At 43.0% G+C, this 288,358-nt stretch overlaps 3 protein-coding genes across 4 annotated transcripts in view; all 3 read right to left on the bottom strand.

Annotated features, from left to right (window-relative positions):
• LOC121285138 overlaps positions 1-10,872 on the bottom strand; it is a 14,947-nt gene extending 4,075 nt beyond the window's left edge. Inside the window, exons 1-3 of one of the 2 annotated variants that reach the window (XM_041201320.1) lie at positions 10,745-10,872; positions 8,211-8,371; positions 3,200-3,494 (exon numbers count right to left, since the gene is read on the bottom strand). In XM_041201320.1, the coding sequence (XP_041057254.1) occupies positions 3,200-3,479 (280 nt within the window). In that variant the 5' untranslated portion in view covers positions 3,480-3,494; positions 8,211-8,371; positions 10,745-10,872. The remainder of the gene's footprint in view (positions 1-3,199; positions 3,495-8,210; positions 8,372-10,744) is intronic. The other variant, XM_041201319.1, reaches the window with a different exon arrangement.
• Positions 10,873-18,510: 7,638 nt separating this feature from the next.
• On the bottom strand, positions 18,511-76,326 carry LOC121284614 (protein FAM171B). Its single transcript, XM_041200127.1, has 8 exons — positions 76,002-76,326; positions 46,414-46,647; positions 45,415-45,507; positions 42,141-42,299; positions 39,430-39,600; positions 33,423-33,539; positions 29,296-29,416; positions 18,511-21,863 (listed from the first exon to the last, which is right to left on the bottom strand). Exons 1-8 carry the CDS (start codon positions 76,186-76,188, stop codon positions 20,462-20,464), a joined length of 2,484 nt encoding a protein of 827 aa, XP_041056061.1. The 5' UTR covers positions 76,189-76,326; the 3' UTR covers positions 18,511-20,461.
• A 34,820-nt stretch (positions 76,327-111,146) lies between these two features.
• Positions 111,147-253,872, bottom strand: itgav (integrin, alpha V). The gene is made up of 30 exons (XM_041200169.1): positions 253,230-253,872; positions 252,694-252,824; positions 215,725-215,816; positions 206,250-206,364; positions 203,316-203,377; positions 191,955-192,000; positions 191,507-191,632; positions 189,404-189,448; positions 185,258-185,301; positions 184,653-184,709; positions 184,504-184,556; positions 180,576-180,781; positions 174,635-174,826; positions 171,356-171,401; positions 164,551-164,655; positions 163,071-163,126; positions 158,630-158,784; positions 149,357-149,494; positions 148,384-148,451; positions 148,074-148,221; positions 145,849-145,941; positions 137,114-137,193; positions 131,796-131,876; positions 127,338-127,437; positions 125,427-125,585; positions 123,897-124,001; positions 121,474-121,587; positions 119,533-119,634; positions 119,319-119,441; positions 111,147-112,389 (listed from the first exon to the last, which is right to left on the bottom strand). The coding sequence occupies exons 1-30, from the start codon at positions 253,397-253,399 to the stop codon at positions 112,288-112,290; spliced, it is 3,114 nt and encodes a 1,037-aa protein (XP_041056103.1). The 5' UTR covers positions 253,400-253,872; the 3' UTR covers positions 111,147-112,287.
• Positions 253,873-288,358: the final 34,486 nt, after the last annotated feature.

Below are 288,358 nucleotides of genomic sequence, written 5' to 3'. Positions count from 1 at the left end.
AACCCAGAAGAGCTGGTGGCAGGATGTTGGGCACAATCTTCCCAGAGACCGGAGATTAAAAAGCCATCTCCGGGGGTGTCTCCCTAATTAGAGATGGCGGTTGGGCACCAGACACAGGAGGGCCAATCAAAGCAATCAAAGGGGAGAGTGGCCAGCAACCCCAATAAGAATAGTGTGCGCTGTTTAGGTGAATGGAAATACAATATGGAGGCATGAGTATTTATACTGGAATCTGCAGACAAATCCTAATGCCTGGAACTATCAGGTGGATCCATTAGCAGGAGAAAAACTTCCACTCGGAAACATTTGACTGCGGATGTGTTAAACGAAACTTATATGTTCATTTAAAGATCACTTTGAATATTCATTTCATTGCACTCCAACATCCCGCTGTGCTCTTGCCTACTTTGAGATGACAAAGCTGCAGACACAGTGGGGGTCTGGTGCAGTTCCAGGAAACTGCCATTGCCCTAAGAAAATGCCAGTTCTAAAATAGCCTTAATTAACTGCCTACTGTTTTTGGTCAGGTAGCCATCATCACCAAGAAGCCACCACCAGACAAATCGCTAGGAGGTGGCAACGTGCCCTCTTCACAAAATTTCCAGCAAGCCTTTCTCCAATGGCATCTCTGACTTCCCAGGGAAATTCCACCCACTCTGTCCACTCACACATGTACACTGATGTCACCCAGCTCTACCTCACTACCACTTCCCTCAGACCCTCCATTGTCCCTAAATTGCCAGGCTGCTTGTCCAACATCCAATACTGGATGAGTCAAAATTTCCTCCAATTAAATATTGGGGATACTGAACACACTCTTTTTTGGTCCCCACCAAAGATTTCATTTCCATGCCATCACCTCCCTATTTCTTCTTGACAACTACCTGAAGTTGAACCAGACTGGTCACAAACTTAGTGTCATATTGACCCCAAGGTGAGCTTCTGACCACATATCCACGCAGTCACTAAGACTGACTATATTTACCTCTACAACATTACCCGATCCTGCCCCTGCGTCAGCTCATCTGCTACTAATACAATGCCTTTGTTACCTCTAGATTTAACAATATTCCAACACACTGCTGGCCAGCCTCCCAGTTTCAACCCTCCACCTACTTGGTGTCATCCAAAACTCTGCTGCCCGTGTCCTAACTCACCAAACCTTGTTCATCCATCAACTATGTGCTCACTGACCTAAACTGACTCCTGGCTAAGCAATGTCTTAACATTAAAATTCTCATCAGAGTTTTCACATCCCTCCATGACCTCGCCTCTCCCTATTTCTGTAATTTCCTCCAGTATCACAACCTTTCAAGATATCTACAGCCATTTAACTCTGATCTCTTGAACATGAGTGGCCATGCCTTCAGTTATCAAGGCCCTAAACTCAGGAGTCCCCTCCCAACACCTTTCTGCCTCCCTACTTCTCTTTCTTCCTTTATGATTCTCCATAAAAGCTACCTCTTTTTCCAAGCTTTAGGTCACATGCCTTAATCTCTCCTTACATGGTTTGGTGTCATATTTTGTTTCATAACTCTCCTGTGAAGCACCATGGGAAGTTTTATATGTTAAAAGCACTTTATAAATACAAATTGTGTTGTGGTCAGTGCAACAGAGTTCTAGTCCATTCAGATATTAAATACTAATTGTAAATATCTGTTAATGTATTTTTTCTGTTTTGCATCTGAACTAGTGTGCAAGATAAAAAAAAAATAGCAATAACATCAATATACTCACATCCTTTCAATTTTTTTTAGAATGTTTTGTGGCATACTTCATTAAGGAATTCTGTTGTATTTTTTGTGGGCGTATAAATTTATCAACTGTGTTTAAAGGAGACTGCCTTGAAGTTGGAATGTTGGTAAATGTAAGTATTAATCATGTTTTAACACTCTAGAGCTCTGTGTGAATGCGTTATTTGTTTTAGCTACCACATCCTGAATACTGAGGTGATGGTATGAATAATAAAATTAGAGCTACTGTAGTGGGAATTCACACAACAATTCAGCAATGATCATCTTTTAAGCTTTTAGAGATCAGTGTGGGTTTTACCTTATAGGAGAGGAAGCCCCTGTGATTAATGCAGCATAAGTGCATAAGGCTTTGCTTTTAATATACAAAGCTTAAGAACAGAATGCAAGGTGTTCATACTGATGTAGAATGCCTTTCTTATACTCTGACTATTTTCAGTCAATAGTGCATCTGCTCAAAAACTTAATACTGGAATAAGGGCCTGCATTGCATGAGGGTCCATTTTATTTCGTGTAAACAATTAATTTAAAACTCTAAGTAAGCAAACACAAGGTAGACGTTAAGTTGGTGGGTAGTCCAATGGGAAGTGAGATGCAAAAGCTGGCTACTTCCAAATTATTTTTAGGAGGGGAGGAAATTCACTGAATACAGCCAAATTCGATTTAGTTATGAGTTGGCTCCATTTTAAATGAAGGACCTCCACATTTTGAGCATTCTTGCCATTTTTAAGAGTCTATTTTAAGCTTCTTTGTATATGTATTTAGATATGGAAACCTTCAAATTTACAATTTATTCTTTAACATCAAGAGCCTTATCATACACAAGGCAATATGATTTTCATTACATTTTGAGCAGATGCTAGGTTCATGGTGGAGGTACATTCAACCAGCAAGTGAACACTTGTGAAGCAAAGCGTCTCTGGATTAGTACACCACCGATGGCAATTAGTCGCCAGTCAATCACAGCACAGGACAAAAGGTAACCTTTGGACAATAGTAGGAAATACCCCAGGGTTCATCAGCAGGAAAGGAAGCCTAAAATGGGACTATATTGATAGTAATCCATCAAGCAGCAGGCACATGGGCAGGGAATATTTACCAAATCCCACTAATTAACATAAGAAGTATATATTCTGTTCCAGCAGGCAGACTATAATCCAGGTAATTGAGACGAATACTCTGCTGGGTCCAACCCTTCACAGTAGTAGGGAATTGCTATGCTACTTAACTAATTAACCTGTTTCATAATTTATTAAGTCTCTGAGCTAAACAGGCTGTCTAAATGTTAGTGTAATAAAATCAAATAAACAACTAGAACTATAAAGAATTGTAGGAATATTCATAGAATGACAACTGTACTTATATTGGTTTTAAATGAAAGCACATTACAGTTGAAGTCGAACATGCAAAAATTTAGCAAATATTAGATCATAGTTGGCAGAATTTACCTTGCTCTCTACTTGAAAGCCATTCTATTAGATTTGGGTAAGTCTCCTTAACGTTATCTTTCTGCAGAGCACGGATGAATGACTCACAGGATGAATTGCCTTTTCCAATTACAATATCAAGAAGATTTATGATTCTTTTCTCAGGATCATTCTCTGCCTTCAGCTTTTGATACTCTCGCTGAGCAATTAGCATATTCTCTTGCACAACTTGCAGAATAAAATCTGGATCATGGGTTAAACATGCAACAAGATTGAGTTTTGATCGTCGAATATCCTCCATGTCGGTTGCCTATAGCTGGAACAAGAGCATTGATTAGAGTATTAGATATTTGCAATGTTTTAGCAATGCTCTAGATTGGCAAATACATCAGTAGATTCAGATAAACTTTGAAAGCAGAGCAATGGTGCACACTTCAGTTTCCATAGTATGCACCTAAAACAGTCAATGTGTTTATTAAATACTTCTTTAAAAAATTGCTGAATAAAGCACTGATTTTTGAATAGGAAGGAAAACTATAAAGTAAAGGACAATGGCGTTCAAATATTCCATGGAATACAACAGTTTCGGCACCCTGGTTTAGTGAGTTAGGGAAAGTCCTAAGTAAAAAGTATAAACTGTGAAAGGATTAGGTTGCATAGTAATTGGTTCCATTTTCTTTTGTACAGTGAGAACTGGTTGCAAGATGCAAGGATGATTGGAAAACGGTCACTGCAAATGGCGGCTCTGTGGGATGGTGTTTGGGGTGGGAATTGCCTGTCAGCAGACAGCTGGCAGGGTGGTTTAGATCCTGAAATTTACCGGCCTTTCTTCACTCACAGTCCCAGGTCCCAAAATTGTCAGATTTTTCATGCTTACTTTTCTCTCTGCTATTCTGCCGTGACCATTTACACCTGCAGCTTCTGCTTCTAATTCTACTTCAGTTGGTGTTGAAATCACAGACTAATATCTGTTTTCTGCCAAAATGTATATGGGTTGTGCTAGCTAAACAAGGCATGACCTGCTGAAATGATGTCCAGAAGGAAAAAACAGTTTGGACCAGTACTCTTATTTCCCAATTTTTACTGTTTTATCATTCTGAGTAGTGAAAACTTTTTAATGGAAATAATCTAAAGATGGGTCTTGAAGATTTCAAGTGATGGAGCTGTGACTATTCTCTTTGCCAGTTTGTTCCATTGTTTGATTGTCCTCGGGAAGAAAGATTTTGATACACTGTCTTGAAAACAAATGACCTTTGTAGTTTGTGTGGATTGCTGCCTCGTATTTTGACATTGCCAGGGGACACCACGTACTCGTTTCTGTCAGTTTCCACCAGTCCATTCTATATTTTATAGAATACGGTCACTCTATTTTTCTGCCTCCCTTTCTGTCGTGATTCCTCTTCCAAACTTTTGATCAAGGATGTGACACTGGTGCATTTCCCACTCTGATTCATGAAGTATCATGAAGCATGTCTTTGGATCACTTCAATTTTTTTCACATCTCTCCCAATATAAGGATCCCACAAACAACTTGCATATTCCAGGATTGGACAAACAAATGTTTGATAAGCTGTAACTCTGATACTTTTGTTGCAATACCAAAGATTCCTCTTCAGAAATCCAAGAACGCTGCTTGATTTGGGTGTGGTCTGCTGAATGTGGAATCCCCATTGAAGATTGTTTTTAAGATTAACCCACGTTTTGGTTTTATGCTTGTCTGATTAGAACCTCCTGCACCATCATCTGTTTTGTCACTTCATCTCCCCTGCCAACCACTCTATCATTTAATTCTTTTGCCTACTCCCCTTTTCTCTGATTCTCTACTTGCTTAAACGCTGTTCATCCCTATCTTCCAATTCTGGATACCTTTGTTTCTTACTCCACAGAAGGTGCCTGACCTGCTGTTTCCAGCATTTTCTGCTTTAATGTGTGAACATTATCTCATTTCTGTGCATGTGTAGATGTCCTATTGTGCAGATGTGCAGTTATGTCCTCCTGTGCATGTGCACTGTTGCCAGGGTGACTGTAGAGCTTGACTGCAGCAGCTTCTGTCAGTGATGTTCCCTATAGAGCCTGAGGCCAGCTGCAGACCATCTCCCCATTGGCCTTAGGCCTGTTGCTCCCTGGATCTTCATTCATGACCAGAAGGTTAGAGTGTTGCCATGCTTTAAGCAAGATTAACTGAGATTAACATTTTTTAATCATGAGAAACCCTAGATAATCAAAAATGGACTTCAAAAGCAGAAATTTCATCAGCTAAAATCCCTTTCCCCACTCTGGATTTCCTTTCAAGCAGAAGAAATAGCTTTTTCAGATTGTACAAGGCAAGAGTTTTCATTTTTTGATATGATTGGTGAAACAGGCAATAACAGGGGAACTTTGATAACTCAGCATGCGAGTTTCTTCAGACTTCTGCAAAGGGAAGTAAATATCCTTATGGAATAACCACCATAGGTCTAAATATCGATACTTCTGTGGTTAGGTGACAACTCTTTTGCAAAAATATCAACAGTACCTGTTCCCTCTTTTGACAACTAAAGCAACTTATATTTATATTACATCTTTAATGTAATGAGACATCCCAAGGGGCTTCACAGAACAAAATCTGACACCGAGCAACATAAGTGGCGGTAGGTCAGATGACCAAAAGCTGAGTTAAAGAGGTAGGTTTAAAGGAGTGTCTTAAACAAGGAAAGTAGGTAGGGAGGCAGAGGGGGGTATTCCAGAGCTTGGGGCCGATGCAACTGAAGGTCCAACTACCAATGGTGGAGAGATAAAAATCTGGTTACCAGAATTAAAGGAGCACAGATATTTCAGCTGGTTTGGGGGCTGGAGGAGATTACAAGAGATAGGGAGGAGTGAGGCTATGGAGGGATTTCATAAAAATGCCTCACTTAATTTAGGAAGAAATTAATTCTCCCTATAGCACATTGTTTCGGTGGGATCCAAGTAGATATTTTACTTTTCCCCTTCGCAATCAATCAAATCAAATACAACAAACCATGTGCCATGAGGGTTAGTAAATTTGCCTCAACTGATTTTGAATGTTTTCTAACTTTTTTTTGGCATGAAGCAAATTCGTGTTATTAGAGAGAATGGAGGCTTCATGGGTGTTGATACAGCTCAGCAGGGCCCGGAAGAGGTGTTCAGATTGTGCCAAACACTGGGACCTGGGGGAGTGCAGGCTTGGTTTTTTAAATAGACTCCTGAAGTCGTCTAGCCAGGGCTTCAGAGCATAAAGACCAGCTTAAAAAATTCGGAAGTGTCAGGCGGAAGGTTCTGACTTTGTACAGCTGGTCTGTCAGTGTTAGTGTCAATTTCATTGAGTTGCTACATGGCTGCTTCCAACCTTCAGGTAGCTTCATGGTTCCATTTTCTTTTTTTTTGAAAATCCCACCAGAAAACCACAAAGGTCAACAGCAGCACAGCAACTGTTAAGAGAATGTTCTCCATTCAAAAATGGTAAGTGAAATCCTTGCAATTTTAGGAGCAATTGGATGCTGTGTGTGTGTGTCTAGGCATGTATGTTGGAGGGATGGTTGGTGAGGGAGGTTGGGGCGTTTTAGGGGGGTGAGGGTGGGGGGTATCGCTTTTAAGGTTTAGTACCACAAAAGTAAATACTGTACACTTCTCAAAATTCTCTTTTGAATTTAAACCAGCTTATAAATAAGTGTGAATTTTTATTATAACCTAAAGTAGACACAATTCTGATGCCATGCTGTTTGATGTACCAGAGGCTTGAGAATCTTGGGTCTCATCAAAATAGATGTAAGAAACTAAAAACCGGGATTGATGCAAAACAGGGTGTTGACTCACAATCGCCCATTTTATTACTCTTGCAGTGTCTTGGAATGAAACCCTGATTTGTCACTAAGAGATTTCTAAAGAAAGATTTTACAAATCTCTACTCCATCCTAGGTTCACCCCATCCTGAACCTTCTGTTTAAAATCTAGCAGAAGGTGGTCACACTGTCGGATTAAAATTTCTCTAGGAGCGAGGACTCCTGATTACCCATTGCAACTTTGGCAAAAAAAAAATCCATTGACACCCCAGAGAAGCAACATAAAGGGCTTTTAAAGGATCTTTATAGAAACAAAATCCTATGATTTAAGGGATTCTAGAAATGATTTGTCTCAGGATTTTTCTGTCACACTCTTTTGCTGTTGGGAGTTTATTTATTTATTACATTTTCCACTTAATTTGCTTGTTTTTCTCATACCACAAACAACAATTAGAATTTTAAAAGAATACTATTTGCATATTTATTTACTACAAATGTAATGCGACATCACATGGAACCTCTGGATAGACTATAAATTCACAATGTACAACACAATTGTACGATAGTGGCTTAGTGCCAGAGAAGTCAGAATCACAAGTTTGTATTAGCTACAGAGTTGAATTGTTTTGTGAATATAGTGATTGCTTTGTATTCACTTTCCCAGCATCAGTTGATTGCTCTGTGATTGATTATCCTTAGAGTCTCAGCATTGGGCCTCCAATTTCTCCATTGCTACTGTCACTCTGCCTACTGCATGCAGGCGTAATAAAAGAAAGACAAAACCACAAGACCTGCATTTATACAGCACCTTTCAGAATGCACTGAATCACTTTACAGCCAATTAAGTACTTGTGAGTTGTAGTCACTGGAATAATGTAGGCGATGTTATCAAATGGCAGAGCAGTCAAGGGGCTGATCGGCCTACTCCTGTTCCTAATATGCACATTTGTATGTCATTATGGATGGATGAAACGAGTTGGGCTAGATGGCCTTTGTCATCCTTAATTATCTTGCGAATGGTTGGTAGAATCATGGCTGAAGTTCTGTTTATTTTGTTGCTAATGAAAGTTTATAGTGAGCAAACATTGTGGGGTGAAATTGTCCACTATATCTTGGTGCTTTTTATGAGTTTTTTGCAGTACTGAAATATTGTGATAAAGCTGTGTTGCATAGTAGATATTGAAAATATATTGTAGTGAGAAGCAGCAATCAGCAGAGTCTTTAGACTTGCTGACCAAACAAACTCATACAATTGCAAACCATTCAGTCTTTGTCCTCAGGCCTCTTAAAAGTTGTATTGTACGGAGACACCTGAGGGCTCCAATGCTTCTCATTGACTGAAGCTCTATGTTGTTCAATCATTCCACTTTGTTGTTCAGGAGTCATTTGATCTTTCTACCCTGTGAGAATACTGATAAAATAGAATCCAATTACACCCCTCATGTGAAATAATTATATTAAATAATATCATGCACCTAGGCAGGAGAAAGTTTTCTCCTTCTACATAATAGAAAAGATCTTGTGCAGTTTATCTAGGTTGCAAACATTGAATCTTTCCCCAAATATAAATTTATTGTTACCATCTCCACATGGTGCAATGTGCAGAACCGAAATCAGTGTCGTCACCTGCACAGTCTTATAAATAACTAATTAGGTATTTTCCTGTCAAATTGACAATATTGTTAAAGTGAAATCTCTACTTTCTGGTTTGTTTACTAGATGGGGTAGGATCATGTAAAGGCTGCAGACAAACTAACATTGCATTATATCATCACTGCTCTTAATTTTAATGACCCATGCTGCCTATATATCAGATGATATCTGTAACCAGATGTCAACAATGGATGTTATCATTTTACTAGGACCTTTATGTGACTGTTTGGTGGATTTATTGGCGAATCTTGAAGGGAAAGAATATCATGCAATGATTGGGAGCCAGGGTTAAAGTGGGGAGGGGGGAATACCGGGCCTGAATATTGTGCAGCAGACCCAATATAGCAGCTATGTCCTTTAGGACCCAGCCAGCGGTAGTGCAACTGAGCCATTCTTGGTGATAGACATTGAGATCCCCCACCCAGAGTACATTCTGTGCCCTTGCCAGTCTCAGTGCTTCCTCCAAGTGGTGTTCAACATGGTGGAGTATTGATTCATTAGCTTGTGAGGCAGGTGGGTGTCACCAGCAGGTTTCCTTGCCCATGTTTGGCCTGACACCATGAGATTTCATGAGGTCCAGAGTTGATGTTGAGAACTCCTAATGCAACTCACTCCTGACTATCTACTACTGTGCTGCCACCTCTGGTCGGTCTTCCTGTCAGTGGGACAGGACATACCCAGGGGTGGTGATGGTGGTGTCAGTAAGGTATGATTCAGTGACTATGAATACTTTGGGCTGTTGCTTGACTAGTCTGTGGGATAGCACTCCCAATTTTGGCACAAGCCCCCAAAGGAGGACTTTGCAGGGTTGACAGGGGTGGGTTTGCTGTGGTCATTTTTTGGTGCCTAGGTGGATGCCAGGTAATCCATCTGGTTTTGTTTATTTTTCATTCCTTTTTGTACGCATTGTTGCAGATTGATACAACTGAATAGCTTGCTAGACCATTTCAGAGGACAGTTAAGAGTCAACCACGTTTCTGTGGATCTGGAGTCACATGTAGGCCAGACTAGGTGAGGATGGCAAATTTCATTCCGTAAAGGGCATTAGTGAACCAGGTGGGTTTTTACAACAATGGTTTCGTGGTCACTATTACCAAGACTAGCTTTTTAAATTCAGATTTCCAATTCTAGCTGCCATGGTGGGGTTTGAACCCATGTCCCCAGACCACGAGCCTGGGCCACTGGATTATTAGTCCAATGACACCACCACTAAACCACCACCTCCCTTAGATCATGTAACCTCATAGCCTGGCATATCCCTCACTCTGCCATTACACCCTCAAGCTCAGTAATTTTCATGACTCCACTGATACTGAATCAGCCCATAGCCGCATGGAGCAAAACCTGGACTATATTCAGAGCTGGATTTATAAGTCTAAGTAGCAAATGCACAGGACCAGTGCCAAGTAATTACCATCTTCCCTTGATGTCCAATGGCATTACTATTGCTGAATCCCCCAGAAATGACCAACAATTTAACTGAGTCAGCCATTTCAATATTGTGGCTACAAGAGCAGGTCAGAGGCTAGGAATTCTGTGGTGAGTAACTCACCTCCTGATTCCCAAAAATGTGTCTACCATCTACAAAGCACAAGTCAAGAATGTTGGAATTCTCTGCACTTTCCTGAATGAGAGCAGCTCCAACAGCATTCAAAAGCTTGACACCGTCCAGGACAAAACAGCCTGATTGATTGGCTCCCCACTTTGAACATTCACTTCCTCCACACAGTGTCTGCAGTGTGTACCATCTACAAGCTGCACTGCAACAACCCAGCAAGGCTCCTTCAATAGCACCTTCCAACTCCACAACCTCTACCATCTAGAAGAAAGACAGCAGTTGTATGGGAGCAGTTCCACCTGCAGGTTCCCCTCCAGTCACGCGCCGCCCTGGAACTATATTGCCATTCCTTCATTGCTGCTGCATGAAAAAACCTGGAACTCCCTCTCTAACAGCATTGTGGTGTACCTACATCTTATGGACTGCAGCAGTTCACGAAGGCAGCTGGCCTGCTGGAGTTACAAATCAACAATGTTCCCACCCACCCCAGAACCTCAACACTCAAGAGCTCAAAGCACGCAATTACCATCATAATAATTAATTGCAACACATTGTGACATCTGTTCATCTTACCTTTTGCTCAAAGGATTATCACAGCAATAAATCCACTATTGTTTAGATAAGGAACCAGATAAAACAAAACAAGGCGCCTTAAAGTAGCACTCTGTTGATGTGCCCTGTTTTAAGTTTCACTTCTACCCTATTTCCTGTGTTGAAGGGGAATGTTGGGAAAGGAAGTGACAGTTATAAAAGTATGTAGCTGCCTTCACAATCGTTGAAAAGGTTCTGGTCAGATTTTCTTGTCATCTTTTATATTTAATTTTTTTCCTGTTCTAATGAAAGGTTATTTGTACTGCTGCTCTTATCTTTCTGTCGCCTGATTGTGCCTGACTTGCTGAGTGTTTCTAGTATTTTCTGCCTTTATTATACACTTTTTCATTTCTTAACAAAATATTAGATATAGGAGCAGAAATTTCAACATCGGAGCATCAGGAAATGTGGACATCTGAAGGGGTATGTTTCACATCCGAGTTGCTTGGTGCTTTGCCCTTTCCTTAACAAGAAGGTGGCACAGAGACAGGGAATGGTAAGCAGGGCAGTCAGTATTTGAGGAGAGGAGTTATAGTGGGCTGGAATTTGCTGGAAACTTGTGCCATTATCTGCAACATATAACATTATTTTTGGTACTGAAATTCCTCGATATTATAGTATGAGTGAGCTATGCCATTGCTTAAGTCTTATAATTTCCTGGGACTTCTATTACCATTCAGCCTAAACGCTTGCTCAAACAGTCAACAATAGCACCATTACTCATCAAAATCAATTTCCCCAAATCAACACTGCCATGACCATCAATAACAGTTAGACCATTACTTAATAGTGCAAGAGTGCCACAGACTGGCACTGGTGGGTTCGGAACCAGCTAGCTAATTGCTCAGCATGTACAGTATGGTTGAGGATGAGCTTCATTTTATAATAATTAGTTGCATGTTTTCTAGTTAAGCAAATGGATTATATGACATCCAAATCAGCACAAGTTATGAAACTTCCAATGGCTACTCGCTGAACTAGTATATGATATGAAAGTTTCCTTGGTAAAATGTGAAACATTCACATGTTTGAGAATGACAGTTATTCCTGTATTTCTATGACTGTCTCCTTTTTAAAACATTTAAGGTCAAAATGTGCTGTAGCAGGGCTGCTATCAGCATCTGACATCAGTTAGAATTAACCCTGCACTCGTAGGTTAATTAATTATTTTTTGCATGAAGAGTTGCTGAAAGTGCAATGAGGGCAATAGGATACCTGGGGTGAGAGTGAACCGGGTACTCAATGGTGAATCTCCTTATCCAATCAAATTGAAGGACTGTGACATGAAGAGCACCAAGGACTGAGAAGCAAGTTTAAACTCAAGTGGGTAAATTCAATATCAAATCAGGAACAGAAAGAGAAATAATGAGAGGGAATGAAAGATTGGATTAAGGAGAGAGAAAAGACACAAGAAAAATAAATGTCTTAATTTCTTTTACTGATTTAAAATCTCCAACAACAATTAAAATCTGAAGAAATGAGACTCCTCAATTGTAATGGTTAACTTTCAGTGCCAGAGAGATTGGCTGGCAATAATTACCAGTTATTACATTGAAGGATACTTATACTTGAAATGACAAGACTTAACCCTGTGGCAAGTTCAGTTTGTATCTATTGTGTATCCACAGCAAATTCAAAACATATGATCTGACAGTAATGAGGAACACAGTGAAATGTCATTACAATGAAGTTAACAGTGGACGAACAGCTTGGACAGCAGCTTCAGGATATTTGAGTTTAATTGCTTTAATTGCTTTGCCTTGCGAAGTTTCAGTGCTTCTAATATTTTGGCACTGTCAAAAATTTGGTAACTACTAAGAGTTTTCACTCTTATTAAAATACAATCATTTCACATTTCATTTAGTCCCTTTTGCCCATTTTAATTTATAAAATTACCTGTAAGGAGAAACTGCTGAACCCACAATATAAACTATCCAGTATAGAATCATACAGCACAGAAACAGGCCATTTGGCCCATCATCCCTTTGCTAGCAGTAATCCAGTGAGGTCTTTTTTAAGAAGTGAAGGTTAATATGCATGATACTTAATACTTAGTGTATGTGGGTGGATTGTTGGAGGGAAAACTTTTTGAATATTTCTAAATACCCATTTGGATCAGGCAACATAAGTCTGCTTTTTGGCATTCATCACAAAATCACTGTTGTGGCAAGACTTAAGCCAACATTTCAGGTGTTGGACTTTAGTCAGTGAGCAAAGACACAAGCTGAAAACTGTGATTCAAGCAAAGCAAATTAATAATATTCCTGTATTTCCAGGAGTTAGGAGGTGATAGGAAAGTAGTAGGGTAAGGAAAAACTCCTGAGGTGCTCTAACGATATCCTTCACAACCCTGGGACATGCACATGTATGTGCATTTGCAAGAGGAAACATGTCTTTGCTGCTCCTACTTTCCCAGATAAGCTGTCACACAGCTGTGTTATTTGCTACAGGATGATTTACAGATAACATTTGGAATAGGGACAACTCTTAAAATACAAGTTTATGAGAGTCTAAAACTGTCAATGCTTCTGTATAAACTGAGGACATGTGCTACGTAAAGAAATCTGCCATTCGTCCCAAATCAAACAAATGCCAGGTTCTGTGGCAGAATGCCTGCCATGTTTGGAACCTACCCTTGATCACATGACCACAAGGGTGGCCCCCAAATTCATACCCTCATTCATTTGAGCAACATAGATGGGTTGTCATCTCTACTTGTGCTTTTCATAAGCAGCTCACCTAATCAGTGGTGTCAATAATGCGCATTGTTGACACCATTTATAAGGTAGCCTGCACCTCTGAAAGAGGTGGATGTGAGGCAACTATCAATGAAGAATTTGAAAGCAGAAGCTTTCAGAGGGCTCATTGCAGGTTTTGATGGAGGAGCAAATGGTTGGTTCATGAAAGCAGCAGCAATCTGTCACGTAGAGGTGTAAAGATGACATTTTGAATAAGAAGGGATGGAGGAAAAGATGGTTTCAAACCCCGCAGGCCTTTTCCTCTATCCTCTTCAATGAAGTGCCAAGCAACTGAAATGGTCCCTGCCCATCTGGGCAATCACCTGCTTTTCATGTGAAGGCATCAAAAGCAACTTGGAAGAAACCATAGGCTTAAGCACTTAGAGCCATGGTGGCCTTGGCTATCACAGGCAGTGTTGTGCTCCAATTCTTTCTGTAACAAGTGGCACAGGCACATCTTTCTGTTAAAATGCATCCACCTTACACACTGCTCTTCTACTAAAAGTTCAGGTATAATGTTCTGTTCTGAATATATATGTTATGACGTGGCAGATGATGTGTGCTAGGCGGACCGAATCCACAAGGGAAACTTGGTCACACTATCACAACAGTTTTGCAATTTGTATTTATTACGAAATGTGTGCACTAAATTCAAATGTAATGAGTCCATTAAGACCTTTAGAGATTTTTAAAAATTAAATTAAAATATTTATTAACAAAAGATTATAATTACTTAATACTATAACAAATCCCAAAATTTCTAATTAACCTGACTCCCAATTACACACCCCAACAGTCCAAAATAGATTTTAAATTTAAAAAGCAGGCCAGAAAGTTACAACAGTACCCACTTGACAGTGGAATTCCAAAAGCTTGTCTCCAACTTCAGTTACTGGACACAGCAGACTTATGCACAAATAGCTGGAGGCTTCCCAAAGGCCATTTCAGACAGCCCTGTTAAATCTTACATGGCCCCCAAACATAACATTTCATTTCCCTTTATATATGTTTTTCTCTCTTTAAATCTGTAAATTCCATTGTTCCATATATCTTTTGAAATGCACTTTTCACATAATATAAAAACTGTCATGTTGCCAATATTGCCAGTAACCTTTGGGAAAAATAAACACACTGCTTGGCCTTACTTATCTGGCTAGTTGTAAACATCCTAACATCCCTTTGAAACCCAAACAACTCCACTTATTTTAAAACGCAAATTTTCTTCACATTTTACATGCTCAGACAGCATCCTTGTTTATTCATTAGCATTTCAAGTACATTTCTACACCTAACTTCTTTTGATAATTTCAAGCTTGCAGTCTCCCTTGTAATTAAAACACACAGAGAACCATTTACGCTCACACCTATAAGCCTACTTGACAATAAACCAGGATATTATGAAAATTATACTTTCATAACATATACCCTCATGTTGCAATCCCTCCTACCATCTTTTCCTGTAGCCTGTACAGGTCTTTGCTGCCTTCCTTGCTGCTGCTGCTCCTCCTGGTTTGGGAGCCTCAATGGTAAGCCCAGCAGCATTCCCATGTTCAGTGATTAAGAACAAATGAGGTCTGTGCAACATTTCTTGCCCTCCACAAAATCATTACAAAAACACTAAAAGCTGCTTACTAATGACCACTGTTGTGTTTGCTGGGCAGGTTAAAGAAGTGACATTTCAGATGCTCATGGACTCCAAAAAGGCCCTGATTATTATCACATTTAAACAATGCCTGTGCTTGTTGCAAGCAAATGCCATGGACGCCTATGGAATGCAATATGGCACACACTTCCAGGACAGAGTACTATGCTGTTGTAATTGACCTTGCCGCTTCCATTTAGATCCTGAAAAAGTGCACCAATGATCATAATTTCTCCCACACAGTGCTTACAAGAGGCAACATTTTCATTTCTTTAACCGTGAAGCAAAAGCTTCTGCTGACCTGGGTTTTCAGGACAGTAAACTTCCTTTCAATGCAGATCACCCCAAAGGTGCCCATGTGGACATTGGAATTCCTCACATGGGCTTACATACAAAACATGGAAAGATTGAGAAGGTACCTGGCTGCAGCAATATCATTAAGCACATTAAGCAAGTCTCTTAAGGATAGATATTATGGTCACCTGAGTTTATTTTTGAATTTCTAAATAAATGTTGCTCCATTTCAGTCCATGCATTAGTCTTTTATTGTGACCTCTTGACATATTTCTATTTGTTTTGGTTTCAATCTTTCCTTTCAATATTTTTGAGTTGCTGTGGAAAGTCAATGGCTACCACAATTTCATCAAAATAGTAGTGCATGATGACTGCAAATTTTGGAAGAAGAAATAATAATTGGAGTCGGTGGGGGGTGTGAATAGGTCTTAAGAGAGCAGGGCTGACCTACTGAGACTGAGAATCCTATGAAGAACAGAAGGCAGCCTTAGTTTGTGAGCCTGAGCAAATTTATTCAAGAAAAAAATGCAATTAACTTTTGCCTTTCATGACTTCAGGATAGACCAACTTGCTTTCCAATGAAGTACATATTGAAATATAATTACTGTTATAGGAAATGCGGCAGCCAATTTGCATGCAGAAAGCTCCCAGAAACAGCAATGGAATAAATATTCCTAAATTTGCCATTTCTACAAGGGAAGTGCACTTGCAGCTTTGGGACAATAAAGATGTGTGTGAAAAACACCTAATGTGTTATACAAGCCTTGAACTGTAATGTCCCAGAGGGTAAATGTCCTTCTTAGGTTTGTGCCATCAGGATGAGTGACACCAGAAATATATGCAGTAAAGAATAATTAGCATCATCTTCCTCATTTGAAGTCAGGTGCACAGATTTTACATGAAGTACTGTCCTTGTTTGGTGGTTGATCTTCATGCCTCAAGTAGTATTACATTCTTTAGAGGGGCTCCGCCTTCAGCAGGATCTCAATTCCTCAGTATTTCCAAATGAAAATGAAAATGTGTTTCCACTGCGCCGTTGTGATTTTTCCCCCCCATTTGTCATTCCTTCACTGTCACTGGGGCAAAATTCAAGAACTTGCTCCATAATAGCATTGTGGGTGTACCTATACACACACACACAAACAAACAAACAAACAAACAAACAAACTGCAGTGGTGGTTCAAGAGGAGCAGGTCACCACCACCATCTCAAGGGCAATTATGGATGGTCAACAAATGCTGGCCTTGTCAATGATATGCCCACAAGGAATTATTAAAAAGTCCTCTAAGAGCTATTCCCTCACCAGAATACTCAAAACATCAGTCAAGTGTGCTACAGACCCAAGTTTTCTAAGTAAACTTTTTCTGTCAAACAACAAAAAAGAAATAGGGAAAATGAGGTCAAACCTTCTGCACTGCAGACTGTGCATTGGACAAGCTTAAACTCATTTTCCCCCCATCAACTGTATAAACCTTACAGTTTTAACCATATCAGGCAACCGTCACATCTCTGTCTCCTTAGTCTCTCATTAAACATTCAATGTGGAATGTGCAAGAGGATATGTGGATATATTTTCAAATTATCAATTATAAGTTAATGAACACGCAATTCCGACGCCATCATCTTGAAATCACCTTTTGAAAAGAGACAATGTGAAGGAGTGATTGCTTTTTAAAAAAAAAATTGCTGCTCGAGTCTCTACCTATGGAACAAACATTATCCTTAACATCACCAGCTCTGGAATGTGGATCCTCAAGATTCTTTTCTTCCCAAAGACTGTTTTTTTCCCCCTTTTCCTCAATGACCTTCTGTGGTCACAATCCAATCACATGCCCTCTTGTGCTGATGATTCAACTCTACATTTTTTGTTTCAATATCATGCTGAGTGTACAGCCAACCACTGATACTCTTGAAGCTGAATAACCACATCATGACAATCTCAGTGCCTGTGAATGGAGCACTTAAATTATTACTTCTTTCCTGATTCCAGAGCGACACCAGGGTGTAAATGTGTCTTGGACAGTGACATAAAACGACCAATCTGATACAGCCCGTTTTGCATCATCACCTGAGATGAATTTCTAACCCGAAACTCTCTCCCAAATCCTGGCAATAGCTACCGCATTATCTTTGATTCCACTTTTCTAAGTCTTTCATAATTTGACATTATCAGCCCAAGATATTTTGCAATAAGTTATTTTGGATGTTTGCATCTACTTTCTACTGCCTCATCAGTGCTGGTTTTCCCAATTTAATCGAAATCAGACAGTCACATTAGATGGTCCGAGGCAACTTTGGAGAATAGTTTTGGGAATTAATGCTGCCAATTGGAGTGTGGATTATTGTAGAAATGGCAAGTGTTTTGGTTTCAAAATGACAGAATTATCCACAATTTACATGTAAGCATTTGTAATTGCTCTTGTGATTGGAAAATACATATAAGATGAGAATGTTATATACAATGCTGTGACCATCTGGACTGGCCGTTATTGCATGCACTCCCTTTTTACTAATATTTTTCAAATTAATGTTATATAAACTGAACATTTGGAGAGAAACATTTGTTGTTCAATACAAATCATTTTTTAAATAACTGCTGATACAGGTATTAGAATGTGTAACTCTGAGTAGGTCTCTGAAAATTATATTATGTTTAATGGTTCCTTACAGAAACATTGAACATAAAAAAAATTCAGATTAAAGAAAGTGTATATTCTGATGCTTTGCATTTCACCACCCTCCCTCAACCCACTTTTGTCTTCTAAGTTACCTACAAAATTTAGCTAAAGGGAAAGATAGGACCTGTATTGAGCCACCCATAATACTCATGTGAACCTGCCAACAGGAGAGACCAGACACTGCTTCGCTCTCCTGCTACTACAGATGCTTGGTCTTTATTTAGAGTTTCCCTGTAATGATACAGCTAAGGTTGATGAATCAGCAAACTATATTAAAAAGATTGAAAAATGAACTTAAAATAATATGCAAAATAAACAAATTAATTTTATTAAATAAAGGCCTTGAAATTATTGTGCGAGACAATGGTGTATGAAAACCCAACAGTTTCATCTGAATTTCATCTCTCCTTCATTTCAGTGACAACAACAAACTGCTTAAAATAAAGGCATTCGTGCTTCTGGTTAAATAATGGGCAAAGGAATTTCACACTAACGCTTTCACAGCTATTGATTCCACAGTATGTTGCTAAGGTCAAATACATTTTAGGTAACTATGCGCTATATTACGTACATTTGAGTCAAACACAACGTAAACAAAACTCAGTTCCATTTTATTGGGTTTTAAGCAATGCATCAAAACAATTCTGAATTAATTCACTATTCCTTAGAAATACTACACTGAACAAGGGAGTCTAATGGCAAAACTGGCTTTGATAATGAACAAAAATGTAGGAACATGCAACCATGCTTGACACCACACTGAATAAACAAACACTTTTCTCAAAACATATAATACAATAAAATACTTTCCAATGGTTTCACAAAACAGCAGGCTTGCTTTTGTTCCAGCATTTTGTCAACTACAAAACAAAAATGCAGACTGTTTTTCAGGATATGTACCTTGTTCAAAATAAAATAATGACTCGAATCTGTAGGGCATGTAGTTACCAAGATTAAGCAGAATTAGTTTCAGGGCCGTATTCTAAAGTGTATTCTGCTCAGGAGAACCGTCTGGATTGTGGCAAACTAGAGTAACCTTGACATCAGCAGCATGGTGCCATGTAGTTTATCAGCTTTAAAAGTCCCAGTGGTTCTCAGAATCTGAAGAATATCTAAATGGAAATAAAACAATGTAGATGCAACAGAATGATTGGAGCTCATTACATGAATCAGAACAATGGAAGCAAACATTAGTTTTTTATGTCTGCTTCGACGTTTCTCGTCGGCAAAACTCTAAAAACAATTGACTTCAATATTTTCTGCCCACCTCTGTCACAAAAACAACAAATGATAGTTATGCCTTTATGGGCGGGGTTAGAATTCAGTGAGAATTAACTTTGACATTGTGCTTTCCATATTTTAAGGTGATTCACAAATATTGCTTATAATTAAGACTTTTAGATTTAATTGTAAACTATATGCCTCTATCTATCTACACATGAACAGCAGCCTCGCATATTGCCAGACTAACCATCATTGAACCCCAGGACTTTGCAAACATTAACATGTGAATTATTACTCCTGTACTCACATACAATGTTTTACAATCTTTTCCTGCTTAGTAAATTTGAAAAGTTTGTGCTTCTTGGGATTAGAGTTTTTAAAAACACACGTGGCATAACATTTTATAAAAGTATCCTTTAGTGTAAAACTATATACCGTTTCAAGTTTTGGAAATAAATTTAATTTGTATAAATTGAAAAAGGCAGTGTCTTCTACTATTTTCATTTTTAAATACCGACACGTCATTACAGCTCTCTGAAGTTGAAGCTGTGTATCTCATCCTTTTGTTGATACAGATTCAAGTTAAGTCAGCATTCTATTCAGAATATATTTATTCAATTCTTAGATCGGCTCTCATGTCTGGGCACCACACAAACTGATCACAACAGACAAGAATTGGGCTTAACCTTCTCTATCTTTGGAGGGCAGGGTATTAACAGACTGACATTAAACATTAATACAAGAGACAAAAATTCACATTCTTTCTTGCTTGTGATTTACAGTGGCAGAGGTGAGAGATTTTAAAAACGGGCAAGTGGTTTGAAAGAGAAAGGGTACAAGATTAGGTTGTAAAAAGATACTGCAAACTGATAAGGTAACCTTTATCAATTTCTTATAAACAAGTTCTGGTGCAAAAGTCTAAAGGGCACAAATAACTTGATGCTTAATAACCCTGTGTGTAATTATTTACAGTAAATTGAAGATGAGTGATCCAAAAGATACACCTTATTCAAACAGGGTGTCTTTATTCAGTAACACGAATTGTAACTAATCAATAAAATAACCATAGAACCAAAAACATGCTTTTGCTCCATTGTAAAGTTTGGAATCAAAGCAATTCAATTTAGTTTATAGAGATCAGAGGTCGTTCCTCTCTCTTTTGCCAAACACTTTTTTTACTATCTTCCCCATCTCTATCAGTACTCTTTTGCCCCATTCTGTGTGGAGGGGTTACACTAATCTCATCGTCCTGCAAACTTCGGTCACTTTGTTCTTCTTCAACCTCGACTATCTGGTCGCTTCCTATATCCAGCACGTGTCTGAAGGACAGGTCCTCGGGGGTACAGACAGTAGTCCCGCTTTCGCTGCCACTCAGATCCATGTCCTCTGAGTAAAGGCTCTTCGAAGCAGGTGCACTTTTGACAAAAGTCTTTTCCTTTTCAAGCTTCTTGCTAGTGTGGTGCTCATTCATGTCAACTCCAGAGTCGAGGCTTGTATCATTGCTGTGTGCCTTTTTCGGTTTCTGAACAATCATGCATGAATGTCTGATTGGAGGTACTGGCTTACCTTCCAATGATACAAACCATGCTCTGGGATGCGGTGAAGGCTTGCTTTTGGTCAGTTCTAACAATGTCTGCTCAGATATGCCCTGCAGTTCAGTGGCAAATGGAGTCATTCCCACTGCCTCATTCAATGTTCCAGGAACAGACACAGATTCCAGCAGGTTGTTGGTGTATATTCCCCAGTTCATGGGCAGCACTGACTTGGAATCCATGGCCTGTTTTGAGTTTATATAGTCCTGTTGCCCCTGAAGAATCTGCTGTTGTCTGAGAGATTCAGACTGTTGTTGGGAGTGCAATGGCATCTTAGGAAGTGTCTGAGTGTAATTGTCCCTGGTCAGCGGCTCAGCCAAAGGACTATAGATGATCTGCTTATTTCTCGGCAAAGTAGCTGACCTGGCAACCTGGTCTGGAGTACAAAAAAGATCTTGGGTCTGCATGATGGCCATGGTTGGATTATAAATAGGTAACAGTTTGCTTGAAATATGAGGCAATTGGTACATTGCTTCATTGTTAGTGTGCTGCATTTTATACTGCTCTTCTATCATCTCCTTTCTTCTGGCTAGCATTTTCATATGTTTAATCTGCAATGCATTTTTGGGTAAATCCTTAGGGCTGTTGATTGCTTGCTGAGAGACTGTTTCCCTGTGAAGATTATCGCCTAATTTTTTCCGAGACCGGATTGTGAAATTTTCAACATAAATTTTGCAGCTCTCGTTATTTTGTTTCTCGGTGGTTTTATTCACAAGTTTACAGAATTCATCCACTTCTTTTTGAGACAGCTCTCTCTTAGGACTATAGGGGGCTATCTTGGGCTGTTGAGAAGCAAGCTTTTCGTCAGATTTTAAATTTTCTTTGGTGACAGAGGGCAAGTTCATGTGAGTGGTTGATGTGGTCTGGTCCTTCTTTGAGGTATCCAGTTTAGTCTTGATTCTTGGCTTTTTGTGTGGATGACTGTATCTTCCTCTGTCAAGAAACAGAAGTTGGTTTTAATTAAAAAGAGCAAACGTTTTCAATATAAATGCGTGAAAGGAAGCAGATTCTATAGGGAATTGAATATGTACACAAAGGATCATTTGGACAGCTATGAGGAAAGAGCAGGGGAGTGGAACTAATTGAACTGTACTTTCAAGGAGTAGACTAGCTTGCTGAGCTTAGCGGCCTCCTTCGGCGCTGTACAATATTACGAGGATTAGCACTAATCATCAATTTTAATAAAAATACATATTATAAAATCCCTGCATTCTCTTTTTTTTTTTAAACGCAAGGCCATAATAGAAAATTAGGGCAAGCAATTTCTGGTGCTGAAGAAAAGATATACTTTTAATAAGTTATTTACTTTAGTGAGCATGACACTTACTTAAAGCAAAGATCCCTCTCCAGACTGATGTAGTTAGCTCCATCAATAAAACAGTGGTGCTTTGACCAAGATATTGTATTAACTTCTGCAAATCCAGAGCTCTAAGCTGCTTTTCTCAAACAGTAATTAATAATACCCAACTGAAGGTTAAATTCAACATATTGGTGGTCAACATTTAATTGGACTGGATTTTATGGTCAGCGACAGTTCTCATCACTGACCTCAAAGAAAGCTGTCCACAAAGATCTAGCAATTTCAGTCATACTTATTTCTCAATATCAGTTTGAATCTGGCATCATGTGTAGGGAGTTTCCAGGCATCCAGCAATAGTGACGTCAACAAGCAGGGTAAAAGACAAGCAAACATCACACAGAAACATTCCCAAAGACACCAAACCAGAAAGTAAAAAAAAACACTGAAACCGTCACTTTGAACTTTAAGGGCAGAATTTTGCCATTGGTGATCAGGGGGTGGGGCCCGCTCACCGATGTGTAAAATGATGCAGGATGTCGTCAGGTGGAACCCCTGACATTATCCCACCCCATTTAAATTTTCAGGAAGGCGGGGGCGCAGCAAAATCAGCTGTGGGCCCGCCGACCTGTCAATGGCCAATTGAGGCCACTGACAGGAACAATTATACAATTAAAGGCCCTGCCTGTCCAACCTTAACGTTGGTGAGCAGGCCAGGAGACCCAGCGGCAAATAGAGAAAACATGAAACCTCATCCACCAGCAGGATGAGGTTTCATGCAGTGTTTCAAAAAGTTTAATAAAGTTATAGCATAAATTATGAACATGTCACGTCTCATTGTCACATGAGGGGGACACGTTAGGGAATTTTTTTTCTATTTTTAATCTTTATCAAAGTGTAAGCGACCTCCCTGAGACAGCACTTTCCCTTAGGGAGGTGTGTGCACTTTCGTACACATGTGCGAAAGAGTGCACTCTCGCTTTTGGGGAATCGCCCGCCGGCACAGGTAGCGCATGGCGCTTCCCACCGGACGTCACGCTGGGCGGGCCTTAATTGGCCCACCCACGTAAAATGGCGGCGGGGCCCGCTCCTCCGGCGGGGATCGGCTCCCCGCCCGCCAGAGATTGGGTTGGGCCTGCCCGCCCGACAGACAGAAAATTATGCCCCATATTTTATAGGAAGTGAAATACGAGGTTGAGACATAGAAAGGGGATTGAGGTGGAAGCCAAAGTATCATAAACTTAAAAAAAATAAAATGTGGAATTTATCACAATGGGAAAACCTGACATTCCACAAATATAAAATTACTGTTTATGGGCCAGATGATATTTAACAGTAATTATTAATTTAGTATACTGTGCCCAAAAGGCCGATGTGATGTGTTTAATGTGTGGGTAAAGAAAGTTAGCATGCTTTCTGCTTTTGTGTGCTAGTATGCTTCTCATTTTCAGAAATGTGAAAATGAGAGCCAAATGAGTAAATCTCTCCCTGTCTGTACACAGCCTCTCCATTGGTAAGTCCTCAGCTATGCCTCCTTGCTGTGGCACATAGAAACTGGGTCTCAGGCTAAATTTTCAGAAGAACTCAAAAAAGGCTTGTAAGATCGAAATCCCCTCCAACTGGGAAATTTGTGGAACATAATTTCAGACCCATGGATATGTTTTGACCTCATGATAGGAACTATAAATTTCAAAAAGATGCAGTCAGCAGTACAGGGCTGAACAGCAAGGGGTTAGTTTGAACATTCAGTGAAAACACTGACTCATCAAAAGGGTTTGGACATTGACTAACACGATCAAGAAGTCTGATTACCCAAACAATGGCACAAAAGACATATCATCAATACAATACACTCAAGGAATTATTCAACCACCACTGACAATAGTACTGGAATACGGTCATTCAAACCTCATTAACTTTGGAGCCAAGTGCTGTTACTGTGCCACCTCAAACTGCAGGAGAATTGTTCATACAATGAGAACTGATGATATCCGTCTGGATACATCTTCCATGGAAAACCCTGCATTGTTTCAACCAGCAAGAGCTGATGACATTTGTCTGGACTTTGCGTGGAATCAGCTAAATTGATATTGGAACAACAGGAAATATGTTTTGACATGTCTGAGTTAAATTATAAAAGAAGAGCAGATCTGAGGTTGTGTGCTGCAGTTGGAAGATGGGTCGAGTTTGGTCACCTTGGCTCAGGCCTACAATCAACACAGGACAGACCAGCCACGTTGGGGTTGTAAGTTTCAGCCAAATCGTAGTGATATTGGTCTGAGGGTTTTGTGAAGGTTTGGGGTGAAAACATAAGTGTTTTTTTGCTGATACCTTGCAGCTAGTTTCAGCCATATCTTGTTGTTTTTCTTAAGGTTTCAGGACCAAACGTGGTGTTTTTATAATTTTAAATTGAGTCATGGTGACTTTGAGTCAGGTACTGGAAATAGGTTTTAAATTTTGGGTTTTGTACTGTGGGGCTGTGGGTGATTCAATAAAGCTATTGTAAGTTATCAATAGAAGCTTGTCTCGCTGGTCATTCTGTTCAAGCTATACACTTGTGAATCTGGTGTCACGAACTTGAGTGTGGGGAGGCTCTCTGAGGGAAAATTACAGGTTTGGCCCCCAGACATGCAATGTGCAGGCCCAATGGGATGTGGATGTGTCCTGGCACTTATGAACCAAACTCCCAGCTTTGGATGAATAGCTCCGCTGCCTTATGGATACTTTGGGAGGGTTGAAGGCTAAGGGAGTAAACCCTGACGAAACTTCTGGAGTGGAGCCCACAGGCAGACTGACGTCTAAATATGCCATCATCCCCCCAATTCCTGCAACCAAGCTGGTGCTAAATAAAGTACTTCACATTCCTTTGGACTCAACCGGAGAGAACAAAAGGGGGCCCCGACATCTGAGCAATCCAGAGTCTCCATACATTTTGCTCAGGCTTTCCCCTCTCCAGAGACACTCCAATTTCACTGCAGAGCATTAACACAAATATGCGAAACAGCATGTGGAGTGATAAGCACAACTTAACTGGTGTAGAAAATGGATACTACAGGCTGTATCCGATAGTGGGAGGGACAATCATGTCCGACTGGTCAGCCACCACCCACTGCAAGTTGGACAAACCCCAACCAGTAAGGTGCTAACTCGCCAGGTAAACAAACAAAAAGAAAAAAGATGCCAATTCTTTGATTGGCAGGTGGGATCATCAGTACCAGGTGCACAGGATTGACGGACAACTTGTAGCTGATGAGTAATACATCCAAGACAGTGATGATTGACATGAAACTTGACAGGCTGAACACTGATACAGCTTCAATCCAATAGGCTAGGCTTGCCAAGAGATCACTGAAAGAAAAGCATTATATGTTCATCTGACAGGGAAAGAGTTCAGAGGAAATGCATGAAGCTAGGTGTCAGCTTCACTGTAAGGAACTCACTACTTTCAATGATAGAACCCACCCACAAAATGGTTCAGAGTTTGTTTTGTACAGCTGCATTCAACTCAAACAAGGCCAGTTAACCTCATGAGTTTCTATGCTCCAATGCTGTGTTCCATTACAGATATGAAAGGCCAGTTCCATGAGAACTGCTTTCAGCAGAATCCCAAAGTCAGAACATCTTTACCTACTGGGGAATTTCAACGCAAGAGTGGGTGCGGACCATGATGCATGGTCCTCCTGCCTCAGGCATCACGACCCTGGAAAGATAAATGAGAATGGACAGAGACTACTTGAGCTTTGGTGCTACCATGAGCTTTGAGTAACTAACACCTTGGGCAGGACTTTTAAGTCGGTGTGAGCGCGCGATTGGCAGGCCCGGGGAATGGGCCACCACCCGTGATCAGCCCCCAACCGCAATTTCACGCCGGCTGACCAATTATTGGCCAGCCAGTGTGAAACGCGCGCTGAAATGCTCAGTGCTGCTGGGGTGAGGGCCGGAGGAGGACGGGCACTGACGTAAACGCGGGCACCTTAGGGGGCTGAAGAATTTAAAACCAATAAATAAAGATTTTATAATCCAGAAAAAAAATCCACGCATCAGAATCAGTCACATGAACATATACATGATGAAAATTCTGTCAATACATTTTTATATATTTTTAATTTAATAATTGAAACCTCATCTCGTCCTTGGATGGAGGTTTCATCAAAAATGCAAAGTCCGCCTGGCAGATTCGCTCGCCCGCCAGCCGTTAGGTTGGACGGACCACAAAAAATCAGGGACAGTTGGAACTTTAATGGGCTTAGTTGCCCTCTTAATTGTCGGCGGGCCGCTTCCGACTTTTGTTCGTGCCTGCTGACTGAAATATCGTCTGAGTGTGGGATGACGTCGGGCTCGAGCGGGTCAAGTGCACCGAGCTAAAGATTCTGCCCCTTCTTTCACAGCAAATCATGCCACAAGGTGAACTGGAGATGTCCAAGATCAGGGCATTGGCACCAGCCGGATCTGATCATCACCAAGTGTTCTGCACCAAGCAGCACTGTCAACACACTCTGCTACCACTGTGTAACTGTGACACAGATCATTCTCTGGTGTGCACCAAGACTAGCATACAACCCTTGGAAGTTTGTTCATTCAAAGCAAAAATGCTGCCCTTGTAGCAACATTAGCCGTACCTCCTAGCCAGACAAAAACTAACAGTTCCTTGAAGCAATTGAACGGGCGTTCTCCAGCATTCTCAAACAGAGTGCAGAAGTGAAGTAGAACGTACTTGAGACACCATCTACAATACTGCACTCTCAACATATGAGGAGTAAAAGCAGAAAAACGCTGATTGGTTCGAGGCTAAAGTCACTGTGATGGAACCTGTCATTGAAGCCAAGCAGCCCACTCTCATTAATTACAAGAAAGATCTGAGCGAGAAGACTCTTAATGCAAACAGAGGCCAGTAAATTGTGCACCTTCTCAGCCCATTGTCTTCATCTACAGCAAATGCAGCAGAGACTGTAATACCAGAGTGGGGCTCCTGAGCCACACTGGAGTTGACCACCTCAATCTTATGAAATGGAAAGCTGCTACCACACTGAACTTTCAACAAGGTGTGACTTTTCCAAGGATTTTATCAGCGACACTAATAGCACAAAAGTAGAGCTTCTAGTCAGCCCAATGACTTCTAAGGGAGACCTCAACAACACACCCTGTGGCAGAGCGGGCAATCAGTGACAGCAACTTCTGGATTTCTGTTAAATGTGTACATTCAAATTCCCGAAGTTATATTAGTTTTAGAGGAAAAATGATGGTGAATCTTGACAGATTCTGAGCCATTGTACACCGTGTACTGTGGAGTACAACTTATTTAACTTTGAAGTGTAATTTTTAACACTTTTGAAAGGAAGACCCTGACTCCACCATATTAACATTCAGAAATCATTTTTAAAAATATGTACATAAAATTAAAATGCATATATGAGGCTCACAGATCAATGTAAATCTAGGAGCCAGCAATAACTGCTTGAAAACTAATTCTAAAATGCCCCACAGCATGTCCAAGATCATCTCTAAACTAGGCAGAGCAGCTTGATGACATGGTAGCTGCACTAATAAAACGATGTCAAGACCTTTAAAATTATTGTTTAAATATCTAAACTGTATGTTCCTGGGGTTTTGAGAAAGGCAATTTGATTTCCAAATTTGAGAAAGCTATCCCTTTAAATTTTGCATTATTTTCTTACCAAGAAATTAAGAGCTTCCAACTCACTGAGGCAGCTTCAGGCCAATTAACATCCAAAAATCTGCTCTGAAAATTCTGCTTACATTTTGACAGTGACAATTTCTAGCACAGCAGCTAAGAAAATTCACAACATTCTAGAACAATCAATAGCATTCTAAATAAAATGCTTAAAAAAATGAAGTCAGTTCACCCTGTCAATTCCCAATGTTAACGTATCCTTTTACAGTCTTACTTGTGACACCAGAATGCCCGTTGGGCACCATATGGGAAATGATTCAATGTGCACACAACTCTGCACTTGATAGTTGATGGGCAAAGAAACAAAAGGCTGTGCACCCAAACCTTGATTATCTTTAGGCAAGGCTGTGAAAATTTAATACTGGGTTATATGTATTACAGCTGTCAGTCTTTCACTCAGTTAGATATGGAGCAAGGACTGACTATGCACTGACAGTTACCACCCTAATTAAATTTGCTGACCTCTTAAGTTTGGATGCGTGACCTGGGTCCCCCTTTGAACCCTGAAAACTGTGAGACTGCAACCTATCGCACTTTGCATAATCTTCAATATTTTATTATTAACCCACCCTCACAGTAACATAAAAGACTGAAACAGCACTGACGTCCTGCCATATTTTTTATGTTATGAAATAAAACCCGAAAAAAGAAATCCCAGGTAGGCACACACCCAGAGTATACCACATCAACTCAATATGTAATAATCATACTTTGTTTAAGAAAATTCCAATATTTTGCATGCTTATATTTATCTCAAAATTTGTGGGAGACCAGTCAGGAATGTGTTGGAGTAAAGGATCCGTTAAAATTGGGAATTGATAGGGCGAACTGACTGTTTTTTAAAAGAAGTATTTTAGTTAGAATGTTGTTGATTGTTTTAGAATGTTGTGAATTGTCGTAGCTGCTGTGGTAGAAATTGTCACTGTCAAAATATGAGCAGAGTTTTCAGAGCAGATTGTTGGGTGTTAATTAACCTGAAGCTGCCTCAGTGAGATGGAAGCTCTTAATAAAAAGATTTTTTATAACTATAGTTATTTTCCCAGTCGGGGAAAAGCCACAAGGAAAAGCTCCTTAATCATAATAATGCTGAATAAACACAGCGTGGCAGGAGTAGGCGCTCTACTGAGTGACATCTACACTTATTCCCACTGCACTACTGACATCCCCCATTCAAGAACATCTGCAGCATTTGAGTCAGCCTGTCAGTGTCTTTAATAATGGCATGATCAACAATTAATCATTTATTTGCTTTCAATTATAGACTAAAAATCACATTTTGCAGGACATTAAAAATACAGAGATATGAAATAGCTTTGGAAACTTACAAATCTCCAGGGGCACAGATGCTTATGTACAGAGATATCCAGCAGCCTTACCTGCAGAAACAAAAGAGCACAGCCACGAATCCTGCAAGAATCACTGCAGTTCCTCCCAATATAGCCACCAGGAGCATGGTATGGTAGGTAGTGATATCCTTTGCAATATGACCAATTGTACCTAGATTCAACAAGGCAGATTTTCATTGATATCAGTGACTTCTGGAGTGTGCTTTAAAATCAGACTCAACTTCAAGAGGCTGCATGAAGCAATAAAGGCATCATGCACTCAGTACAGACTTCCTGTAGTTCTTAGCCTTGTAGCAAATATAGACGAAACATGAGTAAAAGAGAACAGCTCATCTGATTGCCTAGTTACTACAGACAATTAAATCTGGATGTTAACGAAGGCTATAGGTTTTTCCTAATATGATTTCCAATGTTAGAATCACAGAATTTATAGCACTGGAGGAAGCTAATTGGCCTATCATACCACTGTTGGCTCAGTGAAAGAACTATCCAATTAATCCTTTTCCCTATAACATTCTACATTTTTTTGTTGAAAAATACTTATCTTCTTCCCTTCTACTTCCACAGTTTCTGGCTATGTCCTAATAAATTTCAGTGTAAAAAGTACCCTTAACCTTACCACTTTTTATCCTGACTATCTTAAATTGTTATCTTCTGGATCTTGACTCACCAGTGTAATTAGCTCTTCCCTGTTTACCTCATTGTGATCCATTATAATTTACAATACTTCAATCAGATTTCCTCTTAACTTCATTTAAGAATTTTGGTTTCTTTGGTGTCTTCTCAGGGGTAAAAGTGTTCATCCCTCAGCAGTTCTTTACATATGAATAATGAGGGGAATTGTTTAGCAATACCTTACAGAAACTAACAAACTTTCCAACAGTTCAAGCACACCTCTGATTTTAATTCCTCAACCATTTGTAGGCACGTATTTGGCTGCCTAGGCCCTAAACTTCTACATTACCCGTTGCTGTTTAGTCACTTCTTAAAACCTACCTAAGCTGCTTGGTTACTTGTCCTAATATTGCATATGTATTGGTACCAAATCTTGTTGATACCAAAACATTTCTGTGAAGCACCTTGGAATGTATTACGAGGTTAAAGATGCTATATAAATACAAGTAGTAGTCATTGTTGTCACTGACATGAAATAATCTCAAATAATGAGGCTTGACTTAGTTATGTTTCAGTTAATTTCCTGGCTGACAAACAAAACAAAATCATTATTCTTTCTGCAACTGTCTATGCATCTTCCCCGTTGTACAATTCTGTGTTTCTCTTGGTCATTGTGTGTATGTTGGACTCACTGCACAGCTCCCACAAGCTTCTCACAACAGGTGATGTTGCTCTTCCAACAAATTGCATTACCTTATTTACAAACATTTTTAAATGTATAATTCTCATAAAACCTAGATTGGGGTGACCCACAGCTGCACTGATAACTCTGGATGGACGTTAATGATAGAGCAGCAATGTAAGCAGGCGATTTGTGTTGATCGCTGCTGTGTCGTTTGGAAGTAGTACTGTGGAGAAATGGGACAGAAGGGGAGAAAGGATAAATAAAGTGTGCAAGGCACCCAGGATCACACATGTACAGCTGCTATTGCCGATTAAATGCTGAGAACAACAGACCTGGAAGATGATTCTTTGCCAGCTCTGACAGATTGGAAGCCGGGTGCGGCACGTGGAGCTGGACTGGAGTCAAATTCAAAAATGAGGAGGGGAGAGAATAAATGCTTATGTAGAGATAGGTAAAAAGTTTATGTGGATCCATATTTTGAATTTGATTTCAAGATTATTTTAGGGGAAAACAAACTGACCAAAAACCACTTCAAACAACCTCGTTACCTAAATTAATTGAAAAGTTATAAATTGGAACCAATTGTCTGTGATTAGCATATACCAAAAAGCTAAGTGATGGCAGCATAGACAAGTATAGGGCAGTAATAAAATCTGCCACCCTTGTCTGCCACAGCCCATATCTCCTTCAGAATAAAAAATGAACAAATGTTTTGGCTAACTTTGTCTAAGCATTTTAATAGCACGCAGTGAAATGTGCCCCAGTGTTTTTTCTGAAGAATTATCAAATGGAATTTGGTAATTTGGTGTAGGTATTACATAACTTTTAAGGACAAGGCTATAATTATTACTGATCTCAATTATCCTATCACCTTGTTTGAGAGTTAATGCAGCTACCTGTTAATGAAGAGAACCAACAGAGCAGATTTTCAAATGCCTGTGAGAACGAGGCCAGGTGCGGGCTGGCTTTCAAAACAGTGCTCTTGCATAACATGTCAATCTTCCAACCCCTCTGGAACACGCTGCAATTTTCAAAGTGAGGACAGGGGATTGGGGCACTGGCAACTCTTTCACCTCCAATTAACTGCCCATTCAGCTTATTAAAAAGCTTGTTAACAGGCTGGAGAGAACCAGAAGGAAATGTTCAAAACAGCAAGCATGAAGAGTGAATTGTCTGGTGCACATTTGTGATGTTTTTGCTGAATTGAAATGTTTTTTAAAAATGGTTATTCAAACTGAGGTGTTCATGCAGTGGCACAATATTATCATTACTTGAGCAGAGTGGGTCAAGTGCCTTGTGATTGGCTGTTTGGCAATGTGTATGCACGTGAGACTGCTGATCCTGTGTTCTCCTGCCTGTTCCAATATATAAGTCAAAGGCAAGCTCATTCATGGCTGCTGTTCTGTCTTTGAGCACTGCACTCCAGATCTAGTTTTTGACTGCAGGCAACGCTGGCACTGCTAATTGGGCACCGAGCTAGTGATAGCCTAATTAAGGGTTTTGCATATTAAAATAGTGTTGTGTCAGCAAAGCAGACACGACGCAGGGTCAGGATCTGGAAATGATGTGAGCATCAGGTTCCCGATCTTGGATTGGAAATCCAGCCCATAATTTTTGTCCTGCATGCATCCAGACCCTCAGTGGTAGTTCCTTTGGTCTTGTCATTAGTAGGGTAACTAACTCAAAATCATATCAACCATGTAATTAAAATTAATTATTTGAAGAACAATCTTGAGAAATAAAAAGTAACAACCTGCAGTCACTATTTCAGTTTCAGCTAACACTTAAGTAGCTTTTTCTTGTCTTCATGGATATTGGGCAAGGATAGTGTTAGATTCATCTCTGATGTCTTAAGTAGTCAAATAGCCTGCTGTATTATGTTGAGACATACAAAAGGATAATGTCCACTATTTGTTAATTTACAGAATCCAATTTGATCTATAGTTCTGTGCACTCCCTACAAGTTTACAAAACTAAAACTGTGTAATGGCACTAATGATGAATAAAATAGGAAATTAGAAAGAGGTATGTTCAGTTGCTTGCTAGTACAGAATGTGAGTATTGCTGAAAAGAGGCACATGTTGCTGAAGCTTTTTGTCTTGCACTCAACAGGACAATCACAAGAATGCCAAATTTCAAATGATCACAACAATTTATACTACTGGAGAAAAGGGTGCTGATTGGTTGGCAAGTTGAGTCCAATTGGCCAAGGGTTTCCATGGAGAAAGCAAAGAGGAGACTTTACGCTCCCAAGCTCCCAGGTAATTCAAAAAAGGTGCAACGCTTGAACATAATCCTTTTTTCATAATAAGCAAAGTAAAGACTGTAAGGTGCAAGGCTTGAACATATTCTGTCTGCTTGCAGAGAACTGGTCCCTGTGTTTGATGTATGCTACTTTTAGCAAACATAAATGAGCCATGTTACAACCTTGACTGTTTATCTTAAATTGTTTGTTAGTGTAGCTATTAGCGCATTCAGGATTATTCAGCAAGTGCTGCCCAATCACAGAATCACATTCAACAATAAACATTTTGTTTTGGGTTTTGCAAGCAGGGGCTGGTTGATTACAGTCTTTGCTTATTATGAAAAAAGGATTATGTTCAAGCGTTGCACCTTTTTTGAATTACCTGGGAGCTTGGGAGCGTAAAGTCTCCTCTTTGCTTTCTCCATGGTAACGCCTCAGCCAATCAGAGTGGACTTGCACCAATCAGTACTCTTTTCTCTGGTAGTATAAATAGTTGTGATTATTTGAAATTTGGCATTCTTGCATTTTTCCTGATGAGTGCAAGATGAAAAGCATTGGCGATATGTCTCTCTTCAGCAATATAAAGAATAAGAATATAATGTGCATGTTTACCTGTGGTTAAAGGTAATGGTGCAGCTATCCAGTGACCCAAATGAGGGGCTATGTATGTCCAGACAAGTCGATCACCCTCCTTTCTAACTGTTCCAAGTCCTCGGTTTACCCAAGCACCTTTGATAAAAGAACAACATTTGTGAGCAAGGTAATTGTCTTTGGTTCATTAGACTTTAATTATGACAAAAGAAAAAACATTAATAAAAGGAAGTGAGAACATTTTAGATGCCCTAACTATAATCTACCAAAGTTATCTTAAGTTGGGAACTGTTAATTTGGATTGGAAAATTGTGTATGTCACTACGCTATTTAAAGAAGTTGGGAGATGAAAACAAAGGAATTATGGACCAGTTAGCCAAACATCTATTGTCAGGAAATTAATAGAATCTATAATTAAGGAAAAGGTAAATGAACACCTTGAAAATTTTCCGCTGATCGGAGAGACCCAGCATGCATTTGTAAATGGTAGGTCATGGTTGATGTACTGGTTGGATTTTTTTTTTGAAGAGGTATATAAGCTAGTGAAAATGGAAATGTCTCTCAATGTTATTTATCTGGACTTCCAGGAGACATTTGGTAAAGTCCCTCATAAGAAACTGTTAGCTGAAGTTTAAGCTCATGGAATTGAAGACTAATTATTAACCTGGTTTGGAAATTGGTTGATGAGAAGGACTGTCAAGGAATTATTTTTCCTAATATTATTGTGGGATACTTGAAAGCAGGCTTATGTCTGTGTGTGTATAGTTCTGAGTTTGTAGCTAATTTAATTAAATGAGACACGATTAGACTGCAAGATTTAAATTATCAAAGGAGTTAGGTGTAAAACAGGCATTTGAAATGGAGATGAGTAAGCTACGGTGAGGTCTCAGCAGATATAGTGTGAAAGGAATTTGCATTTTTAGATAAGTGGAGAAGTGCTTGATTTTCAAAATGAGCATTGGAAATGTTTACAACTGGCAAGATAAATAAGGCAAAGTGATTACATTGATTTTTCCCAAAAGTGCTAGCCATAATGATAACACTAAAGATTGTTATATTTTGGGAAAAGTAACTTCTAAAGATAGGGGGAAACAAAGGGATTTACAAATCAAAAGGGATAAAATATTTTTCAAAGAAGGATGGGAGGCTCTGTGAGGGGCGGCCGTGTGAGAGCTTGAAAGGTGCAGTGTGAAACAGACTGGTGGGAAAAGCCTCTACCCACCCTGCAGAAGTTTGCTGTTCCAGTAACCAAAGTTGTGTTAAAAGCCTTTGGAAGTCCATTGTCCAGTGGGTACTTGTGGTAATATTGCTGGATGACTTTATAAATTGGAATCTTGCCTTAAAAGGGGTGTGTAGTTGAGAGTCTGGTTAAGTAGAAATTTTGAGAACTGTTATAACTTGTGTAACTATAATCTTGTGTGTTTAAGTTTATTCTTCTTTTGTTAATAAATGTTTTAATTTAATCTTTAAAATCTCTAAAGGTGGCAGTGGACTCATTACTTCTGACTTCAGTGCAAACACCTTCTCATAATAAATACAAATTGCAAAGTTGCTGTGATAGTGTGGCTACGTTTCCCTTGTGGACTTGGTCAGCCTGGCAAATACCACCTGCCATACCATAACAGGAGACAGAGAATAGGGATAACATGCAGCTACCCTAATTGGCAGGATATGACTAGTGGTGTCGCACAAGACCCTCTATTCATTAACAACATAGATGATGGCCATATAGCCAAATTTACCGATGACACACAGATAGACAGTATAGTAAACAGTGCACATAGAAGCATAAAAATGTAAAGAGATTTTGACAGGTTAAATGAATGGGAAAAACTGTGGCAAATGGATTTCAATGTAGGCTTATATAAAGTCATCTACTATGGGCTTAAATAGGGTAGAACAGGATACTTTATAAATGGTGAAAAGCTAGAAACAGTGAAGGTCCAAAGAGACTTGGGGATCCATGCACACAAACCGTTAACATATCATGGACAGGCACAGAAAATAATCAAAAAGATTAATAGAATGCTGGCCTTTTTAACTAGAAGTCTAGAATACAAGAGGGCAGAAGTCATGCTTCAACTATACAAAGCCCTGGTTACACCACGATCGGACGGAGTATTATATCATAGGAAAGATATGTTGGCTTTGGAGAGAGTACACAGGAATTTTACCAGAATGATTTCTGGACCTCAAGGGTTAAATTATAAAGGAGGTCAGGGTGATATTCCCTGGAATCTCAAAGGTTAATGGGTGATTTACGAACATGCGAATTAGAGCAGGAATAGGCCATTGGGCCCCTTGAGCCTGCTGTGCTATTTGATAAGATCATGGCTGATCTGATTGTGGCCTCAACTCCTCTAATTGATTGAAGTTTTGAAGATAAGAGTTAACAGATAGTTTATCTCAGTCGACCCTATTTCCTGAAGCTGAAGAGCCTATGATCAGGGGCATAGTCAAAAAAATGGAGCCAGGCCTTTCAGGAGTGAAATTTATAAACATTTCTTCATGCAAATGACGGGAGCTGTTTGAAACTCTGTTCCACAAATGACAATTGATACTCGTTACATTTAAAACTGAAAATTATAGATTTTTTTTATAAGCAAAGGTATTAATGTATATGGATCATTGATCAGCCATGATCTCTTCGAACAGTGGATCAGCTTGAGGGGCTAAATGGCTGACTCTACTTCCTTTGAATATTTTGTGACCAGTTACATGTGCTAAAATGCTCCTTTTGTGGTGAAATGTGTGTATTTTTTAATCTACTGCCCAGGGCCAGATATTTTTGAATAAAAACCCAGCTGTGAGGTTAACAGGCAACTTACTCCTGGCCTCTGACAATGCCCAAAGACTTGTAAAAACAGCCCAGAGTGACTCTCCCTGCCTGGGACCACTTTCCAAGCACCACAGCTAAAAGTGGGATCTTTCCATGTGGTCAATCATAGATGAAAACCATCGACTGTTGTGCTTTGGTGCAATGCAATGAGGCAGAAACATCAGACATTAGTTTAAAGTGCTTCTTAAAAAGAGCTAATGCCACATCCCTATTAAGCATGGGATTGCACCTCTACTTTTCAGTTTAGAATGGGGGATCAAGTTATCAGTTTGTATTAAAAAATACTTTTAAATAAACAAATAGTAAACTTGTCTACTGTCAAATGCAGAGTTAGGTCCTCTTTATTTTTTATGACATTTACTACTTTTAGAATCATAACTAGCCTGTTTTTAAATGGGTGGAATTTAATGTAGGTGATGGGTGCTTTGCCCACCGACTGGAGAGCTAGCTTGAGCCCTTGTCTCTTTTTGGCAAAGTCTGTCACATGCATTTAACCGGGCAGTGACAGACATTCCTCGGGGAAGAAGTCCTACCCACAGAGCTGTCAGTCAGTCAGAGACCATCAGCTCTTCATTGCTCAGCAGTGCCACTGAGGAGGCAGTGGCTGCTGCTGGTTATGCACTCACCCAGGGCCCAGGATCACTGAAGGATCCAGGCCACAGGCATGTGATAGCAGAAGGGAAGGGACTAGGCTCTCATCGGACCCCCTCACTTGCCAATACTGGGTCACCAGCCAGACAGCTGGTGGCAAACCTGCCATTTCTGCGATCCCCGGTTGAATTAAATTCCAATTAGGCAATGCCTGTCTGCAGTTGGGGTCCCCAAGACGTTCAGGACAAAGATCCTGCCTCCAATAGCAGATAACCAGTCAGAGGGCCAGCAGTGCCACTGGGAAAGTTGCTACTGTTGGTACTGCAGTAGGACCATGATATAGAGCAGCAATGGGAGCTCTGGAGTGCAGTTATGAAGGGTGGCCTCACTGGGGCCAGTCAGGAAGGCCCCTGGGTAGGGGATGAGTGTGGAGGGCAGAGATGTGCTTTAACCATGGGGCAAGTCTTTGCTGCTGTCAGCGCCTGAACAAGAGGTCACCCATGCCCCCCACCCCCAGCTGCTTGTTGAATACCTCAGGGGGGATGGGGTGTTCAGGATTGCCCGCTTATGGACCTCAAATGGTCTATGGACAGCAAGACCAAACCGGACTTTCCCCACCCCGACTTAAATTGGCAGTTGGGAAAACGATGGACACTCCACCCCACGTCTTCCCACCCAATTAAATGGCCCCTCCCACCCTCCAGCCCATTACCGTCCCTTGTGTCAAAGGATTGATTTATAAATACTCAGCCTTATGAGTGCAGCCTGTGGCATCTGCATCACTGAGAACATTGAGGATGATGGTACATTCCTGCCTTAGGCCCCTTCTCATTGCCAGCACATACTCATCCTGTAATTGACAATGAAGAGCAAGCTGCTTGCTTCCCACCCTGAGCAGCTTGCCCAAGTTCCTGCTTTCCTTAGAACTGCCATGTGCCCATCACAAGCCCCAGGAGGAGAGAGAAGACAGCAAATCAGAGCTGATGAAGAGATCCATCACTTAATCCGACATTTCCAGTTACCAGCTCTGATAATGGCACTGCACATACCATGGAGGCTATTCTGCAGTTGGGATCTACATGTAGTGAGTCACGTGGACATAAGTGGGTTACAGCCAGGCTAGGTGGAAATGGTTTGCTTACCGTCTCACTGGAGGGCAAGGTCACAAACACGTTCTGCAGCAGAAGACTCAGATAAGGGCCTTGATGGGGCGGCATATAGGACAACTTTTTTGTGGACACTTTTTTATTCTTTCATGGGATGTGAGCGTCGCTGGCAAGGATGACTTGTTGCTCATCCCTGATTGACTTTGAGAAGATGGTGGTAAGCCACCATTGAACCGCTGAAGTCTATCTGTTGTAGGTGCACCCGCTTAGGAAAAGAGTTCCAGGTGTTCTCATGCATCTGCTGCCCTTACCCTTTTGGGTGGTAGAGGTCAGAGGTTTGGAAAAGTGCTGTTGATGGAGCTTTGTACAGTGCAGCTTGTATATAGTACACATTTCATATCAAGATGCTGGGTGCACTGATTGGCCTGTCAAGAAGCTTCCTGACACCATCAAGTAGCATGGAGGAGTCCAGCTCCAAGTTGTCAGAGGATATAGTGCAGAGCTCGTCTTCAGTGCTCCCTCTTCTCCATCTCCCTGTCATGCTACAGTATAGACGCTGCCACTGCTGCCCCAAACCTATTGCAGTCTTTGTGCGGATGGGTCACCTATTCATCTGCCCCCAGGACGTTACAGCTACACTCCCTGACAAATTCAGGAACTCACCACATCACCGCTAGAGAAGTCCAGACACTTGGCAATAAAACTCCTAAAAATTAACTTACCTGCAATTTGGGTGCCTGGCCCTTTAAGTAACACCTGTGTGCAGCCCATCTTCTGGCAGAACACTTGTTGTTTGCAGCGTGATCTATGATTTAGTTAACAGGACTAGCATTGCCCAAATTAGAGAATATGGCATCATATCAGCTAGTTGAGCTGTATGTCAGGATAGCATCAGTTCAAGGCCTTTCAGTGCATGTAAGGGACCCCTACAACGTTACCCAAGGGAATTTCTAGCCTATTAAATGGAAGTGGAGAAGAAAAAAGTTAATCTTGAACACTATTCCAAATGAAAGCCTCAACTGCAGAACAAGCTGGCAAAGCAAGGCAGGGAACACTCCATCATGCATAAAGTGATCAATAATTGAAATGGTCCTCGTGATAAGATAGTGGAGGAAATATATCTTGAGCCAATCAAGATGCAGTTGGATACAGCTCTGGGATGGAGGGCAGGGCGCGAGGCATAATGAGTTTCTATAGAGGAATGAGCTAAAAGGACTAAATGGCTCATCTCATCTGTACTCAGTAAGCTATGTAGATTTAAATTACAATTTATTTAGCATCTGCACCATGAACTGAAACTAAATAAATATTGCGCTACTGCAGTTTAATATTGAGTAAAAGCACTTTAAACAGGCCTTTTCACCAATAGGTGGTGTCTCTCAGCTTCAATCCAGATTGTCGCAGCCATGTGTACTGACAATGTATTTCCCTCCAGGTATTAATATTGACCCACAATAAATCAGGATTATGATATTGAGATTTGCTCACATACCAATTTTGAGGTCAAATGTCCAGGCTGGAAGAGCATCTGCATGTGTCACCAAGTCTGTTGGTCCAAGAGGTAATGTGATTTGGATGGACCCTGCAACCTTCACATTTTCTTCGGCAGAAAATAACTGAACACTAATGGCAGCCAGGGGTGTCAGTTCAATGCTCTTCAGTCCTGTAACAGCAATCACTTTCCATTAAAAAACTGAGTAAAACAAGTAAATAAGTCCAACCTGATATGAAATTATGTTTTTGTAGGAGTTCAAATATGGATTCAGCATTCAATCAAACTAAAAGGAACACACACCTAATTAACTTTTATTGTTCCTAAAACTTCTTGATGGGGGTCAGAAGGAAATAACAAGTGCAATTTCATAGATTTCTACTGTGTTGTTTGATTATGCAATAGTGCTCTTTAAATTCTGAAAGATATAGTTTTAAGACATAATTTTAAATATACCTAAGCCTATATTTTGCACAGTAAAATTGGCTACCATTTTAATAAACCATTTTACAATGATCTGTGGATCAGTTTTGGCATCAGTTACTTTCTAAAGTAATCATTTAATGAAAAGTCATGGAGTTTATGCAAAGATTAAACGATGAAGGTAGGATCTCGCCTCCATCTCAGAAGGTTATGGTTCACACCCCACGCCTGATCCTTGAGCGCATAATCCAGTGTGGCACTCTTATGTGACACTGATAGAATACTGCATTGTTAGAGGTACTGTCCTTTGGATAAAACATTAGACCAGAGACCCATCCGCTTGTTCAGGTGAATATTTAAAAAGTCCCATTGCATTATTTGATGAGAGTTTTTTTCCCCCCAATGTCTTGGCCAAGATGCATCCTGCAACCAACATCATTAAAATTGATTAGCTGGCTATTTATAATTATTGATGTTTGTACGGCTTTACTGCCTGCAAACTGCTTGCTGCATTTCCCCATATTCTAACATTGGCTGCACTTCAAAATTAATGAATTGGTTGTGAAGTACTTTGGGATGTCCTAGGGTTTCGAAAGATGGGAAATAATTGCAAGTTCTTTCTTCACAACTTAGTGTTAACTTGGAGTGACAGAATGAGGTTTGTACCTGCAATCTCCCCACCAACAGCTTCTAACCTCAAGTTTTGAAAACAAGACAAGAACTTCTTCGCAGTCAGGGAGGGATGGGATAAACTAACTTAGTCACGTCTTCAAAGGGATATGTGGAATAGGATTCTGAGGAGGAAAAAAATAAATTAACAATGGAAAAGAATACTAAAATGTATGAATAGTGCAAAATGATGTAATTTCCCTGGTTGACAATTTTAGTGGAAACATTTGGGCAGAATACAAGAAGGCTTTGTGTGCTGACACTATCCCTAAGATTACTGACTGGATGAAACCCACAAGTCAGCATGTAAAAAAAAAGTACTGTTATCATTTTAATCTGTACACAAAGTGTGGCACTATCACCAAAATGTAGCTCCAGGTAGCTAATTTACAGAATAGGATGGTAACATTACTCCGCTCATCATAAAACTTACTCAGCTAGTCCCTCTACTCCGCCTTTCACCGTAACCCTGCAAATCTTTTCACTTCAGCTAATTACCCAATTGCCTTTTGAAAGCCGCAAATGAATCTGTCTCCACCACACTTTCAGGCAGTTCCAGATCCTAACCACTCTTTATGTGAAAAGGCTTTCCCTCATGTCGCCTCCAGTTCTGTTGCCAATCATCTTAAATTAACATCCTCTCGCACTCAACTGTTCCACCAATGGGATTAGTTTCTCCCTGTCTACTCTGTCCAGGCCCCTCATGATCTCCATTAAATTTCCTCTTAAACTTCTCCACTCTAAGAAGAAAAGCCGCAGCTCACCAATCTATGCCTCACAACTGGTCTCTCATACCTGGAGCTATTCTCGTACATCTTTTCTGCACCTCGCTAAAGCCTTCACATCCATCAGAATTGGACATAGTACTCTAATTGAGGCAGGACCAGTATTTTATAAAGATTCACCATAACATCATTGTTTTTGTTCTCTATGCCATAAAGTCCTGGATCCCACATGCCTTGTTAACTGCTTCCTTAATCTGTACTGTTACCTTCAGTAATTTGTAGCATGTCTCTCTGTTCCTGCTGCTTGTTTAGAATTGTACTCTTTATTTTTTTGTTGCCGCTCCTCACTTCTGACAATAATGTATCACTTCACTGTATTAAATTTCATCTGCCACATGTCTGTCCATTCCACCAGCTTGTCCATGTCCTTTTGAAGTCCACTATCCCCCTCACAGTTCACAATGCTATGGTAGTAGCTAGGGCAATTTCCCACATAGCTAGCTTCTTTCTTCAATTGTGTCACTCTGCACAGACTCAGCACTTCTGCACAGGAAAAGGAAAGACAAGCTATTACAAAAGTAGGTCTACTAAAAGGCTCAATTTTAACAGAATCCTTTCACCTCCTGCATGGAAGCTGTGATAATCCTGCCTTCCAATATCATTTGCTTGATTTCTTTTGCTCCAGTGCAAGGAAAGGAAGAAGAATTAGTACAGGATTCCAACTTAGTCAATAAAACACAATCAGGCAGGCAGTTAAGAAACCCAGAGGCAAATTTACGGCAGCAAATTTACCAAGGGCCACAATGGCAGGGATGTTAGGAGTAACACTACGATAATGAAACACAGAATGATAAGATAGAGTATGATGATTGCAAGAAGTGATTAAAACTTTACTTGATTTGTTCATTAAGGTTCCCATTGTATGGATAAAGTTCTCTGTTCCCCAGGGAGGCTGTGGAGCTGTGAGATAGGCTGTTAGGTTAGAAACATAGGTGTTCTTCGGTAATCTCAGTAATCCTTTTGGAAATTGGACACTGGGATATCTTCGGTCATCTAAAAAACACAAGAAGCTTCATTACAAATGGAAGGAAAAGAGCAGCCTGAACTGTTGTGTGTTGTTTAATTAGATGATGTTGTTCTATTTGGCAGTAAGGTTGGCTGACTAGTAGCTTTAAATTTAGTAAGGCTGGTAATCAATATTAGCATTATTTCATACTTTTTAAATAAAACTAGAATATACATGGAAAACATTAACTTAAATTGAGCCATTTAAAGGCATATTCCCAGTATATTGTGAACTTGTTGGTCTTACACGATGATCCTATATGAATCTTCACTCTAATACATAGTAAGACTGAAAAGTATCTCATATCGTGAGACATACCTGTATTACAGTTGTACGTCTAATTTAGGGCACTGAAGCACTGAGAAGAACATATGATGATAAATACTTTCGTTTAAATAATGACTAAATAGTTTGCTTGCTCTTTGGTCTTACAAAGCAGAAGATTGAGAGCATGAGAAATATGTACTCCACTCATCGGTCAGTTTCCTCCACAGATCGTGTACAATTTGGCCCATCACATGTGCTAGTCAATTGCTCAATACCCTGGGAGAAATGACATGCCACAGCCAAACTGCCAGGAAGGTGAAACTTTCATGAAATAATACCCTAACCTCCAAAATACCTGTTGAATATCAGGACATCACCCAATCCTTACAGTTTACACCTTCTGACTCAGACTTTTGAACTCTTCCCATTGACTTCTACATTTTAATATTGATCACTAAACTGGGAAAGTGTTCTGCATGTCAAGAACCAACTTGATACCACAGAATTTACGAAAGAAAATAAAACCAAAACATCTTCAAAGACTATGAAATAAATGAAGGATTAGATTGCATGCCTTCATAGGAATAAGCCAGATGTTAGGTGGATTTTCTTTCTCTAGGGAGTGAGGAGCTTCTGGAATGCATGGATGGTAGTGTGAGCAGACTCGCTGCACACCGTAAAGAGGAAGCCAGACTGGTTTATGGCTGGGGCAGAGACTGCACCACATGGAAGGTAAGTGGATTAACCGATATCATTTGCCAAGTCAATGTGATCTCCAGATCTAGTTTCAATAATCTCGGGTGGGGTAAGGGGAAAAAGAGGAATTTTCCAGAATATGCCCATCCACCCCCCAGCCGTTTTTTTTTGCCTCTCAGGTGATTACAGAGTGGGTAGCAGTAGGGTGATGGGTGGGGGTGCTGAAGGGGACAGAGTTAGGGCTATATCGCTAGAACGAGAACTCCAGGCGTCATGAACGTGAGTCAGTCTTGACAGACTAGCTGAACTTTTCCTATCCTTCTTTTCCATACTATTATTGATATTACAATTTCAAATATTTAAAAGTCAAATTAAGCCAGACAAGGAGGGTAGCGCAAGACAAGGAAGGTAGCACAGCATTAAGCTTATTTACTAAATTAGCAGCATTTGTTGCTATCCAACGACCATATCATTCGACTGCTTCATTTCTCAATGCAAATCTCAGCCCTGTAACAACACCATCTGTTAAAGCACAGGCCTCACTTGCTGCTTTCACCAATTTCAAATTCCCACTGGTCATGTCCCAGTTACACCTCCGGCACACACCAAGCACTGCAAATGTTTCTGAAATGTGAATACGCTTCTCAATGCGTCCTCAGGGTTAATATGTTTCTGCAGTGCCACCCACCCCCACTTTCAACTGAGATCATTGTTTCCAACCCTCTAATCCGCATTTCTTTGTTGGGAGAGGGGAAAGAACACAAATCTGCTTTGTAAAACTGATTATCTTGTCTGTGTCTCACATACTGCAATTAAATAATAATCTTCAAAATAAGCATTTTATTCCGATAGTTCAGGTAAAGAGGTATTGATAATAGATTTAAACAAGGATATTTTCAGTTTAAAAAAAGCATCCTACCTCACATCGCACAGTACCAAAATACATGGTTAAAAACCATTGTCCCCTATGGTATATCATAATTCTCTGTGTTTATTGCCCCTGTGGATACTCAAGGCAGAGTGGTGCTCCAAGGCTAGGTAGGCTTTTCCTGACTTTGGCAAATAGAAATTGCTAATCAAGTCAATCTCAAATCCTGAATGCTAGGTTTTCCTATGTTGCTACTCCCTGGCACATCTGTTACAAGTACTACTTGAATCTGCCCCAGCTGTCACAATAAAGTTTGCGGTGTTTCAGAATTTTGGACAATGCTGCCTATAGGGGCTTTTGGTATGCTGTATGTTATCTACCATTATACTATGCATTTAGTTTAGCTTTCAAGGAGACGAGTTAATGTAAACTCCAGGCCTGGCAAGTGCATATTAAATTTCAGGGCAGGCATCTGAACCAGAGAAAATTAATGATATTCGAGGGCCTATTCACACTCATTGCTGAGAATTCTATTAATTTGAACTCCACTGTTAGGCTGATAGATTGCAGCAGGAGGCCATCAAGCAGCAAAGTGCTGAATGAACAGGAGGCGATAGGGAGGGGATATTCTAAAACAATGCAGAGGAGTTATCATTTAAGTTAGGAAAATGATTCATTGAAGTGGGGCAATATGTTGTTCCTATTATTTTCATACCATTACATAAAAATAAGACTTAACCATTTAAACCAAGTGAATCTGATAAGAACAGTTGCTCTGGGTGGGTATTGTTTTAATAAAACACATTAATGATTAGAACCATCCCTCACTTCTTTTGTTAACTATAGCCACCACATGAGGTATTGAAGTGATATACACGCAAGAACCACCAAAAGCAAAGTTGGGGGGGAGAAGAGTTATTATTTACCTCTTGGTTACTGGGTAATAAGTGTGCATACAGGGCAGCACAAGTCAACTCTCATAAACGTAAGACCTTCAGATCATTTATGGGAGAGTTCTACACCACCAAATCCAAGGAGGTATTGACAGTAAACCCACATTTATAACAAAACCCAAAATGGGAAGTTTCCAGAGGAAAGTGCATAAATATAGTTTTTATTTATAGTTATAAAAACTATCATTTGAGGTCTTGTCAAGTTTTTAGTATTCTATCAAACATTGTTCATCAGTGTACTTTTGTTCACAACAGTAAAGGTTATAAAGTAAACTATGAGGAAAAAAAACAGCAAGAACAATTATTTACCCCACCTACCAATCTTTCCTCCTGTGATTAAAATAGTGTCTTCAAATAGCCAAAGATTTGCTCGGCTTTGTGGAAGCATTGAAAGAGTTACAGCTGCAAAAACTGAAAAGTAGAAATAATAAAATTATAATAAAATAAATCTCCACAGCAAAAATTTAGTAGTACAACACCTGATTTAAGTAACACTTAAACTGTTCATAAAATAGTGAAAAGTCCAAAATCATGATGTTTCTTTCCAAAACTGTAACCAAGTCACCAATTAAATACTATCTAATCAAAGACCCTCTACAAAACCTTTCTTCACTCCCTCAATGCAGTCAACTAATAAAAACATGGAACTCAAATGAGATTCCAGGAACAGGGTGCGACAACTGAGGTTAAAAGCATTAAACAAAGTATTGTCAGGGCATTCTAATAAGCAAACTGCTGCATGTTGTTGGCATCTCACAACAATGCACGTGCAGTGGCCCTGTCCACCAGCTAAAAGTCGAGGCCAAGGTGTCGCTGCAGGACCTGGAAGCCACGACTGGATTGACTGGTCCTTGGGCTATTAGTTGCCTAAGGTCCTGCAGGAGAACGTCCCACCTCCAAGGGCCACCAGCTAGAGAGCTGGCAGCTCTCCAGTCCCAGCAGCAACATCAGGAACGGTGGCCACTGCTGGAACTGCAGTAGTCCACCATGAGGAGCGGCATAGAGGCCAAATTCAAAGGTGAGTCAGAGGGCAGCTTCCATCCAAACTCTTCCCAATGTGAGCAGGTGGGAAAGCAACTACATCAATAGGTGTTCTATAGCTGGTTGCCAACAGGGAATGAACCTTTCATTCTAACCCCTCTCTTTGGAAGGTTGTACTCAAGACATTCCAAGGTTGAGCCTACAAGTGGGTAATTGGTACGACTACCTCATATCTTGAAAGAAAAATTCCTATGTTATTTTTGAACTTACTTCAGATAGACAGGAGAAGAATGGGAAGATTAATTAAAATTGGAGAAAGATAAAGCAACCGTTTACCTGGCACTCTTTGGGTTTTCCAAGGCAAGGATGCTAGTAGGTAGCCACCTTTACGTGCTGTGACAGTCAGGGTAAGGCCCAGTTTGTAAGGTACTTTGAAAACAACTCCGCCACCATCCTCAGTAAGGGCTGAGTTAGTCTTTGTGTAGTTAACAAAGACATCAACAATGACCTGATCCAGATAATGACGAGTGACCACATCGTTTATCTGTACCTTCAAGGTAAATAATAACCCTGAAACAAGAGAAGATTAATGCAGTTTTTCGAAAGCATCATTAAACTAGATCATACTTGAGATTTCTTTTGAAGTGGTTGATTTGTGCTTGACTCTCCAACACACAGACCAGTATTATTTTATAGATGTTGGGCATCTTTAGTTCTGTGTAATTACCTCCTGAGTAAATTAATTCAATGAATTTTAGTCTGAAAACTACAGATATTTGGGACCAGAGTAACCCTTAAAAGTGTATCTTTAAAAATTTTATTAAACGTTTTGATTGGCACATTTGGTTTAAATTGATTTTCCACGATTTTTAACAGTCCTTGTTGAGAAGGAGATGGAGAGCTTGTTGTTCACAAGCTGGAGGCGACAATGAAAATCTCATTGGACAAACACAAATATCTGGTGGGGTTGAACAGCCGCTTTGAATGAAAATGGTTTATACTTCCACTCGGAGAACCAAGCGTCCAATCGTTCTACAGCATTTAATTGGCAAAATATTTTGTTGTATGCCTGGTAACTACTGTGAAATACACTAAAATGCTTTATTCCAAGTAACACAAAATACTTTCCACCATTTTATCTGCTACTATGAGACAACAAACCCACACCACTGGAATTATGAACCCAAAGCAGCAACTCGATTCTTATTCACTGCTTTAAGTATCAAGGTAATTATTGACAATTATTTTTATCACTCCCTTGACAAATTAGTGATACCAGTTTAAAGCCTTGCTCAGTTTGAAATACATTCATGGTTATAAGCTCCAGTCAAATTATTGACATTTATTTCAACACACTGGGAGAAATTTCTATAATATGGGTCTGTTCAGATGGTAGCAAAAAACTGTAAATAAAGTGAAAAGAAGTTTCTAAAGTCTTGTGTAAACCCAGCGACTGGACAAACACAAATAGCTAAACCTACATAAATGATCTACACTATTTAGCTGGGATAAATGTTCTTTCTTGCTTGCAAACAGATTAAGGTCAGAAATAGATTCACCAAAGCAAAGAATAAGAATACAGATAATAGAAGGGGAAACCCAAACAGTCCAACTTTGCAATGAGATTTGGAACCTCACACAAGTGATCATGATGAATTGTTGCACTATTTTATTAAGCCATCTTAAATTACTTCACAAAAGTCTTGAATATCATAAGACATTATGAGATAAACTTTACAAATTAGTGTTCCTGGCTCAGAGCTTCGCAGGTCTTTAATGACCAGAGAAAATCATTGGTTGCACTGGCTTCCATGACCAACTTTGCAGCCTGTCCTCTTGTTGAGCAAGGTGTTGTACTGAAATCAATGTGCAAGATGCATCCATATGCAATATAAATATCAATAATGAATACTGAAGCCCTCCAGATCTTACATAAAGCAATTCTTATGGACTAAGAAAGTTTATCATAAATTAGACACTCATCTTTGATGTTCAAGTGTATTTTAATTGTATTTGACTTGCAATTGGTGAAAACCACATGCATTTTCTCAATGCTCTTACAGTGAATTCTTGAAAGGGCAAATTGCTGGACGCCACTTTGAAAAGCTGGACTTGAGGGCAAGATCAGTGAACTGATTGCAAGTGCTTCACTGTGCTTTTTCTATTTAACTAAATGTTTTAAGAGAACTTAAAACTGCCTCCCTAGACAAACATTTAAGCACATGCCAATAGGGGTGTTCTCAGGCACAGGTTAATAGTGGGGAATGGTGGGGCAGGGAGGAAAAGTGAGATACATTGGGCAGTAAAAGAAAAAGGAATGTACAAGCATTTAAATGGATAGAAATGGGGGCAGGAGGATGGAGGTAAAGAGGATGAAGGCTATTAAGCTTTTGTCCTTACATCACAGAAACTTAACAAAATGGTTTCCTCAACTGTAAATTCAGTAAACATTGAATCATAGAAATTTATGGCACAGGAACCTATTTTGACCGTTGTGTCCGCGCCATTCATAAAAAGAGCTATACAGCCTATCCTACTTTCCAACTTCTGGTCCGTAGCCTAGTAGGTTACACCATTGCAAGTGCTTTATTAAATGTGATGAGGATTTCTACCTCCACAACCCCTTTAAGCAGCAAGTTCCAAACCACCACCACCTTCTCAATTGCTTTAAATCTACACTCCCCACCTCCCATTGTTGGCCTCTCTGCTAAGGGAAATATGTCCTTCCTATCCTCTATCCAGGCACCTCAGTTTTATACATCTTAATTAAATCTCATCTTAGTATCCTCTGTTCCAAAGAAAACAACCCTAGTCTATCCAATCATTCCTCAAGGATAAAATTCTCCAGTCCTAGCAACATCCTCATAAATCTCCTCTGTATCTGCTCTAGTGCGATCACGTCCTTATATTGTAGTGACTAAAACTGTCTGCAGCATTCTAGTTGTGACCTAACTAGTATTTTATACAGGTCTGGCATAATCTCCCTGCTATTATGTTCAATGCCTCAGCTAAAAGGAAGTATCCCGTGGGCTTTCTTAACCACCTTATTGCTTCAGGGATTAATGAACATGCAATATTCCTCTACATGTCTCTGTAATCTACCATTTAGTGTATATTCTTTTGGCTTGTTTGCCATCCTCAAATGTATTATCTTACACGTGCTATGTTTTTGCCCACCTGACCAGTTCATTGATATCCTGCAGTCTACGGCTTTCTTGTTCACTATCAGCCACACAGTCGATCTTATGTCATCTGCAAACTTCTTAATTATACCCCTACATTTAAGTCTAAGTCATTGTTATGTAACATAAAAGCAGGGACTTAGTACTATGCTCTGCGGAACCCTACTGGAAACAGCTTCCAGTTCCAAAAACAAATGTCGACTAATGCCTTTGTTTTCTGCCACTGAGTCAATTGTAGATCAAACTTACTACTTTTCTATGGGTCCCTTTTACTCTGCTGACCAGTTATATCATGGGGGAACCTTGTCATAAGCCTTGCTAAATTCCATATTGACATCAAACATGCTATCCTCATTAGACCTTCATGTTACCTCCTTAAAATATTCATTCAAGCTAGTCAGACATGATCAATCCTTAACAAGTTCATGCTGACAGTCCTTTATTAATCCATGCCTTTCTAAATGCCAATTAATACTATCCTTCAGAATAATTGCCTGCAATTACTTCATCTATTCCTTTTTCCCTTTTTAAAACAATGGTACAATGTTAGCAGTACTCTGGTGCCACAACTGCAACCAAAGAAGATTGGAAAATAATGGTTAGAGCCATCACTATTTCCTCCCTTACTTCTTAATAGTCTGGGATACATTTCATCTGAGCCTGGTGGTTTATATACATACAAAGATATTCCTTAATATCTCCTCCGTCATTGTGTTTACCCCACCTAATATTTAATTTAATTCCAGCCCCAGGAGCAGACTGGGAAGTGGTGGAGGTCAACCTCCTCGCCCTAGCCTGCCTTACTGGCCCTGGTGAGACTGACACACTTACCTCCATCCCAGGACCTCCTCCATTGTTGCTGGTCCTGGCTACTGCACTCAGTGGTGCTGCTGGGAATGAAGAGTTGTCGGTCCTCTGAGTGACCGGCAGCTCCTGGAGGCAGGATCTCCGTCCTTAGAGGGATGGAAGCACCAATGCAGGCAGCGAATTGCCCGAAGTGCATGGAGTTGTATCAGAGCTACCGCCAAAGCCATTAAATTCAGAACAACGTCTGCATCATCCCCTCTTTGATGAAGAGGGGTGCAACATATTCATTCAGAACCATGCCACATCTTCCATTTCCACACACAGGTTATCCTTTTGCTCTTTGTGTAATTTATAAATTATCTTTGGGTTTTCTTTGATTTTAGTCATTGAAGTGCGTGATGTTTGGGGTGCTAGTAAAGGTGGCAGCAGGGAGCATGAGGTGATGGGTAAGAACTTATTATAGGCTTTACAGGCTTACAAAGTAGCTACCCACTTCAATGACAGTTCCCAAACGTCAAAGCTTTTGCCCAGGAGAGAACTCCCTTCCTACCAGTTCCATTTTAAACATTTAAACATGACAGGCAGCAGAGTCTGCTTTATCTAATTAATTGAATGTTTGAAATGTCTACAACTTCCAAGGAACCCCCAGGCAACTTTTAAACCAGATTGGTTATTGCACTGGAACTACACCCTTGGTGCTGTGAAATAGCAGAGGTGATAGACTGCTTCTCCAGAGAGTGTCTCATCTCTTTCCACTGTAATCAGTTCAGGTCCTGACTGCAGGTTTACCATGAAATTTTAACACTGCTCATCAATGAAAAACTTCAAACACATTTACAAGCAGATTTTATTTGCATTAAAACCTTTCCAGCCAAGATTTCCGTATCTTACAAATTTATTTCTTTTCCACTTCCTTAATGGAAAATAAGGAGATGGCAGATGAATTGAACAGGTATTTTGCATCAGTCTTCACTATGGAAGATATAAGTAACATTCCTGAAATATCTTCAAATCAGGAAATGGAAGGCAGGGAGGAACTCAAGAAAATTACAATCACCAGGGAAATGGTACTGAGTAAATAGCTGGAGCTGTGGGGTGACATGTCCCCGGGTCCTTCCCAGGACCTCTTTCTAGGGTTTTACAAGTGAGCTGGTTGATGAGTTAGTTTTAATTTTCCAAAATTCCCTAGATTTGGGGAAGGTCCCATTAGATTGGAAAATAGCAAATGTAACTCAGTTATTCAAAAAGTGAGGCAGACAGAAAGCAAGAAACTACAGGCCAGTTAGCTTAATATCTTAATAAGGAAATGTAAGAAACTATTATTACAAACATTATATCAGAGCACTTAGAAAAATTCAAGGGGTAAAATTCAGGATAATCAGGCAGAGTCAGCATGATTTTGTGAAGAGGGAATCATGTTTAAACAATTTATTGGGGTTCTTTGAAGTAGTAACATATGCTGTGGATAGAGGGGAACCAGTGAATGTACTTAGGTTTCCAGAAGGCATGTGATAAGGTGCCACATCAAAAGTTATTACGGAAAGTAAAAGCTCACAGTGTTGGGTAATATATTGGCATGGAGAGAAGATGGGCTAGCTAACAGGAAATATACAGTCGGAATAAAGGGCTCATTTTCAAGTTGGCAAGATGTAATGAGTGTACGCCACAGGGATAAGTGATGGTGCGTCAACGTTTTACAATTTATATAAACGACTTGGACCAAAGGTACAGTTGCTAAATTTGCTGATGACTCAAAGATTGGTAGGAAAGTTAGTTGTGAAGAGGACATAAGGAGGCTACAAAAAGTGTGGAGGCAAAAATCTGGCCAATGAAGTAGAATGTGGGAAAGTGTGGAAGTGTCCATTTTGAAAGGAAGAATTAAAAAAAACAGCATATTATCTAAATGGTCAGATTTCAGAGCTCTGAGATGCAGAGGGATCAGATGTCCTAGTGCATGAATTGCAAAAGGTTAGTATGCAGGTACAGCAAGTAATTAGGAAAGCTAATAGAATATTATCGTTTATTGGGAGTGGGACTGAATATAAAAAGTAGGAAGGTTATGCTTCATTTGTACAAGGTATTGGCAAAACCACGTCTGGAGTACTGTGTACAGTATTGGTCTCCTTACTTAAGCATGTAAATGCATTGGAAGCAGTTGAGAGAAGGTTTACTAGACTAATACCTGGAATGGGTGGGTAGTCTTATGAGGAAAGGTTGGACAGGCTAAGCTTGTATCCACTGGAGTTTAGAAGAGTAATGTGACTTGATTGAAACATATAAGATCCTGAGGGCTCTTGACAGGATGGATGTGGAAAGGATATCTCCTCTTCTAGGAGAAATTAGAACTAGGGGATCAGAGGTAAAAAACAAGGGGTCGCTCATTTAAGATAGGGATGAGGAGAAATTTTTTTCTCTCAGAAGGTCATGAGCCTTTAGAGCTCCCTTCCTCAAAAGGCGTTAGGAGTAGAGTCTTTGAATACAGGTTGAGCATCCTTTATCCGTAAATCTGAAAAATCGAACACATCCAAAAACAGTACTTTTATTGAACCTCATCGACCTTTAGCACGGGAAATCCAGTTGTTTGCACTGTTTACCTTGTGATTTTTGTGATGAACAAGAATAAATACAGGTACCCTGTATTTATTATCCAGTGTTACATTTTACTTTTCTAGCCATTTTATTTACTTTAGACTATAGCTAGCCCAGGCTTAAGTTATTGTAATGTAAGTAGACCTAGGCCTATATGCGGTATCCAAAAACTGAAATCCTCTGAAATCCAATAAGCAGTCAGCCCCAAGGGTGTCAGATAAAGGATACCTGAGCTGTATTTTTAAGGCAGAGGTAGATAGATTCTTGATAAGCCAGGGGGTGAAAGGTTATTGGGGGTTGGCAGGAATGTGGAGTTGAAGTTGCAATCAAATCAGCCATGATCTTATTGAATGGCACAGCAAGCTCAAGGGGCTGAGTGGTCCACTCCTGCTCCTAATTTGTATGTTTGACTGTATTTTTTTCACAGGGCCACAACTGATTAACCTGAGTTTTTTGATGAGGTAAGAAATGGCTGATGAAGGTAACACAGTTGATGTGGTGTAAATGGACTTCCAAAAGGTGTTTGATAAAGTGTAATATAGTTGACTTTCCTACAAAGTTGAAGCCCATGGAATAAAAGGGAAATTAGTAGCATGGATACAAAGTTGGCCAAGTTACAAGAAACATAGAGTGAATGGTGGTTTTCCAGACTGGAGGAACGTATACAGTGGGGCTCCCCTGGGACCAGTACCAGGACCATTGCTTCCGTTAATCCATATTAATGACCTAGTCTTGAGTGTCCTGGGCACAATTTCAAAATTTGCAGATGACCCAAAACCTGAGGATAGGCTTCAAGAGGACATAGGCTAGTTAAATGGACAAAAATATGGCAGATAAAATTCAATGCAGAGAAGTGCAAAGTGATGCATTTTGGTAGGAAGAGCAGGGAGAGACAATATAAAATAAAGGGCACAATTCTAAATGGAGGGGCGGTCCAGGAACAGTGGAAGAAATGTATACAAATCACTGAAGTTGGCAGGACAGGCTGAGAAAGTGGTTAAAAAGGCACAATTCAAGCTTCAAGAGCACCAACTCACTCTTTTACATGGCACTCTACACTGGCTTCAGTAGACTCAGGTCTATCCATTATTTTCCTTCCTGCTGTTGTGTGGTAATGATGGGTGGCAGAAGGGCAGCTGCCTGATATTTCACGTTTTGAACTTTTGTCGAACACCAGTTCCTGGTGTTTTTCTTTGTTTTTTTGAGACCAACGAGCCTCTAGGGCAGAACTTTTGCTCAGGTTGATCAGGAGGCCAGGGAACTCACAATTCAGGGTTCCTCCACACTGTGGAGTTTTAAACTTTGCAGTGTAACTCTGATGTCAGTGATCAGTTCCCTGCCTGGAAGCCCAGCCTGAGTGGCACTTAAGGTGAAAGCACTTATCCCCTGAAGCCCCCAAAGCCCTAACCTTGAGGAAGTTGCCGAGTTCCCTTAAGCTTGGGACAACCCAACCAACTGCAGCAAAAATTCAGAAATAGAATGTCAATGAGGATCACAGCCTCATTATCATATTTAAAGTTCCAACCATCTCCTTGGAATGAGTTAGCTGCCTACTCAACTTCCAGCTTCGGTAAAAGTGAATTCCAGTTGGACTCCTGGCATGTTAAACTCCCACAAAAACCAAATCCACTAGTTTTAAGTTGAAATTCAGCCAACTGTGTATTTTTGGTTTTCATTTCCATTACCTGCAATCCTTCTTACTATGTAGCCAAACCACGTACCCCTGCATCCCCCCCATCCCACCCCCCCCCCCCCCCCCCCCCCCCCCCCACACCTCCCCCCAATTCTCTTTAAGTGGCCCATCTCTTGTCTTTCATTGTTTCACTCAAATAACTTTTAGTTTCAGCTAGCAGATTTCTGGGCACTTGCAGGTTATTCAACCTATTAAATATTCCTGCCTCTACTACTGTTTCTCTTACCCTGCTCCTCCCTTCCCCCACATTCTCCAGGATCTGACAGGCTCCCACCTTTCTGAGACACAGCTGGAACATTATTCAACTTCCCATCTGTGATTGCAGCACCTTCTTTGGTTCTTTCCTCTCTGTACTGTACAAAAAGCCTTGCTCATCTTCAGTTTTCAACAGAGGAAGAGTTACGCTCAAGACATTACCTGCTCTCATCTTTATGAATGCTGAATAAGCTGTTGTGCATTTTAAGCTTTTGCTTCAAGCTGCTCCACTGTGGATAATTAAATGATAAAATAACCGACGTACTAAGTGATCAAGGCAACCAACATCAAATGAAGGCACTAAGGTTACAAGGAAATCGAGAAACAATTTTTCTCAAGCAACAGACTTTTAGAGTCATAGAAGTCTACAGCAGAGAAAAAGGCCCTTCGGTCCATCGACTCTGCACCAGTCAAACAAGTACCTATCTAACTATTCTAATTCCATTTTCCAGCACTAGGCCCATAGCCTTGTATGCCATAGCATCACAAGTGCACATCCAAATACTTCTTAAATGTTGTGAGGGTTTCTGCCTCTCCCACCCTTTCAGGCAGTGAGTTCCAGATTCCCACCACCCTCTGGGGGTAAAAATTATTCCTCACATCCCCTCTAAACCTCCTGCCCCATACCTTAAATCTATGCCCCCTGGTTACTGATCCCTCCACCAAGGGAAAATGTTCCTTCTTGTCTACCCTATCTACGCCCCTCATAATTTTATACACCTCAATCATGTCCCCCCTTAATCTCCTCTGCTCCAGGGAAAATAACCCCAGTCTATCCAATCTCTCCTCATAACTAAAACTCTCCAGCCCAGGCAATATCCTGGTAAATCTCCTTTGCACTCTCTCTAATGCAATCACATCCTTCCTATAATGTGGATTCCAGAACTGCACGCAATACTCTTAGCTGTGGCCCAGCCAGGGTTTTATACAGTTCCAGCATAACCTCCCTGCTCTTGCCTTTATTAGCCAAGGCAAAGAATCTAAGTATCCTATATGCCTTAACCACCTTATCTGCCTTCTTAACCACCTTATCTACCTGTCCCGCTACCTTAAGGGACCAGTGGACATGCACACCAAGGTCCCTCTGATCCTTGGTACTTCCCAGGGTCCTACCATTCACTGTGTATTCCCGTGCCTTGTTTGTCCTGCCCAAGTGCATCACCACATACTTTTATTTTAGGATACATTTGGAAGTTACTAAACATTCAAAATTAGCTAAGCAAATTAATACTATATTTGTTGTTGAGGAGATCAAGATGAGATTTCATGAAAATGAATACTACATTTGTTTGTGGAGTACTAGCAACGTGTGATAGTAGTAGGTTTTTTTTTGTTCGTTCATGAGATGTGGGTGTCGCTGGCTAGGCCAGGATTTATTGCCCAACCCTAATTGCCCTCAAGAAGCTGGTGGTGAGCTGCCTTCTTGAAATGCTGCAGTCCATGTGGTGTAGGTACACCCACAGTGCTGTTAGGAAGGGAATTCCAGGATTTTGACCCAGCGACAGTGAAGGAACGGCAGTATATTTCCAAGTTAGAATAGTAAGTGACTTGGAGGGGAACTTCCAGGTGGTGGTGTTTCCCTCTGAATGTATTCCAAAACAAAGTTCTGTTGCTTGAGAAAAACTGTTTCTCAATTTCCTTGTAACCTTTCTCCCTTCATTGATATGCAGCTCCTTTTGGTTGCCTTGTACACTTAGGACGTTGGTTATTTTAGCATATAAAATTACAGAGTACATTTTTGGGGAGGAGGAGGAGCTGGGGCAGTCAACATTGCAACACTGGTACACAAGCAACAAAGCACTAACTGTACACAAAGTCCCCGTTTTAAGTCATTCCACTTTAATGTCCATTAGTTAGTTAATGGAGCCCATATTCATGTTTAACATCGGGAGTTATGTTTAAAGGAATTTCGTAGGACCATGTGGCCTGGTCAGCATCACTTTGGAGAGCTCCCCTACTCTCCTTCTCACCAACCCTCTGGCTCGTGGCCTCTCCCAGTCACTGCTGATGCTCTGGCTCGTGCCCTCTCCTGCTCCCTGACCCTCCCGGTCACTGCTGACGCTCTGGCTCGTGCCCTCTCCTGCTCCGACCCTCCTGGTCACTGCTGACGCTCTGGCTCATGCCCTCTCCTGCTCCCTGACCCTCCTGGTCACTGCTGACGCTCTGGCTTGTGCCCTCTCCTGCTCCGACCCTCCTGGTCACTGCTGACGCTCTGGCTCGTGCCCTCTCCTGCTCCCTGACCCCCCCCCAGTCACTGCTGACACTCTAGCTCGTACCCTCTTCTGCTCCGACCCTCCTGGTCACTGCTGACACTCTGGCTCGTGCCCTCTCCTGCTCCAATCCTCCTGGTCACTGCTGACACTCTGGCTCGTATCCTCTTCCGCTCCGACCCTCCTGGTCACTGCTGGCGCTCTGGCTCGTGCCCTCTCCTGCTCCCTGACCCTCCCTGTCACTGCTGATGCTCTGACTCATGTCCTCTCCTGCTCCCTGACCCTCCCGGTCACTGCTGATGCTCTGGTTCATACCCTCTCCTGCTCCAACCCTCCTGGTCACTGCTGACACTTTGACTCATACCCTCTCCTGCTCCCAGTCACTGCTGACACTCTGGCTCATGCCCTCTCCTGCTCCAATCCTCCTGGTCACTGCTAACACTTGGCTCGTGCCCTCTCCTGCTCCGACCCTCCTGGTCACTGCTGACACTTTGGCTCGTACCCTCTCCTGCTCCCTGACCCTCCTGGTCACTGCTGATGCTTGGCTTTACTTTATATTTTCAAATTTATTTTATTTTTAAAAAGTTATTTCATTTACCAATATAAGAGTTTAGCAATGTAATGTTTTAATGTTATTTTTCTGATGGGAAAGATCCTACAGAATCTAACTACATCTTTTATATAAAGGTGATATAGGGAACATGTGATTCATTTAAAGCTGTTTCACTTAAAGTTACACTTTTCAGGAAGGCAACTAAAATTTTAAGGGAAGACTTACTGTATATACACCAGCAATGTAGAATTCTGCCGTTGGTGGTTGGCTAATGTTGCAGGCTAGAAAATCCCAACTTTACAATCATAGATAAGAAGGCAACAAGGGTATCAACAAGAATAAAAGGTAAGTAAAACATAGTCTGGTCCATTTTAACTCCTAATTCTGTTTTGCTGTCAACTATTTTCTGGCTAACAACCCCTCATCTTATAGCTGCTTAAAGCAACACTGTGCATTTTACTTTTGACTGTTACATAAATATGACTGACACATTCATTGTTTTATATTCACTGGTTCAATATTATTCAGAAAGAAGCATGATACAATTTAAAATAACAGATCAAAACATTTATTTTGCTCACAGAAGAATTAAGGTAATTGATGCTCATTAAGAACTACTAAAGGCTATGGCAAGAGCAAGGGTTAACATTTAACATAACCCACTACTACAAGAATTTAAATTGTGGAATATTTATTGTCATAGGTTGAATTATAACTGAAAGAAATGAAATGATGACTGATATGAAAGAGTGAAGAAATTGCACAACAGCAGGACAGAGAACAGCAACTTCCCAGGGGAGGGCCGGCCAGAGGACACCGTGCATCTCTCTAAGGACCTGTCAGGATTCAGCTAACAACTGGAGCCGGTAATTATACTCTTCGCATCAAATGCTGTGATGCAATCTATTTATTGTAAGTGACAAACAGTGTTTGCAGTACCTTATGCTGCTTGTCTACTGTGGGTACATGCAGTGTTGCACAAGTATGAACCAAATGATGTAGAAACTGAATAAGGCTTCTAAAAAGTACCAGTTTCCACAGTTACAGGCACTAGTGTCAACCCACTTGGCCATTTATCCATGAAATTAGACAGCCAAAATCACCACTTTCTCAGGTATACTTCATGCTAATATCCATAATCAACTTACTAAGTTACACAAATTTATTCAGAATATATTTCAAATTACTTTGATATAACCATCTAGAATAGTAAATATCTTATTTATTGAAAAAAAGTGTCCAGCTCTTCCCTTCCACCAATTAGATTGCAGAATCAGAGTCTATCTTTTCAACCAGTCTTATTACAAAATGAGGAACCAGTGGTGGTGCAGAATCATACCACCAAGAAGCAAGATGAAACTGTACTACATATTACTGTAGTATATGTTACTACAGTACTGTAACTTGAAAAAAAATTGTTTCACATCCAAAGGAGTATTTACTTGCGCAAGAAATTAAGTACACAATTGATTAAGCCCTTTAATATGTGAGGAGGCAAATATTCCACCACCACGCAGATCGTAGTAATGCAGGTACAGCTCCTTTCTACCGCCTGCACAACATGTGCAAATTTTACACAACAGCTGGTTGGTTACACGCAAAATTTATATTTAGGCTGCAGTTTCTATCAAGGCCTCTGTTATTTTCACAGGTTTATCAAGTAAAATGAAAAAGGCATGCTTGATGCTGTATCGCAGAATCCTAGAATGATTACAGGGCAGAAGGAGGCCACTTGGCCCAATGTGTCTGTGCTTTCTGCAAGAGCAATTTGACCAATCCAACTTCCCTGTCCTTTCCCCGGTAGCTCCACAAATATTTTCTCTTCAGATAATTATCTAATTCTCTGCTGAAAGCCACGATTGAATCTGCTTCCACCACATTCTCAGATAGTGCATTCCAAATCCTAACCACTTTGTTGGTTTTTCCTCATGTTTCCTCTGGTTCTTGTGTCATTCAGCTTAAATCAGTGTCCTGTGGTTCCTCCAACAATGGGAACAGTTTTTCCCAACATACTGTCCAGGCACCTCATGATTTTGAATATCTCCATCAAATCTCCTCTCAATTTTCTCCTCTCTAAAGAGAGCTGCTTCAACTTCTCCAGTCTATTCACATAAATAAAGTTCTTAATTTCTGGGATCATTCTAGTAAATCTTTTCTGGACCCTCACCGATTCCTCTGATCCTACACCCCTTTTAGAATTGTATCCTTTTCTTAATATTGCCTCTCCTCGTTCTTCCTACCAAAATGCATCAGTTCACACTTCTCTATCTTAAATTTCATCTGTCAAGTGTCCTCCCATTTCACCAGCCTGTCTACATCCTACTGAAGTCTATCACAATCCTCGTCACAGTTCACAATACTTCCAAGTTTGGTGTCATCTGTAAATTTTGAAATTGTGCCCTGGACAAAGTCTGAGTCATTAATATATATCAAGAAAAGCAGTGGTCCAAAAACTGACCCCTGGAGAACATCACTGTATACCTTCCTCCAATCTGAAAAACAACTCTTCACCACAGCAAAAACAAAAATACCTGGGAAAAAACTCAGGTCTGGCAGCACCTGCAGAGAGGAACACAGTTAACGTTTCGAGTCCGAATGATCCTTCAACAGAACAGCTCCGTTTTCTGTCACTCGGCATGCTTCAGACCCATGCTATCTCTGTGCCATTATTCCATGGGCTTTAACTTTGCTGACAAGCCTCGTTATGTGGCACTTTACCAAATGTCTTTTGGAAATCCATGTACACCACATCAGCTACATTACCTTCATCAGCTCTCTCTGTTACATCATCAAGAAATTCAATCAAATTAGTTAAACACGATTTGCCCTCAACAAATCCATGCAGGTTTTCCTTAATAAATTCACATTTTCCCAAGTGACCATTGGGTTTTGGAAATGATAATCAGGGACAAAATTTTCTCATCACTGAGGTTACAATGACTGGCCTGTAGTTGTTGGATTTATCCTTACACCTTTTTTTGAACAAGGGAGTAACATTTTCAAATCTACAGTCCTCTACCACCACCCCTGTATCTAAGAAAGATTGGAAGATTATGGCCAATCCTTTCGCAATTGCCACCTTTCCTTCACTCAGGAGCCTTAAATGCATCTAATCTGTTCTGGTGACTTATCAACTTTAACTAAAGCCAGCCCATAATATCTCCTCTATCAATTTTTAGGCTATCCAGTATCTCAACTATTTCATCTTTCACTATGATTTTGGTAGTAATGTGGGAAATCCTCAGCTCCCGAAGGCAGCTCTGTGCCTTCAAAGAACTGTGAGCGCAACCGTGCGCATGCGCTAACTTCCGTGCTCGCCCTCCTTCCCCCCCACCAACAACCAGATCTTTTTACCAGCCTCCTAACTCCTGCAGGTCTGGCAGCATCTGTAACTCTTTCGAGTACAAACCCGTTTCCATCTGTTTCAGATGAAGTTACATTGTTTCATAGTTTGCCATTATGAGATTTTTTTTTGAACTCTCGATCTCAGGGTTACAAACCCAGTACCATAACCACTTGGCTATTTCGGCCAAGCCCCCACCAACAACCAGGCAGCGCTGAGCGTTTCAGCGTGTGATTGACGCTAACTGGCCATCCAGTATGAAGTCGTGGTTGGGACCGATCGCGGGCGGCAGTGGACTGTTGCGCGGTTGCTCCCGGGTCAGCCCAAGGGGAAAATCTTCCTCCTGTATGGTCCCTAATTGGCCCCACCCCTCCTTTTACCAGCCTTTTACTATTGCCTTGTTTATAAGTTGCTGCGAAAAAGGCGTAATCTTTACTGGATATATTACCAGGATCTCATTCTATTGCAGTAATGGCAACACAAAGGAGGCCGATACAACAAAAAGAAACAGACATGATAGTGTCTAACACAAGCAGTATGTACAAGGTATAAACAGCTACAGGAACCAAGCTCAAAATTCTAACCTCTTGGGGGCTCACATGACAGTCAAATAGTTTGAAATTTGCTTTAGCACCCAATTCCAAATTGCTAGATAAGACTGCTGTAACACAGTTCCAGGTACACTTATTATCCTCAGTACTGCTAAGTACTAGCTGTAATACTTGTAGCAATGATTATGCACAGGTCATCTTGAGGTACAATCTTTAGCATTCTTCTATTTTGTATCTACAAGCTTCTCCTCAATAACATCCATATGGGGTGAGCAGCTACAGGCACATCCATCAACTTCTCAGCCGCTGCTGGTCTGTCTGCTTATCTGACACCAAGCCATGACCAACCAGAATTATTTCTAGTTTAACAACGACAAGCCAATCTGCTTGGTGCCCAGCGAACCTCAGCGCAAGCTTCCAATTGCTCCTCTTCTGTGGCTATTTGCTCAGGTTGAAGCCGCCAGTATGCAATGCCAAGTTGAACTTCAAATCCCTTACCTGATTCATCAACAGTAACATCTAATGGTTCTACTTGTCCCATTACCAACATCTTTTGCCTTGCGCCCTCATCCCGTAATCTAATCACTTCCGCCCTCCCTTCCAGACCACCTCCATTGTTCTTTGCTCTGCATCTCGCCTTTTCACTGGCTCCATCCTTTCTTATAAGCTGTTAAATCTTTAGCCTCTCCCAGTTCTGATGAAAATCATCAACCAGGAACATTAAGTCAGTTTCACTCTCCACAGATGACGTGTTTCCAGCATTTTCTGTTTCTATTCCACATACTTCCAATGTTCATTTCAGTGCGTACACTGCCTATCCTACATCAATGAAACCCTCACCGTTCTTCCACTATTTCCAGGCTTGGCTTTGCTTCTTACTGACCTCCTAAATTTTACTCTGGTATTAAACATAGTTTGTGTAATCACCATAATCTTGTCCTACGTTAAACCCTGCTCATCTATTATCCTTTCTTGCAACTTCCTTTGACTCTCGTAATCCGAAAACCTCACCCTCTCCCATTCACACTCCTCCCTCAGTGTGAACAGCTGTTTGTTAAAACGCTGAATGATTTCTGGAGCGGAGTGAACCAATAAACCATCTAAATATGGCTAAAGGCACATTTTGCTAGGAATCTGATAAATCAGTGATAATAGTGAACCACTGTAGTGTGTACCCTTATTAATGGTGGAGAGTCAGCCTGTTGTTTCATTTTGTCATTCAGATGATGTGTAGAAATGCACCTAGCATCATGCTCCTGGATTATGATAGATTAGAGTACTAGAATTAATTGCAGCGTTATTAGTGACACCCTGGCATACAGAATTCCATTTATCCTCCCAGAAAAATTAATTAAAATGTGGAAGTGTTCAGTGTTGAATGCATATTTAGATTCAGAGGCCTTGAAAAGAGCCAGTGCTGTAGTAGAAAAATTATAATGCAATACTGGCTCTTTTTAGAATCTCTGATAATCTCAATATGCATTAAGGATTCACTACACCCAGATACTGGTCTAGAATCACAGAATCACACAGTGCAGAAGAGGCCCTTTGGCCCATCGAGTCTGCATTGACACATGAGAAACACGTGAATCGAATTGGCTGAAGATTGGCATTTGTGATGCTGGGGACCTCCGGAGGAGGCTGAGATGGATCATCCACTTGGCACTTCTGGAGAGTGTAGATATTCCTTAAAAATGTTTACTAGCTTCCACTGATTTTCTACTCTTTCTACCAACTTTCAGTCAGTTTAACAATATCATGGCACAATTACTACCTTTTGCATATATTTGACAAGGATCTCGGAGAATACATGTACCTGACAGCTTGCACAAGTCAGTTCTCAACACATGGACCAGAAATTTTACTTCGATGGCGGGCGGGCAGCTGAACTCAGCTGCCGAAACAGGGCCCGCGCTTTCTGTGCGGGCGGCGGGGGGGGGGGGGGGATTCCCCATCTGTCAAAGTGCACACTTTCGCTGTCTCAGGGAGATTACTGACAGTGTAAAAATCTTTATAAATAGAAAAATATTAAAATTATTAACATGTCACACGAGATGGGACATGTTAATAAGAAGCACATAAACTTTATTGAAGTTTTTAAAAACGGACATGAAACCTCATCCCACCAGTGGATGAGGTTTCATGTATTTTCAGAAAACCGCTGGGCCTCCTGGCCTGCCCGCCAACCTTAAGGTTGGATGGGCAGGGCATTTAACAAGCTTAATTATCCTGTCAATGGCCTTAATTGGTCACTGACAGGTCGGCGGGCGGACAGCTGATTTCACTGTCCGCCCACCTTCCTCAATATTTAAATGGACCTGGATGACATCGGGGGCTCCTCCCGACATCATCCCGCGTCATTTTCCCGTCGGTGAGTGGGGCCCACCCCCAAATCACCGACAGGAAAATTCTACAGATGATTTCTGTTCCCCTTCCCTTCCCCGAATAGTAGCATGTGAAGAATGTACTCTGGGTGGGGGACTTCAACATCCATCACCGAGAGTGGCTCGGTAGCACCACCACTGACCAAGTTGGCTGAGTCCTAAATGACATAGCTGCCAGACTGGGTCTGCGGCAGGTGGTGAGGAAACCAACAAGAGGGAAAAACATACTTGGCCTCAATCTCACCAACCTGCCTGCCACAGATGCATCTGTCCATGACAGTATCGGTAGGAGTAACCATTGCACGGTCGTTGTGGAGAAGAAGTCCCGCCTTCACACTGAGGATACCCTCCATCGTGTTGTGTGGCATTACCACCGTGCTAAATGGAATAAGATTTCGAACAGATTTAGCAACTCAAGACTACACATCCATGAGGCGCTGTGGGCCATCTGCAGCTGCAGAATTGTACTCGAACAGAATCTGTGACCTCAGAATGACATATCGCTCACTCTACCATTACCATCAAGCCAGGGGATCAACTCTGGTTTAATGAAGAGTGCAGGAGGGCATGCCAGGAGCAGCATCAAGCATACCTAAAACTGAGGTATCAACCTGGCAAAACTACAACACTGGACTACTCGGCATGCCAAACAGCATAAGCAGCAAATAATAGGCAGAGCTAAGCAATCCCACAAACAACAGATCAAATCTAAGCTCTGCAGTCCTGTCACATCCAATGGAGGAGCCCAGCACATCAGTGCAAAAGATGTGGCTGAAGCATTTGCTACAATCTTCAGTCGATGATCCATCTCGGCCTCCTCCTCCAGCATCAAAAATGCCAATCTTCAGCCAATTCGATTCATTCCACGTGATATCAAGAAACAGCTGAAGGCACTAGATACTGCAAAGGTTATGGGCCCTGACAGTATTCCGGAAATAGTACTGAAGACTTGTGCTCCAGAACTTGCTGCGCCCCTAGACAAGCTGTTCCAGCTACAACACTGGCATCTACCCAGCTATGTGGAAAATTGCCCAGGTATGTCTTGTACACAAAAAGCAGGACAAATCCAACCCGGCCAATTACCGCCCCATCAGTCTACTTTCCATCATCAGTAAAGTAATGGAAGGGGTCATCAACAGTGCTATCAAGCGGCACTTGCTTAGCAATATACTGCTCATTGATGCCCATTTTGGGTTCTGCCAGGGTCACTCAGCTCCTGAGCTCATTACAGACTTGGTTCAAATGCTGACAAAAAAGAGCTGAACTCCCTAGGTGAGGTGAGAGTGATTGCCCTTGACATCAAGGTTACATTTGACCGAGTGTGGTATCAAGGAGCCTTAGCAAACTGGAGACAATGGGAATCAAGGGAAAAACTCTCCACTGGTTGGAGTCATACCTAGCACAAAGGAAGATGATTGTGGTTGTTGAAGGTCAGTCATCTCAGCTCCAGGACATCACTGCAGGAGTTCCTCAGGGTAGTGTCCTCAACCCAACCATCTTCAGCTGCTTCAACAATGACCTTCCTCCCATCATAAGGTCAGAAGTGGGGATGTTCGCTGATGATTGCACAATGTTCAGCACCATTCACAACTCCTCAGATACTGAAGCAGTCCATGTCCAAATGCAGCAAGACCTGGACAATACTAAGGCTTGGGCTGACACGTGGCAAGTGACATTCACACCACACATGTGTCAGGCAATGACCATTTCCAGCAAGAGAGAATCTAACCATCGCCCCCTTGATGTTCAATGGCATTACCATCACTAAATCCCAGACTATCATCATCCTGGGGGTTATCATTGACCAGAAACTGAACTGGACTAGCCATATAAATACTCTGACTACAAGAACAGGTGAGGGGCTAGGAATCATGCGACGAGTAACTCACCTCATGATTCCCCAAAACCTGTTCACAAGGCACAAGTCAGAAGTGTGATGGAATACTCCCCACTTGCCTGGATGAATGCAGCTCCCACAACACACAAGAAACTCAACACCATCCAGGACAAAGCAGCCCGCTTGAGTGGTACCACATTCACAAACATTCACTCCCTCCACCACCGACACACAGTAGCAGCAGTGTGTACAGTCTACATGATGCACTGCAGCAATTCACCAAGGCTCCTTCGACAGGACCTTCCAAACTCACGACCACTACCCTCTAGAAGGACAAGGGCAGCAGATACATGGGAACACCACCACCTGGAAGTTCCCCTCGAAGTCACTCACCATACTGACTTGGAAATATATCGCTGTTCCTTCGCTGTCATTGGGTCAAAACTCTTCCTACAGCACTGTGGGTGTACCTACACCACATGAACTGCAGCAGTTCAAGAAGGCAACTCATCACCACCTTCTCAAGGGCAACTAGGGATGGGCAATAAATGCTGGCCCAGCCAGGGAAGCCCACATCCCGTGATTGAATAAAAGAGTTGGAAATTTTTCAGATTAAACAGATCCCAATAATAATTTCTCAGAAGGACCAGAGATTTCCAGCGTAGTAATTCCTATCTTGCCAGCAGGAAGCCCTTCTCCACATTACTTTCATGTTCTAGCAATTTATCCTCACAGTCTGAATGTTAATCATCCCATGGCGACACAGAAGCCCGCTTTTCCGCCACCAGATTTCAATCAACCACACAGGGATATCACCAATTACATCAAAAGGGCGAAGTTCAAGTGTTCAGAACCCAGAAGACGTCAAGCTCAAGAGCAGAAGCAAAATGCAACTACCCGCAATGTTCTTTCAGCATGATCAATAACTGAGCAGCTCCTGAGCCAGCCACTGCTTTCTGATATCAGGGCATTGAGTTAAAATTCAAGTGTACCTCTGTGTCCTTATAGGGCACCTGCCAAATTCCAGAGATTGGAAGTAGTGAGAAAGATTCAGTAAAACACTCTGCTCTCTCTGTCCATTGGCTCTGGCAAATCTCACACAGTTACTTTGATGAAAGCAGTGGCTGCACAAGACCTGCTGGCCAGGAGCCCACAGCATAAGCACAATAATTAAGCAGCTTTGGAATTTGTAGCAGGTATAACTCTTGGACCTTCTACACGTTTTAATATCCAACTAGATATGACATTCACTCAGTAAACCAACAGGGACATTATGGCTGATTTAGATTTCGACTTGACAAGTGAAGTGCTTGAAAAATAATACAGCTGTCAATATTGAAAGAATGTTAGACATGACATTTATAACTGATTCCAGTGTTGCTACTTGTAAACCAGATACAGAAGCCTGATTACTTTTACAGTAACAATTATAGTGTAGTTGCTGGTCCAGGGGCCACTAGCTACAGTATAGACTCAAACCAGTCAGTGCCCTGCTTGTACTGCCTGGTTTCAATTTGAATTCCCCTTACCAGAAGGTCACTCTGTGTATGGATGCTTAATGGCTTGTCCAGAGCTGCCTTCTGGTGGCAATTTCATTACAGTTTAGATGGTGGAGACGCAAGTGTACATGTCATCAAAATTGTTAAATACAATACAAGCAAGTTTAAAAATGGAGCTCTTTTTAAAAATCAGCTTCGAAACAGTTGTACTGCAGGCAATGTCAAACCCAGCATGACCTCCTCTGGGGGCTTTCACACAGGTCCTGACATCAATGCTTAAGCTGCAGCACATGCACACATTCTTAGAATGATGAGTATCAAAATATTATCACATCTTTAAACTGATTGTGACTCCTTATGGCCAACCTACCTAAGGTGAGAGGGGGCGGAATGGAAATTGCTGTTCACTGCTTAAGTTGTGTTCATGAACTATATAGTCAGGGGAAACTGCGTAAAAAGAAATGTGTGTGGGGGTTGGGGGGACTTTAACAGTGGAATGATTTTTAATCATAATGTCCCAAAAATAGATAATTAATTAACACTTTGGGAGTTCCAGTAATATCTGGTTACAGATAACACAGAGTTCAAACAGGAATGAGAGAGACACTGACTGAAACCTGACTGGACTTAATCTAACAATCTGGGACCCATCTGACTTGTATTAGAAATGCATTATTGAAACATGATCTTGGTGCCTGATGATCTAATGAGGTACTTAAGTAATTCTGGTTTCCAATGACTCCTATTTTTTGACAGCTTTACAATGACACAATCAAATCTCTTGGGGCTGGGGGAGGAATACCTGCTTTTTTTTAAACAATATAAAAATGATAACGAGAAACCCACAAGATCATGAAATGTGTCATTATTAACTGATGTGGATTACTCACTGTACTATGAGAATAACATAATTAAATACCTAATGAGGGCATTTGGTATTTCTAATAGCATCTCCTTAACATGTTATTTAAGACAAGGATAGTCAAGTTTTTGGAGCATTAGACAGCGAGTCCATCTGCACAATCGCTGAGTGGGCTATAAACAATTGAAACGTTTCTCTGTCACAAGTAAAACGCCACAGAAACAGTCTGAAATCAGGTGGAAACTGAGAGGCAGGCAGTTGAAATTGGCTGGGAGTCATTTTGGCTTTCCTGTCAGGAGAAACCAGCGAGAGGAGGAGCATGGACTAGAAGATGCCCAGACAGCAAGTTTTCCTTGCAGGGCCAGAAGCTATAAGAATGGTCTTCAGAGACCTACAAGAAAAGTTCGAGTCTCCCCTGCCTCTGGCATCTTTCTTTGCAGATTTAGAGACCCTTCTGAAACTCTCCTCTTGTGACTCCCCAAGTGCTGGCACTTGTTCCTTTGGTCCTGGCTGGTGGACTCCAGTCCCTTGGCCAATCCACTCACACCCTCAGCCTGATAAGGTAACTTAGATATAGTCCACGAGTTTAAACCTCCTGGGACACATGTTGTTGATATCGAGGAATTTAGGTGTTCACTCTGGTCTCTGCCCACCCAATTCCCTTCTGAGTTGAAGTCAGGGTTCATGTTCCACAGAATCACTTCTTTTTCTACTCTATTCAAGAAACATCTGCAAAATCCAAGCTCCCCCACTTTAGAAATCTGAACTCCACATGGCTAAAAGGTCAAACCCCTGTAGATACAAGTAATTTCTATCCCCATGTGCTAAAATTTTGAAAATCCTCCCTCACACCCTTAGAAAGTCTGATCCTCCATTCACAGAAAATTAATCCCACTCACTCCCACAGATCCTGTGCTTCACTTCTCATTTTGCTCTTCATTTCCTGCACTGGTCAGTCCATTTGTCACCCGCTGACCTATGCTCCTCCATCCTGGTTCACCATGGCCTGCTAATGCCACTCACTGATGCCATCTTTCCACTTCCATTGCTGCTGGTGTCATTGCAAACATAATTGTTGACACTCACTGTGAATCTGTCTCCCAGGTCAGCTGTATCCTGTCCCAACATATCCATTTTGTCACCGATCTATCCCTTTGTGGCCAGCAAGAATGTAGAGAAGTGCACAATATAGAAACTTCAATATTTTTAAATCTTCCTGGTCAGGATGATTAGCAAAGATCAAATGGTGCAAAAGGTTTAGTCCTTCATGGATCTAAAAGCAGTCTTTTTCAGTCCTCAAAACCAAGGAATGTCAGTAGCATAGTCAGATACTCTTCATCACACACCATGGAGAATAAAACAGTGGATCAGGTAAAATGAGCTTTGGCCCATATGCTGTTTAGGATAATGTCACTTAAATGTATTCCATATATACATTTTTTTGGTTTACCCAGTCCAAGTTCCAAGTCACATCGACTGAAGCATGACAGCAAGCCTAACCGGGTCCGTAACTACACCACACTCTATGACAAGCATGCTCAGACTGTTGGAGAGCAGGAAGGAAAGTAAGAATTAATAAATTAGCTGGTCTTTTACCTTTATTCAAGGCAGAGTTAAACAGATTTTTGTTCAGCAAAGGAGTTAGAGGTTATGGAGAGCAGACAGGAAAGTGGAGCTGAGACCACAACCAGATCAGCCACAATCTATTGAATGGTGGAGCAGGCTCAAAGGGCCAAACAGCCTATTCCTACTCCTATGCACCTCTTGAAGATGCTCCAAATCACTTCATAGGCAAATGTGGCAGCTTTTTTTTTGTTTCTATTCATTCATGGGATGTGGACATCACTGGCTAGGCCAGCATTATTGCCCATCCCTAATTATCCTTGAAGTGGCAATTTGGTTAATTCGTGCACAACAAAGTCTCAAAAATAGCAATGAGATAATTAAATCACTGATCTATTTTTCTGACGGTGCTGGTCAAGAGACAAATTTTGGTCAGAACATGGGGAGAACTCCCCTACTCTTCTTCAAATAATATGTCATAGGATCCTTTACGTCAACCTAGCCAGGCAAAGGGGGTCTTGGTTAAATATTTCACCCAAAAGATAGCATCTCCAATATTACAGCACTCTCTGAGTGCTGCGCTGAAGTGTCAGCCTGAAAAGAATGCATGCTCAGGTCCTGCATTTGAACTTAAACACAAAATTGATTCAAATTTGAGAGCACTGCCATTTCACCTCCAGGTGAAGGCAGGAAGGAAAGGGTGGGTGGGGTAGCTTTGCCAGTATGAGATGGAATAAGTATGATAGCAAGAAATGACCTTGGATCGGAAGATGTAGAATCCATATGGGTAGAGGCAAGAAATAACAAGGGGAAGATGACACTGGTGGGAGTAGTCTACTGACCCCCTAACAGTAGCTATGCTGTAGGGCAGAGAATAAATCAGGAGATAATGAGGGCGTGTAAAAAAGGCAGTACATTAATCTTCATGTAGGTGGGGAAAATCAAATTTGCAGAGGTAGCCACGAGCAAGAATTCATAGGGCAGAATTTAGCCCTTGATGGGCGGGTGGGCCGCTGAACTCCGCCACCGAAACAGGCCCTGCCATTTTGAGTGGGTGGGCCAATTAAGGCCAGCCCAGCAGGAAACGCTATGTGCTTCCTGTGCGGGAGATGGGGACGGATTCCCCAACTGTCAAAGTGCGCTCTTTCGTGCATGCGATCATAAGAGTGCACTGCTCCCTGTCTCAGGGAGAGTGCTGACAGTTTGATAAAAACTTGAAAAATAGAAAAATAAAAAAAATTAACATGTCCCCCTCATGTGACAATGTCACATGAGATGGGACATGTTAATAAATATAACTAAACCTTTATTAAAGTTTTTTAAAACAGACATGATACCTTGACCTGCCAGTGGATGAGGTTTCATGTTTTTTCAGAAGCCCGCTGGGGCTCCTGGCCTGCCCACCAGCCTTAAGGTTGGACGAGCAGGGCCTTTAATTGTCTTAAGTATCCTGTCAATGGCCTCAATTGGCCATTGACAGGTCGGCGGGCAAACAGCTGATTTCACTGTCCGCCTGCCTTCCTGAATATTTAAATGGGGTGGGATGACGTCAGGGGTTTCCTCTGATGTCATCCCGCGTCATTTTCACATTGGTGAGCGGGCCCCGCCCCTAACTCACCGACTGAAAAATTCTGGCCATAGAGTGTATTCGGGACAGTTTTCTTGAACAATATGTTCTGGATCCAACCAAGGGTCAGGCTATTTTGGATCTGGTAATGTGTTAGGAGGCAGGTTTAATAAATGATCTCAGACTAAAAGATCCCCTAGGAAACAGTGACCATAACATGGTTGAATTTAGCATTCAGTTTGAGGGTGAGAAACTTAGATTGGAAACAACTGCATTAAGCTTAAATAAGGGTAATTACAAAGGAATGAAGGCAGAGTTGGCTGGAGTGGACTGGGAAAGGCGTTTAGCTGAAAAGATGGCTGACAAACAACAGCAGATGTTTAAGAAAATAGTTCATGACTCACAACAAAGACATATCCAAGTGAGGAAAAAGGATTGTAGGAAGGGGATAAACCAACCATGGTTAACCAAGGAAGTTAAGGATAATATCAAAGTGAAGGAAAAAACATACAATGGAGCAAGGATTAGTAGTAAACTAGAGGATTGGGAAAATTTTAAAAACCAACAAAAGATGACCAAAAAAAGAGGGAGAAAATAAACTTTAAGGATAAATTAGCAAGTAATATAAAAATGGGCAGTTAAGAGCAGTTGAATAAATGCTTTGCTTCAGTCTTCACGGTAGAAGACACTAATAGCATTCCAAAAAGACTAAATAATCAAGGGACAAAAGTGGGGAGGAAATAAATACAATAACTATCACTAGAGAAAAAAAATGCTAGGGAAACTAATGGGGCTAAAGGCCAATAAGTTCCCTGTACCTGATGGGTTGCATCCTAGGATATTAAAGGAAGTAGCTACACAAATAGTGGATGCACTGGTAGTAATATTCCAAGGATCCTTAGATTCTGGAAAAGTCCCAAAAGATTGGAAAACTGCCAATGCAATGCCCTTATTCAAAAAGGGAGACGAAAAACAGGTAACTATAGGCCTGTTAGCTTAACATCCGTCATTTGGAAATGTTAGAGTCTGTTATAAAGAATGTAATAGCTGAGCATTTAGAAATGCATAATATAATCAAGCAGAGTCAGCATGGCTTCATGAAGGGGAAATCATGCCTGACAAATTTATTAGAATTCTTTGAGGAGGTAACAAGCAGGATAGAGAAAGGGGAACCAATAAATGTAATATATTTGGATTTCCAAAAGGCATTCGATAAGGTACCGTACATAAGGTTACTTAAGGTAAAAGCCTATGGTGTTGGGGGTAGTGTATTAACATTGATAGTGGATTGGCTAACTAATAAAAGACAGAGGGCAGAGACGGGGCCGTAAAATGCAGCGGGCCATTATAAATGCCATGGATGACAGCGAGAATGTAAAATCCCTGCTGTTGTAAAATTCTGCCCAGAGAGTTGGGATAAGGGGGGAATTTTCAGGATGGCATGTAACTAGTGGAGTGCCACAGAGATCAGTACTGGGGCCACAATTATTTACAACGTACATTAATGACTTAGATGAGGGAAGTGAATGTACTATCGCCGAGTTTGCGGATGACACAAAAATAGATGGGAAGGCAAGTGGTGAGGATGACACAGAGTCTACAGAGGGATACAGATAGGTTAATTGAGTGGGCAAAAGCTTGGCAGATGGAATATAATGTGGGAAAATGTGAGATTATGCATTTTGGCAGGAAGAATATTGGAGCTAAATATTATTTACGTGGAGAAAGACTGCAGAAAGCTACTGCACAGAAGGATTTGGGAGTCCTCATGCATGAATCCCAAAAAGTAACATACAAGGTAATAGGGAAGGCAAATGGAATGTTGGCCTTTATTTCAAAGGGAATAGAGTATAAAAATAGGGAAGTCTTGCTAAAACTATACAAGGCACTAGTTGGACCACACCTAGAATACTGTGAACAGTTTTGGTCCCCTTTTCTAAGGAAAGATATACTAGCATTGGAGGCAGTCCAGAGAAGGCTCACTGGGTTGATCCTGGGTATGGAGGGATTCTCTTATGAGGAGAGGTTGAGAAAGTTGGGCCTGTACTCATTGGAGTTTAGAAGAATGAGAGGCAGCCTTACTGAAATATATAAGATTCTTTGGTGGCTTGGCAGGGTAGATGCTGAGAGGTTGTTTTCCCTTGTGGGAGAGTTTAGGACCAGAGGGCATAATCTCAGAGTAAGGGGTTGCCCATTTAAGACAGAGGTGAGGAGGAATTTCTTCTCATAGAGGATAGTGAATCTATGGAACTCTTTGCCGCAGAGGGCTGTAAAGGCTGGGTCATTAAGTGTATTCAAGGCTGAGATAGACAGATTTTTAATCAGTAAAGGAATCAAGGGCTATGGGGAAAAGGCAGGAAAGTGGAGTTGAGGATTATCAGATCAGCCATGATCTCACTGAATGGTGGAGCAGACTCAGTGGGCTGAATGGCCTACTTCTGTTCCTATGTCTTATGGTCTTATATTTATCAGAGTGCACAAGTACTGCATATTCCGCCCACCCACATTCAAAGTGGCTTTTCTGATGAGGTGATCCTATCACTAATATGCCATCAATGAGTTTGAAGGTAAATACATCGTTATATGTGAATTTCTGTTCCATAGCTTGTTAAAGTTATAAGCATTATTACATCAGTAATGCAGGTTAGCACTCTTAACCTTTCTCACACTGCAAGTCCTGAATCTGTGAAAAATATCGAGTAAAATTAATTTTCTAAATATGTTGTTAAGTTTAAAAAACGAATCCCAATTTCAAACTACAAATTTAAGAGGGAGAAGAAAGGAGACAACATGCTCACTTGGCCGTATGCATCCACTGGGTATGGGAGCATTTATATCCTATGTACAGCATTTCCTCCAAATATTGGAGACCAAAAATAGTGTCTTAAAATTATACCGATACATTTTAGCAATCTATATATGTATGTGTACATCCTTAAGTGTCCACCTTACTTGGGGGAGACAGTCCTGACTAGTTTAATTTAATGAGGGTATAAATCAAAATACAATTTTATCAAAAAACATTCATTTCCTTCCAGTTTCTGCTTTACCCCTATTAGATGCAGTAGTCTGATAGCTGCATTCAGAGACTGACAACCAGCTGCCTACCAATTCCACACAGATAAACCGTCCTTGGTTTAATGGTTCGAACTAAGTAGCCTTTCGGTTTAAGAAATCACTGGTATAGAAAAGCCTTTGTCCATCTGTCTTTCAAGATTTGGTACAACACTAATATAATCCAGAATAATTACTATGACAGATGTCACAGTATTTTTTCCCAGTCTGTTACAGTGAAATCTTTTTTAAAAAAAGCATTGATTTTTCAAAAATTATTCACTGACTTTAGTGATGACTCATTGCTGGTTTATTAAAAGTTAATCTTGCTTATTACAGAAACAATTGCAATTTATTTTGAGCAATTTATAATGTAAATTTTGACATGTCAAATACTACCCCAGTCAATAATATATGCTAAACCATTACCAAATTCAATGATAGCTCAGGATGTGTGAGACAATCCCATGTGGTTTGTGGGACCAGTTATGTAGTCAAGCACGACACTCATTTTGCACACAACAAACACTAGCATTTCAGAGTAATTCATTGCATTTTAAAGCACTTTGGGATATTTGAAACATAATAGGATGTTACATAAATGAATGTATCATGCTTCCTTGCAACGTCAAAGGTAGCAACCTTCAGATGAGGTGCTACGCTAAACCAAGGTTCTATCCGCATGTTATGGGTTTAATTGAGTATTAAAAACACCATGGCAAATGTTCAAGCACAACTTCAATTCTCTTTCCTTTATGAATCTGCTGCAGGGTAATAATCTTCCAGACATTTTTCTCCCACTTTCTATCACATAAATTGCCATTCATCAAAGGGGAACTGTCTGATATTGGTCCACCACCTGCATAGCATAAACCTTTTTCCACTTGTCTTTTGAAAATACCAAACTGGTTAGCAAAACTGCAGACACTTAAAAAAAAGACTCCTTTAATGCTGAAAGTATAAGTATAAGTGTATAAGAAAGTACAGTGGCTAATAACGATCATGAAAAATAGTCAGATAGTGATGCTCAATCAAGGCTTGAATACTCTGGGCTGGTCCTAAGGGTAATATACAATAAACACCAGTTACACGTGACCTTTTCACACTAGCCCAAGCCATAAGCCTCCCGCCAAAAGTGAATCCTGGGGGGGCTTGCAACTGTATTATTAACAGTAGGCACCTGGATCTTCATGTATGTGCATGCTATGCTTTTAAATATTCATTTTTTTTGAAACGTGAAAATAATTAACATCCAGTGTTAATAAAAATCAGAATCGTGTACTTTACCAAACAAAAGTATTTGCTTAAATGGCAGAATTAAAGCATCATCGAAACAAGCTTATTTTGTGCACATCAAACGATGTTGGGTCGAGAATTCTAGTGTTAATATGTCACCCTTGCATTCGAAAATCTCCATTGCAAAATATCATTTCTATATATATATATACACACACACATACACGCGTATTATTGTGTGTATAAAGCTTGTATAAAAATTCAACCGAGGTTCGAAGGCGCAAGGTGCTATCACATATTGGTTTGGGCCCTCGCAAAAAGCTTTGGATTGCTGTTCACTGGGTTGTACTGGATGCAAAACTTAGCAGGAATAGAAGAAAATGTGCGGATACGAAAAATGCGAAGGATTGATTATTCAGGGAAGCTCCTTCTCACCGTCAGCGATAATAGTTATAGCGGAATAACAGGTTGTCATCGTAACAAGCGCCGGAATCTGACAGCGTTGCAGCTGCCGGTGAGCCACCGTCAATCAATGCCGGGGACCGGGAGCGGCGCGAGCCCCGTCAGTCAATCCCCGGGACCGGGAGCGGCGCGAGCCCCGCCAGTCAATCCCCGGGACCGGGAGCGGCGCGAGCCCCGCCAGTCAATCCCCGGGACCGGGAGCGGCGCGAGCCCCGCCAGTCAATCCCCGGGACCGGGAGCGGCGCAAGCCCCGTCAGTCAATCCCCGGGACCCTTACCTGGGCTCTTCCCCGGGAGCTGCCCCAACACCGGCGGCCGCGGCTGACGTTTGCCGTGCAGTTTCCCGGTTTTATGATGCGCCTCTAGGCCAGCCTTCACCGTCAGCTGGTTTGCGACGGAACCGTTCAGCCCGTCACAGAAAATGAGAAAGAACATGAGCAGGTAACCGAGCATGGCCAAGAACATGGTTTAACGGTGGCTCTGGTCCGACGGGAACAGATGGTACATCACGGAGGCAGGAAGAGCGGGGGGATTCGGTTCAACATGTCCATGTTTGTTTATCTGCTGCTCGGTGCGCTCCTTATTGCCGTCGGATGGAAATTTCTCTCCAGGAACAGAGGGTGGAGGAGGAGCTGGCGCCCTCCAATGTAAACTCCCACAAATGCAGCAGCACCTGTTCAAAAACCATCCATACTGACCACCGAGGAGGGACAGAGGATTCAAAACCAGCGCTGACCAAGTTCTACGTTTTTATTTTCTTTTACGTACTCTTTGAATTTCATAATGATTTACTGTTACATTGAACAGCTTAATTTATAATTCGCCACTAGCTCCGCCCCTTCCACCTCTGGCAATTGCCCTCACTGAACCAGGCCTGAAGTCCCATTAGAGCCTGTGATGAGCCTCCAATCCCACATCACTCATACAAACATACGAAATAGGAGAAGTAGACCGTTCGGCACCTTTGTGTGTGGCTGCATCAAGCGGTGCGTAGACCCTCGGCACGCAAACACCAAGTGTCACTACATGCTGAGGTTCTACCTGACCCCGGTGTTGCGAGGAATGGGTCTGGCCACGCTGCCGCGGAACGCTCCAAGTAGTTGGACCGTTCCGTACCACCTGTCCCTTGTGGGAAAATTTATGCAGAGAAACATCTTTGACCACAAGTCCATCAGGCAGTGGTCGGCACGTAACGTCTTAAAGGCCCTGAGGGAAAAGGAGAGGGTGGACCCGGTGGGATGGTTCCCCAAGCAGACTGACAAAGTCATTTGGCAGAATGCCTCATCGCCAGAACTTGCCGACAAGCACCAAGACGTAGCTTGGCCGGTGGTGAGAAAGGCCCTTCCTGTCAGATCCTTCCTACACGCCAGGAGTCTCACCCCCTCGGCATGTTGCCCTCGAGGTGGCTGTGGTGGGGAAGAGACTGTTGTTCACCTCCTTGTAGATTGTACCTTTGCAAAGAAGGTCTGGAGAGAGATGCAGTGGTTTCTGTCGAGGTTCGTCCTGAGCAGTTCTGTGACACAGGACTCTGTGCTCTACGGGCTGTTCCTAGGGACACACACCGAGATAAACATCAACTGCAGCTGGAGGATCATCAACTCGGTAAAAGACGCTCTTTGGTCTGCCCGTAACTTGTTGGTCTTCCAGCACAAAGAGCTGTCCCTGACCGAGTGTTGCAGACTGGCACATTCTAAGGTCCAGGACTACGTGCTGAGGGACACACTAAAGCTTGGGGCAGCCGCTGCAAAGGCGCAATGGGGAAGCGTCGCTGTCTAAGAACTTTCTGCCACAGTGCACTGAGGGGCTGGGAACTGTAAAGAGCCCCTCGGGATGTACATCTCAAAATGAATGTCTGCCAATGATTGTAATATTCATTGTTTGTACTGATACACCTTGTGATTCATGTTGTAAAAGTTGAACCTGACTGTACTTTTGTGATGGTGATTTTGAAATGGTTTGAAATGTTGTTGAAGATTTATGAATAAAGTATATTTTTGCAAAAAAAAACATTTGGCCCATTGAACCTGCTCTGCTATGCCATAAGATCATGGCTGATCTGTTTGTATTACTAATTCCATGTTCCCATCACCAAGATTACCTACTTCCACATTGGTAACATGGTCCATCCATCTCTTCCCCTGCCTCAGCTCATCTGCTGTGAAAGGCTCATCCCATGCCTTTGTACTTCCAGATTTGGCTATACCAACGCACTCCTGCTCAATCTCCCAACTTTGTCTCTCTAAGCTTGAGCTTATCCAAAACTCTGCTGCCCTATTTTAATTCACACCAAGTCTTGTTTACCCATCACTCTGTGCTCATTGACCTGTATTGGCTCCTGATCCGGCAATGACTTTAAAATTCTTATCCTGCATTTAAAATCACTTATTCCTCCTTTCTGTAACCTCTCCAATCTAACAGCCCTCCAAGGCCTTTGTACCCCTCCAATTCTGGTCTCTTGGATATCCACAATTGGCAGCTTGTCTTCAGCTGCCTAGTTCCTGAGCTCTAGAATTCCCTCCCAAAACCTTGTCACCTCTCCTCTAAGTTGCTGCTTAAAATCCACCTCTTTGATGAAATCTTTGCTCTCCTCTACAGGCATCCTTTAAGGCCCAGTGTCAAATTTTGTTTGATAACACTCCTGTGATGTGCCTTGGGACATGTTACAATATTAAAGGTGCTATGTAAATGCAAATTCTTGTTAACTCAGAAAACCAAAGCTAATATTTGCCCTTCTTGGTAAACAGCTCACTTTGGCTCAAATTTTCGCAGGGACGGAAGAGGTCTCAGACTTAGCCAGAAAAGGTGCTGGAGCCCCAATAACAGAAGTCCCACCCCTGACCCCAGCACCCACCATTTTCACTGGGGGAGGGGGGGTGGGGTTATTGTTTGTACATTCGCGGTTCACGGAGGCAGCTGTACATGTAACTGTGTAGCTGCCTTCGAACAGATCCAATTTTGTTTTTAGTGTGATGTGCAAAACACAACTGTGGGCTTTAAAATATTTGACCAAAAGGTCTAACACTGTCGGAGCCATTTGGAGAAGTAAAGGTATCCCTTTACATAGGTCACAGACCTCTTTGGGACAGGTCAAGTACCCTTTGGGAGAAGTAAGATGCCCTTTGTGATTGTTGAAAGTAGCCATGAATGTGCGTAAAAAGTGGATTAGCACATTGGAACTGTCAAGATATTTAAATATACTGCCCTTTAATTTTTTTATAAAATCAGCCAGCTGTTACTACTTGCAATTTCATTAGCTGTCTGTCCACATAAGCCTGAGAACTATTATTATAGGATTAGTACTGCATGACTGATTCCACAACCTTTCATTGTCACAGTGGGGCTTGTAACTCTTTTGAGTACAAACCTGTTTCGATCTGTTTCAGATGAAGTTACATTGTTTGCCATTGTGAGATTTGAACTCTTGATACTCTTTTGAGTAAACCTGTTTCCATCTGTTTCAGATGAAGTTACAGTGTTTCATAGTTTGCCCTTGTGAGATTTGAACTCTTGATGTATCAGGCAATGTGATTGGAGTTGTAACTCTTTCGAGTACTAACCCATTTCTATCTATATCAGATGAAGTTACATTGTTTCATAGTTTGCCATTGAGAGATTTGAACTTTTGATCTTGGGGTTACAAACCCAGTACCATAACCACTTGGCTATTTAGGCCAAGCATAAAGAGTACAAACCTATTTCCATCTGTTTCAGATGAAGTTACATTGTTTCCTAGTTTGCCATTGTGAGATTTGAACTCTTGATACTCTTTTGAGTAAACCTGTTTCCATCTGTTTCAGATGAAGTTACATTGTTTCATAGTTTGCCATTGTGAGATTTGAACTCTTGATAATCTTTTAAATGAAAACCAAATCAACAAAATTGGGAAAAATCAGGCACAGCCCCTAATTCAGGTCAGCTGTAAAACCAAGAACAAAGTTTTAAAGGAAACTTACAAACTTTAAATCAAAATGTGCTTAAAGGGGTCAACAAAACACCCCAGTCCCCTCGGAAAGGGTTAAGGATGAAGCTGTTACACTATTAACACCTCATTTGTAACTCTTTCGAGTACAAACACGTTTCCATCTGCTTTTTCAGATAAAGTTACATTGTTTCATAGTTTGCCATTGTGAGATTTGAACTCTTGATAATCTTTTAAATGAAAACCAAATCAACAAAATTGGGATAAATCAGGCACAGCCCCTAATTCAGGTCAGCTGTAAAACCAAGAACAAAGTTTAAAGGAAACTTACAAACTTTAAATCAAAATGTGATTAAAGGGGTCAACAAAACACCCCATTCCCCGCGGTGCCCACCGAGCACGGAAGGCCTCGAGAGTGCCAGCAGACACCGCGTGCTCCTTCTCCAGGGACATCCGGCAGCGAACGTAGCCGCGGAAGAGGGACAAACAATCGGGCGGGACTCCCCCGTCGATCGCCTGCTGCCTGGACCTGTTAATGGCCAACTTGGAAAGGGTTAAGGATGAAGCTGTTACACTATTAACACCTCATTTGTAACTCTTTCGAGTACAAACACGTTTCCATCTGTTTTTTCAGATAAAGTTATATTGTTTCATAGTTTGCCATTGTGAGATTTGAACTCTTGATACTCTTTCGAGTACAAACCTGTTTCCATCTGTTTCAGATGAAGTTACATGTTTCACAGTTTGCCATTGTGAGATTTGAACTCTTGATCTCAGGGTTACAAACCCAGTACCATAACCACTTGGCTATTTAGGCCAAGCATTTTTTTTTATTAAATGCGTCCCGAACCCGAAAGCTCGCAGAGTTCCGAGTAAGTATTCGTGATCCACCCTGTCGAACGCCTTCTCCTGATCGAGAGACAGGAAGGCGCTCGACAGACCAGCCCTCTGGGAATGGTGGATGATGTCCCGGACCAGATGGATGTTATCATAAATGGTTCGGTCCGGGACGGTGTAGGACTGGTCAGGGTGGATCATGTGGTCCAGCACGGTGCCGAGCCGAGAAGACATGGCTCGGGCGAAGATTTTGTAGTCCGTGCTGAGGAGGGAGACCGGGCGCCAGTTTTTAAGAAGGCGGAGATCCCCCTTCTTCGGCAGCAGGGCAATCACGGCCCTGCGCCACGAAAGGGGCATCTCCCCGGTAGCAATGCTCTCCCCCAGGACCTCCGCGAAGTCGCTCCCCAAGACGTCCCAGAACGCCCTGAAGAACTCCACGGTCAGCCCGTCTAGTCCCGGGGTTTTGCCCCTAGAAAGACCGTCGAGTGCACCGGTCAGCCCCCCCAGACTTATAGGGGAGTCGAGCTTTCCGGCGCACTCCGGGCCAAAGGGTTAAGGATGAAGCTGTTACACTATTAACACCTCATTTGTAACTCTTTCGAGTACAAACACGTTTCCATCTGTTTTTTCAGATAAAGTTACATTGTTTCATAGTTTGCCATTGTGAGATTTGAACTCTTGATCTTGGGGTTACAAACCCAGTACCATAACCACTTGGCTATTTAGGCCAAGCCCCACAGTGGGGTTTGTAAGTTCACAGTTTAATTGAGATGTCCCAGTGGCGATGAGCCATTGCTAGACTTTGAAGAGAGTTAAAGCATTAACAGTCAAAATTTAACAGTATCATGGTGCAATAGGCTTTCCAATATGAACAGCATGGCTTGAAGTATCATGAGAGGAATGTTTAACTTGTCTTATGACATGAAAAATGCTTATGTGGGAAAAGTGATAATCCTGCACTACCCGAACATTTTAACATCATTTGCATTCAACAGCATTCATTGGCACACAATTGACATCAATTGCACTCAAAAGCAATTATTTAGCCATTATTTGACATAATTATGCTCAAAAGCAATCATTTAACGTTACAAATAACATAACATGCATCATTGTCATCAATTGGACACCAAAAATAATCATAGAATTTATGCCACATATTTCCGAATTTCCATAGCGCCAAATGTCTGAAAACTGAGCTAACTTTAGGAAAAGCAGACTCCTTAAAAAATTTGATTTGATAAACTTGTTTTAAGTTTTTCTTTGTAACCTCTAAATCATGCATAACATGATTTCCTCCCCCTCCCTGCCTCAATCTTCCTCCCCCTCCCTCCCTCCCTCTTCCTCCCCCTCCCCCTCCATCCCTCTTCCTCCCCCTCCCACACCCCCTTCCTCCCTATTCCCCTCCCTCCCTCTTCCCCTCCCTCCATCCCTCTTCCTCCCCCTCTTCCTCCCCTCCCTTCCTCCCTGCACCTCCCCCTTCCCTCCCCCCTCCCAGCCCTCTCCCCATCCTCCCACCACCCCTCACCACTGCTCCCCGCACTCCCACCCCCCATCACCACTCCTCCCCGCCCTCCCACCCCCCTCACCACACCTCCCCGCCCACCCACCCCCCTCACCACTCCGCCCCTCCCTCCCATCCCACTCACCACTCCTCCCCGCCCTCCCACCCCCCTCACCACACCTCCCCGCCCACCCACCCCCTCACCACTCCGCCCCTCCCTCCCATCCCACTCACCACTCCTCCCCGCCCTCCAGCCCCCCTTACCCCTCCTCCCCCACCCTCCCTCCCTCTTCCTCCCCCTCCCTCCCGCCCTCTTCCTCCCCCTCCCACCCTCTTCTTCCCACTCCCGCCCTCTTCCTCCCTCCCCCTCCCTCACCCCCCCCACCCTCCCATCCCACTCACCCCTCCTCCCCGCCCTCCCACCCCAACTCACAGCTCCTCCACTCCCCCCATCTCCCCTCCTCACCTCCTCCCCTCTCCTTCGCTCCTCCCCCTCCTCCACTCCCCCTCTCCCCCTCCTACCCTCCCTCCACCTCCCCTCCCACCCACTGCCCCTTCCACCCCATCCTCACACTCCCTCGCTGTCCTCCCCTCCCACTCCCCCACCCTCCCCCTCTCCCCCTGCCCTCCCCTTCCTCACTCCCTCCTCCCACCTACTCTCCCTGCCCTTTGCTTCCTCTCCCCCTCCCCCGCCCTCCACCCTCTCCCACCCTCCCTCCTCCTTCACTCCCTCCCCATGCTTTCCCGCTCCTCCCCCTCCCCCTCCTGCCCCTTGCCTCCCCTCCTCCCCCTCCCTCCGCCCTCCTCCTTCCCAGGCCCTCCCTCCCCTCCTCCTCCTGTCTCCACACTCCTCCCCTCCCTCACCCTCTCCTCACCCTCCCTCCCTCCCTTCCTCCACTTTCCTCCCATCCCTCATCTAGTCCCTCACTCCTGTCCTCCCCCCTCCTCCCCCACTGCCCTTCCCTACACCTACTGCTCCCCTCTCCCCATCCCTCCCCATTCCACTTCCCCTACCTCCCTTCTCTCCCCTCCCCCCTCACCTTCCTCTGCCCCTTCCTGTCCCTCCCCGCCCTCCCAACCCCCTCCACCCCTCCTCCTTGCCCTCCCAACCCCCCTCAGCCCTCCTCCCTGCCCTCCCAACCCCCCCCACCCCTCCTCCCTGCCCTCCCAACCCCCCTCAGCCCTCCTCCCTGCCCTCCCAACCCCCCTCACCCCTCCTCCCCGCCCTTCCACCCACTCATCCCTCCTCCCCACCCTCCCACACCCCTCACCCCTCCTCCCTGCCCTCCCAGACCCATCACCCCTCCTCCCCACACTCACACCCCCCACCCTCCACCCACTGCTCCCCTCCCCGCTCTCCCCCTCCCTACCTCTTCCCCTTCTCCTATCGCCCCTCCCTTCCCTCACCCCCACCTTCCTCCCCTCCTTCTCGTCCCTCCCTCTCCCTACCCTCCCCTCCCTCTTCCTCCCATCCCTCCTCTGCCCCTCCCTCCTCTTCCCTCTTCCACTGCCTGCCTCCCTCTTCCTCCCCCTCCCACCATCCCTCTTCCTCCCCTCTCTTCCTCCCCCTCCCTTCCTCCCTGCACCTCACCATTCCCTCACCCCTCCCAGCCCTCTGCCCATCCTCCCAACACCCCTCACCACTCCTCCCCGCCCTCCCAGCCCCTTACCCCTCCTCCCCTACCCTCCCTCCCTCTTCCCGCCCCTCCCACCCTCCCTCTTACTCCCCCTCCCTCCCTCCCTCTTCCTCCCCTCCCGCCCTCTTCCTCCCCCTCCTGCCCTCTTCCTCCCCCTCCTGCCCTCTTCCTCCCCCACCCTCCCTCTTCCTCCCCCTCCTGCCCTCTTCCTCCCCCACCCTCCCTCTTCCTCCCCCTTCCGCCCCCCTCACCCATCCTCCCCACCCTCCCACCCTCCCACCCCAACTCACAACTCCGCCCATCCCCCCATCTCCCCTCCTCACCTCCTCCCCTCCCCTTCGCTCCTCCCCCTCCTCCACTCCCCCTCTCCCCCTCCTACCCTCCCTCCACCTCCCCTCCCACCCACTGCCCCTTCCTCCCCATCCTCACACTCCCTCCCCATCCTCCCCTCCCCCTCCCACCCTCCCTCCTCCTTCCCTCCCTCCCCCTGCTTTCCCGCTCCTCCCCCCTCCTCCCCCTCCCTCCGCTCTCCTCCTTCACACTCCCTCCCTCCCCTCCTCCAGTTTCCTCCCTCCCCTCATCTACTCCCTCACTCCCGTCCTTCACACTCCCCCCTCCTCCCCCACCGCCCTTCCCTACAACTACTGCTCCCCTCTCCCCCTCCCGCCCCCTTCCACTTCCCCTACCTCCCTTCCTTCCCCTCCCCCTCACCTTCCTCCGCCCCTTCCTGTCCCTCCACCTCCCTCCTCCTCCCCCTCTCCCCCCCTCCCCGCTCTACCGTACCTATCCTCCCTCCCTCCCACCCGTCCCCTCCCCCTCCCCTCCACCTCGCTCCCTCCCTCCCTCTTCCTCCACCTCCTTTCCTCCCTCCCTGTTCCTCTCCCTCCATCCCTCCCTACTCCTCCCCCTCTCCCCTCCACTCCCTCCCTCACTCTTCCTCCCCCTCCCTCCCTCGCTCTTCCTCCCCTTCCGCCTTCCTCTTCCTCCCCCTCACTCCCTCTTCCTCCCATATCTCCCTCCCCATCCCCTCCCTCCCCCTCCCTCCACCTCCTTCTGCCTCCCTCCTACCTCCCCTTTCCTCCCTCAGTCTTCCCCCTCCCCCTCCCTCCCTCGCTCTTCCTCCCTCTCCCTCGCTCTTCCTCCCCCTCCATCCCTCTTCCACCACCTCCCTCCCTCTACCTCTGCCTGCCACCCACTGCTCCCCCTCCCTCCCCATCCACTCTCCCCCTTGCTCTCCTCCCCCATCCTCCCTCCCCTTCCCCCTCTCTTTCCTCCCCTCCCCTCCCCCTCCCTCCCTCTTCCGCCTGCCTCCCTCTTCGTTCCCCTCCCTCTCTCTTCCTCCCCCTCCCCCTCCTGCCATCCCACTGCCCCCTCCCCTCCCCCCCTCACTCACGCTCCCTCCCTGTTCCTCCCCCTCCCTCCCTCTACCTTCCCCTCCCTCCATCCCTCTTCCTCCCCCTCCTTCCATCTTCCTATCCCTCCCTCCCACTTTCCCTCCTTCTTCCCATCCCTCCCTCTTCCTCCCCCTCCATCACTTCCCTCCCCTCCCTCCTTCTCCCACCTCCTCCCCTCCCTCACCCCTCCCTCACCCTCCCTCCCTGTTCCTCCCCCTCCCTCTATCATCCCCTCCCTCTTCCTCCCCCTCCCTCTACCTCCCGCTCCCTCCCTCCTTCCTCCACCTCCCTCCCTCCCTCTTCCTCCCTCCCACTCTCCCTCTACCTCACCCTTCCTCCCCCTTCCTCCGCCTCCCTCCCTCCCTCTTCCACCCTCCTTCCTTCTTCCTCCTCCTCCCTCCCTCTTCCATCCTCCTTCCCTCTTCCTCCCCCTCCCTCTCTCTTCCACCCCTCCCTCCCTCTTCCTCCCCCTCCCTCCCAGTTCCCCTCACTCCCTCCCTCTTCCTCCCCCTCCCTCCCTCCCTCTTCCTCCCTCCTGCCCTCTTCCACCCTCCCCTCTTCCACACTCCTTCCCTCTTCCTCCCTCCCTCCCTCTTCCTCCCCCTGCCTCCCGCCCTCTTCCTCCCCCTCCCGCCCTCTTCCTCCCCCTCACGCCCTCTTTTCCACCACACTCCCTCTTCCTCCCACGCCCTCCATCTTCCTACCCCTCCCTTCCTCCTTGTACCTCCCCTTCCCTACACACCTCCTCCCCACCCTCCCCCCTCCTCGCTGCCCTCCCAACCCCACTCACACCTCCTCCCCTCCCCATCTCCCCTCCTCCCCTCCCCCTCGCTCCTCCCCCTCCACCCCTCTCCCTCTCCTTCCCTCCCTCTCCCCTCCCCTCACAGCCACTGCCCCTCCCTCTCCATCCTCACACTCCCTCCCCGTCCTCCACTCCCCCTCCCCCCACCCTCCCCCTCTCCCCCGCCCTCCCATTCCCCAGTCCCTCCTTCCCCTACCTTCCCTCCCCTTTCCTCCGCCTCCCATCACCCCTCCCTCTTCCTCCACCTCCCTCCCTATTCCTCTCCCTCACTCCCTCCCTCTTCCTCCCTTCCCTCTCTCTTCCCCTCCCTCCTTCTTCCTCCATCCCTCACTCTTCCTCCCCCTCCCCTTCTCTCCCTTCCTCCCTCTTCCTCCCCCTCCCTCCCTCCCTCTTCCCCACCTTCCCACTTCCCCTCACTCCCTCCCTCTTCCTCCCCTTCCCTCTCTCTTCCACCCCTCCCTCCCTCTTCCTCTCCATCTCTCCCTCTTCCTCCCCATCCCGCCCTCTTCCTCCCCGCCCCGCCCTCTTCCTCCCCCTCCAGGCCTCTTCCTCCACCACACTCCTCCTTCCTCCCACACCCTCCCTCTTCTTCCCACTCCCTTCCTCCCTCTACCTCCCCTTCCCTCCCCCCCACCCCCTTCCCACCCGCCCTCCAGACTCTCCCCACCCTACCCATCTCCTCACCCCTCCTGTCCTCATCCCTCTTCCCCTCCACCGTCCACCTCCTCCTCTCCACCGTTCCCCCTCGCTCCTCCCTCTTCCTCCTCCTCCCCGCTCTCCCGCCCTCATCCTCCCTCCCCTCCCCTCCCCTCACCCCTCCCTCCCTCTTCCTCCACCTCCCTCCCTCTACCTGCGCCTGTCACCCTCTTCCTCCCCCCTCACCCGCCCTCCCTCCTCCCCTCCCTCCATCTTCACCCTCCCCCTCCCCCTCTCTCTCCTCCCCATCCTCCCTCCCCATCCCTCCTCCCCCTCCCTCCCTCTTCCACCTGCCTCCCTCTTCCTCCCCCTCCCGCCCTCTCACTCCCCCTCCCTCACTTCCCACCCCCTCCCTCCTTCTCCCACCTCCTGCCTCCTCCCCTCCCTCCCCTTCCCTCACCCTCCCTCCCTGTTCCTCCCCCTCCCTCTACCGTCCCCTCCCTCTTCCTCCACCCTCCCTCTACCTCCCGCTCCCTCCCTCCTTCCTCCACCTCCCTCCCTCCCTCTTCCGCCCTCCTTCCTTCTTCCTCCTCCTCCCTCCCTCTTCCATCCTCCTTCCCTCTTCCTCCCCCTCCCTCTCTCTTCCACCCCTCCCTCCCTCTTCCTCCCCCTTCCTCCCACTTCCCCTCACTCCCTCCCTCTTCCCCCTCTTTCTCCCCCTCCCTACCTCTTCCTCCCCCTCCCTCCCTCCCTCCCTCCCTCTTCCTCACCCTCCCTCCCCCTCATCCTCCCCCACCCTCCTTCCCTCTTCCACCCTCCTTCCCTCTTCCTCCCGCTCCATCCCTCTTCCTCCCTCTCCCTCCCCCTCGCACCCCCTCCCTCTCTCTTCCTCCCCCTCTCTACCTCCATCTTCCTCCCCCTTGCTCCCTCCCTCTTCCTCCCCCTCCCTCCATCCCTCCCTCTTCCTCTCCCTCCCTCCCTATTTTTCTTCCTCTCCCTCCCTCTTCCTCCCACTCCCTCCCTCCCTCCCTCTTCCTCCCCGCCCTCCCGCTTCCTCCCCCTCCCTCCCTCTTCACCCCCTCCCTCCCTCTTCCTCCCCTTCCCTCTCCCTCCCCCTCCCTACCCCTCCCTCTACCCTCCCTCCCCCTCCTTCCCCCAACCCTCTCCACCCTCATCCCCTCCCCTGCCTCCTGCTTCCTCCCCCTCCCTCCATCTTCTTCCCACTACCTCTCTTTTACTCCTCCTCCTTCCCTCCTTCTCCACCACCCTCCCTCTTCCTCCCACACACTCCCCCTCCCTCCTGCACCCTTCCTCCCCCTCCCTCCCCCTTCCTCCCCACCCCCTCCCCCATCCCTCGCCCTATTCCTCCCCCTCCCTCTGTCCCGCACTCTTCCACCACCTCACTCACTCCATCCCTTCCTCTTACTCCCCCTCCCTCCGTCCCCCTCTTGCCCTCCCTCTTCCACCACGTCCCTCCCTCCCTCCCTCTTCCTCACCCGCCCTTCCTCCTCTTTGTCACCCTCCCTCCCTCTTCCTTACCCTCCTTCCCTCCCTCCCTCTTCCTCACCCTCCCTTCCCACTTCCTCGCCCACCAACCCTCTCTCTTCCTCCCACTCCCTCCCTCCTCCACCCCTCTTCCTCCCTCTCCATCCCTCCCTCTTCGTGCCCCTCTCTCCCTCCCTCTTAGTCTCCTTCACTCCCTCTTCCTCCCCCTCACATCCTTCCTCCCACTTCCTCCCCCTCCGTCCCTCCCTCTTCCTCCCCCTCCATCCCTCATTCTCCCCTTCCCTCGCCTCTCTTCCCTCCCTCGCACTCTCACCCCCTCCCTCTCTCTTCCTCCCCTTCCTCCCTCCCTCTTCCTCTCCCCCTCCCACCCTCCATCTTCCTCTCCCTCCTTCCCTCTTCCTCCACCACCCTCCCCCTTCCGCCCGCTCCCTTCATTCCCCTCCCTCCCTCTTCCTCCCCCGCCCCTACCCCTCCCCCACTCTGTTCCTCCCCCTCCCTCTCTCCCTCCCTTTCCACCACCTCCCTCCCTCCCTGCCTCCCTCTTCCTCCTCCTCCATCCATCCCTCTCTCCCCATCCCCCTCTCTCCCTCCCTCTTCCACCACATCCAACTCTCATTCCATCTTCCTCACCCTCCTTCCCTTCCTCCCTCTTCCTCCCCCTCCCTCCGCCTCCCACCCTCTCGCTCTACCACCCCCTCCCTCTCTCTTCCACCCCCGCTCTACCTCCATTTTCCTCCCCCTCCCTCCCTTTCTCCATCCCTCCCCCAATGCCTTCCCTCCCTCTTCCTCCCACTCCTTCCCTCTTCCTTCCCTCCACCTCTTCCTCCACCTCTCTCACTTTTCCTCCCCTCTCCATCCCTCCCTCTTTCTCCCCTCCCTCCTGCTGCCCCTCCCCCTCCCTAGCCCTCCCCCTCCCTCCCACTGTCTTCCTCCCCTTCCTCCTTCCCTCTTCCTCCCCTCTCCCTCTTCTGCCCTCTCCTTCCCTCTTCCTCTCCCCCTCCCTTCCTCCATCTTCCTCCCCTTCCCTCCCTCTGCCTCCCCCCCTCCCTCTTCCTCCCTCTCCCTCCCCCTCCCACCCCCTCCTTCTCTCTTCCAACCCCGCTCCACCTCCATTTTCCTGCCCCTTGCTCCCTCCCACATCCTCTCCCTCCCTCCTCTTCCTCTCATTCCCTCCCTCTTTCTCCCCCTCCCACCCTCTTCCTGCCCATCCCACCCTCCATCCCTCTTCCACTGCCTCCCTTTCTCCCTCCCTCTTCCTCCACCTCCCTCCCTCTCCCTCCCTACCCTACCCTCCCTCTTCCTCCCCCTCCCTCCCTACCTCTTCCTTCCCCTCTTTCACTCTTCCTCCCACCCTCCTTCCCCCTTCCACCCCCTCCCACCCTCACACCCTCCCTCTCCCTTCCTCCCGCTCCCTCCCTCTTCCTCCCTCTCCGTCCCCCTCGTCCCACCCTCCATCCCTCTTCCAGTGCCTCGCTTTCTCCCTCCCTCTTCCTCCACCTCCCTCCCTCCCCCTTCCTCCCGCTCCCTCCCTCTTCCTCCCTCTCCCTCCCCCTCGCACCCCCTCCCTCTCTCTTCCTCCCCCTCTCTACCTCCATCTTTCTCCCCCTTGCTCCCTCCTTCTTCCACACCCTCCCTCCTTCCCTCCCTCTTCCTCCCTCCCTATTTTTCTTCCTCTCCCTCCCTCTTCAACCCCCTCCCTCCCTCCCTCTTCCCCCCACTCCCTCCCTCTCTCCCTCTTCCTCCCCCTCCCTCCCTCTTCACCCCCTCCCTCCCCCTTCCTCCCCTTCCCTCTCCCTCCCCCTCCCTACCCCTCCCTCCACCCTCCCTCCCATCCTTCCCCCAACCCTCTCCACCCTCATCCCCTCCCCTGCCTCCTGCTTCCTCCCCCTCCCTCCATCTTCTTCCCACTATCTCTCTTTTACTCCTCCTCCTTCCCTCTTCCTCCACCACCCTCCCTCTTCCTCCCACATACTCCCCCTTCCTCCTGCTCCCTTCCTCCCCCTCCCTCCCTCTTCGTCCCCACCCCCACCTCCTCCCCTCTCCCTATTCCTCCCCCTCCCTCTGTCCCGTACTCTTCCACCACCTCACTCCCTCCCTCCCTTCCTCTTACTCCCCCTCCCTCCGTACCCCTCTTGCCCTCCCCTTCCACCACGTCCCTCCCTCCCTCCCTCTTCCTCACCCGCCCCCCCTCCCTCTTTGTCACCCTCCCTCCCTCTTCCTTACCCTCCTTCCCTCCCTCCCTCTTCCTCACGCTCCCTCCCCCTCTTCCTCGCCCACCCACCCTCTCTCTTCCTCCCAATCCCTCCCTCCTCCTCCCCTCTTCCTCAACCTCCCTCCCTCTTCCTCCCCCTCCATCCCTCCCTCTTCATGCCCCTCCCTCCCTCTTAGTCTCCTTCGCTCCCTCTTCCTCCCCCTCACACCCTTCCTCCCACTTCCTCCCCTCCGTCCCTCCCTCCCCTTCCTCCCCCTCCATCCCTCATTCTCCCCTCTCAACCCCTCCCTCTCACTTCCACCCCCTTCCTCCCTCCCTCTTCCTCTCCCCTCCCACCCTCCATCTTCCTCCCCCTCCTTCCCTCTTCCTCCACCACCCTCCCCCTTCCACCCGCTCCCTTCATTCCCCTCCCTCCCTCTTCCTCCCCCGCCCCTACCCCTCACCCTCCCACTTCCTCCCCCTCCCGCTCTCCCTCCCTTTCCACCACCTCCCTCCCTCCCTGCCGCCCTCTTCCTCCTCCTCCATCCATCCCGCTCTCCCCCTCCCCCTCTCTCCCTCCCTCTTCCACCACGTCCATCCCTCACTCCATCTTCCTCACCCTCCCTCGCTCCCTCCCTCTTCCTCCTCACCCTCTTTCTCACCCTCCCTCCCACCCTCTTCCTCACCCTCTCTCCCTCCCTTGTCCTCACCCTCCCACCCTCTTCCTCACCCTCCTTCTCTTCCTCCCTCTTCCTCCCTCTCCATCCCCCTCCCCCCCTCGCTCTCCCACCCCCTCCCTCTCTCTTCCACCCCCGCTCTACCTCCATTTTCCTCCCCTCCCTCCTTTCCTCCATAACTCCCCCAATGCCCCTCCCTCCCTCTTCCTCCCACTCCTTCCCTCTTCCTCCCCTCCAACTCTTCCTCCACCTCCCTCCCTTTTCCTCCCCTCTCCATCCCTCCCTCTTCCTCCCCTCCCTCCTGCTGCCCCTCCCCCACCCTAGCCCTCCCCCTCCCCTTCCCTCCCACTCTCTTCCTCCCCTTCCTCCCTCTCTCTTCCTCCCCTCTCCCTCTTCTGCCCTCTCCTTCCCTCTTCCTCTCCCCCTCCCTTCCTCCATCTTCCTCCCCCTCCCTCCCTCTGCCTCCCCCTCCCTCCCTCTCCCTCCCTCCCTCCCTCTTCCTCCCCCACTCTCCCTCCCTCTTCTTCCCACTCCCTCCCCCTCACTAGCCCCCTCTCTCCCCCTCCCAACCCCTCCCTCCCTCTTACTCCCCCTCCCTCCATCTTCCTGCCCCCATCCGCCCTCCCTCTTCCTCCCCCACCCTCCCTCTTCCTCCCACTCCCGCCCTCTTCCTTCCCCTCGCACCCTCCCTCGTCCTCACCCTTCCACCCTGCCTCCCTCTTCCTCCCCCTCACACCCTCTCTCCCTCTTCCTCCCTTGCTCGCCCTCCTCCCACTCCCTCCCTCCTGCCTCCTCCCCCTCCCTCCCTTCCACTTCCTCCCTCTGCCTCCCTCTTTCTCCCCCTCCCTCTCTCTCCCTCCCTCGCTCTTCCTCACCCTCATTCACCCTCCCACTCCCTCCCACTCCCCCTCCCACCCCCTCCCTCCCTCTTCCTCCCCCCAACCTCCCTCTGTCTTCCTCCCCCTCGCAGCTTCTTCCTCCCCTCCCTCCGTCACTCGGTCTTCTTCCCCCTCCGTCACTCCCTCTTCCTCCCCCTCCATCCCTCTTCATCCCCCTCTCTCCCTCCCTCCTCTGCCACCCCTCCCTCCCTCTTCCTCCCCTCCCTGCCTCTACATCCATCTCCCTCCCCTCCCTCCATCTTCTTTCCCCTCCCTCTCTTTTACTCCCTGCTTTCCCTCTTCCTCTCCTCCCTCCTCTTCCTCCACCACCATCTCTCTTCCTCCCACACCCACTCTCTTTTCCCCCTCCATTCCTCCCCTTCCCTCCCTCTCCTTCCCCCTCTCCCTCACTATCCCTCCCTCTTACTCCCCCTCCCACCCTCCCTCCCTCTTCCTCCCACTCCCTCCCTCCTGCTTCGTCCCCCTCCCTCTCTTCCACTTCCTCCCTCTGCCTCCCTGTTCCTCCCCCTCCCCCTTCCCTCCCTCACTCTTCCTCGCCCTCCCTCACCCTCCATTCCTCCATCTCCATCCTCCTCCCTCTCCCTCCCTCTCACCCTCCCACCACCCTCCCTCTCTCTTCCTCCCCCTCGGTCCCTCTTCTTCCCCTCCCTCCCTCATCCTTCTTCCTCCCCCTCCCTCCCTCCCTCTTCATCGCCCTCCCTCCTCTGCCTCCCCCTCCCTCCCTCTTCCTTCCCTTCCCTCCTTACCTTCCTCCTCCCCCTCCCTCTCTCCCTCTTCATCCCACTCCCTCCCTCCTCTACCTCCCCCTCCCTCCCTCTTCCTCCACTCCCTCCATCTTCTTTCTCCTCCCTCTCTTTTACTCCCGGCTTTCCCTCTTCCTCCCCTCCCTCCGTTTTCCTCCACCACCATCTATCTTCCTCCCACACCCTCCCCTTTTCTCCTGCTCCCTTCCTCCCCCTCCCTCCTCCTCCCCACCCCCTCACCCTCCCCGCACCCTCTTCCTCCCCCTCCCTCTCTCCCTCCCTCTTCCACCACGACCCTCCCTCCCTCTTCCTCACCCTCCCTCCCTCGCTCCCTCCCTCTTCCTCACCCACCCTCCCTCCCTCTTCCTCACCTTCCTTCCCTCCCTCCCTCTTCCTCACCTGCCCTCCCTCCCACTCTCTCCCCCTCCCAAACCCTCCCTCCCTCTTCCTCCCCCTCCCTCCTGCTTCCTCCCCCTCCCTCCCTCCCTCCCTCCCATTCCTTCCCCCTCCCACCCCACCTCCGCATCCCTCCTCCCCCTCCCTCTCCCTCCCTCTCCCCCTCCCCCTCCCCCTCCACCTCCCTCCCTCCCCCTCCCAGCCCCTTCCCTCCCTCTTTCTCCCCCTCCCTCCCCACATCTACCTCCCCCCATCTACCTCCCCCTTCCTCCCTCCCTCTTCCTCCCCTTCCTCCCTTCCTCTTCCTCCCTCTCCCGCCCTCCCTTCCTCACTCTCCCTCCTCCTCCCTCCATCCCCCTCCCTCTCCCTCCCTCCTCCCCCTTCCCTCACCCCCTCCCACCCCCTCCCTCCCTCTTCCTCCCCTCACCCTCCCTCTCTCTTCCTCCCCCACCCTCCCTCTTCCTCCCCCTCCCTTCCTCTTTCTCCCCTTCCTCCCTCCCTCTTCCTCCCCCTCCATCCCTCTTCCTACCCCTCCCTCCCTGCCCCTTCCTTCCCCCCTCATTTTTCCTTCCAGTGCCTCCCTCTTCCTCCTGCTCCCTCCCCTCTCCCCCTCCCACTCCCTCTCCCCCTCCCCACCTTCCCCTCTCCCCCTCCCTCCCTCTCCCTCACTTTTTCTCCCCCTCCCTTCCTCCCTCCCTCTTCTTCCCCTCCCTCCCTCTTCCTCCCCTCCCTCCCTCTTCTCCCCCTCCCACCCTCTTCCTCCCCCTCCCACCCTCTTTATCCCCCTCGCACTCTCCCTCCCTTTCATCCCCTCACACTCTCCCTCCGTTTCCTCCCCTCCCATCTTCCCTCCCTCCCTTTTCCTCCCCCTCCTTCCCTCCCTCCCTCCCTCCTGCTTCCTCCCCCTCCCTTCCCTTCCCGCTTCCTTCCCCCTCCCTCCCTCCCTCTCCTACCTCCCCCTCCCTCCCTCCTGCTTCCTCCCCCTCCCTCTGTCTCGCTTCCTCCCCCTCGCTTCATCACCCTCCCTTCCTCCCGCTTCATCACACTCCCTCCCTTCGTCTTCCTACCCCTCTTCCTCCCCCCCTTCCTCCCCCTCCCGCCCTCTTCCTCCCCCTCCAATTAAACAACTCACTGGAAGAAGAGGCTCTACAAATATCCCCAATTCTCAATGATGGAGGAGCCCAGCACATCAGTTCAACAGATAAGGCTGAAGCATTTGCAACAATCTTCAGCCAGAATTGCCGACTGGCTGATCTATCTCTGGAGGTCCCCAGCATCACAGATGTCAGTCTTCAGCCAATTTGATTCACTCCACGTGATATCAAGAAACGGCTGAAGGCACTGGATACTGCAAAGGTTATGGGCCCTGACAATATTCCGGAAATAGTACTGAAGACTTGTGCTCCAGAACTTGCTGCACCCTCTGGCGGTTATCATTGACCAGAAACTGAACTGGACTAGCCATATAAATACTGTGGCTACACGAGCAGGTCAGAGGCTAAGAACCTCTGCAATGAGTAATTCACCTCCCAACTCCCCAAAACCTGTCCACCATCTACAAGGCACAAGTCAGTAGTGTGATGGAATATTCTCCACTTGCCTGGCTAAATGCAGCTCCCTCAACACTGAAGAAGCTGGACACCGTCCAGGACAAAGCAGTCCGCTTGATTGGCACCACATCCACAAACATTCACACCCTCCACCACCGATGCACAGTAGCAACTGTGTGTACTATCTACAAGATGCAGTGCAGGAATTCACCAAGACTCCTTAGACAGCACCTTCCAAACCCACGAACACTACCACCTAGAAGGACAAGGGCAGCAGATAGAAGGGAACACCACTACCTGGAGGTTCCCCTCCAAGTCACTCACCATCCTGACTTGGAAATATATCGCCGTTCCTTCACTGTCACTGGGTCAAAATTCTGGAACTCCCTAACAGCACTGTGGGTGTACCTCCATATGGACTGCAGTGGTTCAAGAAAGTAGCTCACCACCACCTTCTCAAGGGCCACTAGGGATGGGCAATAAATCCTGGCCCAGCCAGCGAAGCCTACATCCCATGAATGAATAAAAAAAAGTCCTCTCACAGATAGATGCGTGCACTTACACTAAGCAACAGCCCCATTAAACCTCATGTTTAAATTTTGTGTTCATCATTGATGCATCATAATTGAATTATTGGCATCATGTCAACAGAACACCGGAAAACATTCAGGTAGCTAAGCTTCAAAAAGTAAAATTTCAAAGACTTAAGAAAGCAACCAATGAGAATGAGAACACAAAAATAAACGAAGATGAATTCGGCAAAGCCACACCATCATGCAGTAAAGGAAACCATCGGTTCCATTTTTGTTATAAAAGCCCAATACAATGAACTTTAGGACTTTTATTTAAAGAAGATTCTCCAATTGTTTAAGCAGCAAAACTGTTCTGAGCATGCTAGAATTGCAGCTTCTGGGCTCTGTGCTCCCACTCCTCGTTACAAGTTTAGTATTTATCTTAGACGTGGCTCCTCTCAGGGCGCTCTCGATGATGACTGCAGCTCATCCGCCCCACTTCCAGTGACCATGGCATCTGATGAGGCTGCGGCAACTGGGCAGCAGTGCCACTGGCCGCTCCCTCCCAGGCGGGGCCAGCACAGGCCCCGAGGGCCAGAGGTCGCCCGCCAAGGTCATCAAGGCCAACAGGACAGCAGAGTGAGCAGGCTGTCTCCAAAGTCACTGCCAACGAGGGGGGAGCACCTAAACGTAGCACCCGTAAATGTAAACGTAAATCACCTTCGGTACACCATGGGCTTATAACTGGTGGTTTCCTTTTGCCCCCATTTCAGTTGCTTTTAAGTAGCTGTGCTGTTCAACACCTTTTAATGGACTTTGATTTCTGTATGCAAGTTGGCAATCAATAAACGTTTTGGTCCTCAACAAGCCTCCGGATGCTTCATTAGTTCTGCAGGGGAACCCATGTTGTTATGAGTGACTTGTTTGTCATTGAGCTTTATTGACAAGACACATAGTTAATGTTGCTCTCAGGTATCGAGTATGGAGCCTGCAGCCCTGGCATATGTTGGTGGTTCATCTTTGGTAGGCTAGCAGAAGGAGCTTTGGATCAAAGCCTCACCGGGTGTCCCTGCCTCCCTGGAGGTTGCCCGGGTTGGCGTCTATCCCCTCAGTGTTCTCCTGTGCATGCTCATTCTCAAACTCACTACTGGACTCATCGTCTGCAGCCAGAGCATCTTTGTCTACATCTTCTTCCTCCACTGTGTCCCCCCTTTCCAGCATAAGATTGAGGAGAGCGCAGCATGCAACCACTATCAATGACACACGATCTGGGGGTTATTGCTGTGCGGTCCCTGAACGATCCAGGCATTGGAAGTGCAACTTGAGAAGACTGATGGTTCTCTCTACTAGAGCCCTTGTGGAGGTGTGGCTCCTATTATATGGCTGTTCAGCTTCTGTACTTGGAAGGTGGATAGGCGTCATGAGCCACCCTTTGAGGGGATAGCCCTCGTCACCCAGCAGTCATCCATCCAGCCGGGCTGAAGCACTGAAGATCCTCAGCACCTGGGAGTGTCTCAGGATGTAAGCATCATGGGAGCTGCCTGGGTACCTTGCACAGACTAGCAGAATCTGCATCCTATAGTCACACACCATCTGCATGTTCATGGAGTGGAAGCCTTTCCTGTTGACGAAGGCACCGGGTTCACCGGCTGGCGCCTTGATGTCCACATGTGTGCAGTCTATAGCACCCTGGACACGGGGGAAGCCAGCAATGGCCGCGAAGCCTCTGGCTCACTCTTCCTGGCTGTCCTCGTCCGTGCAGTAGTGAATGAAAGTCAATGCACGCCTGAACAAAGCGTCTGTCACCAGCTTGACACAACTGTGGACAGCTGATTGAGAGACTTCACAAAGGTCACCCACTGACCCCTGGAAACAGCCAGAGGCATAGAAGTTGACCGCAACTGTGACCTTCAGCACCACTGGCATGGGGTGTCCACCCACACAGTTGGAGCTGATCTCAGGGCCGATCATCTGACAGATGGAGGCTACTGTCTCCCTTAAGAGACGGCGCCTCTTTCGGCATTGCACCTCAGATATATTGAGGTAACTGCACTGCCGCCTTTAAACCCTGGCAGCAGCAGGATAGTGGCGTTTTCTGTGGTCCTTTCTGCCTTGTTGGCCCTGCGCCCCTTCTGCCTGCGCCTCTACTCCCAAAGGTGGCTCCCCTGGAGGCTGAATATGAACACCTGGCCTCCTCCCCCCGTCTGGCCCTCTCTTCCTCCTCAGAGGAGGTGCCTCCAGTGGAGAGCACAATCCCCATTCCCACGGTAAGGGAAGGCTGTCTGATACCCGATGATACCTCTGTTATGATTCCTCCAGAGTCCTCATCTGAAGCCTATTATTCCTGTCAAAGTAGCTCTGAAGAGAATTGAAGTTGTCCTGTTCACACAAGCAAGTAGCAGTGAGTTTAAAAACTGAAGTACTAACAACTCGCATCAGTGATCTCACTCACCCCTCTTATCCCGCCCGTGGATGAAGTTTTTAAAAATGTGGCCTACCCGCCTGACCGTTGTGCCCATACGATGCACTGAAAATCACACGGAATGCGAAAAATCACTGTCAGTTACTGCCTCAAGGGCCTTAACTGGCCCATTAATGAATGGTGGGCGTGCCTTGGAACTCAAAGCCCCCGCCTTCTGAAATATCGCGATGACACGTGGTGACATTGGGATGCATGCCCGATGTCATCACGCGTCGGCGTGTCATGCCCTCACCCGCATGCCAACCTGAAAATTCTTGCCTGGGTCTGTCAGGATCTGAAACCTCATCACCTCTCCCTTGCCCCTTACCGCAAGCTGGCAATATTTCTGGTAATATTTTAATATTTAAAGCTTTTCTTTTGCCTTTCAATCCTCTCAAACACAATTCCTGCAATTTCAAGAAGTTATAAAGATGCAAAAATCAACAACACAGAACATGAGTGGAAATAATGTCCGGGATTTTCCGTGCCTGCTGGCGTCGGGCATGTTCAGTGGCGTGAACAGACAATATGGCACGATCAGTTTCACAACAGCATGAAACCAGTTTGCGATCGTACGTTCAGCCTGCTGATGGCAGGCTGCCTTTCTCGCCATCGGATGTCAGGAACCTCATTGTAATACATTTGCATAACATTATTAGGCCAGCCCGCCAGAATCGTCCCTCCCCGCTAAATTGTCTGCCTACGTCGGCAGGAAAACACGCCGACATGTTTCACAGCAGCATATATAAGGTGTGCACTTCACTCGGGACTTCAAGGTTCGTTTGCCCACCTTACTTCACTCAGCACTCACGACTGTGCCAGGCTTCACAGACAGCACCACATCACTTTTAGTGAGGCTAAGGGGCAGCTCTCTACCTACCAAATCAGCTATATGTGGGTAGCTTTTCAATGACTGCAGGGCTAGGGTTTGCTTGGGGTAGGGGTAGAAGTGGCCTCAGGCAAGGGAAGAGGCTGCTGGACCAGGGGTGTACTGGGGAAGGAGGGTCTCCCAGAGTGTGTGCGGGGGCCCACGTAAAAGTAACTTAAAAGTGGGGCAAAAGAAAATCACTAGTGATAAGCCCGTGTTGTGCCGAAGGTGCTTTACGTTTACTTTTGCAGGCGCTACATCTAGGTGCTCCCACCTCATTGCATTGATGTTGGAGACAGCCTGCTCACTCTGCTGTCCTGTTGGCCTTGATGACCTTGGCAGGCGTCTTCTGGGCCGTGGACCCTGTGCTAGCCCCGCCTGGGAGGGAACAGCCAGTGGTATGGCTGGCATCTCCTCAGTCGCCGCAGCCTCATGAGATGTCACAGTCACTGGCAGAGGAGCGGAGGAGCTGCTGCCATCATCCGGAGCACCCTGAGAGGAGCCCGCAGAGACGAGAAGCAGCTCGTGCACCAACGTGAGGTTGCTTTGGACCTCCCTGCTCACCATTGATGGATGGGCACCTAGCTGGGATACTGGGTGTCCAATCCATCTCCCACACTGACACTGACCATCTGAGGTCATTGCCGCTGTGAGGGCTTGCAGGTCTGAGCGCATCCTCAGGAAGCCCTGATTGTTCTCCTGGAGGACCCTCTCCGAGAGAGTCACCACTCTCTCCATGGAGGAGGCAGTGCGCTCGGCCATAGGGTCATAGCATTGCACCACTGGCTGTTCCCTCCCAGGCACATGGACTCCTCCATCAGGGAGACCATGGCACGCATTCCCTCATGTATCTCCACCAGATCCTCCCACACACCCTGCTTGACGTCCAGCATCTGCTGCCTCAGAGATGACTCCAGAGGCACATCATGAGCCACCGACTGAGTATGTTCCTGGTCCCCAGTATTCCTCTGACTGCCAGTGCCCTGGGAACTCTCTGCCTCCACCTGCATCTCAAGCGAGTGTGAAGTGCCCTCACCGCTGTGCACCAAGATACTAGCCAATGACCTTATTCCCACCGAGGTGCTGGTATCTGCGCTGGTGCCTGCCTGGCTGAGAGGATGTGACCCTGGTGCGATAATGTCTTCTGTGCCCTCAGGGATCAGCGGTGGTCCCTCAGCTTCCTGAGTCAGGCGTGCTCCGGTGAGGCTGAAATGATGGACAAGGACATTTGATTAGTTGAAGTAGTTACACTGTTAATGTACATGTCTGGCACCCGGATCAGGATGTGCTCCTCTTTCCATTATCAATGGGGACCCCATGTTGGAGGCTGAAATCGATATATAGTCAACAGTGGAATGTGCACTGACAGACATTGTGACCTCAGTGCACTGAACTCTTACCTCCCTGTGGCATCCCAACCTCACCATAGCTGGTTGACCTGGGCGCATGGCACCTCTCCAGCTCCACTGCCTCCTGTTCGTATCTGGTCATTATGAGAAGGTGGGGCTGCCCTCTGCCAGTCCGCAGCTGCTCTGCATTATTGTGGGCTGTCTTCTCCTGAAAGGAGAGAGGAGCATTGATTAGTTCACCCTGTACCTGCATTGCCATTGCAGCCTTATCACTCCCACCTGAGGAAAACCTTGCAGGGCTCATCCGATTCGTGACCCTGGAGCAGCCATATACTCACTCCAAGCAGCCAGGGCTGAACCCTTTGCCCAGATGCTGCCTCCATCACATTTCCCACTCAGACTCTAAGAACTTCCAAACCCACGAGCATTACCACCTAGAAGGACAAGTGCAGCAGATAGATGGGTACTCCACACCCTGGAAGTTCCCCTCCAAGTCACTCAGCATCCTGACTTGGAAATGTTTCACCGGTCCATCACTGTGACTGGGTCCAAACCCTGGAACTCGCCCCCTAACAGCACTGTGAGTGTACCTGCACCACATGCAGCAGATCCAGAAGGCAGCTCACCACCACCTTCTCACGGACAACAATAAGTGCTGGCCCAGCCAGCGAAGCCCACATCCCATGAATGAATGAATACAAAAACAAAATCCTGAGGTGGGGTTGGGGGGGTTTGGGCGTTTGTGGGGGGGGGGGGATGTGGGAGGGCAGGGGCCAACCTAACTGCTCCACTGAGTGACCATGCCAACACAGTACTCACTCTCCCATCAAACTGCTTGAGGCACTGCACCCAGGGGCACCTCACCACATCGTGGGAGCTGACCCATGATGCCACCTCCTCCCAGGCACATTTTGTTAGGTGGGGGGGGGCCTCATCCTCCCATCCATTGGTACCAGGATCTTTTGGCATGTTGCCACCTCCTTGATGGGGGCAGCGAGGCACTCATCAGAGAACCCCGGGGCCAACTAGCCTGCTGACCTGCCCTTCCCCCAGCCCGCTCCTCAAGGACATTCTCCATCATGCTCCTGACTGAAATCAGTGGCAGCCTTAGGGCAGCTGCCTGTGCCATTTTTGAATTGGCTACCGAGTCGCCATTGCACCCGGCGGACATTGGCCTCTTGCCACCACCGCCCCCACTTCTCGCAGATCTCGGGAGCCGCGTTTTATGCTGGGTGGGCCTTAATTGGCCTGCCCGTGTAAAATGATGGAGCGGTGCTGATTGCGGGCAGCAATCGGCTCTGTGCCCACTCCTACTGAGCCTGCTCACCATATGAAAAATCCTGCCCCATGTGATGTTTAGCAAACTCATGTTAGTGTCTCACCCCTTGTGCCATGTAAGGGAGATATGTCAAGACATACCCTGAAAGTGATAGCACATTGAGATTAGATCTTTTGAGCTTTGTAACACACCATAGAATTATGTATGCTCATGTGTCTTGAAGGGTTAAATGTAATGTTATTTCATCAACACTGATCTGTGTTCATTGTGGGTGTGAAAGCACATGACCTGGAGCCATTATGTTCTCTACAACCATGTGCAAATATGTGGCCACTGTAAATGTCTTCTTCAGTTGGCAATGACTGCACAATGCACAGTTGAAGCAGGGTGCGCACTGGTCTACTGCCTTTTACCTCGCACACCAGGAATATGCAGCTTTGGGTGCTGACCTTTCCAAGAATGAGGGCTTCGTGATCCTTGAGGGTTATAGGTCCAAGGCCGAATGCTGACCTTGCTTGTGCTGTCACTGCTTGTAAAGGCCTCTTCATTCACTGGCATGTCGCTAAGGGACAGGACTCCTTGTCTGGATCTTAGTCCAGCTGGAACATTGTGGCTATCAGTGTATCATGGGCACGTCTTCTGCATCATGTCACTGTGCTGGCATCCTCAAATTCGCAGAGCAACACATGCACAACACTCTATAACACATGCTATGACCAACCCAATTAAAACATACAGCAGCCAACTTCCCCAACCGGAGAACCACTCCATTACTGTAGCCCACCGGGAATCCTTGTTATAAAAATTGCTGTCTTCCCCCAACTTTCTTTATTTCTTGCACTTTATCCATAACATGCTGTCCCAGGTTAGTAATGTTCTCAGAAACATCAGGCACATAAGTGCAGCACTCTGAACCTATCATGGCACAAGTGCCACCTTTTTCAGCTAGGAGGAAATCAAGGGCCTTTCTATTTTGTAAGGCGGCCAGGCGTAGGGCTATCATTTCAGTAGTGGTAGCTGAAATCTGTTTCTGTGTCTCAATCAAAGCATCAGCTGTTGAATTAGCAAATTTTTCAAGTGCAGCTGCCAGGTTGACATTCTCTCGGGAATTGCGAGCAGTCCCATATGAGGGGATGACAATCATCCAGAATCGCTCGGACTCCGAGATGCCACGGCGATGCAGACACAGATGCGGGTTAATATCTAATCTACTTATATAGCGGCAGTACGGATTCAAATATGCTAGGTAGCAGCAACCATTCCAGGTGGGAATGATAGCGCCTTTTGTCCAAATTATTGGCATCTTGATTAAAAAAGGAAGATAAATGCGGCATCCCAGGCAGTCAGGGATTTGCTTTTTCTCCACAAACCCAGTAAGTACCATTTAGAGGGTTTTGAGGATCATAACTACCAGGGCTAGTAAATATGATGTTTTGACAACTACTGTTTCCCAGGTTATAGGTACCAGTTGCAAGGTTCGACCACCAACAGGTGGCGTTTATTGGCTTCTGAGGAGGCTTGATTCTTATCCCATGATCGGTATAGTTCCACCCCTAATCAGGTGGAGAGCGACGGGATCATCCTCTAAACATATTGGGTTCTGACTGGGTATGGAAGTTTGTGAGATCCTTTATTTCTTCCTCAGTCATTGGTTTTGCCTGATAGGTGCTTGACTCCCCTCCATGTTGGGGAATCAGGACACATATCCAACAGGCGCCCTGTCCTACTTGTCTAGCATAGGCGCGGCATAAAGACAAAAAGGTATTGGGTTGAGAATCCCCACAAAATATAGCAAAAAGATAGAATATAGCAAAAGGCAGTATCCGATACATAATACAAAATAGTTCACTGGTAATGATGGTTATAGGACTGCCAGACAATGTTTTTTTTACAACGAGTGGCGTGGACCCAATCTTCCTTCCCTTTAATCTTCAGGGCCATTCGAGTTGTTAGCAGCACAAGGTAGGGTCCTTTCCACCCTCTCATGCAATTCAACTGCTGTTTTGCATAGAGGAAAATGAGTACAAATCCAACATTTAGTCCGATTAACTTGCGAGGCTACGGCCTGCATTCGTTGCACTGCAGAATTGGTAGTCCATGCCCATGCAAGGACCATGCAGGACAGAATCCAAATCAGAGTCAGCATTCTGACGGCTCAGTCAAAGTTCTTGCACAAGCACTTCCGTCCGATGTCAGCATCCACTTGATGTGCGATGCGTGGATCCACAAGGGCGTCCTTTAACCTTCACGGCCATATGGGCAGGACTTGGAAAGGCCCTTCCCATCGAGGTTCCAAACAGTTCTTTCACCTGAAGATCTTTACTAGGACTAGGTCCCCAGGCTGGTATTGATGGCAATCCTCAATGGTGGGCTTTTTCTGAACTTCTACTACCTGTACATGCAAGCTCTTGAAATAGTTAGGGTGAGAGCACATAGTCATGAGTGCCAAGGGTAGAGCTTCAGGCCCTTTCAAACTGGTTTCTTCACATAATTTAGCTAGTTTGTTTTCTCAGAATACCATTTTGTCTTTCCATTACTCCAGTAGACTGGGGGTGGTATGGGCAGGAAAGGTGATGGTTGCATTGTAAGGCTTTCAACAGTTCCTTTATCACTTTAGCAGTAAAATGAACAATTTTACAACAACAACAGCATCATTTCGTCAGGTGGGATACGCCTCCACCCATCGCGAAAACAAACATACTAGAACTAAAACATAATTATCTTCCATACATTTAGGCATTTGTATAAAGTCCATTTGTAGGTGTATAAATGGGCCCCTTGGCTGGGGTCCCGTACCATCAGTCACTGTAGGCGTCTTGCCTGGGTTATGTCATTGACATAGTTATGACAGGTATTACTAATACAATGCCTATTAGCATATTACTATTCACTATACATTCAACATTCATTCTACATACACGTGTTAAACCCCTGAGCTGGCAACCGGTCAAGTCATGATTCTTAATGTCGTGAGAGATTCAATAGATGCTCATTAGTTACCCATAAAGGGACTACCCCTTCTTTAGTCTGTCTTAAATTTTCTCGGGCTTGTTCCAGTGCCCAAGATCCATAGGGGTTGCATACATCATTTCTGCTTGCTTCGTCTGAAATATTTTTCCCTATTTCAATTAATTTATTGACAGTCTCCGCATGACTTTTGAGCACGGTAGCCAGACTTTGGACTAACCAATGATGTCCCTATAGTGAATATCATAGTGACATCATTTATCAGGCTGCGCTTAACGTGGTTCCCTCCCAAGCCTGATCGCATCTCGCCACTAAACTGAACTGCTTCAGTCATCAATTGGCATGTCAGAGCCATATAGACTGCTTGGGTATGGGTTGAGCACCATTGGGGCAGGACGGCACCAGATACATTCAAGACTACGGGTACCAACTCATGGTGTACATTATCATACAAAACTTCTGATTAACCAGTACCAAACCATTCGTCGGTCCTGGATGCATAGTCGGACAAGTTGGATCAGTCAGTGTGGTTTGAGGGGCTTCAATTATCTCTACTCAGACTGTGAAAGTAGAGGTGGGAGGTGGCTGGGTAGTGGTGGACCTCCCATGCCCGATCTGAAGCAAATCCTTACTACAATTTGAAAGTACTTGTTCTCCTACTGTTACATTTATCAATCCCTATTGAGTGTTGCATTCAGCACTGTCCATGCTGTACCAAAGTTCCTCCTGCGGTGCAGGATGAGCAGTGATGATCCCCGACCTTGTTGCCAGTACTGATAGGCCCACGACCAGGATCGTAGATCTGTGGAGACATTAACATCGGCTCCCGTTCTTTGGGTTACCGCTTGGTGAATTGTCATGTATCTTTAACTGTGTGTAATGCCTCCATTTACTTCCCGTTCTCATATCTACAAGTGCGCATGTATCACCTGTCATAATTACTTGATATGGTCCACTGTTGCTCTTTGGATTTGCCTGTTTCCACATCCTTAATCATCTGTCAGTCTTTAACTTCCTCTCTCAACTCATGTAATTGCCTACTTAATTCCCTTACATTGTCCTGTATTTTTCCTTTCTGTGGCCCTGCACCTCCTATTATAATACCTTCAGGTAATTGCATGGCCCTTATCATTTCAAATGGGGTGAACCTGTCGGTCCTGCTTGGGGCAGCCAACAGTGCATTAGAATATTTGGCTGTTCCCTGTCTCTTGATTGATTTTTTTTTTAAAGTTCAGTTCATCCTTTCCACCATCCCTGGACTCTGGGGGTGTTAAGGAATATGGAATTTCTGTTTAATCTCCATAAAATTACACACTGCTTTAATGACTCTCCTTGTGAAATGAGTTCCCTGATCTGAATCCATCTGGGTAGGCACCCCCACTCCTTCCAGTTTACTCTCTCCTGCTGCTGTCTCATGTCAGACCTCAATTCCTTAAACAACTCTACAATGCACCTTCTTATCCTATCTTTCAATGGCTCAGTATCTTCACTTCCAGTGATGGTTCTCTCTGGAAACCACTTAACTCTGCCTGTCATCAAGTTGTTAATTCTATGGTTTTACTTTTTGTAGCTCACAGGCACATTAATATAATCAGTAATACATCTATTTAGCCTTTTTCCAGCTTTCCCTTTACCTGTATCCATCTTGTAGTAAATTGTTGTTCGGTATTATTTCTCCTTGCATTTCAGTTCCTGAACTACAGATTCCACATGGTTTCACCTCTAAGTTTTTTTTGTCTTGATTGTTTAAAATGTTTCCTTAATCTTTAGACAGTTCCAATGCCTCAGTTGATGGCCACTTAATCTTGTTCAGGTTGTCTGGAGAGACCTTTACAGTCCAATAAAGTATTCTCATAACAGTTTTAAAACAGAAATCAAGTAATGACATGTTTTCCTTGCTTTTCTTCTTCTCAAAGATTTTATTGTCTTAAAAGTAACCCACTAGATTGTGTCTGACCCTTTTCTTTTAGAATTATCCCACATTCGTTAACTTGGCCAAAAATTGGATTTCTGCCAAACTTTGTCAAGGTCTTAAACTTAGCTTCATATTTTGGGAACAGACTTTACAAACACAAAAGCTTGCAGCATTTGAATTAGTGCCAATTGTTGTCAGACCTTTTAAAATGAAAATTCCCTTTTGAGAACTTCATTAAGAACCAAACCTCAAATTTTTAAACTTTGTAAGAACTGTAATTTACACTATCAAAATTAAACCAACCTCTTTTTTATGTGTAATGATTTGTATCCAAGTTATAATTTAAGTATGTTTATCGACACATTCTTTATCTTAGATAGCATCCTAGTGATTCAAAAGTAATCTGTTAAATTACACTGCACTTTACATCTCAAGATTGTCCCAAATTCAAATTACAGTGCTTTGGAAAGCAGATTTCCTTTAATATTTAATTCATCTCTTCTTAAGAAACCCCTTTTTATTCATTGGAACCACCTAGACCTTGTGGTTATGCCTTTTCGTTTTCCTAGAATCCTTCTGAATTTCAAGTAATTTCTTTTTCTCAGAATTTTAGAATACTAACTCGTATGTATTAATCCCTATCAGCTTGGAAGCTGATGATGAGGGTTATTCCCTACTAGTCTACAAGGGGGTGGTACAAGGGTTGGTTCATCTCAAACAAAGGCAAGCCCTGTTTTATCTTTGCACTACCTTCAAATTAGGATTTTTGCCAGAAATCTCAACTCAAACCTTATACTCAAAATTTTGGAATGTTTGAATAAACTTTTCCTTTACTCTAATATGGGGCTTTCAACTCTAAAGTGCTCAACTACACACACAAAAGACAATTCAGGGAAGGAAACACATTAAAGCTCACATACAAATGCTTCATTGCACACAAACAAACATTTAGATAAAGGTATGTATCGATACTCCTATAATATTGAACTTAACTCTAAATGAAGCTTCGAGTAGCCGTGGGGGGAATAAAGGGATCTTGAAGGCTCCACCTATAGGAACCTTCAAACTGACGAAAGCTCACATTTTCTCTGCTGCTGCTTGTCAATTGCTCATTAACTCCCTAGGGGTACTCTCTCTCTCTCTCTCTTCAGCACAAACAGCTCTTGTAACTTAGATCGATTCAATTTTTTTTTAAGTTACAGAAAATTCAGTAGCGGACTATCTACTTCCCTTAAAACATATGATAAGTGCTCAATTCTGTCCCAATTAAAAGTTCCAGCTGGTGGGAAGCTCTCTCCTTTACTTTTAGAGTCCATTTAACCCAATCAGAAACATATTGGACAATGTCAGGACCGTAATGGACATACATATAAGCATTTGGGGTTCCCTTCAAAGGGGGAACTTAGGGTTTCTTTGATGTCATATTTCCCATTTTACTTAATAATATACACAAAAGAAAACACAGAAATTACTTACTTTTCACCTCCAGGGGACTCGAACCCCTGGGTATACTACTACTACTTTTTTACCTCCATCCATTTTTCATTCCGTTTTCTTGCCCATCTTCAAAATTCCTGATTTGGGCTTTGATTTTGATTTGTTTTTCGAAACCCATGGAACCGGGGAGGCGGCAGATGCCACTCTGCTCTTACGACTTCCCATTATATCTAGAAAGGAAACACAATTAACAGCACAGCGCGTTTTCCTACCCTATGCGCTCACCGGTGTTTAAGAGTTCCTCAACAAGTCCTCCAGTTCCTTGGGTCTTTCTTATGGTCGGTAGCTACCCTTTTATTTGCCGTCCCCCTTTCAGCTGGGACGCTAATTCATTGCAATCTTCCTTTCAGCTAGGATGCAGTTCGTACTCTCCCCAACATAGGGAGTAGTTCCTCCCTGTTTCCGTGAGGGTTCTTTTTAGAGATCCGAGGGTCCAGGATTTCAGTCACCTCTCCAACTTAAGAGGCTTCTGGACTTCAGTCGGATCCCATCCTCGTCGCCAATTTGTCGGAAAACGGAGTGAACACTCAGACCCAGGAGGTTTGTCTCAGAAGCCTTTATTGAATTGTGATATCACGGAGAGCCCAGCAGCATACAACGGAGCTAGCCGGCACTCTGAGGAAGCATCAGAGTACACACATAGTTATAACATTGAAATTTTATCTTTGGCATGCATACAATTGTTCTGTCTTAGTTAATAATTACGCAAAAACCTTGAGTAGCCCATCTGGCGACAGACAACAAATAGCATGACTAGGCCCTGTCTCATGTGCTGACAACAGACATCCTAACTTTGTTTCAAGGACTCTTGGTAGTTTGTTTATGATACTTGTTTTTCTTCCTTCCCAATAGCTGACAGCACAGGTTTGTCTGCTACTGGTGCCAGGAGACTTTGTTGTAGTATTCCACTATGGTTTAACCACTTAACCCTTTGTTATCCTGTAGATGTATTTTATTCTTCCACAGGCAGCCCTGGACCAGGCTAAGTTGTGCTCAATGGCACCAGGCCTTTCTCCTCCTCAATCTGAGCACTGCCATTATGAAGACAGCATTGGCCGCAGCCTTCATTCTGTAATCCTCCTTCTTCCTGCGGACAGATGGAACCAAGAAGTGAATATATCTCACCCACCAATTACAGACTTCCCACTCGAAGACAGAAAGACACTTGCATGCTCTTGGCTGTGCTTGTGCTACCTGCCTTTCCCTGTTCCACCTTTGTAGCTGAGGTGCTCCCTCACAGCTCATAGGTGTCTAAGATGCCACCCCACCACCTTGACATCTCAATCCCATATAAGATGTGAGAGGGTTGAGCACAGCCATGTCATTTTGAGGCTCACTAAAGGGACTCATATGCTGCCTAATTTGGATTTGAGATTACTCCTGCCTTGCACTTTTGGAAAGATTGGATGTCTTGTGCCCTCTGATGCATATCAATTGGACAATGCAGTTTACAGTGTTTGATAGAGCTTCTTGAATATATCCAGCAGCTGTGCTCCCTTAACGTCTGGCTGCCTCTTCCCTTCTCACATTCCTGATGGCTAAGTGCTCAAAAAGACCACCTCTAATGTGGCCACAATGCCTAGCACAGTCTCATATAAAGCGCACCATGAGTTACTGGTTCCAAATCTAACTTTTCAATAAGGTCCTCATAAGCCGAGCCTTCATCTCCATATTGAAAGGCCCCGGAATCCAGTTGTGGACACCTCCCACACTGCCTCAGACCCCCTCCTGTGGCGATTTTTTCCAGTTTCATTTTTAAACAGCGCCATTGATTCGGGGTTTCAACATGGTGGTGCTGCATTTCTACTTCCAGACCTCCCTGTATCATGATTCACATCCCTCCAATTGTCCTGAAATCCCACAACGGACAGGTAAACCTTCCTCCAGTCATCCTCCAGCCTCCCCCTATAACCCTGAAGCCCATTATGATTGTTATAGACATTTCTGCCCTCCCCCCTGAACTCTTCACTATGGATGTCACCATGTGGACTTCACTCCTCCTGATCTTGAGGGTGTGCGCACAGTCACATACAAAGGCGACCCTCCCCATGAGAGCTTTGAATACCCCCCTACTTTTAGTACATTTTCCCTATCTACAGGCTGCCGGTGTCTCCCCTGACCATGACTATTCCATCTGCGGCCCAGTACTGAGCCAGCCACCCACAGGGTCACCGTGGTGTACATGACCCCCATTGAGGCAGGCCTTCCCCTCCCTGGACTGTGACCACAATGTACACTCCAATGCATAGCCCTGTATTATGGCCTGCAAAGCTCCAGGACTGCCTTTAATGTTTCACTCTGGCAACATGGTCCAGAGCCATCTTTAACCTCTCACACTGACCATTTGGCCTTAGTCGCAGGACTATCGCCATCTGACACTTATTCCCTCACTTCCTTCAGGGATCACACCACCCCTCTGCCCTTCTCAGTCATGAGTCTGTGTGTACCCCTTCTCTCTTGTGCAACCCTAACCACTCCACCCAAAGTCATGAGTCTGCATGCACCCCCTTCCTCATGCCATACTCAACCCATCCACTCCCCTCCCAAGTTTGTGTGCACCTCTTCAGTGTAAGGCTCCATCGCTCCCACTCCGTCATCCCTCTGCCTGCCATTCTACCACCTCCCTTGTTCCTGTGGTGGAGCATTTGAAATAAACACTCGACACCAGGTCTTTGGTTCAACACTCAAGTAGTCTTTATTTGCACCGGTGGGGAGACAACCTTTTACTGGTCACGCCAGGAGGCTTCTCCAATGATAGAGTTTCAAGCAGTTTATATACTATTCTAATTGCGGTACAATCACCGTGTTATTAAAAGGACTGGAATTTAGGACAATAGGATAACCACCATCGTATAAGCTAATTAAGAAATGGAGGTGGTTATTGTCACAACCAAATGGCTCCAGACATCAGCTATTCACCCTGGTCACAGGAGAGAAATCATTACATAAAGATCAACTTGGTAGGATCCATTGTTTTCATTTGTGGAAATATTAGCACTCAGCCCTGCAGCAAACTGTGAGAGCAGCCCTGCTTGCACTCCACAGCACCCAGTAAGCAGCCTTTCCTGTACCCTACAGCACCCAGTGCAAGCAGCATCGCCTGTGCCCCTCAGCACCAAGTGCAAACAGTCCGACCTGTGCCCTGCAGCACTCACTGAACAGTCCTGCCTGTTAACCTCATGCCTCACCTGAGGGAGCAGCTTTGGTAGTGGTGATGAGTCAGAGCAGTATTGTTGGTGGTAGGCTTTCAATGTTGTGCATCTCAAAGTCATAAGTGAAGGTTGGCAGATGCACGCCATTTATATCCGGTTGTGAATCAGATTGATCTAATTTCCTGCTGGCATGGCACGTAATTCGGAGGGAACACATGATTCTGGTGAGTTGTGTATTTAATGAGCACTCAAGACCTGTTAATGCATGCAAAGGTGGTTCCCGACGGATCAGTGGGAGTCAACCTGCCATTCGGCTGCCATGAAAGTGCTGACGGGAAAATTCTGAATTGCTTACCTGCTGGCAAAAATCAGACTTTTGGTCGCACTCTGAATTTTCTGCTTTTCCGCCTGTCAAGACTCCCGCTGTTTGCAGGACCAATAATTCCACCTTTTATAACTGCTGAAGTGATGCTGGTGACTGAAGGCATAAGGAACCTTGGTAGTAACAGGATTCGATGTACAGATTTGTTTCATTTGGAACAACTCAGTGGTTCCATCTCTGTGCCAAAATCAGACCATGTTTTCCCACACGAGGATGCTCAACCTTTGGCAGTTCAAGTGTTATTAATCCACAGATTGACAAAAAAATCCCATCATCAAGCTGTGCTAAAGAAGTATATTTTCAGGATTGCGAATCAACAATCTTTTAGTTTGAAATAATGACACAGGCTCTTGAAATTTATATCCCATTTATTCCCTTTAAAAAGCCATGAAATACAATCACCAAATACATATATAAGCAAGTAAAGAACAAATGTGTATCTTAAAAGATAAAATAGGGCAAAACACTCATTTCCCTTTTATCTTTATTTTAAACCTACAGGGACACAGACTAATTCTAAAAAAAATGCACAAATGTTTTCAAATTTCCTTTTATTAAATGTAGCATCATTAGTAATCAGCTGTATCTATGTTTCACATATGTAAACATTTTTTTTTAGAACTGCAATATAATTTGGTTGCTGATTCCGAATAGGCCAGTTTGTACAAATAGGATATAAAAGAGGGTGCACTAAATATTGTCACGATCTGCACTCTTATTTGGGGGATTACATTTGTTGGAATTACATTTAGGTTTTCAATGCAGTAACACCAAAGTCTGAAAGGCTATACAGTGCAACCAAGGGGAAAAAACGTGTCTCTGGCAAGGAGTCCACAGTAAGTAGCATCAAAATAGTTCACTGTAGTGCATGTTACATCCGTTTACTAATTTCAATGTTGACCAAAATAAAATGCGAAAAACCTACAGAACACATTACCCCCTATTTGCCCAATATGGGCAATCAAATCACATTCTAAAACTTTTTAATATACATTCTCATTGTAAAACCATTTTGCTTTCATCCAAATATGTTGACAACAGTCATATAATGCTACAAAAGGTGTTAAATCAACAATTAATACATTTACGAGGACTTGTTCTTAAATGACTTTTAATGATTTGTTTTTCAGTGAGGATCTATTAACTTGTTTTAATATTGCACTTCAAAGTTAAAATTTAAAACACAAATTGCTTTAACAGCAACAATGGCAATGAATTTCACCATTTTGAACCTGCAATATTATGCAGATTTTGAAGTGCTAATCAGTGCAATGAAATACATGAACCACATCAGTAGGAACCAGCAAAGCTAAATTTATATTGCCCTTGCTCAATACTTGTACCTACCACCACGTCAATACAAATAAAGATGCTAGTGCAGACTGCATTCTTGGTAGTTCATTTCACACCATGTTAGTTAAGTTGTTCACTTCAAGTCCAGGGTTTAGAGTAATTGGAGTTCCAGGAAGTTTGTTTAAACCCAAGTGACATTTACGTTTCTGTAGCCCCATCTCCATTCATTTCCTGTGGCTGGAGTTGCTGCCGTTCAATGGAATCTTTGCGTGGTGGTCGGACACGTTTGAAAAAACCGATCTGTAAAATAAAAGTCAAATTGTAGTTCATCTGATGTAAACAATACACACCACTAGGTGTACATCTCGTGAATTCATCTTGTATGCAGAGCACATTCTCATTCCTATCTACCACCTTTGATTCTTTTGTCTAACAAGAATTTATCTACCTCTGCCTTAAAAATACTCAAGTGATCCCATCTCCATCACCTTCTAAGGCAGAGTGTTCCAAAGTTGCACAACCCTCAGAAAAAAAAAATCCCCTCATCTCTGTGCTATAAGAGAAAACCCTAATTTAAAAACAATCCCCCCTAGTCTGGACTCACCCACAAGACGAAATATCCTTTCCACATCCACCTTGTCAAGATCATTCAGGATCTTGTATACTTCAATCAGGTCATACATCACTCTTCTAAACTCTAGTGGAAACAAGCCCAGCCTGTCCAACCTATCCTTATATCCTTATAAGACAACCCACTCATTCCACGTATCAATCTAGTAAACCTCTTCTGAACTGCCTCCAATGCACTTACATCTTTCCTTAAATAAGGAGACCAAAACTGTTCACAGTTATGAGATGCGGTCTCACCAATGCCCTGTATAATTGAAGCATAACATCCTTACTTTTATGTTCAATTCCTCTCGTAATAAAGGATAGCATTCCATTAGACTTCTTGATTGCATGCTGTACCTGCATACTAACTTTTTGTGACTCATGCACGAGTACACCTAGATCCCTCGGCATCTCTGCATTCTGCAGTCATTCTCCATTTATGTAATACTCTGCTTTTTTATTCTTCCTGCCAAAGTGAACAACTTCATATTTTCCCATATTATACTCAATCTGCCAGATTTTCACTCACTCAACCTATTTACATCCATCTGCCAACTCCTTGTGTCCTCTTCACAGCATACTTTTCTACCTATCTTTGTGTCGTCTGCAGATTTATCTACCATGCCTTCGCTCCCCTCATAAGTCATTGCTGAGGCCTCAACTTTTTACAATTTACATCACAGACCGCTGCAGGACTCCACTCGTCACATCCTGCCAATCAGATAAAGACCTATTTTTTTTCCAGTCAGCTAATCTTCTATCCAGGCTAATGTGTTATCCCTTACACTATGAGCTTTCATTTTCCGCAATAACCTTTGATATGGCCCTTGTCCAATGTTTTCTGGAAATCCAAGTACAGTACATCTACAGGCTCCCCTCCATCCACTGCATATGTTACTCCTTCAAAGAACTCTAATAAATTGGTTAAACATGATTTCCCTTTCATAAAACCACACCGACTCTTCCCGATTACCTTGAGTTTTCTAAGTGCCCAGCTATAACCTCTTCAATGATCAACTCAAACACCTTTCTGATGACAAACATCAAGCTAACTGGTCTATAGTTTCCTGTTTTCCTGCTTCCCTCCTTGAATAGAGGGGTTATATTTGCTACTTTCTAGTCTGGTGGAACCTTTCCAGAATCTAGGGAATTTTGGAAAATTAATACCATTGCATCTACTATCTCATTAGCCACCTCACTTAAGACTCTAGGATGAAGTCCATCTGGACCCAGAGACTTGTCAGCCCGCAAATCCATCAGTTTACTCAGTATTGCTTCCCTATTGATTGTAATTTTACCAAGTTCCTCTCTCCTCCCACCTCTTCATTTACAACTATTACTGAATTTTTTTTGTACCCTATATAGTGAAGACAGAAGAAAAGTATTTGTTTATTTCATCCACCATTTCGTTATTTTTTAACATTAATGCCCCATTCTCATTCTCTAGATGACCAACACTCTCACCTTACCTACTTTTTTCCTGTTTAAATACCTGTAGAAACCCTTGCTATCCATTTCTACATTACTTGCCAGCTTCCTCTCATACTCTAATTTCTTTCTCCTGATTAACCTTTTAGTCATTCTCTGCCATTCTTTATATTCTGTCCAATCATCTGACCTGTCACTCATCTTTTCGCACTTCTATGCTTTTTCTTTAAGTTTGAAGCTTTTCTTAACTTCTTTAGTTAACCATGGATGGTCAGTCCTCACTCGATAATTTTTCTTTATAGTAGGAATACACTTATTCTGCATATTCTGAAATATCCCCTTAAATGCCTGCCCCTGCTTCTCTATTGATCTATCCTCTAGCCTAGTAAACTAGTTCACTTCAGCTAGCTCAGCTTTTATGCTCACATAGTTGCCCTTATTTAAAGTTTAAAATACTTGTCTTAGACACACTCTTCTCCCTTTCAAACTGGATGTAATATGCAATCATATTCTGGTCACTGCTACCTAGGAGTGCCTTTACTCTGAGATTATTAATTAATCCTGTCACATTACACAATACCAAATCTAATATAACCTGTTCTCTGGTTCCAGAACGTGATGCTCTAAGAAACTCTCAAAAGCATTCTATGAACTCTTCATCCACACTACTACTGCCAATCTGATTTTTCCAGTTTATGTATAGATTAAAGTCACCCATGATTATTGTCGTCCCTTTATGACAAGTACCCAATATTTCTTCTTATATACTTTGTCCAACATTGTGGTTACTGTTGGGCGGCCTGTAGATCACTCCCACTAGTGACTTCTTTCCCCGACTATCTCTCATCTCCTTCCTGTAGTAATACACCTAACGCGGCATGGCACTATTGCTCCTGTCCAGTGCATCTGTGTGAGCAGTATAATCAGCTTGACCAGCATTGAGTCTGTATAAAATGGTCCTGCCACTAAAGCTCAATTCAAATGATTCCAGAACACCAACTCATAGGATGCCCTGTGGCAGCTGATTTAACCTACTCAGATCTATGCAGGGGAGCTCCTAACCTATATTGGGCCTGACACAGGAAGGCGATTGGTGGGGCGTGGGGAATTGAGCAAAAATTACATTGTGGGAAGACTAAAAAGTATGCAGCAGGAGATGTCAGTTAATCTCAGCATTGTGTGTACAAACAGTAAGATCTAAAAACAGATGCAGAAGAAAATGGCACAACTTAACAAAGTTGTCACAGGAAATTTAGCCTATTGTATAATTTACCAGATCCAAATATGAATGCTAGAAAGAGTCCTTAGCAACTAGTTTCTTAACCTTTGGTAAGTGGGCAGAACACTAGCTGACAGCGCAGATGATCCTTGTACTAGACTGGATAGTGCCAGGGGCAAATAAATGCTGAATGCGCTGATAGTCTTGCTTGCCAGTGGCTTTGCTGCCCATATGGTTCACTGCAGGTGTCCCTGCAGATGGGAGCCAAGTTATCTATGACACACAAGCCAACTTCACTTGTGGAAATTAGTCAGAATATATGAAGATCAAAATTCACTGCAATGCCATTTTGGGCCTGAAATAGGAGGCTAGGACGTAGCACCAGAAACTCAGTCAAAACACTAAAGGTGCTATTATAAGTTTAAGATATTATGTTTTGTATCTGTTTTATTAAATGACTGCTCTAACTAGTCATCCTTGAGCTGATTGGGTACTTAAGAATTCTGCTTTGGCAGGAGCCATGAACTTTGCAGATGAACTGAAGTTTGTATAATCCACACACAACACTGATCTACGAGGTCTACCAAGAGACAAACCTGAACACAAATAATTTGGAAAAATAATAATTCACAACAATCAGCACCAAGAAAAAATACTAATACTTAAGCCAAGAAGGAATACTATTCCAGAGATTACATACATGTAATTATGTGAATATTGAATGTTTAATATCTTACAAATTTATACTTGATATTCTGGCCTGAATTTTCAGAGTCAGGAAAATTAACCTGATGTGGGAGAAACTGCATCAGGCCCGCCATCTCGGAAGCAGTGCAGAGGCTGCTAACAGGGGCTGCCAGTTACGGAGCCAGGCTGTCTGAAAGGCTAACCTTGGTGTCCAGCACTTTGCTTCAGCTGTTAAAAACACAAAAACACAGCTATTGCCCTCACTCCCCTCAGCCCCATAGACTCCCCTTGCACCTTCCATGGTAACTCTTAGCACCTCATACCTCCCACCTATCCCTTATGGTCCCTCATACCCCTCATGCCCCCACCCACTTCTCCATGGTCCATCATATCCTCTTTGCCAAGCTCAGTCCCTCTACACATACCCCATGGCCCTGCATAACCTCCATGCCACATTATGCCCCTCTACCCACCACACAGCCTTCTATAGCCCCTATACCAACTTAGTGCCAACTCATGCCAACCCATGCCTCCCACCCACTACTGGAGTAACTGACAGCTAGTTCAGGAGTTGGCAGATGCGCAGAAGAATGCAGAAATCCATAAGTTTCTGTCAGCACATCTATACTCCTCCAAAGGATGCACTATCAAGGTCAACCCAGACTGCAATCTCTAAGCAGTCCCTAAACATGACTTCACCATTTGTGCCATGCTATGCTCCTCTACCAACTTTCTATGGTTCTCTATATCCCTATGCCAACCCATGCTTCCCACCTGCCATGTTTTGTCCTTACACCCTCCATGCCAACTCAGCCAGTAACCATTATAGCAGACCTCAAGACCCATGCTGAAATGAAATTCAGTAAAATAAAATAAAGATGACTTCACTAAGTTACTAAAACACCCTCACTGATAAAAAAAAATCTGATCATTACATTCAAATTCTTTAAAGAACTTAATCCTTATAAAAACAAGCAGTTGTATTCATAGCCCCACGTTTAAAAACATTTGGAGCTGTCAGTCAGACTGTGAACTTACAGGCACACAACTGTGATAATGAAAGTTTGTGAAATCAGTCATGCAGAACAAATCCTACTTCTATATATATATAAACCTAACTCTCCGGATTATGTCAGCATGAAATAGCAAGCACTGATTTTATTTTTTGAAACTGCAGATTTCTTTTCAAAAATGTAAAGGCTAGGGACCCACTCGCCGATGCATAAAATGACACGGGATGATGCTAGGTGGAACCCCTGACGTCATCCCGCCCCATTTAAATTTTCAGGAAGGCGGGGGCACAGCAAAATCACCTGCGGGCCTGCCGACCTATCAATGGCCAATTGAGGCCATTGACAGGATCATTTAAATAATTAAAGGACCTGCCCATCCAACCTTAAGGTTGGTGAGTCACCCAGGAGCCCTGGCGGCAAATAGAAAAAACATGAAACATCATCCACCGGCAGGATGAGGTTTCATGCAGGGTTTTAAAAAGTTTAATAAAGTTATATTGTAAATTATGAACATGTCCCATCTCATGTGACATTGTCACATGAGGGGGACATGTTAGGGAATTTTTTTTTTCTATTTTTAATATTTTTCCAAGTGGAAGCGATGTCCCTGAGGCAGCACTTAGCCTCAGGGAGATGTGTGCTCTTTCGTGCGCATGTGCAAAAGAGCGCACTCTCGCTTTTGGGGAATCCCCCCCACCTGCATAGGAAGCGCATAGGGCTTCCCACCGGACGTCATGCTGGGCGGGCCTTAATTGGCCCGCCCACGTAAAATGGCGGTGCAGCCTGCTTCTCTGGCAGGGATCGGCTCCCCACCCGCCGGAGATTGGGTTGGGCCCGTCCGCCCAACAGGCAGAAAATTCTGCCCTAGGAGATTTAAAAACCTCCACAGTTCCAATGAGTTTATCCACTTTTTTTAAAAACGCTCATTCATATCTACTTTTAACAATCCCAAAAGCCCCTGGCACCCCTGCTTTTGTAATGCTGATGTCACCCCTGCTTTTGTAATGCTGATGTCAACATTTTCTAGCAGCTTAGAATTTCAGTTTCAAAAGTTTCTTCATCTACTTAAGAAATTAATTAGTATGTGTATAGTTCATAGGTTAAGTTTTATCACAATGATCTCATGGCTTTAATAATTAATACATAGTTAATGGCCTGGACTTTACCAGTAATGATGGGAAAGCTGTCAGTGTGTGCGCCAACATTATTTTACTGTAACTGACAGCTACTTCAGGAGTCAGCGCACGTGCAGAAGAATTAGGAAATCCAGAAGTAGCTGTCTGCGTTCCTCCACAGGATGCATTGTTGCAGTCATCCCAGACTGCAATCCCTAAGCAATCAGTGAATGGACAAAAGCTTCCACTCTTATGCTCTGTCTATATTGATATTTAAGCTTCCACCTTAATTCAATCATAATCGTTTTTTTCACTATCTAAGAATTTGAATTTTGCCTGTATTGATATTTAGCTTCTATCTTAATCCAATCACAATCATTTTTTCACTATCTAAAAATTTGAATTAAAAATGAAGGAGAAAGTGTGTTTTACTTCCAAGTTTGCTGTTTGTGTGAAAACTTCAATGTGATTAGCTGCTGCCTAACATCAGGGCTGCTGGATGCCTGGAGATCCCTTTGACTTGGTGCCAAATTTAAACTGCCAATCGAGAAAAAGGGAAATCCATGCTACAGAGATCATTGTGGGCAGCTTCTTTAAGGTCAGTGGTGACTGCCTTTGTTTCACTCCTGACTGCAAAATCTAGCCCAATATATTTATCTACAGTTAAAGAAACCAGCAGATGCAGTTTTGCTGTGATGAACAGCTATTCTAGAAGATTAAAATATACGCCCAAAAAACTTTTTCATGTCTAAAACTACAGAGTAAAAGAAAATCTCTTCTGCAAGACTTTATGCGTGGTTTCAAACCTCCTCTTTTAAGTGAAATTTGTTCTTACTTTCTGACTTGCATTTGTATTTCTGGATGCTGAATTAATGGGCAGAATTTTACGGTCCCACCGAAGTCACTTAAGTTTTGAGTGACTTGCTGCATTTTATGGCCCCATCCCCGCTGCGATGGGGCCATAAAATCCTGACCACGGATCCTTTAAGACTAGAGAAAACACAAATGAACTTTTGTATGGCATTTCCTCATTACATTATATTTCACATGACTGAAAGACAATATAATTGAGGATCTACTATCCAATCATATTTCTGCAATTTGTAACAGAGATTACTTAAAACTCTAAGATGCTTGGCAAAGTGTGCTACTTACTTTATACATGATAAATACCAAAAGAGCTAGAAGCAGTAGACCAGCAAGGAGTGCCAATATAATAACCCAAACTGGCACCGGGTGAGGAGTTATCACCTTGTCCCAAGTCACTAAGGTGGTAACCTATATAGTTAAAAAAAAATGCTGGTTAAAAATTGATTTTGAAAAGAAGTTTTATTTTCAGAAATATTAATGGATCTAAAAAGGTGCTTACCACAATGGATCCATTGGGAAGTTCAGCAGAGAAGTTTTTATATGGCATTTCTATGACACTGTATGATGCTGAAGCCATCAAGGAGTAGGACTGATTCTCTTTCTAGTTACATTGAAGAGAAATGAAAAGGACATGTAAAGACATGAAAGAGATCATAAACTATTTAAATGAAAGAAATCTAACTTTCTGCTTATTTAAAAATGGACTCTGCTAGACCAAAAAACATGGCTGCTACTGGTCACATGATTTTCAAGTCGGCTACAGTTCTGGAAACTTCCAACAGGAATTAGAGAGCAAAGCTTAACCTTCATCCTTATGGAATTTCACACCTATCATTGTGTGCACCCATTACAGTCATTCAAATAAGGGTGCAACAGATGGACTGTTGCCCCAGCCTGGACTTATAACAAAGAGAGAGCCATTGAAACTCGTTATACCTGCAGAAGCGCTAATAGTCACCATCTATCTTCTAAGGTGAACAATGGATTTGGACCAGAGACATAGGGCAGAATTTTGCCCTAGATGGGCGGGCAGACCCCACCGGCTTGGGGCATGTGCGCGAAAGAGCACACATCTCCTTGAGGCAAAGTGCTGCCTCAGGGAGATCGCTGAAAGGCTGGCAAATATAAAAAATAGAACAATAAAAAATTAATTAATATGTCTCCCTCATGTGAAAATGTCACACAAGATGGGACATGTTAATGAAATAAACAAAAACTTTATCAAACTTTTTTTAAACCGCTATCAAACCTCAGCCCACCACTGGATGACGTTTGTAAAAAAATCACCTACCCGCCTGACCGTTGGGCCTGTGTGCCGAGCCGGAGTTTGCACCGGCCCCTCAAAATCGCCGACGATTGGCAAGTTAAGGGCCTTAACAAGGCCTTTAATTAATGGCAGGCGCACGTCCCACTGCATAGCACACCCACCGACCGAAATATAGCGATGTGGCATGCTGACATCGGGATGCTCGCGTCACATTTTAAGCGCTAGTGTGCGGGCTCCACCACCCACATGCCAGCCAGAAGGTTCTGCCCATAGAAATTGATTGTTAACCTGAAACTGACTCATCAACGGGCAACCATTACATGAAGTAAGCTCTTTTGAACTTTGGAAAGCTTTAATGTTACATTCCTGGACTCGCAAGGCAGTCAGCTGTTAATTTCCAGCCTGTCAATACCAAAGCAGAACTCCAGGCTGACAACAAAGCCTGCCTCAAGTCTAAAACTCCTCAAAGTCTGGTTCTCTGGAAGATTCTTGCCATTCCCTATAGAGCAGACCAAATTTCTGCATATCAACCTTATCTTGCTGCATCATCACTAACTTTGAAGGAATTCAGCAATTCCTGCTTTCAGCCAGCTGAACCTGCCTAAACTGTAACTCCTATGTAAAGGAATCCTCAATGAGCTCTGACATTCTGGACTCTTAACATTCATGTGAATTAATATTCCTGTCTTTGTGTTTTTTTTGTCCTAAGTTATTCCTAGTTGTAAATTTTTTTCTTTCCTATCTCCTCCTTGTGCATGTGTGTCTGTAGTTGCGATGACCAAACCCCAGATTTGAATGTATGAATAAACAATACTTCTAATTTAACCCGAAAGAGAGTTTGCTGCGTGTCACTTTAAAATTGACTCCACAAACTGAAGATTTGGGGAAACACGCCACAGCCTATTTAAAAAATTAAAACACCTCTGCTTACAGACAGACGGCAGGAAAAATAAAGAGGTTCAGTTTGACCCTCTCCCCCATCTCTAACAATATTCATATCCTGAAAGTTTCCATAAGATCCAGTAACCGACATATCATCTTTTTTCAGTCACCAGTTACTTTACATGACAAGAGAAATAAAAATGTACAAACCAGTTATCGAAGAGATCAAATAGAATAAGATTGATACAGACTATATGTAAAAGGTCTATTTGAAAAACTTTCTGTACTCACCTTCATAAATGTTTCACCCCACAGTCGTGATCTAATGTGCAGAACTACACTCTTGCCTCTTTCCAGCTTGCCAATCTGACAGTTTATTTTCAGACATTCTGCTTTGTCACATCCCTACAGAAATCAACAGGAGACATCATTAGATTTACGTTACTGACTTTATGTTCCCTTAGATTTGTTCTACAAAATATAAACATTTGGGACACTTCCAAATGTATTTATTTTCACAATTATATTGTTCAAATTTATGGAATTGATGACTAATTTTAGCTTTATTCAATATATCTTTCATTAAAAGGGAAATACCACAATATAGTTCTAAAAAATGCTAACTCAGTACAGATTTCACTTGTGCACACACACGCGCCAGCACATGTGCGCACACACACATGCACCTAGTGCCTATCATCTCTTTATAGGATTAAAAAAATGAAACAAACTGATATTTAATGGAAAAATATAAGGATATTCAATGGTAGTTTTCACTCGATTCTTTCTTGTATAATACAAGTTGTTATAGAACCATATCTTGTGTTGAAAATGACTTTTATTTATTGAGTAGGCTGAAACCACCGGATAAATAAAGGAGCCAAGCAGTCAAGAAGTAGCCCACCAGAGACAATCAACTTAGACCAGTGTGAATGAATCATCTCCTGAACCACTCACAATACATCCTGACATAACCTGTGTATTCAGCTGGGTGTGGACCAAGCCATTAGACTCAATCACTTTGGGCAATGGACTCCAGCTGATAAGGGAACTCCAGTGGCCATAATTTTATCATTTTTAAACAATGAACCTGGAAGCAGCTTGCTATGACCATGTTGGGTAACTGGTCAGTTTGAGAGAGGTCATGTGATGAGCAAGCTAACCCTTTTTGTTTTGAGAAACTGTTTCTCTCTCCATTTCTCCAGCCATCCTACAAGGTTATTCCCTGCCTGATTTTTGATCAGACACTGCCTGGTCAAAAATATCAACCCAGAAGCCACTAACCCTAGAAGCACCAACAGAAATTGTCCGCCAACAACTTTAAATCGTTTTGATGCAGAATCCAGAAAGACCATTGAGCCCAGTCTGAAACCATTCAAGCCATCACTTATGTGTGTGTGTGTGTGTGTGTGTGTGTGTGTGTGTGTGTACGTGCATGCTCTTGAATGTGCATGTGAATGAGAGTGAAGCATTTTTATTATTGCATTTAGATTGGGTGTTAAGAACAATAAATACTTTTCCACTTTTCAAAAAGTTACTAAAAAACCTGTGTCTGTCTTTCACAGTGATAGCACTTAAATAGTTAAACATTCACTGAATTGACAAGTAAATTCTTTTTAAAAACCACTTATCGCAGTCAACTGAGGGGTGGAAAGAGAGGGGAGCCATTCTACCACTTCTCACCTGACCATAACAAAATTCTTGGAGACTCTTCTGAAAACACAGCCTCAAATGGAGGCAAATATTTTTGTGCATTGACGTAGCCCTAATCTCTTGAATTTCCTCCTTAAATCCATCAACCTCTCCATACCTTTAAAACTTACAATAACTATATTTTTGCACTTTAGAATTTTTAAAATCTTATCCAATTTTCCTATCATTATAATGGTTGCTGCCAAGCAGCAACACAAAATGGTGTGGCACTCAAAGTGATCTATTTTAATGACAAAGACATTTCTTTTTTGATTAACCATTAACCAAAAAGTGATGTCTTTCATGTCATTGATACTCAGAGATGTTCCTTAGAACAGCAGGAAACCTTGGAATTTAACAAATAAACATTTCAACCGAAAGCTCCACATAGTATATACAGGAAACATGATGTGTACTAAACCTTGAACGAAAGAAACCAACATTAAGTTCTGGTATTCAAGCAGTTGTTCAGATAGCTCAGTGACAAAATGTGTTAGGTAACATACAGTGCTAATTTCAACCAGTTAGTTGTGGGACACTATTCCCATAATAGGAGAGAAGAGAAAGAGTTGTCAGTTTCCATTTATGATCACTATTCCATGATGCTTTATGAAATCACATGTGAAAATGTAATAAGGGCAGGCTTGGACTTTGCTGTGATGTCTGCATGATAGCCTCTTGGCTATCATTCAAGGTTCAATCATAAAGCACATACTAGCAACTAAAATATGTGAATATGTGAAATCATGACCCAGCATAAATCAGTATCATTGGCAGAGAAAAATCTGGAAATTGAACAACTCATGCTCAATGTTTGATATTGCCTGAATTCCAAAGGGCTAGAAGATTAGGTTTTATTAGAAAAAGTCCAGAATGTTTCTTCCAATGCCCTACTCACATAAATCCACCATATTCATTTTCACTACCTAGCATTTCCACTTGAAAAGGTTTTGTGAAGGATGTTCTTAAACATAAGTAGCAACAAACATCAGGATAATTTAATTGCTACACTGGATACATACCAGCACCTCAATTCCTTCTGACTCAGTTATCTCTCTGCGTTTTATGTGATGCAGATTTTTTGGACTTTTAGTTGAAGATGTCTGGTTTGTTGTTGAACCTGCAGTCTGCAGCAAGATAATAAAATTAGTAAAACAAAGTCACTGGAACATTTCTTATGGTATCATCTATATAATAAATATCTTCTAAATATGCTCTAATACAGTTATTACACAATATTCTATTCAGAAAAAAGAGGTAATTTTAATGCAGTCAATCACCATCCCATCAGCCTCCTCCCCATTATCAGTAAAATGATAAATGGAGTCATCAACTGAGCCACCAAGTGACATCTAATCACCAAAATCTTGCTCACAAATGCTCAATTTGTCTTCAACCAAGACCACTCCGCTCCAGATCTGACCAAAGCCTCCAAGGATGCAAGAGTTGAATGCAAGAGTAAAGGGAGTAGCTGCTCAAGATATCACGGCAGCATTTAACTAAATATAGCACCAAGGAATACTCGCAAAATTTAAATTGATAAGGGTCAAAAGAAAGTCCCTCCAGTGTCTGGAGTCAAAGGCAACATGAAGGAAAATGGCTGTGATTATCAGAATCCACTGATGATAGCCGCAGGACATCACCATGGGGGTTTCTCAGAGAAGTGTACTTAGCCCAAACATCTTCAGCAATTTCATGATTGACCTTGAGAGGAGGAGTGGGATATTTGCTGATGATGTTCCAGTATTCAATTCCATTTACAACTCTCCTATAATGAGGCAACTCATGTCAGCCTACAGGAGGAGCAAGATAACATTCAGGCTTGGATCAATAAGTAAGAGCCAACAATCATATTACCTAAGTGGAGGAAATTACCACATCAAACAAAAGGAAGTTCCACCAGCTTAGTTTAACCTTCCATGAAACTACCATTGTTAAGTGCCCATTATCAACATCTTGAGGGTCACCATAAGTTTAACTAGCCATACCGACACTGGTGACTAGAAGGGTAGAGCTCGACTGCTGTGTTGAACATTTCACCCCCTAACCCCTTAAAGTCTCTCTACAGGGCTTGTGTAAACAATGCAATGGGACACTCATTACTCACGCAGATGGATGCAATTTCAAAATCACTTAAGTAGCTTGACATCATCCAGAACCGAGCAGTTTGCTTAATCATTACCCCTGCAGCCAGGTTCAATGTCAACCCCTTCCAACACTAGTATACCATGGTTGCTGCATGAAATGCAGCAACTCCCAAAGTTACTTATGATGGAAACTTTCACCTCTGCAACCTCTCCAATCAAGAAGGCAAGAACTACAATGTTGCGGGAACACTAATCACCTCCAAAGAACACAACATTCTGGCTTGGATATATATCATTGTTCTTCCATTGCACTGGATCAAAACACTGGAGCTTCCTGGCTAATACTATTAGTGTTTCATTATACTTAATGCAGGGCATTCATTTGTCCTTGACAAATCCTGAGAACATATACATTAGGAATTTTAGCACATGTAAGGAATTGGTAATTTGAAGTGCAATATTCACCTTTAACTTCAGTGGGTTGATAATTGTATCAGATGTGCAGTTCATAGGACCTTCAGGCGTGTAGTCCATTATGTACAACAGATAAGCCTCCTTATACCTGTAGGGCCACTGTAGGTCTAATATGGCTTTACTAAATGCACTTGGTCCATTATTCCGTATCTTTAAAAGAGAAATTTTAAAGTAACATTTTAAATTCTCATATTAGCAAGTTAGAAACCACGCAGCTAGAACTGTAAAACATAACCATTTATAACCAAGTCTGTTGGTATTCCATTGTCAATATATCAAGTACTGCAATTAATTTTTTTCTCCTTCAGTTCTCCATACTACATTCTATCCCCACTGACTAATTGATAATACTTGCATTTTTGCAGACAGCTTTGTGTAATGCTCTGGTTACATCAGTTTACAATGGCATCATATAATGGGTGTAGTATTGCATATGATAAAATAAATGTAATATATCAGTAAAGACACCTCAATGCTAATGGTCGTATAACAGGATACAAAAGCAGCTAAACCTGTAATTCAAAACAGGTTAAATAATTATTTCTTCTATGCAAGAGATGATATTATAAAGGGTAATTAATCTACTATATGTAATGTTTCATAATGTGCTGTTAGCATTTACTGTAGACTTACACACTGTAATAAAAGATTTAATTATAGCATGCATTTCCTGTGCTTACAGGAAGGTCATGTCATGCCTGGGTGTTACACAATTTTCATTATGCCTGTAAGGAATGTAGCAGGCAGACATTCTTACCATTATCCTTACCGTTCAGTCTTCCTAATGCTAGGTGGTACTGCTATTCCTCCAAACTCAGACTCCAGGTTTGCCTTTCAACTGGTGCTGCAGTTAATTTCATTTCAAATTAATTTTTTTTCTTTCCTTCGGCAGAATGGTTCCTGGGGGTAAGTTTTATTACTGCTCTGATGAAGGATCATCGACCTGAAATATTACCTTTGTTTTTCTCCACAGATGCTGCCTGACCTGCTGAATATTTCCAGTATTTTCTGCATTTATTTCAGATTTCCAGCATCAACAATATTTGACTTTTGTATTAAGCTTGGAGATTCTCTAACTCCTACAAGCCTGGCCTGCTATCCGCCTTGAGACTCACTTATTCTGACAATTTCCCACCTTTCCTGGGCCTTAGTACCGGTAAACCAGCTTTATGGTCAGACATGTGGGGGATAGCATCGTAGAATTATATAGTAGATAAGTGGGGCTACTTGGTTCATCATACTTAACTGGTTTTCTTAGTCCCAATCTCTGCTCTTTTCCTAAATCCTTATATATCTATATTTATATCTACCTATATCAGCTGGGCCATCCAGCTCCTAACAATTATTTGCTTAAATACATTTCTCCTAGCCTCTTCCATTAAGACAGCAACCCACAACCATCTTCTCAGGCCAATTAGAGGTGGGAAATACTGAATTTGCCAGCGGCTCCCATCTCCCAAGAACTAATTTGAAAAACTGCACTTAAAGAATACCAATTAATCCTGTGGAATGTTATCCTGTGCACTGCATCCAAATGGTCACAGGTTTTAACTCATAGGAAACCTGTTCAGTTTACTGTCTTTTGTGTTTTGAAAGTTAAGTTGGAAGAAAGCCCAAACTGCATCATTAACATTTAACTCCAAGAACGAAGACTTTTCAAATTTCTAACCTATTCTATACAAAATATTCTATGCTGTAATTCTGAATATGACAAATCATAATGATGAATACAATATTAAATACAGAAACATAAACATATTTTACTTGTTGTACTATGTTACAAATTCCAAGAATCACAAAGTTATGATTTCAGTTTTAGAAAGGACAAGGCAGTTCAGGTAGCAATGCAATGCCCAAGAACAGACAGAAGACAAGTATTCAAAAAGGTCAATCAGTACAAACCTCATACACATGTATGACCAGTGGACCCACTTCCTCTTCACTCTCAGGGTTTGCCTTCCAGTTTGCAATAGGTAAAAACAACTGATCAGGAGAAGAGACACTAGCAAAATAATTTTAAAAACAAAATCAGTCCAGGACCTGGCAACACAAAAAAAACCACACAAATTGGAAAAGAATATAGCACTGAGTGCCATGATCTGCAATCTTTTGGGAGGAGATCGGATCCTTTTCCCCACTGCTGTGATACAGTATTATCAATACAACACTATTTTTGTTTGGAGCATCAGCGGTTAGATCTGAAAGGGAACTTTTATATTTTGCAACAAAATAACAAAATTGCAAATTAAAGAAGCGATTGTATTTAACTAGCTTTAGCTAGAACCACATTTTGTATGCATACTTCAAAGAAATCCTTACAGTCAAACAAGAAAATAGGGACATTCGTTTTTAATTCATGCAGATTTTTGTAAAAAAAAAAGTACTGGCGTTGAGATGGAATTGATTATTCATCAATTAGTAAACTGAAGAGTCAGTGAGGGGGAAAACAAAGCTCCTTTTGAAAGCTGGGGGACTGGTCAGCAAATTACGATATATACAGTTCAACAGAAATGACCATTCTTACTGAATACTGAGCCATTAGAGGTTTGGAGTGACCCTGTCTTGGGGAAATGTGTGAAGGAAATCACAATTTTCGGACATTTATTACTTTGTATCACAAGATGCAATGTCTGATAACTCTTCAGTTTAATTATTTCAAAGAAATGACTTTAACTTGGGAGAACAAAAACAGAATTACCTGGAAAAACTCAGCAGGTCTGGCAGCATCGGCGGAGAAGAAAAGAGTTGACGTTTCGAGTCCTCATGACCCTTCGACAGAACTTGAGTAACTTGGGAGAAGTCTGGTGACATAATTCACAGTTCTAGGTGCTAAGCTTTAGTTCTGGTGGTAGCACCCACAATTCATGACCAAATTGGATTGTGCACCATCCATATCTGACATTTCATCTTAAATGTCCACTATGAAACAAATTTTGCCCTTTCATTTAAAACCCTGTTGCTCATTAGGATCTAAACATCTATTCTAACAAGCATTATCAGCCCTCTTATGAAATGATTTTTTTTTTCACTACACTGTTTCCAGTATTCTTGAATGTTGTTAGCATTTGTACATTAGGCCGTCTGCAAATAAGTTTAATCATGTAACCGTGTACACACTGGGTCTCGCAACATTATTTTCTGTCTTTGGAAGTGACAGAAGATCATGATGAGCAAATAATGTATCTTCCAGTGACAAAAACAAAAATAACTGGAAAAACTCAGCAGGTCTGGCAGCATCTGTGGAAAGGAAGACAGAGTTAACGTTTTGAGTCCGTATGACTCTTCATCAGAACTAAAGAAAAATAGAAATGAGGTGAAATATAAGCTGTTAAGCGGGGTGGGACAGGTGGAGCTCGATAGAGGGCAAGTGATAGGTGGAGGCAAAGTAGAGATTGCCAAAGATGTCATAGACAAAAGGACAAAGGGTGTTGACGGTGGTGATATTAGCTAAAGGATGTGCTAATGGGGACATAAAGGGTGGAAAACAGGACGAGCAAGTGACAGGTGGCCTTAGTGGGGTGGGGGAAGGGATTGAAATAAGCTAAAAGGTGGAGATAAAACAATGGATGGAAATAAATTTAAAAAATTATTAATTTTGCTTCCAATTTCCACCCCTCTATCATTTTCACATGGTCCATCATTGACACTTCCCTTCCCTTTCTTGACGTCTCTGTCTCAATTTCTGGTGATAAGACTGTCCCCCAATATCCATTACAAGCCTACCGACTCCCACAGCTACCTCAACGAGAGCTCCTCACACCCTGCTTCCTGTAAGGACTCCATCCCAAATTCTCTCAGTGCCTTTGCCTCCGGTGCATCTGTTCTGATGATGCCACTTTCCAAAACAGTTCCTCTGACATGTCTTCCTTCTTCCTTAACCGAGGTTTCCCACGATGGTTGACAGAGTCCTCAATCATGTTCGGCCCATCTCCCGCGCATCCACCCTCACTTTCCTCTCCCTCCCAGAACCATGATAGGGTCCCTCTTGTCCTCACTTATCACCCCACCAGCTTCCGCATTCAAAGAATCATCCTCCACCATTTCTGCCAACTCCAGCATGATGCCACCACCAAACACATCTTCCCTTCACCCCCATCGGCATTCTGTAGGGACCATTCCCTCTGGGACACCCTGGTCCACTACTCCATTAGCTCCTACACCTCAACCCCCTCCCACAGCACCTTCCCACGCAACCGCAGAAGGTGCAACAACTGCCCCTTTACTTCCCCCCCTCCTCACCGTCCAAGGGCCCAAACACTCCTTCCAAGTGAAGCAGCACTTTACTTGGACTTCCCTCAATTTAGTCTGCTGCATTCGCTGCTCCCAATGCGGTTTCCTCTACACTGGAGAGACCAAATGCAGACTGGGTGACCGCTTTGCAGAACACCTTCAGTCTGTCCACAAGCATGACCCAGGCCTCCCTGTCGCTTGCCATTTCAACACACCACCATGCTCTCATGCCCACGTCTGTCCTTGGCCTGCTGCAACATTCCAGTGAAACTCAACACAAACTGGAGGAAAGCACCTCATCTTCCGATTAGGCACTTTACAGCCTTCCAGACTTAACATTCAGTTCTACAGCTTCAGATCATGAAATCTCTCCTCCATCCCCACCTTTTCCGATCCCCCTTTTTTCTAGTAATTTATATATTTTTAAAAATGTATTTTTCTTTTCCCACTTATTTCTATTATTATTTTTAAATTTATTTCCATCCATAGTTTTATCTCCACCTTTTAGCCTATTTTGATCCCTTCCCCCTACCCCATCCCCACTAGGGCCATCTGTCACTTGCTCGTCTTGCTTTCCACCGTTTATGTCACCATTAGCACATCCTTTAACTAATATCACCACCGTCAACACCCCTTTGTCCTTTTGTCTATGACATCTTTGGCAATCTCTTCTTTGCCTCCACCTATCACTGGCCCTCTATTGAGCTCCACCTGTCCCATCTCCCTCTAACAGCTTATATTTCACCTAATTTATATTTTTCTTCAGTTCTGATGAAGAGTCATACGGACTTGAAACATTAACTCTGTCTTCCTTTCCACAGATTTCCAGCATCCACAGTATCTTCCAGTGAGTTGTATACCATAATTGATTGTTAAATCTTGGCTTGTTAATCAATGGTATGTCTAAGGGCACAAGTTTGATTAATAATGAACTATGTGGGTAAAAGCAGAAGACACTCAGCCATCCATGAAATATTCTCCATTCCTCCATGGATAGAAAAGAAAGGAAAAGAAAAATAGATTGAAGTGTATAACTGGCATCCATCTGTCTTAGGAGACGATGGACTGTACTCAGGATGTACATTACCTCTGTAATGAACTTAGTTTGTTGTGGCTGTCCCTTCTGCAGCTGGTACAGATGAGCTCCAAGCACCCTTTGGAGCAAGTAGGCTTTGGCAGGACAGCACCTAACTACGACTGTGGGCTGCCCAGCTTGAGGAGGCAGTAGCTATCCAATGAGACACAATGATCTCTCTCATCATCGGAGTAACCCCTAGCACTTGTCCTCTACACATCAACTGAGAGCTTATAACTAACAACTGTTTCTTCCTGTTTTGTGCCGATGTAAACCACAAAGCTGGAATGTCCCCTCCAGGACACAAGCCTGGACAAATCATATAGCACTGTCCAAAGAAAAGGATGAGATCTGTACTGTTTGGTACCAACTCTGCTGCAGGAATTGCCAGAAAGCTGCCTGATACCTATGGGATTCCACTCCAGATTTTCTGTCAGGGTTTACTCCCTTAGCCTCCTTCTCTCTAGATGCACCCACAAGGCAATGGGGCTATTTATCCATAGCTGGGGGTGTGGTCCATGGGCATCAGGATATAACCACAGTGAGTCTATATGCACGCATCAGGGGGCCAGGCCTTCTCTGAGCCCCTTGTGGTTTATAGGGAGGCACTACATAGGGCTAATAAAGAGGCTACATGTTGATGAGAGAGGTTTACTCGCTTGGCTCTCTTTTCACAATAGTTATCCGGCTAGCCAGTGGTGAGAGCTGGAAGCAAGCGGGAAGCAAACAGACTAGCCACTACACACCACTCCCTACACTAACACTTGATGCACTGCATCAACTGGAGACACATGGTAGGCAGGTGTATATAACAGGCAGCTTATTCACCATCATGCATTTTCGCATTCTTACTGCAGCTTAATTTTACGATCTGTGCTTAAGGAAGCTACTATCTAGCTTCTTCCAAAGTGGTTTCATTATTGCATAAACCTTTATTAATTCTCTATGAATTATTTCACTGATCATTTACTCCCAAACTTTGAAAATGACTTTGAATCGAACTTTACAGCATTCTAAATGCACTTTGTGTCAGTGTTTGAATTTTCAGTACTCACCCTCGGATATCCACTTGAGCTAGGACAGTAATGTCAACTGTGTAAGAAACCACTTCACTTGTTGCATTGTGTTTGTTGGAACTGGAAATTAAATGCACAAAAATAGTGATAAGCTACAGGAAGCACTAAACAGTCCAAGTCAGAGCATCTACCACCACTGTGAGATGTTTTTGAGACTTTTGTGGGAAGTTAGGAACAGTAGTAGGCCATTCAGCTCATCAAGCCTATTCTGTCATTTAATTAGAACCATATCAATTGATGCCCTTACCTAACAAAAATTTACATCAATTTTGAAAATGTCAATTGACCCAGTTTTCATGGTCTTGTGGATAAGCAAGTTCTAGATTTTCACTAGCCTTTGTATGAAAAAGCGGATCCTGATTTCATTCCTTAACGGCCCAGCTCTAATTTTAAGGTTGTTCTGAATTTCCCCCACCAGGAGGAAATAGTTTCTCTCCATCTACCCAATCGAATCTCTTAATAAATTTTAAATACCCCAATTAACTGACCTGTCTACTTCCTAAACTTGAAGGAAGTCAAGCCAAGTTTATTCAACTAGGTGGCATAATTTAACCCTTTAGGCCCGGATACAACTTTGTACCCCTTCCAAGTCAATATATCTTTCAAAAGTTCTATGTCCAAAACTGAATGCAGCATTCCAGATGAGGTCTGACGAAGACTCTCTATGACTGAAACATCATTCTCTCCTCCATTTTACAAATCCCTTCAGATAAAAGGGCAACATTCCATCAGTCATTCTGATTAATATTTGGACTCCTTTATTAGCTTTTAATGATCTGTACATGTGGACAACTCTGATCTATCACCATAATGAAAATATTCCAAATTCTCTTTTTCAGATCCAAAGTGATGACCTTACATTTCCCCAATTTGTACTCCAAATACAATAGTTCTGCCCACTCACTTAGTCTACATCCCTTTGTAACTTCCTTCACCCACCCCCACAACTTAGTGCATCTCCTAACTTAGTGGCATCTGCAAACTTGGATATACAACTCTGTTCCTTTATCCAGGTCAGCAATATAAAGTTGAAGCAGCAGGACAGCCCCCTGGAGAACACAACTCATCACATCATGCCAATCAGATAATGAATCTTTGATCCATATTCTATCTCCAAAACAATTCTATACATTCTCATTTTTGTCATAATCCTTTATGCAAAATCTCATCAAATGCCTTCTAGGTTTATACAGACACCAACTAAAGACTCCCCCTTACCCCCATCCACCTTGCTGATGAGCTCTTCAAAAGTAAATCAGGTAAATTATTCAGACATAGTCATTATGGACTTGTGAAGGGTAGACTATCTGCTCGCCTTACCCTTGCCCAAATACTGAATCACTGTCTCTTCGGCTAGATTACAGTAACTTCCCCAACTAATATAAAATTTACAGGTCTGTAGTTTTTGTTTGTCCATTCCTCCCCTCTTAAATAGTTTGCTATTTTCCACACCAGAAAACTTGTGACTGATATAGTTGCAATTACCTCACTTTTTTCTTTTAATACCCTGAGCGGAAACCATCTGGTCCTGGGAATTTATGTCTTAAACCCCTTTATTTTCAACATGACAATTTATTTTAAGAACTTATATTAAATCCATTAAGGTTCTCTCCTTTAAGTTCCCTTGTAACATTGGCATATTTGGTCCTCCACTGTATAGATGGATACAAAGTATCCATTAGCAAGTTATAATTTTCTTATTGTCCATTATAGTTTCATTCACATTTGTTTTTAATGAATCCACATTCCCCATTATAACTTTTACCTTGAAAATGTTTATAAAAGCTTTACTATTAGCTTTGATATCAGTTCAAGTTTTTTCATATTCTCTTGATACACCTCTTTTTGGTATCCCTTTGGTGATTCTCATAGCAATCCCAGTCTGCTTGATTTCCACTTTTTGCTGCCTTTGTGAGAGCCTTTTCTCTTAGCTTGTCTCATACCTCATTTCTTGACCATGGCTGCTTAACTAGCCAAGGAAAGCCTTTGCTTTTACTGATATGTAAAGGCTGTGTGTGATAACAAATACTTCTTTGAATATTTTTCACTGTTGGTCTGTAGTTTTACCCATTAACAATTCAGCTCAGTTTTATGTGATCCCTTTATTTCTTTTTAGTTCTGATGAAAGGTCATTGACTGAAATGTTAACTTGTGTTTCTCTCTCCACAGATGCTGCTAGGCCTGAGTATTTCCAGCATTTCTGTTTTGATTTCAGATTATCAGTAACTGCAGTACTTTGATTTTGTTTTCAATTTATTTCTTATCCTTTTGAAGATAACCTTAAATATAAAACTCAATGTCAATTTCAAGCATACTACAGTTGTTTTACCTAAGTGTTGGTATTCTTCCTCTTTGATTTGAGACAATATCTCCCTTTTGTTCTTGTGAGAATCACTCACTAACTGCTCAGCCTACTTTTACTCTCAGGTCCACTAATTCAGAGTCAATGGTTCTGATATTCACTGAGGTGGGGCTTCGGAGCCAGGGGGAGGGGGAGATGAGTTATGGCCAAGAAAGTTGGAAGTCTGCATTCTCCCCAAACACTGGAGTTTTCACTCAATGGCATACGTGTTTTCATGTTAAAAAAAACTGGTTTCCCCGCCCAGAAGCCAGTCTGATTGACAGGCTTAGCTGCTTGTGAGATTTGTTAGTGGTTGACTCAAAAAAAGGTCAGTAAGGGGGCAGAAATTGCAGGGGAGATAAGGAGGTGAGGGGTTGGTGATCACGCAGGGTGTGTTTTTCCAGGTAAGTTTGTTGGGCCTGGGAGAAATGCTCCTATTCCTTTTGTTCTTTTATAGAGTTAGCTTGAGGATCCGGCCCTCTTCACCTCTTTGCACCAGTCAAGTTTCCAGAGGTCTGAGAAATACAGCCCGTGATTAAAAATTAAAACATTCTTAGAAATGTTGCGTGGCCTCCTTAGATCGTTTCAATAATTGACCTGCTTCCTGAAAGCAGATTGGTTGCCCACCTCTTGTCTTATCTCCATCAGAAACAGAACAGGGTGCGTTCAAGGAGACATGACTTTGTGTTTTAACACTTTAACCTCCTTCAGGAACCAAACCCCCATGCCTCTTCAGTTGAGACAATGGAATGTGGACTCTTCAAGCTCAGGCAATAAAATCACTGCATTCCAAAAATTACTTTGCGTGACGTTCATGAGGCATTGCAACAACATGATCAAGTATTCATTTATTTTTTCCTTTCAATAGGATGTATACCAGAAGTAAGATTTAACATGCAATTTCCATTCAGTCCAACCAGCCCATGTCCACAATAGCCCTATCCTTATGTGTTTGCCCTGTTTCCATATACATCCATTTTCTTATCTTTCAACCATCTATCTAACCTATTCTTAAATGTTGACCGGTCTCTGCTTCGAAGACTAACTCTGCAAGTGCATTCCTCAGCCTCACCAACAACAAAAACTTGCATTTATGTAGTGCCATTAATGAAGTAAAACACCCCAGGGGATTCACAGGAGCTTCATTAAACAAAATTTGACATCTATACACCTAAGGACACATGACCAAAAGCTGAGTCCGAGAGGTAGGTTTTAAGGAGCATTTTAAAGGAGGCACAGAGATGGAAAGGTTTAAAGAGGCAATTCCAGAGCAGTGTCTCAGCAGCTGAAGGCCTGCCTGCCAGTGGTGGATCAATTAAAATTGCAAGTGTACAAGAAACCAGAATTGGAGGAGTGCAGATATCTCGGAATGTTGTAGGGTTGGAGGAGCTTACTGAAATAGAAAGGGACAATACTGGGGAGACATTTAAAAACAAGGATGGGAATTATAATATTAAGGCATCGTTCAACCAGGAGCCAACATGAGTCAGTGAGCACAGGGTTGATGGATGAGCAGGATTTGTTTCAAGTTAGGATACAGGCAGAGTTTTGGACCACGTTAGGTTTATGGAGGGTGGAAGATGGGAGGCTGGCCAGGAGAGCATTGGAATAGTCAAGTCTAGGGGCTTGATTTTAACCCGCGGTTGGGAACCTGCACCCATCTCTGAATCATTTCTGGGTCCTGACCCTGAACTGTGCCTGTGTCGCTGAAAGCCAGTAACTGGGCAGGAAGGAAGCTCAGCACCCAATCAGTAAAGCCAAGCAGTGCAAGAGGTGACAACAAGCTCTAGACTGCAATGCTCAAAGGCAGATGGCATCCATGACAGGGCTTGCCGTTGCCTTGCAGAATGGAACAGGCAGGCAGATCAGAGGGCCAGGAACTTCATGTGCATGCAAGTGATTAGTTGGAAGGAACTTGACCTGCCTCTGTTTGAATGACCCTATCTTTCCATTACTTGTATTCATCAGTCGCATCAACTAATGGTTCCCCGCATTGCTCCTCCCCTTCAGCCCCTCAAGCCTGCTCCGCCATTCAACTAAATCATGACTGATCATCTACTTCAACCCCATTTTCCTGCAGTATCCCCATATTCCTTGGTGTCTTTAATGTGTAGAAATCTATCAATCTCTGTCTTGAGCATACTCAATGACTGAGCATCCACAACTCTCTGGGGTAGAAAATTGCAAAGATTCGCCACTGTCTTGTGAAAAGAATTCCTCCTCATCTCACCAAATGTACCAGACTGTTCACTTTGAAAATCATCCTCTGGAACTCCCCAGCCCACTAACAGGCTCTTCAATGAGGTTAATGGGTCGTTAATTGGAGGTGAGCGAGTTGTTGACCCCTGGTGACTTGTTTTAGAGACATCAGAAGACTGACATGCCATCTAGGAACGTCATTTTCAAAGCACATCTATACCGAGCCTCACCCCCAAGGGCATTTGAAGATTAAGCTGCAGGTGTGACAAAGGCATGGATGAGGGCTTCCGCTGCAGATAAGCTGAGGCATGGGCGGAGTTAGGTGATATTAGGGAGGTGGATGCAGGCAGTTTCAATGATGGCGGGGTTGAGATCAGAAGCTCATCTTGGGGCCAAACATGGCAATGAGCTTGCAAACAAACAGTCTGATTCAGCCAGGAGAGGGATGGAATTGGTATGTAAAATTAACCCACTGTGTAAAATGGAAATTTAGTTTACTCCCAGCTTTAACTCCCTTTCTGCACTAGAAATCAGTTTAAGGGTTGTTGAGAAACATGCAAAGTAATTAAGACACCCATGGAACAATGTGGAGACAAAATGCTGGTGCAATAGTTGCTTCACAGTGCACTCATCTTATCCTGAGTAACAGAAGGAAACAATTAAGGTGTGGACCTCATTAATCTGCTCATAACCTATAATGTTTAGCAAATTCAATAATAAACAAGATCCATAATAGTTGGTAAAGACAGAAACCTACCTTCGAATTTGCAGGTCAAAGGTAACAGCTGCTTCAGCCTCTTGTAGCTCACGCACACTGAATCGGAGACCAGCCCAGAGCTAAGGAATAAAAATTAATTTCAAATCCTTCAACTCTGCAATAAAGCACATTGAGCTCTGGACTCTCCTGCTAGTTCGCCAATAAATGGGCTGGGGAGTCGTTCAAGGACATGTTCTTCCATGTCCTTGCTTCTCCCCCCCTCCTGAGGGAAAGTAAGATAGCCTAAAATGTATCAGGCCATTGGCAAACAGGCACACAAAAATAGTGAAACAAAGGAATCACTGCCTCTGCCAGAGTTCACTATCAATTTTTAGTTTAAGTCCTGAACTCAAATTAGATCTGGCATCCTTGTTCAAAGGCCGGCAGAGAGGGCCTCATTCTGCAGAGTACTGTCACAGCCTGATTCAGGCAGTCAAATCTGGGGAGCATTCTGATCAAAACTATTAAGCTATTTTATTCAACAACCACTTATATTTATAGAACGCCTTTAACATAATAAAACATTGCAAGATGCTTCGCAGGAGCATCATGAAACAAAATATGACACCAAGCCACGAAAGGAGATATTAGGTCAGGCGAGACAAAATATTGGTGCGGTAGTTGCTTCATGCCGCATCTGACTATCCTTATTGCCAGTGACGAAAGGAAACAATTAAGGTGTGGATCTCATTAGAATATCTTGGTCAAAGATGTAGGTTTTAAGAAATATCTTGAGGGAGGAAAGTGAGGTAGAGAAGCAGTGAGATGTAAGGAGGGTATTCCAGAGCTTGTGGCCTAAGCAACTGAAGGCAAGGCCACCAATGGTGAAGCAATTAAAATTGGAAATGCATAAGAGACCAGGATTAGAGGAGCACTGATATCTTGAAGGGTTGTGGAGCTGGAGGAGATTACAGAGATAGGAAGAGGCAAAATCATGGAGGGTGTTGAAAATAAGGGTGAGAATGTCAAAATCAAGATGTTGTTTGATTGGGAGCTAATGTAGGTCTGCAAGCACAGGGGTGATGGGTGAACGGGACTTGGTACAAGTTAAGACATGGATGGCAGAGTTTTGGATGACCTCAAGTTCGCAGAGGATAAAATGTGGGAGACCTGCCAGAAGTGCAATAGTCAAGTCTAGAGGTAACAAAGGTATGAATGAGGGTTTTAGCAGCAGGTGAGCTGAGACAGGGGCGAAGTCAGGCGATATTGTGGAGGTGGAAATAGTGGTCTTACTGAAAGCATGAATAGGAGGTCAGAAGCTCATCCTGGGGTCAAATGTGACATCAACATTGCAAAAAGACAATCATAACTTTAGACTATTGTCGGGGGGAGGATGGAGTTGGTAGTTAAGAAACAGAGTTTGGAGCTGGGACTGAAACCAATGGCTTCAATCTTCCAAATATTTAATCAGAGGAAATTTCTGTTCATTCAGTACTGTATTTCAGATAAACTGTTTGTTCTATTGTTATATTATTCCAAAATGATTTAGGGACTATATGTTCATATGTATGCATACAAAGTATCCAGAGTGACACATCACCCACTACTGCACTAGTCTGTGTATCAAACGTGTCAATCTGCAGCACATTGAGATCTGTGAAATACATTTGAAAAAAAGCTTCAGTATTGTGTCTAAAAACATGATTATTTCAAAATCTGGCAACATCAGGGCATAACATGACAGCAGTACAAACATTTAAACAGATTTAATGTTGAATTAGATTGAGAAAAATCAAACTGAATTAGTGCCAGAGAGAGAGAGAGAGAGAGAGAAAGAGAAATTGAGCGAATCGTTCCAAAAATGAAATGAACACAGCACCAGCCCATTATGAATTGGGAGGCTGATGTTATCGTAGAGGCACTTGAGAAGTTAAAACAAAAGGGCAGATTGGCATTCAGTATTTTCTAAAAGACACTAGAAGGGTCAGAAAAAGGGTTAAACTTGTTTAATAGCTAGGAAATAAGAACGACAGTAAACTCAGACAAAATTTATCAGAAATTCAGCACACATCTCCAGCTAAAGTCAAATTATCCACTAATATGAATTGCAAAGCCCAAGACAAGAAGCAGGTGAACCTGTTGACAATTTCTTAACAAGATTGAGAAACAAAGCCAGCAAATGTAAATTCAAGGAAACAGATGCAAGGCTGGTAGATCAGCTCATCTGGGGCTCTGCACACTCTGAAGAACAAAAAGATCTGATTGGAAAGAACAAGCAACAAGCTTATAATATTGCAGGTTGTAAACACTGCAAGAGCACATGAAGTCACCAGTGGACATTTGAAGATGCTGACTACCCAATTGGCTAGCCTGTAGTTAAGTCAAGGGAAAGGCAGCATAGTTGATGCAGTGAAACAGCAACAAATGAATGCACGCCTGACAGAGAGAAAGTTGTGCAAGAACGACCAGAGGAGTTTACAGAATGAAATGCCCCACATAAGGATCAAACTGCAGAGCTTGTGGAAAATCGAATCACTGAGAAATAATGTGCAGACTAAAGAAACAAAATGGTAATCTTTTTGGGAGCTACCATCGGCAGGGCATCAGGGCAAATAAGAAGGAAAAGAAACCAAAAACGTACATGTCTTGGAAGGCGACAATGAGTTTGAGGACACAATAGACATAGAAACTGCACAACTGCATGAAATGTCTGGATGCGATAGTTCCCAGAGAAAGAAATCCACACTACCATTCAGGTCAGGAAGAGGGTTAAAAATAAGCCCTCAACCTAAATCTAAAGCTGAAGCTTAATATTGGAGCATAGAGTAACATCATCCTGCTCAGACTATACCAGAGGATCTTTCCTGAACTTGGAAAGAAAATAGTTAGCCAAAGAAAGATGCTCTGAAACTGAACAATGTCGTGCTGATGGCATATGGTGGTGCTAATATTCGACAGATCGGAGCAACCCAAATGAGTAGGACACACAAAGGAAAAGGCATTATCTGTATGTTCTACATCACTAAAACAGATGGTCCTGCTAACCTGGGGTTGCGCAGTTGAAGAGACTTAGCTGCTCTCAGCAAAGCATTCAATGAAGGAGGCGTCACTGAGGGTTAAAGGTAATATACACATTGAAAAAATGCTCTCCAATCAGAAGCAAGAAAGATTTGGTCCAAATGTATCCAGAGTGTTTTGATGAGACCGCTGGATCCTTTGAAAGTTATCACATCACTAATGATCCAGAGAAGAAACTAGTGAATCATCCCTTGCGTAAAGGAACAATAAAACCAAAAGGAAAGCTCGAAAGAGCTCCAATAGAAGAAAGAAAAGGTAATCACGACAGTCACAGGGCCTACAGATTGGGTAAATTCCTTTAGGGTGAGAGAGAGTAGACAAATGGATGGCTGCAAATTTGCCTGGATCCCAAAGATCTTAATCAAGCAATGAAGAGGAATCACTACACTATTCCAACATTGGAAGAGATCACACTAGCACTTGGATTAGCAAATGTTTTCAGCATGCCAGAGAAGGTTACTGTAATATGAAGCTTGACAAGGAATCTTCACTGTTGACAACATTCAACACACCCTTTGGATGATACAAACTCCTGCGTCTATCTTTTGGCCTTAAAAGTGAGCCAGGATGTGTTCCAGCAGAAAGTAGATGTGACAAACAGAGGATGTTAAAGGAGCAGTCCGCATAGCTGGAGATATCCAGATTTTTGTATTGATGAAAATGGATCATGATTACCATCTACATGAAGCCATGGAGAGAATTAGGAAAGCTGGGATCAAGCTAATCACATTGTGAAGATGACAGAATGTCAGTTCTTTGGAATGATGTATACACCTGATGTAGTCAAACCGAGTCCTGAAAGAGTCAGTTATCTGAAATGGAAGCTCCAACAGATAAGGAAGAACTGAGAATTTTCCTTTGTTTGATAAAGTACATGAGTTCTTTCATACCTCACATGACAGAACACACGAGAGGAGTTTCAATAAACTCAGGGAAGTAGTATGGAGACGACAAGCCTGTCCTTTTACAACAGAGAGAAACCTGTCATTCTGCAAATAAATACTTCTACAAAAGGACGAAGAACAGTCATGGTACAAGACTGAAAACAGATGGCATTCACACCAAAAGCGTTAATATCAGCTGAGACCAGGTATGCCAACACAGAAAGAAAGAGAGCTTTGACAGTGAGTGTGGTTGTGAGAAATTTCATACACATCTTCATGGGAGAAAATTCATATTGAAGAGTGATTATTGTCCACTGGAACAGATCTACAAGACAAATCTGTGTAAATCACCAACAAGACTGTAGAGGTTATTTTTAACTCTTCAGAGTTACAATTTCACTTTGAAATACAAGCCAGGAAGAAAAATGGTGCTAGCTGATGCCTCATCTTGGTTGTCAGCACTAGAGAATCACAAGATAAAAGACCTAGGTATAAAGATCCTTCACCTACTCACCATAACATCACCAAAACTGAGTCAAATTAGAGTTAAGACCAGAAAAGCCAGTTAATGATGCTCCTCAGCAAGTGGTCCATGGATGTCCTGATATTATGCAGCAAACACAGCTAGCAATATGACAGCATTGGATTCCTATCAGAGAAGACATCTCACTGGAAAATGGTGTTTTTTGGCTGGATCCAGAATCATCCCACCCAGAAAGGGGAAAAAGACCTTCTTCAGAAGATATATGAAGGCCTCAAGGGAGTAGAGTAGTGTAAGCTCAGAGCCAGGTCAGCTGCATAGTGGATAGACATCTATAAAGACATTGAAACAATGCTATGTACATGCAGTGTAATCTAGAAGTATAGGAACACACAACAAAAAGAGATGATAACCATTGAAATGCCTCCCAGACCATTGGCATTTGGTGGATGCTGATTTATTCATACACAATCAAGAATGGCATCTCATAGTAGCATACTATTACTCAAAGTTCCCTTTTATTTGAAAGGTGAAAGATTTGAAAGTGACAACAATCATTTGAGCAGTACAAGTTCTCTTTGCTGAGCAAAGGATTCCTGAAAGAGTGATATGTGACAATGGAAACTAACTCATCTCCAGAGAATTAAAGGAATTGACTAAACAGTATATGTTCAACAGCACCTCATCACCACGTTACCCAAGGGGACACAGGTTTATAGAAAGATAAGTCCAAATGGTCAAGACCACCCTCATGAAGTGCCAAGGGACAAAGGAAGACCCAAAACTTGTCTTATTGTCACTCTGAGCTATGCCTCTTAAGGCTGACAAGAAATTATCTGCAGAGCCACTCAATGGCAGAAAATACAAAGACAACTTTGCCAAGCAAGATACCACCTCCAAATGTCCAGGAGGAAGTAAGACAACAATTCACTAATGTGCAGGTAGGAGGAAGTCAAAACTTCAACAAGCGTGCCAAATTCCTGCCTGAATTACTGAGGAGACCAATCATGAAAACATGGAACCCAGCAAAAGCTGTTCACAAGGCAGAGGCTCCAACTTCATACACCAGAAATTGAAAATGGTAAGCAAATGAGACAGAACAGAGTTCATATTTGACCTACACCTGAGCTGAAAAAGCAGAAAAAGTCATCAACAACACCAGCAACATCACAAACAAGAGGGACAACATCAGCAGCATCACCAACATGTGGAGCAATATCAAGAACAACTGACACATCATCAGCAGTAACACGCACAATCCTTACAACACCAGGCACATCACTTATGCAGTGTGCCAGCTCATCACTTACAGCAAAGGATGCCGAATGCGCAAGGTAGAAGCACAACATCCCCCCACCTAAGCAATGCTATGAATAAGGTTTGAGAGAAAATAAAACAGCTATTTTTCAGTTTAATTATAAAAGTAGATCATTAATTTTCTTTAGTTTAAATACAATTTAAAAAGTTAAGATTGGAACTGTTATATTGATATATAGATGCTTGTTATATTATTCCAATATGATTTAGGAAATGTATGTTCATGCATATTGTTACAGAGGTATGTAGATACCAAATATTAAATTTCAATTTTATTTACAGGACTCACATATAAAACTTTTAAAAAAAGGTAGTTTCAACTGTTAAAACAAGTACACTAACTTAATATGGCTGCCACAGGTCACTTGACCTGTTTGCAATTGCAAGTTGGTCAAGTTTCTGGAAGTTTCCAATGTGGATTAGAATTAGGGCATCCCAGTCAAACCTCCTGTGGAATTTCACACCTGCGGATGTCATAGATTACTTCAAAGATGGACTGAAATTTAATATGGCTACCACTATTTGCATCACTACAAAAGCCACATTCCATTCCATCAGGTAGAGAAAGAAGTTCTACAGAGATGATGGCTATGTTAGAGATGTTGATATGTTCTTTCTAGCTCATCACATAGAAGAATGGACCATTCAGAAGCGATGGCTTGGACATTAAAAAATTAATCACCTAGGCCATAACTCAATAGCGAAGGTCTATTCAGACATGAGCTTATCAATTACCTTCTGTGGAATACTCAATCATTATGGAGAGAGAGGTCTTGTGATCGAGATCACCATTTTGAAATGTATTTTATTGCTTGCTTTTGGGACAGTCCGAATAAGGAACATCTGAAAGCAGCACAAGGCTCCGTGCCCTTCTCTCTTTCTTCAACAAAAGCAAATTCTGTCTGCTTAATATCATACTGTGGACAACCAACAGAGAAGTTCTAAAGAAGACTTCAAATTCCAAAGCAGTGTTTCCAGGAAAAGACCAAAGACCACCATTTAAAGAACTGCCTCAGCCATTAACCGCCAAGGACTCATTTAGTGAACTATCGTTTTACTTGCTTTTTATCATTAAATCTATGTGGCCAAAAATTAACCTCCTCTACTTTGTAACTTGTAATTTTGCACATGCGCATGTGTGTGCGTGCGTGCGCGTGTGCGTGTGTATTGTGATGGCCTGCATGCTTAACTTTTCAAATGTTTTAATATCTTTACCTGGGTGAGTTTTCAGCACAATAAAAACTAATTCATTTCGTGTTTAACTCAAGAAAGCCTTGTAATCAGTAAAAGGTTAAGTATATACAGATTAAGTATTGGCACATTCATTCTTATAAATTTCAAAAAAACCTTGTTACAACTTGTTACGAGGAGTACGAAAAAATAGGGGAGTCCTTGCACCTGTCCTGACCTGGTCGTAACAGCATGTTTACACAAGTATCCAGAGTGCCACATCAATCACTACTGCACTACAGTGTATCAAATCAACAATGTTTCAGTCTGCAGCACAGACTGAGATGTGAAATATATTTAAAGAAAGCTCTAGCATTTTGTGTCTAAAAGTATGATTATTTCAAACTTCTGGGAACCACAAGACACAACATAATTTAACAACAGTGGGGAATTAGAGAGGTGGTGGTGAGATAGGATTCACATGTACACCTGGCTCTAACGTGTTTCGGATGATATCGCCTAGATGCAGATGAGAAGTAGGAAGAGGCTAACGTTAGATCCTTAGGGGATGTCAGAGGTAAAGGTGTAGGAACAGGAAGAACAACCATTGCAAGTGATTCTCTGGCTACAATTAGATAGATAAGAATGGAGCAGTTCCATGCAGCTGGACAATAGTGGAAAGATGTTGGAGGAAGATGATGGTATGGTCAACCTTGTCAAAATCATGAAGGGACCTATCACAGTCACATAGGATTTCACTTGTCACTTGGATAAGGGCTGTTTCGGTAGTGTGACAGAGCGGAAACCTGATTGATGGGATTCAAACACGGGAGTTCCGGTAAAGATAGGAATGGATTTGGGAGACATCAACACATTTGAGCACTTCGGAGAGAAAAGGGAAGTTGAAGATGGAATGGTAGTTTGCAAGGATGGTGGGATCAAGTGTAGCTATTTTGAGGAGGGGTGATGGCAGCAGATCTCAAGGAAAGGAGGACAGCATGTGGAAAGAACCTTTTACAATCTTAGCCATCATGAAGGCTGAGTGGGACAGTTAGGTGATCAGCATTTGATTGGGTATTGGGTTGAGGGAACAGGAGGTGGGTATGATGAACAAGATGAGCTCAGAGAGGGCATCAGATAGAAAAGAAACTAGAGGAAGGTGAGAGCTCAGGGTTAGACTAGGGGGAGCATTAAAGGAATTTTGACCAGGGAGGTAAGAGGAAGAGAGAGACGAGGCAAAGACATCTGATTGGATGGTCTCGACCTTTGTGACAAGGAGTCCATGACTTCCTCGCACTTATTTTTGGATGTGTAGATCAAAAAGACAGGGGACAGGAGTTTATGATGATGATCTGCAGTAGAAAAACAAAGTCAGGGGTTAGTGTTGCATTCCAGAATGATCCTGGAAAATGAGCAGTTTTTGCAGGTGAGAGCTGGGCCTGATAGTGTTTGAACGGTCCGTCCAGATCTGATGGTGCATAGCTAAATGAGTTGTCCACCATATCCTTATAAGTCTGCATCCCTTGGACTTAAGGGAGTGGAAATGAGGGCTATACTGAGAGTAATAGTTTTACTGGGAGCATCAAAGATTGAGGTGAGGGTGAGGTTAAGCAAACCAGCAGTTGCAAATACAAGTGGCAATTGGAGAGTCAAAGGTTGGATAGTTGGGATTTTGAAAGTGCAATAAAAAGTGAATTGCAGGATAGATTTTTTCCGGAGACAAACACAGAAGGAGGTAGGGTTGGGGCATGGAAAGGGGATGTGGGTGATCAGTGATACAAGGAACTGTATCTGTAATTGATACGTTGGGGCTAGCAAGACCACTGAGTAATAATTCTTCCAAATATCAAGATTTGATTTCTTACATTTGTTCCAGCTTTCATAGGGTTTCCAAGGTCACAAACTACAGTCCGGGTTTCATTCTCTGCCATGTAAGCACAGGACAATCTAGTGAGGCTCTGAAAAACAAAGATATATCCACTGCTTTTAGCACCAATTGTAAATAAAGAGCTTACCCCCTAACATCTTTCTAAAATCTTAATTCCTGCTGTCTTATACAGAACTATATAATTGCTCAACCAGCTCAGCCAGTCAACCTGGTCCCACATCTCTACACATGTGCAGTCCAGGAGCTTGTTTTTATATAGAAGGAAATATACATTCTAGAATTTCAATTGTGATACTTTTAATTTTAATATTTTACAAGGTTAAACTAATTCATCATTTACAAATATAATAGTATTCAAATGTTAAATAAGTAAATAATCAAAATTGATTGAACAGATGTATTATTACTTCTACATTTAGCCCAATGGAATATATACCATTCAGCTACCTGTGATATTTCCATGTCTGACTTTTCTGGGTATATTTTGGTAGATCAATTCTCTCTTCGAATAACTTCTACATATCTATTAATATTTTTCACATGGAAATGTCTGCAAGGCACTTAACTTGTTCCAACTTAGCATTTGCTACCATTGTCAAATAACTAAATTTCGTAGTCATGCTTCCAATACCAACTTCAGTAAGGCCTCTATTTTTGTTATTAAATGCCATTGAAGCTGGAGTTGCACTTATTATACTTAATTTTTAATTGCATATTTCAATTTGATGACTTTGATTATTGAAAAGGCTGTAAGTAATATCAAGTTTATTTCTAGCACATTTTGAGCAGTCTATCATTTTCACAGTGCATTAGTAAAGGCAATTCAAAGAATATCTTGGTTTTATATTTCTTAATTGTCCCTTATAGGCCATTTATGTTTGAAGGCCCAAGTGGTGACTTTCAGCTTAGGGTTATTAGTGAAAAAAAGAAAATCTCAATAGGAATCCCCCTGATTTCCAGGTTTTAAATAATGTTTATTTTTTTGTTGTGTTTGTTTTTATTAATTTGTGGGATGGGCATCACATTTATTGCCTTGGAGAAGATGGGGGTGAGCTGCTTTCTTGAACCACTGCAGTCCATGTGCTGTAGGTACACCTACATTGCTGTTAGGGAGGCAGCTCCAGGGATTTTTACCCAGCTCCAGTGAAAGAAGGATGATATAGTTCCAAGTCAGGATGGCATGTGACTTGGAGGAGAGCTCAAAGATGGTGGTGTTCCAATGTACCTGCTGCCTTTTTCTTCTTGGTGATAGAGGTGTTATCGTAATAGATTAAGACCATAAGACATAGGAGCAGAAATTAGGCCATTCGGTCCATCGAGTCTGTTCCGCCATTCAATCATGGCTGATAAGTTTCTCAACCCCATTCTCCCGCCTTCTCCCCGTAACCTTTGATCCTCTTACCAATCAAGAACCTATCTATCTCGGTCTTAAATACAATTAAAATTACTACAATTTAAAATAATACCAATAATACATCTGTGCTTTCCAAATCAAATGCCAATACTGCCTGTCTAACATTTTGGTTATCTGTGGAACTATTTCATTAACTATACATATGGGGTGGAATTCATTCCAGATGACAGGGTTCTCGCCCACTGGTTGGACAGCCACGAGAACCTCACATTGTCGCCACTGAGGAAGGCCTGCCATACTAAGTACCTAAGGTCGGGTTTGCTTTTCGGGCTTCCTGGGGTGACAACTCACCCACTGGTGCTGGTTAATTACTAGCAGCAGCAGGATGAGGCCCTTAAGTGGTCATCAGTTGCCAACTTAAGGACCTCATTTAGCATCTGGGCTGGAAGGCCTTCCTGCCCTGGACTTAAATCGGGCAGAGGGAAGGTGGCAGGGTCCCTGCCCTGCCCCCTCCCTCCCCCCACCCACCTGACTTCAAATTTGCCGCTGGGGGAGGGAGGGGGCATTAAATACCACTCATAATGACAAACACATTTCTGATGAGTTAATCGACAGTGCAGATTATTTTAAAACCCCATAGTATTCTTTAAGCTTTCTAAAATTACTGTTTGAGTTATTTCTCTTTTTTATTGAGTCAAAATATGAGAAACTGTTCTGGAAGCTTATATTAATATTTATATAGGTGCGACAGTTTTGAATTTTGCTATGACACAAATTATAGTACTAGAATCCAGTGTTACCTCCACAAGGCACACAACTTTAATACGCAAAAGGTTCAAAATGCCTACTTTATTGTTGCGAACAACCCCAACATAATCTGCTTGCGGTGGTAACACAATGTAGAGTCCAGCTTCATAGGCTCCTTCACCTTCATTCTGTGCATTTATATTCAGGGTTAAGGGATTCTCATCACCAATGTACAGCTGCTTTCGATCGCTGAAGAGGAAATGAGTCATAGATGAGCACCATTTTTGAATTGAAAGCCTCAAGTATTATACAGCAACTTAAAATAGTTAGAAGTGTTTAAAAAATCTAATTAAAAGAATATTGCAATAACAGGATTACAGGAATGGCCTGTTGCAATCTATTTGAACACACCCTTGCACAGAGAGTTTAAGATCAGGTTTACAGATGTTGTCATCGCCACAATCCAGTAAAATGCGTACCTGAAAAAGGGAAAGAAAACACCAATTAAATAATCATCCACAAATGGAGCAGGTAGTTTGGTTAAATCATCCTTCAGCATCCAGGATACAACTTGACTTAGTTTGGAATAAATGGCATTATGAGAAAAATTTAATGTTATTTCCTGTGCTAAATAACACAGGTGAGAAGAGTTTCATAAGGAGCCACACAGCAATCTTCCATAGTCAGTGGAGAACGGAAACCTTTGCTTTGTAGCAATTACCGAGGCACACAAACAGCATTAAGGTGAACTGTCAGGAAAATGGTTTTATTTCAAGCTCCTGCACAGACTGTGTTTTGATCAAAACAAAGTCATGTACTGTGAGCAAATGGTTTTGCTATAGCAAAATGATTCTCCAGGATTGTTCAAAATATTGCATTTTGCATTTAAAAATTCTCAAAATGGGTCCAGAGGTACTGATGTGAAAAGCAAATAAAAAAGCTCCCATTACAGATCATACAGAGTTCCTATCTCAGGTATGTATCAGAGAGACAGGCGGATTGGGGAGGACATGGAGAAAGGAAAATGAAATAGCAATGAATTGAAACCTGGCGCTTCCCTTCCAGGATAGGATTAGTTTAATTGCAGTCAACCAGGCTGCTCTCGCACACCTCCTATAAAACCAAGTTGTTTACAATGATGCATGGGTCAATCAGGTTCCTTACCTGCTTTAATGGCCAGGGAATGGTCCATGGCCTGAGTATTTGGAGGGCTTTGGGGAAAAGGGACAGAGAGAAATAAATTGAAGAAAGGGTAAAAGTTAATTTTAGCAATATTTAGCACTTCAAAACCATTGGGTTAAAAAGCACATGCAAGAGAAAAAAAAAATCAAACATGCTGATAACTAGGCAAATTCATGGAGAGAGAAACGTGTAGGTTACTGACCTTTTCAGTGATATTATTTGGAGTAAATTTGTTGAGGATTGGTTGCAGTCCAGTCCTCTCTGTTGCAGTTTTTAAATCTAGGCTGTACTCCATGTAGATATCAATGGGAGCCAATTTGTCTCTGAACTCACTCTCATCCTATGAATTAATGGATAAACATTTCACTTTGTAAGTGTTATGTCCTTCAAACATAAATAAATTCCTACCAGCTAATAAATGATCAAATGTATCATATTACATACTCTTTGTACACTGAGCCATTTCAAATTTCAGAGGCTGAAGGTTTCAGTGTGTGAACATGACCATAAAAGGAGACAAGAGCTGTGATTCCATAAATGCATTAGGAGGTCCAGCATTACCAAGACAAACAGCCACACAATACCATGTTTTTAGAGATAGCATCAGTAATGATGTTAATGATGACATGCCAATATCCCTGGATCAGCTATTTCAATTAAAATCTTACATTCAAATAGAAATCAGGATCAAACGTAAAAACCACAATTTGCTGCAGCAAATTAAAGTAGCTGAAGAACAACATGACAGATCAAAGTACTTTCAGAACATGCTGTAGCAAGTATAGAACCTACCCTAACACTTCCCCCTTACAGTACAAAAGGCCTTTTTTTTTAAAGAAAGTACATTGGTACTTGCAGCTGTTCATATTCAGTCAATCTTCAACAAAAACACCCATGCATAAAGGATAAAACAGGAGATGCATAGCAGATTAGTCAATATCCAAAAGAGAAAGATGAGCTTTGTTTTATTTTTATTGAAAAATTTACCTAAGTTTCCCTTCTAAGTACTGACTGACATATTGTGCATTTCCCACTGCACCTATATTTAATTTCAGATTTCCAATGATTGCCTCAAAAGGATACGCAACAGATTATATCTTGCAGCCCATTGCTTGTAGGTGCATTTGCATAAGCGAGTGAAAGCTTCATAATCTCTGAGGCACAGAGCTGTTTGTCTTGGTGATGCTGGACCTCCTAATGCATTTATAGAATCACAGCTCTTGTCTCCTTTTATGGCTCAGGGAGATGAAGCGTTGTTAAAAAAAGAAAACGAAGAAATTAAAAATTTAATAAAATATGTCCCCTCATCGGACTCTGCCACGTGAGCAGGGGCATGTTATTAATTCAACTATCGCACAACTGTGCGTTAACGGCAACACGCTCGGCCACCAAGTGAAAATTTTTTACCCCCGATATCTCTACTGACATATTAAAGCCAATTTGGCACACCTACAAATGAATTAGTTAACAGACAGCCTGCCAACACCAGAAAATATTCAAAGTGTAACCCACTCCTACATTTTTTTCTCCCTCCCCTATGGGAAGACATAGGCCAGGATTTTCTGCTCATGTTCGTGGAGGGAGACATGGCGGGCAGGAGCAGAAAATATTGCGATAAGACCAAAGACAGGTTATACATGGTCACCAGATCGCGATGTGTGTTCCAGCCATCAATGGCGGGCCATGTTTCCCACCGCGGTAAGTCAGGAACATCATTTCAATATATTTGTATCTCATTATAAGGACTCCTTGCCGGAATCAACACCCCATGCTGGATCATCCAGGCACATCAGCTTGCAATTAGAACGATGTGTTTCACAACGGTGCAGAAGTGACATGCACCCTGCGACCTGCACTTCACTCAACACTTCGAGGTTAATTCGCTTACCTTGCATTGCGCAGCACTCACTGGAATCAGCACCAGGCTTCACAGGCAGCACTACATCACTTTCAGGGGGTTGCCACAGGAAAATCTCTACCTACCAGACCAGTGGCAAAACAGGGTGGTTTCTCATGGGCTGCAGGGCTAGGCCTGTAGTGGGGGTTGCAAGTGGGGAAGTTTGCACTCAGACATGACTGATGGGAGGGTGCAAGGGCAGGGTATATGTTGAGCAGCGTAAGTGGCCGCAAGATGGAGGTGGGTGAGGTGCACAGGGGCCATAAGCACATCCACTTCAAAATGTTCAGGGGCTAACAAATGGTGTTAGGAAATAGAGGTAGTTTAAGTAAGTTATACTGATATTTGTAGGTGTTAGGTATGAGTTTAAGCTTTAAAGTTTAAGTTTGATTTGTACTTCTGAATGGGTGGTAGGAAAAGGTCAAATTGAGTTTTGGTTTCACTTTAAAAAGGGGCCTGATTTCTACTGAGATAAAAGCAAAGAACTGCGGATGCTGGAAATCCAAAACAAAAATAAAAATACCTGGAAAAGGTTTTTTTCAAACAACTGTTGCAGCTAAGGTAAACAATCAAGAGAAGAAGAATTGGGCTGTTGCCTAGCAACAGGGGTCCAGGGAGGCAGGTTCCTCCCACAGACACATACAGAAAGGCTAGAAACAACAATTTTGAAGGTAGCTGCCAGAGCAGCAGCGTAGAAGGTGCAGATAGCCAGCTCCAAGCTAAAAGTTGGTTGAAAGTAGCAGTCAGAGAGAGAGTGGAGCAAGAGGGTCAGATTGCCAGTCCCAAGCTAAAGTAAAACCCCAAAAATCCAGGGGAGTGGAACAGTGGAAAGTCCCAAGCAGACCTTCTAGTCAAATGAAGGGCAGGAACATGGAAAAGGTCCTGTTGAGTGAAGTTAAGAGGGAAGGGCAGTGAAAGGCTTCAAGTTTCAAATTTAAAGCTTCAAGCAGCAGAAAGCAGATTTAAAGTGAGAACAGCTTGCAAGAGGCAAGAAGGTCCAAAGAGACAACTGAAGGTCTGCAACTATTTGATATGGGAATATGAAGCAGTAGTACTGTCAATGGCTGAGTCGGAGAGGGAGAGTGCATGGAAAACAGCCCGAATACATGTGGTGACCCAGGGAAGAGGAACATCAGAAAGAGAGTTTGAAACCCTGGAGGTGAACCCTTGTGGAAGGCTTCTGAAAGAATGCATCGGTTTGGGAGAACATTCCAAGGCGAGGTCTTGGAGAGTGGAGATTTGAAACCCTCGTGTGAACGACGGAGTTGGGTCACGGTTTGACAAGCGTCCGTCCCGGGGGGTGGGGGGGGTGGGTTGGGGTGGAGATCCAAAGTATCTGGTTGAGGTGGCATCTGTCATTTGGCTTCAGAGTACGGTGCATCTGACCACAGGGTGCAATTGGTTTACACGGAGTTTGTACTTACTGTGAACACTAGAGTATAAGATAGCTTTTTGTAACTTGTGTTATCCTTAGAAAGTTGTATATATATGTAAAGGTATAGTTGTGGGTGAAGGGGTATTGGAATATAGTTCATCTTTTCTTGTCAAATAAACATTTTATTATTTTGTTACAAGTTCATCAGTTGACTTTGGTGACTCTGTTCTGTTCAGTAGCCCTTCTCCACATAGCTAAAGAAACAAAATTAGGATCTATCAAGCTGTGTTCCATTCCGGGATCAGGCTTGTCCAGGGGTAACCTCAGCTGGGATCATAACAATGGATATGCACCAAATAAATGACGGGAATCAAGTAACACAGGAAGTACATTGAGAGAGGGAAGCCTGAACATTAACCTCCTCTGGGACAATTCGAGGGAGGGTCCAAGCTAGTCTGGCAGTGAGAATTCTGCACCACCATCTTCCAACCTGCAGCAATGGCACAATGCAAAATGAAAATGATGAGAAGCTCTGTTGGTGAGGGCTGATTAGAGGGCAGGTGCAAGCACTCGGCTGGGGGGGGGGGGGGTGTCGATTAAAAGGGGCACCTAACTGAACTGTGCATTCCCAAACAAGGAGAGAGGCACAGCTGAGACATGTTAGGAGCCTTTCAATGACACTGCAGGGAATCAGGAAAACGAAGCAATGATGCCCATTCATGCAAGACTAATCCCGCAGAGTGGCACTAATTGATTTCCTTATTTTAACCCCTTGTTCGCAGCATGGAAATTCCCCAGAGTAATAACAAACTCCAGAGCAACTGGACGAATGGACAACTCCAGAAGCCTGCCAGAAAGCTGGCACTGAACGTTTCACTGAAGAGAAGCCTCAAGCCCCCCTCAAATAATCTCATTTCCTGAATAAACATTTACCCTCAAGCTTATTCCTAAGAGTGTAATATTAGAGCGCAGTGAATGAGACTCCCAGCACCTGGGCTGAAAGCAGCACATCCAAGTGCCTGGGGTCAAAGCAATGTCATAGCTGTCGGTCATGCTGGGAGGGTGGGGTGGGACCTTGATATGCACCCTGCACTGGCTGTCATTTCAGAGGCAAGTACTCTTGTCACAGGAACAAAGCCCTTGAACACACATTCACTGATGAGTCATTGACAGCATAGTATTAGAGTTCTCATGTGGCAGCCTCAGACTCCAGCAGAGAGAAGGTACAACGAGGATCATGTCACTAGCCAATCATTGGAGCAGCACACCATAGGGATCCTAAAGGTGTGATTCTGATGCTGGGCAGATCTGGCAGAGCATTCCAGTACTGTCCCCAGAGGGTTTCATGGATCGTCGTCACTTGCTGTGCGTTGCACGATCTGGTGCTCCAAAGTGGGGGGAAGACTTGCCACATGATGAGATGGAGGAGCTGCACATCTCCAATGAGGACCTTGAAGGAGATGAGGCTGATGAGTTCGAGGAAGCCGAGGCTGCAGGGGAAGAGGGCATAGCATGGGCCAAATGAGGCAGGCATTTGCGAGAGACCCTGATAGCCACCAGATTCAAAAAGGAGGATGCTGAGTTGTAGTGAATACCCTCCTCTTGGACAACTGCTCTCCATCATGAGCCAGCATGAACACCGACACTGGTATTCCTCTCATGTTGCCCATGCACTTCAATATGACAATGGATAGTTACACATCAAGCTCATGTTGTCCTGGTCCTTTGAAGGATAATGAAGCTCGACAACATGTGTCCTTGCTGAGATGAGGTGCTAACTGAAGGAGGGCATCCCAGCATCAGACATAAAAAGGTGCTGCCTCTTCAAGTGTCTTTCCAGCATCCCAGTCGTAATGGCACCCTACAGTAGGCAGGAGCTGCTGCACAATCCTCGGTGGTCTCGTAGTTGTTTGCCTTCGATGTGACAAGACTCCTCGAGGAAATCCATCTTGAGCAATGGAACTACGCACTCTGTATAACATTGATGGTGAATCAGATATGTCACACTTGTGACAAGGCAACTGATGATGTTCCACTGGTATGAATCCACTTAAAGATGACTCAGTCATCTGTGGTGTATTCTTCCAAGTCACACTGACTTCCTGCACTCTCAGTTAGGGATCCTGGGTTGCATTTATCCTTAGCTTAATATGGATACGGAGCACCTGGGCATGGCAACATCAAACACTTGAATGCCAGACATTAAAATGCCTTCTAACACACATTCTGTCCTCATAGCCAGCCCTGGCCCTTGCCAGGTCCAAAATACACACACTATGAAACCCTCAGGGCACACATCATTGCTAATAAAGAGCACATTTCAGCTTCAGTATATCCTCGCTCCTATCCCATTGCTCCCTGCCACATAGTCTAAAGCAACCATGTAGCTTCCAGTGCCTGCTCAATGCCTCCATTGCCCATCAGAAATCACCATTTATAATCCGTATCAGTGACCTCAGCAAGTGCTCAGGTGAGGGGACGCACAGCGCTGCATCCCTAGCTTGTGATGAGAGCCTTGTCCCCGCAAGACACACAACTGCAGGGTGAGAGAGGCTCAAGGTTGGACGTTCAAGCATCAGGACAATAATGTGGCTGAGAGGGGCTGAACTTTGTTACCTTGAGGTGGCAAGGTGCCCTCATTTAATGGTGAGCTTAGCAGATGTACACTCAAAGTCGAAAACACAGGTGGCTGACAGCAGCACACACGGGCTCAGAGTCTGGGCTCACAGCATGAAAACCCTGCACAAAGAGCACATAGAGTTGCACGACATCTGACCCTTTGTCATGCATGAACATGTCTTGTACACGGCGCCTTTACCTTTCAAGAATCTTTACCTTTCAAGAATGCAGACAAGATCAGAGAGCGCCTCTGCCTTAATCTTACATAGCCAAGAATAAACATGACATGATCCTGCAGAGCAAGCGGACGAGGTTCATTCCACAAGCACACTTCACATTAATGTCGAGACATCACTACTGTCAAGAATGGTGTGCAAAAAGGGCACATGCTGTGGTGATATGGAAGCACACTACATAGACGAGAGGCCCATGATAGCAACATGTGCGGGTGGGGAGGAGGGACCAGGGTATTACACCTGATTGACAACAATACAGCTCATCATAAAGAGGCATACATAACAGGAGATGTGAAATGGGTGTGATTCTATTTATATTTGTGTACATTATATACATGTTGTGATCATCCATGCCACCTTTGTGCTCCTAACTCTTTTTAACTTTCCTAACCCTACCGCTACATCTTGGTGCTTCCCCAACATCTAGTGGAGGTGCTGACTGCTATGCCCTGTCTGTGACGACATTGGAGGCATGCCTGCTTTGAGGCATGTGTACCCTCCTAGGTCCGTGGAGCTGGAGACAATAGGGTCACAGAAAGGAGGGATTTGAATTGGCTGGAAAGTCCCGAAGTCACCTGGTTGGATGGATCTGGAGTGTCCAGCTGCTGGTCCTCCTCCCTACGGATACCCGAGGGTCCCTGGCTGACTCCTCGAGGAGAAGGGGCAGCTGGAGAGAGATTCTGGGTACCCCACCCCCTTCTCGCGTAGTCACTAATGATTGGCACTGAGGGATACAGTGGTGGAGTGCTGTTCCAGTAGCAATACGGGACTGATGTCCTGGACCAAAGTTTCCACAACAGACACCATCCTGCCAGCGCTGACCTCAGCACGTTGGCACATCAGCGCTAACACCTCAGACTGAACGCAGACGAAGTCCTCCATTGCACATTGCAAGCTGAGGAATGCAGCTGACATCCCTTCCTAAAATCCCCTTGACTATTGCTGCAGCTCCAGCAACTGATTTCGAACCGAGTCCAAGGGGCTGGTCATCTGACTTGGACTCAGCAGAATTGTGGCTTCCAACAGTCCTCCGAGTGCCTGCAACCTCGGATGTCTTTGCCTCCTTCTGCTGTGGACGTGATTGTGAGCTGTGCTTACCAGATTGTGGCACCAAGCCTGCTCTGGAGCTGGTTCCCACCGAGGCACGTGTCTCTGCACTGGTGGAGGGTATGGGTGAGTGCTGTAATGGGTTTTCTATTGTGCTCTCCTCTGGTTCCTCATTCAAGGTATCCTCAGGGCTGGAAATAAGGGCCTGGTTTGTGGCGTTTTCCAGAGGTATCTATGAGAGAAAAGAGAGATAATTAGTGCATGGCAAGCGACTCTAAAGCAGAACAAAGCACTCACAGTATGGTTGTCTGAGGGATGAGCTGGTGCAGGGTCCTCACTTGGCTGTGCACCACCAACCTCACCAAGGACATAGGCATGATCGATGTCTTCGCTGGCCAGCCTGGTGGACCTTGACGTCAGGCACTCCACCCCAAGTCTGTGACCTCTCCCTGTTATTGTACGTGAGCTTGTCCTGCAAAAATACAGATGGAGTGTGAGCAAGATGCATGCCAGGGCAAATGACAAGAATGCCTGGCATATGTGTGCTGAGTGGAGCCATAGATGGGCTGAGGAGGCAGTCTCCAGAGGAGATGAGGCCAGGTGAAGATGTGAGGGTATTATTGAGAAAGTAAGTGGTGATGTCCCTTTAGCTGGCAGTGAGTGAGATGCCAGTGAAGGTGTGATGGGCTTGTGCGTGTGAGAGTTGAGAGTGATGAGATGGTTGATTTAGCCTGGCGGAACTGGATGAGATCATTCATCCTCTTCCTGCACTAGGTGGCTGACCTCTTCTTTACTGCGTTGGCACTGACCACTGCTGCCACTGGCTCCCAAGCTGGATTAGTCACCTTGTTGGACCTCCTGCGGCCAAAGTGGGGGTAGAGGACATGGCAGAAGGCCTCAGCTGCTTCCATCAGGCGCTCCAGTGAGGCGTCACTGAATTTGGGGGCTGCCGTCTTCTTGGGTTTTGGGGCCATGTTTTCAGTGGAGCAGCCCTGTGCTGCCAACATTGAACAGGCTGCTGCGGCTGCACATTAAACATGGCGCCCAAGGTGAGGAAGTGGTGAGCTGACAGCAGGTCAGGCGAATACTGCAGCTGTATAGAACCTTGGTTAGGCCACGCTTGGAATGTTGCGTGCAATTCTGGTCGCCACATTACCAGAAGGATATGGAGGCATTGGAGAGGGTGCAGAGGAGGTTTACCAGGATGCTGCCTGGTCTGGAGGTTATTAGCTATGATGAGAGGTTGGAGAAACTCGGATTGTTCTCACTAGAGCGATGGAGATTGAGGGGCGACTTGATAGAAGTTTAGAAAATTATGAGTGGCATGCACAGAGTAGATAGTCAGAAACTTTTTCCCAGGTGGAAGAGTCAATTACTAGGGGACGTAGATTTAAGGTGAGAGGAGAAAACTATAGAGGAGATGTGCGGGGCAAGTTTTTTTTACACAGAGGGTAGAGAGTGTCTGGAATTCACTGCCAGAGGAGGTGGTGGAAGCAGGTACGATAGTGGTGTTTAAGAGGCAGCTTGACAAATACATGAATAGGATGGGAATAGAGGGATATGGACCCCGGAAGTGCAAAATGTTTTAGTTGATGGGCAATATGATTGGCGCAGGCTTGGAGGGCCAAAGGGCCTGTTCCTGTGCTGTACTTTTCTTTGTTCTTTGCTCTTGTTCTTTGAATCAGAGGGTGCCCACCAGCGATCCAGTGAGTTTTCCGTGGATGCGTAGTTAATATGGCGGGGGCGGGGACGATATGGTGCGAAAACCCATAATACCATTTCTCACATCTGTTCCCGCACTTAGTGCAATGGGGTGGGGTGGGGGGGGCGGGGAGGAGAGGGAGAGAGAGAGAGAGAGAGAGAGAGAGAGAGAGAAAAGAGAATCCCGCCCATGGGCTCCACATAGTGCTTCCTTATGTGACATGGTTCAGATCACTAATTTAGCAGAAAAGATATTACTTGAATGTAACCCCAGTTCTAAAGCTATTAACATTAATAAGCTAACTCTCTTGGTACTTATTTTAACAACCCTCAAAACTGATATTTAAAATGTTGGCACTACTCACAAGGCTTAAGTGTACAACTCTCACAGCCCTAAAATTGTGTACCAAAAGAGCAGGTACAAGGTTATATCCAATATCCTCCACATTACAGAGGCACAGCCCAAATGCTATACTCATGGGGTAAATGGCAGGCTGCAACAATATATTCCTTAGGCACTAATTTCAGGGCAGCATTGGAATAAATAAGAAATAGAATTTTGCCAAAATAAGAAAAACAGTCAATATGGTAAAGACATACTCTCAGAAAGGCTTTCAATTCTTCACAAACTTTCCTTCGACTATTTTCTACTTGCATTTTCTTCTCATAAGAGGAAAGGGAACTGTGAAGAAACATAGCTCTCTTGATAGCACCCTTCTGTTTTTGTCTATCCAGATGCAATTCCACATTAAAATCTGCAAACATACAAAACTCAACATTAGCTTTAAGTATACAGTACAAAACAAGAAAAATTAAGAATATTCAACAAATTAATGGATTGATCAGAGAGAATACTTTAAATAACTTAGACAAATCATGCCTTTGCAATGTCACCTAGGGATTCATTATTCATTTTAAAAATTGGTGTTTAAGAATACAATTGCAGTTCCTCCAATGGCTTAGTGGATTAAGGCAGGCATTGCCAGATGTATGACCACTACATCTTCAATTTTTCACCCTTTAAGACATTCCTTAAAACCTACCTCTTTGATCAAGCTTTGGTCATCTGGCCTAATATCTCCTTACATTCTCGGTGTCATACTTTGTTTAATACTGCTATATCTTACATCACGCCTTTAACGTAAAGCTGTTCAATAATATTCTCCACAGTTAAGTAGACTGTCAACACTTGCTGTTTAGGCTCACAGCTGAAAAATTACCATTTGTTAAATTTCTGAAACACTAAAATTGCAGAATTTTGTGTACACACGTGCTACAAAAGCACTATCAACTACTATTAAACTGACTCACTACAGCATAGTGTGGCAAGAGTGTCAAACTGAGCCTGTGTATGCAACAGCTGTAGTGCTTTCTTACTAACACTAGATGTCACCATAATACATTCTTGCACTAATAGAGAATGCAGGAGACAATTCCTGTGTCAAGCAAAACTCCTCCAAGAGGACAATTGAAATAACAAAAACAAAAACAGAATTACCTGGAAAAACTCAGCAGGTCTGGCAGCATCGGCGGAGAAGAAAAGAGTTGACGTTTCGAGTCCTCATGACCCTTCGACAGAACTTGCGTTCGAGTCCAAGAAAGAGTTGAAATATAAGCTGGTTTAAGGTGTGTGTGTGGGGGGGCGGAGAGATAGAGAGACAAAGAGGTGGAGCGGGGGGGCGGGGGTGTGGTTGTAGGGACAAACAAACAGTGATAGAAGCAGATCATCAAAAGATGTCAACGACAATAGTACAATAGAACACATAGGTGTTAAAATTAAAGTTGGTGATATTATCTAAACGAATGTGCTAATTAAGAATGGATGGTAGGGCACTCAAGGTATAGCTCTAGTGGGGTTTTTTTTTTTATTTATATAATGGAAATAGGTGGGAAAAGGAAAATCTTTATAATTTATTGGGAAAAAAAAAGGGAAGGGGGAAACAGAAAGGGGGTGGGGATGGGGGAGGGAGCTTACGACCTAAAGTTGTTGAATTCAATATTCAGTCCGGAAGGCTGTAAAGTCCCTAGTCGGAAGATGAGGTGTTGTTCCTCCAGTTTGCGTTGGGCTTCACTGGAACAATGCAGCAAGCCAAGGACAGACATGTGGGCAAGAGAGCAGGGTGGAGTGTTGAAATGGCAAGCGACAGGGAGGTTTGGGTCATTCTTGCGGACAGACCGCAGGTGTTCTGCAAAGCGGTCGCCCAGTTTACGTTTGGTCTCTCCAATGTAGAGGAGACCACATTGGGAGCAACGAATGCAGTAGACTAAGTTGGGGGAAATGCAAGTGAAATGCTGCTTCACTTGAAAGGAGTGTTTTTTTTCCCAATAAATTATAAAGATTTTCCTTTTCCCACCTATTTCCATTATATAAATAAAAAAAAAAACCCCACTAGAGCTATACCTTGAGTGCCCTACCATCCATTCTTAATTAGCACATTCGTTTAGATAATATCACCAACTTTAATTTTAACACCTATGTGTTCTATTGTACTATTGTCGTTGACATCTTTTGATGAGCTGCTTCTATCACTGCTTGTTTGTCCCTACAACCACACCCCCGCCCCCCCGCTCCACCTCTTTGTCTCTCTATCTCTCCGCCCCCCCACACACACACCTTAAACCAGCTTATATTTCAACTCTTTCTTGGACTCGAACGCAAGTTCTGTCGAAGGGTCATGAGGACTCGAAACGTCAACTCTTTTCTTCTCCGCCGATGCTGCCAGACCTGCTGAGTTTTTCCAGGTAATTCTGTTTTTGTTTTGGATTTTCAGCATCCGCAGTTTTTTTGTTTTTATCAATTGAAATAACAGCCTGTAACTTCAGTGGAGTGGCAATCAAATCAGATTACCATTTAGCTCCTAGTTACTTACCTGGAAGTGAAGCCACTCCTTTCTCATCCAAGCTTCTGACTCAGGCCTGGTGAGAACAGTGTTGTGCCTGAGGCCTTGTGTTGAGGGCATAAGAGTCGGAGGTAAGGAAGACACCCCCCTCTTTTACAGCACTAACTGCCATTAAATTTACCTATTTTAAGGTCCAGCCACTTTGAGAAGCCAGGGAGACAGTGGTTAGGACTGGGGAGTGGGCTGATAGGGAGGTCAGGTGGTTGATGGGGGGGCTGGTCAGTCAGGGAGTTTGCGATTTATATCATACTTTCAGATGGTTCCCATTGCAGGGCAATTGCCCAACGGAAGTTTGAACTTCCTAGGCAATTGCCTTGCGATCCTTACCTGGGGACTTCTTGGGAAAGGGGGGGGGGGGGAGGCAGGTGGTCTTTGGGATACCCTCCTGTGACCCCAGAGCTTGGAAGTTAGAGGCCATTGATTCAGAGGAGTACCAGGATATGTTAAAAATATCTCCTCCAACCACTCAAAGTAAAATTTACTTTGCACAAATGCATTAAACGCTTGAGCACAGGATAAACAGGATCAATTCAAATTTCCTTGATCCAACTTATGTTTAAATGAATCTTGGTTTCCACACTGATTTCGGCAACCTATGCCGAAATTTCCTGAGAAACTCTTTAGCGTATACCGGTATATGAAAATTGTCAAGCATGCAAGTTATCAACATAAACAAACAAACAAAATAATCAGGACCTAACAGAAGCTCTAAACATGTATCATCTTCATCAAGATCCCACTTGAACTTACTGATGATACAAAAACTAATGTTTGAAGCCATCAAATCATCATTGGAACAGCTCTAGGCCTGCTCCACCATTCAGTTAGATCACTGCTGATCTGTACCTTAACTCCATTTATCCAGCTTAACTCTATATCCCTTAATACCATTACCTAACAAAAAGTTCTTAATGACATTAAGAAATTTTCAATTGACCTAGCCTCAGCATCTTTCTGGGGGAGAGAATTACAGATTTCCACTAGCCTTTGGGTGACAAAGTGCTTCCTGATGTCACCTCTGAATGGCCTCACTCCAATTTTAAGGTTATGCCCTCTTTTTCTGGACCCCTCCAACAGAGGAAATAGATTATATACCCTACAAAATCCATTAATTATCTAAATCATCTCAATTAGTTTGCCCCTTATTCTTATATACTCAAGGGAATAGAATCATTAAGCACAGCATGCTCAATGAAATACAATTGTGGAAGCTTTCTTCTTTTCAATGTAACCGATGCTAATGCTGTACAATTAAAGGCACAGAAAATGCAGTGCAGGCCTCAGTAAGGGAAAAACAGTAAAAGAAAAATCACTATAAAGATCAGAAATAGTGACTTTTGCACCTAAAATTTTGGGTATAATTTTACATCCATTCAAAATTGGCTAAACATAGGAAACACACCTTTTGTAACAGGTGTGTAGCTATGTTCAGGAACTAAGTGGGGACTCAATGGAAGGAACTTGGGAGCAGTGCAAATGATTCATTAAAGCTGCATTTTGACATAAAACCGTTCTGTGCAAATTTCCTGATACAAGTGCAAATTCTTTCTTTCTCTTCCTTTCCTTACAGGGTAGGTAATCCCCTCAAGTCCCTGATCACTGACAGCATTAAGTTTATTTTGGTGACACTGAGCCAGATTTGCATTCCACATTGATACAATACAAGCACGGTGTAGGTTAAACAGAATCAAATTCTAATTTGTAAATAACATGAGATACTCCACCAACATAGGGCAACAATTAAATGGCCATTAATTTACCCATCATTATGTGCTCCATTAAAGGACTTCAGGTCTTAAGAGACAGCCATTGGCATATGCTATTGTTTTGCCAACCGGGTAAAGAGAGAGCTTGATTGATAGTTCCATCTTATTCTCATTGGATCAGGATGATTAGGTTTATTTGGCTCAGATTGTGTTCTGGGACACCTAATTAGCTGTAGGCTTAGCTCAGCCCTGAATATAACCGGGTCACCCAGTTCTGAACAGTGCCATCTCATGGTTTGGCTTCTCATTGCACTAGCTCCTAAAAGATTGTGCAACCATTACGTGTATTGTGGTCCAGAATATGTAGAGAAACTATGGCTTTATTTAAATTGCATGAAACTACAAAACGTGCACATTTGATAAGAACAAACTCACCCACGTAGTCCGTGACTCTTATTCCAAATGCACTTAAGCAATATGTAACTGTAAAACTGATGAAGGGAGAAGAGGTTATCAGCAACTGTGACAAACCCATATTTTGAGACATTTTTAAAAAGTTAAAATGAAAGTCAAATACAAGAAAAACATGGACTAAGTGCAGCAGCAATGCTTAAGGTGAAATTCCATCACAGATCTGTAGCACTGTGGTCAAGTTAGCATCAAAAATATTGAGGATATAATTCCCTAATTGTGATGCAAAGCTCTTCAATTTTGAGTACTGGAACATTTACAACTTTACTGTTAAATAGTATCATCTCCTGAGGGACTTTAATTATTTGCAAGCCGCACTAATACATTGGGAACGGCAAACAGGAAATTAATCTTTTGGTTACAACTAATTTTAACTTCTTTATTTATTGAGGATTTATTCCATTACATTTGATGGGGATTTCTCAAGATGTAGCCCATGCATAAGGACTCATTTGAAATTCAGAATTGCTTTCATTAACAAAGCGTAGAAATGCAAGTATTATTTTTACGTTGTCTCTTCATTAGCAGTTTAAACAGAATTCATATGGCAGGTTATTGTATCACTATTGTCCTCAATCTATAAATTATTTATCAAAGATTGCGAAACTTTTTTGGTTTTTTTCTACACAATAACAATTTTTAACATTCTTGCATTCAAGGTGAAGATGTTAGTGCTGAGGACTGGAACACTTTTTATTTAAAACACTCTGGGGCAAAATACAGCAGTGGAAGACCAATATGGGCATTAGCAGACTACCTGCCTGTTAAACGCTCCCAGATGTTCCTGTCCAATGAAGTCAATGGTAGGAAAATCAGGAGAGGTGTATAATGAACAAGACAAATGTGACAATGTTTCTAAGAAATCAGAGAAAGTTAATCAGCATAGTGGGCTGTGAATGGGGACAACTTGAGTGTTTTCTTATGCCCCTTTTAGTATAAAACAGAAAAAAAAAATCTGTATTCATTTGGCACCTTAACATATAAAGATGTCCTAAAGTGCTTCACAACAAGGGATTATTTTTGAAGCACAGTAACTTGGGTTATGTAAGCTAACATGACATCTGGTTTGTCCTCAGTAAAGTCTGCAAACAGCAAGTAAAATGAATGATGAGTTGATCTGATTTTGGTTGACGGAAAATTTTTTTCTCAATTAAATAAAATTTCAACAATGTAATTCACATTAGTTTCCTTGAAAACCAGGTATGAATAAAGTTTCAAACGTGTCTGGAAGATTGTGGTGTATCATCAATAAACACTTTAAATTATTGCAGTCAAAATTCCTAACAAGATGGTAAGACTAAACATCTTGAATTTCATCGATTCCACTTGCTGGACAAAGCACAAAGTACAAATCAAACTGGCCACTGCAAATAGCAAAATGAGAAACAGAAAGCAGTGACATGGGCTTCAGAATGGCCCTCCCATTACACAGAGCTGAACTTACCAGGATACCATGACATTTTCTCTCAGTGTACAGCTTTTGTTCTCTGCATTCAAGATTGATGGGTTGACTCGTAAAGAAGCATTTACATGAATTACTGGTCTGGCTCTGAAAGTTTGAAACATAAGAAAAAAAACCCTCCATTAACAGCTCATACAGTCTCGAAACATTAACTCTGTTTCTCTCTCCGCAGAGGCTGCCAGACCTGCTGAACTTTTCCAGCATTTTCTGTTTTTATTCCTCCGTTAACAGTGTCCTGTTTAGAGGTTCTGAACTAAATTTATTTTCTGCAGATGTACAAACTTATTACTCGTTTCACAACATGCCATTTTAGGTTTTTGTTCAGTTTGATACATTGTGCTGCTCAGCACCATGATTATTTGGCAACCTAGGGCGGAATCTTTCGCTTGGCAGTGGGCACGCGCCCAACATGCTCGAGCGTGATAACGTCAAGCGAATGTCCTGACGTCATTGCGCACTCACGTGATATTTCAGTCAGCGGGCCCGCCGACAATTAAGGAGCCTATTAAAGGCCATTAATGTATTGATCAACCATGATTTTTCACTGCCTGTCCAATGTTATGGCTGGCAGGCAGGTGAATCAGCCAGGCGGCCTTTGCCTTTTTGAGGAATCCTCATCAAAGGGCAGGATGAGGTTTCCGATATTAATTTAAAAAGATGATTGCACAGAATTTTCATCTGGTATGCGTTCCAGTGACTGATTCTGATGTGCAGACATTTTTTCCCGGTTTTAACAATCTTTGTTTTGGGCATTTAAATTCTTCAGCTCCCTGAAGCAGCTCTCGGCCTTCAGGGAGCTTCCCGTGAGTGCTCCCCCTCTGACTTTGGCGATCGCCCTTCTCCTGCCCCTGCCCCAGTGGCGCTAAGCCATTCAATGTGTCTTTCACGCTACCGGGCTGTTAATTGGCCAGCCAGCATGAAATTGGGGGCAGTTGGGGGTCTGTTCTCCAGCCAGTCACGGGTCCACTGAACTAAAAATCCTGTCCCTAGCTTCCACTCAACTTGGTGACAAAATCCTCCCTTTGTTTACTATATTGAGGATGTGAAGGACAGTGGAAAACTTTGAAGGCTGAGGGAACATGCTCCCTCTTCTCGTTTACATTCATGGAGCCATCAAGGCTTTTTTGGTGCCTTCACAATTATTTTCAATTGCAAAAAATATATCTTATTTGCAGTAAAACTGTCACAAAGGCTATTTTAATGTGACTATATGATCAACTATTCTTTACTTGTGTATCAATGTCAATGTGCTCCCTTGTCATTTGCAACTGCAAAAACCTCACTGATACAACCTTTCAAATATAGCAAAACACGCAATGAGCTTGCTTTTACAGTAGAGCTTAAATATAAAACCAGGTATCATGTTAGTTACACTATTCAATCAAAATGGCACTTGCCTTTCAACCACTTTAAATGCTTTAAAAATCAGGATAATCTGCAGAGTGGAATAACTTGCTAACCCCACACTAACAGCCAATCTATTTAATAAGTTTACATCAGGCAGAATTTTGCCCTTGGCTTTCTGGCTCGACGGGGGCAGTCTGGAAGGCGACCGCCCCCCACGTTCAGCACTGCACCGCAATTTCATGCTGGTGGGCCAATTAAGGCCTGCCCAGCGTGGAACAAGAGTGGCAGCGCTCAGTGCAAGCTTGGGGAGGAGGGCAAACGGGCCAAGCGCAAACTTCGCGCTTCATAATCTCCCTGAGGCACAAGAGCTGCCTCAGGAAAATGAGGCGCTGTTTAAAAAAAATAAAGAAAATAAAAAAGTCATAAAATATGTCCCCTCATATGATTGTCAGGGACATTTTTGTAATTCAAGTCTAAAATTTTTTATTTGATTTTTATTTGCTTTAGGAAATCTCATCCCGCCCGTGGATGAGACTTTCTAAAAATGCAAAGGCCGCTTGGCTTTTTCGCCAGGCTGCCAACCATTAGATTGGATGGGCAGTGTAAATTTGAATTTAATTACCTTTTTAATGGTCTTAATAGGCCTTTTAATTGCCGGCAGGCACGCTACCGACTCCGGTGCATGCCCGCTGAACGAAATATTGCAGAACCGCATGATGACGTCGGGACGCTTGCCCGATGGCGTCACACATCATTTTACACTCGACTGGGTTGGGCGCACGGCCGCCTGCCAAGCTTAATATTCTGCCTATAGGCTTATTATGCATTGGCTAACATCACACGCTGATCTCCCTCAGGAAATCTGCAATTTGGAGTATCACCACTAATAGAAATTTTAACTTAGTATTGGAAAAAGAACTCTGACATGCACTTTATTACAAACATATCAAGTTAGCAAATCATAATCAATGTAACTTAATTTTAAGCAATTATGCATAAAAATTCTGCAGTGAATCTGGCCAGAAATCTAAATTTCCATTAGCTGTGCTCATCCAATGTTCCCAGTTATGAACTGTATCAGAGCAGAACTGCATTAAAGTAAACAAGATCCAACATATTATTTAGTGAAAATAAATTTCTGCCCGCTGCCTTTAACGTGGTTTTTATCTTACTGTACTGTATTCATTAGTGCAAAAGCACGAGGACACCACGTGTGGTAAACACTGAATATGTCAGCTGAATCTAATTAATGCATTCCTAAAGTGCCATTTAGACCTTGGTAATGTTATTCATGAGCTGAGCAAATCATTTTAATCATGCAATGTAAGCTGCTTTACCTCGTGATTTCTGGGATCACCAGTAAATGTTTTCATTTAGAATTTCCCAGAGCATTTAAATGTTTCACTGAAATGTGTTATATAAAACACAGATCTCTCCTTTACAGAAACAGTTCCTTGAAAGCTTATTTTATGGAAAATATTTGCAGAAAAATTATTTTAGGTTATGATTTGCACTGTTTCTTTCTTTTCCATGCTTTTGTGCATTTTTAGCAGCAAAGGTCTGTGATGTCTGCAATGGGGAGACTTCTTCCGAAATTATTTGTATCCAATGTCATTAGTAAACATTCCCAAGTTGGTAATAAGTAAGTAACTGCAGAGTAAATCTCTCTCTATTCTATAACAGTAAAAGGGTTCAATTCCAACCTCAAACCAGTGTGATTTTATATGTCCCACATGAGACAACTATCCTGCCAATTTAGTACAATTGGTCCAGAATTATGCGTTTTCATCTCTGGGCTTTTCTTTCAGGAGCTAGGCTAAAACAACCCAAAATCATAATGGATAGAATCATTGCAGCTATCTGACCGAGAAATGTATCTCATTTGAACTAGATTGAATGAACAAACAGATTGTTTAACTCACTTCCAATGCTTATGCTATTGTTTAAATATATCCTCAAAACTTACATTGTTAAGTTCTTAAAGATCATCCTATTATTCATGAATACCTATAGGGGCTAGTTTTCCTGTTTTATGTCAGAGTAATACTCATTACCTGGTGGCAAAGGGAAAAAACAAGTAAAGATCCATGATACTGGAGAATGAGATGAGAAACAGAGTAGCTGTGCCGACACGTGCACAATTATAATAATCCCAATGTAATGAGGCAGGACTGATATCACTATAACTTCTGTCTCATTTTACTGAATTCCTGCATGGTGGTGACTCAAATGGAACCATGTCCTTGAATGGGGGGATTTATTACTTTTGCCAACCTAATGCAGATATCTGAAAAGGCCCTGGATGCCAAGCAAAAGTGCTTTTCTTTCCTACAGGTGCAGCAAAAGATTTCTTTTGAATGGAGGCCTTTTAGAAGCTATTTTTGGACACCAGTCACAGAGCCTTGAAGCCAATATTTATTTTTGCTGATGTGGGCTTTAGACCTACAGCAGGAGTTTCCTTTCCTCCCCTCCTTCCAGTTGTAAAGCTCTGCCAAAGGGCAGACTGGAGCCAAGGGAATATTGGATATAGGATAATGACAAGCCCAGAAATCAAGGCAGGTGCAGGTTAGAAGGAACACACTTCGAGGTGCCCTTTGCCTGACATGCTGCCTAGAGGAGAAAATCAGGACATACTGTTTGGCATCAGTGAATAAAATGGCAACCACTGTCAATTAAGATGTTATCTATTTTACTCATTTACATGTTTAGCATTTGCCAAAGATAACAATAGTACCAATGGGGTGTGGAATGCACCTGACTTTTGATTTTGGTTCAATACAAACCATTCGCAACACTATGGAGCAGATTTTATTTCTGATGTGCCATTGCAAAATTTTATATCTACAACCTGCAGCCCAATCTTATTTAATGACACAGAAGTCATGTTGTGCAATTCTGTGGCAGGGGGAGGAGGAGAGAGAAGTGATGCAGAAGGATTGCCACTTTTACAGAGGGGGCATGCAAGGGAACATTTCCGTTTTCACACGTTGGTTTTTATAATTACTTTAAGTGCATTTAACTCTACATTATATTTAGTCAGATTCTGCAGAAAAAAACTTTGTTTTTTTGTTGAAGATTACAAGGAGGGAAGGAAGGGCTAGGCTATCCTGAATAATGTAGTGCTTTAAGGAACAGCAATCCAACCGTAAACTTTAAACTGCTTTATAGGGCTCGTTCCAGAATCATTGCTATCACTTTAGAGCATTCCAGCTCCTTTATTACATTGCCATGAAAAGTGCTAAGGGACTAAGGCTCTTAATGATGGTCACTCCTGAGAATTGAAGAATTTTTTTTGTTTTTGAGAAACATTTTCTGTTGCAATTTCTATTTACTAAATTACGTAATCCACAGAAGTGCATGACCCACTAAGTACTAAGCAGGGAGGCACGGGAGATATTTCTATTTATGGCGTTGCACTTCCTGAGGAAAACTGCTTGTTCAGCTTTTGGATGCAAAAACTGGCTTCCTAGGCAAATGATGTAAGATTGTATTTTTTTTTTAAAAAGATAGCAATCTTTTGCCAATTTTTTCCCCTTCATGTAAAGGCACAGATTCTTGCTGATATACATTGCATCATTCTATTTGGCCACTTTTTCTGTGAGGTAATAAAGAGCAGGAGGCTAATTAAACTTGAAGGGTGTCACAATTAAGCCACATGTTGTTAACTCATGCATTCATCCCACAGAAGGAAATGAATAACAATTTGAAATGGAGACCCCCTGTAGCCAATTTTGTCGATGCCAAATCAGGTCGGCAAATGGGGGTGGGGCCTGCTCACCGACGCGTTAAATGACGCAGGGTGACATCGGGCATGCATCCTGACGTCACCCCGCATCATTCAGATTTTCAGTTCAGCGGGCACGCAGCTGAGTCGGCTGCGCAGCCGCCGAACTGTCAACGGCCTATTATGGCCATTAAAAATCTAATTAATAAACTTAAGGGGCCTGCCCGTCCAACCTTAAGGTTGGCAGGCAAGCGAGGAGGCCTGGTGGCCTTCGGATAATGCATGAAATCTCATCCACAGGCGGGATAAGGTTTCATGAAAGATTTAAAATTTCATGAAAGTTTTTTAATAAAAGTAATGGACATGTCCTAACTCATGTGATAGTTTCACATGAGGGGACATGTCCTTAATTTTTTTTTTCCATCTTTAATTAGGTTTTTAGAAGTAACACTGATCTCCCTGAGGCAGCACTTTGCCTCAGGGAGATCTGTGAGCTCTTCCATACGCTTCCGGACGGACATCACGCTGGGTGGGCCTTAATTGGCCTGCCCATGAAAAATGGTGGTGTGCTCCAACCGGGGGCGCCAATCGGGAACCCTTCCCGACACGGTGAAAATGCTGCCCTGGGGAAACTAAGCCCAATTGTAACTGCCCCTACTGCTGCTGAAAATCAGCAAACAGCACAAACCGAGATCTGAACCTGGGACCTTCCCATCTGCATGACTTGGTGGTACATCAGGCTTTGTCTTTGCGCACTAGGCTTACGGAGAAGCTTAATACATCTTTCTGACAGGATTTGTTTGATTGTGGTGAGGTAGAAATTCAGAGTCAAAAAGTATGGATTTGTCACAATTAAGGATTGGCTGGGGACTGCTCTGAATTGAACTTCAAAAACGGAAATCCCTGCACTGAGGTTTGCAGATACTGCAGTTTGTCACCAGTTATGCTAATCAACTCGTGACGAAAAAAGTTTCAGGATAAAGCCTCTTCCCCTTATGCTCATGTGTGTCAATGCCAAAGCTAATAAAAAGTTAGATGCCTTTTAAACATTTATTAACCTAAAAAGGAGCCAGATCACATACTTTAAACCATTTTTAAAAAAGATAACAACAGTTTTAAATCATTTATAAGCTTTTATTAAACATGTCATAAGATTATACACCCAATGGCCCAGCTAACAGCAAAAGAGAGGTGAAGGACAAATTTTACAATAAGTCCAACCTAAAGTAAAATTTAAAAAATATGCCAAACTAACCAGTCTGCATTTTAAAACATCATTTGGTATCAGCATTTGGAGTCTTATCTATTTTGTCCATATTTGAGCTTAAAAGGAAGCAAACTCACAATTCCCTTGTTTTGCCTCTGTGAAGCTAGCCCATCAGCTATTACAACTCAGTTTTCACATGCAGGCTGCAGGACAACAGTTGTTGTGGTGGAGGAGGAGGAAAAGGACAGTTCACAGACAGTGGAAGCTCATCTGCAATTCAGCAGTGAAATTCAGGAAAACTTAGCAGTAGTCAGTTTTCCAGGTTGGCATACATACAGTACTCTGGCAAACAAGAGAACTCAATACAGGATGTAAAAGAGGGGTGAGAAGTCTCAGACTAAAAAAGCTATTAAAATTAGGAATATTTCCTTTAAAACAAAATACTTAATTTCTAGTTCAGAAATGTACAAAATAAACCTTATTCTGCAGTAGAAAATGATATTACATACCTGTAAACAACTGCTTTGTCAACTCCAAAAGCTCCCACAATTAAGTCTAGAAAAATAAAAGTTTTACAAAATTAGCTGCTCATGAAGAAAGATCAACTTCTTACAATAAAGTGTTTTTTTTTTAATTTTTCCTTATTGTTGTTTCCATGCCAGCTTTGAAAATGATGTATTGGGCTGTCTTAGTTCATCATATTTTCAACCACAAAAATGCTGACTGGACTACAGCTGGGACAATTTCCTGTGTATCAATATGTGCCTTTTGGCCATTTGTACATCATCTGACCACCATGGGAGGGAAATTTGCTTAGAATCAGTTGGGAAGATTGAGAAATCACCAACAATAGGAGGCAGCAAAGATTCCCTTCACATTCCCACATAGGGACACAGCAGTGTTCCCACTCCCACACATATCATAGTTCAACTTTGGCAATTAGACAAAGATTTGGTGTACTAGAGTTGCATTAAAATGCTGAATGAGTCTTTTTTGATGCCTTAGGGAATTTATCCAATGAACATACAGTTCAAGGAGGTTCTCAGTTCGATCAACAGGCTAGATCAATCTCAACAAGCAGCATCAGTAGGGTATTAGCCTCATAGGTCCCAAAATTAGGAAAGGGGAAATTAACCCTCCTGAAACATCTGTATATCAATGGTGAGTCAGGCTCACTTGTAGCTCTCCCTTCCACTTTCTATGGTCAAATAACATCACCAACATTCACTATCAAGGCTTACATGTAAATATCAGCCATTTTTTTAAAGTATCAATATCTGGTAAAAAGCCAATGTTTCCAGCCCCACCCACCACTGGGATCATCCAGTCAGGCTGAAAGTCAATGAACTTTTGGCCGGGCCGCCACAACCCACGTGGTGGGTCCTGCCACAGTGGAGCTGGAAAACCCACCAATGTCTTTAAGAGGAGCAGGAAAATTGGCAAGGAAAAATAATTGCTGTAGAGTAAATATTTTGGCTTTAAAAGTACATGCTTTTACTTACAAGGCATTCCTTGAGAGAAAGAAAAGATACCATGACCTGAACACAACACCATGACACAAGGCATGCTGGGGTCCTGACTAAGCATAACATGCTACCTGTGCATCATACGTGACTTCAAGCACATCATACAAATATGCATAATTCAATCCAGATTCCAATGAAGTACTTATCACTATCCTTACAAATAAAAATATAGGAAACATTCTGGTAGAATAGATTCCTGATCTACGTTCAGTAAGACCAACGCATATGTTCAATAAATATAAATAATAATGTACAAGTCTCAGAATGTATCATGAGATTGAAGATAGGTTGCCTGATTTATGGAGGAGATTGCACAATGTAAAGTATAAACAAAAATATTATTAATAGTCATTTGGTGGTGCAGAACTTGAGTATTGCTGAAAACAGAGACATGTCAAAGCTTTTTGTTTTGCACTCATCAGGACACTTCACAAGAATACCAATATAAGGGGACAATATACCCTTACATTAGTTGCCAGTTATTGTTTGAAATTTAAACCAGGCAGTTTGACTCATTGGGCAAGACAATGCCCTGATGAATGAACCAGAGAATAGCTGTCACTTATTTTGTTTAGCTGAAACAGGTAATTTTTGTACATGCCCTTTGTCTGCAAAGAACAGGGCCCTGTGCATTAACATATGTAGCTTTCAGTACACACAATTGCATCACACTGCGAACCTGACTGACAATCTTAAATTAGTTGGCAGCATATTTCTTAGCACACTGAGGATTATTTAGCAAATGTTGTCCAATCGCGAAATCACATCTAATGTTAGACATGGTGTTTCGAGTTTTGCAAGCATGGGCTGGTTGGATACAGTCCGTACTTTGCCTATTGCAACAGCAGAAGGGACATGCTGTTTGATACGGTCCACCAGTCTTTGGGACATTCAGCCTATTTACCTAGCATCACACTGGCACCGAAATTCATATACCAGATTACTTATTTGTATGATAACCAGAACATCTCTTCGGCTTGACAGTGGCATCATGTTAGTGGTGAATATCACTAATGTTGCTACTACATAGTAGCAGCGTGAAACAGTTAACTTCATCTGCTGCTTACATTTTTGCGATACTTTGCCCTTCTAGGGAAATCTGAGGTAGACTGGGCACTTTTCAGGGCTGAAAGTGATAGCCTTGGCCCGTTCATGAGTTTGCATGATATACAGTATGAAATGATCTGATCAGGGTAGCCGTTATCCCGCAGGATGACTTTGATGCGCCTATTTCAACATCAAACTTGCATGGTGAGCAAATGGCTTGGGCCCTATTTACAAGATTGCTGATAAGGCCAATCTTATTGGCCAATCTTTCAGTGCCAGTGTGATGTTAGGTATGCAGGCCTTACGTCCCAAAGACTGGCAGATCGTATCAAGTCATGTCCCTTCTGTTGTTCCCAATGGACAAGGTACAGAGCATATCCAACGATCCCGTGCTTGCAAAATTCAAACAGTGTGCGACATCAGATGTAATTCCATGATTGAACAACATTTGCTGAATAATCCTCAGTGTGCTAAGAATTATGCTGACAACCAATTTAAGGTGGTCAGTTGGGCTCACAGCATGGCACATATGTGTGTGTACTGGAAGCTACAGGTATTAATGCACAGGCCCTTGTGTTTTGCAGACAGAAAGAACACATACACACATTGCACCTGTTTCAGCTAAACAAAATAAGTGGGCAGCCATTTGGTGGTTCATTCCAGGGCATTGTCTTGACCGGAGTCAAAGCGCTTGGTTTAAATTTCAAACAATGCTTGGCAGTTAACTGTCAGTCACCATTAACTGGTGCATTCCCCATGGCAAAGCCTCTACCAATCAGAGTCCACTTGCCAACCAATCAGCCCTCTCCTCTCATAGTACAAATGTATTTGCCCGGATATTGACGTTTCTTGAAAATTGTCCTGATGTGCGCAAGATGAAACACTTCAACAAAAATGTCTCTTTTTTTCAGCAATACTCAAGTTCTGTACTACCAAAGGACTATTTGTAAAATATTTGACGTATTGTACATTACTACAATTCCAAGAGTGATGTTATTGTCTAATCCCATTAGATTCACATGTACAACTGATGTACACCTACTTCAGGTAGATAAGGCTGAATAAGCAAATGCTCATTGTTTTAAAAGAAAAATTTTATTTAAGGATTTCTAGAATGACACTGAAGCATGCACTACCCAGACAAAACAACACACAAAAATCCAAATCTATTTGAATGATTAATAATTTAGGATAATTTTAGATCGTCAAACATACCTGGGTATCCATTTGCATCAATATCAACACCACCTTGCATGGCATAACCAAAACTTGCAGGCATTTTGTTTGAGGCCCACTGTCCTTTCAATGTCTGAGAAGGTTGTGGATTTAGACCAGATAAGTTTCCATTATATATGTAAACAAGACCTTTATGGTCTTCTCCTGCATAAGGAACTCCTATTGCAATATCTATAAATTAAACATAGTAGAATTAATTTTTAGTCCCATGTTTACAAGTTTGTTTCTCAATAATAGATATGTATAGTGCAATTTACTTTCAAATAAATCAGTTTGTAGACAATAAAAAATTCTCTCTTGATACTTCATTTCTGCTTAATGCACAGTCTTGTTGTGACTTTGCCACTTTGATTTGACAAGAAAATCTTAATTATATGACCATTTGCAATATTGAGATAGAAGATGACTGGTTGATCTCAGCCAGAATGGCAGTTGTCATGGTACAAATGGTCTCAGGTTGCAGGGCAAAATAAACAGACTACAGCCAGGATTCCCATTCCTGATATTTACCTTAAGACATCAGTTGGAATGTATTTGTGTATGACATCAGTTAAAGATAGATCCTAGGCTGTGAAGGCCCCAACAGCTGAATATTCAGTTGGCATTCACACTCTCATCTCACGCATGTTGACTGCCCACTGAGGTGGGATAGGGGTATTAAAGCATGCTGGCTCATGTGTAATCACATCCCTGCATTAATTATTGCCCTCAAGAGACAGGCAGGCAAAAAAATGTAAGTTTGAAAAAAGAGATTAAGTCATGAAATAGGTCTACAACATCAGTTTGAATTAACTTGACAAGTATGATAGCATAAACCACTAGAAGATGGAAAAAAATGACGCGCAAAGTAAAACTAAATATATTGTAAAAGAACACCCACAAACTGGCAAAAATGTCATAAGCAACATCTGTTGTGGGATACTTCAAGATACTAATCAGCTCAAGTATCTCTACTTTTATTGGAACGGAACCAAGCAAAACCAGTCAAGGCAATAAAATGGTGACTGATATGTAGAACCATCAGCATTACTCCAGATGCACTGCCCTGAGCAGTAAACAATTCAGCTGCATTGCATATTGTTCCTATTATGGCAGCAGAATTCCCACATAGATAGAAAAGCAAGAATTAAAACATTTGACAGTTAAAGACTAATTTCAAAGCAACAGCGCTTCTTTGTTATTAGGCACTCTAGATCATAATGCATTTATTAATGCCATCATTCTGAACCAAGAGGATAAAGGCCAAATTTTTAAAAAAAATTTCTGCAGGGCTCTGCCCTACCCACCCATGGCTGACTTATGTCACTTCATTCCTCTTGTCAAAGTCTTGACTGTTTGTTGAGGTATACTGCAAAGGTCCCACTTACCACTCTCAAATTGCTATTTAATCAAGACAATTCAATCGCAAAGGACATCAGGTCCAACCCCAATCTGTCCTCACATGCACACTTAGCAACTCTCAGTAACCAGTAAGATCGAGAGCGCTGGCTGCTTTTGTTTCCTTCTTGATCTAGGGATGCTAAAGTAGATTTTAATGCTATTCACCACACAATCAGAAATAACTGCGGACTCAAGACACAGTCTTTGCTGGTGTTATTGTGATATCAGGTCACTTAGTCATAACCTACAGGCAGTAGAGTTTGTCTCAGTGGTTAGTTTGTTCCAGGGGTTTTGAGAGTTTTAACCACCACACTGACCAAATGTCGCCATTTTGGGACAATTCATGAATTTTCCTTGTTTTTAAAACATCCATAACAGTCGCTGTCAAACCTCAGTACAAAGTAAACAAATTACCCTGTTCCCATAGTCTGCCGCAATGCTGCCCAATACTATGTTCTCGAAGTCCAGATTTTTGAGCTGCTATAGGGCGGCAAGTATGAATAATATTGCATCATAATAATTAACTAGCAATACAAGCTGGGTTCATTCCACCAGCTTTTAAAATAAATAGAATACTGAAAAATGTGTTGCATGCTGCCACAAAATAGTCTATTACAGAATTAGAAATGACCAAAAGGAGAGTAAAATCTCAAAATTTTGCAGAGTTTGTACCTGGATTCAGTGAAGAGAACAGGGTGCACAGTCAGCAACGGAGACTGGTGGGGGCTGGGGGGGGGGGGTGGGGGGGGGGGGGGGGGCGGGGTGGGGATGTGTTGTGGCAGCACGCCACCATTTTACATGGGCGGGCCAGTTAAGGTGCACAGATCTCCCTGAGGCAAAGTGCCGCCTCAGGGAGATTGCTGGAAGCTTTAAAATTTTTTGGAAGTGCGGGTAAAAATTTTTTGACATGTCCCCTCATGTGACACTGTCACATGAGCTGGGACAGGTCAATTTCTTTTATTTCAACATTTTATAAACATTTTAAATCCCTCATGAAACCTCATCCTACCCGTGGATGAGGTTTCATGTTTTTTTCTAACGGCTGCCTGGCTCCTTGCCTGCCCGCCAACCTTAAAATTGGATGGGCAGGTCCATTAATTGGCGTAATTAGTCTTTTAAAGGCCTTAAGTGGCCATTGACAGTTTGGCAGGTACACAACCGACTCAGCTGCGCGCCCACCAAACTGAAAATCTAAATGACGCGGGGTGACTTTGGGACACATGCCCAACGTCATCACGTGTCATTTTACGGGTCAGTGAACAGATCCTGCACCCCCGCTCGCCAACTGGAAGATGCAGCGGACTCTGACATAAGCCAGTCACACTTGGGGACAGACTTACAGGATGATTTATGTTAAAATTACAGAGAAGCTCTTTTCAAAGCTCTGACACAGAAACAATGGACGATTGGGCTCTTTACGTGCTGAATGATTCCAAGCAGAATGATTCTATGCAGAAAACTGTTCTGAATGTCAGAATGTTTCAGAATTAAACTGAGAATCACAATAGATAGGGACAAAAGGGAATTAGGGAGGAGGAGGAGCAGAACGAGAAGGAAACAAGAGGGGGGGGGAAGAAGAGAGGAATAAGGGAAAGCAAGTGAAGAGGGAACTCAGTGGAGCACAAACCTCTACCATGCTGTGTTAACTCATGTTATTACAACTAAACAGCTCTTCTTTGATGCTTTTCCCTGTCTGGATGATGTGCTGTAACTACAATATGAAAAAATAAATCTTTTTATTAAGAGCTTCCATCTCACTGAGGAAGCTTCAGGCCAATCCACATCCAACAACCTGCTCTGAAAACTCTGTTCACATTTTGACAGCCATGACAAATTCCACCACAGCAGCTGAGACAAAATTTTAAAACAATCAGTAACATTCTAAATAAAACAACTCAAGATTCCAAAAAATTTGCCCTATCTTCTAATGTTAACAGATCCTCTTTAAAAAAAATTCTGGGATCCAGATCTATATCTTCACCAAAAACTAATCAGTTCTTCTTAGGACCATATCCTATCTGTATATCAAGTTTCATTGAAATCTGCAGGGGTAGTTTTTAAAAATTCTCAAAAATATACAAACACTAACAGGTAAGAAAAATAATTTAAATTGTATTTTAACTTCGCACAGAGAATACTTCTGTACTGAGGAACATTTCAGTACCATGAGGTGCAGGTACATGCATGTTTGGTGACAGAGGTTAAGGAGAAGATATGTATGGTACACCAGTTCATAGGTAATTTGTAATTAACAATGCTTGTGCTTCAAATTTTAATTATCATCTCATTAGGTGATTCCACATTTGCCTGCTTTTCTACAGCTGGCAAATCTGTAACTTAAGGCTCATTATCAGTGTTCGCTTCAGGGCCTTCCTGACTTGCCTCTCTTCAAGACTATAACTCTGCAGTGTATGATTTTGAATATCTTTGAGGCTGTACATTACGACACAACCAGATCGGTCTGAACAGCAGAATCTTTGCTTCAGTATACCAATTCTATTTGTTTTGCTATGAAGCATGTGCGTCTTTTCCTATTTGACAATACTATGGCATTCATGAAGAGCACAAATAGCCATGTGCTCCACAGATGCCAGCCATGCACTCTTAGGAACTTAACTACTCAGGAAATGTACAAGATCCTCTCTTGCTGATGATTGTTTTCCTTTACAAAACTAATATAATCCTTCATTCCTTGCAAACAAAGCATCAGTAACCTGGAGCAGAGGAGATTGTAGGGGGACATGATTGAGGTGTATAAAGTTATGGAGAGACATAGAAAGGGTGGACAGGAAGGAACTTTGCCCCTTGGTGGAGGGATCAATAACCAGGGGGCATAGATTTAAAGCAAGGGGCAGGAGGTTTAGAGGGGATGTGAGGAAGAATTTTTTCACCCAGAGGGTGGTGGGAATCTGGAACTTACTGCCTCAAAGAATGGTAGAGGCAGATACCCTCATAACATTTAAGAAGTATTTGGATGTGCACTTGCGATGCCATGGCATACAAGGTTGTGCCTAGTGCTGGAAAATGGGATTAGAATAGTTAGGTACTTGTTTGACCGGCATGGACTCGATGGGCCGAAGGGCCTTTTTCTGTGCTGTAGACCTCAATGACTCTATTGATAGTGCAGCACTGCTTTGAAAGATGACTGGTCAAGCATGACATGCAAAGTAATTTAAAAAGGAGTCAATTGCAAGTAACTTTGTAGTAATTATAGTTTTGATAAACGTAGGACTGTAGCTTTTAGAATAATCTGGTGTTGTAAGATCACATGATCTGTGTAAACCAATGAGTTAGCAGCGTGGGGAACCTCTGGGGGAGTGTTCTTTTTTAGTTATAGAGTTAGATGCACGCATGTAGTTGCTGCTGCTATCTTGTAAATAAAGTTCAATGTTTCCGCCAAGAAAAGTTGCCTGGAAAATTAACTCTATAACAAACTTCAATATGGCATATTGAAGAAAAAAATACAGGAGAGTCATCCTTGTGAAGAAAGTTTGCAGGTTGGATTTTAACAGAAAGTAAAGTAATGGGATCACACACAAGGCCTGGCTTCAAACCTTAGACGAGCCCTTACTTACAGAAGGAAACCAAGGCCAACAGTGTACAATCTTGTCTTGTACTGCCTTGAGGATAGGAGATTAAGGAGTGGTTTTTACACTGTTAAAAGGATTTGGTAGAGTAGTTGCAGAAAATTATTCCCCCTGTGGAGGCAATTGAGCGCAAGAGGCCAGAATCTTAAAATTAGAACCATGCCATTTATTAGGAGGGAAAGCAGGAAGCACCTTTACACACAAAAGTTTGTAGAAATCTGGAAGCCTCTCCCCTGATAGTCTATGGATGCTTGGACAAGTGGTGCTTTCAAGACCAAGACTGATAAATGTTTGCTAGACAAAAAGCAGTGACAAGACAAAAAAAACCTACACCAAAGTAAATGCAACAAAAGCAAACCAAAAGTCAAAAAATACACTGTTTCACATTTGCTATTAATTCAGCTGAGCACAGCTATAAGAAACTGGCAGTCAATGGCCAGGGAGTGAATTTGCACATGCATCTATTTTAAATGGGCTTTCAATAATGCTGCATTTCTAGAACTGAGAACACAGGAGGCAAAATTAGAAACTTCCCCTCCTCTCAATGAACTTCTCCCAATGAACATTACTTTCACACCTTTAAAAGGGGGCACTGCACACCAGCAGCATGAGCAACAGTGAACCAAGCACAGCCTGGGCAACACAATCCTGCTGCGCAATAGGTTCACAGCCTCCGCCTTGGATTTTCCAATGTCCCAGGCCAGGTGCAAACATACCCACCAACGCAAACCAATAGAAAATATTCTTCTTCCAAACAGAAAGAGGGCAAGTTATGACGTTACTTTTTTTTTGATTAGCTTGTTCCAAGAGGATTGTACAATACACAATATTCTCTTTAATATATACATCTGAAATGGTGCATGTCGATGAGACATGGTCTATTCATACAATTCCTATCCCACCCTCAAGAACACAGGACATTATAATTAAACAAGTAAATAAAAATTACGCACCATTATAACCATCTCGATCAAGGTCTCCGAGAGGCGCAATTGATGATCCAAACCTGGCATAGGTCTCCGTGCCAGTCAGCTTCAGGGCATTTGTAAAGCTAAATGAAGCATCTTGTAGATAAACATACACCTGCCCCACTTCTCTATACTTCCCGTCAGAACCACGAACCATAAAAAGAGGTGCTCCAACCAAAAGGTCATCACGTCTAGAAGACAGAATATCAGCATTACAAATACTGAAGAATTAATTGCTTAAAGCATGACGACATAGCTATAAATAAGCATTTGTCCCTAGTGCGCTTAAAAGAAACAGTAGTAATTTACAGTATATAGTCTACAACACTCACAAACGTGTTTCTACATCAGTAAAAAATAATTTACTTCTAGCATTAGACTAAACAATGAGCTATAGGCCAGAATCTTCGGTTTGGCGAGCAGGGGTGGGGCCCACTCGCCAACATGTAAAATGACGCATGGTGACATCGGGTGTGCGCCCCAACCTCACCGCGCGTCATTCTGATTTTCAGTTCGGCAGGCACACACCGGAGTCGGCTGCAAGCCCACCGAACTGTCAAAGACCTATTATGTCCATTTAAATACTAATTAAACCATTTAACATAGCTGCCCATCCAACCTTAAGGTTGGTGGGCAGGTGAAGAGCCCAGGCAACCTCTGCATTTTTCACGAAACTTCATCCCTGGGTGGGATGAGGTTTTATGAATGATTTATAAGTGAATTAAAGATTTTCATTAAAATTCATAGACATGTCCCAGCTCATGTGACATTTTCACATGAGGGGACATGTCCTAAATTTTCTTTTTCTTATTTATTGAAATTTTTGAAACTCAAACCGATCTCCTTGAGGCAACTCTGTGCTTTCTGATTTCTGCTCTGCGCGAAAGAGCGCAGGCCAGGTCTCAGCCTACTCCCCCCGCCCACACAAGGAGCACTCAGCACTTCCAGGTGCGCGTCACGCTGGGCGGGCCTTAATTGGCCCACCCACTAAAATGGCAGTGCAGACCTGATCGCAGGTGGCGATCAGCTGCGCTCCCACCTGCTCCCGCTCGACAGAGAGAAAATTCTCCCCATAAAGAATTCACATATTTCACATTGCAGAATAACAGTGCTATTTATTTGTAATTTCATCCTCAACTATGACTCCAAGAGTCCTTAGCAGTGGCCTTTCAGTACTTGAGCAAGTAAGCCTAGTTGGTGTCAGAAGGTTAGTAGATAATGGGAACTAAAATTAATTTAATGTCAGCACACAAGTACTCTTCAACAGGATCACTGGTCAGGAGCAGGAATTCCAGCTGATATTTCTTGATCATAGGCCAGGTACATTGAGATCTCTACCACTACTCCAGCTCAGTTCAGCTAATAACAGGGTTTTGTTTCAAATCTTTCAAAACATATCTACACTTAAGATATTAGTTAAGTTGTAAATGTGATTTTGAAATATCCTATTACGAGATTATAATCGAATTAGAGTTTGCACTGCTACAGATGCCATATCTGCAAAGGTGCGAAACTTTTCCATCAATTTTCTCTCCTCTTCTGAAGGCACTACCTCTTAGTCTGTGAGCCTTGACTTGGAGTGAAAAAAGGTCATTTCACAAGGGCATCACAACTGAGCTTAATCGTGCCCATACGTTGTCACTCAAAACAGGGGCCATGAGTTTGTGAACAATTTTCTGCTCCCAAATGGAGGGCTGTTGTAGACCATTGTACAATCAAGCAGCTGAGATCAGTTAGTTAAGAACAGACTGCAGATTCAAGCTGGGAACTTTCAAGTATCACATTGAAATGATTAAATGAAGGCTGAACCCATCATATATACATAGTGACAGAAAACAAGTTTGAAAGCTTGCCTATGGAATAGTTTGTCCTCAAGTATTTTTTAGTTATTTTTCTTCATGGTGTCCAAGGTTAAGATAGATTCTCCGAAAACAAAAATCACTACATTTAGCCGTAAATTGCATATTCTTTAAACCAGTGGTATTTAGCTCTAAAGTTACAGCAATTGCAATCTGCTGTGAGGAGAGGAACAGGAATATTTTTCTTTTTTCTGATGTACAGGATTGCTTGGGCACAACGCAAAGAAGAAAAGTAGATGGTGAGGACTGGACACCTGTAACAGGAGCCTAACCAATTTCTTATTCATTTAAATGAATGAATGGTAAATCAATTAGGTTCAGTTATGGGCATGTGACGTTCTCTGGCAAATTTCTTCTGTGCGCAGTGCACTGGACCAGGAAAAACTGGCATGAACTGTCTTTATTTCACCAACATTTTAATTACAGAAGTGGTAGTGTTAATGCTTCATTAAAGCACTTTGATATTTATGCACAATTATCTACTCATGAAATCTGGCAAATTATTGATATTCTTCTACTTTTAACTTGTAGCCCTCCTCCAATTGTCTACAGAAAACAATCTAAAATTATGACATCTTTTGCAATCTCTCCTTTGCCTCCATCTATCGCTGACCTTCTATCCAGCTTCACCTGTCCCAACCCCCCCTTAAACAGTATATATTTCACCACATTTTTACATCTCTTTAGTTCTATAGAAGAGTCATACAGACTCGAAACGTTAACTCTGTCTTTCTCTCCACAAGTGCTGTCAGACCTGCTGAGTTTTCCCAGCAACTTTTGTTTTTATTTCAGATTTCCAGCATCTGCAGTATTTTGCTTTAATCTAAAATTAATATGAGATCAAAACTGCGGCAGGGCTAAAATCAGGTTCTACAAGACCTGACTGATGATTTTGCCCCTTACTATGATTAGCAGCTTAAATTATAAAATTAATTTTGGATGCCTTTTGACTCCAGGAGAAAGCACTGATTATATCTCTTAAAAGTTTGAAGAGATATATGCAGTGATTACTACCAATTCAGCAAGTCTTCCTGTTCTAATTTACTGTAATGACATTTTTGTTAATTTGTTTACTGATTTACAGATTATACTATAAAGCACAGAATCTGATAGTGATTGTTCTTTCTCTATCCAGAGCCCAGAAGGATACAAAAGGGCTTGTGACATTTCTAGTAAGCAAATCACAGGAACAAGGATGTTCTTTCTGCTCGACATAAGGCAATGCTACAAAACCAGATAGTGTAAAAGTTCACTTTTGGTGTAGTTCTTGACCCTGAATAGAAGTTTCATTTCTGGTACAGCTCAAATTTATAACATTCTTTCTATGTTGTTGGCGGTGAAGATTTATGATGCAAACAACTAGATGAGGTTAGATAGATAATTGGCTCCTGATCAAATCTGGATAAACCTTGCATGAATAAAAGTGGTCACAAGATAAATACAGATAAGGAAAGCCATTTGTTTCACCTTAATTAATCCATCCAGCAGATATATCCTCCTAATGCAGAATCCAAGGGCAGAAATTTCCCCCCATCCGGGGGGGGGGGATGTTGTCCAGGGGCGGGCGTGAACTCGATCGGCGCCCTGCCACCATTATACGTGGGCAGGCCAAATAAGGCCCACCCATCATGACGCACACCCAGAAGTGCTGAGCAATATCAATTGCTCCTTCTAATTTGGTTTTACCTGTAAATTTCACCAATTTGCAATTGTTTTTTTTGAATCCAAATTGATGTGAAAAATTAGAAAGAGTAGTGGTTCCAAGAGCTGATCTTTGCGGCACCCCATTTAGCACTGATCAATGCAATACATTTTCAATAAACAAACTACATTTAAAAGTAAAAGAATCCAACATGGAATTAAAAAGTGGCTGTTGATGTAATTATCACAAGCATTTTTTTTATAGAATTGACAATTCACCCAATAATTTTACTCTTCAAGTTCAATTAAACAATCAACAGACACACTCAAGTGGTTAGTCTGACCCTAAACAATGAAAAACGTTTTCAATATTTCTTGCCAAATTTGTCTGCTCCCAGCCCCAATTCACTTACCCATCATTGTTCAGATCAGTAACAGCAACAGAGTAACCAAAGTAAGCAGCCATCTGTGAAAAGAACGGAATCACTCTTCTTTCACTATTGATAATTAAGTATGGTAAATCACACAAAATTATTCTTGTATATATTGCAGAAAAGTTTACCTGTTCCCCAGTAAAATTGTAGACGGATGCCATATTCAATCCATTTAAAATAGTCACCTGTTGATAATAAGTAAAATAAAAACATCAAAAGATACAGGAAAATCTCCAAATATAGATGAATGATTCCTGTTACATATTTAACTTTAGATACACACACTCATGCATGTGCCTCAGTCACAAGGCCATTGGTGCATGCCATATTCCAAAACTTGAGCACATAATCTGACAAATCAGCATAGCACTAAATTGGTGTTACACTGTGAAGAGATGCCATTTTTTCTGTATAAAATGCTTAATTAATGCCTTGTCAACGGGATAGAAAAGATCTCGCTCCAATCCTTGAGAAAGACCAGGTATCCTGACCAACATTATTTCTTTAATCAGCACCACCAAAATAGCCATTTATTTGGATTTGCTGTCAGATTTTACTGAGAAAAATAACTTTTATTTTCTTTCATGCTGCATGTGAAATAAAAAATAATTGTGAAGTTCTTTGACGCGCTCAAGGCATGATATCATGATGTGGAAACAGTGTTAATTTTCTTATTGTCTTAATTATTGAAACCATTCCCATAATATAGGGATATAAAATGAGCAGTCCTTACATAGCCTAAAGACTTTGCTCCTCTTGGGATACCAGTTACAAAATCTAAAAGAAAGAATTAAATATTTTTATTACACATTAAAACCAAAAAACTTATAGACAAACAATGTTGCTGTAAAAAGCACATTTGTTTACACAGCACAGCATATCAACACCTATCCTATAGAATGACAGGAGTTTAAAGACTTGGCCCACAATCTCCCATTTAATCTGCTGCTTCTCTCTCACAGTATTAACCCATATTCAGTTGTAGTATCACCAGTGCCAATTTTACTTTGGCACCTCAGCAAACAGTAAACATTGACAGTGTTTGAAGAAATGTGATCGTACTTTGCAAACCTCTTGCTGATATAACTTAACAGGTGACTGGGTCTGAGATTGTTCTGGACAAGAAGGAAGCCTAAGTGAGTCAATATTTAAAAACGGCAATGACACAGAAGCCAATTACATAAAAAGAAGAGAGTAGCTAAAGCGAGTGTTTGTCCCTTAGGAGGGCAAGACTGGAGAATTAATGATGGGGAATAAGGCAACGGTGGAAGTGTTGAACAGGTATTTTGTATCAGCATCCTAAAAATAGTTGAAAATCAAGAGGGATAAGGAAGGGAGGAACTTGAAACTAGAATGATCACTGAGGAAAATCTACTGGGAAAACTACTGGGATGAAAGGCTAACAAGTCTCCTGGACCTGATGGCCAGCATCCTAGGGTCTTAAAAGGAAGTGGCCGCAGAGATAGTGGATGCATTGGTTATAATCTTCTAAAATACCTAGATTCTGGAAAAGTCCCAGCAGACTGGAAAACCACTGTTATGACACAGCAGTTGGTAAAGGCTGAGTTGTTAAAATCCTAGAGGGAAACTTGAACAACTGCCATAACCTATATTTTCAACTGGTATGTTTGAGATGCAGTTCTGAATTCAGGGATAAGACCACTGAGCCTCAAGAGGTTTTTTTTATATAAAGCTAAATTAAACGTTTATTAATTTAACAACAAATTGAATACACTCACACACACACACACAAATACTACCATAATAACTTTTAAACAAATCCCCAAATCAAATCACTCCCAGATAACAATAACCCATAGACTTTAAACAGACACCAGGCAAAGCACATCTGAACTTACAAATTCAAAATGAGGTTCCTTGCAATTTGATTCCTTTGCAGACACTGTTGTAGGCTTACAGGCTGGTTAGATCTTAAATGCTTCTGACTTACAAACACACAAACTCCTTTCTGTTTACACCTAGCATTTTCTTTGAATGTAAATTTTCCATTGTATTACTAGTTTTTTGTTTAATTTTAACTCCCCGAACAATAATATCCTTTCATTCCACCAATTTTATTAGTAAGCTGAAAAAATAAACAAATTGTTTGGCGTCTTCTAGCTTGGTGCAAGATTTCACCCATTCTTTTGAATGGTTTGTTCAAAAATGCAAACTGCCCCTATTTAGAAAGCTATGGGCAGAATTTTATGGCCCCATTTCGGTGGGGATGGGGCTATAAAATGCAGTGAGCCATTATAAATCCCATTGACTTCAGCAGGAACATAAAATCCTGTCGCCGTAAAATTCTGCCCTATGTTTCTAAACTTCCCCATGTTTATCTAATTACCATTTCAAAACTACTTAAGCACCTAGATTAGCTGTCTTTAATCCAATTAAGACACACACAGACAGACCCCAATTCTATTAAAAAAATAATTTCCAGTAACATTATAGACATTAATATCGCTTCATGACAACCACAAATGTAATGCCTCTATTCAAGAGAGGAGGGAGACAGAAATCAGAAAACGCTACACCATCTAGTCTAACATCTGTCATAGGGAAAATGTTTTAATCAATTATTAAGGAGATAATAGCAGAGCATGTAGAAAATCATAATATAATCTGGCAGAGTCAACATGGTTTTGTGAAAGGGAAGTTGTGTTTGATTAATTTATTAGAGTTCCTTAAGGAAGTAACAAGCAGGATGAATAATAGGAAGCCAGTACTTGTGGTGTACTTGAATTTCCAAAAGGCATTCAATAAGGGTGCCACCTAAAAAGTTACTGAAGAAAATAAGAGCTCATGGTACTGGGTCTAACATTTTAGCATGGATAGAGGATTGGTTAGCTAACAGGTAGCAGAGAGTCTGGCTAAATGGGTCATTTTTGGGTTGGCAAGATGTAACGAGTAGAGTGCTACAGGTATCAGTACTGGGGCCTCAACTATTTATAATCTATATTAATGGCTTGGATGAAGAGACTGAGGGCAGAATATTACATGGGGCAGATGTCTGACCCCCCAACCCACCTAGCTAGATAGCTAGCTCCATGGTAGACTACCCCGCAGCTATAATGCGCTGCAGGGCTAAATAGGGGTAATGTGGGACTTCTGCTCCTCATTGGAGAGGAGGTCCAGCCCTCAGGAACTGCCAGCAGCTCCATCAGGGCCAAGAGCACATTAGTGGGCACTACTGGGACTGCAATGAAGGAGCAGGAGGCAGTCCAATTGATCTGTAGTCAGGTAAGTCTAGGGTTTTGGGCAGGGAGGGTTTGTGCAAGTTAGGAAGGGGAGGGTGGGGGCTGGAGGTGGTGTGCTTAATGCTGCAGGTGGGTAGGAAGTAGGGTTTGTTCTATCTTAGTGGGATCGCAACCCCCTCCCCCCCAATCCACAAAGGCAGCCCCTGAAAAGGTAGAACCCCCCACTCTTCCTTCCCGCACTTTGACAATTATTTTTTAAAGCAGGCTTCCCACTGCCTCCTGATTGACCATGCCAAACATTTTATGGTATGGCAGGGTATTATCAGGGGCATAAGGCAGGCAGGCTGGAAGGTGGTGTGGTTGGCACCCGCCCTATTTTACGTGCCCTCCAATCGAAAATATGCCTGACGGTGGAATGTAATATGCAGCCCCGAATGTATGGTAGCTAAATTTGCTGATGACACAAAGATAGGAAAGCAAGTTGCAAAGAGGACACAAAAAGTCTGAGTGATCTAGTTTGGCTAAATTAGTGGGCAAAAATTTGGCAAATAAAGTATAATGTGGAATAATGTAAGTTTGTCCACTTTGGCAGGAAGAATAGAAAAGAAAAATATTATTAAATGGGGAGGGATTGCAAATATCTGTGGTACAGAGCGATCTGGGTATCCAGGTACATGAAACTTGCATGCTGGTACAGCAAGTGATTGGGAAGCCCAATGGAATGTTGGCCTTTATTACAAGCTGAAAGGAGCATAAAAGTAGGGAAGTGTTGCTACAACTGAGGGCTTTAGTGAGGCTGCATCTCTGTGTACTGTGTACAGTTTTGGTCTCCCATCTTAAGCAATATAATTGCATTGGAAGCAGTTCAGAGAAGGTTCATTTCGTGGATTCCTGGGATGAAGGGGTAGTCTTATGAGAAAATGTTGAGTAGTTAGGCCTATACTCATTTGAGTTTAGGAAAATGAGAGGTGTTCTTATTTAGATATATATGATTCTGAGGGGGCTTGACAGGTTAGATGCTGAGAGGGTGTTTCCTCTTGTGGGAGAATTAAGAACTAGGTAGCACAGTTTAAAAATGAGTGCTCTCCCATTTAAGATGAAGATGAGGAGGATTCTTTTTCTCTCTGAAAGTCATTTGACTTTGGAATTCTCTTCCACGGGGAGCAGTGGAGGCTGTGTCATTGAATATAGTCAAGGCTAAGTTCAACAGATTTTTGATTGTCAAGGGATTCAAGGGTTATGAGGGCAAGCAGGAAAGTGGAGTTAGGGTCATAATGAAATCAATCATGATCTTACTGAATGGTGGTGCAGGCTCAAGGGGCCAAATGGATTACTCCTGCTCCTATTTCTTATCATCTTAATTGCAATACATTAACTTTCATTCTGACAAATAGAGATGTGAGCCCAATTTTGTTGTCATCTTTCAGCCTCTGTCAAGAGAATGGGGGCAACAATCAGGGAAAAAAACAACTTGCATCAATTTTCTCCACCTGGTAGAGGGATATGGGGATCAGGTACACCTGCCTTACTGCCACTTAGACAACTCAGTGCCATTGGGTCGATTCTTGGATTTTCCTGATTTTAAGGTCAGGGCAATTACACAGAGTATTATGACCCATTAAGTGAAAGGTTGTCACTTCCCCGCTGTCTTTAAATTTCCACAGAGAATCCTTGCTTACCTTCTACTGAATCTTGGGTAAAATTTCCAACAGCTACTGAATAGCCTAATAGAAGAAATTTCAATGTTTAAAAAAATTGGTCAAAATTGATCTTTGAACAGTCAGATATACAGGGCGTGATTTCCCAGCCTCAACACTGGCAGGCATCATCGCAGGCAGGACGGGAAAATTTGGACAGCCATTGCAGCTTTCCAAATTTTCCTGTCCTGCCCGCAACGATGCCCACCAGTGTCAGTGCCGGAAAATCCCACCCACAGCCTTTGATACAGAAACATCTCTCAGTTGACAAAATTAGTGCCTGCACAATCAGTATCTTGCGTTAACCTATTTCGGAGTCCTCTGAACAACTAGACTCCAAATATGACAAACACTTACTACAGAAACGTGCCAAGTCCGTCAACTGTTTGTTTAATGAGATCAAACATTTAAAACCACAGTTTGAAATAACTGTTACAAATTGCCAAATGCCAAAATACAGAAGAAAAAAACCACTGTTTCAAACAAAGATGATAATCTTTGAGTATCTTTACTGAAATTATCACTTTACAACTCCGCATCATTGGAATTGAGCCAAAGGTTGACTTATTTAAAAACATGAATATTATTTCCATTGTTCAGTACAAAATCAAAATGGGTACTCTGAAGGAATATAGAGGCTTCTTCAAATAAACATATCCTTAAAAGTGCCCCTGGAATTCAACAGTTTTATAATAGGTCGTAACTTCTGGGCTCTAAGGCACCGGATTGGGGCGGTATCCCAAAGTAGCGCTGGGGAACCCTCCCCGCCACCGAAGATTCACAGGGAAGATATTCACGGCAATTGCCCAGAAGTGCAAACCTTCTCTGGACAATTGCCCTGTACTGGGAACCATCTGAAAACGTGATGTAAGTCACAAACTTCAGATGTTTCCCACTGTGTTACATCAATTGTTATGCAGCAAAAGTTAGATGAAATAAAATCTTTACTAACTTCTAATTATTGCACAACCCCACACCAACCACCCTCCCCACCCCCCGATCCCCCCACACACAAGCTCCCCGAGGGGACTCCTCCCACTCCCCAACTACATCCCTCCCCAATGCCCCACAGGACTTCTCCCAACCCCAAGGGATGACAACCCGTGACAGGAAGTCCCCAACCCATGGGATTCCCCCCTTCACAACAGGGACTCTTTCCTCCCCCACCCCGGGCTGGACTCTCACCCCCTCCCCTCCTTCCCAGCCCCCCTGCCAGGCCCAACTCTTACTCCACCCCCCACCAACTCTCACCCACCTTCCACCAACCCTCGGCCCAACTCTCACCCCCTCCCACCAACCCCTGGTCCAACTCTCACCCCCTCCCACCATCCCCCCCACCCCAGGCCCAACTCTCACCCACCTTCCACATCCCTCCAGCCCAGCCCAAACTCTCATCGCCCCACCCACCCAAGTCCCGACCCCGATCACCGCACCGCCCCCCCCCCTCCCCCCAACAGAGGCCTTGCCTGACATTCTCCCACTGAGGCCTGACCCAACATCCTTTTCCCACAACCACCACCCACCCCACCCCCGCCACCACCCCTCAATCGAACCCACTTACCTTGTCAAAGACTCTTAAGCCTGGCTGGCCCTTTAAACTTACCTGGTTTATGGCTGCTAGTGCTGTGAGAGAGAAAGAGGGGTGGGGTTTCCTTCCCTTGAATGATAGGACCTGGGGACGTGCTGCACCGCCCAGATCTTGCCCAGCTTGATTCCAAAGGTCGGGCGAGATAGGATTGCCTGGATTTTCAAGTTAAAATCTTGCAACTGAAGTGGCAATTTGACCCAATTGCCACTCCATCAGAAGTTACAGCCCATTATAATTTGACCCAATGCAATCTCATTTTGATGTCCAACTAACTTCAATACTATTCCTGGAGGAGACGTGATAATGGATTTTCCTGCCTGTCCTTGTAAAATGTTCTCAACAGCCACCAATTCTAACAAACTGTCAAATATAGATGTTTTTGTTCGGTATTCATATTAAAATTATTTTACAATGTACAGAAAGGTTAATAAACTCAGGTGCTAAATTCAGTTATGTTTGTTCCAGTAGTGCTATTTGAAAGGTAAAGCCCTACTCACCAAGGTAGCTGTCATCATACACAGCTTCTGCATTACGAGTTGCAACTTGATGTGGAAACTTTGTGACCAGCTCTGAACTATTGTACATTGTCACAATTTCTTGTACTTCGTCAGAGATTAACTGACCTGTAGAATTACACAGTAGATTTTACTAGTGAAAAAATATATTTAACGTATAAATGTTTCAACGCACCACATCATAAGGGCTACAAAATCTTGTTTAATACCTATTATAATAAAGATACATTAATATTTACAATAAAACTTCAGGAAAAAATACTTTCCTCCTGATTTTTGAAAGTCAGGCTAATATTTTGAAGTCATGCCTTTTTTAAGTATCAAAAAGCTGATGAGACCAATATAAAGTGGTCAAGACATGAATACTTTTAGGTGTACAACCAGCAAATGCAAAATGATTTCTTGTAACAAAGCAGTATTATATTCTTACCTTGCCAGTAAAAACTGCCAGGTCCCCCAAGAACCACTCTGCCGGTCTGCAATTCATGAAGGGATAAACACAAAGTGAGAGCTGTTTTCCTAAACAATTATATCATGTGGTGTTTTACAATATTACCAAACAGTCCTAGCAGGGTACATGCAATACAGTCTGAGGCAGAAGGCATTTTTATCTTATAAATGGAGTTTCAAGCTTACAGGAGGATGATAACAGTGTGATGAATATTCTTACTTGATCTGCAATCAGAATTTAACTTAACTGGATTCTCAAATGGCTGAGTGAATAAATATACTATAAGGCATCACAAACAGCTATGCCCCAAGTGCAATTCTTGGAATGTATAGTCCTGAGTTTTCGGTTCCGTTTCCAAAGCGCAGAGTCCGGACAATTCCCAGCTCTGTGAACCTGACCTGGGTAAACGTGCTCCGGAAATTTGGATTTCCGTTCTTTGGGAAGGGGTGTGAAAACGGGAGTCGTGGTGAATGACCTAGAAAGAGTTCACAGGCTGCCAGGTGCACAGGCGTACTGGATGCAAGGATGGCCTGGGTGCACCCACACTTTTTTGAAGCTACAAAAAAAAACAAAAAGCAACCCTCCAGTCCTCACCCCCTCCTACACACTCCGCATGCCCCACCCATGCCATCTCAGGCCCTCCACCGAACCCCAAGCCCCTCAATACCCCCAATGCCAACTATGACCCCCACCCATCCCACATGGCCCCTCATACCATTTATGCCAACCAATGCCCCTCTACCGATCCCATGGCCCTTACATCCCCTATGCCAACTTAGTGCCAACCCATGCCCCCATTCACCACCCTTAGCCCTTACACTTCCAATGCTAACTCACCCAGTATCTACTGTGGGCAGGCCTCAGGATCCATGCTGAGATTCAATAAAATTCTTGAGTGGCTATCGATGAATTCACTATTATAAAAACACTCATTGATATAATCCCATTCACTACATTTAAATTCCTTTAATCTAGATGTATTCATAGTCCAACTTCAAAGAGTTTATAACCACTGGAGCTGTCAAACTGCAAACTGACAGGCATCCCACTGTGATAATGAAAGGTTGTGAAATCAGCACTAATCCTGTAATTATAACCCTCAGGTTTATGTGAACAAATGGAGTGAAATAGCAAGCAGCTTTTAAAAAACACTATGGCCAGGAAATTTAAATGTTTTCACGGCTCCAATTAGTTTAAGCACTTTATATGCACATGCATGTCTAATTTTTGATCCCAAAGGACACTTGAACTCTCCAAAAGGGCACCTTACCTCTCCCAAACAGCACTTTACTTCCTCCAAAGAGCACCTGACCTCTCCCAAAGTTATCTTGGGACCATATCCAAAAGGGTACCTTACCTCCCAAAAAGGGTAACCTATATCTCCAAAGAACTCTGGTAAGTTGAGACCTTCTCCTACCAGGTCTAAAGTGATTTGGACATCCCACTAGCAAAAATCAGAACTAACTTGAGGCAGCTACACTTTTACATGTTCAATTGTCTGTGAACCATGGATGTGCAAATTAAAGCCCATCTTCATTCCACCCACAAAAACAACAGAAGCCAGAATGGGAGTGAAACTTATGGATTCGTGCCTCCAACACCATTTTCATTAAGACGGAAGGCTTCCCTGTCAGCATGAAAATTCATGCCATAGTGTTAGCTGACATGAATAATGAACTTAAACTTGTGTGGAGATAAAACTAGATGGCAAACAACACAATGAAATCATTGACAGGCTCTGTGATATCTGCCCAAACCCACCTCTGGTTACTATAGCTTGAAAGGTTTACACAATCAAAACAAATGATAGATATGGATATAGAAAAACATTGGCTGCAGTAAGTCAAATGATCCATCGGCACGTGGATATGCCTTTTGAAGATATGGGCCGGGATATTCTGGCCCCACTGTGGCGGATTCTCCCATTGCAGATGTAGCAAGCCATTCAAATGTCCATTGACTTCGTGGGACCGAAGATCCAGCCCATGGGAGGGGCCCGAAAATTCCAGCCATGATTTCTGATTTTTTTTCAACTGGCTGAATTTTAAATTGGAACCCTATATAGACAATTGTGTTTTTTTCAGAAAACAACCCAGACCAGGACAGGCTGCTACAAAACACAATTTCTCTTTCCACAAAATTGGAAAGATGACAATCAACTCCCTTGGGGAGTGTGAAAGACCCCATTCTCTCTTTCTCTCTCTCTTTACTGCACCTAGTATGTAAAGTGACCACCCTGGGAAGAGAACAACTGTGGCCCAAGATCTTTTAAAACATGGAAATCTGCTCTGTACAACTGGATCAAAGATAAGAGCGAGGCTAAATGGCTGTAACACTGAATCACCAGATCGAGACCAATCAAGGAACAGCTAACCATTTACTCCATTTATTCCTTTCATGGACTGTAAAATCCTTACAAGCCTATCCTCTTACTCTGCCATCTGTACTTGCGTGTGCATGTGCCCAGACGAATGTTGTGTTTTACTTACTTTTTTAGCTCAAGAATTGTTTCAATAAACTTGCTTCATTCTTTACTTAACCCATTAAAACCTGTCCGAGTAATTCTCTATAACCTTGACAGGTAAATAGTGGGACACTTGAAGAATTGATAAAACACATCCTCAATCAAACAAGGAGTGGGAGGACAGTGGAGTCTTTTCATCTCTCTTCACCTGGTTATAACAGAAACTTGGGAGCTTTTTTCCAGGGCTAACCTCACAAACTTACGACAGTATTGGAGTAGGAAAAGCAAATTGTTCCCAGGGAGCAATTTAAAAACTGCAATACAGGTTTTCTTGAGTTTACAATATTCAAGTGCTAAAATGTCCACAGTCAAAGTCAGTAACTTTCTAGACCTAAGTGAGATAACTTGGGATAGATTAAGGGTTCTATATCCTTTGAAGAGTTAAGGCAGTTATAGTTTGTGTTCTGCCCAAAAGCCAGGAAAACTGAAATTCTAAAACTTGTGGCCAGGCATTTGGATTTCAAACCTGAAGAAACTGAAACAAGAAACTAACATTAGCGAAGATACAGCTGGAGCAGCAAAGACTAGAGTTGGAACTCAAAGAAAGAATTCCAGGATAGGGAGCAAGAAATACCATTCCAGAGAGAGACAGGATTTGAGGCTACACAAACTGCGTAGAGAAAGGCCCACTGCTCTCGCTGAAGGCACCATTGGTGAGGGGACCACCTGTAGCTCAAGACTAAGTGTTGAGTTATTCAATTTTGCCCATTTAGTCCCCAAGTTTGATGAGGAAGAGATAGAAGCCTTCTTCATTTCCTTTGAAAGGTTGGCATGGCAATTAAAGTGGCCAACAGAGGGTTGGGCTCTGCTCTTGCAGAGTAAACTGACAGGCAAAGCGCACAAATTTTACCCCATTGCCTAATGGGGGTTCAGCAAATTTTGAGGCAGCAAAAAATGTTATTTTAAGCGTGTACTAACTGATGCTAGAAGCATACCATCAGAAATTCGGTACCCTTAGAAAACAGCCTGACCAGATGTCCATTGAATTTGAATGGCTTAAGCAGCTTGTTTTTGACCAATGGATGTGGGTGCTTAAAATTGAGACCATATACAAAATCCTTTGAGAGATATGCTTCTTGAAGAGTTCAAAAGTTCACTCCGGCCCTCTATTAACTCTCACATAGGGGGAAAGAAGTGGCAAGGACCAGACAGGCAGCAAACCTAGGTGATGAGTATGAGCTTGTCCACAAGCCCTCATCCCAAAGGCCCTTCCTTAGTTATCCCCAATAACCTGAGGATGGGAGGTGGGAGATTGATAGAAAACTGAGAGAGGGGAAAGCTGCAAAAACAGGAGGTCCTCCTCAAGCCAGAAAGGATGATGCTGAGAAGAGAAGTGATACCCAGAAGCCCATGTATTTCCGTTGCGTATAAGGCAGAACACCTTTGTGCTGATTGCCAGAGACGATGAGAAAAGCCCATAGGATTTATTGGGGCAAATAAGACCTGTGCAGAAAAAGGGAGTCAGGCAGACTGCATAACAGACCAGGCTATGGCTCTGACTGCAGCTGAAAGTCACTGTAAGCTCACCGCTGAGAGTATGGGTGAGTTTAGTAAAATCCCTGAGTGTTACAAGGGTTTTGTATCAGAAGGAAAAGTGGCTCCATTTCCCCAGAGCAGGACAATTAAGTGGATAGTCGTACTAAGGGATACCAGGGCCAGCCAATCGCTATTGCCAGACAAAGGCATGACATTTCCACCAGAGAGTGCATTTAGTGCTAAAATGCTGGTAAGGATTATTGAGGGAGGGTGCATGCCCATATCTTAAAGTAGATGCACCTGGAGTGCGTCCGTACTTCAGGACTGGTGACCGCAGGAGCCATCTCCAGTTTACTTATGGATAGGGTCGACCTGCTCCTCAGCAATGACCTGGCTGGATCGATGGTGGTAGCATCCCCAGTAGTTTAAGAGAAGCTGAATATCATCAGGGAGACAGAGCAGCTGCAGGGGTAAGTCCCTGGCATTCTCCCTGTGTGTAGTGACCCAGTCTATCACCAAAGAAGCTCCATCAGAGGAAGCTGAATTGACACTGCAGAAGGATGATCCTGCCACCTGGTTACCAAAACAATTTTCAGGAGTCTAGACAACCCTAAAGGAGTAACGAGGAGAACTTCCTTGGTTGCAGCTCAGCAAGCCAACCCAGTGTTAAAAATGTTAGCACAGACTGCCCAAACTCATGCTGAAGCAGAGGGAGTCCTGGAGTGCTACTATTTTAAAAATGAGGTGCCTATGAAGAAGTGGAGACCTCCTCAGACCTGCAGATGAAGAGTGGACAGTGATCCACCAGATGGTGCCACTCAGAAGCTGCAGGGAGATATTAAGGATAGCCCACAAAATTCCCATTGCTGGGCATATTGGTATACAAAAAATCCAAGCCTGCTTGAGCCAGCATTTTTAATGGTTACAACTTCATAAAGATATGGTTTGGTTCAGTAAAATCTGCCACATCTGATAGGGAGTGGGGAAGCCTCAAACTGCAATTAAACCTGCATCTATGATTCCCATACCAGCTTTTATGGAACCACTTAGCAAGGTGCTAGTGGATTGTGTGGGACCCTTGCCATAAACGAAAGGGGGCTCTCAATATATTCCTACTATTATAGATATAGCTACCTGATTCCCAGAGGGCTTCCCCTGAGAACTGGCAAAGTAATGGTGGAGGGATTAACACAATTCTTCATCCAATGTGGGTTGTCCGCCAATATCCAGTCAGATCAGGGCTCAAATTTTATGTCCAGAATATTCCAGGAAGTCATGGGTAACCTGGGCTAAAGTCCTCAGTATATCACCCACAGTGACAAAAGGCTTTAGGACAGTGCCAAAAGACAGTAAAAATAACAATCAGGGCATAATGGCATGAGTACCCCATGACTGGGATAAAGGATTTGGTTTTCTTCTGTTCACCACCCAATGAAATCACTGGTTTTACTCCTTTTGAATTAGTTTACAGACACCAAATGAGAGGTCCCTAAAACTAATCAAGGTGGAATTTTTAGAACAGAAGAAATAGGTCTCCATGTTAGACAATATATCAGCATGCTACGAGCAGCTCGTGAAGGCCTGTGGCTCAGGAGCACCTAAATAACTCCCAAACAGCTTTGTCAAAAAAGTAGGCGGACAGACATGCCAAGGCCAGAACATTTCAGTCAGGAGACTATGTGCTAGTGAATGTATCGATACAGGGTGAACCCTTGCAAGCCCAGTTCAGCAGCCCGTAGGGTAGTGTCAGGAAGATATAGTAATTCTCTATGTTATTGGAATTTATTGCAAAATAGAGTAATATTGTATGTGTGTAGGTGTGTGTGTGATTTAATTGGATTAATGGCAGTTGGTCTGAAGGCTTTGAGGTAAAGATGGGGAAGTTTAGAATGTAAGGTAAAAGGATATTTGCATTTTTAAATAAACTAGCCTAGATTGTTTTAAAAGGTGTGTAATGTGTCACGTAGCCAGGTGAAGTTTAGAAAGTGTTTTACTTTTCACAAAGATTACTGGTAAAACTTAGTGCTATGAGCAGTTTTTATTACCAGGAAGATAAAGTGGCAAAGGCATAGTGAAACAATGGAATTTGCAATCAAAAGGGGAAAATATGTATAAAGGAACGAAGACTGTGTGTAAGGGTAGGCATTTTAAGATTTTACAAGTGTGAAAAGCCTTCAACATTTATGCCTCAAGCTGCTGTTTTCAAAGGACTGAAGTTAAGAAAACTCACTTTGAATTCAACTTCAGGGAATCACGTTTCTTTGCCTGGGTCTTTTATAAACTGTGTTTCTTAAAACCTGTGTGCCTTAACAAAAGTGTAACCGGGAGTTAGGTTGATATGGGGATTTAGAAGTTGTCACAGTAGTAATTTGTAGATCTATGTATGCATTTAAAATCATTTCTCTTGTTAATAAATGTTTAGTCTAAAACCTCTTAAGACTTGGTGGTCTTATTACTACTGAATTCAAGGCACTCATCTTAAAATTTATACAAACTGCAAAACAAGTTGTGGCAGTTGTTTCAAGTTTCCCTTTGGATTTGAACAACTCAGCATTTACCATCGGCTATGCCATAACAGGTAGCAAAGAGGATTGGGGAAGTAAACTATTTAATGGACATCCCAGACCATAGGAAAAAGCAAAGGGTGTGTCATGTCAACATGTTAAAACAATATCACAGCCAGGAAGGGGACAAGCAGGTAACAGTCTGTCAGACAGCAAAAGAATTGATGGATGAAAGAGGCAGTGAGGATGAATGAGATGCCAGGGCGAGACCCAAATTGAACCCTCTCATCCAGTCGGCAAACATGGAAATCTTAGACAAATTAAATACCCTATTAACCCATTTAAACACAAACAAAGGGACCTAGGCAAGGCTGCTCACCATGTTTTAACAAAATCTGTAGAGGCGAGCCAGACTGCACCACTTTAGCTCTACATAATGTGGATGTGGGAGAGACCCCTCCTATTAAGGAGAATCCCTACCATCTAACTCCAGAAAAATTGACCCGGGTGCAGAAGGAAATTAAATATATGTTGAAGTACAAACTAATCGAGCCCAGGAACGGTAGCTAGAGTTCCCCAGTTGAGCTCGTACTAAGCCGGATGGCTCCATAAGGCTCGGCATTGACTACCAATATATAAATATAAAAGTCGACTCCCACCCAATTCCCTGCCTGGAAGACTACATAGGTAGAGTAGATAACACAGCCAGCATCAGTAAGATAGATTTATTAAAGGGATACTGGCAGGTTCCTTTGACCACCTGACCCTAGAAGAATCTATCTGGAGTCGAGTCATGCCATTCGGACTCAGAAACGTCCCACCTGCCTTTCAAAGGCTGATGAACTTGGTAGTGGTGGGCCTACCCAACTGTGTCATGTACTTGCACAACCTTCAAGTGTACAACACCTGGAACAACTGGAAGTCCTCTTCCAAAGGTTACATCTGGTTGACCTAGTGGTCAATCATGCAAAGAGTTTATTCGCTAAGACTCAGGTGACCTATCCAGGACATGTGGTGGGTCAAGGACAAGTACTGCCCAGAGCTGAGAAGATGCAAGCAGTAGTGAATTTTCCCATCCCCAGGACAAAATGGGCAATAATGAGATTTTTGGAAATGTGCAGTTATTAGTTAGGCCCTAACTTCAGCACTATAACTGCCCCATTAACAGACCTACTACAGAAAAAAGCAAAAGTAGTGTGGAGAGAGGGATGCCAACTGGCTTTCAAGAAACTGAAAGCCATTTTAGTAAACAAACCAGTGTTAGCAGCTCCAAACTTCAGCAAAGCATTTATAGTAGCTATTGATGCTAGTGACCTCTGGGTAGGGGCTGTCCTACTCCAAGAGGACAAATCAGGCAGAAGGAGACTGATCGAGTATTTCTCCAAGAAATTGGATACACACCAGAAACAATATTCCACTGTGGAGAAAGAAACCTTAGGATCATTACTGGCTTTCAAACACTTGGAGATATATATCTGAAATGAATACAGACAGACCACAGTCTATGTGGATCACAATGCCTTGATGGAGAAATTCAAAACCGAAAATGCAGGACTTTCATTGGCATTTGTTCCACTTAAGAGCTGTTTCCGGCCCAACCTCAATTATTAGGGTGGATAAAAATCAAATGGGGGGTGCCCAAAAATCAACTGAATTAGATCCCAGGTGGGAATAGGGGGGCGGGGAGGTGGCATTTCCATCAGAAGCCCCCACTCCTTCTGGTCCAGCAACTGGAGCCCCCTCCCCCACCAGTCCTCTCCGGGAACCCGATCGTCCCCTTTGCGCCCCCTCTAGGCCTTACATACCCTCCCTTTGCCCTGTGACCCTTTAAACTTACTTGGGCCTCCTGCAGGGGCTGGAAAGCTGCTGGCCAATCTGATGCCAGCAGCTCTCTAAGGCAGGACTTCCTCCCGAGTGAAGGGGCGAAAATCCTGCCTGCAGCCCAATGCTCATTCGGGCATGAAATGGCTGCAGGACCTCAGTCGGCAGAGATGAGGTGAAGGATCCGTGTGCGTGGGAGAGTGCTTGCATGAGGCTCTGAAAGGACTTGCCACAGACAAACTTCTCCTTCAGAATCACTCGTTGACCAGATGCTCCCTCTGTGGTGACAAAGGATGAGGTTGAGGGGCTCACAAGCAAATGGGAATGGGAGGAGGCGGACCGCCTCTGAGACTTCTGAGTGGATGACCCAGGGGTATCCAGCTGTCTCTCCTCCTCTCTTCAGGTGCCTGGGGGGCCCCTGCCCAACTCCTTGAGGGGAAGGAGCACTTGGTGGGATGTCGAGGTGCCCTGTTTCCCTCCTGCGTTACCACTGAAGGAGCTCACCCTTGGCTCCCGCAATGGAGTGCAGGTCTGCACACATCTCCACGTTCTGTTGGACCAGGGTCTCCATGGCATCTGCCATCCTCCCAAGGAGACCTCCATACACATGTGGACACCACTTCGTCAGACAGCTGGCAGATGCACTCCTCCAACTCTCGTGCTGCTCTGCTGAGGGCTTCTAACAGTCCTACACGATATTCCCATGCTTTCTGCTGACTCTCCAGGATGAGTTGGAAGGCCAAATCCAGTATTTCGCCATCTGACTCTGACCTTTCAGATGCTTGATCCGCAGCAGTCCCCCGAGTGCCGGGCAGCTCGGCCGAACCCGCCTCCTCCTGCTGCTGCAATCACATGTCCGTGCAGTGACCACCAGGTTGTGAACCAGAGCCTGCTTGACATCTAGGTCCCACCGAGTTGTGTGTGTCTCTGACGCAGAGTGTGGGGAAGCGCTGTGACTGGTCTTCCAAGCTGCTTATTTCCAGCTCTTCGATTCAGGAATTGTCCTATTGGCTGGAGGTGCGGACCTGGATGGAGCTGAGGGACTGGCTGGCTGAGGGTGTCAGTTGCTTGGCAGAGCTCCCTGTGAACCAAAGTCGAGATAATTAGTGCATGGCAACAAAGTCAAAAGCAGGAAAGAGAGCACTCACGTTTACGTTGAGAGAGGGATGATGTGATGCAGGATCCTCAGGAGGGTGTTTGCTGTCGGCCTCAGCATCACCACAGGCACAGTCCACGTCCTCAAGTCGCAATGGCATGGTCCTCAAAGTGAGTGAGGGGCATTATGAGGGCCACTCCGCCCCCCCCAGTCTGGGACCTCTCCCTGCTGATGTGAGCAGGTTTCTCCTGCATGAAAACTGATGGAGTGTGTGTGAGCAGGACACATGGCACTGCGTGGAATATTTGTGTGCTGAGTGGAGGCATGGACAAGATGAGAATGTGAGTCCAAAAGCCTGATGGATATGTGAGGGTGTGTGAGAGTTAATGATGTTGTCCCTTGAGGTCCAAGATCCCTGTGGATGTGTGATAGATTTGAGAGTTGAGAGAGTGATGAGAAGAGTGGGTTACCTTGGATGGGACCATTCATTCTGTAACGGCACTAGATGGCTGTCCTCTTTTGCAGGGCATTGGCGCTGACCACCGCTGCTACTGCCTCCCATGCTGGATTGGTGATGCAGCTGCCCATCCTGCAGCCAGAGTTAAGGTAGAGGGCAACACGGTGGGCCTCCATGACATCCAAAAGGCATGCGTCATTGAAGGGGGGTGAGGAGCTGCAGTCTTTTTGCCTTTCGAGGTCATCCTGTCTTCCTTGTGACAGTCCTGGGCTGGAAGCACCAAGAGGTGTGCACCCGGCTTCAGTTTAAATATGGCGCCCAGCGTGGTAAAGTGGCGTGGTGGGCAAATAAGAGCCTGTTTGCCATGGAAACTGTGTGTTTCCTGGAATGCATAATTAATGTGGTGGGTCTAGGACAATATGGCGTGAAAAGCTGCCATTGTGGCCAGCAGGTAAAACGTCATTTTACCCGCCCACTACCGCACTTAGTGCAAATCTGGGATTCCACCCTGTGACTTTGCAAATGTTATTGAGATGAGACAATCAAAGTTCAAGTACCTGTCCTGAACCGATAACGGCAGCAGATATGAATTAATCAAGCCTCCTGGAACATACAAGCAGAAAAGTATTTAAAGAGAGCTCTCACCAAGCAGGAGAGAGGAAGAAGTGAAAAGAACAATGCTGTACTGAAACAGGTTTTTGGAGCCATGCGCCTTCTCTGTCTCTTGCTGGAAGCACTGCGTGTCCAATATATCAAGTGACCACCCTGAAAAGAAAAATACTGTAACCGAGATCTATTAACATGTGGAAATCTGCTCCGTATGACTGCACCCAGGATGACAGTTAAGCTAAACGGCCACAATGTTGAATCACCGTATTGAGACCAATCAAGGAAGAGATACTTATTTATTTCATTTTTTCTTTCATGGACCTTATAAGTCTATCCTCTTACTCTGTCATCTATACTTGTGTGTTCATGGGCCCAGACCAATTTCCGTAACTGTTATGAATGGTGTCGCATTTTTTTTATTTTTATAGCTCGGTAATTGCTTCAATAAACTTATTCTGTTCTTTACTTAACCTAAGGAAACCTGAGCAACTCTCTACAACTTTGACACATAAATAGTGGGGCACTTACAGAATTGGCAAAACACATCCTCTCTAAATTCTTTTTAAAAACTCTGTTGCCGTCAAACAAAGAGTGGGAGAATAGTGGAGTCATTTCACCCTTCCTCACCTGGTTGCAACACCAGAAAGGAAGTCTATGCTTTTACACACAGGCAACCCATTTATAAAATAAAACACCATCAGAAAGTCAACCTCAGTTATACGCAAGTGGCGAAGATCGCTCATATTTGTATGCAAGGGATATCCATGCAGATAGGTCAGAAATGTCTAAACAAGAAGGTACAATCAGATTTAGCCAAAATGCCTTGAAAATAAAAAGCACAGTCTGTTCTTACCGTTGTAAAATCAATGCTGAAACCTCCCTGACAAAATCCTTGACCATCAGCCCTAGTTCTGCCTTAAAAAAGGAAAGAAAACTGTTGAGATAATGTTTTTCCATAGCACTTACATTAGTTTCTCTTCGAGAATACAGAGTAACATGAATATGTGTCCTTCTGGGTAAGTTTGGGTCAGGGAGGAATTTAAAACGTTGAAAATTTCAAAACCGACCCCAAGCCACCTTGAACCTTCCCACTTCCAGTCTGAACTGAAGCAGGAACAGGTTGACCATCCTGTTGACTAATCAACTCTCGGGAGGCAGGTCAGTCAATATTAAAAAAAAAATTTAAAGCCGGATGCCTGCTTCCTTTTTAAACAAGGTTTCTATTTTTAGCACCCCGGTCAGGTTTCCCAGATAAAAGGAAATGGAAAGGGCTAGTTTCTTAGGGAAGTGCCTTTACAGCATTGCTTGTGTGCCATGAAGAGCAGGAGTGTTTCCTCCAGGCCCAGCGAGCTAACCATTTAAAGTGCACCCACCCTAACCTCCTCCAATGCCCTCCACAACTCTTGTGATGTCTGGATTTCCCACCCTTGGCACAATTAAACTTTGTATGTCCAACCAGACAGACAAGATAGCCAATGTCAATCTCTCACTCATCCTGCCACATCCAAGAGCATGCCAAGAGTGGAAGTTTCAGAGACCTGAGCGCAAACAAATCTAGACTGACACTCCAGAGGGAGTGCTGCACTGTCAGGAGTGCCATCTTTCAGATGAGACATTAAACAAAGATCCCATTTGTTTTAATACCAGATTTTTTAACTGAACTCAAACTCCACCAGCTGCAGCAAAAGGTCCCATGGCACTACTTAAAAACAGCCGGGCAGTTATCCTCATTGCCTGGCCAACATTCCTCAATCAACAACATTAAAATCTATTATCTGGTCATTACCACACTGCTGTGAGAGATAATTGCCGTGTTTCCTATGTTAAAACAGTGGCTGCACTTCAAAAGGACTGCATTTTCTGTAAAGTGCTTTGGGATTAATGAGTTTGAAATCTTGTATATAAATTGCAGTCTTTTTTGAATATCAGGGCAAAGTTCCTGATCTCAACCATAGTTTGACAAATCAGAACAGAGGCTCAGTTGTTCGCCAATCAGAAAGAAGTGGCATTACCTTGGGCTGCATTCATGCCTCTCTCTGCAGTCAGCTCAGAAAAAGAACTGGGAAATGCAATTTTTCTGAAAAATAGGGAAATCTGGTGCTGCACAACCTCCATGAGTGGATGCTGATGCTGCACTCAAAAAAATTACAATGTGAAACACTTCCAATTGGCCCCAATGACATCTGTTAGTGCTTAACAGAAACTACACCATGTATTCTATCAAATCATTTATTAAAGACTCAACTTGCACTTGTGAAGACCCTATTCACATGGGGATCAGATGAGATAACTACTCTTACATGGGAATGAAAGCGGGGAATTTGACCCTTAGTGGCCAGAGATTGCAACTATAGCTGAACATTTTATCTTGAAACCATCACAACTCTATGGAATACTAGTTGCAAATAATCCTTAGTAATTTTGGCAGCTTACTTGTTTTTCCGTGGAATTTGATAGGGATATTTTTAAAGCAAATTTTGACATCATTATCAGGAATGATCTAACTCTAATTAACTATTAAGCTCCAAAATAAAAGCAAGCAGAATGCAAACAGTTATCAATCTAAGTTAATGATTAATTCTCTACTGGTATTAATTTAACTGTCTTACACAGTAATTTCAATAACTACTCCAAACCGATTCCCTCAACAAAGTCATCATAAGATAGCTAAGGATGAAGTCTACTATTTGGCCCATCCTATCTCATTCATCCAATAAAAAAGTTTCACTCCCTCCATCACTGCATCCAACTGTTTTATAAGGGATTTCAAGGCTATTGCTTTCACTGATTAATTCAGGAGTCCCATCTATCTGTTAATTATTGTTTCTGTGAAGAACTTCTTTTATTCCTAAATGTACTTTTCACCAGTACATCTGTGGGCCCTTAACAGGTACTCTTCTTTTCTCTTCCCACTCCTAATGGCAAATGAGATAGACAAAGCACATCTGTTCCCATAGCTAGTTTTTCCTGGAAAAGGTCACAAGGTTGTCGCCAAGGGTGTCACTCCACATCAAGCATGGCTGACCAGGAGACTCCCATGCTTTTACTGCCTTCCATAGGCCTAGTGGAAGGATTTACGGATTGATAAGCAACTTGTTTGGCCATGTTACGAATGCACCTTCCATAGCCATCAAGTCCTGGAATGGGACTCGAAACTGGAGCTTCTAGCTCAGAGGCAGGAATGCTACCCACTGTGCCACAAGACCTTCCAACAGTTACAAAAGATAGTAAATTATGTAGGAAAGACAAACAAGACAACAATAAACAGCATTTGTGGAGTTGAGGCTACAATCAGATCAGCCATGATCTTACTGAATGGTGGAGCAGGCTTGAAGGGCTGAATGACCTATATCTGCTCCTAAGTCATATGTTTCCAAGACAGTAGGTTAAGGGAATATAAATTTAAAGTTGAGGCCCCATTGCGTGACCTATTGGAAAACAGTATTTGCTTTGCTTGCCATTTTCTATCTACTGACATTGATGGAAAATCACAGGCACTCAGTTTTCTTATAAGGCTGAATGCAAGGCCCCAAAAGTACAGTGAACCTCAGAAAGCTTTACCCCCATCCGATCAAACAAGAAAGAAAACGTTGCTCAATATTTGAAAACATAATTCACAAACAACAGAAATAAATTTTCGGACCATTCTTTGTAATTAGTTTAATACAGGATCCTTTTGGTAACATCAACTTTTCAAGCATGTTTGATGTTCATGCAACACTAAAGATCAGCCATTTAAAAGCAGTTTCCATAAAGCTCCAGTGAAAAGTCGTCCTCTCAAACTAACCTGATCGACACGGTGCATATTCCACTATCTTTTCCCCATCTGCAAGGAAACAGGTACCCACTGGTTCACGTTCTTGAGTTCCTAATGTTCTCCAGTGATAACGGGGTGCACAAGCCTGGATACATACAAATAAAAAGTGAAAGCTAGGACACCTCAGTTGAAATTAACAGCAAGTTTTAGCAACATCTGATTTTAGAATCTCACCTTGGATAACACAACAGTAATTCTATAACAGTAAACTCTAGACAGTATAATATTTAAAATACTTTTACATGCATGCAGAGACATATATAGGAGATTTCCTCAAGGGAAAAGATGGACACTATTTTCTTTCATTTCTCTTCTACCTAAAGGCACTGTAATGGACAGGGTGAGAGAGATCTACTGAAACCCCTGGTCCCATCCCTGCTGTGGGTAATCAGTACGCTTTGGAAAAATATGACGTATGCGTCTCTTCACCCAAGTGCGGAAAATTTGAACAACTAGCAGCAAGCTTTTGAGAGTTAAAATGAAAATAGTTTATTCACACGTTCACCCCGAAAATTTAACATTACATCACTCATGCCCCAGTCACACACTCAGTTAAAGAGAATAGTACACTGTTACAAGTTATTGACAAAAGGAATGGTTCATAATTCATGTGACTGGGTTGTCTTGAAAAACACACGTTGCAGACCTGATATAGAAGGCATTTTTGCCCCTGAAGTGTAGCTTATGAGGGATTCAATGGCCAATGCCATACTGCAGGATTCTCTTGAACAGATGGGCTCTCTGTAGATCACAGCTGCTTACAGTCTCATTACTAGGATGTTGGTTTGCTGTATTGGTTAACTCAAAAAGGTACAGGCTTGGAGATCTTAAGATGTTACGGTCCTCTGTTCTTAAAACATAGATGTTGCGGCCCTTTCTGCTGCTGTGCCTCTCTGCTGAGCGCACTTAAAGATTAAATAGGAAAGCCATGCCTTACCATGTGGCTTCTCACAGTTCCATTTTCCAAATATGGTGTTGGGCTTAAGTTGAATTAGCCACAACCTGGGTTATTGTTTGAAGACATTCACCTTGGGGCGGGTAGGGGCAATGGCAGGGGTGGTGGTGGTAGTACATGGTTGAGACAATTGCTGTCTGATTCAGAATCACCCATTCATGTCAGGAAATGTCTTCTGGATGGTCTCAGGAGATGGAATCTCCTTTTGTCCTTTTCAGACAGTGGGGCAGTTTTGAATCAACAGACTAAGTCAGATGATTTTTGATGGTCATCTTTTGCAGCATATTATCATCCATCTTTAAAAGAAAAGTCAGTTCCAGAAGATCCCACATGGAGTACAGGTCATCTTTTGAATGTTATGAATATGACATGCCTTTACTGGGAGTGACACACTTCCACTGCACGAGAAGAAAAAAATGGAATTTTGATCACAGTCTTTTGTTTAAACATTGTTTTCATGGTAAAGCAAAGAGAAGTATGAATATACATTCAGCATTCATTCTGACATCCACACATTAACCTTACAGTTGCTACAGCTGCAACCGCCATTTTCTGTTTCAAGCTTAATGTTCTTATCACCCTTTTTGGATGAGGCATAGTTATAATTGAATCTTTTTTCGGCATTGGGGTCTGGCCCTAGACAGGCTTTTGTTTCCAAAACCTGGTGCCTTCTGTCCCATATTTCCTTCCAAATTGCGGTTATGTGTTGTCTAGGGGGTTTGGATTTTCACTAGCATCTGGTCATGCTGCTTTGGATGCTTTAATACCAATCCATCTTTAATGGGGATTGGCTGAGTTTTTGAAGAGGTTGAATTTCAAAGACGGCTGTGGAGACATCTTCTCTGTCTCCTAGTTTGTACCATGCAAATTTCTGTTTCTGTTACTGTTTTGTAGCACTGCCTGTAAAGTATTTAACCCCTTAATTGCTATTTCCTCAACCAATTAATTGAATAGTTCAGGTTTCGGCACATAGATAAATCTTATCATTTGGGTGAAAAACTGATTTTAAGCCCCTGTGAGGCATCTGGTTTCACTTCTTGCCCCTGGTTTGTAATGGGTTCTGAGGCTATGTTTCTGGGTTCAGTTAGCTTTGAACACAAGAACTCTTCAGTTGGCAGTCCCACATTGATTTCACTTTTATTTTTCTTGTGGTTCTCAAAAGTGTTGTCCATCTTAGGGTGCATTCCCTTTTCCTTTACCTTGGGGGAATGAGTCTTTCCCCCACAATCTGTCCAACATTCCCTGGGACACTACTGCTCAAAAGTGGCTGTCCAGCTTCCACGGCACACCCGTGTCATTTCAACTAGGTGAGGCATGTCCTAGCTTTCTGATTGCTTGTTTGGGACCTTCTCTGGCCCCTAGTTAAATCCTTGATGATTTCTTCCAACCCTACCTCCAGTGCATTCCCTTCAATCTCTGATGCTTTTGTCTGAGCTCCGTTACTTTCCTTTGGCCTTGTTAAATTCTATCTGTTTCTATCTTGGCCTCTTTAATCCTAACGGGAACTATTGCACCACATGGTTACAGATACTGTCTTGAGTTCCTTTCTCTTTCTTGTTCCTGGAATTCCATTTCTAGTCTCCACTCTTCCAGACAACATTTTGTCAAGGTAACCTGGTCTGCTTCAGGGTCCATATCCTCTGTCTGTTCCAGCTTTGGGGTGAGGGAAAATTGCTCATACAGCATTTTTAGCACCTCAGGCTTTTTCACCCTTTTTCCTCACCCTAAGGTCCACCTGATTAGCTACTGCTCTTAGCTGTTCAATCGTTAGGGTTGTTAATTCATACAAGTCAATTCCTCCTTCCCTATGTCTTAATTTAACGTGAAATCATTAATTCTACTTTCTACTGTAAATATACATGAATCTTGCTGCTCTAGTCCTTTTTATTTTGAATAAAACTTATAACTTCTCTTTTGCTTCCAATTTATCCTTTTAATGTCAGATTCAGCTTGCTTACTCCAATTGGTCCTGATCCGACAAGGCCCCAACTCTGTTTGGATAGGGTGAGGGGGAAATACTGAAACCCCCATTTCCTTCCCTACCTTCAGTAATCATTATGCTTTTGAAAAGGAAGCTATTGTGTTTCTTCACCCAAGTGTGTGGGCAATTTGAATAACCAGCAGAAAGCTCTCATGGGTTTAAATAAAGAGAGTTGTTTATTCACATGCTCGCCCCAAAAACCTAATGCTACATCACTCACTCACCCAGTCACACACTCAAACACACTCCAAGAAAGTACAAAACAAAAACAGAATTACCTGGAAAAACTCAGCAGGTCTGGCAGCATCGACGGAGAAGAAAAGAGTTGACGTTTCGAGTCCTCATGACCATTCAACAGAACTGAGTGAATATTAGGAGAGGAGTGAAATATAAACTGGTTTAAGGTGGGGGGGGGGGTGTGGTGGTGTGGTTGTAGGGACAAGCAAGCTGTGATAGGAGCAGATAATCAAAAGATGTCACATACAAAGGAACAAAGAAGTGTTGAAGGTGGTGATATTATCTAAATGAATGTGCTAATTAAGAATGGATGGCAGGGCACTCAAGGTATAGCTCTAGTGGGGGTGGGGGGGCATACAAGATTTAAAAATAATGGAAATAGGCGGGAAAAGAAAAATCTATGTAAATTATTAGAAAAAACAAAAGGAAGGGGGAAGAAATGGAAAGGGGTGGAGATGGAGGAGGGAGTTCAAGATCCAAAGTTGTTGAATTCAATATTCAGTCCGGAAGGCTGTAAAGTGCCTAGTTGGAAGATGAGGTGCTGTTCCTCCAGTTTGCGTTGGGCTTCACTGGAACAATGCAGCAGGCCAAGGACGGACACGTGGGCAACAGAGCAGGGTGGAGTGTTAAAATGGCAAGCGACAGGGAGGTTTGGGTCATTCTTGCAGACAGACCACAGCAGTTCTGCAAAGCGGTCGCCCAGTTTACGTTTGGTTTCTCCAATGTAGAGGAGACCGCATTGGGAGCAACGAATGCAGTAGACTAAGTTGGGGGAAATGCAAGTGAAATGCTGCTTCACTTGGAAGGAGTGTTTGGGTCCTTGGACGGTGAGGAGAGAGGAAGTGAAGGGGCAGGTGTTGCATCTTTTGCGTGGGCCTGGGGAGGTGCCATAGGTAGGGGTTGAGGAGTAGGGGGTGATGGAGGAGTGGACCAGGGTGTCCCGGAGGGAATGATCCTTATGGAATGCCGCCGGGGCGGGGGGGGGGTGAATGGAAGATGTGTTTGGTGGTGGCATCATGTTGGAGTTGGTGGAAATGGCGGAGGATGATCCTTTGAATGCGGAGGCTGGTGGGGTGATAAGTGAGGACAAGTGGGACCCTATCATGTTTCTGGGAGGGAGGAGAAGGCATGAGCCGGATGCACGGGAGATGGGCCGGACACGGTTGAGGACCCTGTCAACGACCATGGGTGGAAAACCTCGGTTAAGGAAGGAGGAGGACATGTCAGAGGAACTGTTTTTGAAGGTAGCATCATCAGAACAGATGCGACGGAGGCGAAGGAACTGAGAGAACGGGATGGAGTCCTTACAGGAAGTGGGGTGTGAGGAGCTGTAGTCGAGGTAGCTGTGGGAGTCGGTAGGCTTGTAATGGATATTGGTGGACAGTCTATCACCAGAAATTGAGACAGAGAGGTCAAGGAAGGGAAGGGAAGTGTCAGAGATGGACCACGTGAAAATGATGGAGGGATGGAGATTGGAAGCAAAATTAATACATTTTTCCAAGTCCCAACGAGAGCATGAAGCAGCACCGAAGTAATCATCGATGTACAGGAGAAAGAGTTATGGGAGGGGGCCGGAGTAGGACTGGAACAAGGAATGTTCCACATACCTCATAAAGAGACAGGCATAGCTGGGGCCCATGCGGGTACCCATAGCCACACCTTTTATTTGGAGGAAGTGAGAGGAGTTGAAGGAGAAATTGTTCAGTGTGAGAACAAGTTCAGCCAGACGGAGGAGAGTAGTGGTGGATGGGGATTGTTCGGGCCTCTGTTCGAGGAAGAAGCTAAGGGCCCTCAGACCATCCTGGTGGGGGATGGAGGTGTAGCGGGATTGGACGTCCATGGTGAAGAGGAAGCGATTGGGGCCAGGGAACTGGAAACTGTTGACGTGACGTAAGGTGTCAGAGGAATCACGGATGTATGTGGGAAGGGACTGGACAAGGGGAGAGAGAAGGGAGTCAAGATAACGAGAAATGAGTTCCATGGAGCAGGAACAGGCTGACACGATCAGTCTACTGGGACAGTTCTGTTTGTGGATTTTGGATAGGAGGTAGAAGCGGGCCATCCGAGGTTGGGCAGCTATCAGGTTGGATGCTGTGGGAGGAAGATCTCCAGAGGAGATGAGTTCAGTGACAGTCCTGGAAACAATGGCTTGATGTTCAATGGTGGGGTCATGGTCCAGGGAGAGGTAGGAGGAAGTGTCTGCGAGTTGACGCTCAGCCTCCGTGAGGTATTTGGAATCTTGTATGCCCTGCTAGTCTTTCCACCCCACCCCCACTTGAGCTGTACCTTGAGTGCCCTGCCATCCATTCTTAATTAGCACATTCGTTTAGATAATATCACCACCTTCAACACTTCTTTGTTCCTTTGTCTGTGACATCTTTTGATTATCTGCTCCTATCACTGCTTGCTTGTCCCTACAACCACACCACCCCCTCCACTTCATTCCCCCACCCCGCCCCCTACCCCCAACCTTAAACCAGCTTATATTTCACCCCTCTCCTAATATTCACTCAGTTCTGTTGAAGGGTCATGAGGAGTCGAAACGTCAACTCTTTTCTTCTCCGTCGATGCTGCCAGACCTGCTGAGTTTTTCCAGGTAATTCTGTTTTTGTTTTGGATTTCCAGCATCCGCAGTTTTTTTGTTTTTATCTCCAAGAAAGTACAGTCGAAGAGAATAGTGCACTGTTACAAGTTATAGACAAAAGGAACAGCTCATAATTCTTGTGATTAGCTCATCTTGGAAAACACTCATTGCATGCCTGATGAAGAAGGTGTTTTCACTATTGAATTGTAGTTTAGAAAGGATTCAATACCAAAGTCTTTGCAGGACTCTTGAACAGATGGACTTTTTGCAGGTCGCAAAGTTAGTTGTTTGTAGTCTCATTACCAGCTGGTCAGTTTGCTGTATTTGTGGACTCAAAAAGGCTTAGAGACCACAATGTTACAGTCTCCAGGTCTTAAGGCATTGATGTTTCTGCCCTTTCTGCTGCTGCCATGTTTCTCTGCAGACGGCACAAGGAAAGTTGCTGAATTGAATCTTAACTTCCTCTTTAGAGGTTTGGCAGGCCACACTGCTATAGAAGAAGTCCAATAAACAAGAAAAAAAAAATTGGACCAATCTGCAATGGCTGTTGGAAATCTTGGCCTATTCAAACCTGCAAAGCTTTCCTCACCAAAATCTGAGGACCGGTACCCCAGTTGGGAGAGCTTATCACAGGATCATATCTATCAGCCAACATCATCAAACTCCTCCATCACCATCCAGGGTCATGGAATAGTCTAGCTCCAAGTTAACAGAGGGCAAAGAGAGCTTGCCCTTTCCACAGCTTCTGCTCCAACTTGTTGTCCTGCAGACCCAGGAGCACTCTCACTGCCATCCCCATACCAGCTGTGGCCTTTATGTGGATGGGTTATTTACTCCACCGGCCTCCAAATGGCAACACTCTGGCAAATTCAGGAGCTTACCAAAATACCTCCGTGCACACTCCAAAGCATCGCAACAAAACTTTGCAATAGAATCTCTTACCTGCAAATTGGGTGTATCGCCCTTTAAATAATGCTACTGCAGGGCACATCTTCATGCTTCTTGTTTTCAGATTGAACATCAAAGAAGCTGCCTGCACATTCATTGACCAAGTTTGATATCCTGGCATCACATCAGCCAATTGGGCTGTGTGGCATCAGGATAGTGTCTATTTAAGGTTTCTCAGCCCAGGCAATGGACACACTTGCATTCACCCTCCTTATCACAGCAATGTGGAGCAGGCCACACAGGAAGCAGCCAGTGGCACAGGGCTGACAGCTAGATTGTCACCTGACCTCCATAGCATTGCTATGTGAGGTATGTTCGTATCCTTTGTCTTCACAAGGACTGTGCAATAGTCTCTCTAATGTTATTGCTGGGAAATATGTCTGCGGTAGGTGGATTTTTAAGGGTGAAGTCAATTAGGTTAATTCCCTGTGGAGGTTGCATTCTATCAACAGCATGTCCTGTCATTAATCCAATAATGGAAAGACTGCTCTGATATCTCCTAATAAGAAAAAACCCAGGATCAGTCTCCTCCCAAGCATTTACGAAGTAAACGAGTCAACAATAATTCCATCAAGTGACACCCACTCACTGCTGTTCAGTTTCAGTTCCGTCAGATCCACTTTGACTCCAGTCTCGATCCAGAAACGGAAGCAAGAGCTGAATGCTGGTGAAGTTAGGGTGGCTGCCTACAACTTCATGGCAACATTCGACCAAATATCACATTCAGGCAGATGTAGGCCAATGGGAAAAGCCTTCATTGACTAAAGTCTTGCCTGAGGCAAAGAAAACCAGTTGTGACTGTCAGAAGTCAATTATTACAGCCCCTGGGCATTGCTTTAGGAGCAACCCAGAGAAGCATCCTCAACCTAGGTTCTTGACATGTTTCATTATGATCTTTGCTCCATCACAAGATCAGGAATGGAGCTGTTAACTGATGATACTGTAGCTTCCACTCTATTCACAAATTCTTCGATAATGAAACTGCCCAAGCCAGCTTAAAGCAGGAACTGGACAAAATCCAGGCTTGGTCTAATAAGTGACAAGTAATATTCACATCACTTAAGAACCACCTCCATCAAGAAAGAAACCAACAACCACCTGATAAATTTTAGTGGCATAACTGATGCTCGAGTCCCACCCCAACCCCACACCCAAATCAACATCCTGGGGCTTACCAACAGCCAGAAACTTAACAAGGAACAGACATATCTACAGCATTGTTAAAAAAGGCAGAAGTCATATGTTCTACAATGAATGCTTCACCTACTGAACCAACCATTATCTTCCCACCAAAGTCTCTTCACCTTTTTCAAGATTCAAATGAACACTAGGATGGAATATTCAACAGCCACGAACAAAGGTGGAATTTCTTTACATGAAGTGCGGTAAATGTGGTACTCTCTGTCACATGCAGTGGTTGAATGAGAAAGGGTAGGCTTGATTTACATGAGGGAGAAAAGAAAAGGGGAAATAGGAGTGAAGTACAGGAGGAAGTAATTAGAATGGCAAGTGGATTGTGTGGCTTGGCCTAAATAGCCAAGTGGTTATGGTACTGGGCTTGTAACCCCAAGATCAAGAGTTCAAATCTCACAATGGCAAACTATGAAACAATGTAACTTTATCTGAAACAGATGGAAACGTGTTTGTACTCGAAAGAGTTATAAACACTGGCAGAAAACAGAACCATCTGATTTTCTGTAATTCTGGATAGATGCAGCCACAATAACATTCAAGGGGCTCAACACCGTAAAAGGCAGGGCAAGATGATCAATCAGCACCATTACCACTGGACTCAACATCTATTCCCTTCTATTACCCATGCACTGTGATTGCAGGATACACTCCGCCAATTCATCAAGCTTACTCTGATAGCATCTCCTTTCCTTATGATCTTTACCACTATGGGGACACCATCACTTCCAAGTCATAAGCCATTCTGACATGCCCATATATTATCATTCCTTCATAGTCATTGGATCAATATCCTCTCATTCCTTCCATCATACCATTATAGGTGCACCATTACAGCGAAGGTTGCAGCACGTCAAGGTAGCAGCTCACTATCACCTTCCCAGGGCAACTAGAGTTGGTGTGTAAATGTTACCTTGCCAGAATCACCCACTTCCTACAAAAATCATGCATACATAGCTTTTCTGGCTAAGGAAGTGGACAGTTGAGTGACGCAGACCAGAATGACCTGAAGATCAACCCTTGGGTCTCTGCCAATTAAATTATCTCAGTAATAACAATAGATGAGCGGAATATTGGCCAGAATTTCTACTGATGATTGCTATCAAGCGGCACATGTTGGCAGAGCATATGTGAACAATAAGAAAGAATGACGACATGCATCTATGCATGGTTGCAATCCCCACTTCCTTCCCTGCCTATATGGTTAAATACTATTGCTCATTTAAGTTCACCTAAACAGCACCATATACATGTCAGAGGGTGCCTGGCATCCTCAAAACTGTATCCCAGCAGCAAGGCAGGATAAGTGAGAGAAAAGAAAGTGGAAAAAGGAGGGAAGCTTTTCCTTCAAAAATCACTCTTTAGAATAATTCTTAATTTCTAATAATCTTTAAATAAATTAATATAGAAGCCAATGCGATTCATAATTTATCAGATGCCATAGCGTCACTTGCTACAAATATTGTATAATTAAAATCTAACAAAGAACAGGAGTTGAGCAAGAGTTTATTGTTTACATGCATCAGAAATGATCAAATGTCTCACTCACCAGAATCTTGTCGCCATGAGTTCTCACGGATGCACCAAACCACTGGTACGACTTGAATTCCAATAGGTCATCCTGGCTTTTAACCCTGTTACCTGAGGAAATACTTTTAAAAATCACTGAAGTACTTTTACATGACACGACAAAGAAACTCAGAATTTCTTCAACAGTTATGAACTTTACAGATACCCAAGAAGGGTAACTTTATACCCAAGTATACATGGTCTTTAATTCTTCCACTGCAGGAGATCTGCATTACACCCTTTTGCACCCAACTAGCAACGGTCTTGTAAAACAAAATATGACACCAAGTCACATAGGAAATATTAGGGTAGATGAGCAAAATGTTTGGCCAAAGAGTTCGCTTTTAAGAAGTAAGGAATAAAGCAAGGTAGAGAGAGAGAGAGAGAGAGATGGAGAAGTAAAAGGAGGGAATTCCAGAGCTTGGGCTGAGATAAGAGAAGGCACAGACACCAATGGTAGAACAATTAAAACTGGAGATGCTCAAAAGGCTGGAATTAGAGGAGCGCAGATACCTTGGAGGGCTGGAGTAGATTAGAGAAAGGAACGGGCCATTCCCTGGAAGGATTTGATAATAAAAATTAGAATTTTAAAATCAAGGTGCTGTTTAACTGAGAACCAGTTTAGGTCAGCAAGTACAGGGTGATGAGTAAACAGCATTTGGTGCACTTTAGGACACAAGCAGCAGAGTTTTGGATGACCTCAAGTTTATGAGGTAGAATATGGAAGACTGACCATGGGTGCCTGAAAGTAGTCAAGTCTGGAGGTAACAGGCATGGATTAAGGTTTCAGCAGAAGAGCTGAGGTTGGGGCAGAGACGGATGAAGTTACAGATTTCAAAATAGGCATTCTTAGCAACTGCACGGAGATGTGGTTGAAAGCTCATCTCGAGATCAAATATGACAAGGCTGTGAACAGTTTGGTTCAGCCTCAGATAGTTGCCAGGGGAAGGGATGAAATTGGTAGCAAGAGAGCAGAGGTTGCATCTTTCCAATATTTAATTGAATGCAATTTCTGATGATCAAGTACTAGATGCCAGATATGCAGTCTGACAATTCAGAGACATTAAAGAAGTCAAGAGAGGTGATGCATGAGTTGGAGCTGATGCCTTCGACGTATATGTGGAAACTGGCTTTGCATTTTCAGACGATGTTCTAAGGATGATCCTTGGGGGAGGGGGTGGGGGGGTTGCAGTCAACAGAGGTAAGGATGCAGGAGTGGGAACAGAGGGAATTGCACTTGATTCTCTATGACTGGATTGTTAAGAATGGAACCAGGCCAATGCAGTCACATCCAGCTGGACTAGGGAGAGCTGTTGAAAGAGGATGGTATTATCAATTGTGTCAAAGGCTGCAGGCAGGCCAAGATGGATCAGCAGGGGTAGCTTGGCTTTGCCCCTCCCCCCTCCCCTGGAAACAAAGTCAGCGTGGAACCGACATGCTCCATGCTGACCTGGCCAGCAGCCATAAAGGGCCACAGGGATGACTAATGAGGGCCAATGGGACTTCCAGCCTTCACTGGGTAGGAAGTCCTGCCCTCTGGAGTTACCAGCCAATCCAATTGGCCAGCAGCTCCATCAGTCCCAGCAATACCAGGAGGGCATCAGTGGCCACTGCTGGGGCTGCAGAAGAGGATGACGATCAAGGCCATGGATCCTCAGAGTGAGTAAGTCAGGGGTCTTGGGCCTGGAGGGTTTGGGTAGATTAGGGAGAGGGGTTGGGGGTGGGTGGTGTGTGTGTGTGTGGGTGTGTGGGTGTGTGTGTGGGTGTGTGTGTGTGTGTGTGGGTGTGTGTGTGTGTGTGTGTGTGGGTGTGTGGGTGTGTGTGTGGGTGTGTGTGTGTGTGTGTGTGTGTGTGTGTGGGTGTGTGTGTGTGTGGGTGTGTGTGTGGGTGTGTGTGTGGGTGTGTGTGTGGGTGTGTGTGTGGGTGTGTGTGTGGGTGTGGAGGGGCTGGATTTAAAAGAGAGTGGGTAGGAAAGAGGGGGTGGGGTTCGACCTTAGGGAGGCCACCCTGCGATTGGTAAAGGGCAGCCCCTGAGGACCGACCACCCCCTTCCTTCCCACCCTTTAAACATATAGGTCGAAAAAATAAATTGGGTTGCCCTCTCCTGTCTGGCTGCCCAAGCCAAACGTTTTATGGCGTAGGTGGCATATTATCAGGGTCAATTGGCTTGATAACAAGCCCACTTGACCTTTGATTATTTATTTAAATATGCAGTTGAGCTTGGGATGGCAGGAAGGTGGTAAGGTGGTGAGGTGGGCTCCTGCCGCCCCCACCCCCACCCCACAGGAAACACGCCTGCTAGGGAAATGTAAATTTCAGCCCTCGGAGTCTGGATAGATGCAGCCGCAAAACATTCAAGTGGTTGACTGAAACAGCAGATATACAAATCCAAATATACATTAACGTCACAGGTCATATTAGATGACTTGAAAAGTTTGTTTAGAGAATTAAGTACAATTCCAAGGTTCAGTAAACATTTTAAAATCAGTTATTTGGATGCTATGTTCAATAGGGATCTACACACGAGTCAATTCTACTGCTGAACAGCATTGAGCAACTGTATTACATCATTAGGCAATCAAACCTCAATTCACAACTTTCAAATGGCCCCTTCAGAACACTTTTTAGTTTAACCTTGGCTGCTAGAAATTAACATTGCTTGGCTTGAACTGAAGCTGTCTAAATCATAACACTGTGATGCCTCCTGCTTTACTAAACTACCTGATTTACATGACTATTTTAATCTGCTCCATACACAGATTGGTATTCTTGTATAAGCCTGGTCTCTAATGTTTACTGTAATTATATTGTAGGTCACTGTGAATTGATAGTGCCAGGCCATCAAAAACCTAGTCTTTTGAGGATATTCTAAATTTGGGCAGTTGCTCATCTTACCACTTTTTTTCCCTTTTTCCCACTTTGGTTACCATTTTTTTTTACAGTCTTCTCTGAAAAAGTGTTAACTTGTTACTTTAATATAGTTCCAGAGCTGCCTATTTGATCCACTACCTCACGAGCTGTGACAGTGAATGTTGGAATCCTATTTAATCTGGCTTCCCCACATGCCCACTTCCCATAGGGATTGCTGTAATGCAGTACAAAGTAGGAATCCAGGCCAACTGTGTATTTGGGTGAGGAAGAAGACAGAGCATTTGTAGCACCATAATCAATCACCAGCTAAGAATTGTTTTTAACAGACTAGGGATTAAATGGAAGATGTTCCTGGCGTCTATGGTTCTCCTTTGCACTGGAAAAACTCACTGAGCCTATTATTAAGTAAAGATTTTGTTTTGGAGAGCTGGGGCAAAGGAGCTGAAGTATCTTTCAATGCATGTTTATTCTTGTTGAGGGTTCCCATCTTTCTTTGTTGCATCTATGCTGAGTTACTTACAGTGTCCTTACTTCATGTGAAATATTTTAAATCTTCTTTGGACAAACAACAATAATTACGCTAGTGTAGTATTGTTTAGAGTTATTAAGGAGATCTTTGGTGGTGCATTGATAAAATGTGGTACTTTTCATCTCTCTGATGCATAGCTCAGGCATGAGCAGGGAATTACAGCTTTTTTTTAAACCAGTTGGTGGCTTTAAAGCATACATCTTTGAGATTGTTTGATCAGTACAATCTCTGCAACATTTTTCCTGGCTCTTATGAATTTTGGAGAGTTCCTTTAATCAGCACTAAATTTAAGGTCCAGTTTTATATTACAGAATAAAAGGTATTACGCTTTTAATGTGGCAAAGAAAATAAAAGGGCTTTTATTTGTGGCCTCCAGAATCATGGGCACGATAAACTATGAGTTATACAGACTATTTCTTGCTGCAGACTTGAGTCTCTTAATCTGGAGCTAATAATAAAAGCTTCCATTTCTTCCACAGACAGACATTGTGCAAGGACTAACATTCTCTGGATTACAAATAATATCAGGAATCTTTAATAATTATCTCAGGATCATGCAAAAAGAAATTCAGCACACAATTAATCTTTCAAGTCGATGACCTTTCATCACTTCTGATATAAGCTCATTGACCTGAAATGTTAACTGTTTCTCTCTCCACAAATGCTGCCTGAACTGCTGAGAATTTCAAACATTTTCGGTTTCTATATCAGATTTCCAGCATCCGTCGTATTTTGGTTCTGTAAATCTATCACAGTTCAGGGTAGTGCTTGTCTGTAATTTTTGAGAATTGAACGATCCATACAAGTCATAATTTTTTTCAAGCTTTAAAAGCAAGCTCATCATGAAGCATCAGCTGAAAAGGATATGCCCAAAGAATCAAACTCAAATATTGAATGACCGAAATATATGCTCAGTGAGAATGTTAGTACCTGTCCTTTACTGTCAAGGCTTTTCAGTTTTTCTAAAAAAAAGGACTTTGTTTCGTGCACTTTCAGCATTGCCTCCTGAGAGACTTAAATTCAGGTTCTGAAGCATGTGGTTCCAGCAGAGTTTTCTGCCTAAGTGAGAATCCTCAGCAATAATTAAACCACTTCTCTTGCCCTTTTCCACCTCCAGAAGAGATTTATAATTACATTCAAACAGAAAACAAGACACAACAGGCAGTGAAAGGAAATATTCAAACCATTCTTCTCTACCTTGCATGGGCTTGTTAGAATCTGTTCTCGTACTAAAAACCACAGTCAATATAAGGGCATGGGTTGTCAGAATATTAACAATTATCTGCTTCTAAACACAAATTGCATCTTTTGTACTCTAACGCTATTGTTCTCTGTTGTGATCCCCATGGGGGAAACCATAATCCAAAATAACCAAATTTACCAAACAACACCAAAGGAAGAAATTACCAAAATTTCACTTTTTGTAACTTTTACTTTAACAGAGATCAGAGCCAACATAAATTAACAGGTAAATGATACTTTAAATAAAAAGATAAATTTCACCTTAAATAGTCGATAGGACAAATATAAGTCTTATGCAATCATAAGCACCCGCATCACCTATCACACAAACATGGCACCAGATGCAATCGCAGAGTTTTTCCAACTCGGCCTCTGGTACAAAGGATTTCTCACTTTCCCACTCAATCAATTCGGCCATTGATTCACGTTCAGTGGCAGCTGCATTCCATCTGGGGTCTCCAGATAGCGTAACACTGGCAAAACACACACCTACAGATCTTCTAACCTGGGTCACGTCAGTCCTGATGGTGTAGCTATCCAGAGTTCATTTTCAACCATCCAACCAACAATCCCATTCACAATCTGGTTCTCTGATACAAAGGCCCCAATCTTCCAGTCTCCGGATCACACGACTAAGGATGTTCATCACAACCTGCAAAAGTCCTGACATGAGGACCCATGTGGGAATTGCTGAGGAAGTTTAAGTTTCTGAAGGGCATTTCCCCTTCTCCCTAGGACCCTATACAAATGTCTCCAACTCTCTGAGTTAGAGTCGGAGACTTGAGACATATCCACAGTACTTACTTGGATAGTTACACAGAAAATTTTAGATAGATTAAAACCTGGTCGAACACCTCTGTAACTCCACAACTGACCCCCGCCCCAATCACCCACCCCTGACCCCCCCACACCCTCTTCACCCTACCCAACTATCCCCCCAATCTGTCCTGACTAGCTCCCAACTCCCCCAACCCAACCGGCCCTGCCCTCGACCATCTCCCCTGACCAGATTCAACTACCACCACACCCAGCCATCTCCCCTGACCAGACCTGATCAGCCCACCCCGACCCCACTACCCACTCATTCATGCACTTGCCCACACTCAAAGATTGGACACTTTAAATTTACCAGACAGAATACAGAAGCTGGTGCTGTAAAAAGGAGGCATGTCCTGTCCTTCCCTAACACTACTCTGCTCCAATAGAGTTTCCCAGGATAGGCTGTGCTGTACATTTCTGCGATAGCTGGGATCGAAAGATCTCAGAAAAAAAAGTGTGGTAGTGTCGGGTCAGGAGAACTTTTGCGTGAGTGGCAATGCACTCAGCATTGCTACTGCTCAGAAGATTCGGGCCAGTCTCTTAGCCGTTTCACATGCCTGAGCTATTTAACTGCTTTTAGGGTTCAAACCCCTTTAGCTCAGTCATATATCACTTCCCCAAGAGCTTCTGGGATTCTATTTTTCTTCTTACTGCCAAATAGAAAACTGACATTTTTGTAGAGAGTTCAGCTTGTTCCTAAAGACACCAGGAGTTTTATAAATGCTGCAGCGCTTCTTTGCATATGCATCTGTGTGCTGATCACTTTCTGTCTCCAACTCTCCTTTGTGTCTGCCAGCCACATGGCTTTCATATGTTAACTTCCTTCCTGTCGGTACTGCTTCCAGGTCAGGTGTTGCCTGGTCACATGGATCAGTATTTATTATTCAAGAAAATTACAAATGATCCCTTCACAATTGATGCAAACTCTTAAAAAGTCCTTTTCAACATTTTTAAAAATGATTACAGATCCCACACCGATTTTAAATAAAATTACAAATTTTCCTTGCTGGACTACTTCTGGGTCAAAGGTCATGGCACTCACTCAATAAGATTACTCATCCATCAGGGAGCGTTAGCTGTTTCGTGAAAATCACCAAGCTAATGCCAGAAGGAGGTAGGAGGAGAGGACAAACTGTTTGACCTGTGTTAATTAACACCATCCTGAAACCAGCTACAATCAAAAAACTGAGAAATTCTGTTTTATTAAAACCACTCAAACAAAAAGGATCCTTAATGTCTATTCCAACAAGATATAGCAATAGGTTCTTACTTGCTACTTAGATTCCTTTATTTTCAAAGCTTCCATAGACCCGCAAATTTTTCCTTTTCAAGTATATATCCAATTTCCTTTGGAAGCTACTACTGAGTTTGTTTCCACCACCCTTCCATGCAGTGTATTCCAAATATAACAATAACCTTTCATCAGAATTTTCACAAAAAGGTCAACAACTCAAGAAGTCGGGCGATGACTCATGGACTTAGGGTTTTCTCGCGATAGAGCATCAGGAACACACCCTGGTTAGTAAACCAACACTCTTGAGTAGCAGGCATACTGGTGAATTTTGCAGGGGCAGCAATTAAGAGAGTACCTCCAGGATTGGCATCCAATTAGGTGCACTGGATGGGAAGAAGAGTCAGAAACCCAATTGAGGGTGCAGTATTTAAAGAAGCACTGGCAGTATACATAGTGCTGGACCTGAGCATTGTAGATAGGAAATCTACAGATGCCAGAAAGGAAAGGCAGGCCCCTTGGTTCACAGACGTGGCTGAAGTTTTGGAGGTCATTGCGGAAGTTTTGGAGGAACCCTTGAGCTCCACAACCCGAAAGATGTCCACCACTGGCATCTAATTTGTCAGAGCTTGGAAAGAAACTGGCTGCCTCCAGCTCTGCTGCAACCATAGGCTAGTGCCACATAGAATATAGAGAATGAAGATGCTGATACAGTCAGAGTGGCGCAAAGAGATTCACTTGGATACAACTTCTAAAGTCACTTAGGGATGATAAACATTAATTTCAAAGACCAATGTCTTGTTCTTCAATGGGTATTGTTATTTTGCACTTTATTTCCATTCTCACATTGATGGTTTGTAAATTAAATTATGGAGTGGAATGAGACTCTACATTCTTAATGCAGGGTGGAGGATGTAATGTGGTGACGAGATTTGACTGCGGAAACCTTTGTGTGCAGAAAGGGGATGGTCGATGTGTCGATAACACGAAAGGCATGGCAACAGATTGCACGAGAACAATGATGGGTTCAATATGCTCAGTTGCCCTCAGCCGGATGAGGGTGTTGCAGGTTTCTCTAGCAGATAGTTCTATGTAAGGATGCATCATAGGCACCTCTGAATACTCATTGTGGTCAGCATATTCTCCTCATTATCCTCCTCCAAGGAAGAGTTGCCAGGATGTGCACAGCTCAGCACAACACTATTATGGATGATATCCTTGTCAGCCCATATTGCAGAGTTTCCCCTTAGAAAAGTCCAGGAACCTGAACTGCATTTTGAACAAGTCGAGCTCTATTGAGACCCTGGCAGTTAAAAGGCACTGACTGAACCTCTCATGTGCTGGGTTACCTGCTGGTGTCAGCAACAGGTCTTCAGCAGATACCACTAGTCACCGAGGCAGTTTGGAGGTATGTCGAGCTGAGGCACCTGGATGATCAATGCAGCTCCTTGGAAACTTAGCACACACCTGTCGGGTACTCGTGTGGTGGTCTCATATTAGCTGCACATTGAATGAGGAATGGGGAAGCCCTTACTATTAAAAAATTCACCTTGCTGGTCTAATGGATCCTTGATTAGCACATGGGTGCACTTAATTTTGCCCTGGACCTGAGGAAGTCTGGCCATCAAGGTGAAGCCTACAGCTCTTTAGGTTTGACTGGTTGCATCCGTGTTGAACCTGATGTACTGGGATGCTCTCTGGTACAGGGCAATAATCATTTGGTTGATAAGATTTGTGGGCCGCAGATTGTGAATCCTGCGGATGTCTGTAGTTGAACACTGAAATGAGACAGAAGCATAAAGGTTCAAGGCAATCATCACGTTCACTGCCACAGGAAAGTAGGTAATTTAGGTAGCTCCTAATGGCATTAGATCTCCCTCCACTATGACACCTAGGTCAGCGACCACCTTAAGTGACAGCCTGAGCCTTTGGAGGCACTTCTGCTCAGGTCCACTAAGCTGACCATTGGCCTTTAGATCATGTGCAACAGGGTAGCACCTTCTTCTGTGTGCAGCTCTTTGGCCATTCCCCCATATGGCACCCAGATGCCATTCCCTGTGCTAGATGCTGCAGTTGCTGGCCCTGTAGCACTTGCAGCCTCTTCCATAATGGATGCTGAGCTGCAGAGCACTGCAGTTCCTCCTCAGTCTGGTCGGAGGATACACCATGTGGAACCCATGTAAAGACATGACCTTAAAGGTCAGTACAGCCATTTTTCTCTGCAACTGGCCTCTCTGGAATGATATCAAGTTTCTCTTTAGTGCAGGCTATCTAAAGTACTTGCTTTATGGAGTTCTCCTGTCAGTACTGGCCTAATACTACGGCTTACCCATTCAAAACAGTTTCCCCTTTATGGTGCTGCAATGATGATGGTTTGATGTGTCAATGCCTTCTCTCTGTGGGCTTCCTTTCTTTATCATGCAGCAAGCCATAGACTGTTGGGAAAGAGCTATTGCATGTGCAATATGACTCTTTATTGGCTCCATCATTGTCTTAATTAGCTGCACATTGCACCCAGCAGGTTCCCAATCTCACTGGTAACCTATCCTTGGGAAATCTGGAGGGAGGCAGAAGGGCTTTGGATTACGACCCCAACATTTTTTGTCTCACAATTTTCTCAGCTCTCCCGCCACCGATCCTGCCTCCAGCTACCTAGCAAAATTCTAACCATTAACTCTATTTCACTCTCCAGGTGCTGTCAGACCTGCTGCGTAACTCTAGATAAGAAGTGCAAAAATGAAAATTCTCAACTCTCCCAGTTCTTATGAATCTTCTGTTCAGACAAAATCAGGAGAAACTGATGTTTTCTACTCCATAGTTCAAAATCCAAATGGCTATGGTTGTTTTTAAAAATTAAATAAATGCTGTTTAAATGATTTAACTGCCTACTCTATATATCTAGAGAAGGAATTAGGAAATTAAATAACATTACTGAAAAGTCCACAAACTTAAATCAAGGGTCATCAAACTTTTTTGGTTGAAGGATGCTTTCTCAATGAATTAGTATTCATGGGCACCCATCTAAATTACAATACTATAGAATATTCATAACATGAAAGTGTTGCATATAGAGTGTTTTCTAATAGTGCTTTTAAGGAAACAGCTATTTATTTACAGATCAATAAGATGGGTGTGCCTGTTTCTCACTGCAGATTGCCAGGAGCATGGAAATAGCACAACCTGAAGACAGCACTTGGGAAGTAGCAGAAGAGTAGGAGCAGAACATGGCTTGGGAAGCAGAGCATGGAAAGAGAGGAGCCTGGAGGGAGTGCTAGAGGAGCAGGGGGAAAGTAGGAGTAGAGCACCACCCTAGCCATGACTCATTCATCGATTACTGAATAGGGGCCACCTATACTCCTCAACCGGGTAGCCAGCCTCAAGGACCCCTGGAAGATCTCTGCAGACACCAGCTTCCAAAGCAGTGACTCAAATAAAAATATTGCTACCTGAGATGGATGGAGGCTAGAAATATGCAAAATTGCTTCTGTGTGGATCATGAACAGGTGAGCTGCCTGGATAGAACCAGAATGCCCTGCTTATCTGGCCAAAGAGATTACATGAACTAAAGGAAACCCGTTGGATCTTGCTTACTTTCACTAATGTGGAGCAGCAAAGACTGCATCCCGCAGTCCAGAGCATATAATTGTTCAAATGAAGGATGGCCTTCACCAGCAAAAGATAACAGTGGAAAAGGGGCTCAAGATTGGGAAAATAAATAGGCTATAATTGAAGTTGTTAGTTTAACAATAGATCTATTGACGTGGAAAAGGCAAAACTTTTTTTTTTAACGTTCGAAATCTAGATGAGAATTAAAATAGAATATTTTCTTATTAGTAAGAAACTAGAAACTGTGGAGGATCAAAGGGATGTAGGTGTTCATGCATACAACTCAGTAAAAGCTAGTGCCCAAGAATAAAAGCAAATCAAAAATACTAATGGAATGTTGGTCTATATCTTAAGGGAGCTGGAATACAAACAGGAGGAAGCAATGCTTCAGTTGCACAGAATCTAGCTCTGCATTCAGTTTTGGCCACCAAACATCAGGAAACATGTATTGACTTTGGAAGTCCTATAGCACAGTTCACCAGAATGGTATGAGGACTTAAGAGGACAGGTTGCATAAACTTTGGTTGTATTCCCTTCATAGAGAAACAAATTCCTCCGATAGGAGAATCCAGAACAAAAGGACATAATCTTAAAATTAGAGCTAGGTCATTTAGCAGTGAAACAAGGAAGCATTTGGTCTCATGAAGCGTAATGGAAATCTGGAGCCCTCTTCCCCCAAAAGATTGTACATGCTGGGTCAACTAGAATTTTCAGGGCTCAGAATGTTAAGATTTTTATTGGGTAAAAAGTATCAAAAGAAAAGACAGACAAATGAAGTAAATGAAGTTGAGGTGCAGTTTATTCATCATCTAACTGATGACTGAACAAGCCCGAGGGGCTGAATGGCCAACTCCTGTTCCTATATTTACTTAAAATATATCCACAACTGAGGTTGAAATAACTTTACTGATAATGAGCTTTACAAAGACGGTAAAAACTCACTTTGAGAAAACAAAATGTTTTGATCCGTTACACTGCTCCTACTATTTCATTTTAGTTAACCATGCCCACATACACAAAATTAGTCCAGTATTAAAACAGGAAGCCAACAAAATGTAATTGTAATGTTTGCTAAACAGATCATTGTGGTTTTTGTCAGGTTTATTGAAAGTTAATGCACTGAATTTATTTTTAAGTTGCCTTCAAATAATCTACACACTATGCAGTTATTGGAGTGTTCAAATTTCACAGATGTTTTCTACAACATAACAGGGGTTGGCAGTCGAGGATGGGGTTGGGGGAAGGCAGCAGGAGGGGGTGGGGGGGAAGTGGAAGAGACACCATATTTAGGCACAATTTGGATCCAATACTAGATAAAGAACAGATGTCCAAGATCAAGCTGCTAAGCTATGACACAATGGAGAGGCCCCATCAGCTCAGTCATACAGTCGTAAACTTGTAATTATTTTTGTTCCTTCCCTTTTCCAAAGTCTCCTTAACCTGTACAGTTTCTACAACTGATAATATGGTCTGAAAATCTGCTCTCATACTTCAGGCATTTTACCTGGGTACACAACTTTGATCTAGATGACTGGCCTTTCAATTTCCCTCTGTCCCAAGGCTAAAACTTGTTGCCACAGAGCTCTGATCCACCGCAGCACTGATGAGATCAGGAATTTGGCAAGTGTTACAATCCCAGCTGAGATTACCCCTGGACAAGCCTGATCCCAGAATGGAACCCTGCTTGGTAGATACTAACTTTTAATTTGTTTGTTTAGATACGTGGAGAGTGGCTACTGAACAGTTACAGGAGTCAGCTAATGAACTTTTAACAAAAAATAAAACATTTATTAAACAAGAAAAGATTAACTATATTACAATACTCCTTCACCCACAACTATACCTTTACAGATATATACAGATCTGTAAGAAAAACACAAGTTACAAAAGCTCTCTCATACTCTAGTGTTCACAGTAAGTACAAAGTCTATGTTAACCTATGGCAACCTGTGGCCAGGTAAACCGTACTCTGAAGCCAAGTGACAGATGCCACCTCAACCAAATGTTAAGGATCTCTCCTCAACTCCCCCAGATGCTTGTCACACCATGAGCCAACCAGTCGCGCTGCACTCTGTCTTTCACATGAGGTTTTCCAATCTCCACTCTCCAAGACTTCGCCTTGAAATCTTCTTCCAAGCTGATGCTTTCTCTCAGACACCTCCCACAAGGGTTCATCTCCAGGCTTTTGAACTCTCTTTTCGATGTTTCTCTTTCCTGGGTCACCACACGCGTTCAAGCTGTCTTCCACGCACTCTGTCTCTCCGACTCAGTGGTAACAGTACACCAATGCTTCACATGCCCATAGCAAAGAGTTACAGACCTTCAGCCGTCTCTTTGGACCTTCTTGCACCTTGCAAGCTATTCTTGCTTTAAATCTGCTTTCTGCAGCTTTTGTCTCTTTAAATCTGAAGTTGGAGCCTCTCACTCTCCCCCTCATTCTTGACTTCACTTAACAGGACCTTTTCCAGATTCCTGTCCTTCCTTTGACTAGAAGGAGGTCTGCTTGGGTCTTTCCCCTGTTTCTGTCTCAGTCCTTTGGCCTTGGGAGCTTTTGGTTCTTTTGGAAAATCTGCAGCCCCCTCTCCCAGTGGCCAGTCTCTCTGGAATCTTGATTTCAAACTGAACTTAAAACTGCTGTTTCTTTAGTTTTTGTATGCCTATCTCTGGGAGGGACCTGCCTCTCTGGACACCTGTTACTAGGCAACAGCCCAATTCTTCTACTCTTGTTTTTTTTTTAACCTGGCTGCAACAGTTGTAAAAAAAACTCATTAGAAATGCAAGTACCTTTTTAAAGTGATACTACAACTCAATTTGACATTTCTTAACACAGATACAGACATACAAATCAAGCTTAAACTTTAAAGCTAAAATTAATTCCTAATACCTACAAATACCAATATAACTTAAACTATTTCCTAGGACAAGATGGTGGTAATTGAGCAACTTTCCAATATTTGATATGAATGCTGAGCACAGAAGTCATTTTCCTGTGAGCCTGTACTTCCTATGACTCACTGACATCTACCCAGCTATGTGGAAAATTGCCCAGTCCTGTACACAAAAAGCAGGACAAATCCAACCAGGGCAATTACTGCCCCATCAATCTACTCTCTATCATCAATAAAGTGATAGAAAGTCATCAACAGTGCTATCAAGTGGCACTTGCTTATGACTAACCTGCTCACTAACGCCCAATTGGGGTTCTACCAGGGCCACTCAGCTCCTGACCTCATTACAGCCTTGGTTCAAATATGGACAAAGGAACTGAACTCCGGAGATGAGGTGAAAGTGACTGCCCTTGACATCAAGGCAGCATTTGACCGAGTGCAGCATCAAGGAGCCCTAGCAAGATTGGAATCAATGGGAATCGGAGGAAAACTCTCCATTGGTTGGAGTCTTACCTAGCACAAAGACGGTTGTGGTTATTAAAGGTCAATCATCTCAGTTCCAGGATATCACTGCAGGAGTTCCTCAGGGTAGTGTCCTAAGACCAATCATCTTCAGCTACTTCATCAATGACCTTCCTTCAATCATAAAGTCAGAAATGGGGACGTTTGCTGATGATTGCACAATGTTCAGCACCATTCGCGACTCGATACTGCAGTAGTCCATATCCAAATGCAGCATGACCTGGACAATATCCAGGCATGGGCTGACAAGTAGCAAGTAACATTCGTGCCACACAAGTGCCAGGCAAAGACCATCTCCAACAAGGGGAGAATCTAACCATCACCCCATGACATTCAATGGCATTACCATCACTGAATACCCCACTATAAACATCCTGGGGGTTACCATTAACCAGAAACTGAACTGGACTAGCCATATAAATGCTATGGCTACAAGAGCAGGTCAGAGGCTAAGAATCCTGCGGCAAGTAACTCACCTCCTCACTCCCCAAAGCCTGTCCACCATTTACAAGACACAAGTCAGGAGTGTGATGGAATGCTCTCCAATTGCCTGGGCGAGTGCAGCTCCAACAATACTCAAGAAGCTTGACATCATCCAGGACAAAGCAGCCTGCTTGAATGGCACCACATTCTTCTTCTTATTGCGTCCAAAGACAGTCTATACATGGCCCAGCCAGAACTGGACACATTTTTGCTCCTTGTTGTTGAATTCGGCAAGATCTGCAACAGTGCAGGGTTCCTCTAGCAATAGGAATTGCAGGAGATGTTGCATAGTCTGTGGCTCAGTTCCACGTTTACAAGTTGTCAGGCTGGTTGTATATCCCCATTTGCTTAGTGACACCTTTGAATGACCTACATCAGTCCTAAGTCTGTTAAAGTACTTCCAGGTTGCCCAGTTGCAATTAGCTCCTGGGAGAAGGCTTTCATCCGGTAGAATTTCCATCGCTGGGGGTTGTTTGAGACTGGCAAGCCAGTCTTTCCACAAAGCGATGTGGGGTTCAGATGAAGCTAATGGCAATGGAACAACACCATTCACAAACATTCACTCCTTCTAGACCCGATGCACAATAGACCATCTACAAGATGCACTGCAGCAACTCACCAAGGCTCCTTAGATAGCACCTTCCAAGCTCATGACCACCACCATCAAGAAGGACAAGGGCAGCAGATACATGGGAACACCGCCACATGAAAGTTCCCCTCCACACCACTCATCATCCTGACTTGGAAATATATCATCGTTCCTTCACTGTCGCTGGGTCAAAACCCTGAAACTCCCTCCCTAACAGCACTGTGGGTGTACCCACACCACATGGACTGCAGTGGTTCAAGAAGGCAGCTCACCACCACCTTCTCAAGGGCAGCTAGAGATGGGCAATAAATGCTGGTCTAGCCAGTGACACCCACATCCCATGAATGAATTTTAAATAATGACATGTATGCAAAATATCTGAAAAAGCAGGCTGCAAGCTGTTCACTGAACCCTTCCACCCTTGGCGTATGCAATCTGAACAGTACAGCCTCCTGATCATAATCTCCAGATCTCTCCACATTGGCAGAAAACATTGAAGACAGGTCATAGAGTTCAGGCTGACAAAATGCAAGTTCTTAAGTTTTATTTTAAGTAAAATAAAACAGAACAATGAAAAACAACTTGCATTTAAACAGATCCAAAGAAGAGTCACACAGACTCAAAACATTATCTCTATCTCTTTAGGGGGCCTTCAAGTGATATTGGGAGCTGGGCTGCTGTGTTGGAGAACTGATATAGGCCTTCTAACCAGCCCTCCTCCACACTACTCTCGCACTTCATCACAGCTCGCAAAATCCAACGAGAACCTGACCCATGTGAAATGATGATGAAAAGCCCTCACAAAGTCACATATGGGCTGGGTGTGCTTTTTGAGAGCTGCGAAAGTGCGCAGTTTGGGTTTTCCAGAGCCCAGACAAAAATTCAACCCTAAATGCAAGTTTTACATTTGCAGTTGGTAGAAAACATGAAGCGTCTTCTATTGTGTATCAATATTGTGCCACAGTGCAATTGGTGCTCATTCTTAATTTTAGACCTACAGTTTCACCAAAGTGCATTGCATCACCCATCACTATATTGAACTCAGTTGGTTTCAAAATTCTGGATGTGCAGATTGGAGAAAAAAATGGGTTTAAATTTGTTGTGAAAAAAACGATTGGCAATTTACTTCAGCTTTAAATTTTTCTGACAAACAGAAAATGCTAGAAAAACTCAGCAGGTCTGGCAGCGTCTGTGGAGAGAGAAACAGAGTCACACAGACTCAAAACATTAACTGTTTCTCTCTCCACAGATGCTGCCAGACCTGAGTTTTTCCAGCATTTTCTGTTTTTAATTCACTTTATACCAGAATACAGAAAATATGACAGATACTAGAAACCTGATATATTGAAAAATGCTGGGAACATTCACCAACTGAGGCAGCCTCTGTAAAGAAAGTGAAATGTGAACATTTTAGGTATAGAATTTCATCAGAAGATATTACAGATGGACAGTGTCAGGAACAAAGCTATGGAAAAGCTGGGAGGGGAAAATACATGTGCAAGAAAAGAGAAAAAATGAACTGTAGCGATTAGGTGGAAGATAGCAGATACGGGATGAGAGAGGGGATAATATTGCAAGACGAAAGAAATCATGAGAGAAACAAAAGACACATGAGACCAAGAGAATGTGAGAAAAGTTAAAGCAAGTCAGTTACGTTGGACAGGGGTACGTTGGACAGGGGTACATGAAAACTTGGCAAAGTGCAGCAGGCTCCAGGAATAAATAAAACCATTCAAACCATCCTAATTCTCCAACCAGATCAAGCCAAAGTCCTAACACCATATCCACTTGTTTCTTAAATGATTCCAATTATTTTTTTCTCCAATACCCTAGCTAGAGATCTATTCCATAACTGACCACTCTGAGGAATATCTCTTCATGAGTCCCAAATGTGTCTTTTGGTCATTTGAATTGTTACTCCAGTTGTACTATAACGGTTTAAATTACAGTGCTCTGGATGTATTATTTTATTTAAAAATCAGTTCTTTTTTATTTATTGTAATGGGATTATTTTTAAAAGCAGAAAATGTTATCATCATCATCAAGAGAAGGATTTAACAAGATGCTAACCCCAAAGTGTGCACAAGGTGAATACAGACAGTTAACCATAAAGCATTGAGTTAATGACCTTTCCTCTGCTGTTGTTAATTTAGTTGTTTCACATGGCTGCTTTCAAAACCTACTCCAAGCCAGCTCTTCAAACAAAGTAATCATAAAGTACATCAATTCAAGTGCTGTTGGTATGGGTGATAAAGCCAAGTGGCCCATCCATCTAGAAATAGCTGCAGACAGTGCCAAAACTCCCAAGAGTTTTTGCTTTCGCTGCACTATCCTGAAGTTAGAGAGTTCAAGGAGAGCCAATCTTCCCCTACTATTTTGTGCCATTTCTTTCAATGGTGTGAACTTTAGCTGATTTTTATAAAATTGGCCACAAGCATGCGACTAAACTGTAGAAGTCTAAAGATTGAATAATTCACGATTATTCAAACAAACACAGCATTACGATTTACAAACTCCCTTTAATAAATACTCATCTTTGGACACTGGATAATTCACAATGCATTTTGCATGAAGTAAATAATTGTAGCCTTCTGCTTGCCAGTTTGACTCAGTTCTCCAAGAGTTAAATTTCCAGATTGTTGCTGAAGACACAGAGCTTTATGGCTGGTACTATCTGCTCAGCAATTACATTGCAAGCTTGGCAGCAACCCTAGATTTCTGGTCAGACATATTTAAAATCTGGAGAAGAATATTTCAGATAGAAGACATTTTACAGGCATTTGAACAGGTTATGCTGACTGTTCCAAATTCTCTTATTTAAAAGTAAGTAAATAAGGAAGAAACAGGAAAAGGGAGGAGCACTGATGAAATGTTTAAAAAGTGGCATTGAACCACAGGCTCAGCACAATGCACAATGAACTTCCAATTCAAGTCACTTGTGTATCTCTTAGAAACCACTCCCCCCTGCCACCCCCCTAAAATACAAGCCTGAAACAGTGACACCTTCTTAACCAGTAAAGAGGGAGCATCGGTAGGAAATTCTTTTAAAACTGAGAGAATATGCCGAATTTTATTTTAAACTATTGAAGTGACAAATAATTGTTTAGAAAGCTTTGTGTATGTTTACTGGAGGGATGGAAAGATTAAAAATAGAACTGCATGCCTGAAAATATAGTTTCTGGACAAAATAATTGTCATCAAATAGCCCAGGGCTATTTTCTGCAACTAATGACAGTAATTGCTGCACTAACAATTATCACTATACTGGACAGTCTCAATTATAGTCCAAGTTTGCCAGTGAAACACATGCATCATTGAGAGGAAGTGTTCACTATAAAGAAAATCTTTCAGTAGTTAAGTCACAAGGCTCTCCACAATTCTACAGATTGATTCCACAATTTAACTGGAATACATGTATATCCTTAAACAAAGTTCAACTTGATTAAGCATTTTTCTTTTCTGTAAAAGTATGTGTCAATTGCAACCTTGGTGCACTACACAAAGTGGCTGTCTAACTAAATAAATGAAGTACAGGCAGTGTGGTGCATCAAGACACAGGTCATTGAAGTGGTAGAATGTGTTAGCCCCGACATGTTCCCAGACATATTGTTCCAAGCTCCAAGTCTCAGGTCACTTGAGGAAAAGCAATGAATAGTAGTAGTTTAATAAAAAAATAAATGAAACTGGAGCAAAACAAGCAGCATGGACCCCTCTTGTGCATCTTAGAAAGTGACATTGGCAGAAGTCTGCCTGCTCTCTTTCCTAGGAAGCTATTTACAGTGCAAAATAATGGCAAATTGGGGCAAGAACGTTGTATGAAAGGCCAGGAAAAAAAAACACGAAAAATTTTTTTTTAAAAATTATGGCAGCTGACTTATGGTTTTGGAACTGTAGCCTTTTACAGTAGAGTAAATCCTTGTCAAACTGTAATTTCAATGTATTAGTTTTCTAAACTGTAATTTTCTTAGTAAAAATAACAAGCAGTAACTTACATATTTAGTCTATGGCTGCCAGAAAAATGTTTACAGAAACAGTACTTCCTTTGTTAGTATTGGTTGGCAGTAATTCAAAAAATACTAATATAAACTTTCTAACGTTTCTATTATAAATTGTAACTGTCCAGACTTTCTGGAAAATAAGCCTGCAGTAACATTATTTGTTGACACCTTATCATGAAACTTTGTTTCTAACTGGCAGCAGATTTGACGGAAGTTTCCAGCACTGGTCCAATGGCTTTCTCAGAGTTTCAGATTACCTTTGTCAGAGAAACCTTGCCCCAACCAATAAGCTTCATTACAGGCTATGTGTTAGCTAGGGCATGATTCAGACTTCAAGTTGTAAAGTGTAAAATGGGTGGGGGGAAGAGTCCAGAAAAGAGGACAATGCCAAACTGATTTTAAAAATTGGCTAAAACAGCAGGATGATGAGTGTAGTGCTGTGTATTTTATTACACCATGGCCAATTCCCAACTGTGTAGATATTAAACACTTACACCCTGACCTATTTTCAGAGGTTAAAGCTCATCAGAAATGCACAACGGGATTTTCTGCTACCAAGAGGGAACCTGCCAGTGCACAGAGCATAGTATCAACTGCCCTGCAGGAGTGATGCTGCATTACCAGAAGAGCCAACAAGGAAAAGGGCCAGAAACACACAAGGCCTCGTGAGGTTTTCAAAAGGTGGCACTGGGAGCTTGACTGAAGGAAGAGACACTGCTACCAGATTCTCTTCCTCCACAAGACTACCAAAGGCTGCCTTTTCTCAACATACAAACATGAGGAAAATCCTTCAGGAACTGAGCATCTCCCTTTCCTTGGTTAACTCACAGAATGGGCAGGGAAAGAAAAGTTAGTGTCAAGGCAGGAAAGAGTTATTATAGGTTTGGTGCTGAGGTGGTGGTAAGCCCAACTACCTCCATTTTCCTTCATTATCCATCGTGATCCTTCCTAATTCAGTCAGGTTAATGGAGGAGAATTGGGGCCCAACATTAAAAAATGCCTGGTCAAATACACTCTAATACAGAGTAAAGGTCCACCTACTCAAGTGTCCCTCAGCTTCATATTCAGAAAAGAGCTCTCAACTGCACAAGCATTTTCTTTTCCTCAACCAGCTGCCCTGCATATGCAAGATTAATAATTTTTCAATGAGTGACATTTTTAATAAAAATCATGGATTGGGATTAAATTAAGCAAAATTAGAGACCAGCTGCATTCAGAAATGTAAAACCAATAAAGGCATTTGAGATATGAACCCTTTTCCTGAGATTTGCATTGCACCTGTGACATTAAAGGTGTTCAGTGACAATTCTAATGACTAGGGTAGGAAGCTGGTGCCGAATCCAAGAAAATACTGAGGTGATATTAGTGTTGGGCAGCATTACAAGATGGGCAACAGCAAATTCACAATCTATTTTATGTTGAAGTCAATGGAAAAGAAAATTGGGTAGGAGTAATATGCTGATTTGCTGTGGCCCGTTTTGTGGTACCACCCAAGACCAATTTCATACCCAATGTCTTCACAAAGTAGGGCAGGTCATTCAAGGATGGGCAATGAAAAGGTTCATTCTTGGTAAAAAGTTCTACTCTCTTCCCCTTAATGTAACCAAAGAAGAATTGTATCAATCTGCAACTATCACATCAATGAAGCAATTTTTACAGGAACAAAGTAGCAACTAATATTAGAGATTGAAATTGTAGCCCTTGGGCATCACTTCAAAGCTCACAAGGCAAAAAAGGAGCAAGACTGGAAAAGAGATTTGAATAACCAAGAGGAGACAAAAAACTTTCAGTATCAATACAAAAAGAGATCATTTGGTTGTAAGTAAGGAAGTTTAAGTTCCTGCTGCGGAAAAACTTGAAATGTTGTCCATGAATTACTTGTATTCAGTGGGAGAAATATAATGGCGCTGTCTTCAGCATCAATTCAGCTATAACAAAATATTCTGTGCAAGTCTGAAAGGACCCAAAATAGGAAAGTGAGCCAATCTGGCAGTTATCTGTACAAGTTAGGTTGGTTAGTTTTATTTAAGGTTATGGCTGTATGGAAGAACTGCACAGAAACTTTAGGCTGGAATTTTCTGGCCCCTGCCACAGATGGGATCTTCCAGGCCTGCCAAAGTAAATGGACATTGAAATGGCTCGCTGCATTTTCAGGCCCCACCATGGCTTGTCAGAGGTTGGCAGGTTTGGGTATTTATAATCCTTTTGACACAAAAACGTAACAGGATTCAAAGGCTCAAGCTGGCTCACTCATAGAACAGAAAAATACTCCCTCAATTATCATGTCACAAACATAAATAAGGTGATTCCTACGAACTTATCAGAAAATATTTTTCAGCTGCTTATACATCATTATTATACTCAAACTGACAAATATGAATCCTTATTATGAAGTTACCCAAATATCATTAACATCAACAGTGAAGCGGCAATGGTGGGGGGGGGGGGGGGGGGGGGGGGGGGGGGGGGGGGGGGGGGGGGGGGGGGGGGGGGGGGGGTGCGGAATGGGGGCAGTGTGTGGGGTGGCAGGTTTAACTACCTGTACTAAACACCTATATAAACACAACACATTTTTGAACTGGCTGTCTGTTAGCTGCCTGCCAACATCTGTGGCCGTATTTTTGAGTTTCTATGCTGGATATTTCAGCAACTTGCACTTATACTGCATTTTAATACACTAAAACATCACTGCAACAATATCAAACAAAATATGACAAATAGCCACCTAAGGAAATATCAGGAAACACGACCAAAAGCTGGATCAAAGAGATAGATTTCAAGGAGTGCCTTAAAAAAGAATGAGAGATCAAGAAAGAATTCAAGAGCTAAGGGCCTGTGAAGCTAAAGGCATAGTGGGTAGTGGTGGAGGGATTTTAAAAAATCAGGGCTGTGAAGTGAGGCCAGAAATGGAAGATTGCAGAGTTTGGACAAGCAATACCAGCCACAAACCGTTGGCAGTACAATTGTTGATGTCCATAAACAGACTTCACATTCCCTACAATATTAAGTGTGGATTACCTGCTGCCTAAAATTGAAGCAAACAATAGTGAAAATCCTTACTCAGTATACTAATTTCGGGAAAATAACATCCATTGCCATGTCGCCTTCGCTCGAGAGGTGGACTGCATATCACCAAATGAAGCTAGAGACTTTGGGGCAACAAATAGGTTTACTTACACAAGATAGATAAATGAACAGTAAAATAGGATAAGTACTGTGAAGTCTCTCTATCTCCCTTGATATATATGTCATTTGCTTTAGCTCAAAGCACAGACTTTATACAGAAATATACTTACTGTAAACTGAATCTAGTCTTAACTTGCTGCCTAATATAGCATTGACCTTAAAAAAAAGTGCTGGCAGCAAGAATGAAATTGATTGCAAACCGATCCTCAGGTAAACTACACTAACACAAAATACTATCCTCCTTAGAAGTGTACTGACACTTAATTCCTTCAGTTGCTTAAAATGTGCAGGTGCAGGGTGAATTGAACAAAATGAAACTTCATGCAGCAAGGTATCTCAAATGCTTAAGAACAATGTGAACAAGTTTCAGCAATGGCAGGGTCTATCATCCCATCTGATCACTGAATTTGAATGTTGCACATCCAGCCCACATTACATCTGAAAACACTAAGATAAAAGCAAAGCTGTCTACATCTGAAAACACCTTTGCTTCAGGGACCATTGCCTTAATGCTTATTAACTGACCATCACCTGCCATAATGTAATGTGCATTTTAAATGGAATGCAGAATTTAGCTTACAGAAAACCACAATTACCCCCATGAGTAATGTTTCTTGCAATAAGACTAGTAATTAAAGATCCACCAACAGCAAGAATTTGTTTTGTCACATCTGCCTTGTAATTTCACTTTACGTGTCTCTGACAATCTGGATCCAGATTGAGTAAACACAACAGCCTGGCTTTTGCAATAGCAATGATGGCTAACTTGTCAACATGCACCTCTATTACTCCTCTGCAACTGACTGTAACTTCAGGAGGCTGCACATCACTCAACGATTACAAAATCCGGGCCAACATAACCCAATGGAACTTAACACAAGATAAGCAGTCAGTATAGTATAAATAGGGCAAAACTAAATAAGCCAATTTAAACACTGAGTATTAATGTCACATTTCTGGCTGCCTGGTAGATACAAAACGATGAATAGCAGCTCCTGATATATCTTCATTCTTTTCTCCCTGTAGAAAAAAAGTCTTGCAGATAGCATTGCTCTTCACCACACTAATACTGTCAGCATCTAAAGGAAGCATTCTCAATAGCATAAGTTTGGATAAGTTCATGCAAGAATGGTGTATAGGTAGTATTTTAGAATTAGAGACTGCCCTGCCCTCTACACTCATTAGATGGGCCCCTGTTGCAAAGGTAATACAGCGTTTCTTTTCCAAACTTTCATTTTTAAAGTTTTGCACAGCTTACTAAAAGGACCATAAGTCAATTTTTCATTAACAGACATGCCAGCATGTGTTACATTCCATGCTTTCTAGAGCTAATATATATCGCAAACCAAGCAGGCAGTTTGCTCAGAGACCTTGAACAGTGCCACTTAGTGGGGGTGGTGCAGTTCAAATCATAATCTTCCATTCTAAACCTTTACCAATAGCATAAGGAAATTGAAAATTCATCATGTAGGAGACCGTTGGTTCAGGCTTACAGCCCACCACTCCAATGAGCCACTGGCAATATCTTACAGATAACCTTTTGAAATGCAACCCAATATAAGCACCATAAAGACTGGCTTTGAATGGAAAATCATAAGTATAGTAGGTTTATAAGACCATAAAGACATAGGAGTAGAAGTAGTCCATTTGGACCATCGAGTCTGCTCCACCGTTCAATGAGATTATGGCTGCTCTGATAATCTTTAACCCCACTTTCCTGCCTTTTCCCCATAACCCTTGATTCCCTTACTGATTAAAAATCTGTCTATCTCAGCCTTGAATATACTTAAAGAACCAACCTCTACAGCCCTCTGCGGTAAAGAATTCCACAGATTAACAACCCTCAGAGAAGAAATTCCTCCTCATCTCTGTTTTAAATGGGCAACCCCTTACTCAGATTATGCCCTCTGGTCCTAGACTTATCCACAAGGGGAAACAACCTCTCAGCATCTACCCTGTCAAGCCACCTAAGAAAGTGTCTTTCAATAAGATCGCCTCTCATTCTTCTAAACTCCAATGAATACAGGCCCAACCTACTCAACCTCTCATAATAAAGTCGTTCCATACCCGGGATCAACCCAGTGAACCTCCTCCAATGCCAGTATATCTTTCTTTAGATAAGGGGACCAAAACTATTCATGGTATTCTAGGTGTGGTCTAACTAGTGCCTTGTATAGTTTTAGCAAGACTTCCCTATTTTTATACTCCATTCCCTTCAAGATAAAGGCCAACATTCCATTTGCCTTCTCTATTACCTGCTGAACTTGTATGCTAGCTTTTTGAGATTCATGCACAAAGACTCCCAAATCCCTCTGTGCTGCAGCTTTCTTCAGTCTTTCTCAATTTAAGTGGTATTCAGTTCCTTTATTCTTCTTGCCAAAGTGCATAATCTCACATTTTCCCCACATTATATTCCATCTGCCACGTTTAGCCCAGGCACTTAACGTGTCTATATTAACCTGTTTATATCCCTCTGTAGGCTCTTTGTGTCATCCTCACCTCTTGCCTTCCCATCTATTCTTGTGTCATCCACAAACTTGCTAATGGTACATTCATTTCCCTCATCCAAGTCACTAATATATATTGTAAATAATTGTGGCCCCAGCACTGATCCCTGTGGCACTCCACAAGTTACAGGTTGCCATCCTGAAAAGGCACCCCCCACCCCCCTCCCCCCTCCTCCATATCCCAACTCTCTGTCTTCTATTAATTAGCCAGTCCTCTATCCATGCCAATATGCTACCCCCAATACCATGGGCTCTTATTAAGTAGCCTTGTGTGGTACTTTATCGAACGCCTTTTGGAAATCCAAATATATTACACTTACTGGTTCCCCTTTATCTATCCTGCTTGTTACCTCCTCAAAGAATTCTAGTAACTTTTGTCAATACGATTTCCCGTTCATGAAGCCATGCTGACTCTGCTTGATTAAATTATGTAATTCTAAATACTCTGCTATTACATCCTTTATAATAGACTCTAACATTTTCCCAATGACAGATGTTAGGCTAACTGGCCTATAGTTATCTATTTGTTGTCTCCCCCATTTTTTGAATAAGAGTGTTAAATTGGCAGTTTTCCAATCCACTGGGACCTTTCCAGAATCTAAGGATGCTTGGAAGATTACTACTAGTGCATCCACTACCTCTGCAACTATTTCCTTTAATATCCTAGGATGCAATCTATCAGGTCCAGGGGACTTATCAGCCTTTAGCCCCATTAGTTTCCCTAGTACTTTTTCTCTAGTGATAGGTATTGTATTTATTTTCTCCCCCACTTTTGTCCCATGATTATTTAGTATTTTTGTTATGCTATTAGTGTCTACTACTGTGACGACTGATGCAAAGCATTTATTCAACTCCTCTGTCATTTCCTTGTTACCCATTATTATTTCTCCAGCCTCTTTCTCTAAGGTTTGAAGAGAATGCTATTTACTCAACTCCACTTTTCCAGATGGATCAAAAATATAGAGGTTGTCTACTATAAGACATGTAGTCAGAACCTTGTCAGCAACAAATAAAAAAGATGTCATGAATTAATGTAAGCAATTGAAAGATGTATTCCAAAAAGACAGAGCTGAGACTGATGTAGTACAGGAAACTGAAATGTTTGCTTTGACCAAAGTTCTATTCCACAGAATTAAATATTTCATAGTTAAGGTATAAAGTAAATAAGTTGAATCAGTTAGAAACAGAAGCAAAGGAGAAGAAAATTCAACAACTTAAAGATACGATTGTTGACCAACAAGCAGCAGTGGCTTGTTCAGAACTATTTAAAGGTTCTGTAAAAGGGACCATCTTGAAACAGTGCAAAAAAGAACAATGCAAGAAGAGTAATGTAGCAGGAGAGAGGAGAGAGGCAATTGTAATGATTCAATGTTTACCAGAACTTGGTTATGTGTTGCTCAGAACAGCCTTCTTTATATCCTTTCTGCCATTCCATTCCTTCCTTTGTTCAACAAGGAAGGAGTCCAGAAACTGCAGAAGGTTGAGGAGCTGCGATTAGCTCTTACATTAGACAATTATTTAATTGCAAAGTATCTTTTAATGAAAGGGTAAAGTAGCTTTGGAAAATTGCAATGTTACAGATTGAACATTTTCAAGGCAGGTTTCATTGACTTAACACCACCTCTGAAATTGCTGTTGTACAGTCTGATTCTTCTCCCAATTCCAATGTTCTCTTTCCAATAAGTAATTAACCCTTACTTCTATTGGAACACTGCATTGCTGCATGTAAAGACCTACTGCATTAGGTTTTTAAATATCAGCTCATCTATAAGAAGTGATCCCAGTATACTCACTACTGTGAAAGATCTTGAAGAAGCCATGACAAATCATGAAAGTGCAGCTCCTAAACACTTCTTTGCTGCCACAGTGTTGCATATGTTAAAACAAACTATTGGGGAGAATTTTCTCCCCATTGGGTGGGCCGGTTGGAAGCAGGCATAGAGCCGATCGCCACCTGTGATTGGCTGCGCACCGCCATTTTACATGGGTGGGCCAATTAAGGATGGAGCTGCCTCAGGGAGATTAATTTCATTATGAAACATTGGAAAGAAAGAAAAAAAATATTCAGACATGTCCTCTCATGTGATAGTGTCACATGAGCTGGGACATGTTTATGAATTTTGATAAAAATGTTTATTTCATTAATAAGTTCTTCATGAAACCTCATCATGCCTGTGCATAAGGTTTCATGAAAAATGTGAAGGCCACCTGGGCTCTTCACCTGCTCGCCAACCTTAAGGTTGGCTTAATTAGTTAATTAATTGAAACCTAATTCTCTGCTACTTTAAAAATGAAGTTTCTCTCTACAGCCATTAATAATGCTGAAAAGCTGGCTAGCACATTACAATGCATTCTTTATACAAGTATCCACAAAAAGCTGCTGAGGCACTCTACATTATTCTGGTATGCAACAAGGGATGATAGGGCCCAAGGCTAGATTCATAACTGGGTTGTTTCAGAAAAGGCCACTCCATTCAAGGTACCAGCCCAAATACACTACATACAACCTTGTATTTGAAAGTTCCTTAGGATCTTGTGTATACATATAAATTAACCTTTCCCAACATAAATTCAACAGAAAAGATTCACTTCCTAAAGATTTTTCACATTAATAGATGAAGAATGCAAATTTGAAATCTGACACCATATGGACATCACAATATCTAAAATGCCAATTGCTGATGTTGACTCCTTAATTCTCAGTATCACATTGATATATGATACAGAATGGTTCCAACAATTTTGAAACTAGCTCCAAACAGTATTTGTTGGGAGAAGTTGCTGCTGGACAAGTTATGGTTCAGGACTTTGTTATCTATTTCTTCATTTTAGAAGGAATACCAATTTTCTTAAAGCTATCCTATGTTGCTGCATAAGTTTCACTTCGAGGATTTAGTTCAATGCACAAGCACAACAGCTGATAGGATCTCACTCTAATCACTCCCGTCATATCTGAAGAATCACGTGGGGGAAAAAATGCTTTAGAGATTTTGCACGCAATCTATTTTTATTCATATACAGTTGTCTTGGTTACCTCTTGTGGTACAAATTCATAAGTCTGTGTGTAAACAAAAAATACATAAATTTCTCAAGAAGTTGCTTGTAACTTGCAGGACAACACATTATTTTATAAAGACATGAGTCGTAACACAATGTGTTATTTGCTGATTAAGATGAAACTATATCCACTCAAGATGATATTAGTTTATTGTAAAATAAACAAACATGGCTTCAAATAAATTTTTGGTTAGTGACTAGTTTAAAAAATGTTGGTTAAAAGCACTCTGCATTTAATGACTTCCTTCCTTTCCCTTGTTTGTTTTAAACTAATTTGCATTCATAAGACTAACCAATGTTTGGAGTCTTGCAGGTAAAACATGCATTTGTGATGCTTAGCTGCTGAAACAGTTGAGATTAACTTCACTTGTACCTTTGATGATGAGTTACATTTGGGAAAATAGTCTACATGTGTCTCTTCAGGGGTCAACTGAAGGGGAAATTGTGACTGTTTATTCTTTCCAACTTTGGAAATCTGACTTTGCCTAAAACAAAGTTAAAAACAGCGTCAGGAAATAACTTTTTTTTTTGAAGTGCAACATTGATACACTAAAAGGTCTTCCCTACAGATAAATAGTTTCAGTTACACAACTTGTTATATTATATCCACTATAGCTTAAGGAGAACATTTATTATGACAAGTGGGGTTAAAAAATTAAACATTTTTCCATGTTTTCCAGTCTTCCAATTGCAGGAAAGAATTTTCCTCCCCCTCCCAACGACACACACTCACTTCTAATGGTGATTTGGTAGCATACTTTCATGTGTAGAGATTAGATTACTTCATAGGAGCACTAGTTCTTGTCAGCTTTCTTATTTACTCGTCAAATTTTCCCATGGGTGTAATCACAGTCAGTCATTCTGCTATTTGTAATTTCTCATTTACTATGACACTAGTTTATTTTCTGCAGTGATTTGAGCTTGTTCCTCAAATTTACATAAACATCACTTTCTAAGGATCCATGACATTCTTAAACAATCCACAGAGCAAACAGAAACAATACTCTTTGCAATTAACAAAAAAAAAACCCACAGAAGATCAATCAGCATCCGTAAGAGGAAAGATAGCTTATGATGTTTCAAGTGCGTACCTCCATAGCCTGCCTTTCCTCTTTACAGATGTTGATTGACTTGGCATATACTAAGTGTATTCTGTTTTTAATTCAGATTTCCAGAATTGACCGATTTGCCTGTTCATTTTACAATGTTTTCTGTATCCGGTGACATTTATTCACAAACATTTGTTACCTTAGATTAAAATGAACAATGTTCCACTGTCCTTATTTCTCAGTGGCTCAATTTACTGCATAACTTCTCTCAGTAACTTGGCAATTGATGCACAACATTCTAATTTTTCACATTTCTTTTTCATGATTCTTCCAAATATTTGATTCTTGCAGTGATCCAGTTGCAAAGCTGTCATTGAATGAAAGGATTTACTATGTGGCTTTGAAATCACAAGGAAATATTAGACATTCACCATACACTGATTTTGTGAAGAAATCTGCCACAATACACTTGATTTATAGTAAGGATTTCCATGATAACCTCTTTTTGTGGCACTTATCTCTACCATATAGTCAGTTCCAGTGGTGATGCGGCAGAGTGCTCTGTATCCTTTAAGGCTATGCAACAGTGGCTTTCTAATAGAATATCTCCCCTTGCTCAAATTCACTTTTGAAATGGAGCAGTCTAATATTCTCTTTTCCTCATCATACTAGTTGAGAAATCTGCTAATGGGTTTTCCACTACTGTCCACTGCAAGCCCACCTTCACCAGTCAATATATATGTTGGATTCATATAGCTCCGTGCACTATAAAATTGGCCTTATCAGCAATCTTATAAATAGGGCCCTAGCCATTTGCTCACCTTGCAAGCTTGACACAGGAATAGAGCACATCAAAGCTATCCTGAGGGACAACGGTTATTCTGATCATATCATTGTCCACTGTGCAACTCAATAATTCACAAATGGGCCAAAGGCCACCATGTTCAGACCCAAAAAAACAAACAGTCTACCTCAAATTACCCTAAAAAGGCAAAGTAAATTTAAAAATTGAACAAAAGGGTTAAGCAAGCCATTTCACATGGCTACCATGGAGTGGCTACACAAATGGTATTTTTCACTAACAGGATTCTGCCATCAGTCCAAAAAGATGGACAATTCAGCAACCTCAAATATGAATTTCAGTGTCTCTGTGATGCCAGGTATACAGGCTGTATGCCCCAATGATTGTCTGATCAAATCAAACAGCATGTTCCTTTGGTAGTTTGTAATATGCAGAGTATAGACCGTCCCTCCAGCCCATGCTTGCAAAACCCAAAACAAAATATCTACTGTTAGATGTGATTCCACAATCGAGCAGTGCACTAAGAGCTTCACTAAAACCAATTTAAGATAATCAGACACAAGAAGCAAGAGACATTCACAGGCCGGGTTCCATTCTCTACAAACTATGTTCAAGCCTTGTGCCTTTTTTTGAATTACCCGAGAGCCTATAGTTCCCCGTCGTTTTCTCCATGGCAACGCCTCAAGCAGAACCAACTTGCCAACCAATGAGCACCCTATTCTCCGATAGTATAAATTGTGCTGATCATTTGAAATTTGGCATTCTTGCATTTGTCCTGATGAGCACAAGACAAAAAGCTTCAGCAACATATCTCTCTTTGCAGCAATATCAAAATGTTTTTAACAATTTCTTGCAATACTTCATTATATAACTGTGTCCAATTTGTATCAGGATTGATTTAATTGACATTTGTTCAACTTGGGAGATAATGGACTACACCCAGGGTGTGCGTCACTTCTGTACTGAACATTATCTATACTAGCTGTACAGCCACAACACGCAAATAGCATCGGCTTGATGTTGACTGATGTTTTTCCTTCCAGCAGGTGCTCTCTTTTCCACCATCCGGTCATTTTCTTTTGTCTCCTGCTTTTTCCACACTCTTCCTGACTGCTTTATTCTAGGTACACTAGTCAGCGGCAAGGACTTTCCATGCATTGACTCTGATCCCAGTCAACTTGGAAGTCTCACTAACAAATGTCCTTGCATCGCAGATGTGGGAAAACTGTTGGTCTTGTGTCAATAGCAAGCTCGCCGCTAAGCAGGTCTTTGGGGATGCGACCAACATCCATTCAATTCATACAACTCAGCCAATGGAGACACCATGGAATCAAAAGGGGAAACATGCTGGGGATCCCTGCATACTGGTGTATTTCCATATTAGGCACGCTGCCAGGAGATACCCAACATCCATCGGAGGCAGTGGAGGTGGAAGCTGTTCAGCCACTTTTCTTGGCTTGCATAAGTTGTCCATGCCTCACTGCTGCAAAGTAGGGTGTTAAGAACACAAGCTTGGTATACATAGAGCTTTGTAGTTTCCAGTTAATTTACTGTTAGTCCACACTTGACTTAACCTTGACTCAGCTGCGGCCTTGGCAATCCTGGTGCTGATTTCGGTATCAAAAGACAAGTTGCTAGTAATTGTTGATCCAAGTTATGTGACGCTCCAGGGAGAGGTTGTCAATGTTGGGGAAAGTGGAATCTCTACGCGCTGGCCCATAACTTGGGTTTTCCTGATGCTGACCGCCTGTCCAAGCTCCTTGCAGGCCTGAGAGAAGCGATCTACATGTTGCAAATGAACTTCAGTAAGGGATACCTGCACAGCGTAATCAGCAAACAGCAACTCTCAAACTAGGGCATTATGCACTTTGGTCTTCACATGAAGGTAGACAACCTCATCTGAGTTGCCAAAAACACAATAGCAGTATGGAGATAAATATGCCAAAGAAAGTTGGTGCCAGGACACAATCCTGCTTTGCCCCGCTGCTGATCTTGAAAGCCTCCGATAGTGATCCATTATAACAGACAAAACTGTGCTGGTTCTCAATGAAAAAAGAAATGACACCTAGCAATCCAGCGGGCAGCCTGTTTTCTGCAGCAGTTTAAAGAGTCCATCTTTGCTGACAAGGTTGAAGGCCTTGCTGAGGTCTATAAAGGTAATGCAGAGTGGACTGCACAGTTCGCAATAATTCTCCTGCAACTACCGAAGCAAGAAATTCATGTCAAATGTTGTTCTGCCAGCTATGAAGCCCACTGAGACTCAGGGCAAATATGTGATGCCAGGGCCTGCAATCTGGTCATAACAGTGCGAGCAAAGACCTTCTCCACAATACTTAACAAGGAGATACCTTGGTAATTGTTGCAGTCACAGCGATCCCCTTTGTTTTTATACAAGGTGACTATTTTTGCATCACGCATGTATTGAGGCACAAACCGTTCCTTCCAGTAGACACAAACATTCATGGAGGATGCTGCAGCAGTGCTGGTTTTCCACTTTTGATGATTTCCAGTAGAATGCCATTGTTTTTTGGGCCTTTACAACAGGCAAGACATCAATGGGCTTGTAGGACTCTATGATGGTGGGCTCACCACACAGCCCTTGTGACAGGAAAGTCCAGAATAGCACCGAGGGCTTCTTCAGCAACAATGTTCTCCATTACATAGAGTCCAAGACAATGCTCCACTCACCTTTCCAACTGCTTGCTCATTTCAGTGATCATCGTGGTCTTTGTCTTCAAGGGGGCCAATTTGGTTGCTGCTGGGCCAGTGCATTCTTGATTCCTTCATACATCCCTCTAGCATCCCCAGATTGTATGGGTTGATTGGAACCAGCATTGATTGATGCAGTGCCATGGAGTCTGCTGGACTCGATTCTGGCAGCTCAGAGCATTTAGATTTTGTTTGCTGCGATCTTGTTTGTAGTTCATGAAGGCTGTCATCTTGGTTGCAGTAACTGGCTCCATTTCAGTCGAGTAAGACTCAAACCAATCAGCATTCCTCTGATCTCTTTTTTCCCATATGCAGCATGCACAGAGTAATAGATGGTGTGATGCAGATGATCCCACTTTGACACCTGTATTTGGGTGTTGTCCAAAAGAGTGATCGAGGACGTTGAGGAATGCCTGAGTCCTTTCCGGGTCAGTGGTATGGAAATGTTGATCTGAAGATGACCTTTCTTCTTGGATTCATATAGTTTCCTTGGTTGAAGTCTGACCTTGCTAAACACCAGGGAGTGCCTGATTCATATAGGGATTTCACATTTCATTTATCAATCTAATCATTGAATGATACAGCATAGAAAAAGGCCATCCAGTCTATTGTGCCTGTACCAGGTCTTTGAATGAGCATTTAAATTAGTCCTCTTACCCTGCTCTTTCCCATAGCCCCATAAGTATTCCCACTTCAAGTAGTTATCCAATTTGCTTTTGAAAGTCATGACCCAAGCATTCTAATGTGTAAATAAAAAAAATCTTTGTGCTACCTCTGGTTTTTTGGCCATCACTTTAAATCTTTATCCTCTGATTAACTTACCCTTCTGCCAATGGAAACACTTTTTCCTTATTTATCATGTAGCACTCAAACATGTAGCCTAATTCATTTACAAAATCAAATACCCTTTTTTAGGATATAGCACAGCTGGGAGGGGAGGAGGGGATTTACTACCTCTTGTACTTAGCATATGGTCTTTATAGATTGACAATGGATTAATTCCAAAATGTTAAATACCAGCGAGTTACATTAATATTTGCAAATTAAATGTAACTTGCAAAGTACAAAACATATTTAATATTATTTGCTACTGTTTTTCCCCAAACTGCTGAAAACCAGAGTCTTGCATTTATATAGGACCTTATGTTCCAAAACATTTTACGTAGTTGTTTTTTTGTGTAATGCAGAATTATAAAAGGTAAACATAGCAGCAATTGCAAACAGCATGTTCCAATAAGCAGCAAGATTAATCTGTTTCTTTTTTGAGGTATTAATTGAGGACAGAATGTTCACCAGGAAAACTCAAGGCTCTTCTTTAAAATGTGCCAAGAGACCTTTCATGTCCACCTGACTTAAAAGATGGAACCTTATTTTAACGCTTACTCTAAAAAGCCAAAACCCACCTTTGGTGTTGTTCTCCAATAGCAATTTAGGTAATAAGTTAAATACCCTGCCACAAGATTCAAATCTACAGCTTCTTAAGCAAAAGGCAAGAATGCCACAAACTGAGCCAAGCTGACATCTTTGTTGCTGAAGAGCTGATCGTTGATAAATATTCAATGTAAAATAAGAAGCACCATCATTAAAGACATTTGCACTCAGATTGCAAAATGTCTGTAGTCATCACATAATCAGAGCTCCCTGAAGTCAAACTTTGAGCATTTGCTACTTCATTTTGTAAAGTACGATGGTCCATTACAGAATATGGAAGTCTCACTGTGTCAAATGGCTAATTTCCAGACTGAGAAGCCATCTATTGAAAGAAGTTACATGTTGAGTTCTCAGAAATGTGTCAAAAGTTCAGTCAGCATAGATTCCTTGGGCCCCTCCTGACTTTAAAGAACTGACATAAGAGACCACAATAGCAAAGTGGTTTCACAGGAGTTTTAAATTATGCCGTTTGAAGTGCAATTGCTCATCTGAATTAGTAAAAACATCTGTTCCCAAAAATAATTCCTGTTATTAAAATCCCAATAACACCATAAAATAACAAAATATGCAAGTGTGCAGGGGAGTAACTGCACATATCCAAATACCATAACCATTCTTCTCCCAGTACTATTATAGTCAACCAACTGGTCGAAGCTAAAATTACCCTGTCACACAGAACCCAAGCTCAGGATTACTTTAAAGCCACAATGATAAAAAAGGGCAGTTCTAGACATTGAGATTTAGGGCAAAAATTTGACCCCATATGGCAGTGAGAACAGAGGTGGGCAGGCGTGAAAATTTGTGCTACCAGCCAGCGTGTTGGTTTGCCGGCAGCGTCCCACTCCTGGGCCATTTTCCCAGTTGACAATGGTGGCCTGGCAGCAGTGGCCTTTTTTTTTTTAAGTTTAAAGGTTTTAAAGTTGCTGAGAGGGTTGAGAAGTTCAGAGTTGCCAGGCGCCCCACCTCTCTCAATTGAAACAGTAGGTTGCTGCTCCTTCCAAGTTGGAGGTCCACATGGGCCTCTTATTGGCAGTCTAGCTTCAAGAGCTCACTCACCATCCTTAATTGGATGGGGTCTCCACCCTCTAGCCATTAATTGAACAGTTCAGAAAAAGTCACTGCCAAGTAATTGTTTCCCCACACGTTGTGGGGTTGGGACTCCTAGTAGACCCTGATGTTGGGGGTCCCAGCCCAATTGGTGTTGCAATTGGAAAAAAAAATCAGGATTGTGCTTCAAGTTAAAGATAAACTACAAAGAGTATTAATAATTAAAACAATATTTATTATTTTTTTATTCCTCCAGCCACCTTTTTTCAATTAAATCTCATTATGCTATGTACTACTGCCTGGTTTAGAAGTGTGCAAGTGACCATAGTGTACCACTCTTGATCTAACTGTTAAGAGGTGCATGAGGACAACCCTGATGATATGGAGTTTTGATTTTCAATCTCCCATCTAACTTCTCAGCTAGAAAAAAGTGTGGTTGAAACTAACTAATGTTGAGCTTGGATGGAGGTGGGTGGGCGTGGGGGAGGAAGGGGGAGGGGAAAGTACTCAGTGCACAAAAAGCTTTAACTGTTCAAAAAGAATAAAATAAAACTTGCATTTATACTGCGTACATCCCAAAGACCTCACTACCAATTATTTTTTTTTATTGGAAAGTTGTCACTGTTGTAATGTTGGAAATGTAGCAGCCAATTTGTACACAGCGAAGTCCCACAAACAGCAATGAAATAAATGACCAAGCTGTTTTAGTGATGTTGGTTAAGAGATAAATATTTGCCAGGACATCAGTAGAACTCCCTACTCTTTTTCAATAGCGTCATGGAATCATATACATCTACCTGAGTGGGCAGACAGGGTCTCAGTTTAATACAGAAACAAAAATACCTGGAAAAACTCAGCAGGTCTGGCAGCATCTGCGGAGAGGAGCACAGTTAACATTTCGAGTCCGAATGACCCTTCAACAGAACTAAGTAAAGAGAGGTGAAATATAAGCTGGTTTAAGGGGGGGGGGTGGGAAAAGTAGAGCTGGATAGAGGGCCAGTGATAGGTGGAGATAACCAAAAGATGTCACAGACAAAAGGACAAAGAGGTGTTGAAGGTGGTGATATTATCTAAGGAATGTGCTAATTAAGGGTAGAACGCAGGATGGGCAAGGTACAGATAGCCCTAGTGGGGGTGGGCTGGGGTGAAGGAATCAAAAAAGGCTAAAAGGTAGAGATAAAACAATGGATGAAAATACATTTAAAAATAATGGAAGTAGGTGGGAAAACAAAACTCTATATAAATTATTTGAAAAAAAAGTGGGGGGGGGGGGGAATCAGAAAGGGGGTGGGGATGGAGGAGCGAGTTCATGATCTAAAATTGTTGAACTCAATATTCAGTCCAGAAGGCTGTAAAGTGCCTAGTCGGAAGATAAGGTGCTGTTCCTCCAGTTTGCGTTGAGCTTCACTGGAACAATGCAGCAAGCCAAGGACGGACATGTGGGCAAGGGAGCAGGGTGGAGTTTTGAAATGGCAAGCGACAGGGAGGTCTGGGTCATGCTTGCGGACTGTTTTTGCTTTTATCTCGGTTTAATATCTCACCTGGAAGATGGCACCTCCAACATTGCAGCACTCCTTCATTACATCACTGAAGTGTTAGTCTGGATTATGTACTCAGGTCTCTGGACCTCACCTCAAACTCACAATCTTATGATTCAGAGGTAATATTGCTAATGCTGAGCCATGTGGGCTGAATGTTCAAGTAATGAACATCCCATCAGACTGGTGACTGCATTCTCATCCCCTACTGATGTAGTCATTTTCAAATATTATAAGGCACTTTAGCAGCTAAATTTGAGAACATGTGCTATAACATGCCCTATTAGACAGATTGTTTTATATTGAACTCTTAAAATAGGGTGGTTGTGTTAACTATGGTGTAGTATAGAATTAAATTTGGCTTTAACTTTTAAGCGCAAGGTAATTTAAGCAACTGCAAAAGCAGATACTGAAAAGTGATCATCTGGTTAAACGTCTTGTGGACAAAAATGTCAATGAAACAACTGACTAATAATTCAAGAAACTATTCCAAATGTAAAATAAAAACAAAAAATGCTGGTAAAACTCAGCAGGTCTTGCAGCATCTGTGGAGAGCTCTAAAGAGTCAGACGGACCTGAAATATGTAATTCTGTTTCTCTCTCCACAGATGATGCCAGACCTGCTGAGTTTTACCAGCATTTTCTATCGTTATTTCAGATTGACAGCATATACAGTATTTTGCTTTTATGCTTTCATCCCAAATGTAAATTTGGTAAAATATTTGTTCGAGATGCCCTCCATAATCAGGCATAATACGCAATAACTTGCATCAGATTCGCCATCCACTCTACTGTCAGGATTACATAATTACTTAAAAGGTTAAATCAAACATGAATTCACATACCTGTCGTGTCAAATTGGAATTGCTCGCAGCTGCTGAGCCCGTTGATCCAGGGGCATTTGTATACTGCCCCACCTTCGACAATGTCTGGCTGAGAAGTGTTTGCCTTTGGGGCTCCAATTAGAATATTCATCCTAGTAAGAATATGAGAAAATGCAGAGGCAAAAGCCTTTGTTCACTTTACTGTATTCTCACCTTGCCTCAAGTACATCTTAATCTCGTGCAATGTAACGGATTGGTCCAATACATTTTGTAAGAAGCTTTGTCCAGATACCATTACTGTTAAGATTTGATTGAAAACAAAGGGTATTTTAACGATCACAGTAGGGATGCTTCCTTTTATTAACGTGTTGAGCAGTCAGCAGTTATAGTCGAAGCAGTTCACTAAACCGGCATTCATTGTACTTAAGCATTTATACGTTTAACTTTTATGGGGTTTTTTGTTGCAAACAAACGTGGTTCACAGTTGATATAAAAGTTCCCCCCGCCCAGACTGCATACCCTCCCCTCCCTCACAATACTTTTAATGTCTCACTTACTTTGTCGGGAGAGGTGTGAAAAAATCCACAGCAAATCCGAAGTAACTACCCTGAGGTCCGGAATAAACGGACGGCTTGGCAGTGTCCAAATTAAACCCGTAACAACAGGAGAGGGTGAAGAGGATCACTGCCAGCGCCCGGCGCCCTGTGCCTGAACCCACTGGTGCCATTCCGAATCGGCTCTCTCTCTCCGCTTTCCAGTCTGAGAGCCCGGGGAGTGTGAGCGAGTTTGCTGAGGGCTCGCTGTATTGTTAGCGGGCTGGATGATGACTCTTCCCGAGGCGCCGCAGCGGGCCGGGCCCGGCCAACCTTCCTCTCTCGTTTGCTGTCGCTGGAAGAGCAGCTGGCCGCCCTCCCTCTCCCGGGCTCTGGCTCAAAATTCGGATTTCAGACCCCGGCCTGGCGCTGCCAATGGCAACAGAAGGGCCGCTCGTGTCAGGAAGTGAAGTGGGAGAGGTATCCGACGTGAATGAGGCGGTGTTTCCCCCGACTCGGGTATAAAGGCAGCTTTCCACCGACGTCTTTCTGGAAGGGGAGCTCCACCCAACTAGACTTGCCGCAACTTAATGCCTGTCATACTTCCCCCCGCCCGCCAGCCACCCCGCGTCTCCTACATTGTGCATTCCAGCAGGCAACTGGGACGGAACAGCCAACTGGTCTGCGCGAGACACCATTCTTAGTCAGACTAGGCTTGAACCTTGAGGGCAAACCTGGTGGGGTGGGTGAGGGGGATGGAGGCTTGTATGGTTCTGTGAAAACGTTTGACTCAATTACCCAGCCTTTTTTCAGGGTATAAAAAAAAACAACTAAGGCAACGGTCTTGTAGAATGTGACCTGTTTAAATGGTTTCTGGGGACACAGCTGGTAAAACTGTTTAGAGCAGGACACATAACTAATTTGCACTTCATCTAGATTAGCTACATGTTGCACACTTAAGGCATCATCTGTGACATTTTTACAGTCTGAAGTCCATGATATGTACCTCTGTGGAATAACTTTCCATCTTTCAAAATTTATCAAAGTTTCACAATGCCTCATAGGCATTGATAAGATCATCTTTCATGTAAATGTCATCGTTGAAGTTTCATAGAAGATCCAAACCTTCATCGGTATCTGGCTCACAAAATGCCTCCAATTTTACTCTTGTTCGGAAGTGACAATGCCAAGGCCATACCTAATTGTTTTCTCTTTGGAAAGGGTGTCCACGTATCCACTTCATTTTTCCACTGGTCATAAGGTTTGGATTCAAAGAACATTGGTGGGTGACAGTATTAATACATAACCTAGCCTGTTATAGCCAAAGGTCCTGTGGACAACCTACCAAACATGTTAAGTATGAAATCATAAAAGACTTTTGTGGTTGAGAACTTGCTCCTTCAGTGTCTAAATAAAAGTTAAGTATGTCTAAGGATTGTTTACTAATATGGGCCTATGTCGTTGCAGTTCACCACATTACAGGGAATTTTTCCAAAATACCTCAGTTTCTAAAATAAATGTATTCTTTATTCATTCAATAAATACTTTTCCCTGTGGTGCAATGTCCATCCATTTACCAGCCACCTCCCCAAACACTCCCTTCAGTTCACTAACAATTAGTTCATTCTTGATGTATACATAGACACTTAATGAAATTTTACAATATCATCTAATTTACCCACTAACATATATAATCTTAATAAACCTAAGAAGACAATAAAAGAAAACCTCTGAAACTAATTAAGGATCCTGATTGTAAGATTCTTTCTGTTGAATACCTATAACTTTCATTACAAGCATGTATTCTATCATATTACAGTGCAAACGTCTTTTCTTTAAATACCAAATATTATAGAGAATAAAGTTATATGAAACTGAAGATGTTCCTCAATTCACAGAACTAAGAATACAGGATATGTTTTTACTTTGATGAAGAGGCCACTCAGACTGGAGATAAGTACTTCCCACTGTTGTAACTAAATTGTTGTGTTGGTTTCTAAAGAAATAGGGTAAGGTTCCTAACATGTTCCCTGCGTTGAGTATTTTGGGATACAAAGATGTGTTTTGATAATATATTAAATTATCATGTCACAATTCTTTACAAACACGAAGAAAAATATTTACTAATCACTCCTCAACGAAGACAGTGGCACTTTGATAATTGGCTGCTAATCAACATTTTAGATTTACCTGAACAGTGTGATATTCACAGAGTGGGAGTATATATTGTTCTTTAAAAGTTTTCAATGTTTCAATCCTTTGTACATTTTTCTTGTAACCACAGACAGTAAGGAACCTGCTTAAGCAATTAATAGATCGTGTAATCTGATCAGCTCATAGGAAGTGGGCATTTTCACTGTCTGATGTTAGAATAGCCTTAGAAGTTAGTTACAGTTGAACAGATGACTCATTCTTTTCTATTCTTAATTTGTGGCCCACCAAACATAGGCTGTGACTCAAGTATTTAGGAGTGGGAAGGGTGGGAGGTGGGGGCACACAGGAGTACTGACTTCAGCTCTTCTTGCATTACTAATTAACAACAAGCAATTTGTTTCAAGCAACTGTCTACACATTTGGACATCTACAACTAATAATAAAAGTCCAAATGCTCACTTACATAACATACTGGCAGAATTTGTTTCCTGAAGTCATTACTAAAGTGATTTCTAGTGTTTCAGGCAAAGCCATGGTAAATGTTTGGCAGTGAGACTACACAGTATCTCCTTTTCTTCAAGCTTCACTTCCCTTTGGTGGATGTTGCAGCTGCTCTTATGCACTGACAGAGAAATTGCCTGTGACTTTTTGATCAATGAAATTTCTATATGATTTCCTGCTTTTATGGAGGGTTGGGGGGTGGGGGGGCGGGTTGGGGAAGCATTACTATAGGAACACGAAGGAAAATAAATCTGGTAATCTAGTTGGAAATAAGAATGTCTTGATATCCTATTAATAATGGATAAATATTTTATAGCAATTTGAATAATGAGACATTACAGGATTTGTAAAAGTACAGACACGGTGTCTTCTCAATCGGAATATAGAAAAAACACCAAAGTAATGGTTAAGAATCAAAATGAAAAGTTTGAAATGTTGAAATAAAAATAAAAATGCTGGAAATATACAGCGGGTACATCGGTGTCTGAAAAAAGATAGAAACATAACAAAAACCAAAAATTCTGGCAACACAAAGCAGGTCAGTCAGCAATGTGCAGAGAGAAGTAACAAGTTAGGCATGTATGTAATGCATCATTAGAATTGAAAATAGGAAAAATGAACAGGTTTTAATTTTTTAAATTTTAAAAGAATCAGGGTAAATGGAAAGAGGAGGCAATGCAGAAGTGTCAGTAGAATGATCTCTAAAAGATCTATAAAAGAAAAAACAGTTTGACCCCAAATTCACTTGCCATTTTAATTCCCCATCCCATTCTCATGCTAGCCTCTCTGTCATTGGCCTTCTACTCTGTTCCACTAAAATCTAATGCAAGCTCAAAGAACAGCACCTCATCATTCACTTGGCACTGCCTAAAGCTTTAACATTGACTTTTAACAATTGCAGACCCTAACTATATCCATAATTTTCTCAACAACAGGGGTTGCTGGCAAGGTGGCTGTCTGTGCTGGCATCATAGTGGGGAGGTGGTTTGATATTTGGTCTGGGGAAGCTTCGTCACAACACAGTATTGGCAGAGGAACCTGTGCCATTCTACTTTACTTCTCTTTGGGATATTCAAATCTAACTTATGTAATTTAAGACACCCAGATTTCTTTCAACTTCTTTCTTAGCTGTTTCACCACTAATCATGGAGTACATGTCATCTACTTCTTGACCATAAAATTGGGCACCAAGCCAGCAATGATCTTCCCAGGACCTAACCATCACCCCTACAATTTTACCAGTGGCGGGGGAAGCATCGGGCAGCCCATTCACCTGTGGGCCAATTGAGGCTGGTAAGTGGTCAATAATGGCCACTTGAGGGTCTAATCCCACTGCCACACACCTGGTCACCAGGCCAGCAGGTGTAAAACCTGGCAAGCTTTGGTGCCGGGCTAAGGGAGTGCCTCCTTAATAGGCACCCACTGCCCATCAGCGGTTTTACCAAGGTGTGAAATCCCGGGCGTTTCCCTCCCCACGTTGTCTTCTCCAATCCTGCCTCACTGGACCCTGCCAGCTTGGCCCCGGTGAGACCCCAGACTCAGCTTACATCCCAACTCCAATGCTGAACCTTCCCCTTGCCCTCACTGCTGTCCTAGCAGTGGCCACTGCTCTCATTGGCACTGCTGGGACATGAGAGCTTCCAGCCCACCAATTGGCCAGCAGCACTATGAGGCAGGACTTCCTGTTTCAAACCAATTAAAGGGCCGTCAGATGTTTAATGGCCACTAGATGAGCCAGCCAAATGGAGACAGGCTTGTCCCTGACTTTTACTTGGGGGGTTGTAGCCACTTCTTCAAGGGTAAAATTCAGCCCTTTCTTTCATTGTGCAGTATTTCCCAACCATTCTGATTAAATTTCACCTGCCATGATTCTGCACCCATCAATACCCATCAAGTCTGCTCTGCCATTCAGTGCGATTATGGATGATCTTCAACCTTGACTCCACTTTTCCACACACTCCCGATGTCTCTTGATTCCCTCAGAGACCAAAAATCTGCCTATCTCAGCCTTAAATATATTCAGCAAAGGAGCATTCACAACCTACAGGGATAGAGAATTCCAAAGATTCCCAACCCTTTGAGCGAATTTTTTTCCCCTCATGTCAGTCCTAAATGATTGGACCTTTACCCTGAGGCTGTGGCCTTGTGTCCTAGGTTCCTCTGCCAGTGGAAACAACTTCACAGTGTAAACCCTGTCAAGCTCCTTCACAATCTTGTTTGTTTCAATGGGATCATCTCTTATCCTTCCAGCCTCTCATCGTAGGACAACAGTCTCATCCCAGGAACCAATGTAGTGAGCCTTTGCTGAACTTTCTCCAAACAAGTATATCCTTCCTTAAACATAGAGACCAAAACTACATACACTACTCCAGGTACTCACTCACCAAAGCCCTGTATGAGACTTTCTTATTCTTGTACTCCAATCCCCTTGTAATAAAGGCTAATATGCCATTTGCCTTCCTAATGGATTGCTGAATCTGCATATTAACTTTCTGCCCTCCTTGTACGAGTACTCCCAAGTCCCTCTGAACATTAACACTTATAAGTTTCACACCTTTTTAAAAAAAACTCAGCTTTTCTTTTCTTACACCCAAAGTGCGCATTAATAAATGAACCCACAATTTGTTTGCACAATCCCTCATGAGTGATTAGTGACTTTTATATCATTATCAACACACATGACATATTGTACAGCAGTGCTCCCTTTGCAATGACATTGTTCTCAGCCTGGCAGCAAGATTTAGTACAGGTATTACATGGTGAACAGTCTTAGATCATGCTACATGTTATAAGATGACCCTTGATATTCTGGTCAGATCGCAGTGGAGTGGCACTATTGGAGAGCTTTGAAATCACATTGTGGTGAGTGCACAGAAAAGCTTTGAAGACACAGCGCCAGCCGGCGCTCAACTAAAGAGCTGGGAAGCAGACGGCCTCTCATAGTGAGTAGGGCAACACATTGAGGACCAAGCACTGGGTTAGCTCAGTCAGTAAAGGCGAATGACCAGGCATGGGCTGGATCGATAGTGAGCGTGGGAGATTCAAACCAAAAAAATTTAATAACACCATCATAAATATTGGGCCAGAGAAGATTATGATTATAATGGGTGGCTTTGTGAGTTACTGAACAATAAATTGAAAATAAGGAAGAAGGTCAGAGGGATATTGTCAAAATGTCCACATATTTCCCCAGTTTGAATGGAGATGCAGCTGACCTACTATCAGAATTCAGAATGTTTAAACAGTGTACAGAGTTATAGTGTCTTGATTCATGTGTATCTGAACCAGAAAAGCAAGCCATAAAAATTCACCTAGCAATTGGGAATGAAGGTCTACACAGGCTGAACCCATCATAAGATAAGAAGAGCTAAAGGATCCTAGAAGATTTTTTCTTTTAATTCATTTATGTGTTGGATTTTTAATTTTATTGCCCATCCCTGATTGGCCTTGTTCAGAGGGCTTTTTTAAGAGTCAACCACATTGCTGTGGGTCCGGAGTCACATGTAGACCAGACCAGGTAATGACAGCAGATTTCCTTCCCTAAAGGACATTAGTGAGCCAGATAGCCTAAGAAAGTTGGTAACTACTTGTTATTGGCCAAGATTGACACCGGGGCAAGTGCCAACATACTACCACTGTAAATTCTCAAAGACATGTATCCACAGACCTGGAAGGTCTTGGTAAAACCTATTACTGTGCACATTCAGCATACAACAGTTCACTACTTCCATGTGCAGGATTTATAGCCCTGGAGTGCAAGTACAATCAATCCTCCTGGGTGCCAAAGATGTTCTACATCATGGAGACCAAGGGCCTGGCAATCATAGTTCGACTAACATGCCGTGACCTCACACTACTGACTATCCATGGAATTAGTCAGACCTCATTCAGCAAATAAACCTCAGGAACTATTCCTATCACTTCAGTTCATGACCTAACATTGAAATATCCAGAACGTTTCGACAAAATTGGCAATTTCGAGGGAGCTGCAACAATACTTTTGCAGGGGAAATAAAGACTGCCAATTGATCTGGTACATTTTGTGCCATGCAAATATCAGCAGCTACAAGAACAAACAGTGAAAGATTCCACACTACAGAAACCGGTGGCAAACCCATTATTGAAGGATGGCCTGATTTAATTCAGCATGTCCATAAACATGTAAAGCCATTTTTGGCCTTACCAGGATGAGCTCGGCATCTCTCAGGGAGTCATTTTTAAAGGCAGGCAGGTCATCATACCGGAATCTTTGCATCCTGATATTCTTCAACAACTTCATTCACACATGGGCATGGACAAGAAGACTCGCAAGTCAGACGATCTATTGGCAGGGTATGAACAATGACTTTGAAGTTATCATCAAGAAGTATGAGCCATATAAGAGCATATGCCAAGTCAGTACACAGAACCACTCATTCCGCATGAAGTTCCTACCCATCCATGGTCCAAAATTGCATCCAACCCCTTTCATGACCATGGCACTGACTTCATCATCTTCATCCACTACTATACCAAGTACCTCATTATTTGACCTCAACCATCATGCAGTCCTATTGCATCTAAGACAAGATCCAAAATGCAACTGGGAACAACATCCTAGAATGACAATCCCACAGATCACTGTGAGCAATTAAAGACCTCTCTGAATGAGATTACCATTGCAAGATTTGGGCATATCAGTAATATACCTTTATGCTTTAGAGATTCATAGATTATCTGTTCTATACACTCACATAATGGTAATAAACATGAACTTGTATTGCAAATAATTATACTTCTTTGGAATAGGGAAAATATCTTTAAAAAGAAAGGGGGTTATTGTAATTTGCCAATCCAAGTATTAGTTTAGTATACCTTCTCTGAACTGCTTTAAATACATTTACATTCTTCCTTAAATAGGAGACCCATACTGTACACAATACTACAGATGTGGCCTCACCAATGCCCTGTATAACTGAAGCATAACCTGAAGCATAAACAACTTTTATATTCAATTCCCTCACAATAAATGATAACATTCTGTAAACTTTTCTAATTACTTGCTGTACCTGCATACTAGCCTTTTGCGAGTCATGCACTTGGACCTCTAGATCCCACTGCATCTCAGAGCTCTGCAATTCCTCAACATTTAAATAATATGCTGCTTTTTTATTTTGTCCTGCAAAAATGGACAATTTCACGCTTTCCCACATTATATTCCATTTACCAGGTCCTTGCCCACTCATGTAACCTGTCTATATCCTTTTGGAGCCTCCTTGAGTCCTCTTCACAGCTTACTATCCTTCCTATCATCAGCAAATTTAGCAACCATACCTTAATTCCCTTCATCCAAGTCATTTGTGTAGATTGTAAATAGTTGAACTCCATCACTGATCCCTGTAACACACCACTCATTACATCTTGCCAACCAGAAAATTACCCATTTATGCCTACTCTGTTTCCTGTTAGCTAGCCAATCTTCTATCCATGCCAACATATTACCCCTATACCCCGTTAGCTTTTATTTTTAGAATAAGCTTTGATGTAACACCTTTTCAAACGCTTTTTGGAAATTTAAGTACAGTAGGTATATCCACCAATTCCCTTTATCCACAGCACATGACACTTCCTTGAAGAACTCCAATAAGCTGGTTAAACGTGATTTCCCTTCCACAAAACCATACTGACTTTGCCTGATTACCCTGAACTTTTCAAAGCGCCCTGCTATAACGTCTTTAATAATAGCCTCTAACATTTTCCCTATGACAGATGTTAAGCAAACTGGCCAGTAGTTTCCTGCTTTCTGTCTCCCTCCCTTTTTAGATAAAGGAGTTATATTTGTTATTTTCCAATCTAATGGAAACTTCCCTGAATTTAGGGAATTATGAAAATTTAAAACCAACGCATTAACTATCTCACTAGCCACTTATTTTAAGACCTTTGGGTGAAGTCCATCAGGACCTGGGGACATGTTAACCCACAGCTCCAACAATTTTCTCAGAACGACTTCCCTGGAGATTCTAATTTTCCCAAGTTCCTCTATCCCTTTCATTTCCTGATTTACAGCAAATTCTAGAATGTTACTTATATCCTCTATAGTGAAGACCATTGCAAAATACCTGTTCATTTCATCTGCCATCTCCTTATTTTCAATTATTAATTCCCCAGACTCACTTTCTATAGGACCAACGCTCACTTTGTTAACTGTTCTTTTATAATTGTCCTTGAGGGAAGAAAATCTGATATTCTTACTGAGCCTGGCCTATGATGTGGGGCTGGAGTCACATAATATGGCTGACTCTAAAGTGCCCTCTGAAATGGCCTAGCAAACATTCAGTTGTATTTCAGTTAGGGATGGACCTTGTCAGTGATGTCCATGTCCTGAAAATGAATAATAAAATAAAAACATGTTTTTTTCACAACCTCAGGACAAAGCAAATGGACCACAATGAACTGTAAGCACTATTATTTTTCAGGCAAACATTGCAATGAATTAATATACAATGAATGAAATAAATGTTTAGATGTGTTTTGGTTTTGTTGGTTGAGGGATAAATGTCAGCCAGAGCACTTGAAGTATTTCTTGCTTTTCTTCAAGGTTGTAGGATCTTTTACTTTCACCCCAAAAAGCAGACAAGGCCTCATCCAAAATTTCAAAAATAGCACGTTTATTATAAATGTGTGGATTATAAATTGAAAATGGTGTTTTATTAATCATTATTCTACCTATGTATATTGTGAACTTGCCAACCTACTTAAAGTGGAACCACAGTTATAATTGATCTGCACATTACAAACTTGGGTTATTTTTAGCCTTGCCTCCAGTCAAGGTGAGTCAACATATTTTATGAAAAGTCTCCTCTCCAATGCCACACCCAGTGGTCTGCAAATTATAATCTCAGTACCTCTCCAGATAAGACATTTTTTTTTCTTTTGACAAAGTTAGCAAAAAGATATAAGTAAAATGTTATGTAATTCCATCTAGAAAGTATTATTTATACTTAGCTCCTCTCTCGGGATTCCTCTTACTCCAGAATAACTTCATAAGCATTGGTGAAAATTTAAGTTAAATTTCTATAGTATTATTAAACTCACGCAGAATTACAAAGGAGTGGAAAGTACTTTGCGCCAAGTCAGACTTGCCATCTGATCCAAGAAAATTTGCAGGGGCAATTTACCATCTGTGCTGCATTTCAACTAGCAATGGCCATTGCCAGTGTTCTCAACCTTTCACAGAATTATTTTGAGCGCATGCAGGATACATTTAAGAAATTGACTGTTTTGTTCTGACTGCTCCATGCAGGAAGAAAATAAATCTTCCAATGATCCCAAAAAAATGTTTGCACGTTTTATTAATGGACAACATTAATATTTATTATAAAAAATAAGACCAGAGATCCGGGGCTATATTTTCAGCTCAGGCTGGCGAAATGCAAGTTGAGCCTTTTTTGCAGCTTCCAAAACATACACACGGCTCATGACTGAGTTGTGGGATTTTCTTATTTTCAAGCAAGGGGTGGGTTCTAGGTGCAGTTTGCGAGGCCTCAAGAATGGGAGAAGATGAGGTTGTAGGCTGGTGCTTCCCATCCTCTGCCCACTAAAAGGATAGTAAACGACACCAAAGTCAAATATCTGCCCGAAGACAGCTCTGCCATACCAATGGAGGTGACCTGTGATCCTTGCACTCTAAGTACTGTGTCGTTTGATGTCGGCAGAAACATTGTTTTCCTCTGTGAGCTGGCCCATTGGCTGCATTGCCTTAGTTATAAACTAATATGTATTTGTGTGTTCATCGTCTAAGCCAATGTTGCCTTATCCTTTGAGAACCCAGCACCTGGAGGTTGCTAAGACTTTTTACAACTGGAATGTGTAACCCCGACTGGTTTACAGAAATTAACCAAGGTTAAGCAAATGGAATTGGCCGATAAACTGGAGTTAGAGTTACCAGTAGAAGTGAGGAAAGTGAGATAATGGAGATAATAGTGTAGCATTTAAATATGGAAGTGAAAGAACCAGAGGAAGCTGTAGAATCAGAAGGAGGCAAGTTTATATGGGCACAGTTTCAACTAGAACAGAAGAAGTCAGAACTAGAATTATGGGCAGAGGAAAAGAAGAATGAGAGGAAAAAGAAAGAGCATTTCAAAGGGAGCAAGCAGAAAAGGCAGGGCAGAGAAAGGGAATGCCAGCTTAGACTGCTGGAACTAAGACAAAAGGCTGGCCTTGACTCTAGGGAAAATATTAATGAGGAAGAAATTACCTCCAAACCAGAGCTTTGTTGGGGGGTGGGGGGGGATGTTTAAATTTGTGCAAGCCCTTCCAAAGTTTGAGGAAAGGGATATAAAGGCATTCTTTAACTTGTTTGAAAAGGTGGGTAAGCAAATGAAGTGGCCAAAAGAAATCTGGACATTGCTCTTAAAGAGTAGGTTGGTGGGTAAAGCTCCTAAAGTATATGGATCAATGCCAGAAGAGGAGGAGAATGCCTGCACCTGAGCTGACAGCATAGCATGCAGATCAGTGGGTGAAGCTGCCACCAATTGGTCATGTGGAGTGGGGAGGAGGTGGGTGGGGTGGGGTTTTGGGCAGCCATGCAGCTCACTAAACTCTGGCTATCCAAGTGGTGGCCAGCACTCTGCAGGATGCATTAAGGGGCCTTCAGACTTATCAAGAGAGGTTCTTAGTGTACCCATGCCAACCTACGTGTCTCTCTCTTTCATCCTGCAGGAAGGGTACATCAGCAGCATGGAGCCTGGTGACCTGTCTGTATACCTCATGGATCACAGAGAGCAGAGATGAAGGAGAGGAGAGTGACAGATGTGCCTGGTTGGGCAGAGGGAGGAGTAGCACTCTCAAGAAGGGGCGGCTGGGGCTCCCGCGCATGCCACTGAAAAGCCACAATGAGCTGTCACTGGTCAGTGCCTAGCTAGACCCAGTGTCTATAGACAGCACTTGTCATTCCTATAGATGACCAAGAACCAGTGTTGCCAAAGACTGTGCATGTCCAAAGAACTGGTTGGTCTCATCTCCCACTTGCTGCAGGATTTAGCCCCATGGGACATGGAGGGCATCCACCGCTAGTGGCCGTGAAAGTGATCACGGCACTCAATTTTTATTTTTCAGGGCTCCACAGGTGACCACTGCGGGATATCATAAGCCTCCACACACAAATGCATCCATAAGGTCATGGGTGCCATCTTTGCGAGGGCACACAACTTTGTGCACTTCACCAGGGATCAGGAAAGCCAGGAAGCAAGAGCTCTGGGGTTTGCCCAGAGCTCAGGTTTCCCACAGGTGCAAGGTGCCATCAACTGCACTCACGTGGCGATCAGATCTCCATGGCAACAAGCAGACAACTATGGCAACCGCAAGGGCTTCCAGCCGCTGAATTTTCAACTGGTGTGCGACCACCACAAACGCATCCTACAGGTCTGCACACGGTTCTCAGGAAGTGTCCACAACTACATTCTCACTCGGTCTCAGGTCCCTGACATCTTCTAGGGTCCAGGGATGCTGCAGAGCTGGCTCCTTGGGGGCAAGGGCTACCCGCAGAGGATGTGGCTGATGATGCCCATGTGGTGGCCTCAGATTGCAGCAGGGCGAAGGTACAATGAGGTTCATGCTGCAACACGCACTTTGGTGGAGTGAACCACCGGAATGTTGACAATGAGATTTCAGTGCCTGGACTGGTCTGGTGGAGCCCTGCAATACAGTTCACAGAAGGTGTCATGCACCATTGTCGCCTGCTGCGCCCTTCGCAACCTAACTCTGCAATGGGGAGCGGAGCTGGCTGAGGAGGAGATGGAGAAGCTGCACGTCTCCTCTAATGAGGAGGATGTGGATGGGGATGACAGTGAGGATATCCTTGCAGGCAAGGATGACATCAATGAGGCCCTCACACTGGCCAGGTGAGGCAAGCGCGCTTGGGTAGCCCTCAGAGCTGCTAGGTTTATGGATGATGATGACAACAGTGAGGAGACACCACAGATCCTCACATTGCATCTGTGAACATTTAACTCCTGTCTGGCTGATGGCTGTACACATATGCACTGTGATAAGGCTCCTGTCAGAGATGCAGTGGAGGCCCATAATTCCTACATTCCAGGAGGACGATGACAACATGCAGTGGGGACACTCTATAGATCCTCATATAGCTTATGTGAATGTCTGACTCCTGTCTGGCTGATGGCAGATCGTGTGTGCTCTGTGAATAGGGTCATATCATGGAGATGCAGGGTGGAAACTTTAACTTGTCCTGATCCTGTGGCACCCTTTGTGAGCTGAACACCAGGATTCCACTGTCACCAGACACAGACCCTGATGAGATAGGGGCCAGCCGCATCTCAAATATGCTGGGATCACACAGTGAAAATGACGGAACTCTGTGCCGCTGGCCCAGGACATTCTGGCAGCAATGATAAGCCCCACTGAGGTGCAGGAATGACTGATGTGACCAGTGACTGAGAAGGCACACCATCAGTGTGCTAGGAAAGTTGCACAAAGCACAGGGAAGAGGTCATGGACTGAGCTACCTGCCTTTATCTTGTGCAGGGACCAAGTTTTCACATCTGAGTGACACGAGCACTCCTCTTCAAAACAAGGAGCCACAGGCAGGGAGACATTCTTGGGAGTCTATTTACAATAGTGAACGTTATGTACGAGTGATTAACAACTGTGGCTTTCCGTGCTCGGTGGGCACCGTGGGGACTGGGGTGTTTTATTGACCCCCTTAATCATATTTTGGTTTAAAGTTTGTAAGTTTCCTTTAAACTTTGTCCTTAGTTTTATAGCTGACCTGAATTAGGGGCTGTGCTTGATTTGTCCCTCATTTTGCTAATTTAGTTTAATTGTTTTAACTCTAAAAGAGTTTCATCTTCTTAACCTTCCCAACACTGCCACTACATCTCGGTGCTCCCCTGACACCCACAGTGGATGTGGAGGCAGCCTTCTGACTGCCATGCCTTGTCTGCGATGACCTTGGCAGGTGTCCTCTGGAGGGCCGAGACCTGGAGCACCCCAGCCTGCTTTTGGGGTCCTGCTGTGTGGCAGTGGCGCCCTCCTTGGCCTGTGGAGCTGGAGCTACTGGGGTCACAGAAAGAGACAATTCAGATGAGCTGGGCACTCCCAGAGTCACCTGGGTGGATGGCCCTGGAGTGTACATCCGCTGATCCTCCACCCTATGGGTGCCCAAGGGCCTCTGGCTGATTATTTGAGGAGAAGGGGCAGCTGGAGTGAGATCGATCTGCCCCGCATTCCTGTCTTGTTGACACTGTTGGAGGCAAACTATGGCATCAGTGATGGAGTTCAGTCCATGCAGCAGTGCAGGACTGATGTCCTGGACCAAGGTCTCCATGGCAGCCACCATCCTGCCAGTGTTGACCTCAGTGCATTGGCATGCCAGCACAGTCACCTCAAACTGAAGACGGACGGACTCCTCCATCATGCCTTCCAATCTGAGGAGTGCAGTGGACATCCCTTTCTGCTGTTTCCATGATTGTTGCTGCAGCTCCAACAACTGATTGAACAGTAGACTTACAGTTGAATTGCCAGAGGGATGAACTAGTGCATGATCCTCACTTGGATGCTTGGCGCTGATCTCGCTGTCGCTGCAGGAACAGTCCATGTCCTCTCTAGCCAGTTGTAATGCATGGACTTGGAAGGGAGTGAGGACCTTGATGCCTGGCACTCTACCCACGGTCTGGGACCTCTCTTTTATTGAGTGTGATCTTGTCCTGCATAAAGACAGATGGACAGATGTGAGCAAGGTGTGTGCGTGTGTGTGTGAAGAGGAGGCAGTCCCCGGAGGAGATGAGGCCAGATGGAGATGTGAGGGAGTGAGAGAGTGAATAGTGATGTCCCTTGAGCTGGCAGTGAGTGAGATGTCAATGAATGTGTGATGGGTTTGAGAGTGTGTGAGTTTATAGTGATGAGATGGTTGACATCTCATCTCATCCTGGTGGCATGGATGAGATTGTTCATCTTCTTTCTGCATTGAATGGCCGACCTCTTGCTGCCCCTCCTGTGGCCAGAGCTGGGGTAGAGGACATCATGGCGGACCTCCACAGCGTCCAAATGATGTTCCAGGGATACATAACTGAATTGGGGGCTGCAGTCTTCATGCCTTTTGGGGCCATATTTTCTGTGCTGCGGTCCTAGGCTGGAAGCATTGAGATGTGTGTGTGTGACTGCACTTTAAATATGGCGCCCGGCAAGCAAGCGGCAAGGTCACGGTGTGATGGGCAAATCGGAGGCTGCCCACCAGTGAAATGGAGTGTTTCTCGGGAATGCATTATTAATGAGGTGTGAATGGGATAAAACAGCGTGAAAAGCCACCCTTGCAGCCAGTGGTTAAAACGCTCTTTTTCTTGCCCAATGCTGTACTTAGTGCAAATCTGGTACAATTCCACCTGTGGTCTCACCAATGCCCTGTATAGCTAAAGCACAACATCCTCACTTTTATGTTCATTTTCTCTTGTACTAAAGGATAGCATTCCATTAGTCTTCTTAATTACTTGCTGTACCTGCATACTAACTTTTCGTGACTCATACACTAGAGTACATTGCGCCCTCTGCTTCTCAGAATTCTACAGCTTTTCTCCATTTAAGTAATACTCTGCTTTTTAATTCTTCCTGCCAAAGTGAACAACTTCACCTTTTCCCAGATTATTATCCATCTGCCAGATTTTTGCCTACTCACTCAACCGATCTATATCCGTCTGCAACCTCCTGATGTCCTCTGTGCAACATACTTTCGTACCTATCTTTGTGTCATCTGCAAATTTAGCTAATACGTCTTTGATCCTCTCATCTAAGTCATTGACGTAAATTGTAAAAAGTTGGGGCTGCATTACAGACCCATGCAGGACTCCACTCGTTACATCCTGTCAACTGGAAAAAGACATTTATGTATACTCTCTGCCAGCCAGCCAATCTTCCATCCATGCTAATATATTACCTCCTACACCGTGAGCTTTTATTTTCTGCAATAACGTTTGTTGTGGCACCTTGTCAAATGCCTTCTGGATATCCAAGTACCAGTATGTCTACACGCTCCCCCTTATCCATAGTGCATGTTACTTCTTGAAATAACTCCAATGAATTGGTTAAACCATGTTGACTCTTCCTGATTACCTCAAGTTTTTCCTAAGTGCCCAATTATAACCTCCTTAATGATTGATTCTAATGCCTTTCCCCCAGCAGACATCAAGCTAACTGGCCTATGGTTTCTTGTTTTCTGCCTCCCTCCCTTCTTGAATAGAAATGTTATATCTGTTATGTTCCAGCCTCTTGGAACCTTTCCAGAATGTGGTGAACTTTGGAAAATTAACACCAACGCTTCTACTATCTCATCAGCCACCTCTTTTAAGGCCCTAGATTGAAGTCCATCAGGACCTGGAGACTTGTCAGCCTGCAGCTTCATCAATTTCCTCTGTACCACTTCTTGAGTGATTGTAATTTCACTAAGTTCCCTCTCCCTTCCACCTCCTGAGTTACAGCTCTAGAATGTTTCTTGTATCCTCCATAGTGAAGATAGAAGCAAAATATTACTACTATTAACTCCCCATTCTCACTTTCTAGAGGACCAGCGCTCACTTTACTTATTATTTTCCTTTTTAAATACTTGTAGAAACTCCTGCTATTTGTTTTTACATTTGTAGATAGCTTCCTCTCATACTCTACTTTCTTTCTCTTGATTAACCTTTTAGTCATTCTCTGCCATCCTTTATATTCTGACCAATCATCTAACCTGCCACTCATCTTTACACATCTTTTGTATGTTTTTCCTTAAGTTTGATGCTTTACTTAACTTTTTTAGTTAACCACAGATGGTGAGTCCTCTCTTAGAATTTTTCTTGATAGTGGGAATCCACTTATTCTGAGTATTTTAAAGTATCCCCTTAAATGACTGCCACTGCTTCTCTATTGATCTATCCTCTAGCCTAGTATCCCAGTTCACTTCAGCTAGCTCAGCTTTCATGCCCACATTGTTGCCTTTATTTAAATTCAAAACACTAGTCTTAGACCCACTCTTCTTTTTTTCAAACTGGATGTAAAATCAAATCATATAAGGTCATTGCTACCTAGGGGTGCGTTTACAGAGGTTATTCATTAACCCTGTCACATTACACAATACCAAGTCTAAAATAACCTGCTCTTTGCTTGGTTCCAGAACTTGCTGCTCTAAAAAAAAACTATTTCAAAGCATTCTATGAACTCCTCATCTAAGCTACTACTGCCAATCTGATTTTTACGGTTTATAAGTAGATTAAACCATGATTATTTTGTCTCTTCATCACAAGCACCCAATATTTCTTCTTGTATATTTTGCCCTACATTGTGGTTACTATAAGGGGGCTTGCAGACCACTCCCACTATTGACTTCTTTCCCCTACTATTCCTCATCTCCACCCAAACTGATTCCACACCCTGATTTCCTGAACCAAGGTCATCTATATCTATTGCACCAATGCCATCCTTGATTAACATTGCTATCCCTCTACCTTACCTAGCTTCCTATTCTTCTTGAATGCCTTATATTCCTCAATATTTAGGACCCAATCTTTGTCGTCCTGAAGCCATGTCTCTGTAATGACTATCAGATCATATTTATTTACTTCACTGTGTGCTATCAATTCATTTATTTTGTTATGAATGCTACGTGCATTCAGATACAGAGCCTTTAGTTTTGTCTTTTTGTTATAATTGTAACATCTAGTCTTGACTGTTGGTGCATTCTTAGGTTATTTTCTCCCTCTCCCTTCCCGCCATTCTCTAACTTTCATTTCCCATATTACTATTTTGATCTCCTACCTTGACTTGACCCCTTGAATTGCTACATCTACCCACCCTTGATCCCTCACCCCACTCCACCCCCCCCCCACCCCCTTATTTAGTTTGAGGCCCTCTCTACTTCCCTAGCTGTGCAGCTCACTAGAACACTGGTCCCAGCATGTTTTAGGTGTAGACCATCCCAATAGTACAGCCCCCGCTTTCCCCAGTACTGATGTCAGTACCGCACAAACCAGGGCCCACTTCTCCCAGGCCAGTCTTTGAGCCACACATTCATCTCTCCAACCTTATTTGTCCTATGCCAATTTGCATGTGTCTCAGGTAATAATCCAGAGGTTATTACCTTTGAGGTTCTGCTTCTTAATTTGGTACCTAGCTCCTCATACTGACATATTTCCTTGTCTTGTCAATGTTGTTGGCATCTACATGGACCATGACAACTGGATCCACCCTCTCCCACTACAACTTCCTCTCCAGCCTTGAGCAGATGTCCTGACCCCGGCACTGGGCAGGCAACTCAGCATTCTAGACTCTTGCGCTTTGCCGCAGAGAAGTGTCAATCTCCCTCGTTATACTGTCCCCTACTACCACTACATTCCTGATTGCTCCCCCTGCTTGAATGGCTTCCTGTACCATGGTGGTATGGCCAGCCTGTTCATCCACCTTGCAGACCTCACTTTCGTCCGCACAGGTTGTGAGCACTTCAAACCGATTTGACAATTGCAAAGTCTGAGGCTCCTCCACTACTGTCTGCTCAGTCCCTTTACCTACCTTACTCATGGTCACATCATCCTGTTCCTCACTGCGGATCAAAACAGACCAACTTATTCTAAGGGGTGTGACCATCTTCTGAAACAAATTGTCCAGGTATTTCTCCCCCTCTCTTATATTATGCAGTGTCTGTGGTTCAGTTTCCAGATCAGTAATCCTGATCCGGGATTCCTCCAGCTGCTTACACTTTCTGCAGGCATGTTTGGCCTGGATCGCCTTGGCGTCCAAAAGCTCCCACATTCCACAGCTGCAGCAGGTCACCTGTCCTGCCATTGTTACTTATGTTATTTAGTTAACTTATTTTAATTACCTTCTTAATTAATTTTGAATAATTCCTATGTATACTACACCTCTACCCCATGCAATGAATTCCCATGCTGCTCACTCGGTCTCCATCTTACTCACGGATAGCCCATTGCCTCCTGCACCTTTCTGACCATACAGTTTGAAAAGCTTGGCTCTTATATAGACCCTCTGATGATTCCTGCCACAGTAATTAACACCAATTGAACTGCTTTCAGCTGGTTGAGAGATAATTGCCACTACAAAGCAGTTCCTGTTTAACAAGCTAGTCTAATTTACTTAAAGGTTGCTAATTCCATGTCAGATCTTGATTCTTAATCTATATTTAAACCTGAGAAAGACTTACCAGAACTTACCACGTGAACCCAATTCGCTACTCACTCGATCTCCATCTCACTCGAGCATGGTGTCTCCCCATGCGCCGCTTACACCATCCTGACTTGGAAATATATTACCGTTCCTTCACTTTTGCTGGGTCAAAATCCTGGAACTCCCTCCCTAACAGCTGTGGGTGTACTTTCGCCACATAGACTGAAGTGGTTCAACAAGGCAGCTCACCACCACCTTCTCAAGGACAATTAAGAATGGGCAATAAACACTGGCCTAGTAAGCAATGCCCACATCCTATGAATGAATTTGAAAAAAATTACTATTGCTGAATCCCACATCATCATTGACCAGAATCTTAATGGACTAGTTACATAAATGCTTTGGCTACAAGAGCAGTTCAGAGGCTGGGAATTCTGTGGTGAGTAATTCACCTCCTGACTCCCCAAAGCCTGTACACTATCTAGAAGGCACAAGTCAGGAATATGATGGAATACTCTCAATCTTGCCTGGATGAGTCCAGCTCCAATAACATTCAAGAAGCTCAACACCATTCTGGATACAACCCATTTGATGGACACCCCATCCACAACATTGAAAATCCACTCAGTTCACCACCAGCACACCATTGCTGCAGTGTGTACTACTTGCAAGATGCACTGTAGAAACTTGTCAAGGTTCCTTTGACAGCACCTTCTAACTCGAAGGACAAGGGCAACAGACACTTGGGAGCACCACCACCTGCATCCCATTCAAGTCAAGCACCATCCTGACTTGGAACTATATTACTATTCCTACACTGTTGCTGGGTCAAAAATGTGGAACTCCCTTCCCAACCTACCCCACATGGACTGCAGTAGTTTGAGAAAGCAGCTCCCCTCGACATTCGGAAGGGCAAACAGGGATGGGCAATAAATGCTGACTTAGCCAGCAAAAGCCACATTCCATGAAGGAATAAAAACAAATTAACTCATTTAAATTTTCAATTTGGCAACTCCTGTGGGTAATTCCTTGTAAAATTAAATTCACAAGTACTATAGAGGTTGTTTGAGTCTTTCCAAAGTTGCACAGCAAATTGTGGGTAATGACGTGCCATGTTGTATAAGATCAATAAATGTTCCTGGTGGGGCTTAATGTCCCGCCTCTGACAGGAAACCATCTAGTCATTTGTGTGAAAGGTTTGCTGCATTACTCAGTAGTATAATACAGTCATAGTCTATGCGAGTTTGAATCTCCTTATATGGCTGCATTTTCACAAGAGCCAAAACCTTTTTGTTTATGTTTCAAATGACTATTATCCAATAGTTGCAGTGTAATCGTCACTACTTATCTGATAATATCATTACTATTTAAACATTGTTCTGATCTGTCTGCTTCTACTAATGATATGCACAATTTTGTGTTTAAGATTAAAGCGGAACTGCAGTTGTTATTGATTCCAGCACAGTACAGGAGCTGCATTACCATATTCTGTTCAAATTAAACAATTGCTGGAGCATCCTTTTGCTGGATAAGGGGATGGGTGAGGGGGACTGTTTTTCGAATAATAAATTTACACTAGACGATTCCTCCCACCACCCAGCAAATGCAATGATTCATTCTTTGTGTGTATTTCCACATACATTGGCAATCCTCCAGTTCCTCAATTAAGTGTTTATTTATGATAGATCCTAGACAATGTATGTTAACAAACTATTTGAAAGTGGGGTCATCGCATTTAACCGAAGACTGCTTCCACACATCCATTCACATATGCCTACATGAACAACAAGAACAACAAGAATATGCCTACATATGGTGCCCTTAATACAGAAAACACACCAAGAGCTTCACAAAGGGGTTATCAAACAAAAACAGATGCTGAGACAAATGAGGTCATGTTAAGAGTTATGACCCTAAACCTTGGTCAAAAGAAGTAAGTTTTATGGAGAATCTTAGAGGAAGAGAGGAAGGTGGTGAACTGGAAGGATTTAATCCCAGAATTATATGGCTCAAAAGGAGTTCATCATATCTGTGCTGGCTCATTAAAAGAGCTATTCAATTAGTTCTACTCTACTGCCCTTTGCCCATAGCCCTACAAATTTCCCCCTACATGTATTTATCCAATTCCCTTTTGAATGTTATCATTGTATCTGGTTCCACCACCCTTTCAAGGACTGCACTGCAGGTCATAATAGCTTGCTATGTAAAAGAAAAGTTTCGTCATGTTGGTTCTGGTTCTTTTATCAATTACCTTGAACCTGTGTCATCTGGTCACTGACCCTTCTGAACTAGAAACAAATTTCTCTTATTAAAACCCTTCATGATTTTGAACACTACCATCAAAGTATGAAAATATGAACATACAAGAACGACAGAAAAGTAAAGCCCCTCTGGCCCGCCCAGCCTGTACCCCAATGCATACACTCTTCATCTCACCCTGAGCCATGTGATCTCCTGGGAGAGATGAAAAGACATAAAAACCCAGGCCAATTTTAGGGTAAAAGCAACCTTGGAAATTCCTCTCTGACCCATCCAGCCAATCAGAACTAGTCCAGGGGATCATGCTGACCCTAAGTTCCCTGAAGTATTTACCTCTTATAAATAGTGATAACATTCGCAACAGAAACAGCTCCAGCGCATACTTGAAGAAAAGCAGCAAATGAGTGTTCATTGCATGGATCTTGTCTATTGGTTCACTATTCACTGGGAAATGAATTACCTCCTGATGTTTCTCTAGATCTAGCCTTGTCAACTTAAAATTATGACCCCTGGTCATCTCTAAAGTATTTAATTGGAACAGTCAACTGGAACTTAATCTAGTCCTTTCATTCTCTTATAAACCTTAATCAGATAACCCCTAAGTCTATGCTTCTCTTGGATGTAGAGTCCAACTCTTTTAACCTAGCTTGATAACTAAGATGCTTTATACTGGAAATTATTCTAGTTGCTCTCCTCTGCACCCTTTACAAAGCTTCAATATCTCCCAACATATTAGCCGACCAAAACTGGACACAGTATTTCAAGGGAGGCTCAACCAATGTCTTGTACAGGACAAAATATATATCTCATCTCGTAATCAATTGTCCTATAAATGTACTTGAACATCCTATTATTTCTAGCTATTGCTTCTTGGCATTGCTCGTGGATCTTATGTGGAAAAGCGGAGTTAAGGAGCAAGATCAGCCATGAATTGAAATGAATGATGGAGCAGGCTAGAGAGGCAGAATGGTTTACTCCTGCTTCTCTTTCTTATTTTCATATATTCTTTACAGATCAATGTACTAGAACACTCAAATCTCTTTATTTCACCACCTTCTTTAATGTTTTCCCTGACGGGTGTATGAATGTTAAGCATGTGCCCTGCCCACAACATAATACAGCACTTATTCAAATTAAATATCATTTGCCAATCATGAATCCAGTCTCCCACACTGAGATCGCCTGAAGTAGTCGAGCATCAGCCACAGTCCTAATACTCATACAGGCCTTAGTGTCATCTGCAAGTCTGGAAATTGTGCCCCCAACACTTACATCCAGATCATTAATAAATTAGTAAAGCGCAACAGTCTCAAAGCATTGCCTGTGGGACACCAATGGTGACTGGTCAGTAAAAAGATCCAAATCCATCCATTACTACTTTTTTATTTAAATCCTGCCAGCTGGTTTTCAGTCCAGTTCAATCTATTACCACAAATGCTGGAGGCTTCAATCTTGTAGAGAAGCATTCTATGCAGTACCTAATCAAAAACCGTTTGAAAATTTAAGTAGACAGGATTTGCCTCATCCTCCATCTTGTAATTTCTCTAAAAATTTAGGTTTGTAAGACATGATCTTTTTACGAAGCTCTGTTGGTTGTCCCTAACATATCCCTTCCTTTCCAAGCAATCATATATTGCATCCCTATTAATTCCCTCAAGCATCTTTTCTATTACTGATGTCAAACTATTTTGTCACTTTTTTTAAAGATAGGAGCTACATTAGTCTTCTTCCAGTCTATGGAAACCACCCCAGAGTGCAGTACACTATTAAATATACAGGCTAGGGGCTCGCACAATACATATCCTATATCTGAGGACTCTCTGGTTCATATCATCTGATCTGGCTTCTCCATTTTCAAGTTCTTAATTCTATCTAAAGCAATATGTTCATGTATTTTCATATTACTGGTTTTGTTATTAAAATCATTCAATTCTAATAGTCAAGCATCATCTTCAAAGTACTCATCTCATATTTCTGCTGTACTCAGTGAGACCTTTTTAACCTGTCCTTGAGCAACCTTCAATGGCCCAGTACAGTCTTTGACAGCTCTTTGACTCTTCAAATCACTGAGAAAGATTTCCATTAATTCCACAATTATCTATGATCCTTTTTTTCCCAGTAGCTTTTTAGCTGATCTAATTCACTTTTTTCCCCTTCAACTGGTCCTTTAAAACCTGTTAATTCTTATTATTGATGACAATTGCCATACAAGTTGGTAATTAATAATGAAGAGATAGCAGTTTGTTTCCATAGTAACTCTGCATCAGGACCATCCTTATGGGTGAGTGACCAGCTATGGTGCAGTAGTTAAGGGGTCTGGTATTGTCCTCTGCAAGGAATTTGGCTATCCAAGTTTGTTTCCAATGAACTGCACTGATTCTAAAAAAGTGCAAACTTAGAGTACCTACTAAGGCAAAATCTTGTCCCTCTATAATGCCATAGTTTCTCCCTGCTAAAAATAATAACCCCCTTTTTAACCTACTTTATGCTTTCTAAACTCTTGTAGCCTTTTAGGTAAATTTCTGTTCCATCATTTTCAACAGAATTGCACAATATGTCTAATTTGCCAATACATTAGCATGTGATTGCAGTTTTAACAATTTATTTCTAACACTTCCTGCAGCTACATAACATTAACTCATCCACCTTAGTGTTATTTGCTCTCGAATGCTTCCTACCTGATTTAACTACATGTTTAGAAACTATATTATAACCAAGGTCGGTAAAATATCTTTAAACATATCTATACTGTTCTATGCTGAAATCTTTTAAATGTTATTTAGAACTAAGTTTGACAACTTCTACCAGCCTTTGTGCTTACAGGAAGCTTAGACGTAGACTATCCCTTCTAAACAATTTACCTTGTCCATTGAACATGTCCCACTTGTTACTGAAGTGGAACTCCCTCTTTTTTGCAAAGATTTCATAGCTAAATGTTGAATCCTATGATTTGGTTGTTCCTCGCCAGTGATTTGGACCTGACTAATAACAACCAGAGACTACTGCCCTGGCACCTATTTGTGGGAGGTCAGCATTGTGGTCTTTGGAAGAAATCTGTGGTTTCTATCCATGATATAATTAATATCCATATGTAAACACTACTATGGTACCTTGGCAGTCACCTTCCATCCAATCATCCAAATGATACAAGAGGTCTTGGCCCCTGGAAGACAGACTGCTCTCGGCAGATCATTACTTCTGTGTAGGGCTCCAGGTACTTTTCAGTTACCTTAGTGAGGTATGGACCCTAGGCAGCTAAAGACTCAGCTGGCATCCAGTCAACATGTTCTGCTGGAACTTGTTTGATTGCCTTTGAAGATCAGAGAGTAATTTTCCAGAGTATTATTTGAAATGGGCCTAAAGTTATTTTTGTTCTTTTTATGCCTTTCCCAGGAGATTGTGTGGTCAATAGAAAGCACAGAGGGTGGAGGATCATCGTGTGCAATGGTTGCACCATAGGATAGTCTCGATGGACCATCTGATCTTTTTGCCTGTTCTTTATTTTCATGATTTGTAGGTTTGGAGTCAGAATGAACAATGGATGGATCCAACATTAACTAATACTTACACTTCCAGTAAATGTCCTGGTCAGAATTACCTAGGGTCTTAAGATTGATTCTAGAGTCTGTATCAATACTGAAGTTTGTTAACTTAGTACAGAACATGGATCAAACCTAAGAGCTCCTAGAACTGTATAACATTTGTCAACAGAGGGAATTGAGATTTTTTTTAAAGAAATAAATTATTTGCATTTATAGAGCTTTTTGAGGACATCTTAAAGAGCGACACATTCAACGTTCAAATAATCCACTGGAAACTTTACAATAGGCTGACTTTTTAAATTTTTTAATTAAAAAAAATTTTTTTTGTATTTTAATTTTAATTTTTTAATAATTGGTTTAAAGCTTCATTCAATAGCTAGCACCTCCAACAATGACAACTCCCTCTGTGAAAGTTGCTGCTTATGGGCTTGTGTCATTGTTTGGGGTTTGAATGTACCGTCTTCTGACTCAGTGATAAGAAGTGTTTTTTTATTTCTTTTCAAGTCACTAACAGGAAAGTGAAGCAGCTGACACACGAGTTCTGTGATTATCTGTTAGCTGCAGACACACACATGCACAAAGCCTTTTCATGTTGTGTGTGAGGAGTCCAGCTGCAGAGTTATGTGAGAGCCAGCCAACAAGTGTATTTTCATTTGACAGAAATCAATAGAAGTATACAGGCATAGAGAAAAAAGCAGACAGAAAGAGAGGATACCTCTCACACATGTACATGCACAGAAAGAAATAAACATATAGAAAGCTGAAAAGGCAGAAAGTAAAAAGAAGAGATCACTGGCAATAAAGAGGAGACAGAGAGGGAGAGACTCATAATCAGGAAGCAATAGTATTACTGAACCCTGCAGGTAACCATGGTAATAACTACTGTTCAGCATGCGACTTGCCTTGTGCCAAAACAATTATTATTGTGGTAAAACTCCGGAATGTACACACTTCCAGTTCATATTGTTTTCCGTATCTTTACCACAAGGAAGTGTTAGGGTATTTGTCAGTACATCAAATTTCTTTAATTTTGAAATACAAATATTTCTTAACTATTTGTTGATAGGTTGTTAAACTAAAAATTGTCTACTCAGTATGGAAGCACTCCATTCGTAGCACTGATAAAACATCCTAATTCTTTTCTGCTATGTATACACAATGAAGGCAAAACCAGGAATGCTGGGAGTTGTGCTGCAGCAACAAAACAAACCTTGTAACAGGCATGAAATAAAAGCATCTACAGTGAGAAATAATGCGCATTAATTTTTAGACATAGATATTATATAGACACACAAACAGTCAGGAGAAAACATAATAAGTAACATGGGGAAACTACAGACAGGAAGGGAGCCTTTACATTTCAAAATGCCTAATTATGAATTTTATCTTTGGTTACTATCTGTAACAGAATTCGTATAGAGCAACATAAATTACAGAGTCTCACGTTATCATTTAAGATTGTTAACAAGCTGCATCTGGTCAGTCTTCTCCATACCTTAACCAATCACATGATAGTATATGGGAAAAAGTATATTAATTACTTCAAGTATTTTGGAATCTAAGCACTGCTTTAACCAATAGGTCTGTGTGGATACAAACCAGCCTCTCATCATCAAAATGGAATTTCTTCACTGGTGTTGACTGTGTCTGGCATGAATTGAGAAAGACCATGGTTAAGATTTCCTAACAATCATTTCCTTGTTTGATATTTGTACATAGGTATTTTAAGTCAGGTGTTGACCTTAGAGTGCGCAGCTTCCTTTACATTGTTTATCGGAATGTGCTGGTTATGCTGTACGAGGTTGATCAGATTGAAATTGATGGCTGCTTTGTCTCTAGAGCCTGGAGGAGAGTCATCTGGTTGTGCATTCTTTGTGCATAAAATAATCTAGGAAAGTACTACAAAAATCAGGGCCCTATGACAAGACTACCGATGGAGACATTAAAAACAATTCTAAAACTTGTCAAAGTGCAATGAATGGGATATAGAGACACATTTGTCTATACTGAAAAATATTCCAACAGTTTTTGTTGTGCCGTGTTAGAAAATATTTTGTTTATCATATGCCTGCAGGAAATATAAGAAAATTGAAAGAAAGGAATCAAGTGAGTCTAAAGAAATCCCCCAAAATAAGACACATTGTAGGTTCATGCAGTGCCTTCTTTAGAGAGTTTGGACATTCAACTGAGCTATACATGTCTGCAGGTCTCAAGCCTGATTTCTGAACTGCATTGAGTAAATTGATCAAAGCTGTGGCATTACAAATCAACTTTGTTGTCCCGAAGCTTGATAGAGATACAAAAGTGCCTGAATTTTCACTCCTGATCAATATCTAATGACCCATGTTGAAAGTAGTCTGTCTGTACTGTCAATGTCTAGAGAGGACAGTATCAGCCTCAGCTCTGATATCTCACCATGATTAATGAGGCTGCTGGCAATCATATGGAGTGTGGCTAGTTGAACAAATTACTGGAGGACAGCCAATGCCTGTGAAAAAATACTCTAGCTCATAGGAGTGGAGAAGTGTGAACTGGAAAAAAAGGATCATTATTTTCATTCGTTGTAGTTATTGGAAGTGATGTTTGGAGTGACTATTATAATGTCTATTGCATAGAAAGGCTGACTTGAAACTCGCAGATTTGTTTTCACTTGGATGGTACTAGACATGAATCATTAGTCAAGTTCAACTCACTAGCCCCTTTCTGACTCTCAAATCCCCTGCTGGTTCCATCCATCTTAGCATTTTCGTGTGCAGAGTCTTTTCAAAAAGGCTGAACAGTTTCCACCTTCGCTGTCTCAGATGTACCTTCGGCACCTCTTGACAGGGCAAGGTCACTGGCTCAAAGGTCCTGAAGCATGCTAATTCCATTGGTATACACTCATTGTTAAGCCAGTGGCATCTGTGCTGGCTTGGCCATGTTCATTAGATGAATGATGGCCGTATACCCAAAGGCCTTCTGCATGATGGTGGGCCTTGATCGCAACCTGTTTTCACTGCCGATGCGAAACTGACTTTTTGGCTCCCACGATATTTTCCCCTCCCACCGGCCATTACGCATATCATCTGCTTCAGCCTGCAATGGCAGTTCGCCTTTCCCGCTGAGCTATGTCGGGAAGGCTATTTGAATAAGTTAGAATATCATGAATGCTCATAATCAAGACAGCTCACCGGAATCACGCCCCAACACTGGGTCAAAAGGCCGCGTCAGCATCTAATTAGACCGATGGGCATCACGACCAGATATTAGCGACGTGCATCTGGTGAACTGCACTTCACTTGTGATGTCGAGGTAAGTGCACCTACCTTGCATTGCACTGTGTTCACACCTCCATGGACTTTGGGCCAGGCTTCAGCACATCACCTTCAGGGGGCTATCTCCATATACCAGAATAGCAGGAAGACGGGGGTGGGTTCTGATGTGCTACTATGGGTTAAAGGTTTGACTATGTGGGAGGAGACAAAACAGAGGCAAGGGAAGGGACTGGAGGGCAAAGGATTGACTTGGAGTGGGGGGGGGGGAGTGGTGCGGGGAAGACTGGGGAATGTTGAATGCAGCCATATGACCGGTGGAGGGGTGCAAAGAAATCTTGTGGCTAGATAGTCAAGGGAATCAAGGGTAGCAGTCCCAAGGGAGTCCTGGGCAGAATGGCAAGATAGCCAATTAAAGAAGCACTGAAGTAGTGATTTGAGCTTGAAAAGACTGTCCTTGTCCCAGTCCAGGGAGGGGGAGGGCATGTCAGTCCACTGCTTCCAGTGTGTTGTTGGAGGGTGTGGTCAGCACCTCACACATGGCAGTCTGAGGGGGTTTCTGACAAAGTACTCAGCTGCAGATGGCACAATCACAGTCGAGGGAGGCATCTGCAGCTGCAGATTGGGATCAGGTGGTGTAGGGGCGGGCACCTGATGGTCTCATGGGGGGGTGTCCCTATATGTCACGGTACATTGGGCCTCAAGATGGGGAGGGGTAAGATTTACATGTGGCATAGGAACAGGCACCTCAAAGGACTCAGTGGGTATCAAAGGGATATCAACCACTATAACAATGGAATTCAGGATTACCGGGGGAGGACTGAGAATAAAAGGAGGGCGGGGAGAAACCTAAATGTTATGCTCCTCTAGGTTGATGGGAGGGATTTCCATGGTTGAAGCTGGTATGGTAATTAAACCTGGAATCTGGGGCACTGGAAAATGAAACTAAAAACAACGCTGCTTGGGAGGGCTGTTAGGGCTTCTGGAAGGAGTATCTCACAGCAATGGGGGGCTGATTTAAGGGGTACCCATCTGAAATCTGTATTCCCAGATGAGGAGGAATGCACAGCTGAGACATGCTAGGGGCAGTACTGTTACAGCAGAGGAGATAATGAGCTGTCAATGTAAAAGCACATTCATGCGAGATTAATTCTGATTAGTTCCAATTATCGATTTCTGTGCAGTAACCCTTAACAACAATCATGGTTCTTCCCCTCTGTGATAGTGACTCCAAAAACAAGTGGGAACCTGGACAAGCAGGAGAAGCCTTTTGGCAACACCACCTCAAAGCTGCAAAGTTGCCAGGCTCAGAGATGGGAATCCCAGGCCTCCCAAAAATAATCTCATGCCCTCATAGAACATCTGCCCTCATGTTTGTTGTAAAGGATGTAGTTGTTCAGTCCATTGAATGAGTAATGCGTAAATTGGAATAAATGCAGACCATCCAACTGCCCAGTCAAGTCCATCTCATAGCAACTGGTCTACTGAGATGGGGCAAAGGAGGGGTGGCTGTGGGTGGGGGTGGCGGGGTGGGGGTGGGGGGGGGGGGGGTGGGAATGATACTGTGCCTCTGAGAGCATACATAGCCATGGCCATGATTGCATTGGCTGATAGGTGCACATAATGTAAGCAAGCCCTTAAAGCCACAGTCACTCACTAGTCAGTGACAGAAGAAGAATCTTTAGAGACTGCTGCTAACTCATGTTTTTATTTCAATGACCCAACAGAGAGGAGAATGTGAGGAAAATGGAGGCTGCATTTAATGTAGCTTGAATCATTGCAAAGCAGACAGGAGCGTGCATGACCTCCAAGTATGGCCTTTTAGATTGCAGACCCTCTGGGATGACAGGGAGTACATGGAGATAAAGAAGATGTTACCCTTTTCATCTCTGCTTGTACACTATATCTTCACCATTCCACAATGCAGTTGAGTTGGGGGACTACATGAGCCTCCATCTTACATAACCAAGAATGAACATTATTTGTAACCGGAATGCTTCTCAGCAAGATGTCTCGCACAAGCACTGAGATTGATAAATATTTTTGTTAACTAAATTTATTAAGGGATATGGGGCAAAGGCAGACATATAGGGCTGAATTTTTCCATTGGCGATTTGGGGGCGGGGCCCACTCGCTGACGCGTAAATGACACAGGATGATATCAAGAGGAACTCCCGAAGTCATCCTGCTCCATTTAAATATTCAGGAAAGCGGGCGGGGAGCGAAATCAGCTGTCCGCCCACCTACCTGTCGGGGGCCAATTGAGGCCATTGACAGGATAATTAAAACAATTAAAGGCCCTGCCCATCCAACCTTAAGGCTGGCGGGCAGGCCAGGAGCCTGGCGGGCTTCTGAAAAAACATGAAACCTCATCCACTGGTGGGATGAGGTTTCATGTCAGTTTTTAAAAAGTTTATTAAAGTTTTTGTGTACTCTATTAACATGTCCCATCTCGTGTGACATTGTCACATGAGGGGGACATGTTATTGATTTTTTTATTTTTCTATTTTTAAACTTTGAAAACCTTTCAGCGAGTTCCCTGAGACGCCTTAGGAAGATATGTGCTCTTTCACGCGCATTCGAGGAATCCCCCTCCCCACCCACACAGGGACCGCATAGCACTTCCCAGCGGATGTTACGCTGGGCGGGCCTTAATTGGCTCGCCCGCGCAAAATGGCAGTGCAGCCTGTTTCGGTGGTGGCGATCGGCTGCCTGCCCACTGCCGAGTCAGTCCGGCCCACCCGCCCATCAAGGGTAAAATTCAGTCCAGGGGGCGACGCATCACTAATGTCAGAGAAGAACTCAGAAGGGACACACACTGTTATGAAATGGCTTCACACATCATGGACCAGAGGCACATGATGTGGGATCAGTGATAGTGTGAAGGTGGCGGTGGGGGGGGGCGGGGGACATGGTGTGATCCCTGATAGATCACAATACAACTCAGCATACAGAGGAGACATATACAAGAGAAGTCGAATGGGTACAAATGTATTTACATACGTGGAAAGTAATATATGTGGTGAATACCTGTGTCACCGTTATGCTCTTCCTATTTCTTGGGCCTGAGTTTTTCACTCGTCGGGCGTGCACGATTGGCAGGCCTGGGAGCAGACAGGAAACAGGCTCCTGACTGCAATCAGCCTCCCCATCGACTGCGGTTTCACACTGTGTGGCCAATTATTCACCAGCCAGCGCACTGAGAAAGGCTCAGCACTGCCGCTGGGGGTGGGAAGAGAGCGGGCGCTGACATCACCATGGGTGCTGGTGAGCGTTTCCACTGTCTGAAGGCAGACAGCTGCCTCAAGGAGCAGCAGACCTCCACAGAATAAACAAAACAACAAAAAAGCTGCAAATTATGTCCATGCAACACAATCAAGCACCTGAAAACAGACCTCATAATAAACCAGACCCCAGATATCTCTCATTATTTTATTTTCCCACAGAGATTTCATCCCACCGTGGATCGAGGTTTGAGCAAAAATGTAAAGGCCGCCTGGCCGACTGGCCCGACCACCAACCGTAAAAGTGGATGGGCCAAAAAAAATTGCTTTTAATTGCCTCCTTAATGTGCTTAATTGCCCACTTCATTGTCAGTGGGCGCACTTCCGACTGCCGCGCGCACCCGCCGAGCGAGATATCGCATAAGTGCGCAGTAATGTCGGGACACTTGCCCAATGTCATCCCAATGTGCTATTTCATGGCTGGATAAGTCAGGTGCATGGTCGCCCGTGGGACATAAAACTCAGGTCTCGATCTTCCTAACCCTGCTGCTGCGTCTTGGTGCTACCCCGACATCCACAGCGGAGGTGGAAGTAGCCTGCTGACTGCTACACCCTGTTGCCCGTGGTGACTTTGGCAGGTGTCCTCTGGAGGGTTGAGGCTTGGAAGGCCCTGGCCTGCTTTGGGCCTCCTGCTATGGGGCAGGTGTACCCTTCTCAGTCTGTGGAGTTGGAAGTGATGGGGTCACAGGCAAGGGTGAGTGGGATTGATTGGACACTCCTGGAGTCACCTGGGGTGTTGAACTGCTATCCCTCGTCCCTATGGGTGCCTGAGGTCCCTTGGCTGACTCCTTGAGGAGAAGGGGAGCTGGAGTGAGATTGAGGTGTCCTGAACCCCCTCATGTAGCTACTGATAGATTCCACCAATGTCAACAGTGGTGGAGTGCAGCTCCTGCCACAGTTTAGGATTTAAGTCCTGAATCAAGATCTCTATGGCAGCCATCATCCCACCAGTGTTGACGTTGGTGCGCTGGCATGCCTGCGCTATCACCTCAGATTGAATATAAAGGCACTTCTCCATCACATGTTGTATTCTGTGGAAAGCAGCTGACAATGCTGCCTGACATCCCAGTGACTGTCGCTGCATCTTCGACATCAGTGTTCAACATCTGCTTGTCTGAGTCCACAGGCTCATCATCTGACTTGGACTCAGCAGAATCCTGGCCTCCAGCACTTCTCTGAATGCCAGTGACCTTGGGTGTCCCTATCTCTGATCACTGTGGACCAGAATCTGTGCTGTGCTCACCAGGTTGTGACCCCAAGACTGCTCTAGCTCTATGTCCCACCGGGGTGAGTGTCTCTGCGTTGGTAGAGGATGTGGGTTAGCTCTGTGATAGATCTTCATTTGTTGCGTCCTCAAGATCCTCAACCAAAGTGTCAAGGAGGCTGGAGTTGAGAACCTGGCTCTCAGTATCCCTAGGGTGCTTGGAGGAAGTGCCGATGAAAGAGAGTAGAGGTAATTAGTGCATTGTAGCAACTTACAAAACATCACATTGCACTCACAATCCCACTGCCAAAAGGATCTACTGCTGTAGGGTCCTCACTTGGGTGTGTGCCGCCAATCTCACCATTGCCACAGGAACGGTCCCAGTCCTCTCTGGTCAGGAGTACTGCTCACTCTTCATATTGGGTGAGGGCCCTGATCTCTGGTATGCCCCCACTGGTCCAGGACTGCTCCCTTTTACTATGGGCGAGCTTGGGCTGCATAAGACAGATGGAGAGAGAGTGTGAGCAGGAAGCAGGCCAAGGCAGATGATAAGGGTGCCTGCCTTGTGTGTTTGCTGAGAGGAGCCATGCATGGTATGAGGAGCTGCACAGGATGTGAGCCGAGATGCAGATGTCAAGGTGTGTGAATGGTAATGTCCTTGTGCTGGTAGCATGTGAGTTCCCTGTGGAGTGTCTTCATGCAAATGTCTGAGGGGCTTGAGAGAATGTGAGGGGAGGATGATGAGAATGTTGACTTACCCTGGCTCATTCAATTGTGGCACTGTGTCCCTGTTCTCTTCCGGGCGGAGTTGGCACTCACTGCCACATACACCTCCACCCAGGCTGGGTTGGTGACCTTGTTGGGTCTCTTCCTCCTCCGACCATCACGAAAGTAGAGCAGGTTAAAGCAGTCCTTGACAGCATTCTGAAGGTTATCCTGTGAGGCATCACTAAACTTGGGGGCTGCAAGCTTCTTTGGTTGCGGGGGGGCATCTCTTGCCTGGAGCAGTCCTGGGCTGCAGACATGAGAAAGCTGATGCATATTTAATGAAGTGAGATGTGGACAATTGGGCACGAAAACATGCCATTGTGGCCGATAGGGAGAATGTCACTTTTCCCGGCTGCCACCGCACTTAGTCCACGGAGGGGAAAATCCCACCCAGTATTTCATAATCATCAGGCTTTTCTCCACCTTGGCTTTCACACCTCTGAAATGAATGGTGGTCAGATTTCAGTTCTTGGGTACCTGTAAAGAGAAAGGCACAGGAGTAGGTTTACAATTAGGAGAACAGCCTAAAGAGGGTGTAAGAAGATTGAGTAGGAACATAGGGTCATCTGCAATATTTTCAGCCCCAGTGCTAGTGATGGCGTCTGCCATGCCTGCTCCAATGATGACAGGAACATTGTTCTCCATTGGGCTGAGGATGTGCACCCATGCCTGTCCTAGTCAGTTGTGGTGTTGTTTATTCATTCACTGTTGCCTGTGGTTGTACTCTTTTCCTTTGTTCATGGGATATGGGTATTGCTGGCTAGGCCAACATTTGTTGCCTAGCCCTAATTTCCTTGAGAAGGGGCTGGTGCAACACCTTCTTGAACTGCTGCAGATTATGTGTTGTAGGTACACCCAGAGTGTTGATTGGAAGGGAGTTTCAGGATTTTGGCCCAGTGACAGTGAAGGAATGGCAACATAGTTCCAAGTCAGCATTGCATTTGGCTTGGTGGGGAACTTGTACTGGGTGGTCTTCCCATGTGTCTGCTGCGTGTGTCTTTCTAGGTGTTAGAGGTCGCAAGTTTGGAAGGTACTATAGATGGTACATACCACTGCCACTGTGCGTCGCTGGTGGAGAGAGTGAATGTTTAAGGTAGCGAATGGTGTGCCAATCAAGTGGGTGGCTTTGTCCTGGATGGTGTTGAGTTTCTTGAATGTTGTTGAAGCTGCTCCCAACCAGGCAAGTGGGCAGTATTCCATCACAGTCTTGATTTGTGCATTGTGGACTTTGGGCAGATTGTGAGGAATCAGGAGGTGAGCTACTTGCCACAAAATTCCCAGCCTCTGACCTGCTCTTGTAGTCACACTATTATTATGGTTGTTCCAATAAGGTTTTTTGGTCAATGATAACCTCTAGAATATAGATGGTGGGGAACTGAGTGACGGTAATGCTGTTGAATGTCAATGGGAGATGGTTAGATTCTCTCTTGTTCAAAATGGTCATTTCTTGGTAATTGTATGGTGTGAATGTTTCTTGCCATTTATTAGCCCAAGCCTGAATGATGTCCTGGTCTTGTTGCATATGAACATGGATTTCTTCAGTATCTGAGATACTGAACCCTTTCAGGGAATATTCCCACTTCTGATCTTATGATGGAAGGCAAGTCATTGACAAAGCAGCTGAAGATGGTTGGGCCTAGGATGTTGGGGAAGGAAACAGTTAACTCACAAGGAGTTCAATTGCTAATTATCAGTTAACAACCTAAGTACCCATTTGAATCGGTGGGTACTGTGGGGACTGAGGTGTTTTCTTGAACTGCTGATCATATTTTGATTTGATGTTATAGAGTTATAGAGTCATAGAGGTCTACAGCACAGAAAAAGGCCCTTCAGCCCATTGAGTCTGAGCCTGTCAAACAAGTACCTAACTATTCTAATCCAATTTTCCAGCACTAGGCCCATAGCCTTGTATGCCATGGCATCACAAGTGCACATCCAAATACTTCTTAAATGTTATAAGGGTATCTGCCTCTACCACCCTTTCAGGCAGTGAGTTCCAGATTCCCACCACCCTCTGGCCTCTGGGTGAAAACATTCTTCCTCA

Source organism: Carcharodon carcharias, chromosome 12 (genome assembly GCF_017639515.1).
Source record: "Carcharodon carcharias isolate sCarCar2 chromosome 12, sCarCar2.pri, whole genome shotgun sequence".
Lineage (NCBI taxonomy): Eukaryota > Metazoa > Chordata > Chondrichthyes > Lamniformes > Lamnidae > Carcharodon > Carcharodon carcharias.
This window is presented reverse-complemented; position numbering and strand designations above follow the sequence as displayed.

Coding starts and splice junctions, on each gene's coding strand:
- itgav (XM_041200169.1), bottom strand. CDS start 253,399: ATGGCACCAGTGGGTTCAGGCACAGGGCGCCGGGCGCTGGCAGTGATC. Junction 215,817..252,693: donor ATTCCAATTTGACACGACAG/GTATGTGAATTC, acceptor GTATTTCCTCAG/GTAACAGGGTTAAAAGCCAG. Junction 148,452..149,356: donor CAAATAATATCACTGAAAAG/GTCAGTAACCTA, acceptor TCCCTTTTTCAG/GTACGCATTTTACTGGATTG.
- LOC121284614 (XM_041200127.1), bottom strand. CDS start 76,188: ATGTTCTTGGCCATGCTCGGTTACCTGCTCATGTTCTTTCTCATTTTC. Junction 45,508..46,413: donor GAAAACCCAAAGAGTGCCAG/GTAAACGGTTGC, acceptor TCTACTTTTCAG/TTTTTGCAGCTGTAACTCTT. Junction 33,540..39,429: donor GACATTTGACCTCAAAATTG/GTATGTGAGCAA, acceptor CTTTTATCAAAG/GTGCTTGGGTAAACCGAGGA.